A 288358-nucleotide genomic window follows, 5' to 3' on the forward strand; every position below is an offset into this window, starting at 1 on the left:
AAAGACGCAAGTAATCTTAATAGCCCATCAGAAATTAATAAGTTCAGATTTCCGCGAACGGCTACCTCCTATTCTGCTCGACGGTACCATATCAGAAAACAGTGAAGAACTTGGGTGTAACTTTGGACGAGCATCTCAACTGGGCGGAGAATACAGTCGCAGTGTGCCGAAAGACGTCTGCTTGTCTCTATGCTCTCAAAAAGTTTCGGACTTGAAACGCCAGCTCGTGCAAACACTCGTTCTACCGAACCTCCACTATTGTGATGTGATTCAACAAGGCATGAGTAGTGAAAACAAAAGACGGCTAGAGCTAACCATGAATGCCTGTGTGCGTTACACCTGCAACATTCGCCGATATGATCATGTTAGTGCTTCATACTCCGAGCTAGGGTGGCTGCGGCCGGACAAATTGCGTGACTACCACACTCTACGTCTACTCCACCTACTCCTCGTCGCGCAAGCACCCCAGTACCTTGCTTCAGAGATTAAAAACCTGTCATGTCATCATAACCGAAACACGAGGTCACTCTTATTTGGTATCCTAACTGTGCCCACTCACAAAACAAAAACTTTTGCAAACTCCTTCTCAGTTGACGCTGTCCGCCTCTGGAACAAACTGCCCCTTACCTTCCGCAAAATTCAATCTCCTGCTGCTTTTAAGAAGAAGCTGAAGCATTTCCTACTATCATCCTGATAAAGTTCTCCACAAAACTGATGTACAAGGCCAATCCTCTCATCCGTCAAATAGCAAAGCTAGCGTCTCCTATCTTGCTCCTGAGATGCCTTCCTCTTCATCTATCTCTATTAGCCACGCAATCTTCTTTTCCTTTGTATTTCCTTAATTATGTTTCATCATGTCTCTCTATTCTTCTCCTCCCGTCACCATCAGTCTCCCTCATACTCCCTGCTGCCAGCACTCCTATCTAAAATCTGTCTCTTCAATAATGTCTAATTATAACAGTACTTGTGATCTAAGAATATAAACTCTATATGTATGTATTTTTCCAGGTGTACCTTTCAAATTGTTTATTTCACTTTTTATACTAGATGTAGTTTAACATGCCTACTAAAACATATGAATGTAAAATAAGTAGAATGCCTGGTTAGATGTAAGAGAGGGCCTGATGGCCCTAATCTTGCCAGGTTAAATAAATCAATAAATAAAAATAAAATAAATAAAAATTTCGGTTGGTAGGTGGTGACAGACGGGTGGCGCAAACCACACGAAGCCATGGATCCAAGTTGTCAACAAGCCACGGTGCAAGCTGGTGGCGGCTCCATAATGTTGGTTTTGTTTACATGTCATGGACTGGGTCCTCTGGTCCAACTAAACGTATAAGTAACTGTAAATGGTTATGTTCGACTACTTGAAGACCATTTACAAGCATTCGTTAACTTCATGCTCCAAAACAATGATGGAATCCGTCGACAGGTGTTGTTGACATACCTTGATGGGGACAGCTGAAAATGTGTGCTCCGACCGGGACCCGAACCCGGGATATCCTGCTTACATGGCAGGCACTCTATCCATCTGAGCCACCGAGGACACAGATGAATAGGGCGACTGCAGGGAACATTACGTAAGTAGATTGTGGACAGTTGGGAATGTGCAGTCGCCCTATTCGTCTGTGTCCTCGGTGGCTCAGAAGGATAGAGAATCTGCCATGTAAGCAGGAGATCCCGGGTTCGGGTACCAGTCGGGGCACACATTTTCAGCTGTCCCCATTAAGGTATGTCAACACCACCTGTCGGCAGCTGAGGGTTTCAATTAATTATCATTTATCTAGAGAAGCTGCACGGTCATCAATGGCATCTGTTCTTTCGAGAACAGTTACTATCTTCATATAACGATGGAATCTTTATGGATGAGAATTCGCCATGTCACCTGGCCTCGAATGTTCGTTGTTGGTTTGCAGAACATTCTGGACAATCCCAGCTAATTATTTGGCCACCCAGATCGCCCGACACGAATGGTATGCTACACACGACACACAAAATACTGCTGACAGAATCTAAGGACACGAGGAAGATGGGTTCGACGTGTGTGCAAAGACTTAAATTATAGATTGAACACTCGATTGCACTAAGACGAAACTTAATCTAGATAATAAGAGCAATACAACAACCAAATTGTCGGTATAAGTAGTTATAGTAGCACAAATACAGATACCTTCAAGTAAATAGAAATTGTGTAAATAGAAATTGTTTCCAGACAACACAGCATAATACTATCATTGCCAACAAATAATGATCTGCAGTAGAAAAAGAGGCACTGTTTACAGAAAAAGTGATTTTAGTATCACACAACCTATACAGTGCAATAGCACATGTCAATGGTGTGTGCAGGGTGAACCAAAATTGGCGCATTCACACGCCACAGCATCATCACTCACAAACTAACAATACAAAAACGTCTGTAACAACATTTCGTCCCGCGTATTTTGTCGGTAGAAAACGGACATTGAAGTAAGGTACTTTGGCGACAGCGTAATCACATGCACAACAACTATCTTCATTCGATAGCAAGTATTCGTCCTGTTTAGTTCGTTTGCAACCCTAGCTAGGACGCTGTACGGAACAAACGTATGGCTTAGCATCGTACGACTGCGAGAACTTCGGCTGTTCAGAAAAAAAAAAATGGCTCTGAGCACTATGGGACCTAACATCTGAGGTCATCAGTCCCCTAGCCGTAGAACTACTTAAACCTAACTAACCTAAGGACATCACACACATCCATGCCCGAGGCAGGATTCGAACCTGCGACCGTAGCAGCAGCGCAGTTCCGGACTGAAGCGCCTAGAACCGCTCGGCGAACTTTGGCTGTCTTCCTGCTGCCTAGGTAGTACGAGCTGCTTGCTCTTAATTGTCCTATAACGCTGCACATGTGCCAGCTGCAATGTCAGTAAGGTGCCGTAAAAGTTCGGAATTTGAATCTGTCGGGAGGTGTGCCAGGAAAATCCGTGCGGTTGTGGTGACAACTGTGTCTGGATGGCGCAACTGCTGTTTGCTTCAGAAAGTAGAGATGTCGGAAGATGATAATGTTGATGTTCCTTTGTGATTTGACCAAATTACTGTTCATATTAAAGTGGAAAACTGTAATTTATGTTTCAAAATTGTGGACAATAATTTTGATGGGACAGTCAATGACATAATTGTTCCATCTGCCGGACTCAGTATCAGAACAGTACTCATTTCTGAACTCACATCTCAAATTCCTGATAAGATTGTCAAACGCTGCAAAGAGATGGTCTGATGCTTATGTGTTTCCAGTTCTGAATGGTGCTCGCCAAGTGTAGATAGAACAACAGCGACACATTCCATCTTTCGTAAATGTTTGCAAGTTTCTCGTTTTTGTGGTTTACGAAGGACAGCCAAGCACGTGTGCAATCAGTAACCCGACCTACCGCGTCCTTTCTGAGTGTATGAGCGTATCAGAAGGCACGTGCCTCAGCTATCTGTTTTGGTAAGGCGTCTCCGTCCCCCTCTACCCCTCTCTCGGCAACAGGCTGTCAGATCACAAAGGTCACAAGTGGCCGCTGTTGCAGTGTGCGGCCGCGTCGTATGCACTGACCAAAAAGGTGGAAATTTGCACGAAACAGGAGACAGCCAAAACAAACGTAGAGCTACCTGCAGCAAACGACGAACTCGATACGAAGAAATTAATTCCCAATGAGACTGTTTCTGCCTTCCTCTCCTATCGAGATGGATTATCGGAATAACCCCTTAACCTACGATTTACGTTCAAACGGCCAGACTCACAATGTGAACGAAGCCGCCCGGCCTTAGAATCATTCGACGCTTCGGCAAGTCGGTCCGACGTTGTACCAAACGCGCACAGCTTACGGAATGTAGTTACCTATGCAAAATCGAACTGGTTTAATTTTGTGAAACATTTGATAACTAATTGTTCAAATGTGTGTTGGTCCCGGCAGAGGTTCGAGTCCTCCCTCGGGCTTGGGTGTGTGTGTTTGTCCTTAGGATGATTTAGGTTAAGTAGTGTGTAAGCTTAGGGACTCATGACCTTAGCAGTTAAGTCCCATAAGACTTCACACACATTTGAAAATTTTCTTATGGAACCTAACTGCTAAGGTCATCAGTCCCTAAGCTTACACACTACTTAACCTAAATTATCCTGAGGACAAACACACACACCCATTCCCGAGGGAAGCCTCGAACCTTCGCTGGGACCAGCCGCACAGTCCATGACTGCAACGCCTAAGACCGCTCGGCTAATCCCGCGCGGCTGATAACTAATTACAACCTCATGTAAAAACTGTGTTAGAAATAGCACAAGGTATTTATTATCAAAGATACAATATAAATCACTGCCATTGATCTCCAATTCCTGAATAAATTCAGAATTCACATAATTAGCACTCTTACAAAAATCAGCAACACAAATCAATTATCTTCAAGCGTGTCATATCGTTCGAAACATACGGAAATATGTAATGGAAATTTGCCTCTGTCGGACTCCCACATTCTCTCACTACGTTTTTTATTTTTCGTGTAGACTTTACAGACTCTTGATGACCTTGATTTTGATGCCGTGGGATCAGTAGGCTTAGGAAAATGGGTCGATTGTTTCGCGTGCAGTCTCTCTCGTAAATCTCCGTACGGTACTCGTCCTCGTCATTTATAATCAGCTTTTGGGGTATTCTTCAGTAATGATTCGGGTAATTCAAATCTATAATCTCTGTAAATGTACGAACTGAAAAGGCCATTTACGTTTTGAAAACATTTTGTGGGGTACGTCCGTAACATGTAAGTTCATATATTTCGACGTACGAACGTGACCAAGGGTAACATGTAACTATCATACAAAGAGTTAACAAGAATCTACCACAGACCTAGACCCTAGCCTGTCCTGTGTGTGACATTTACACTTCGCCCGACCGATGTACCACGAGCCACGCTCGTGATAATTACATCTGGCCCAAATGCCGCACAATCTGTTTCATACGTGGATGTAGGTTAAGGGATTAATGAGATACATGGTGCGCCAAAGCTCTCGAAGTGCTTGTAATTGTGAATAACTTTCTTTTACTTTTAGTATCCACTGATATTTCACAGACTTAAAGACCAAGGACAGGTGACTGCTCACACTTTCGCTGTCAGAATCTGAATCAAAAGATAGGAGGAGAACAAATAAAAAATTTTGTGATTTTCGTCACACCGTCTACACCAGGAAGAACCGATTCAGAAAACTGTAGCTCCAAAGAATCTACCTACCGAGAATTATCCCGCCTAAGCAACGCAGGAACAGTAACGGAGAGTGTGCATAACGCACAGGAAACTCTATTAAGGAATCGAAATGCCATATATAAACCAGCTTCAAACATTTGTTTATTTTACGAATTAGTTAACGTGTTAGGTATTAGACTTTAACCATATAAGCAAGGTACAGTTTGGAAAAGGTTTGAAAATATGTTTAAAGTTTGTTGAAAGTCGCTAAGTTCTGTCATTGTCAAACAATGGACGAATAAGGTGTGGGTAATTTGCACTGTGTCTGAAACAAAAGCTAGCTTCTCACGCATCTCAGCGTTTATGACGTCATATTTTCTTAACTATGTATCGCACAATGATGTAAATTTTGCCGGTACATTCAGTGAGTAATAAAGAAGGAATAAATTAAATTGAAAAGCTCGAAGCAGAAGTTTTAGTGCGATCCATTTTAAGCCAAAGCTAGTTTTTCACTCAACTCAGTGTTTATGACGTCATATCTCGTGAACGATGTGTTGTATAATGAGATAATTTTACAGTTAAATTCACTGGTTCATGTGTATACCGTTTGCAAAACGTCTTGCGAACAGAGTTAGTAGCACAGAACTAATAAATTAGAACATCATGCCTCCGTGAACAGCAAAATGCAGTAAGTGATAAACTGTTTTCCTTTCATCATTTTGTGGGAAGATGTAAGCTAGAAAAAGTTTCGTAAAGGTATGGAATTATGTTTAAAGTGTGGTGGAAGCTGCTTTATTGTTCTATAGTATTACATGAATACAGTTGTAGTAATTTGGGCCTAGTGACCTCCACTGCATCAAGATATGTACCTAGTTCCTAACTGTAATGTTGGGTTAGTGCGTAATATCGTAGTGTTTTTCCATAACACATCCACATACAGAGACTTTAGTCATCAGTAATATAGTCTTCTTCATTTACAACAATCCGCCAACCGGGGGGTAGCCTTTCGATTCCGAGGCTGTAAAAACCACGTGATTTTGAAGCGAAGGACTCGTCAAGTCATGTTCGTAGCGCATTTTCATCCCAGAAGGAAGTCGTTCAAGGCTGTTCGATTGAGCGGAAAAGGTGAAAATCTGAAGGCGTAAGATTAGGTATAAAGTGGGTGTGGAATGACTTTACGACGCAACTCCTACATAGTGTTTTTTGTCAGTCTAGCAAAATGCTCGGCGGGGGGGGGGGGGGTACGACATCGCGGAGTAGCAATACGCTGGATAACTGGTCATTGTTATGTTGTTACTGGACTGCGACTACTAGACATCTCAGTTCTTGACAATGAATGTCAGCACTGAGGGTTACACCTTGGGGAAGAAATTCGTAGTACGTAACACCGTGGTTGTTCCACCGGATGCATAATATCTTATTTGTTTTTTGTTTTCTTTCTTTTTCTGTGGTTGCGCGCAGGTCTTTTTACGGGGAGCTGATTCTTCGTTCGGGCTCAACCATTGCTTTCTTTTCCTTAAGATAGGATAAAAACACAATTTCTCTTCACCAGTAACGAATCAGGACTGGAATGATAGCTGTTCATGAGGCAATTGATGACAAGCAAGCAGAGATGCACGTATGGCCATCCGCTGATTTGCGTGATTTTGGCTTATAGAGTGAGGTACACACACACACACACACACACACGATTTTTCAACATTTCCCATTCCACGATGGTGGAATCATCACAGTTCATCACATTTGTCAGTTTTCGAGTACACTGACGGGGGTCATTGTGGATTAATACGATTACAAAATCTTCATCAAACCCCGAATGTCCGCCGTTAGGTGGAGAGTCACTACTGACCACACGGCCTCCTTAAAACGAGAAAATTATTTTCTTCCCGTGCTCTGTCCAATGTCATTATCCCCATACACGGCGCAATTCTGGCGGCCTCCGCTGCTGTCATCGCTCTGTTGAACTCAAACAGAAGAATATGTAGGAAATGTTCTGATTTCTCCACTTGGCACTCCATTTTGTAGCGTCCATAGCTCCACTCAGTATCTTAAAGTAACAATATGTAAATTCAAATAGGAAAAGGGGACTTTAAAAAAATTACAATCGATAAATAAAGGCATAGCAACCGGAATACCAACATTTAAAACAAAATCCCAACAAACTTATGCTCAAATCTACTTGTCTTACTGTCTTAAGAACATAAAATTATACCTCTTAGTGAGTAAATCATGACAGAATTTTAAATTTTTAAATTCGGTCAATAGTTATATGAAACACTGAAATAAAAAGAAAAAAAGCTTTGTTGCCCCTGCAAGCTGCAACCTGCTACTAGGAAATGAGACATAAACTATGAAACGGTTTAGTCGGTTAGTAATATAGATTGAAGAGAGTCACGAAAAGATAAACAAAGATGAGGAAATGGAAAAATTCAGAAATCAGACCAGGGCAAAGGAAAAAAAGCAAAAACTGCTCACATTAAAGAAATAATGGGCAAGATAGAAACACTAGTGACGACGACACATTGCACTGAAAAGGTAGGGAACACTCGTAAGAGAGCTAACCTTTGATATCACGATATGTCTCCCACCAGATTTCCGAAGAAATCCCCAAAATCATCAGAAAGACGACTACCTCATCAGGCGGCAGACAATATGGCTCTGAGTCTCAGATTGCGAGTGAGAAGCATTTTCAATAGGGAAACCGCGACAGTTGTCCACGCCTAGGTTGATGCGATGACGCTGAATCAAGCTGAAGCAGACTACACAAGACCACAAGAGGTATAGCATACAAGGGAAGCGCTAATCAAACCAAGAAAAAGTAGAATGAAGGATTTCACGGCAGGTGTTGTCATCAGTTAACACTTCCGGGCTGAGATGCCGTGGTCCATACATAAGACTCTCCCCTGACGTTTCGCCTTCGATTACGGAAGGCATCCTCCGAGGACAATCTTATGTATGGAACGCGGTATCTCAGCCCGGAAGTGTTAAGTGATGACAAGAAAAAGTAGTATGACTCGACCAGAAAATGACGGTACTGACAAGATATATGATTGGGAAGAATACGTAAACAAGCAGGAAGATGCAGAAATGGGAGAGCTTCGTGTAAATTGGTCCTAAAGCGTATGAACTATATTAAAAGTAAATAAACATCAGAAAAACTGATTAAAACTGTCATCAGGTGAAACCCGAAGAAATCTAGCACTACAGTGGAAGACACTTGTAATGTAACCACTCCTAATATTAAAAGAATGTAGGCCAATACAGAATACAACGAAGGGTTTTTCTTCGGGTCACCAGTCTTCTGACTAGTTCGATGCGGCCCACCACGAATTCCTCTCCTGCTCCAAACTCTTCTTCTCGGAGTAGCACTTGCAACCTACGTCCTCAATTATTTGCTTGATGTTCTCCAATATGAGTCTTCCTCCACAATTTCTGTCCTCTACAGGTCCCTCTTGTACCATGTCTTAACAGATGTCCTATCATCATGTCCCTTCTCCTTGTCACAGTTTTCCACGTATTTCTTTCCTCTCCGTTTCTGCGCAGAACCTCCTCTTCCATACCTTATCAGTCCACCTAATTTTCAACATTCGTCTGTAGCACCACATCCGACAGACCATGTTTCACTACCATTCTATGCTGTTTTCAAAACGTACTTCCTCAGAAACTTCTTCCTCAAACTAAGGCCTATGTTTGATACTGGTATACTTCTCTTGACCAAGAATGCCCTTTTTGCCATTGCTAGACTGCTTTTGATGTCCTCCTTGCTCCGTCCGTCATTGGTCATTTTGCTGCCTAAGTAGCAGAATTCCTTAACTTCATCTAACTCCTGACCATCAATCCTGAAGTTAAGTTTCTCGCTGTTCTCATTTCTGCTACGTCTCATTACTTTCGTCTTTCTTCAATTTACTCTCAACCCATATTGTGTACCCATTACACAGTTCATTTGATCGGCAGCTCACATAATTCTTCTTCACTTTCAATCAGGATATCAATGTCATCAGCTAATCGTATCATTGAAATCCTTTCATCTTAAATTTTAATTCGACTCCTGAACCTTTCTTTTATTTCCGTCATTATTTCTACGATGTACAGGTTGAAGAGCAGGGGCGAGAGACTACATCCCTGTCTTACACCCTTTTTAGTCCGAGAACTTCGTTCTTGGTCCTCCACTCTTATTGTTCCCTCTTGGCTCTTATACATACTGTTTATTACCTGTGTCTCCCTATACCTTATCCCTATTTTTCCCAGAGTTTCGAACGTCTCACACTACTTTACATTATCAAACGCTTCCAGGTCGACAAATCCTATGAATGTTTCTTGATTTTTCTTTAGCTTTGCTTCCACTACCAACCGCAAGGTCAAAATTCCGTCTCTGGTGCCTTTACTTTCCCGAAAGCCAAACTGATCGTCATCTAAGAAATCCTCAATTTTCTTTTCCATTCTTCTGTACATTATTCTTGTGAGCAACTTGGATGGATGAGCTGTTAAGCTGATTGTGCGATAATTCACGCACTTGTCAGCTCTTGTAGTATTCCGAATTGTGTGTATGATACTTTTCCGAAAGTCAGATGGTATGTCGCCGGACTCATACATTCTGCAAACCAACGAGAATAGTCGTTTTGATGCTCTTCATCCAATAATTTTAGAAATTCTACCTTATTTTATCTTGAGTCCTCCAAAGGTCTCTTAAATTCTGATTCTAATACTGGATCCCCTAACTCTTCTAAATCAACTCCTGTTCCTTCTGAGGTCACATCAGACAAATCTTCCAGCCTAGAAGAACGCTTGTCTACGATGACGATGACATGGCGCTACTTCAAGATGTTAACATAAAAAATTTGGATGTAACGGAATATAAAGAAGTATATCATGTTCATTCTACAGGGCTCTATTCTGAGGGAAACCAGGGTCTGCAGACTCATAGACGGTGGCGATGTTTGCTACTGTTCACATGTAGGCCAGTGCCGGCGGCGGGGCATCACCGGGGTGGATAAGCGAGTCAAAGATCCTACTGCCCGCACAGACTGACAGGTCTATAGGATTAGTTCGAGGACGATATACCGGAATTCTAAGTTACTTAACTCCACCAGCATGACAAGTCAACTGACAGACAGAACATACACTACTGGCCATTAAAATTGCTACACCCCGAAGATGTGCTATAGACGCGAAATTTAATCAACAGGAAGAAGATGCTGTGATATGCAAATGATTAGCTTTTCAGAGCATTCACGAAAGGTTGGCGCCGGTGGCGACACCTACAACGTGCTGACATGATGAAATTTTCCAACCGACATCTCATACACAAACAACTGTTGGCCATCGTTGTCTGGTGAAACGTTGTTGCGATGCCTCGTGTAAGGGGGAGAAATGCGTACCATCACGTTTCGGACTTTAATAAAGGTCGGATTGAAGCCTATCGCGATTGAGGTTTATCGTATCGCGACATTGCTGCTCGTGTTAGTCGAGATCCAATGACTGTTAGCAGAATATGGAATCGGTTGGTTCAGGAGGGTAATACGGAACGCCGTGCTGGATCCCAACGGATTCGTATCACTAGCAGTCGAGATGACAGGCATCTTATCCGCATGGCAGTAACGCATAGTGCAGCCACGTCTCGATCCCTGAGTCAACAGATGGAGACGTTTGCAAGACAACAACCATCTGCACGAACAGTTCGACGACGTTTGCAGCAGCGTGGACTGTCAGCTCGGAGACCATGGCTGCGGTTACCCTTGACGCTGCATCACAGACAGGAGCGCCTGCGATGGTGTACTCAACGACGAACCTGGGTGCACGAATGGCAAAACGTCATTTTTTCGGATGAATGCAGGTTCTGTTTACAGCAGCATGATGGTCGCATCCGTGTTTGGCGACATCGCTGTGAACGCACATTGGAAGCGTGTATTCGTCATCGCCATACTGGCGTATCACCCGGCGTGATGGTATGGGGTACCACTGGTTACACATTTCGGTCACCTCTTGTTCGCACTGACGGCACTTTGAACAGTGGACGTTACATTTCGGATGTGTTACGACCCGTGGCTGTACCCTTGATTCGATCCCTTCGAAACCCTCCATTTCAGCAGGATAATGCACGACCGCATGTTGCAGGTCCTGTACGGGTCTTTCTAGATACTGAAAATGTTCGACTGCTGCCCTGTCCAGCACATTCTCCAGATTTCTCACCAAATGAGAACGTCTGGTCAATGGTGGCCGAGCAACTGGCTCGTCACAATACGCCAGTCACTACTCTTGATGAACTGTGGTATCGTGTTGAAGCTGCATGGGCAGCTGTACCTATACACGCCATCCAAGCTCTGTTTGACTCAATGCCCAGGCGTATCAAGGCCGTTATTACGGCCAGAGGTGGTTGTTCTGGGTACTGATTTCTCAGGATCTATGCACCGAAACTGCGTGAAAATGTATTCACATGTCAGTTCTAGTATAATATATTTGTCCAATGAATACCCGTTTATCATCTGCATTTCTTCTTGGTGTAGCAATTTTAATGGCCAGTACTGTAATTACTGTTGGATATCTTCACCTATTTGACGACAGTTACCACCCATTTTGGTATCAGAGGAAGTGACTGACTTGCCCAAGGGCAGCCCCTTGAGGCGTCACAGAAACATCTGCAAAGATTACCTGGCGAATGTAATCCTGCTGTAGGAAAAAAAATTACTGACCAGGTGTAGTTAACGGCAGGAACGGTCACGGGGACTTGGCAGACTGGGAGCCGCCGTTTAGCTTCGTACAACCGGCAGATTCAAAGGAAGGTTCTGGCTGGTCGGCTGTTGACCGCAGCCATGGGGGCAAGTCCTGGCGGCAGCACTCGCAGGGCTCTCTTGGTGGCTGAATAGCAAACTAGCCAGTATGCTGGTTGAGTGCGGATAAAGAGGACGTGTGTGTCGCAAAAAATGATTCAAATGGCTCTGAGCACTATGGGACTTAACATCTATGGTCATCAGTCCCCTAGAACTTAGAACTACTTAAACCTAACTAACCTAAGGACATTACACAACACCCCGTCATCACGAGGCAGAGAAAATCCCTGACTCCGCCGGGAATCGAACCCGGGTGTGGAAGCGAGAAGTCTACCGCACGACCACGAGATGCGGACGTGTGCGTTGCATCAAAAGTGTCAATATGGCTAGTGTCTGAGCTCGACAATTATTCCCCCCACGTAAATTGATCGGCTGACTGCCTGGCAGTCACAGTGGCAGTCTGTCTGGCATCTGAGTGCCTGGTGTGGCTAACGATGAGGGAGCAACTGCAGGGGTGTGCGAGTCTCGAGTCCTCTCTCGGCCAGGGGGGCTACGGCTCCCCGCAGTCGGCAGACGGCGCACGTTTCGCGATTGCGAGTGTGTGTGGCTGGAAGGTCTTTTGCCAGATACGCTTAGTGTAAGATGAAAACGTTGTGGTGGGAGAGAGTATTTGTGTTCTCAAACGTCCCTGTATTCAAGGCCTTGGATACGTTTAGCGCTGCAACCGTTTGTGGTGAAAATTTAATTACTTGATTTGCTAAACGTTTGCATGTGATTCGGAAATATGTTTCATTACTAAGAAGAGTCATCATATAGTGATCCCCGCCCTGTTGGCCGTGCGGTCTAAAGCACGGCTTTTCGGGCGGGAGGGAGCGCCGGTCCCCGGCACGAATCCGTCCGGCGGATTTGTGTCGAGAACCGGGGAGCCGGCCAGTCTGTGGATGCCTTTTAGGCGGTTTTCCATCTGTCTCGGCAAATGCGGGCTGGTTCCCCTTATTCCGCCTCGGCTACACTATGTGAGTAATTGCTGCGCGAACAAGTTCTCCATGTATGCGTACACAACTATTACTCTACTACGCGAACATAGGGGCTACACTCGTCGGGTGTGAGACGTTCCCTGGGGGGTCCACCGGGAGCCGAACCGCACAATAACCCTGGAGTCCGTGATGGGCGGCGGAGGGGTGATGTGGACTGCGGTAGTCGTCGTGGAGTTGTGGACCACTGCGGCTGCGGCGGGGACGGAGCCTCTCCATCGTTTCTAGGCCCCCGGTTAACATAACATATGATATAGTGATCGTAATTGTTTTAAGTGATCTGTTTGACTCCTGTAAATTTGTAAACAATTAATTAGATATAGTAATGCAAATGGACTAGTTCTCGCCATTTTCATACAGCAATTGCGCCCAGAATTTTGTCCTCCCCCCCATAGGAACACAGTATTCTGAGGAGGGCTGGAAACTACCATCTGCGTATCTAGACGTGTTTTTTTTCACATATGAGTTCGCACAAACAGGAAGTAACCACTTGAGAGACAGTGGGTTTGGTTTCTCCAGTATCGAATATCAAAGGACGCTGACTTCTAGTCCAGGTCAGCGGTATTTAGTATTGTGATGTGTAGTTAGGACATTGGGCCGTTGTCGAATCTGTGGCGTGCAGATGCTCGCGCCGAGTGCCTGGTGGCGCCCGGGCAGCTGACAGGCGTGCGGGTGAGTAAAAATGACGACTAAAATACCGCACTTCATTCCATATCTCGGTGCTTACAGTTACTAGATTACGGAAAGTTGGGGCAGGGGTGGAGACGTGAGCTTTATCTAACTGGGGGAGCCCTGTCTCCTGCGAAGTGATTAAATATAGCATATGCAAGCTGAAATGAACAATATATTGTCCCGGCGGAGGTTCGAGTCCTCCCTCGGGCATGGGTGTGTGTGTGTGTGTGTGTGTGTGTGTCATTAGGATAATTTAGGTTAAGTAGTGCGTAAGCTTAGGGACTGATGACCTTAGCAATTAAGTCCCATAAGATTTCACACACATTTGAACAATATATTATTGGTATTGATTTGAATTCAGTGTCATGAGGTCCTTCCTCTCCACCACAGCAGAGTTTTTAACTGCCAATTTACAGATGGTGGAGGGGAGGGGGGTGTGGTGGCGGGGTGGGGAGGGCTGGAGGATTTACCAGGTTGGGGAAAAGTGGGTCAGAACTGAATTGTATAGGGGATGACAACAAAAGTGTTCTTTTTCCCAAAAAGGTGGAGGAAGAGAAAGGGAAAGGGAGGTGTTAGTGGTTTCTCAGAAGGATGGATTATCTCCAGGGGGGTTATCTACAGGGGGGTTATCTCCAGGGGGGTTATCTCCAGGGGGGTTATCTCCAGGCGGTTATCTCCCGGGGGGTTATCTCCAGGGGGGTTATCTCCAGGGGGGTTATCTCCAGGGGGGTTATCTACAGGGGGGTTATCTCCAGGGGGGTTATCTCCAGGGGGGTTATCTCCAGGGGGGTTATCTCCAGGGGGGTTATCTCCAGGGGGTTATCTACAGGGGGGTTATCTCCAGGGGGTTATCTCCAGGGGAGTTATCTCCAGGGGGGTTATCTCCAGGGGGGTTATCTCCAGGGGGGTTATCTCCAGGGGGTTATCTCCAGGAGGGTTATCTACAGGGGGGTTATCTCCAGGGGGGTTATCTCCAGGGGGGTTATCTCCAGGGGGGTTATCTCCAGGGGGGTTATCTCCAGGGGGGTTATCTCCATGGGGTTTATGTCCAGGGGGCTTCATCTTCAGGGGGACTGTTGGCTTAGAACAAAGGCGATGATCATATTAAAGAACCTGGACTGTATACAATAGCAGACTAGCTTGGTTGCAAAAAGGGAGGGAACCGTTGATGTTTAATGCAGTGTTCTTGCTCGTGTGGTCTAACGTATATAAGCCACACCAGACTGGCAAAGTATCTGGTCAATTCCAGCTTTCCGCAATTACAAATTGACCTTCACTGAACCCAAAAGGTCTGCAATGTCAGATGATGGGGGGGGGGGGGCGGGGCGGCGGGGGGGGGATCACTTTCAACAGCAATTTTGCGGAGGATTCTTGTTATCTTAAACGAGAGGCAGCCGACAAACGAAAGAAAAGCTTAGAGATTTTGCCGGCGTGTTCTCCTCCTTATCCACTTCCTCGTTCTTGGTTTAACTGGTAGTGCCCTGTTAATCTGCTGGGTTTCCCTAGTGGGCGATCTCTTTAAGCAAACTGTCTAGAACTAAGACTGTGTGAGCACTGTGTGAGAGTGTTTTAAACAAACTCATAGTCTGCGATGAATGATGAAAACTCGACTATTGTAAATACAAACTGGTACGACTGCGCCTACGGTACTACTGCGCTTAAAACACTTGCACGCAAAAACTCTTCAGCCAGTAGAAATCCGCAGTGTGAAAACAAACACTTAAATCTTAGAAACTGTCAAGACAATGAATGAATTTGCCCTTAATTTTGGGACACATGATCGACTTCGCCAATTTAGTTTCAGCCGTTGCCAGCCAGCCTAATTGGGTCTGACCCTCCTCGCTCCGAGAACTATAGCAGACTGCAAGGTTTCGTAATGCTAGCGTTATTTTATTTGGCTCGCCAGACATGTTCGAACTCACACATAAAATAGGTAACATATTCAAGAAACAAGGCATAAACATTGCTTACTATAAAAACAACTCAATACAGAAGCATATCTCGAAACTGATTCCAAAACCAGACAGATACCAACAATTGATGAAAGGAGAAAATATAAAACTGCAGTAAATGAAGCAGGCAAAAAGAAATACAAACGTCTCAAAAATGAGATCGACAGGAAGTGCAAAATGGCTAAGCAGGGATGGCTAGAAGACAAATGTAAGGATGTAGAGGCTTGTCTCATTAGGGGTAAGATAGATACTGCCTACAGGAAAATTAAAGAGACCTTTGGAGAGAAGAGAACCACTTGTATGAATATCAAGAGCTCAGATCGCAACCCAGTTCGAAGCAAAGAAGGGCAGGCAGAAAGGTGGAAGGAGCATATAGAGGGTTTATACAAGGGCGATGTACTTGAGGACAATATTGTGGAAATGGAAGAGGATGTGGATGAAGACGAAATGGGAGATAAGATACTGCGTGAAGAGTTTGACAGAGCACTGAAAGACCTGAGTCAAAACAAGGCCCCGGGAGTAGACAACATTCCATTAGAACTACTGATGGCCTTGGGAGAGCCAGTCATGACAAAACTCTACCATCTGGTGAGCAAGATGTATGAGACAGGCGAACTACCATCAGACTTCAAGAAGAATATAATAATTCCAATCCCAAAGAAAGCAGGTGTTGACAGATATGAAAATTACCGAACTATCAGTTTAATAAGTCACAGCTGCAAAATACTAACGCGAATTCTTTATAGACGAATGGAAAAACTGGTAGAAGCGGACCTCGGGGAAGATCAGTTTGGATTCCGTAGAAATGTTGCAACACGTGAGGCAATACTAACCTTACGACTTACCTTATAAGAAAGATTACGAAAAGGCAAACCTACGTTTCTAGCATTTGCACACTTAGAGAAAGCTTTTGACAATGTTAACTGGAATACTCTCTTTCAAATTCTGAAGGTGGCAGGGGTAAAATATAGGGAGCGAAAGGCTATTTACAATTTGTACAGAAACCAGAAGGAAGTTATAAGATTCGAGGGACATTAAAGAGAGGCAGTGGTTGGGAAGGGAGTGAGACAGGGTTGTAGCCTCTCCCGATGTTATTCAATCTGTATATTGAGCAAGCAGTAAAGGAAACAAAAGAAAAATTCGCAGTAGGTATTAAAATCCATGGAGAAGAGATAAAAACTTTGACGTTCGCCGATGACATTGTAATTCTGTCAGAGACAGCAAAGGACTTGGAAGAGCAGTTGAACGGAACGGACAGTGTCTTGAAAGGAGGATATAAGATGAACATCAACAAAAGCAAAACGAGGATAATGGAATGTAGACGAATTAAGTCGGGTGATGCTGAGGGAATTAGATTAGGAAATGAGACACTTAAAGTAGTAAAGGAGTTTTGCTAAATGGGGGGCAAAATAACTGATGATGGTCGAAGTAGAGAGGATATAAAATGTAGACTGGCAATGGCAACGAAAGCGTTTCTTAAGAAGAGAAACTTGTTAACATCGAGTATAGATTTAAGTGTCAGGAAATCCTTCCTGAAAGTGTTTGTATGAGCGTAGCCATGTATGGAAGTGAAACATGGACGATAACTAGTTTGGACAAGAAGAGAATAGAAGCTTTCGGAATGTGATGCCACCAAAGAATGCTGAAGATAAGGTGGGTAGATCACGTAACTAATGAGGAGGTTTTGAATAGGATTGGGGAGAAGAGAAGTTTGTGGCACAACTTGACTAGAAGAAGGGATCGGTTGGTAGGACATGTTTTGAGGCATCAAGGGATCAGAAATTTAGCATTGGAGGGCAGCGTGGAGGGTAAAAATCGTAGAGGGAGACCAAGAGATGAATACACCAAGCAGATTCAGAAGGATGTAAGTTGCAGTAGGTACTGGGAGATGAAGAAGCTTGCACAGGATAGAGTAGCATGGAGAGCTGCATCAAACCAGTCTCAGGACTGAAGACCACAACAACAACAACACCAACAATCTGGTATCTGTCAGCTCAGCTGCAGAGGTTGTGAGAAAATATACGTTGCAATGACTGGCCGAACATTCAACATAAGATGTAAAGAACACATCAGAGCACTGAAATACGGTACAGACCTCTTCAACTTTTATAGTCCTGTCTTCCTCAGGTGCGTGTAACATTACGGTATATTAATAATTTTTACTTATGGACCGTCTGACAGCAACTGAATAAAGCACAATTTTAGTGCCATACGCGTTTCGCCTTTATTTTCTACAAGGCATCATCAGTGGCCTGGAATATGTACATATGTTAGCTATTTTATTTACATTTTTGTCATTGTGCCTATAGGTTATAAACAGTTCTGGTGGTTGGTATTTCCTATTAAGTAGTAATGTTTTGAACTGTACTTACAGGTTGCGTGGATAATTTCCTACATATTACGCTCCTGTTGCATTTCTGGTGTTGTTCTTCTTCTTATGAACGCCAATTTGCGGTTTTTTTCCCCATTCCACAACACTATGCACTGAACTCTTGTTTTAAAGCAATGTTTTGGTTTCTGTTGCCGACTGTCAAATGTTTTTGCCAAAGATCGAATGTTATTGCCAAACTTATGAGTGTAACTATTGAAGTATCTGTGGTCTGTTCGTGTATGCATTTGTGTGTGCGTTTGTGTATGTATGTGTGTGTGTGTGTGTGTGTGTGTGTGTGTGTGTGTGTGTGTGTGTTTGTGTTTTGGTGTGATATATATTTTTTTGTGTTGTGTGTGTGTGTGTGTGTGTGTGTGTGTGTGTGTGTGTGTGTGTGTGTGTGTGTCTCCAGATGATGTGGGAAGAGTTTTCTTTTTTTTATTATTTTTTGTTTTATGTTATCATTTCCTTTACTAAGTCTAGTAGGGAGCCTGTGCTGATGTGTGTTTGTTCATTTATCACATGTTTGTTTTCTGCTATGGCTTTCTGGATGTGGAAGTTTTCTTGCATTTGTATAAGATGTTTGTCATGGTTGCTTATTCTCATTATTTTCATTTCTTGTTCCATGTTTGTAGGATGATGGTTGTAGTGTTTTAAATGCTCTGCAAATGTGGAATGGTTTGTTTCATACTTCCAACATCTGATATGTTCTTTGTATCTTGTTTGAAAATTCCTGCATGTCATGCCTATGTATACTGCCTCACAACTTTGACATTCAAGTTTATATAGTCCTGATTGTTGGAATTTGTCTCTCTTGGTAGCTGGCTGGCTTAGGTGTGATTGAAGGGTTTGCCCAGGCTTATATGCTATTTTGAAGCCCTGTCTCTTTAGGATGTTTGCAACTCTGTGTGTTAGTTTATGTGTGTAGGTCTTGGTGTACCATCTGGTTCTTTTCTGTGTGGTGTTTCCTTGTGTGTGTTTGTTGAGTGTGTTTTGGCAATAACATTCGATCTTTGGCAAAAACATTTGACAGTCGGCAACAGAAACCAAAACATTGCTTTAAAACAAGCGTTCAGTGCATAGTGTTGTGGAATGGGGAAAAAAAAACCGCAAATTGGCGTTCATAAGAAGAAGAACAACACCAGAAATGCAACAGGAGCGTAATATGTAGGAAATTGTCCACGCAACCTGTAAGTACAGTTCAAAACATTACTACTTAATAGGAAATACCAACCACCAGAACTGTTTATAACCTATAGGCACAATGACAAAAATGTAAATAAAATAGCTAACATATGTACATATTCCAGGCCACTGATGATGCCTTGCAGAAAATAAAGGCGAAACGCGTATGGCACTAAAATTGTGTTTTATTCAGTTGCTGTCAGACGGTCCATAAGTAAAAATTATTAATATACCGTAACGGTACAGACCATTCAACTTTCGCAGATCATCTAAAACAGGAACAGGCACTCCATCACTATACAAATACATAGCAACACAATTAAATAGAGTAACACACACATAATTAACTAAAAAATGAATGTGTAAGGCAAAGACAGACTAGTGGCAACGTTTTGTTGGAAACATTACAACACAATACGCCCTTAGAAGTATAAAAATAAAGAGTAAAGAGTGATGTGTAAAACGTAAGAAATGCATAGTTCCGCAGAACAGGGAGAGTTGAGGTGTCAGTTCAAATGGCTCTGAGCACTATGGGACTCAACTTCTGAGGTCATCAGTCCCCTAGAACTTAGAACTACTTAAACCTAACTAACCTAAGGACATCACACACATCCATGCCCGAGGCAGGATTCGAATCTGCGACCGTAGCGGTCACGCGGTTCCAAACTGAAGCACTTAGAACCGCACGGCCACACCGGCCGGCTCAGGTGTCAGTGTCTGATGAAGTAAGACATCAAAGATATGCTAGTAGGCGGCATTTCCTGATGCAGCCGAGAAACCAAGCAGAAATAACCGTATGTAAAAAAACCAATGAATCGTCAACGAACTGTTTTCGATCTTAAAACAAATCCTAGTAAATACTGCTAATTACAGACCACTGATGATGCTTTAGCTCAATAAAACGAAACGCGTCTGGTGAAAAAAAACGTATTTTTGTAGTTGCAATGACAGAACAAAAATACGCTCAAGAGTTATAATGTCTAACCTAATTACAGGAAAAGCGTGTCTTGATCAGGAGATCACCACGATTATCTGACTAGTACTATTATCCGTTTAGAACCACTAAGTGGATAAGTACAGGTCCTTGTTGAGGAAACATGGAGGTTCCAATCCACTGCACAGCATGAAGGGGGATTTTACTTTCAACCAAGTAGAAAATAACATTGTGGCTACTTCTGGAATTCCTCAGATCGATCACACGCAACGAAGTTAAATAATGGTTTGAAGGCTCTCAAACTAGCCTGTAAACCTGAGTCCAACTGCTCAGAAATCCTAATCCACAGTGGGAAGTATGTAAAACATTTGCCGGCCGGGGTGGCCGAGCGGTTCTAGGCGCTACAGTCTGGAAGCGCGAGACCGCTACGGTCGCAGGTTCGAATCCTGCCTCGGGCATGGATGTGTGTGATGTCCTTAGGTTAGTTAGGTATAAGTAGTTCTAAGTTCTAGGGGACTGATGACCTCAGAAGTTACGTCCCATAGTGCTCAGAGCCATTTGAACCATTTGTAAAACACTTATAGGCAGCGTTCTTTACCGATATTCTCAAAACTGGTAACGTACCATGATTTAAAAAGTGCAACAATCACATAAATATTAAAACCAGGTAAACTAAATGAAAAATCGTTGTTATTATATAGTTAGCCGACTCATTGCTATATTTAACAAATTATATAACCTTTTGGAAGAACAGAGTATAACAAGTCTCTTTAATGGCATTTATTGAAGAAGAATTTCAAAACAAACGAAAGATCTAAGAGCGACTAGCGATACCGTATGGAGGCAGCGGATAATATTCGAACTGTTAAGAATAATGCAATGTCTTAAAATTGGGAACCTCATTAGTGCGGTTTTAAGCAAATAAGCTTCTAGCTTCTAATGGGTAGTAAGTTGATCCCTCCAATGAAGGTTTATAAGGGCCTTCTATAAGAACCAGTGCTAGACTCTCTTCTATTTTCCCTGTGTATAGCGGACATGCCTAAGAGAATGTAAACTTTCACTGCCGGTAATGTCACAATTAATAAAATGTTCCAGCCTATTACGCCGTGGTCGAATGAAACCCATTAGATCACAACATAATAGTCCGAAACATTTTATTAATTGTAAATGCCTATGAGATCATCAAGCAGATTTGGATATGCTGACGATTTGGCTCTTGTGACGAGCCTCAGACTCCTGTGCTTTGGTGAGTTCGTCTTGATCGAAGACCAACAAATTATTGGGAGACACTTCTGAAGCTGGAGGTTAAACCTAAGTGCTGCCAAACCAGATATCACCAGTTACCACCTTAAAAACACCCTCGCATACGAGAAAAAAAAGTATGTTTTGATGGGAAACAGCCGAGCTACAACAAAAGGCAATGTTATTTAGAGGTCACTCTTGACATGACGCTTAGTTTTAAAGAGCACTTGCTGAAAACTGTCGCTAATGTGAAGTCAAGAAACAAGATTACTCAGTTGAGGTACGACTTGGAGATCAGCAGTCCAACACCGAGAATATCTGCTCTTTGGTGTATCCTGTGGCAAAATATGCACTGCAGTTCTGGATCAACAGCCCATACACCAGACTCGTCGATATGAATCTCAACAAGACAATGCGCATCATCAGAGGAATAACGAGTAACACTCCATCTTACCAGTTGTTTATTCTCAGCTATCACGCCCCCCTCATTTTTGCTGCAACAATCTGCTCTCAAGCGCGAGTTAACTAAAATAGTTGGCGATCCTTACCTCCTAGTACATGAGGACATTCCTGCACTCAGTAAAATTCGCAGACGTTTGCTCCTGTCGTTCATCTCTGCAAGGCACAAAATTTTTGGTGGACAATAGAGTAACAACAGCAGATTTGTTGGGTACACAGAGGACAGAACAATGCTGCATCAGAACAGGTGAAGATGCCCTGCATCTCGTCCAGGCCACCAGGTTCTGAAGAGCACCGCAATATCTGGTCTCTGTGCTCAACAGAATAAAGGCAAATAGTGGAAAATGTGATGCCTCAGTGTCCAAATGGGGAATAACAACATCGCCCAGCTGTGATTGTAGTGCAGAACGACAAACTGCTCAGCGTATCAAACATGTGTTGTCTAGAAGATCCTGCTGACGAAGAAGAGTTCCTAATGGCAACAGAGATATCAACTGAATAAGCAGTTGGATATTCACGCTCCGTATTAATATGGCCACTGCCTATGTGCGACGTCAACGTACAGTAACCACTCCAGACGGCAGGTGGCAGCACCAGCTGTGGAGGGTAGATAAAGCATGTCAGGGGGACAAGGAAAAGAGTGCAGTCATTTTCGTAATGCAGAAACGGATCGATTAATCTAACGCCCAAGAGGGCGTTAACACTGGTTGTTCGGGCCTAGGGTGTAGCATGTCCGAAACGGCTAACTTTGAAAACTGTATATGAAGATAGTAACTGTTCTCGAAAGAACAGATATCATTGATGACCGTGCAGCTTCTCTAGAATAAGTGATAATTAATTAAAACTCTCCGCTGCCGATAGGTGTTGATATACCTCGATGGGGACAGCTGAAAATGTATGCCCCGACCGGGTTTCGTAGCCGGGTTCTCCTGCTTAGACGCTCTATCCATCTGAGACACCGAAGACACAGATGAATAGCGCGACTGCAGGGACTAATCCCTTGCACGCCTCCCGTGATCCCCACATTCCCAACTGTCCACAATCTACATGCGTAATGTTCCTAATAGATATTTGCCCATCCACTCATTACTCACGCACACCTGTCGGCAGCTGAGGGTTTCAATTAACTATCATCAACTTTGAAAACAGATCGCGTGCTGCCATGGTTAAAGTATTCCGCACCACACGGCAAAATGGCGCTACCCAAAACCGGAGCGACGGCAGCTGTGGTGCAACACGGGCCATAGATAACGGGGGTGAACGACGGTTGCAGAGATGTGTGTGGGCGAACAGACGTGCAGCTGTTGAGCAACTGACCGCCCAGATGAACCAAGTGCCAAGCAACAGTATCTTCTTAACGCCGGTTGCTGCGATGGGCCTCTGCAGCTGGCGCCTGGTTCATGTACCTACGCTGACTACTGCAATTTTCACACCAGTATCGCAACTGAACGTCCATTAACTGGCGACGGACGCACTGCTGTTTGTGTGTACGGCGTCAAACATCTGAAAACAAACACACTCTAAAAATCGTCGGAAGGATCCATGCCGGAGGAGCGGCTGGCCGTGGTGGCCGAACAGTTCTAGGCGCTTCAGTCCGGAACCGCGCTGCTGCTACGGTCGCAGTTTCGAATCCTGCCTCGGGCGTGGATGTGTGTGATGTCCTTACGTTTGTTAGGTTTAAGTAGTTCTAAGTCTAGGGGACTGATGACCTCAGATATTAAGTCCCATAGTGCTTAGAGCCATTTGAATTTTAAACCGGAAGAGGGAATATGCGAGTGCAGGCTGTAGTGTCGGCAGACTTGCCAGCACTACGCACACTAATTGAAAGAGGCGGCCAAGATGCACGCGCTAACTCACGAAGGATGGAGTGAGGTCTGAAACAGGAGACTTAATGAATGTGATAAAGAAAATACGTATCTTTGGAATATACTTAACTTTTAATACATCCTTGTATACATCGTTCTTGATGAGACATCTGGAGATTGTGGCGATACAAGTGACTATATACAAGCTATTTAAGGCTAATGGCGCCTTGCTAAGTCGTAGCCATTAACTTAGCTGAAGGCTATTCTAACTGTCTCTCGGCAAATGAGAGAAATGGCTTCGTCCGTATAGTCGCTAGCAACGTCGTCGTACAACTGGGGCGAGTTCTCGTACGTCTCTCGAGACCTGCCGTGTGGTGGCGCTCGGTCTGCGATCACACAGTGGCGACACGCGGGTCCGACATGTACTAATGGACCGCGGCCGATTTAAGCTACCACCTAGCAAGTGTGGTGTCTGGCAGTGACACCACACAGGCTTTCTCGGCGAATTTCATATATGAAGTCTTCACGGGTTGTCAGCCGAGTAGCATCGTCGTCTCGTAGCAACGTTTCGATGGCATGCGTGTCCATCATCTTCAGGCGAAGTGTCGGGATATCGTCGGCCGGGGGCTTATATCTAGGTGTCCCGACACTTCGCCTGAAGATGATGGACACGCATTCCATCGAAACGTTGCTACGAGACGACGATGCTACTCGGCTGACAACGCGTGAAGACTTCATATACGGAGGAGGGAACTTTATGGTCTGAGGAACGTTTCCGTGGCATTCCCCGGCTGATCTCGTCATTATGGAAGGCATAATGGATCAACACACGTATGCATCTATTCGTGGGGACCATGTTCACCCCTACAAGGAGTTTGTTTCTCCTCGGCACGATAACAACTACCACGCAACGTGTCCTGCATCTCGCTGTCTACGTAAGTGTTTCGAAGAGCGCTAGGATGAGGTTATCGTATTCCATGGATTTAAACCCAATCCATAATCCGTGGGGCCACCTCGATCGGGTTGTTCGCGCCGTGGAACCTCAACCGAGAAACCTAGGACAGCAGTCCACGGCACTGGAGTGGACGTGGCCCCACATCCCTGTTAGTACCTTGGAACTTCACCTACTCTCTCCCTGCAAGTCCGGCAGCGGTCCGCGCTGCGAAAGGTGGCTATTCAGAGTCCCGACAGATGGTCACATGTGATTAGACAGTGTACGTCTGTGCTTTGTAAATACTGTAAATTTAATTAACTTATAATTATGATTTAGTGATAAATCTGTGTATGCGTACTGCTAAAGGAACCACTTCTCGCTTATGCGTAATTCTGGCGTTAGCGCTAACAGACGGCGCTGATTATGAGCAAAACTATGTTTTCTTTCATTGTGGCTTCTTCAGCGATTTGTTTTATAGTTTTTTTTAATATTATTCTGTGCACTGTCAACGGCGTTTATCACTTATGTCATTATCTAGAATACTGGTCCTTGAGCATATGTCAACTACTGAACTCTTCCTCTTTTTAACAATCTGTCTTTTGTTTTGTTCTATTTCATCGCTTTTTATTATCGTAATGCATTTTATACGTTATAAGCTCAATACAGACTTCAACTATTGTATCCCACTTTATTTTACGCTGTTCAATTAATCATTTAAAACTAGTGTATGCCTACATTAGCGACATCTGGTGAACTTACAACACAAACACCTTGTGGCTACTGTACGGCAGCTTGTTTCCAACAGTAGTGCTACTAAAAACATGATTCGTGCATATGATGTTATATATATATATATATATTGACATTATGGTCTATTTATTGTCTTTAAGCTGTAGACGATCTGCGAGTGTATTTGTTTTTTTCCCATTTTTGCTGCAGATCTGATGATGGTCTTTATAGATCGAAACCGGTAATCTGTTAACAAAAAGTTTGTGACCATAGACGTAAATTAAACTTATTGTATACAGGGTGTTACAAAAAGGTACGGCCAAACTTTCAGGAAATATTCCTCACACACAAAGAAAGAAAATATGTTATGTGGGCATGTGTCCGGAAACGCTTATCATCCATGTTAGAGCTCATTTTATTACTTCTCTTTAAATCACATTAATCATGGAATGGAAACACACAGCAACAGAACGTACCAGCGTGACTTCAAACACTTTGTTACAGGAAATGTTCAAAATGTCCTCCGTTAGCGAGGATACATGCATCCACCCTCCGTCTCGTGGAATCCCTGATGAGCTAATACAGCCCTGGAGAATAGCGTATTGTACGAGGTGTGGCTAGAAAAAAACCGGACTAGTACTGGTGAAACAATAAAACGAATGCAATAAGGCTGAAAGTCGCGTGGCCTGTCACGTGACTCTCGCTCCGCCTACTGCTCGAGTTTCATCTGCCTCCTGCACTCAGTCTGCCCGTGGCGTCTGTTTTAAGTAGTTGACGTTTTGTCTGTGCGTCGGAAAATGTTGAGTGTACAGAAAGAACAGCGTGTTAACATCAAATTTTGTTTCAAACTAGGAAAATCTGCAAGTGAAACGTTTGTAATGTTACAACAAGTGTACGGCGATGATTGTTTATCGCGAACACAAGTGTTTGAGTGGTTTAAACGATTTAAGATGGCCGCGAAGACACCAGTGATGACACTCGCACTGGCAGACCATTGTCAGCAAAAACTGATGCAAACATTGGAAAAATCGGTAAACTTTTTCGACAAGATCGCCGTTTAACAATCAGAGCAGTGTCTGAGTTAACAGGAGTTGACAAGGAAAGTGTTAGGCAGATTCTTCATGAAAGTTTCAACATGAACAAAGTGTGTTCAAAAATGGTTCCAAAGTGTCTCACAATTGAACAGAAGGAACGCCGAAGAATGGTTTGTTCTGACATCCTGGAAAACATTGAAAGTGATCCCACCTTCCTACAAAATGTTATTACTTGCGATGAATCGTGGTTTTTTACTTACGATCCCGAAACTAAACGCCAATCGATGCATTGGAAAACTCCTGGTTCTCCATGACAAAAAAAGCACGAATGTCAAAATCGAAATTCAAGGCAATGATGATTTTTTTTTTTTTTTTTTTTTTTTTTTGCATCAAAGGGATTGTGCACATTGATTGGGTACCAGAGGGACAAACAGTGAATCAGCATTACTACATTAGCGTCCTGGCTACCCTACGTGAGCGAGTACGGAGAAAACGGAACGATTTGTGGAGAAAAAAGTCATGGATCCTTCACCAAGACAATGCCCCAGCTCACAGTGCGTTGTCAGTGAAGACGTTTTTGGCAAAACACAACATTCCCATCTTAGATCATCCACCCTACTCACCTGATTTGGCCCCCTGTGACTTTTTTCTTTTCCCTTAAGTCAAGTCAGCTTTGAAAGGAACTAGATTTGAGACTGTTGAAGCAGTAAAAGAAAAAGCGACGGAAGTAATGTATGGACTTACCGAAAATGATCTGCAGCATTGTTATGAACAGTGGAAAATTCGTATGGAGCGGTGTAGAGACCGAGGAGGAGAGTACATTGAAGGAGATAACATGAAATTGTAAATAATTGTAAATAAATGTTTTTTCCAGCATCAGTCCGGTTTTTTTCTAGCCGCACCTCGTATCACAGCTGCCCACAATACGAGCACGAAGAGTCTCTACATTTGGTACCGGGGTTGCGTAGACAAGAGCTTTAAATGCCCCAAAAATGAAAGTCAAGAGGGTTGAGGTCAAGAGCGCGTGGAGGCCATGGAATTGGTCCGCCTCTACCAATTCATCGGTCACCGAATCTGTTGTTGAGAAGCGTACGAACACTTCGACTGAAATGTGCAGGAGCTCCATCGTGCATGAACCACATGTTGTGGCGTACTTGTAAAGGCACATGTTCTAGCAGCACAGGTAGAGTATCCCGTATGAAATCATGATAACGTGCTCCATTGAGCGTAGGTGGAAGAACATGGGGCGCAATCAAGACATCACCAACAATGCCTGCCCAAACGTTCACAGAAAATCTGTGTTGATGACGTGATTGCACAATTGCGTGCGGATTCTCGTCAGCCCACACATGTTGATTGTGAAAATTTACAATTTGATCACGTTGGAATGAAGCCTCACCCGTAACGAGAACATTTGCACTGAAATGAGGATTGACACATTGTTGGATGAACCATTCGCAGAAGTTTACCCGTGGAGGCCAATCAGCTGCTGATAGTGCCTGCACACGCTCTGCATGGTACGGAAACAACTGGTTCTCCCTAACACTCTCCATACAGTGACGTGGTCAACGTTACCTTGTATAGCAGCAACTTCTCTGACGCTGACATTAGGGTTATCGTCAACTGCACGAAGAATTTTCTCGTCCATTGCAGGTGTCCTCGTCGTTCTAGGTCTTTCCCAGTCGCGAGTCATAGGCTGGAATGTTCCGTGCTCCCTAAGACGCCGATCAATTGTTTCGAACGTATTCCTGTCGGGACACCTTCGTCCTGGAAATCTGTCTCGATACAAACGTACCGCGCCACAGCTATTGCTCCGTGCTAATCCATACATCAAATGGGCATCTGCCAACTCCGCATTTGTCAACATTACACTGACTGCAAAACCACGTTCGTGATGAACACTAACCTGTTGATGCTACGTACTGATGTGCTTGATACTAGTACTGTAGAGCAATGAGTCGCATGTCAACACAAGCACCGAAGTCAACATTACCTTCCTTCAATTGGGCCAACTGGCGGTGAATCGAGGAAGTACAGTACATACTGACGAAACTAAAATGAGCTCTAACATGGAAATTAAGCGTTTCCGGACACATGTCCACATAACATCTTTTCTTTATTTGTGTGTGAGGAATGTTTCCCGAAAGTTTGGCCGTGCCTTTTTGTAACACCCTGTATACGGGTCATTGTTTTACTCGCGACAATGTCACAGCTTGGGAAAATGTTTTGTTGTGTGATATGATGCTGGCAGTACGCAAAATACGAGTAAATATGAGTACAGGAAACGTAAAATTATGCACATGCTACGGAACGAAATCCACACTTTTCACGGTGGAACAGAAAAGTGCACACGGTACTTACGGGGTTCAAGGTAGAATCTTGAGTGCACTACATTCACAAAGTTGCTTTTTTATAAGGGGTGTACTGAATGAAGGGCTAGGCAGTCACAAAGTGGATAATCGAGTCTCTACCGTGTTCGTAATTTTTTTAAACAACATATTAGTTTTACTCCTTGGGTGGAATTTGACCCCAATTCGATGGGGACTGAATGAAAAGGTTTTCGCTTCAAATACATTTAAGCTGAATAGGATACTTCATACTCAAGTCAGCATCGGCTCGTAATCAGACATTCGCTGTTATCTCGCAAACGATTTGTTTGCTTGTATTACAGTATACCTCCATCTGTGACAGATCCCGATACTAATTATGATACTCAAATTCGGAAAGAGTGGCGTTCATTAAGTAATGCAACACTTTTTTTCCGAAGGCAGATTTGTTTAAATCGCGTTACCAATTCGGCATACGATTATCAGTCTACTGGTGGACGTGGGAGCCAGCGTCTTGTGCATCAATAACCTTACCAACATCTACATACTGCTCCCCCTCACTTCTTAGTGAGCCAAACAGATGAAAGTCTGAAGGTGCGGGAGCGCGGCGCAGGATGCTTGAGCAAGAACAGTCTATTGAAGTTTTGTGAGCTCTTCTTGATGCGCAGATTTGTGTCATGTCTTGCGTTCTCATGGAGAAGGAGAAGTTCATTTGCCTTTTTGTGGCCATCAACATGTTGAAGTCGTTTCTTCAATGTCCTTCCAGTTTATTGTTGCACCATGAGGGTGGCCATCAGAGTAATCCCTTCAAAGTCCCAGAAGGTTGTCGCCATGACTTTACCGGTTGAGGGTGCGACTCAGGACTTTTTCTTCGGAGGAGAGGTGGTGTGTCGCCTCTGCATGGATTGCGGTTTTGTTTCAGATTCGAAGTAATGAACCCATGTTTTATCGCAGGTGACAGCGTTCGACAAAAAAAAATGTTACGATCAGTATAGTAACGTGCAAGCAATTCCGCACAGATAGCCCTTCGTTGATCTTTATGATTTTCTGTTAGGCGCTGCACAGCAGGCGAACACCTTTGAATACCGCAAATGGTGGACGACTGTGTCAGCACTACAAGCAGATACGTCTATCTGAGCAGTGAGGTGTTTGTTTCTGGTCCGTCGGACGGCTCGAGTCGCTGTCCGCACCTTCCAACACTGCAGGAGTCGCCGCTGCGTGCGACCGGCACGTGGGATACCCGACCTTACTGCAATAATGACAGACGCCTCGCCCAACGACTCGCCGTGATTTTGGTCACTGCCGGGTCTCCATTGTTGTTGTTGTTGTGGTCTTCAGTCCTGAGACTGGTTTGATGCAGCTCTCCATGCTACTCTATCCTGTGCAAGCTTCTTCATCTCCCAGTACCTACTGCAACCTACATCCTTCTGAATCTGCTTAGTGTATTCATCTCTTGGTCTCCCCCTACGATTTTTACCCTCCACGATGCCCTCCAATACTAAATTGGTGATCCCTTGATGCCTCAGAACATGTCCTACCAACCGATCCCTTCTTCTGGTCAAGTTGTGCCACAAACTCCTCTTCTCCCCAATCCCATTCAGTACCTCCTCATTAGTTATGTGATCTACCCATCTAATCTTCAGCATTCTTCTGTAGTACCACATTTCGAAAGCTTCTATTCTCTTCTTGTCCAAACTATTTACCGTCCATGTTTCACTTCCATACATGGCTACACTCCATACAATACTTTCAGAAATGACTTCCTGAAACTTAAATCTATACTCGATGTTAACAAATTTCCTTCTTCAGAAACGCTTTCCTTGCCATTGCCAGTCTACATTTTATATCCCCTCTACTTCGACCATCATCAGTTATTTTGCTCCCCAAATAGCAAAACTCCTTTACTACTTTAAGTGTCTCATTTCCTAATCTAATACCCTCAACATCACCCGACTTAATTCGACTACATTCCATTATCCTCGTTTTGCTTTTGTTGATGTTCATCTTATATCCTCCCTTCAAGACACCATCCATTCCGTTCAACTGCTCTTCCAAGTCCTTTGCTGTCTCTGACAGAATTACAATGTCATCGGCGAACCTCAGAATTTTTATTTCTTCTCCATGGATTTTAATACCTACTCCGAATTTTTCTTTTGTTTCCTTTACTGCTTGCTCAATATACAGATTGAATAACATCGGGGAGAGGCTGCAACCCTGTCTTACTCCCTTCCCAACCGCTGCTTCCCTTTCATGTCCCTCGACTCTTATAACTGCCATCTGGTTTCTGTACAAATTGTAAATAGCCTTTCGCTCACTGTATTTTACCCCTGTCTCCATAGACATGCTGAAAGCGGCTACAAGTATATGCGGTGCTGCGGTTTTCCGCTAGAAGAAACTCAACGACAACTCTCTGCTTGGAACGCACCTCCGATATCGACACCATTTTAAAGGCTACGTACAGCGCTGCCACCAATCGCAACTTCATGAGACTATAATGGCTGAACTGGGGATACTCCACCATGTCCCACAACAATTTCCGTATTTCTTCAATTAAATTTGGCCGAGAAAAAAGTGCTTCGCGTTACTTATTGAACGCCTCTCAGCCTGGCGCCCGAAGTGGTCACTTCTGTAGCTTGGAACTAGAAATGCCCTCGCTTCATGAAGAGTTAAGTCAGTTTCAAATGGTTGTTAAAGAATATCATATCGACAGGACGGATACAGTGTCTAGAATAAGTGGATAAGCAGACACACACACACACACACACACACACACACACACACACATATATATATATATATATATATATATATATTTTACTGACTTCGAGTATGTGTTGTGACTTCGGGGTGAACAGTCATCCACGGGCCGGCCGGAGTGGCCGTGCGGTTCTAGGCGCTACAGTCTGGAACCGAGCGACCGCTACGCTCGCAGGTTCGAATCCTGCCTCGGGCATGGATGTGTGTGATGTCCTTAGGTTACTTAGGTTTAATTAGTTCTAAGTTCTAGGCGACTGATGACCTCAGAAGTTAAGTCGCATAGTGCTCAGAGCCATTTGAACCAGCCAAGTCATCCACGCCATGTCGTTTTCCTGGAGACGGGGGCACATGCAGACCTGACGCTGTCACGGTAAATGTTACTGGAAGAGAAATCGTATACTGGGTGTAAATTTCACGACTGGCTGAACATTCGTTTCGTTATCCATGGCTAGTACACACCCTCGTCACGAAGAACTGAGTGTCACGCAACTATTGTGAACTGTGTTTATCAGCGGAATATACACTGCAAAACCGTATCTATCTGGCGACCGTCTCATTAGAACACGGCAACAATTAACGTTTACTGACGAGTAACTATATACTGTCACCAGTGTACCACACAATTACGTATACTGTACCCGATAACAGACACGCAGTTTTATCGCAGTTTCGTGTGAGTTATTTCAAAATGTGTCCTTTCCAAATGTTGGTGAAACAGGAGTACGAGGCTGCTTGTGTCGTGGCGGAACAGGTATGTTAAAAGGTGTAAATATTAGGTGTTGAACCATTATAAATGGTTGAAAATTGTAAATATTATGAGAAATCACAGTTTATCTTGTATGTTTGCTATTTGCCCTATCGTTGAATGTAAATATCAAGAGAAATCACAACTTTTTGGAGTATTTACCATTCTGAGCAACTCTGTATGTCGAACACATGAGTGATACATACTCTGGCCGAGAGGTTCTAGGCGCTACAGTCTGGAACCGCGCGACCGCTACGATCGCAAGTTCGAAACCTGCCTCAGGCATGGATGTGTGTGATGTCCTTAGGTTGGTTAGGTTTACGTAGTTCTGTTCTAGGGGACTGATGACCACGGATGTTAAGTCCCATAGTGCTCAGAGCCATTTGAACCACTTGATACATACTCTTTGGCTACCATAACTAGTAGTATTGCCGAGTATAGCTCAGGCTAGCGCAAGAGCCGGGAGCAGTTGTCGGCCCGAGGGCGAGAGAGAGTGATGTATCGTGGCAGAGTGGGGAGCTTGGATGGAAAATATGCCGCAGAGAATTTTTTGATATGTTCCATATGTGTAATTTGAGGTTAAGGAATGTTTTTTTTAGAGGACTGTATAGAGAGACAGCACTTTCGACACTGGAAAAAAAGTGATTTGCATTGAGGTTATTTTGTTGCAAGAACTAGTTTAGGAATTATTGTAGAGTAAGGATTTCAGTGTGTCTAACAACATCTACGTGTTGGTGGTATACATGTCGAATTATCAGACATGTGTTAAGTATTCTAATTTGCTTTCCCCTCCAGAATTACTTAAAAGATTTTATTAACAAAGGCTGTTATTGTGATCTTCAGTCCTGAGACTGGTTTGATGCAGCCCTCCATGCTACTCTATCCTGTGCAAGCTCCTTCATCTCCCACTACTTACTGCAACCTACATCCTTCTGAATCTGCTTAGTGTATTCATCTCTTGGTCTCCCCCTACGAATTTTACCCTCCACGCTGCCCTCCAATGCTAAATTTGTGATTCCTAGATACCTCAGAACATGTCCTATCAACCGATCCCTTCTTCTAGTCAAGTTGTGCCACAAACTTATCTTCTCCCCAATCATATTCAATACCTCCTCATTAGTTACGTGATCTACCCACCTAATCTTCAACATTCTTCTGTAGCACTACATTTCGAAAGCTTCTATTCTCTTCTTGTCCAAACTATTTATTGTCCATGTTTCACTTCCATACATGGCTACACTCCATACAAACACTTCCAGGAAGGATTTCCTGACACTTAAATCTATACTCGACGTTAACAAATTTCTCTTCTTCAGAAACGCTTTCCTTGCCATTGCCAGTCTACATTTTATATCCTCTCTACTTCGACCATCATCAGTTATTTTGCTCCCCAAATAGCAAAACCCCTTTACTACTTCAAGTGTCTCATTTCCTAATATAATTCCCTCAGCATCACCCGACTTAATTCGACTACATTCCATTATCCTCGTTTTGCTTTTGTTGATGTTCATCTTATATCCTCCTTTCAAGACACTGTCCATTCCGTTCAACTGCTCTTCCAGGTCCTTTGCTGTCTCTGACAGAATTACAATGTCATCGGCGAACCACAAAGTTTTTATTTCTTCTCCATGGATTTTAATACCTAATCCGAATTTTTCTTTTGTTTCCTTTACTGCTTGCTCAATATACAGATTGAATAACATCGGGAGAGGCCACAACCCTGTCTCACTCCCTTCCCAACCACTGCTTCCCTTTCATGTCCCTCGAATCTTATAACTTCCTTCTGTTTTCTGTACAAATTGTAAATAGCCTTTCGCTCCCAGTAATTTACCCTTGCAACCTTTAGAATTTGAAAGAGAGCATTCCAGTCAACATTGTCAAAAGCTTTCTCTAAGTCTACAAATGCTAGAAACGTAGGTTTACCTTTCCTTAACCTAGCTTCTAAGATAAGTCGTAAGGTCAGTATTGCCTCACGTGTTCCTACACTTCTACGGAATCCAAACTGATCTTCCCCGAGGTCGGCTTCTACCAGTTTTTCCATTCGTCTGTAAATAATTCGCGTTAGTATTTTGCAGCTGTGACTTATTAAACGCCCGCCGCGGTGGTCTCGCGGTTCTAGGCGCGCAGTCCGGAACCGTGCGACTGCTACGGTCGCAGGTTAGATTCCTGCCTCGGGCATGGATGTGTGTGATGTCCTTAGGTTAGGTAGGTTTAAGTAGTTCTAAGTTCTAGGGGACTAATGACCACAGCAGTTGAGTCCCATAGTGCTTAGAGCCATTTGAACCATTACTGAACTTATTAAACTGATAGTTCGGTAATTTTCACATCTGTCAACACCTGCTTTCTTTGGGGTTCGAATTATTATATTCTTCTTGAAGTCTGAGGGTATTTGGCCTGTCTCGTACATCTTGCTCACCAGATGGGTGAGTTTTGTCAGGACTGGCTCTCCTAAGGCCGTCAGTAATTCTAATGGAATGTTGTCTACTCCCGGGGCCTTGTTTCGAATTAGGTCTTTCAGTGCTCTGTCAAACTCTTCACGCAGTATCGTATCTCCCATTTCATCTTCTTCTACATCCTCTTCCATTTCCACAATATTGTCCTCATGTACATCGCCCTTGTATAGACCCTCTATATACTCCTTCCACCTTTCTACTTTCCCTTATTTGCTTAGAACTGGGTTTCCATCTGAGCTCTTGATATTCATACAAGTGGCTCTCTTTTCTCCAAAGGTCTCTTTAATTTTCCTGTAGGCTCTATCTATCTTACCCCTAATGATATAAGCCTCTACATCCTTTCATTTGTCCTCTACCCATGCCTGCTTAGCCATTTTGCACTTCCTGTCGATCTCATTTTTGAGACGTTTGTATTCTTTTTTGCCTGCTTCATTTACTGCATTTTATATTTTATCCTTTTATCAATTAAATTCAATATTTCTTCTGTTACCCAAGGATTTCTACTAGCCCTCGTCTTTTTACCTACTTGCTCTGCTGCCTTCACTACTTCATCCCTCAAACCTACCCATTCGTCTTCTACTGTATTTCTTTCCCCCATTCCTGTCAATTGTTCCCTTATGCTGTCCCTGAAACTCTGTACAACCTCTGGTTCTTTCAGTTTATCCAGGTCCCATCTCCTTAAATTGCCACCTTTTTGAAATTTCTTCAGTTTTAATTTACAGTTCATAACCAATAGATTGTGGTCAGAGTCCACATCTGCCCCTCGAAATATCCTACAATTTAAAACCTGGTTCCTAAATCTCTGTTTTAACATTATATAATCTATCTGATACCTTTTAGTACCTCCAGGATTCTTCCATGTATACAACCTTATTTTATGATTCTTGAACCAAGTGTTAGCTATGATTAAGTTATACTCTGTCCAAAATTCTACCAGGCGGCTTCCTCTTTCATTTCTTAACCCCAATCCTTATTCACCTACTATGTTTCCTTCTCTCCCTTTTCCTACTCTCGAATTCCAGTCACCCATGACTATTAAATTTCCGTCTCCCTTCACTACCTGAATAATTTCTTTTATCTCATCATACATTTCTTCAATTTGTTCGTCATCTGCAGAGCTAGTTGGCATATAAAATTGTACTACTGTAGTAGGCATGGGCTTCGTGTCTATTTTGGCCACAATAATACGTTCATTATGCTGTTTGTAGTAGCTTACCTGTACTCCTATTTTTTATTCATTATTAAACCTACTCCTACATTACCCCTATTTGATTTTGTATTTATAACCCTGTATTCACCTGACCAGAAGTCTTGTCCTTCTGCCACCGAACTTCACTAATTCCCACTCTATCTAACTTTAACCTATCCATTTCCCTTTTTAAATTTTCTAACCTACCTGCCCGATTAAGGGATCTGACATTCCACGCTCCGATCCGTAGAACGCCAGTTTTCTTTCTCCTGATAACGACGTCCTCTTGAGTAGTCCCCGCCCGGAGATCCGAATGGGGGACTATTTTACCTCCGGAATATTTTACCCAAGAGGACGCCATCATCATTTAACCATTCAGTAAAGCTGCATGCCCTCGGGAAAAATTACGGCTGTAGTTTCACCTTGCTTTCAGCCGTTCGCAGTACCACAACAGCAAGGCCGTTTTGGTTAGTGTTACAAGGCCAGATCAGTCAATCATCCAGACTGTTGCCCCTGCAACTACTGAAAAAGCTGCTGCCCCTCTTCAGGAAGCACACGTTTGTCTGGCCTCTCAACAGATACCCCTTCGTTGTGGTTGCACCTGTATCATTGAGGCACGCAAGCCTTCCCACCAACGGCAAGGTCCATGGTTCATGGGGGGATTAACAAAGGTAAAAACCAAATATTATGTAATTTAAAGATTGTGTACAAAGAGCAATTTTAGGTATGTAACAGTTCTTAAAAAGAGTAACAATTCATGTTAGTGAGTTTTTTGTGTCCCTGAAAGGTTTAAATCTAATTACAAAACATTCTCTTACCTTAATAAATGAATACATTGTCCGTTGTAGGCTGTATTGTGCTTTACTAAAACAGTACTATTAGCCAATTTTGGCCGTGAGTCATTATCAAGCGCATTTGCTGTGTCATGTATTATATGTCGTGCTCACCACTACTTTTGTCTCGCACACATAAAAGAATGTGATAATGGTTCAAATGGCTCTGAGCACTATGCGACTTAACTTCTGAGGTCATCAGTCGCCTAGAACTTAGAACTAATTAAACCTAACTAACCTAAGGACATCACACACATCCATGCCCGAGGCAGGATTCGAACCTGCGACCGCAGCGGTCGCTCGGTTCCAGACTGCGGCGTCTAGAACCGCACGGCCACCCTGGCCGGCTGTGATGATGGAGTACGACTTCTGATGTTACGTATGTGACATAAAAGAATGATATGAACACGATATGTAATACACGACCTAGCAAATGTGCTTGATAATGGCTTACAGCCGAAAACAGCTAATAGCACGAGTGTAAAAAAGCACAGTACAGCCTACAATGGACAATGTACTCTTCTATTAAACACTTAGAGGCTATGGATCCCCACGGAAGAAAAATTGTCATTCTGTTACTCATTTACGAAACTTTTCGCTGAAACTTATCCCCACTGTGTAAATCAAAACTGTTTCGTAAAAAGTAGCACTGTCATACCTTGCACTATTGCGTGAACACTGAGCAATATTTTTTAAAGAGAGCAAAAGAAGAAGCCATTAATCCATTTCCTTCAGCAGGTTAATTGATAAGAAGGCATAGTGCCACGCAACGATTTATTTCAGCCCGTAATTTTTGCAGACTGAACAGAGCCAAATCTATTGAAGGGCTTAAACAAGTCTTTGAGAGAATTAGAAACAGTTTTCATTTACAGAATTTCATATAAACTGAGCGGATGCGTTTTATAACAGGTGACAGTTTTCGTTACGTAACAGTGACCGTGGAGTTGATTGTTTCATGAGAAAGTCATTCCGAGTATTATCGGTAACCATTCCCTCAGTTTGATTTACGAATACTCAGATGCAGTTTAGATTAATTGATACCAGACACATCAAACAAAATTTATGGAATTACGTTCGTGTTTAAAAGTAGGATAGCAAAGGCTGTTCTAGATCAGATATTGTATTCGGAATTCAAAAGTACTTGATTTCACATTGATAGCAAAAAGGTTTTGGTACACAGACAGTTTCCAATTACTAAAAGTATAAACTTTAAAGTTTCAGCATAGATACTGCAGGCACCGGTCATCATCACATCTTTTTCTTCGTTATGTGCCATCACCATCCATTTGGCAAGCGTGATGCCCGCTAACGCCATTTATGCTGAATACAAACGACGTTTTCAAACTACCTAGCCGAGGACACTATATCTGTGTGCATGGAATCCTTCAGTGAAGAGATAAGAGTCTGCGTTAAGGACTGTTTAGAAGGCTAAAAGTAGAGGAGAAGCTACAGAACCAGGACAAAATACAAGAACTATGAGACTCGCACAAGACCATGAGTAAATTGAAGAGGAAATGCAAGCTATCAGATGTGATTTCTTGAATATCTGTGAAACGCGAGTGACAGAACATATTGTCGCTGTCTCATCATGTCATTTCACATGATTAAAAATTGCAACTCCAAAACAAATACACAACTGACCATTAAAATTTCTACACCACGAAGATGACGTGCTACAGACGCGAAATTTAACCGGCAGAAAGAAGATGCTGTGATATGCAAATGATTAGCTTTTCAGAGCATTAACACAAGGTTGGCACCGGTGGCGACACCTACAACGTGCTGACATGAGGAAAGTTTCCAACCGATTTCTCATACACAAACAACAGTTGACCGGCGTTGCCTGATGAAACGCTGTTGTGATGCCTCGTGTAAGGAAGAGAAATGCGTACCATCACGTTTCCGAATTTGATAAAGGTCGGATTGTAGCCTATCGCGATTGCTGTTTATCGTGTCGCGACATTGTTGCTCGCGTTGGTCGAGAGCCAATATCGATATGGAATCAGTGGGTTCAGGAGGGTAATACGGAACGCCGTGCTGGATCCCAACGGCCTCGTTTCTCTAGCAGTCGAGATCACAGGCATCTTATCCGCATGGCTGTAACGGATCGTACAGCCACGTCTCGATCCCTGAGTCAACAGATGGGGACGTTTTCAAGACAACAACCACCTGTACGGACAGTTCGACGACGTTTGCAGCAGCATGGACTGTCAGCTCGGAGACCATGGCTGCGGTTACCCTTGACGCTGCATCACAGACAGGAGCGCCTGCGATGGTGTACTCAACGACGAACCTGGGTGCACGAATGGCAAAACGTCAGTTTTTCCGATGAATCCAGGTTCTGTTTACAGCATCATGATGGTCGCATTAGTGTTTGGCGACATCGCGGTGAACGCACGTTGGAAGCGTGTATTCGTCATCGCCATACTGGCGTATCACCTAGCGTGATGGTATGGGGTGCCATCGGTTACACGTCACCTCTTGTTTTCATTAACGGCACTTTGAACAGTGGACGTTACATTTCAGATATGTTACGACACGTGGCTCTACCCTTGATTCGATACTTGCGAAACCCTATATTTCACCAGGATAATGCACGACCGCATGTTGCAGGTCCTGCACGGACCTTTCTGTGTACAGAAAATGTTCGACTGCTGCGCTGGCCAGCACATGCTCCAGATCTCTCACCAATTGAAAACGTCTGGTCAATGGTGGCCGAGCAACTGGCGCGTCACAATACGTTAGTCACTAATCTTGATGAACTTTGGTATCGTGTTGAAACTGCATGGGCAGCTGTACCTGTACACGCCATCCAAACTCTGTTTGACTCAATGCCCAGGCGTATCAAGGCGGTTATTACGGCCAGAGATGGTTGTTCTGGGTACTGATTTCGCAGTATCTATGCACCCAAATTGCGTGAAAATGTAATCACATGTCAGTTCTAGTATAATATATTTGTCCAATGAATACCCGTTTATCGTCTGCATTTCTTCTTGGTGTAGCAATTTTAATGGCCAGTAGTGTAGTTAATGTAGAGTAATGAAATTTCGGGAATGTATGTGTCTTGGTAACATACCTAAAAGATTAATGTTGTAAGCGTAGAATAAGCAACTGAAAATGAGAAATGTGAAATGCATGTGTAACCGCCAGAATGTTGAATGCAAGGACGCAAACGTGCATGCATCGTGTTGGACAGGTGGCCAAAGTCAATTTGTGGGATTGATTTCCGTGCCTGTTTTACCTGGTCGTTGGTCTATTCAAGATCGGTTAATGCTGTTTGTGAACGACGCTGGACTTCTCATCTGACGATGTCTCATGTGTGCTCCATTGGAGGCAGGTGGACAGGCCAATGCAACACGTCGACACTCTGTAGAACAAGTTGGGTTACAAAAGCGGTATGTGAGCGAGCGTTGTCCTGCTGGTAAATGCCTCCTGGAATTATTTTCGTAGATGGCAGCACAAGACGTCAAATCACCAGACTGACTTACAAATTTGCAGTCGGGTGCATGGGGTAGACCACGAGAGAGCTCCTGGTGTCATACGAAACAGCACCCCATACCATAGCTCCAGCTCTATGTCCATTATGTCTAGCACGCAGACAGGTTGGTTGCAGACCCTCAGTTGGCCTCCTTCTATCACAAGGTGGAATCAGTTTTCACTAGAAAACACAACAGATCTCCACCCTGTCCTCCAACGAGCTCTCGCTTGACACCCCTCTGGTCAGTGGAATGTCAGCTACAGGGCGTCTGTCTCCTTGAACTAATCGATTTGTAGCAGTTCATTTTGTCACTGTGGTTCCAACTGCTGCTCGAATTGCTGCTGCAGATGGACTACGATGAGCGAGAGCCATACAGGCGGAACACGATGGTGTTACCTCACGGCAGTACCACGTGGCGATCCGCGGCCAGTTCGTCTTCCGACCGAACAGTCCCGTGATTGCAGCAGCCAGCAGTTATGAACAGCGGCTTTTTTATTCCAGCCAAGTCCTTCTGCAGTATTGCAGAAGGAACAACCCTCATGGCAGTACCACGTGGCGATCCGCGGCCTGTTCTTCTTCTGACCGAACAGTCCTGTGATTACAGCAATCAGCAGATATGAACAGCGGCTTTATTCCAGCCAAGTCCTTCTGCAGTATTGCAGAAGCAACAACCCTATTCTCGTAGCCCTGTTACAAGGTCTCGTTTATAATCAGTGAGGTGTTGATCAAGGCGCCTTTGTCGCCTTAAAGGCATTCTTGGCTAACATCAACCCACCACGTCCAATCTCAAATATAACTAACGCTCAAGATCGTTACAGCGTGTATTTAAAACAAACCTGATTTGTATCCTCATAGTGGCGCTACTAACATCACCCTTATGCAACTGGCTCGAAATTTGAATAGACCTTATCTTTCAGATGTAGAAACACTCTTACCGACTTTCGTTTATCGAACAATTTCTTCATGGTGTTGCAATTTTTTCCGTCAGTGCTTATAATAACCTGTAATATTCGATTCAAAACATTATGTTTACATATACAGGGTGCGTCACCTAACGTTACCGCTGGATATATTTCGTAAACCACATCAAATACTGACGAACCGATTCCACAGACCGAACGTGAGGAGACGGCCTAGCGTAATTGTAACACAAACCTACGTTTTTTTTAATGGAACCACGTTAGTTTTGTTGGCACATCTGAACATATAAATAAATACGTAATTAGTGCCGTTTGTTGCATTGTAAAATGTTAATTACATCCTGAGATATTGTAACCTAAAGTTGACGCTTGAGTAACGCTCCTCCGCTGTTCGATCGTGTGTATCGGAGAGCACCGAATTACGTAGGGATCCAAAGGGAACGGTGATGGTCCTTGAGACTGGAACAGCACATTACGTCCACAGGCTAACACCTTTTTATTGGTCTTTTTCACTGACGCACATGTACATTACCATGAGCGGTGAGGTACACGTACACACGTGGTTTCCGTTTTCAATTACGGAGTGGAATAGAGTGTGTCCCGACATGTCAGGCCAATAGATGTTCAACGTGGTGGCCATCATTTGCTGCACACAATTGCAATCTCTGGCGTAATGAATGTCGTACACGCCGCAGTACATCTGGTGTAATGTCGCCGCAGGCTGCCATAATACGTTGTTTCATATCCTCTGGGGTTGTAGGCACATCACGGTACACATTCTCCTTTAACGTACCCCACAGAAAGAAGTCCAGAGGTGTAAGATCAGGATAACGGGGCTGGCCAATTTGGCAGATCATTCTGTAGAAACGCGATGTATGTTGCAGTGCTCTCCGATACACAATGATCGAACAGCGGAGGAGTGTTACTCAAGCGTTAACTTTAGGTTAAAATATCTACGGATGTAATTAACATTTTACAATGCAACAAACGGCACTGATTACGTATTTGTTTATATGTTCAGATGTGCTAACAAAACTAACGGGGTTCCATTTAAAAAAACGTAGGTTTGTGTTAAAAAACATACTTCCGTGCATTTTTTTATGGTTTGTATTAACCAATTACACTAGCCCCTCTCCTCACGTTCGGTCTGTGGAATCGATTCGTCAGTATTTGATGTGGTTTACGAAATATACGCAGCGGGAATGTTAGGTGACTCACCCTGTATACACGTTAATACTCAACACCAAACACCAAATTACCCATCCAAGCTACCCGTGTGTGTGAAACTTGCTGGCAGATTAAAACTGTGTGCCGGACCGAGACTCGAACTCGGGACCTTTGACTTTCGCGGGCAAGTGCTCAACCAACTGAGCTACCCAAGCACGACTCGCGCCCCGTCTTCACAGGTTTACTTCTGCCAGTACCTCGTCTCCTACCTTCCAAACTTTACAGAAGCGCTCCTCGCCGCACTATCCATTCTTTCAGGAGTGCTAGTTCTGCAAGGTTCGCAGGAGAGCTTCTGTAAATTTTGGAAGGTAGGAGACGAGGTACTGGCAGAACTAAAGTTGTGAGGACGGGGCGCGAATCGTGCTTGGGTAGATCAGTTGGTAGAGCACTTTCCCGCGAAAGGCAAAGGTCCCGAGTTCGAGTCTCGGTCCGGCACACAGTTTTAATCTGCCAGGGAGTTTCATATCGGCGCACACTCTGCTGCAGAGTGAAAATCTCATTCTGGTACCCATGTGTATGCTTGTAACACAATGATCCTTCTACCACCGCCACATGCAGAGACGCGCCCATGGGTGACACATATAACCGCAAACAAAGAAAGAGCAACAATTAATATTCAATCGCATGACACGAACAGGATCCTTTTGATAACAACCAACCCAACCGGTTTATCGATAATTTCCCTATTTCAAACTTCTTAAAATGCAGTCGCGATTTAAAACATTAACGAAATTTCCGAGAGAAAACAAACTTCATGATAATGATTCCTGACATACTGAGGAACCGTAATCTGGAAACAGATTTCTTCTGCTGTCATTTTGAAAGGAACTGATAATTTGCTCAAAATGGCGGCAATCGTTAAAAACATATCAATTTTGGAACTGTGTCTTTTTTAAAATTATTGTTTTTTGTTGTTACGTACGTAAACTACGGTTTCCTTTAGTTAAACTGTCTTGCATATCTGTGTTGTAATGTGAACCTGAGCTATGCAAGTGCACAAACGCTATCTGATAAAAAACAGTCCCCATATCCACCTGAAACTGTGCAATTGTACTGCAATTAACTTTTATAAAAAATAATTATATAAAAAGTCTCGCAATTGCAACACACAGAAACTGCTGTTGTTGTGGTCTTCAGTCCTGAGACTGGTTTGATGCAGCTCTCCATGCTACTCTATCCTGTGCAAGCTTCTCCATCTCCCAGTACATACTGCAACCTACATCCTTCTGAATCTGCTTAGTGTATTCGTCTCTTGGTCTCCCTCTACGATTTTTACCCTCCACGCTGCCCTCCAATGCTAAATTTCTGATCCCTTGATGCCTCAAAACATGTCCTACCAACCGATCCCTTCTTCTAGTCAAGTTGTGCCACAAACTTCTCTTCTCCCCAATCCTATTCAATACCTCCTCATTAGTTACGTGATTTACCCACCCTATCTTCAGCATTCTTCTGTAGCACCACATTTCGAAGGCTTCTATTCTCTTCCTGTCCAAACTATTTATCGTCCATGTTTCACTTCCATACATGACTACACTCCATGCGAATACTTTCAGAAACGACTTCCTGACACTTAAATCAATACTCGATGTTAACAAATTTCTCATCTTAAGAAACGCTTTCCTTGCCATTGCCAGTCTACATTTAATATCCTCTCTACTTCGACCATCATCAGTTATTTTGCCCCCCCATATAGCAAAACTCCTTTACTACTTTAAGTGTCTCATTTCCTAATCTAATTCCCTCAGCATCACCCGACTTAATACGTCTACATTCCATTATCCTCGTTTTGCTTTTGTTGATGTTCATCTTATATCCTCCTTTCAAGACACTGTCCATTCCGTTCAACTGCTCTTCCAAGTCCTTTGCTGTCTCTGACAGAATTACAATGCCATCGGCGAACCTCAAAGTTTTTATTTCTTCTCCATGGATTTTAATACCTACTCCGAAATTTTCTTTTGTTTCCTTTACTGCTTGCTCAATATACAGACTGAATAACATCGGGGAGAGGCTACAACCCTTGCCCCATTGCAACTATACTAAGCGCATTATGCTTTACTTTGAATGACAGTGTTCCGTTAAGTGCACTTGTGGCAACGCACAATTGCACAACAACCCTGTCTCACTCCCTTCCCAACCACTGCTTCCCTTTCATGCCCCTCGACTCTTACAACTGCCATCTGGTTTCTGTACAAATTGTAAATAGCCTTTCGGTCCCTGTATTTTACCCTTGCCACCTTTAGAATTTGAAAGAGAGTATTCCAGTTAACATTGTCAAAAGTTTTCTCCAAGTCTACAAATGATAGAAACGTAGGTTTGCCTTTCTTTAATCTTTCTCATATCCTGATAACGACATCCTCTTGAGTAGTCCCCGCCCGGAGAACCGAATGGGGGACATTTTACCTCCGGAATATTTTACCCAAGAGGACGCCATCATCATTTAACGATACAGTAAAGCTGCACGCCCTCGGGAAAAATTACGGCTGTAGTTTCCCCTTGCTTTCAGCCGTTCGTAGTAGCAGCACTTCAAGGCCGGTTTGGTTATTGTCACAGGGCCAATCATCCACAGTATTGCCCCTGCAACTACTGCAAAGGCTGCTGCCCCTCTTCACAGAAACTAGCAGAGTAAAAATTCTACGTAAAATTACAAATCCCACTTTGAAAGAATAGCTGTCCAAAATGCATCTGTAAGAATTCCCAATTCTAAAAGCCCGCACGCGAACACGTAACACCTGTAGCGTAAGAAGAAGAATGTCCCGCAAAGGAATTAAATCTGTAGTGAACTTTGCCTATACTGGACCTGATAATAATTTTGCAATGCATTGCATAACTGAGAATGATTTTACTGTGCCCCGACTGTGACGATAAACTGGTCCTAACAAACTTTTGTGACTTCTCTGGCAGCAAAGTAAACTGGTTGCTGCTCGAAAGTGATGATTGTCGACACGCAGTGCAGCAGCAAACCAGCTAAAGAAAACAATTCTTGCCCCATTGCAACTATACTAAGCGCATTATGCTTTACTTTGAATGACAGTGTTCCGTTAAGTGCACTTGTGGCAACGCACAATTGCACAACAAATTTTCTTGGGCAGACAGTGGAAGTAATTGAACTTACTGAATGACGTACAAGAGACCAGGATTCAAAAACTATATTGTAAAACTCTGATTCCTTGACAGTTACTACAATCTTCACAAAATTCTGTTCTTATAAAAAAATATAATTTTGCCAAGTAATTGGTTACTGAAATGATGAAGGAGTGGTGAATCCATACGTCTGAGTGCAAACCATTTGAGAAGATAATTTTGCTCAATCTCATCTCGACAATCAGACTAACGGTCACAAACCAATAAAGAAAAATCATGCTAAAAATTTGCATCTTAAAAACTCGTCATAAATTACCAGCGATAAAGCAACCCTCCAACATTACTAGACTATCTTCACACTTCTAAAATCAGTCTTTGTTAGTTACTTCCAGATCACCAAGCATGACAAACACACGATTCTCTCTCTCTCTTTTACTTCTCACTGAATGCTACACTGGCAACGACGATGTTGCTGACAACCAGAGATCACATTGCTCGTACTCAGAACCTCTGTGGCGTAACATATCGACTACTGAAGACTTCTGTTTGAAAAACATCCAGTGTGCAGATATGAAGTATGACACATAAAAAGAAATCTCAAATCACTTTTTTTAATACTAAAACTAAGATTGGAGACCTACAAGTTTTAAACGGTTGTTTCTCTTCCTGCCGAAGGCAAAGGAATACAGTGAGAATCACTTTTCAATTGGTTGAAACTGAGCCTGAATTTGAAATCTCCGTCGGCCAAAAAATGTGGTCAGCTTCTATTTCTCAGCACTCGCGTGCTGTTGGAAACGGCTCTTTTTTTTTAAGCTTATAGCAGTTTGGCATCTGCGAAACCATAGGAGATCTGACCATGGCCACGTCCTGTCGCATTTTGTTTGAGCCTCAAGATGAACCAAAAACAGCTTCGTCATCGCTATGGATGCGCCTTGCTACAGGCATTTACCGCCTTCCAGTTAGTAGCAGTTTAGCTGCTCAACACATTGGACAGAACACAGTAATTTCGCATTCATATGCACGAAGATTTCTGGTCAGGCGAGTATAGGGCAGTATCAACAGCAGCGGAAAATTATACAAAGGGAGCAGGATTCGTTACAAAGAGGAAGACAGGACAGAGAGTGAGTTACTGTGAACAGTTCAGTGATAGGGTTGTTCTCAACAGAACAGACAGCAAACGAACATCGACAACAGTAGTCCAGGTATACACGATAACGTCGCAGGCACAAGATGAAGAGAAAGTATTTGAGGAAATTCAACAATTCAGTCCGCAGCTCGTGGTCGTGCGGTAGCGTTCTCGCTTCCCACGCCCGGGTTCCCGGGTTCGATTCCCGGCGGGGTCAGGGATTTTCTCTGCCTCGTGATGACTGGGTGTTGTGTGCTGTCCTTAGGTTAGTTAGGTTTAAGTAGTTCTAAGTTCTAGGGGACTGATGACCATCGCTGTTAAGTCTCATAGTGCTCAGAGCCATTTGGACCATCAACAATTCAGTAGGGAAAGAGAGACTAAAATCTAATATCCATGGGACATTTGAATGTGGTTGCGGGGGGAGTAGTAGAAAAAAGGATTACGGGAGAATATTGGCATGGTACTAGATGTGAGAGAGGAGAAAAACTAATTTTCTGTAATAAATTTCAGATGGCAACAGCGAATATTCTGTTCAAGAATCACAAAAGGATGAGGTGTACTTCGAAAAGGACGGGATATACACGAAGATTTCACTCAGATTACGTCATTGTCAGACAGAGATTCCAAAATCAAATACTGGATTGTAAGGCGTACCCAGGTGCAGATACAGACTCAAATTACAATTTTGTAATGATGAAAAGACTAATCAGGGAGAAGTGGAATGCTGAAGCACTGAGGAATGAAGAGATATTCTTGAAGTCCTCTGGGGCCATAGATATAGCGATAATGAATAACTCAGTTCAGTTGAAGAGGAATGGAAATCTGTAAAAATGGCAATCACAGAAGTTGGTAAAAAAACACAGGTACAAGAAAGGTAACTGCCAAGAAACCGTGGATAACATAGAAATAACACAGTCGGTCGACGAAAGAAGGTAGTACAAAAATTTTCAAAAATGGCTCTGAGCACTATGGGACTCAACATCTTAGGTCATAAGTCCCCTAGAACTTAGAACTACTTAAACCTAACTAACCTAAGGACATCACACACACCCATGCCCGAGGCAGGATTCGAACCTGCGACCGTAGCAGTCCCGCGGTTCCGGACTGCAGCGCCAGAACCGCTAGACCACCGCAGCCGGCCAAAAATTTTCAGGAAAACTTGGTAACACAGAATTACAAGTCACTTAGGAATGAAATAAACAGGAAGTGCAGGTAAACTAAGACGAAGTGGCTACATGAAAAATGTGACGATGTCGTAAGGAAATGGTCGTCGGAAGGACTGACTAGCATACAGGAAAGTAATAACCTTCGGTAAAATTAGAAGCAATGTTGATAACATTAACTGTGCAACTGGAATTCCAATGTTAAATGCAGAAGAGAGAGAGTTCATAAATGGAAAGAATACACTGAGGGCCTCTGTGAGTGGAAGTTTCAAGATTGTAATGACGCGACAAAAGAAGAGAGCCGATAGGAAAGACGGTTCAAATGGCTCTAAGCACTATGGGACTTAACATCTGATGTCATCAATCCCCTAGACTTAGAATTACTTAAACCTAACTAACCTTAGGACAACACACACATCCATGCCCGAGGCAGGATTCGAGCCTGCGACCGTAGCAGCCGCACGGTTCTGGACTGGAGCGCCTAGAACCGCTCGACCACTGCGGCCGGCGATAGGAAATAGATAGGGGCTCTAGTACTAGAATCAGAATTTTAAAAAATCTGTGGAAGACCTAAACACAAATAAGGCAGAAAGGATACATAATATTCCATCAGATTTTCTAAAATCATTTTGGGAAGTGGCAAAAAATACGTTATTCACGTTGGTGAGCAGACTGTATCATTGGCGATATACTCTCGGATAAGCATCATCCACACGATTCCTAAGATTGCAAGAGCCGAAAAGTGCGACAATTATCGCACCAGTCAATGTAACAGCTCATGCATACGAGTTGCTGAAAAGAATAATACACAGAAGCATGGAAAAGAAAACTGAGAATCTGTTAGATGACGGTGAGTTCCGCTTTACGAAAGGGAAAGGCATCAGGCAGCAGTTCTGACGTGGTTGATACTGGAAGCAAGACTGAAGATTCAAATGGTTCAAATGGCTCTGAGCACTACGGGACTTAACATCTTAGGTCATCAGTCCCCTAGAACTTAGAACTACTTAAACCTAACTAACCTAAGGACATCACACACGTCCATGCCCGAGGCAGGATTCGAACCTGCGACCGTAGCAGCAGCGCGGTTCCGGGCTGAAGCGCCTATAACCGCTCGGCCACGACGGCCGGCAAGACTGAAGAAAAATCAAGACACTTTCATATGATTTGGCGACATGGAAAAGGCGTTTGACAGTGTAAAGTGTTGCAAGATGTTCGAAATCCAGAGAAAAAATGGGGATAAGCTATAGGGAAAGATGGGTAATATACAGGGTGTTCATTTTAACTGAACGCACTGAAATATCTGCAAAATTAGACTCCGGATCGAGAAAAGTTATAATTCCAGTTTGTTTGTCTTGGAGCGGGACATCGAACGATACCACATTCAACCCACACCCCACTCTCTGCGTAGGCTGCGAGGGGCAACTTTGAAATCTTCAATGGAAACCCCCGTTTTTATTTTAAAATTACGATTCTATGGCAAAATCTACATACTTTTTGTCTGAAGCATTTTCTACGTTTTGCCACAGATGGTGCTGTAATCGGAGGAATAGAAATAGGTAAAAAAATCCTAATTTACGATATGCTACCCAATGGCCCTTGAATATTCAATGAAACATGGGCCCCACCTCCACACTGCGAGCGTAGGAGAGGCCGGAATTTCATAGCTTCTAATTAGAAATCCGAATCACAACGTTGTATTCCTCTGACGTATCGAACAAGGGACTGCTCGACGCGCCATCGTGGCCGTGTTATGAACTACTACATATCATAACAGGCAGTACACTGCGACCGGAGCTCACGTATCGTGCAGACGTAGAACAGATAGCGGCTCTTAGTAGTACAATACTTACGCTGTATTTATTGTATGAGTACCAACCTATCGTTTGGAGAACAGACGTGCAAGTGGAGGATGAATGTTCCGACCACAGAAGAGAGTACTGAAATGATCCTGATTTACGGAAAATGTAGGAGAAATGTTGAGGCTGCTGTTGTATTCTATGCTTAGCATTTTACAGAGAAAGCTCGCTCACTTTCGTTCTTGTAGAATGATGTGAACGCCCTTATGTCTGATGGCAGTATACCGACCAGTAAGATTAAACGAAGCAAAAGTGTTACAGGAGAATCTGCCGTAGTGGCTGTGTACCACAGCTCACGGATAAGCGCCCGCAAATATACCTCGATTCTGGTATGTCTGTGGTAGTACTGTCACAGTACTGTATTCACGTGTCAGTGCATCAAGAACTTCATGGTACCGATTTCCATAAGTGGGGTGTGTTTTGTGAATGGGCACGTCAACAAATTCAAACGACCCCCGTGTTCTTTGCCGAAGCTCTATTTTACAATGAGACTACATTCATAAACCATTGTAGCAACCGGCATAATATAAATTACTGGTGTGTAGACAATCCCGACTGGTTACAGCAAGTTGATCATCGACGTCCCTGGTCGCATAACGTATGGTTACCTTAGGATGGGGCCCCTCCACGCCCACACCAACATGTGACCAAACCAAAAGTTCTACTGTCAATACCGTATAACATTTCAGTTTTCAAATCGTGAGTCACAGGATGCGGGCTGTGATGTTGTCTAAGCGTCTGGGTAGGATTACTCATTGACATAGTCCATCAGGAGACAGAAAGTGTACGAAAGCGATTGAAGGGTAGCGGTTTGTAAAGGCAGAGGGGAAAAAAGGGTCAACGCAAGCGGCAAGGGGAAAAAACCTCTCTGACCGTAGGACGGGTAGTAAGGGCAGTAGCGGCTTGCTAGCTGCCTTTGTCGTTGTGTGTGCTCGTTGTAGGGCCTGCGTCCCTGTAACAGTTCAAGGTCGTCATACATTAGTGGGAGATCGGTGATAGATCAGCTCACAGTGTAGGGGGTGTGTCTGGCTGGTTTGTGCGCTGTGTACAGTACGGTTTCCCTGCGATTGCCTGTTTTTCGGCGGGTCGAGCATCTGGGGTTGCCAGTAGTAGCTGTGTTGCAGGAGCTCGCCGGTACTGTCGTGTTAGCGTACTATGGACCACAGATGTTTAGTTTCTTGCTAATAGTGTCTTTGGTCTATTATATTTCCATCTATGGTTGTGGTCGTAGTTTCACAGAGAAAGGATAAACGGGTTACGCGATTGTCTCGTGTCTCTGTACAGTCGTGTGGAGAGTTTTTGGAATACCTGCAAGATGGTATCTAGCCGATATTCCCGGTGAAGATCCGCGGTGCGTGTGTAGCGCGAAGCGTTGCTTATGATACTGAGTACTTTGTTCTGTATGAGCTGCAGACGGCGCAGGCTTGAGGGCGGCGCTTATCCCCAGACTGGAGCAGCATATGTCATCAGAGGTTTGACAAGTGTGGTGTACATGGACCTGGACACCCACCTATTTAGTGTGCTACGCCTGTTAAGTATGGAGTAGAGTTGTTTGAGCCTCGCGTTTGCTTTCTTGGACACGTGTGAAATGTGGTCCCCCCAGACTAGTTTCCGGTCCAGCCAGACACCGAGGCATTTGACTTTCTCGCGGTAACGTATTTGGCGTGTCTTTGGATTGCAGTGTTGATGTTTGCGCAGTAGTATCGGTCTTCTAGTGAACAGAACGGCTCCGTACTTGTCGACATTAACCCTAACACGCCATTTCACCAGCCAAGGCTCCGCCGCTCTGAGTGCAGTCTGTAGTCATGAGTTAATGTTAGACGGCTTCCAACCTTGCGCGAGGATGGCACTGTCATCCGCGTAGACTGCCCTCATCGTGTTGCGTGTAGCTGGGAGGTCAATAACGTATGGTGTAGCATCATGCGGAACAAACTCATTAGTCTGTATTTTATCGACGACAAGTTGGATGGACGCGAACATCGAGCATTTTTGGAAATGGATTTACCGGTACAACTGCAGGATATTGCCCTGGACTTTCGACAACATATTTGGTTTAAGCGTGACCGTGCCCAGCGCATTACGCAATTGGTTGGTGGATCGGCAGAGGTGACCCCATTAACTTGCCCACTAGATGGCAGGATTTAACGTAGCCGGATTTCTTTCTGTGGGGATATTTAAAAGATAAGGTGTATCAGCAAGTGCCAACAGGCTGTGAAGAAGAGATCGACCGCATCAGAAACTCCTGTGCTGACATTCCCGCAGATATACTCCTGTCCTGTGTACGGTCACTTGAAAAGCGGATCACGAAGTGTATTGGAGCTGGCGGTACTAGGTTTGAATACTTACTCTAATTGGAAAAGTTGAGCAGCGTTCGCTTCGAGCCACGGCCACCGTGATGCGTCGAGTAGTCCCCAGTTCGATCAGTCTGAGGAATACAACATTGCGAATGGGGTTCCAATTAGAAGTTATGATATATTAGCCTATCATACCCTCGCAGCATGGAGGTGCTTGCCACGTGCCATTGGATATTCAAGGGCCATTGAGTAGCATGTCGTTAATTACGATTGTGTACCCATTGGTATTCCTCCGATTGCAGCGCCATCTGTGGCGAAACCAAGAAACTGGTTCAGACAAAATGTATGTATATTTTGCCGTAGAATCATAATATGCAATAAAAAATGGGGGTTTCTATTGAAGATTCTAAAGTTACCCCCCACCCCTCCCCCCGCGACCCATGCACGAGGTGGGGTGGGGGTCGAGTGAGGTATTACTGGATGTACCCCTCCGAGACAAATTGGAATCATAACTTGTTTTGATCCAATGTGATATTTTCGAGATATTTCAATGTCTTCAATAAACAATATGTATACTGTACAATATGTACAAGAACCAAGAGCGAGGAATAAGAGTGGAAGACCTAGAACGAAGGGCACGGTGTAAATAGTGTGTAACAAAGGGATGTAGTCTTTCGCCCCTGTTGTTCGCTCTATACGTCGAAGAAACAATGATGGAAATGAAATAACGGATCAAGAGCGGGATTAAAATTCGAGATGAAAATATATCATTGTTAATATTCGCTGATGACATTGCTATCCTCAGTGAAAGTGAAGAAGAATTACAGGATCTGTTGAATGGGAAGAACAGTCTAAACAGTACAGAGTATGGATTGAGAGTAAATCGAAGAAAGACGAAAGGAATCAGAAGTAGCGGAAACAAGTACAGCAGATACTTAACTACATAACTGGTGATCACGAAGTAGATGAAGTTAAGGCATTCTGTTCCATTGGCAGCAAAGTAACCCATCACAGACGAAGTAAGGAGAACTTAAAAAGCAGACCAGCTAGGCAAATAGTGCATTCCTGGTCAAGAGAAGTCTACTGCTCTAGAACATAGATCTTAATTTTAGGAAGAAATTTCTGGGAATGTACTTCGGGGCACCGAATTTTGTGGCATTGAGACATGGACTGGGAGAGGGGGAACTTTAACAGAATAAATTAGAAGCATTAGAGATGTGATACTACAGAAGAATGTTGAAAATTAGGTGTACTTATAAGGGAAAGAATATACGGACAGCACAACTTTTCATTTGCTCAGCGAGCGTAAGCGTCTAGCACTATTACCACAACCGATCTGCGCTAGCCATGTGATAAGATTCACCTAAATCTTCCTCTTCGTCCCCGTCATGTGCTTCGTTTGTTCCGTACTGTCTCTCCTCCTTGATCCTTGTTCTGGGTACCTAGTTATGGATGAAGGAAGAAAGGAAGGAAGGAAAGAAGGAAGGAAGAGTAATATTTAGCTTCCCCTCAACGATCAGCTCATTAGAAATTGAGAACAAATTCAGATAAAGGAAGCATGGGGAAGGAAATCGGCCGTTCTCTTTCAAAGCAACCTTCGCGGCAGTTGCCTTAAGCGATTTAGGAAAGTTACTACTTACAAGGGAAATTCTCCATCGCACCCCCATCAGATTTAGTGGTACGAAGGCCCAATAGATAGACCATCAAAAAGTAAACAGAGATCAAGCATGAAAATAGGAAGAAGGTGTACTGAACTGTGAAAAAAAGCGAAATAAAAACAGTGAGCGTTCCAAGATTAACAAGTGTAATACTGTGCAGAGGTGAACAGCCGTGGCATCGTAATTAGGAGATCACGATCTTTGACTGTAAATCGGGCAAGCCGGGTTTCAAACTCCATCGTGCCACTTATATTTATTTTCATTTTTTCACAACATTATGAACTGTCCGTTCAGTCATTGAAATGTTTGTTGTCTTTCTGTAGTCTCGGCATTTGTCATACTGGTTACAGAATATGAGTGATTTGGTAACAATACACTACCGTCGCAAATAAACGTGATGATTAGTGAGAGCAGGCGAGATACATACAGACGCCTCACAGAAATGAAAACAACAAATAATCGGGTGTGAACTACGTAACAAGAAAGGAATTCAAGTGTCAAAGCTTCCAAAACGGAACTCAACTTCACTTTCATGAACACTTAAATCGGGCAAGGAGGCATATCTCACTCACTCACGAGGTGTACAAATTAGGTACGCCGGTAAGAAATACCTGTCATATGACACACGTATTCAAATCTGGATTCGCAGGACAGAGCGGATTAGGTTGTGGAAAGGGGTCCAAATCAGTTGCTGCTACTTGCACAAACATACAAACTTTATTTTACTAAAACACTTAATAGCACATACTCTTAAAAGAATTCAGAAACAATACGGCAGAAGGCCAGAACACAAGTTATTAAAACTGCCTTAAGGAATACACACGGCTGAAGGCCTTACTTACAAAATAGAAGAAATGAGGGCTTACGGCCTGGATAAGAAGAATTTCAGGTAGAAAATTTTAAAAGGTTTTAAACAAATGACCTTTCAATTTTAATTTAATAAAGCTGAAGGCCTTATCTTAAAATATTTCACATAAACTCGGCCGAAGGCCACATACTGAACATAGAACAACTCAAGGCTTTAGGCCTGGATAACAAAATTAAGATAAAGAGGAAAATTTTCAAATTTTAAAATGATTTCCAAATTTTAATTTAAGATGGCTGAAGGCCTTACCTTAAAATATTTCACGTAAGGTTCGCCTGAAGGCCATATACTGAACATAGAACAACTCAAGGCTGAAGGCGAGGATAGCAAAATTAAGATAGAGAAGGAAATTCTCAAATTTTAAAATCATTTTTCAAATTTTAATTTAAGGCAGCTGAAGGCCTTATCTTAAAATATTTCACGCAGAAGTTCGGCTGAAGGCAACATACTGAACATAAAAACCAACTTATTTAATACATGGCTGAAGGCCTGGCACAGTACGGGAGACTAAAAGAAAATCACAATCCAAAACAACAGAACAGTGGTGCTCAGAAGTGTCAAGAGTCGGCCTGGGGAGAAACTCTTAACATAAGTTTAGGTGAGACAGGTAGCCAAGGGCAATACTAAAAATCGGACGGCAACATGACCTAGGGATGGCTGAAGAACCAAACAACAACCTAATCAATCCCCTTCCACCCTACCAACAGCATGGCAACCAAAAATATCAGCGAGGACGAAGATACCAGCAGCACTACATCTTGACAATTGGCGTCTACAGGGTGTTTCAAAAATGACCGGTATATTTGAAACGGCAATAAAAACTAAACGAGCAGCGATAGAAATACACCGTTTGTTGCAATATGCTTGGGACAACAGTACATTTTCAGGCAGACAAACTTTCGAAATTACAGTAGTTACAATTTTCAATAACAGATGGCGCTGCGGTCTGGGAAACTCTATAGTACGATATTTTCCACATATCCACCATGCGTAGCAATAATATGGCGTAGTCTCTGAATGAAATTACCCGAAACCTTTGACAACGTGTCTGGCGGAATGGCTTCACATGCAGATGAGATGTACTGCTTCAGCTGTTCAATTGTTTCTGGATTCTGGCGGTACACCTGGTCTTTCAAGTCTCCCCACAGAAAGCAGTTACAGGGGTTCATGTCTGGCGAATAGGGAGGCCAATCCACGCCGCCTCCTGTATGTTTCAGATAGCCCAAAGCAATCACACGATCATCGAAATATTCATTCAGGAAATTAAAGACGTCGGCCGTGCGATGTGGCCGGGCACCATCTTGCATAAACCACGACGTGTTCGCAGTGTCGTCTAAGGCAGTTTGTACCGCCACAAATTCACGAAGAATGTCCAGATAGCGTGATGCAGTAATCGTTTCGGATCTGAAAAATGGGCCAATGATTCCTTTGGAAGACATGGCGGCCCAGACCAGTACTTTTTGAGGATGCAGGGACGATGGGACTGCAACATGGGGCTTTTCGGTTCCCCATATGCGCCAGTTCTGTTTATTGACGAAGCCGTCCAGGTAAAAATAAGCTTCGTCAGTAAACCAAATGCTGCCCACATGCATATCGCCGTCATCAATCCTGTGCACTATATCGTTAGCGAATGTCTCTCGTGCAGCAATGGTAGCGGCGCTGAGGGGTTGCTGCGTTTGAATCTTGTATGGATAGAGGTGTAAACTCTGGCGCATGAGACTATACGTGGACGTTGGCGTCATTTGGACCGCAGCTGCAACACGGCGAACGGAAACCCGAGGCCGCTGTTGGATCACCTGCTGCACTAGCTGCGCGTTGCCCTCTGTGGTTGCCGTACGCGGTCGCCCTACCTTTCCAGCACGTTCATCCGTCACGTTCCCAGTCCGTTGAAATTTTTCAAACAGATCCTTTATTGTATCGCTTTTCGGTCCTTTGGTTACATTAAACCTCCGTTGAAAACTTCGTCTTGTTGCAACAACACTGTGTTCTAGGCGGTGGAATTCCAATACCAGAAAAATCCTCTGTTCTAAGGAATAAACCATGTTGTCTACAGCACACTTGCACGTTGTGAACAGCACACGCTTACAGCAGAAAGACGACGTACAGAATGGCGCACCCACAGACTGCGTGTTCTTCTATATCTGTCACATCACTTGCAGCGCCATCTGTTGTTGAAAATTGTAACTACTGTAATTTCGAAAGTTTGTCCGCCTGAAAATGTACTGTTGTCCCAAGCATATTGCAACAAACGGTGTAATTCTATCGCTGCTCGTTTAGTTTTTATTGCCGTTTCAAATATACCGGTCATTTTTGAAACACCCTGTAAATACAGTCAAGCTACAATAACCACTCAAAACAAAAGAGCAACACCGAGGCTGTCGAACTACACGCCATGCCGGACAGTGTCAACACGGTGAGGAAAATACACTGCTGGGAAACTACGCTAACGACCAGGCCAGGTAACCGGAACGTTAACGGCCACAAGGCTGAAGATACCGCTGGTGCACTTCACTAATAAGTTACAATCAATTGAATTGTTAAACACCATACAGGAAGACGGCTGCAAAATAATGCCGATTCCAGCACACCATACGTTGCTGCTTGCGGGCACGGCCAAAAAGCAACAACCAGCAATGAAGAAAGAGATGTCACAGCAGTTGAGGTTTCATAACAGGTTAACTGATTACTCAACTCTAGTATCCAGGTTCGGTGGGCGACGAATTTTGCAGCTAGTGCCTCACAAATCCGACCTCGCATGCACGCCTCCAGAGGCCCCGGCCTGACTTCGTGCCGCGTAGACTTCCTCACTACTCAGTCGCAACCGACCGACTGCCTCATACACACCACCACACGGAAATATAGCGGTCGTAACAAAGATGCTTGAGAGATCCTACCACCTTTTCCAGTATACAACGATTCGAGGGCGCACTGCGAGTAGGAACGTTGCAGACATCTTACGTGCTTCTAACACACCGAACCTCCAGGTCATCAGTTAAAAATCTCAGCGGCCTGTTACCATTTACAGCGTCTGCGAACAGAGGCAAGCTCCTTTCATTTCCGTCACCAGCGATTGCAGGAGCTACGGAAGAAATCAGGAGAAGACAAGCTTATACTTCCGCCAAGTGTTCGGAAGAAATGGACACTGAGTATTATGAATCAAGAAAAATATTCCATCATAACGCACCTCAAAATCTCGTAGCACAGTTTTGATCTTCTCGTAGCCAGAATAGACCTCCTCCAAATGACATATCCTATGGGTCGTCGACAACTATGAAACGTATTCCCGGTCATAAATAATTTGATCAAGATTGCAACTGTTCATTACACTGACACCTACTGCGCTTGAAAATACAATGTAGGTCAAAGCTGGCCGAACCAGAACGATGTAATAAATTGAATACTTTTGGAAAACAACCGAGGCAGAAAACTTCAAATACTATTTTAGGGGGTCTAGTATGTGAGTAAGTTCCAAGAAATTGTTATTCCAATTTTTTTCTTAAAATATTTTCTGTACTTTTCGCAACAGGAAAAAGTTAACTTGGAGGAAATTATGCCGAAGAAATGCCAAAATTAGGAAGTTCCTGCACACAAGACGACGCCCCCGTATCACACCGCCAGCTCTGTTACAATTTTGTTCTCGCTTGTTTGGTTTTTATTAAGTTTTAGTCTCTAATGTCTTAGTCACACAGGCTATTAGACAATTGTGCATAGGAACGAATACCAAAAACTGTTCTGGTAGAACTTTGAAAATAGGTGTGTTGGACGCTATGCTGTGTTTCAGTGATGGTACAGTGTCAAGTACCGCGGTTATAGAATTTATGGGCGTGCCTAGTGGACTAAAGATGCAAAGAAATTTAATTGCCATTGACCGCGGAAGACTCTTCGATGCAGAGGAATCACTCTTCGACGTCACCAAAGAGGCAACAATAAGAGGAGCAAGTTTGAAAAAGCCGAGGAGGGAAAGTAACACCAAAAACAAGATAAATATGTTTTTTGGACAACATGGTTGTGGAGAGAAGCAGCGATTAGTATGATTAATCAATAATTCAAGAACATTCTTAATCGCATTTATTATTGTTATAATACCGCCAACCGGTTTCAACCCGGCCTAGGGGTCATCTTCAGGGCGTTTACACCATTGGTCGATCATAGTTTCCTGCCCTTTATGTAGACAGGAGTGACACCACCAGCAGTCGACCAATGGTGTAAGCACCCATAAGATGACTCCTACGTCGGGTTTGAAACCGGTTGGCGGTATTAAATGCGATTAAGACTGTTCTTGAAAGATAAATATGGACGTGGGATGCATTAGTGTTGTCCAGGGTAGATAGGAAAACAAGCTATAACTTTAAACTGAATTTCCAGGAAGTTCATGTTTAGATTATTATAAACAGAGGGCCGAAATTTTGTATACCGTCTTAAAACATGCTTAACTAAAAAGTATACCATTCCGATGTCTTAAATTTGAAAATTAAAGATTTCTTAAAGAAAAACTTTGAGTTAATTACTGAAATTTTTGATAATCATTATTAAAAACTTTTTGAACCATTATTAACGACCGAAACATCTTTTAGAAGTCTGCTTTAAACATAATAGTACAGAGAACATCCAGAAAAAAATTAAGCTTCTACTTTGTTTTTATTCCGAGATTTGTGTACCTACATTATTCAGAAAAAAGTGAGACCAAAAACTGTGGTCCATACATCAAAATATTCAAATAATATCTGTTAAAAGATGGTAACTATTACATTACTATTTATTGTTCAAGCTACATTTTTTTGTAAAGTGACAAATTTTTCAAGGTATCCCCTCCTGTTCACTGTCCAGTCTCCTTAAGAAATATTCGACTGTGGTTTCCACATGAAGAAAATAATCAAGGTAACATCAATTGTTTTCCGTAAAATCGTACTCGTAAGACGAGGAATTTCTCTCGTAGCACAACACTGCCACACGAGATCGTGTCGCTGGACGTCCTTCTTTAGGACCGTTTCTCGAGACACGACTGTCAGCGAGATGCAACAGCAAGCGTGATTTATCTGATGAAGCGACCTGCTTCTATCGTTCCTTGACCCAGTCTCGAGCCGCCACTCTGGAGCCATTGCTACGGTACCGAAGATACCGCTGTCGTAACAAAGAAAACGCATGGACTGTCGGCGGTGCAGCTCTAGTTGTAAAATTGTGCTTCGAAACAATTGTTTGTTGACCAACGTTCTCCACTGTCAGTTCCGGCAAAGATAGCAACTTATTGTTTTCTACAGAACGGACAAGCCTCCCACGCACATTTTCTTTGATGAGTTACAGGATGACGAACTGCTCGTCGTCTTCCAACGATCTCATCATCATTTGTTCACTTTTCAGAGATGCTAATTACGTCAATACATGAATATCTAAACATCTGTTTTACTCCCAGTTACGACTAGACGCCTTCTCCATAAAAGGTGCTGTTACCATTTTGTAATATTTAATATTCCGTAAATATCGTACAATATATTTAAGTTAATTAATTTTAGTAACATTAATTACCACTAATTAAATAATTATCCATGTTTCTTACTACAGCTTTAGATCGTCTGTGATACTGTCGCCAAATTCCGATAACAAAGAGATGCATTTGGCCAGCAGAAACTGCCAATGCTGTTAGTGCAAAATACACGGCCAAAATCTCTAAGAACTTCGTCTTCTCGAAAGTTTTGTTCGGAAACATCCAAGGCCGTCACCTTCAAATTATTCTCTCATTATTTCAGTTTCAAATAACATAATCACGGCATCCCTTTGTTAAACAGGCAATGGCATAACTGCTAATATTTTCTTGATAAGATTACAGGTCTTCCAGCTAGTTCCACGCACTTAAGTCGTTGCGTAAGATGCTTCTTTATAACTGAGCCTCCCATCTGAGTTAAAATTTATTGCAATCACTGATTACGAAATCCAGTATCCAAGCACTAGAACTTTCCCGGGATCGTCTGGCAAAAATCACTGCCCTCTTTTCATGTCATCCCTTCTTAGTAACAGAACGGACGTAAACCGACGAAATACGTGATGTAGGAAGAAACAGTTATACCACTTAAATTCGCAGTTTTCCCCATTACGTCCCCATGGAGTAGACGGCATAATCTTTTGTCTGTATTATACAGCTTCCATAGTGTGTCGCATCCCCTATTCCTAACACAGGGTAGAGGTGTGATAGAAATGCCTCAGGAGACCTATAAACTCTATGGCGTTATTCGTTAGCAAAAACTGAACAGTTATAGATCGAAGTATAAAAAATCATTTCATTTCATAATGCGTTTTTATCCAGCTCTATAATTTGTTTACCTACGACGCACAACAGAATGATGACAAAGAAGGTAATTAGAGACTGATTATTTCTTCAATTTTAGCTTCAATAAAAATAATGTTTAACTGCCTGTCATCAAAAACTGTGTAAAGTAACAATAATAATGGAACGCGCTAAAACTCATAGCTGATTCATCAACACGAATTTCAAAATTAGGTCTGGTCGCTATTCTTTACAATAAGTAAGTATATAGAGGAATTAACGTCAAGAAAATGGCACTCTGTATGATAATGAGACAGTTTGAGATAGAAAGTAATTAGTATCTCAAAATAACAATTATGGTTCAAATGGCTCTGAGCACTATGGGACTTAACATCTATGGTCATCAGTCCGCTGGAACTTAGAACTACTTAAAACTAACTAACCGAAGGACAGCACACAACATCCAGTCATCACGAGGCAGAGAGAATCCCATATAAATATTATAATCTATCAGGAAAACATTCATGCAGCAACTGAGATAGTTTCATGTTCAATTCCCACAAACAATCATCTCATTTTCAACTGTGGTAATGCGCAAACCTAGCGCTTGCTTACCTCGTTTACACCGAAAAGGAGAATTCTTTAGAGTGTATCTCAGTTTACTGGCTTAATACATTTCCGCTCTTTTATGTTTTAAACGTATAACTCAAATTTGAGCTGAAGTTTCTCGAGTATTTTAAACAGCTCACCGACAAACGATTGTCTCGACATTTAACGCTTAAGATTTTTTTAAAAATTTGTTTCAAATGTGAGGGAATCATAGTGCCATGATAACGTCAGTGTGCGTACACCTGAAAGTAGTGTTTTATTGGAACAATTCTCAGACTAATAATAATGAATTATACGCTTGATGAATGGGAGACCGGAATTACGTCTCAGCCAAGGATGCAAGAGGACTGCAGAAGGAGAGATGCAAATGTTAGTAAAAGACAACAAAGAGTTCACCGTCCATAAATACGTAGGATTTGTAATCTTTTAACAGCTTGTGGACCGAGGTACCAGACAAGGTGACGTCTCGGAACGAAGCAAACAGTGCAGGGGCCTTAATGCCGTTCTTAAATTCCAGAGAAACACAGAGGACTAACCTGAAAGTTCAAGGTCTTACCATACTAATCCAGCTTCTTGCATTATCAAGGGTTATAACTGTATTTATGGAATATCACGTGGCTTAACGCCATGAATCCGTAATGTACTCGTACGATGAACTCTTGTGCCTGCGCAAAGATTTCCATTTACATTAAAAGACTCGGATCACGCATCTAAAATAACAATGAGAACATGTGTACAATTAAACGATAGTCATGATGATGGTTATGGGTGTTACATTATGACATATCACTTTCCTCACCACACTCTACGTACGAGATGAGCGCAGTTCTACCACATCCCTTCCGTTGACAGCGCGATTGTTAGATTTTCACCAAGACTGGAATGGCATCGCAGGGCTGAATAAAACCAGATTTCGGTCATAAAATATTTTTTACGGCATAATACACCTAAAACCGTGTCAGTTCATCTTCAGGTGCTTTTTACAATTGTTACGTTCAATATGCTTTGACCTCTTTTTACTTCAAGGATCAGCACACAAATTTAATGCTGACCCTGTCATTAAATGAAGTTACAGAATTGTCATAGTCTATCAGTTCATACAAAAAACTTATTAAACAAATGGCCTCTTGAGAAACCTCAGAAAGAGCCATATACTTAGTCTCTCTTCTGGAAAGAGCAACACTCTTCTAATGCAGTTCTAAATCTCCCTTTGTAGACATTAGGCAACAGGCCTTAGTTCACTTCAAATATCTCAAAACGCTCTTGGCACATCTCCAATGCTTGTTAGAATACGAACTATTAAACTGACGTAAGTGGCTCACACTGAAAACAATATGTAGTCTTGTAAGTTCAGATAAATACATTAATCTGCTTATTAGGGCTTCATAAGAAACATCATAAAACTAAATTACTCTTTCATTTAGGAAATCAAATTTAGTTTCAATAGGAATTTTTACATTTTCCAGTAACTGGTCAATAAATTTCTCTTGACTTGAAGCAAACACTCCTTTAATACATTAAATGTATTTGCCGTTGCAAATTTGGACTACCATCAGCTGTATAATGAAATGACGACAATGAAAATTTGTGCCTGACCGGGACTCGAACTTGGATTTTCCGCTTATCGTGAGTGCCTTTCCGTGCACGTCTGACGGCCAGACTCGAATTTCCGTATGTCGTCAACCATGTGTCTACAACCTGTACTCGTACATCCATTATATATATTCCCATCCAGGGGAAACATTGTACTTGATAGTCGTTTTCCCGATGTCGGCGGATAAATACGACATGCAGTGCCTGTGTTATTGTGAATAACGATGCAAAGTTCCTTCGGACATGCGCATATGACCGATGGAACTTTATTGTTGCTCGGAATAACACAGGTACTGCTAAATCGTACTTCATTAATATCGTCATATTTTATTTCCATCCATAAACAACTTTTAGCTACTCCAAAACCCTTTACTTAGAACAAACTTAGTTTATGTTTCAAGAATTCAGTCTCACCCGTGTCATTTGAGAAAACACAAAAATCGATTTATAAAACTATCGTAGTAACTAAGTCTTTGTTCTTATGTTTTAAAAGCAAGTAATGTCATAGTCTAGTCCATTTGGGATTTAAATAATTTAAAACATCAATTACGCTTTGATTCTACACTCTAGATAATTGTTTTAACACACACAGCTCTTTTTACTTTTAAAACTTTTCCATTATAATCACAAAGATTAAAACCTTCAATTTGTTTTATAAAAATTTCCGCCTTCAGAATATCATTGAAGAAAGCTGCCTTCACATCGTGATGTGTGATCTTTAAATCTAGTTTAACAGATAACGTCATGAAAAGTCTGAGTGTAGAATGCCCTACCATAAGTAACAAGGCTTTATCATAACCTGTTACAAGTTTCCGAGTGAATCCTCTTGCCACTAATCTGCACTTCACCTTCACTGTTGATTTTTTGTCTTAAACACACATTTACCCTGCAGAACAGTAGCACTTTTTAGAAGACGTACCATTTCTCATGTGTCGTTGTCTTCAAAAACTTCTGTCTCTTCATCCCTAGCACGTTTCCATTCTTCTGCGTCAGATGCGGAAAGGGCCTCCTCCATCAAACCTGAAGTTCCTGATGAAAGGTGGCTACACTGAGCCACAGCGCCAGAGATCGCTAGAGAGCATTGTTCCGCCGCCTCCACTGGCAGTGATTATTGAGATGTCGTGTGGGCAGTGCTTGTCCAGGACTCGTGGTAGTCAGTTCGTGTTCAGATGTGCTAGTAGAGAGTGCTTGCTGAGATGTGATACTGAAAAGTTCTTGTTGAGATGTGGTAATAGCGAGTCGGTGTGGAGATATATTGTAATGATTAGAGTGATTTTGGTCAATATATGAAGGTAACGAAACTTGATTTATTTTTCATTATTTCCATGTTTTAAATAATGCGTCATTACAGGTTCAGTCAACAAAGCATCTGGCTTGTGTTCTTGTATTAGAGTGTAATTCTGGTTTTCTTGAGTAATTATGGTATTTTTATTTTCTTTAATTAATTCAGTATAAATGATATTTAAAATTTCTTGTGTTGTTGAAGAAGAACCGTGCCAGATGCGTACGTTGAGTCATACTTCCACACACAGAACAGTTATACTTGTGCTTTGATTTCGTAGGTTTTATAGTTGCTGGGGACTTAATTAATTAATTGTGTTAATGAAAATTTCCATTTCATTCTTTGTTGTTGTTCTAGCAGTCAGATTGCGTAATAATACTAGTCAGGGCCAACCGTTACGAGACTTCGTAACCGAACAGACAGTTACTGAAACAAAAAATTAAAATTATTTGCATTCTATTTTAATTAAGCCCCCATGCACGTGGCGACCGCTGCTTCGGATCGTCCCTTGGAATTCTTCTGATTGTAAAAATAGTAGACAGTAGTATTGTTGTAGTAATTTGTAGTTTAGTAATTGTAGTCTATTTTGCATGTGTAGATTTGGTAATTGTCATTCTTCTAATGGTATTTTATTTTGCAAAATTTAATTTTGTTATCTTGTATACGGGTTTGACAATTTTGTGCAGTTAGGAAGATTTCAATTGTTCGTTAATCGTGTTCGAGGGAAACATTTCGAGTGAATGGTATTGTTGGAGATAAAGAGTCATTGTGTATAATTTCCGTACAGTGACGAGTTTTGTATGTTTTGTAAATGATTACGCGATCAATGAAAAAGGCGAAAATGATGGATAGTGAGAATGACGAAATTGTTAACATGGCGAACTCGCCAACAGAGGAAAACAGTATGATGGATAATGAAGTGGAAAACAATGTAATAAGTCGGGAAAATAGTCCGGAACCATTTCAAAATTTTTCTTAATCAGAAAATTTACAGAATCCGAGATTAACCACAGAAGATTCTGAAATAGTATCGAACACAGATAGCTTTACAGCCATGACGAAAGAAGTTGGTTTCGCAGGAAATGTTGGGGGCGAAAAGAATTTCGAACCGGCTATTACGGAGCAGTTGATGAGTGCTATATTAAATTTGGGAGCACGAATGGAAACAATTAAAACAGAGATAGGAATTTTAGCAACATGGTTAGACTCACAGGGATCACAAATAGGAATAATTACAACTGGTATGGGAACAATGGAGCAGTTTCGATCTGAATTTAAAACAGAAATAGGAACAATTAAAACTGAGATGGGAACAATGGAAACACGGTTAGATTCACGAATAGGGTCATGTTTCAAAAATATGAAAGATGAATTAAAGAAAGAAATCAGAGAAGAAGTACAACCGATTTTGAATGCTCACAATAATAGATTAATTGCAGTAGAGATTAGACAAAGGGAACAGGATAGAGAACAGGAGGAAAGAGATCGCGTGATAGTACAAAAATTTTCAGAGTTAAATTTACAACGTGCACACGATAAGGAAGAAATATTTGAGAGAATCGAGGAATCCGTACCAAATGACAGATTAAATAACCTAACACAACAATATGGACAGTTAACTACCAAATGTGTCAATACTGAAACCCGAGTCGCGACACTTACGGAAGACGTAAGTAAACAGAAAGAAAAAATAGGTGACTTATCGGAAAGAGTTGAGGAGATTTCAGATAAATTGACAAATCTTTGTTTACATGGGGACAGAGATTCGGATGATACAGCTCCATTACCATTTGCAGAAACCGAAGAGTACCAGAACATAAATAAACATGTTGACAATCAGGGAAATTTTAAAGAACGCGTTAAAAGGGAATTTGAGGCATTAAAAAAGCAAGTCAAACAAATTGAAGGCGAAATCGTAGGAAAAGACGGCAAAAGAAATTTAGAATCACAGATACCAGAGGGGTTTGAAGAAGATAATTTGTTTCATTTACGGGACGCAACAAGAGAGCGCCAGGCGCGCGAACTTGACAATAATCGACATTCGGACTGGGACAGACGCGGTAGGTCTTTGTCGCCACGAGGCGAAAACTTTGACTATAAACACTTTTTGACTGTTCGGAAATTTAAGATCTTCCGCAATTCTAAGAATGACATACATCCATGTTCATGGTTAGATCAATTTACGTACGCACTTCCGCCAAATTTGCCACTGAGGCGCAAACTGAAATTTATGTGCAGTTATTAATGTCCTCAGGGGATTCACTATACTAAGTGAATATGTGCCGTAGCGTTCACAGGGCCCCGAGCTGTAGTGGTACTATTTCCCTTTTTAGTTTTCTGCACCGCTGCCTACTTTTTCACTATTCTTTGTATCTATAAAAAACAACTCTTCTACTATCCATCTATTCAGACAGTAGTTAAAGATAACCGGATTTGACTGTTTTACCCAAAAGTGACTTTGGAAATTACCGTTTGGACTTACTATATTTTCTGCAGCATTCATTCGTAGTTTAAACGAAATTTTACCTGTTTATCTTCGTGACAATATTACTTCATATGTTGACGATATTCTTATTGCTAAACGTTCTTGGAGTGAGCACAACAAAATTTTGGATTCATTATTACGTATTTTTGCAAGAGTTGGCATTACAGTGAACTTGGAAAAATCTGAATTTGGTCGTTCTCAGGTGAAATTTCTCGGTCACATTATTTCTACAGAAGGTATTCTTCCTGATCCAGAGAAACTAGACGCTATTCGTAATTATGCTGTTCCTTCCACAAAACGTGATGTTCGTAGTTTCCTTGGTGTCTGTAATTTTCTTAGACGCTTTGTTAGATTGGATGATTTGGCCACACCTCGTTTACACATTTCAGTTATGCACATTTTGGTCCCAGAAAATGCTTTCATAAATTACGAGAAAATTGCTACTTCAGTAATATGGAAAAACGTATTCGATCTGTTCTTGCCAAATGCAAATTATGTCAACAGGCTAAGCCGCCAACTGTTTCTCACAGAGCACCGTTGTTTCCTATCATTCCAGCGAAATTAAAGGACATGGCTGCAGTCGATTTGTTCGGTCCAGTGGTTCGTTCTACTAATGGTTTTGCGTACATTTTCGTAGCAGTGGAATTGACATCAAAATACGTGCGTTTTACACCTTTACGCAAGGCAACAGCTCGTTCAGTATCTAATGCTTTCATCAAACATTTTCTTAAAGAAGTTGGTCATGTTGATAAGGTTATATCAGATAATGGATCACAGTTTCGCTCTAAAATTTGGCTTCGTACTCTACGGCGTCGTAAGATTAAACCAATTTTTATTTCACTTTTTCACCCTCAATCTAATGCTTCAGAGAGATGGATGAAGGAAATCAATAAATTGTGGCGTCTTTATTGTCATCAGAATCACAGAACTTGGGATCAGTATCTTCATATTTTTCAAAACATTCTGAATGAACTTCCTAATGACTCAACTTCTTTACCGCCTCTATTGATATTAAAAAACAAAGCACCGACAAATCGCATTTCTGAAATCGTTCCTTTTCCGCCTCACGGAAACTGCGGCATTCTGAAGTTGTCAACCTGGCTCTACGAAATATTGCATCTGCGGCTGCTAGAAGAGAGAAATCAGCGAAACGTCCTGGTCGTTTAAAAATCTTGTCAGTTGGTCAAAAGGTATTAATTAAGTCTCACCGTTTGTCTCACAAAGGAAAAGGCTTGTGTCGCAAATTTTTTCTGCTTTATAACGGTCCATATAGAGTTCGCAAAATTATTCATGATAACACTGTTGAAGTAGAAACTCTTAAATCTCGGCGCTCTAAGGGAATACATCATATATCGAACGTAAAATTTTTTGTGGAATGACATACTTTAGAGAAACTAACAGCTACATGTAAACATGCGGAGAGTACAAGGATACCGCGCCGTGTTCCGGCGGCGGCAGATACTCAAAGCAACAGTGAAGTCTGCGCGGCGCACGAGGCAGTCGTTGACCGCAAACAATCACTTCCTACGTCACGCGCCTACAGCTGATCGAGCGCTCAGTGCGAATGCACTCACAGACGTAAACAAATACACAGTCTAATTTCTCCGACTAAATTCTGTATAAAGCTATAAGGACTTCATAAATTATGTTATTAACGTTCAGTATTTTTCAGGATACGGTTGTATAAAATATTTAAGACCTTCAGGTAAATTCTATGTGTGTCCGACGTTAAGAGGACTTGCTATGGAGAAAATTTCAGGAAGAATGTAATTTAAAAAAAAAAAAAAAAGGAAGTAAAAAACCAAAAAGGTAACGATTAATTGAGTTTATTTTTCAGGTAACATATTTCCACTTAGGTACGTACTTTAGACGTAATTTGCTGCTCGCGATTACGTGATTCATACTTTGTGCTAAATTTCATGTTCTATGAATTTACTAGTGAAGCGACGTGCTTGCGCACATTAACCGATTTTGACAATGATTGACTAATGAACAGGGTTGTTATTTGTATATATTATGCATTGCTTGGCTGCACTGCTTTTTCACTGATGTCATATTTTTTATTATGTGCCTGCTGTGCTTATTTATTTAAATTATAATTGTCACCCTATTAGTTGTGCTGACTGTGGTTATGTATGTAAGTTATATTTTGTGATTTATCTGCTTGCGCCTTCATGTTTACTTTTTAAAGATTACATATGAACATTTATTTGCTTATGCTGATATGATGCTAATCACTTGTTTATTACGTAAGATATATGTTTGCTGCTGTGCGTATGGATTGCATATTTACACATTTCTGTTTGTTGTCATAACTACTCTTCAATTTAGAATATAGCAATGCTGATGTACAGTGTACAAACATGAAGATTAGGTTACACTATTGTATTAATTGTAGATTGTTCGCTTGGCAGAGCCTCGTTATAGGGATTGTGCTGCATCCACTTGTTGACATTCTGTTCGCTACTGGTATATTGTCGCGATATTGCATGTATTGCTTACGCTCAGTGCCTGATATTTTTAAGATAAGAAAATGAACTGCTATAATTCTACGAACGACATTGGTACAAGAAACTGCTTAGAAGTCACATGAGCTGGAGGTTTTATGGAAGCTGTATAAATTTATGCTAATAGGAAGGAAGCTAACGACATGACATACCAACACTAGGTTTAGACCATTGACAGTTATTACACTGCATTCTTCGTGAGCAATTGAAATAGGAAGTGACACTTGACACGAGAAATACTCCACATGTTTGCTTCTGTTTGCCATAATTTTTGAAGTGGTGTACACACTGAAATATCACGATCATTAACACTTCGTAATCGTACTTAATTACTGAGAGTTATTCGAACTAAGTCTGTTAGAGGTCATGTATGCATTTCTTTTATTTAATGATGGACAAGGAACCAAAATGTATCTTATAATTTATAATGAGGAGAAAATTTGTGTCAGATGGATTACACAGAGGTTGTGTGTGGACACTGTGTCTTCGGATTGTATGGGATGATGAATTGAAGTTGCACTAGGATTTTGTCTGTACTTGTTCGAGGAGACTGACTAGAGGAAAGAGTTGTTATGGAAGTGAAATGATATTGGTGCTGAGGTTTATATGTATCGACGTATTATTGAGGTATTGAGATTATGTGAAGCTGATGATTATTGGAGTTTCGTGGACAAGAGGTAAGGTAAATGAGGTATTATTGAAGTATTGAGATTATGTAATGCTGATGATTATTGGAGTTTTGGTGGATAAGAGGTGAAGTAAGTGAGGAGCATATTTTTTTGTTGGTCTATATGGAACAAGGAGGATGAAGATGGCAGACTAGAACACTCAAGTACAAAGAAGATTGTCTACACACACATTTTGTTAAATCAATAAGCAGTATATACATTTTTTTTTTTTTTGGAGAGAGGAAGCATTTGCATATCTTGGCTCACTGACAGTTGTTCAGCAACCGTACATTTTGATCTGGCTTGGCAAACATTGGTCTAGACATGATGACTATGACGTTGACTTAACTATTATTGACTGTTATACATTGCTGCCACTACTACTTGGTACACATGATGAACATCAAATCTTGGACAGAGTTACATTTACACAGTTAACACTATTCAATTGCACAGTAGTACTTAATGTGGATGAAAGATGAGTGAGTGTGTTTTGTGTGTTTTCCTTTCCTAATCCTACCCACCTATCTCCTAAATATTATTTTATTTGTTGGTAGTGGCTTGCACTGACACCCATAAATGTTATAGGTTTACTGGTATTTGTGTATTGTAATAGTTAATAGGACAATTATCTGATATCATTTGTGTGTTTGTTATGATTTGTATGTTTAGTGTAAAAGCATTGTATGTGTATTCAAACTATTGTTCATGCCTGAACTGTCTGACGAATTTGGTGGTATTTTCACCACCAATGCTGGCAAAAATACCATCAAATTCTAGCCGTGGAGGAAGGGCATATGAAAGGTGGCTACACTGAGCCACAGCGCCAGAGATCGCTAGAGAGCATTGTTCCGCCGCCTCCACTGGCAGTGATTATTGAGATGTCGTGTGGGCAGTGCTTGTCCAGGACTCGTGGTAGTCAGTTCGTGTTCAGATGTGCTAGTAGAGAGTGCTTGCTGAGATGTGATACTGAAAAGTTCTTGTTGAGATGTGGTAATAGCGAGTCGGTGTGGAGATATATTGTAATGATTAGAGTGATTTTGGTCAATATATGAAGGTAACGAAACTTGATTTATTTTTCATTATTTCCATGTTTTAAATAATGCGTCATTACAGGTTCAGTCAACAAAGCATCTGGCTTGTGTTCTTGTATTAGAGTGTAATTCTGGTTTTCTTGAGTAATTATGGTATTTTTATTTTCTTTAATTAATTCAGTATAAATGATATTTAAAATTTCTTGTGTTGTTGAAGAAGAACCGTGCCAGATGCGTACGTTGAGTCATACTTCCACACACAGAACAGTTATACTTGTGCTTTGATTTCGTAGGTTTTATAGTTGCTGGGGACTTAATTAATTAATTGTGTTAATGAAAATTTCCATTTCATTCTTTGTTGTTGTTCTAGCAGTCAGATTGCGTAATAATACTAGTCAGGGCCAACCGTTACGAGACTTCGTAACCGAACAGACAGTTACTGAAACAAAAAATTAAAATTATTTGCATCCTATTTTATTTAAGCCCCCATGCACTGATGAAAAATAAATCTCTTAATCACTATATCTCCTACTTGGTCTGAGCTATTAGACGTGCTCTTCTAACCTTCTTCACTTCATCTTCTTGTGTAACAAGTTTTTGGTCGTAAGTTTGTTCCTCTGACATAACTGAATCTTCTGAAGCATCATGAAGGTCTTTTCTTGATGTCGGCTCCCCCGTCTTTTTCTCTTAGTCTTCCTCTAGTGAAATCACGATTTCTTCATGATTCTTTATTTCAGCTTCTACAACATTGACATTTTCGATTAGAGTCACATCTTTACTTATCACTGCTTCATTTGCTTCGGGTCTTAAGGCCCACAGCCTTTTATGGGATTACTATAGCCTACTGCATGCTTAATTATAGGTGCTTTAGTAAAAATGCTGCCTTCATGTGTGAATGGCTGGCTTGTATGCTTGCCTTGATTGCACACCACACAATTCTGCCCAGTAATACTGGTGTTAACATCTTCACACACCGTTCCTTCAACAGCAACATCTTCCCATCCTTTATTTTTGTAAAATCCTTTGCATTTAAATTTATTAATCTTCTACACGAACTAGATGCAGTAACCGTTCCTAACAAATTACTTCTCTTGTCAATGTTCACCTCGGAAACACCGTTTATAAGATCTGCAATTGCAACTAATTGTTGATTCTTGTAAAAAATATTGCAGTGCTCAGTATTAAGTTCAATTTCCTTGATCAAACAACCTGCTGAGAGCTAACAGATCTGTTGTCAATTCTGGAGCGCACACATTTTTCGCTGTGTAATCATAGGAGGTCTTTCCAACTACTGTTCTCCAAAGCATGACACTGGAATTTCAATCTGATTCGCTGCCACTATTTTATGCGTGCTAACCGCATTCAATTTATTCTTCGTCCAGTTTTTATTTGCAATGATATGCACAGTAGCACCAAATCACTATACAAGTCAATTCTATTGAAAACCACTTGAAAAACAAGCACTGAAGGCAAATGAGGTTCGGTTTTGTCCAGTATTATTGACCTCATTATTAGAGCACTTACCTTTAAAAAATCCTGACTTTTTGCGCTTATAGGAAATAACTTCTTTGTTGACATAGTCGTCAAGCAAAACTTTCAGTTTCTGCAAAAATTTCACAGTCGTCCCTGCATCTTTTACTTGCACGTACAAAGAGAACTGAACAGTAATAATTGTTTTCACCTTGGCCTTGGCATCAATAGATACAGTTGTTTCTGGGTTAAAATTGGCATTCTATCAAGAATTAGCACGTCCTCGATTGCAAAAGCCCCATCTCCTTGGTTTTCGCTTCCTTTCAGCCTCGGAACATTCACCAAATAATGTTGAATAAAGCAACTCTTGTAAAGACCGACATAATACTGGATTGGGCTCGTAACCTGTTGAGCAGTCAAACACTTGTGAATACTCAAGTAAATTACTTCGATTGACAACGCAGATGAACGTAATACTCTACACTCTATTAGACCGCTTCATGTTAAAACAAATTAGCACCCTATACCGCACTGAGTGCTTCATGATGTAGTCTATGAGGAACATAAAGTTATACACGACCACGATAAGACACAATAACAGATACACACTCGCAAATAGACAGAATGTCAAGTGACATGTACTGAGACTAAGAAAAGACACTGGTACATAAACTCATACAGACATACAAGGACCATGACTCAAACGAGTCCCCAGATGTTCCTTTGAATGCTTTTGGCAAAACTCAACAGTTCGTTCAGGGAACACAAAATGGCCTGCACGCTCCTAGACGTAACACCTATGGACTTTTATCTCTGCTGAAAACGAAAAAATACGTCTCTAAATAAATGCCAACGAACCCCGAATACGATAAATGCCGTACAACACTGACCCACTCATCGCTAAGTAAATATGGAAAATCGATATGTAGTACTGTTCGTCCAGAATCACTCTCTAGCATGACGAATGCCCTAGGTCAATGCTTTGAACACTGGATATGAGAGTCATAGCAGTACCCACAAGCACCGGACAGAGTTACGTGTTTGGCGGGCCTCGGTGGCCGAGCGGTTCTAGGCGCTCAGTCAGGAACCGCGCGACTGCTTCGGTCGCAGGTTCGAATCCTGCCTCGGGCATGGATGTGTGTGATATCCTTAGGTTAGTTAGGTTTAAGTAATTATAAGTTCTATGGGACTGATGACCACAGATGTTAAGTCCCATAGTGCTCAGAGCCATTTGAACCAAAGTTACGTGTTTGCTTTCATTGAATACAATTGGGCAGACATCAAAGGGACGTTTCCTGCTGACAGCAGGTCAGTGCATCACGCCGTTGTTTTCTTAATGCTATCGGATACATAGAATTTATGTCACTGAAATCCTCGTCGTAGGCAAAAGTATATAGTTCTATTTAAAGGAAAACGAAGCCAGTGTCATAATTCGACAGCTGTAAACATTAACAATTACTTGTGCAATAATTAGCCACATTGTCCGTTATAGCTTTCCGAATACAGCATTTCGATATATTTACCTGTTCAGAATATACACTCTAATAGACAAAAAAAACACACACACATACATACAACGAAGTAATTATCCGAATGGGAAGGAAATCGGTACGTGTGAGGTACATGTACAGACAACGTCAAAAAAATTGGTGGTTTATTCAAGAGAAAGAGATTCACACACTGAGCGCGTAAATAAGGCGCTGGTCCACCTTTGGCCCTTATGCGAGTTGGTTCGGCTTGGCATTCATTGATATAACTGCTGGATGTCCTACTGAGGGATATTGTGTCACGTTCTGTCCAACTGGGGAGTTAGATCGTCAACATCTCGATCTAGTTAGAGGGGCCTGCCCCTAACCCTCAATATATTCTAAACTGCGGAGAGCAGCGGCGATCTTTCTGGCCTTGACATGGTTTGGCAACCATGAATACCAAAGTAGAAACTCTCTCCGTGTGCGGGCAGGTATTATCTTGCTGAAATGTAAGCCTGAGATGGTTTGCCTTGAAGGGAAACAAAACGGAGTATACGATATCGTCGATGTACCTCTGTCCTGTAAGGGTACCGCAGATGACAACCAAAGAGGTCGTGCTGTGAAAAGAAATTTCACTTCAGACCATATCTCCTTGTTGTGGCGCCACATGGCAGGCGACAGTCGACATGGTATCCCTTTGCGTTCGGGTTGTATCTAGACACTTCTTCGTTGGTCATCGGGGCTCACTTCGAAGCGGAACTCATCACTGAAGTCAATTGTACTCGGGCGCCAGTGAGATTCCAGATGTGTCTAGAGACGCCGCGGACGGTGGAGGGATGCCAAACTGGTTATCGGCCACTATACAGCCCGACAGCCAGGACTGATGGTGTGCGCTGCCATTTCTATTCATAGGATGACCCCTTTTTGGTACCATCCGCGGCACCCTTACAACACAGCGGTACGTCGACGGTATTCAGCACCCCATTTTGTTCCCCTTAATCCCCATCAGGCGCAGTTATGGGACTCCGGGTTCGGATACAATGTGCCTGACACCTGCCTCGGGCATGGTTGCGTGTGATGTGTCCTTAGGTTAGATACGTTTAAGTAGTTCTAACCTCTAGGGGACTGATGACCTCAGATGTTAAGTCCCATACTGCTCGTTTGAACCAAATCTATTATCTCACATTTCCAACATTAGTACCCTAAACATAATCAGTGAATTTTGTAGGAACACGTGTAAACAGAAGATATGAACACGGATGCTAAAAAACCTTTTATTAAGTACAAAAGAAACAAAACATAAAGAACGGTAATTCTGAAACCACCAGCGAGCAGTTACAGTTTTCGATGTATAAATTTTATCAAACTGTAAATTAATGCGGAAAACTCCGATTTTAAGTCACTTGTAAGAGGTCCGAGCAGATGTAATTTCGATGTATTGCTCATGCGCTGCCTGCAATAGGCAAGGTATAAGAGAATCTCTGACCACAGAGCAGTGTTGACTGCAGTAGGAACTGTGTAGCTGTAGCAGTATGTTGTTGCTAGTCTGGAGTCTGCCCTGGTCTGGTCTGGTGTATCGTGTTGGTTGGCCCGGTCGCGGTGCAGCGATGTCGCGGCCTGGGTATTAATGTATAAGGTAAAAAAAGCAGCCTCGCGCATATGTAGTAATGTTATCTCAAGTCACATGTAAATGTTTTAAAACTCTCGTAATAATAATCTTCCTCATAAAAAGTAACTTTTAACAACCATTCATTTCAATTTAAAGAATTTACTAATTTCTGCCATCCATGATCATCCCGATTATTGCAATAGAAAAATCAGTTGCTTCCTTTCATAAATGACAGACAGGTCGGCCAGCATTGCACAGAGATGTGCCGGAAAAATTTATTGTAAGAGCAGATATATCCAGCGACTTCATTGAGGTAAGAATTTTTCCTTTTTTTATTCGGAATGATCTTTCAGGGCAATGACGCAGCACTGCTGTCGTCCAAAATTTACCAGGTTAAATTCACAGTGAATTACTGAAAAGTCATAAGTGAGCGACCATTTAATTGAGAGGTTAGTTACATTGTTTTATTACCAGGTTACTGAATTTATTTTTTATTGGGATATTATACTGAATGTGAACGACACAACTATAATTTTTACTGTTGAGAGGTTTAGGAATTTTTCTGTTTTGAGGTTATGCTAAATTTGAATGAATTTTGAGCTTAGATTAAATGAGAAAGAATTATTTAGGGAGGTTACAAATGAGAAAGAATTTTGTGGGGATGTTACACTAAATTAGAATCATACTCATATTATTTATTATATTTTTGTGGGGAGGTCACACTTGGCGACAACCGGCCAGGATCGTATTTTCTTTGTGAATTTCTGAGAAGTAGTCACATATCTGCTCTTATTTACCTAAATGTAGTTTGCATCTGGCGCAACGCATTTACTAATTTGTTACTTTTTTTCACAGATCATCGGCAATTTATTGCTCTTTGTTGTAAATGTGTTTGTTCCACTTTTGCTTTGTCTTTGTTTCATTTTGTGCTTAATTTTGATTTGTGAAAAATGCCGCGAAAAACTGTTAACAGTACATCGCGACGTGCAATGAATGAAATAGCCGACTCGAATAATTTGACCGATAATACGTGCGACACTCAGTGTAATAGTGATCATCCCCTAATTACAGATAATCAGTGCGTACCGACCACTAGTAATGATTTTAATGCTAATGATGAGCAAACAAATTCAATTGTGTCCTCTTTTAATTTAACGACAATTGATGACGCGGCACGTTCCGTTACAATGGACGCTAATTTTGGCTGGGATCAAGTTATGGCTGTATTGCTACAAATTAGTGAATCGCGTAAACAACTTAATGAAAATCTCAAACAACAAATTAATGAAGGTTTCAAACAGCGGAATGAAATACTAGATAACCATTTCAAACAACTTAATGAAAATTTCGACAACCATTTCAAACAACTTAATGAAAAATACGAGAACCATTTCTTACTGAATTGTGAAAACAACTTAATGAAAGTTTCAGAACAGTCGAATTAAAAACACGACAACCTTAACGAACAGAACAAACAACTTAGTGAACAGATTACAGCCGTTGCCGTGCAATGTCATGATACTAAGGAACAATTACGTGAGGAAATTAAGGCTTGTGCTAGGAACAGTAGTGAAGAAATTAGATCTGTGGCACAAGAATTAAGTAATACACATGCAGCCACAACTAAATTACTTAGAGATGAAATTAGTGCAGTCGCTAAACAATGCTCTGAAAACGCAACACAGTTACGCGACGAGTTTAAATTAATGTCAGCAGAACTTTCACGCACGCCGGATGCGAAAGTAGACGCGAAATTTGACCAACAGAACAGCCAAATTGACGAACGTTTTAATCACCACCTACACAACAGTGAAAAGCGTTTCAGTAAATTTATACAGGAACAGAATAAAGTAAAGCAACAAGTCATGGAAACAATTAAGGTACAAAGACAGGAAGATAAGCGTAAATTGTTTACGAAAGCAAAAACATACGTAGACAACAATATTGCTACAGTATCAGACGAAATTAACAGTATCAAACAGTTGAATAACGAATTGCATGATGAAATCGCCGATCTTAAAACAAAAACAGACACACACATATTAGACTTTCAGACAATGACCAACAGACTTGAAAAATTGGAACTAATACAGGATTCCGATGCCATCAAAGCAGACGTTAAAAAATTGAACAAAACCACATGTAAAATACAAAAACAAATTAATATTTGTGACACTAAAAACGACGATCACGTAAAAGTACTGACTGAAAAATATGATGAATTGGCCAGTCGTATTGACGTTATCGAAAGTAATAATGACACCAAATCAGACGATACGTCACCAGTGTCGCTTAATCAAACACCCGAATTCCAAAATTCACAGCAGACGATCAGTGAGATAGGTTCGTCCAATAATACATTACGTAGAAAGTTGTCATCTTTACAACACGAATTGACAGAGATGAAAAATATTTCAGCCTCTAACACGGCACAGCATACACCAAATTCTGAACATTTCTCACACTCACACAGCCAGTGTAACTTAGGTAATTTACAGAGACTACGTGACTTAGATTCCAAACAGTCACAGACAAGTAGATTATCATGCAATCCTGAACCTGCTCAGACATACAGAGACGATAATTTTTATTACAAACACTTTCTATCTGTTAGGAAATTTAAAGTGCTTAATAATGACAGAACACAGATTCACGCTTTGGACTGGATACGACAATTTGCTTTTGTATTTTCATCAGCTTGGCCTGTAACGCAGAAACTAGAATTGGATTGGATACAACAACATGCTTTTGAATTTTCACCGGTATTGCCCGTAACGCAAAAACTAAAATTTATTTGCAGCGCGTAATTGACCTCAGGGGATTCAGTACACTTCAATGAATATGTGCTGTAGCGTGCACAGGGCCCCGAGCCGTAGTAGTGCTATTTCATCTTTAGTTTTCTGCACTGCTGCCTTCTCTTTTACTATCCTTTATATCTATCAAAACAGCTCTTCAACTATCGATCTATCTAGGATTACGTATGAGTAAAGAAAACCTGATATGACAAGTTTTACCGAAAGTGACAGTTTTCATTAGACACTCGCGAAATAAAAAGAAATACCAGAGTAATTTTAATAACAGACAAAATTTTAATCATCAGTATGTACAAATTTTCAGATATCGCAGACGCATTTTTGGCAACGATCGAGGGTTTTCCCCGCAACAGCACCAAAGCCAGCCGGTTAGCATACCTAACCAACAATGTAGTCTGCAAGGTCAACCAAACTTTAATGTTTCGCCGCCTACATGTATAGCGTAAATAGTAACGCACAGCAACAAGGAAATAACTACGTACAGAAAACACATCATTTTAACTCGTATCGCAACGCGCCGTATAGCAATGATTATTATGACAGACGTAAATGTAATGAGTACAATTTTCAGCGTACGTTTAATAACAGTCGGTCTTACCAGCAGCATAATCAACCACAACAACAGATTATCATGAATGAACCAGACAGTAGGTATCATCCCGAACCTAATGCGTCAGGACGAAATAACAGAACAGTACAAATAGTCGAAATGCCACAACATCCTCCCGCAAATAATAGCACGTCAGATGGAATTTGACTAGATACAGTACAGGTTGCATCTTCTAGCAACGGAAGCAATACTTTTGACACACAGAATCTTGTTCACGAAAATGTTATTACTTTTTACGACATCTGAGACACACTTTTACATTAAAAACCAATAGTCTGAATTTGCTAATCTGAAACAAGTTTTGTTGAATGCCCCACTTTTATCACACCCAGATCTTACTAGAAATTTTTCCATTGCCACCGACAGTTCTAACACAGCTTCAGGCGTACACATTTTTCAGGAAATTGAAGAAGACGGTAATACAGTAATTAAAAATATCGCCTTTGCGAGTCGCATTCTGTCACCTGCTGAACGCAACTATTCTGTTACAGAACTTGAAACATTATGTGTTGTATGGCCATTTACGAGATTTCGGCATTTTCTTTATGGAAGACATACGACCGTTTACACAGATCATAGAGCGATACAGTTTTTACTTTCCGCTAAATTTACACATGACAGATTAAGCAGATGGAAACTTTATTTACAGGAATTTAATTTTACAATTGTTCACATTCCCGATACACAAAATATTCTAGCAGACGCACTATCCCGTTCTCTCAGCAACAATCAGCAAGACATCGCAACCAACTTCTGCCAAGCAAATTCTTGCGTCATGTATACTCAACAAGTTGCATTCGAAAATTTTATTTCGGCATCATTACGAGATATAGCACAAGAGGAGAGTAAAGACAATGTGTGGAAAGAAATTAAACATCTTTGTCAATATAGGAATAATGTTACCATCAGAAACTATTACACTGTACCCAATAATATTCTGTTTCGCCGCTATCACCCTGACAGCAACAATTGGTTACTATGTATTACTGACGAGCTTGTTAACAAATTAATTTGGTATGCTCATTTAAGTTACGCACATTACGGAGCCAGAAAATGTTTTCTTATACTGAGACAGAACTGTTATTTTGCCAACATGGAGAAACGTATTCGACGAGTTTTAGCGTCATGTAAAATCTGTCAGAAAGCTAAGTCAGACACGACTTCACATATTCCTCCGTTACATCCCATTGTACCTGTTAAATTGAGACACATGGCCGCTGTAGACATTTTTGGTCCGATTCCCAGATCTAATAGAGGTTTTTGTTACATCTTTGTCGCTGTTGAACTCACTTCGAAATTTGTTACCTTCACTCCGTTACGCAAAGCTACTGCCAAATCTGTTTCGAATGCATTTGTAAAACATTTTCTATTTCATGTAGGGCATGTATTGAAAGTAATTTCCTACAATGTACCACAATTTCGATCTGCTATATGTACACGTATGTTACGAGCACGAAACATTTCTCCGATTTATATATCCAAGTATCACGCTTCTTCGAGCCCTTGTGAACGTCTAATGAAAGAAATTGGTAAACTATGTAGAATATACTGCCATAAAAAACATATCGATTGGGATACACACATACAGTCATTCCAGGATGTGATTAACTCGATACCAAATGAATCTATCTCCGACTGTTATATTGAAAAATGTTGAACCACCTACAAAATTAAAGAATTAGTATCCTTTCCTACATCTCGTCGACTACGACACAATGAAATAATTGACATTGCGCTGAACAACATCAAACGTGCCGCAGAGCGCCGGAGAAGACAGCAAAAACAGGTTTGTACACGTCGTGACTTTCACATTGGACAGAAGATATTAGTATGCACACATTATTTATCCAACAGAGGAAAGAGTAGATGCAGTAAATTTGAGCTTCTACACTCAGGTCCATATCGAATTCGCAGAATTCCTCACCCCAATGTAGTACACGTCGAAACTTTGAGAACCAGAATAAGCAGGGGCAATCACCATGTCTCCAATATTAAACCCTTTATTGAATGAACATACTTAATGATTTATCACACTGTAATGCCATTTTCTGATTTTTATATGACCACTTATGCAATTATATTTATATGAACAATTACTGATGATTATCATATTTTTTCTTGGCAAGTGCCCGGCAAGGTAAGGTTAGCAGGCCGCTTTTCTTGTCGTTACACATCAGACCGTGCACATTTTTCCATATAAACTTACATATTTTATGACCATTTATGCAATTCTATCTAGTGACATATTAATTTTATCAAATTCTTTCTCCATTAAAGTCTTCAACTTTCGCCTCTATCAACTACACAACATACAAGCTGAACACAAGGAAAGTAATTTCTTATCGTTATATATCAGACTGTGCACATTTTCCATTTTTCGTGTATGATTGTTTTCCTGTTTTGTTTGTATGCACTATGTAATCTTTAAGATATAACAAATACCAGTTGACTTTGACACTTTGCCTTATGATATCTGAACATCATGACTATTTTACATTGTTTTGCTACTACATTATGATACTCTGTGTACATTTTTGCACCTGAACACTGTCTACGTTTTTGACATAATACGTTTTCTGTTATGCTATGCTGTATGCTTAATTATATCACTAGAAACAAGTTTTTATTTAATGGGTATATGATTTAAGTGCAAGATATTAATCCTTATTCATAATTTTCAGAAAGCAATAACGTGTAAAAGAAATGAATTAAACAAACCACAGTGGATTACTATGAAATGGGAATTTCAACTTCGGAATGAACGAAAGAAAATGAAATACCTTGTGATGAAGAGTAAATGGATCAGAATTAAGAAGCATTAACAAGAATATACTATACACATCGTATGATAGTAGTCTTAACTAATTATTTTTCTTTCAGAATACAAGGCGAGTGATGCAGGCTGTCAGACACAACTACACATCTTAGTTTTAGTGATGAAATATGCTAGAAATAAGAAACTCTACACTATGAATAGTTGTATGAAGTAAATGGTAATACACTCCTGGAAATTGAAATAAGAACACCGTGAATTCACTGTCCCAGGAAGGGGAAACTTTATTGACACATTCCTGGGGTCAGATACATCACATGATCACACTGACAGAACCACAGGCACATAGACACAGGCAACAGAGCATGCACAATGTCGGCACTAGTACAGTGTATATCCACCTTTCGCAGCAATGCAGGCTGCTATTCTCCCATGGAGACGATCGTAGAGATGCTGGATGTAGTCCTGTGGAACGGCTTGCCATACCATTTCCACCTGGCGCCTCAGTTGGACCAGCGTTCGTGCTGGACGTGCAGACCGCGTGAGACGACGCTTCATCCAGTCCCAAACATGCTCAATGGGGGACAGATCCGGAGATCTTGCTGGCCAGGGTAGTTGACTTACACCTTCTAGAGCACGTTGGGTGGCACGGGATACATGCGGACGTGCATTGTCCTGTTGGAACAGCAAGTTCCCTTGCCGGTCTAGGAATGGTAGAAAGATGGGTTCGATGACGGTTTGGATGTACTGTGCACTATTCAGTGTCCCCTCGACGATCACCAGTGGTGTACGGCCAGTGTAGGAGATCGCTCCCCACACCATGATGCCGGGTGTTGGCCCTGTGTGCCTCGGTCGTATGCAGTCCTGATTGTGGCGCTCACCTGCACGGCGCCAAACACGCATACGACCATCATTGGCACCAAGGCAGAAGCGACTCTCATCGCTGAAGACGACACGTCTCCATTCGTCCCTCCATTCACGCCTGTCGCGACACCACTGGTGGCGGGCTGCACGATGTTGGGGCGTGAGCGGAAGACGGCCTAACGGTGTGCGGGACCGTAGCCCAGCTTCATGGAGACGGTTGCGAATGGTCCTCGCCGATACCCCAGGAGCAACAGTGTCCCTAATTTGCTGGGAAGTGGCGGTGCGGTCCCCTACGGCACTGTGTAGGATCCTACGGTCTTGGCGTGCATCCGTGCGTCGCTGCGGTCCGGTCCCAGGTCGACGGGCACGTGCACCTTCCGCCGACCACTGGCGAAAATATCGATGTACTGTGGAGACCTCACGCCCCACGTGTTGAGCAATTCGGCGGTACGTCCAGCCGGCGTCCCGCATGCCCACTATACGCCCTCGCTCAAAGTCCGTCAACTGCACATACGGTTCACGTCGACGCTGTCGCGGCATGCTACCAGTGTTAAAGAGTGCGATGGAGCTCCGTATGCCACGGCAAACTGGCTGACACTGACGGCGGCGGTGCACAAATGCTGCGCAGCTAGCGCCATTCGACGGCCAACACCGCGGTTCCTGGTGTGTCCGCTGTGCCGTGCGTGTGATCATTGCTTGTACAGCCCTCTCGCAGTGTCCGGAGCAAGTATGGTGGGTCTGACACACCGGTGTCAATGTGTTCTTTTTTCCATTTCCAGGAGTGTATAATGCAAATTTGTCAGATGCATTGAATCCATTATATCTATGTATTTTTGGAACATGGACCTTGAGTAATAGTTGCAGTGTGTTACATTTTAAATATGTCCTATATCACTTGAATGATGAGTTCTGAGTAATACTGAATGATGTTTTGTAATAATGTATAAATGCTATGCCAATAATTTCTGTAAATAATATTTTTGTTAGACTCTGTAAATGCTATGGCAATAATTAGCTCTCATTTTGAACGATGACTTCTGAATAATACTGCATAATGTTTTATAAAACTATATGAATACTTCGTAACTCGCCAATGAATGCCACTGTTTCTTATATTTTAAATTTGTCTTATGTCACTTACATGCTATTATATATGAATACCAGTAGCTTGATGCTACACTCATTAACTCCTGTTTTGAATGATGACTTCTGAACAATGCATAAAAATGTTTAGTAACTGACCAATGAATGCCAATGATTACTATAACTAGATGAATTATGTAAATGCTATGCCATTAATTAACTCTTGCGTTGAATGATCACTTTTGAATAATGCATAAAAATGGTTTGTAACTGGCCAATGAGTGCCAATGTTCACTGTAATCAGATGACTTATGAATAATGTTCTGTAATACTCCATACATAGTACAGAAATGTTTAGTAACTAGGCAATGAGTGCCAACAATTACTCAAATCGGTTGATAGACTAATGTAATTCTCAATGATGACTAGCATAGGACTTAATTTCCTTCACCTTCTGACCTAATTACCAGAAATTACTGTAATATCCGTTTGTCCTGTCCATCCTCATGATCATGGAGCACTATATTTGGATTTTGCACTAATTCTACTTGGTGAAAAAGTATCAATTCTGCAGGAGTGTGGTGTTGACACATCATGCTGTCCACCACCTTGAACGATGTGGTGTGGTTACACACTATTTTAGTGTCTTTCACAGCCTCTCAGAATTACCATAAGAAACACTTGGCGTACAAAGAAGCAAAAGTGGCAGATTGTATTTGCATTGGATAAGCAGATCTCGTTGTGGCTGTTTTTGCACTCTGTATGACATCCTTCTCTGACCCTCTTCTGTTGTGCATGTGATGCATGTGGTGCATATATGTCTTTTGTGATGCGAGAGAGATGGCGAATTCTTTCTGTCTTCTGTGGGGGTAAATCATTTGAGTCGACTTTGCAAGCTGGAGGGGAATAAAATCTTATTCAAGCCTCTTCTGCATAGCTCTCAAAGGGCAAACTGATGTGCTATCGATTTTAGAAGCACTCCTTATGCAGTTTATCCATTTGATTTCCATGGGAGTTGACAACACGCACATTCAACATGGTGAAAAAATGATCACTGGCCAGCCCTTTTTGTTTCGTCTGATACTGTAAGTAGCAATATTTTATCTGCAGTATCAATGCCACCTTTTGCTGAATTGTAGAAAGTGACTATCTCTGGTTTGTTTTTCTCTACAGAGTCGGGATCAGTGGCACTGTTATTATGAAGCGAAGATACAACAGAAACATTTTTGTTCTGGAACGGGATGTGGGAAACCAAAACCTTCTCATCATTATAGTCAAACGTAATGCTGTATTGTTTATTAACTTTTACATCAACAAAATCTAACGACAATTGTGTGATGGTGTTGAGAGGGCCAATGCGATGTCTTTTCAGAGATGGCTTTTTGACCCACATGGTCTTATCTCTTCGCAAATAATGTTTCTTATTTTGTTGTCTCTTCCTTCTCCATCGTCACAAGTACCTTCACCATCTTGTTCCGCTTTTCCTAAATCGCTTCAGGCAAATGCCGGGATGGTTCCTTAGAAAGGGCACGGCCGATTTCCTTGCCCATCCTTCCCTAATCCGAGCTTGTGCTCCGTCTCTAATGACCTCGTTGTCGACGGGACGTTAAACAGTAATCACCTCCTCCATCTTGTTCCGCAACAGCATCGCCTTCACGTTCTTCCGACTCGTCTTGTGAATCACTGTCACTCTCATTACCAAGCTCCTCAGACAGCGTGGGGTCTTCTCTTCATTGCGCATGAGCATATCATGTATTTCTTCGAGATGACATCGGTTAGACAAATCGTTATTATTCCGAGCCTTATCTGTGGTGTGCAAAAGAGAGAGTGCCAGAGTAATTACGTTGTGACTGAAAGGCCAGCTCAGTATACTACATATTTTCACAAAATATCTACAAAATTCACACTACTCATCCATCATGTGAGCAAAATAACAACTCTGATCAAAAAGAACCAAAAATACACACATCTGTAATTGAGACGTAATCGGGCACAATGAGCTTATGAGGCCACTAACGTCACATCTGCTCTCCACGGAGGTCGAGTGAAAACTAATGAATGAAGTTGTAAACTGCTCCTGAAGGTAGGAAGGTACTAGTGCCGTGAAAAACCCAAGCCTATTGATTTGAGAGAGAGGAACAAACACACGTAACGTGTTCAAATGGTTAAAATGGCTCTGAGCACTATGGGACTTAACATCTATGGTCATCAGTCCCCTAGAACTTAGAACTACTTAAACCTAACTAACCTAAGGACATCACACAACACCCAGTCATCACGAGGCAGAGAAAACACGTAATGTATGCTATCAGGTTAATTGGGAGGCAGAGGGTTAATGGCAAGCCACACATGGCGAGATTCTCTGCAACTTGTGCTCCTGATTGCCAAATCCTACGTCGCCGGATTTCTCCCCAACTGAGAATTGGTGCAGCATTATCGGCAGGGCCCTCCAACCGTCTCGGAATTTTGAAGGTCCAACGCGCCAGTTAGGCAGAATTTGGCACTTTAACACTCAGGAGGATATCCAACAGTTATATCAGAGAATGCCAAACCAATACCGGACTAGAGGTGGGCCAATTCGTTGTTAACTTTCTCAATTTATGACGCTTTCTCTTCAATAAATCACTCAGTTTTTCTGGAATTGTTTCATTTGTTTGTCTGTACATTTACGTCGCATTTATCGACCTCCGGCCGATTTGGTGGTGGGTCGGGTCTGTGTGTGTGTGTGTGTGTGTGTGTGTGTGTGTGTTAATGCGCCACCAGTCTGTTTCGCGCTCGTGGTAAACACGGGCTGCTGCGCACGCACTTGTGGATAATAGTGCGGATTGTTCACAGGTACTTAAGGGACTCCGTCTTCCGGTTAGTAAATACAGGAATGAAGGCGCTCACAAGCAAACGGTGTGATGTGGCCGACGGATGCGGAGTGGAAGGTGTCTTCAAAAACATTGCGGCGATATGGCCCTATACCAAGCCTGTCACCAATGGGAATACGATTGAAGAATTGCAGTCGGTCGAAACGAAACCAGCCACTTGGCCTCAGCTACTTGCTGCTGTTGTTGGTAAGGTGAAAAAGAGTCAGTATTCCAATTTCTGTGTGTGTGTGTGTGTGTGTGTGTGTGTGTGTGTGTGTGTGTGTGTGGATGGAGGGTGGGTGGAGTAAACGATGTAGTGCTGTAGAGGCTAAAAACAAAGCACAAATAGAATTAAATATGGAAATGCACATTGATTTTAGTAGAGTTGTTGAGGAACTTTTGAACCAAGCAATTAGTACATGTATTGGATTGGCAGTCATTAAGTAGAATTTTTTACAAGGTGGAAAACACGAATTTCTGTAGCGGTGATATCGGCAGCTGCATCCATATCAGGTCAATCTCTATACAGTGGTTGAGTGATGGTGTTTTTCTAATGGCCAGTATTAAAAATTAGCACCTTTCCTTACACGAGTGGTAAAAAGCATTGCTTCTTATTTTTGGAGTCGTCTGATACGATAACATTACCTTCTCGATCAATGTGGTATCGATAGACCTACCCGTAGAATACGTAGTGTCTACCCCACACCGCTTCTTGAAATTCTGTAAACAACTTTTCGCAAAAAACTGAAACCTTCATCCAGTGCATCCAGTTATGTGTTTTCCGAATTTCTCTTACATTCTCTCACAGGTCAAACGACCCAGAAACTACCTCTGTCGCCATGAAACCGAAACAACAAAAGGACTTCTTTTCGACTTCAGACCAACGAAATTACACTAGAAAGAGTTACGAGAATCAGTGACTCGTTTTGACGTCTTCTGTTTGGTGTATCTTGAATAGTAACCTTTCAGTTGAGTTAAGGGCTAACAACGTATCTTTCATGGCCTGAAACTCAACATGTTCCCGATGTTACACAATTTTTTCAAGTTCCCTTTTAAACGAATGAAGTACTAGTTGTTCCGATGGGAGGTGTCACTACTACTAGCCACGAGCAGCTCTGGTCAAGCTGCAGTATAGTCGTGAGTGTAATACAACGTCTTCTCATCAGTTGAACGTTTTCTCTACACCATAAGTTTTGTTTTCCGTCCACTGTTATTTGTCACCTAGTTTTTCCTCGTTCGTCGAATTCTTCCACACTGGCCACGAATATCACCCTCCTTGTTCTTCGCCGACGCGTTTTAATGTTTCTGTACAAACTGCGGTTCTTGTGGTTTAGCTGAAGATTTGATTCTGCCTACTGTTTACGTTACTGTGCTGTTTACTTTGGATTCCATTTCTGCTTATACTCATTTGTGATGAGAATGAAACACAGCTCCATGTCTTTGACTTTCGTACCTGCTGTTCCACAACTAAGTCATACGATAAAATAACGCCTTATTTAATTCCTCGTCTGGGTGCGCCAAGCCTATCTATTTCCAGTCAATCACATATTCAGTGTCGTTGTTAGGATGCTTTGACAGAGATTAAACTTTTCGTTCAGTCAGAGAAACAAGAGGTAATTTTTCTCTCCTAAGTAGAAGATTCAAGGGGTTAGATGTCATTGCCTATTACACAACATGACCAGATGGTACCTAATCAATTTGAAAACCGCGGTTTTGATACACCGTAGAAGGGTGTAGGACCTGCTATTTGGCATCTTCTAGAGTTACACTTGTTTATGGTAGCTATTTGACTGAAGCGCAGAAAATACTTTGTAGGTAGTACGGTATCCATGTGGTTATTAAACTTCTCTAAGACTGTGGCATATTACATTTTTCTCTGGAGAACTTCCGAATGGTGAATAGCTTCTTGCATTCACGCCTGGCAGTGAATTCATTTTCATTTCTAGTACGTTGTTGAGTTGAAGGCAATGTTACAGTCTCAGCAGCTCAATGCTCATTAGCGCTGATCTAAGCACCATTGTAATGCGGTGAATTTCACTCACACTCACTGCATCTTATACAATGATGGTGTAACATACTGTTCGTTGGGATTTATAACTCAAATGTGATGTCTAGATCAACAGGCGTTCTTTCAGGAAGAAGCGTAAGAAATTACATCCGGGTACTGGGTACCACTGCTGAATGTAATGTACGTCAGCGAACGTTCACGGGAAAAAAGCTCGAGAAGCCAGGCACCAAGATTCGGCAGAAACAAAATTCAAAGTAGGGTATCTGATAATTTCATAGTGCACTGACTACCGTCAAAGGGACATTATATCCTCCCCCTGCATCTGATAATTATATGAGCTTGATTAGGAACACGTGCTCGAATACACCAGAAAGTTAACAATGCAGCCTCTATGTTAAGAACAATGGCTGAAACAAACAGACACAGATCATGGGAATTATTAAATTTTTTGTGGTAATCGAAAACACAACTTGGTGAAAGAACATTCTGCCAGAAGTATTACATCAGGCAGGATAAATCCGTACTTCCACATAAAGACCAATTTTAATGTTGTTACGAAAAATTTTGAAAAGTTCTTGATGGATTTACTTCACATTTTTGCTCGAAACTGGCTCAAAACTGGCTCAGTGCTGTCGTTAAAGTACCCGATTTGTAACAGTTTGTTGTGTCACTATGGTAGCAACTGCTGCTCAAACTGCAGATGCAGTGCGAAGCGCCAGAGCCATATGCCTAACTCTAATAAACGGATGGACATAGGTTTCACTCACTCACTCACTCACTCACTCACACACACACACACACACACACACATTTGGATGGACATAGGCTATATAATTTTGCAAATGTCATTAGCAAAAATCTCGAAAATTTCTTCACCGATGTACTTCAGATTTTAATGTATGCATAGGAAGATTGTTACTAAAGTTTCTTGAATAATTTATTTAAAGATTTTACCTGATGCCCCGCTAAACATTCCGATGGTCATTGTCTATGTACACATATACACTAACAGAAAAATAAATCACAACACTTAGAAGGAGTTGTGAGACGTAAACGAAAATTAATAGGCATATTTCTACACCTGAAAGATGATGTCTGTACAAAATTCGCGCCAGTCTCATAACAGTAACGCTAATGGCACCACTACGAGGATGCAAATGAGGTTTGCTTTAAATACACTCTGTAACATGCTTGCATTCAACGTTATGGGTGTTACAACGGTTATTAACGTACCAATATTACATATTTGCAATGGCGTATCTCAAGCTTACATTAACCTGTGAACTTGCAATGTCAATTATTTAAGTGTGTTACCTAGAAAAACGTACTTCCGAAATTTCGTTACTCTACATTAATTACTTTTCAGTGTTGCGACTTTTTACCGTCAGTATACATAAGGGATACAGGGGAAACGTTGTTAGTAAAAATCTCGTAAATTTCTTGACCGATTCACTTCAAATTTTTACAAAGTGCTCTAATATACATTCGCACTGAAACTGGATATAAAGGGCGAACGTTAGTAAAATCAATAAACTGAAGGGACGGATTTCTGAATGGAAATGGAGGAAAAAAGGTGTTGTCAAGATATGTGCGAATATGTATCGTTGCCGTGGTAGATGACACTGACGAATGGCAGTTCCTTTGACCACGTGCCGCGTATTTCGTGTGTGCTGCAGGCTGTATGATTGACTCAGAGTATTGTAAGCAGCAGAAAGGTTCGGCGTTCATGTCCGGAATACGCCGGGATGGTTTTTGCGCACAGTGATGTAGATGGAAACGGTCGAGAGGTAGCACGGCAATACCAAAACAAGTATCCTCACAGACACCAGCCACATCACACAACATTTCAATGATTTTGTGGGCGCTTGTGTGATCACGGGTCCTTTCAGACAGACTAACGTGAACTTAGGCGGCGGACTCTAAGTACACCAAAATCTGGAGGATCGGGTCCTACAGAATCTGAGACGAACCCTAGTACAAGCCCCAGGCAAGTGGCCCCCCAACATGCTGCAAGCCAAAGTACGGTTATGTGCATTCTGCATGACAACCGCTACTATCACTATAACCTAAAACCCCCCTGGGGGCCTCTTCGAACGTCTGTTGTGACGTGGATGCAATGCAGTTCTGTACTCTGTACAGGGACGATTTGTTGTCGTTGCACGCACACCGTCCACTTCCGGACACGTGTTCACCGTACCTTTTTTCCTCAGTTTCCAGTCAGAAATCCGTCCCTGCTGTTTGTCGGTTTTATTAACGTTCGTTGTTTCCAAGAATCTCGAAAATTTCTTGACTGAAATATTGTTAGCAAGACTCTCGATACATTATTGACAAATTTACTTAAACATTTATAAACAGTGCTCTATTCAGTATTCAGACAGATATCGGCTATAGGCAGTATGTATTTTATACATAATATATAAATAAATATGTATTGTATGAGTGAAAAATATTGTTAGCAAAAATTTCAAAAATTTCTTGAGCAATTTACTTCAAATTTTTACACGGTGCTTGTACAAACATGCGGATGGACATTTTTTTTTTTCGTCAGGATTTATTCCATGGGAAAAGCTGCACCGCACAACTGTGATATTGTGATATTGCTGATGACAGAAAGAATCTCAGCATCGGTTGTAATAACGTATGCATTTTATTGCAGGTACGGATTTCTGCTAACAGCGCAGCTATCATGAGTGCATTGTATGTACTCACGTAGAGTCAGCATAGTGATAACGACACTTACCACAATACAACTTTAGCAAGCACAGCGGCAGACGCCGAGGCGAGAGAACGGGTCTTTAGCTGTAGCAGTTGTATGATACACTGTAATATAGTTTAGCGTTTCTCCCACATACTTCTTCTATCTAGGTAACTATACCTGCGTATTTACTGTGGACTACTGTGCAAATTATTATTAATTTTTTTTTCTTGTGCAAATCCTAGTGTGTATCCTTATGTGTGGTGTCTCCCTTGTGTAACATTTCCCCCTCCAGGAGCACCACGTCACATCACTACATTTAAATGTCGTGGTAGTACACAGCATATAGTTTAGATCAGTGCACTCGAGTTTGCATTTTATTTCCTGGAGCAGCTTTTGGTTTGTTGCCAGTAAAAAGTAATTGTTGATATATCCATTCTCAGTATACAAATCTCTATCCGTTTTAAGGGCTTGCGGATCAGACTATAATGAGAACTCAGGAGGGCAGCTTTTACGAGGTGCATTCAAGTTCTAAGGCCTCCAATTTTTTTCTCCGGACTGGAAAGAGATAGATACATGCGCATTGTTTTAAAATGAGGCCGCGTTCATTGTCAATACGTCCCAGAGATGGCAGCACCGTACGGCAGATGGAATTTTACCGCCAGCGGCGAGAATGAGAACTGTTTTAAATACTTAAAATGGCGACGTTTTCCTTACTTGAACAGCGTGCACTCATTCGTTTTCTGAATTTGCGTGGTGTGAAACCAATTGAAATTCATCGACAGTTGAAGGAGACATGTGGTGATGGAGTTATGGATGTGTCGAAAGTGCGTTCGTGGGTGCGACAGTTTAATGAAGGCAGAACATCGTGTGACAACAAACCGAAACAACCTCGGGCTCGCACAAGCCGGTCTGACGACATGATCGAGAAAGTGGAGAGAATTGTTTTGGGGGATCGCCGAATGACTGTTGAACAGATCGCCTCCAGAGTTGGCTTTTCTGTGGGTTCTGTGCACACAATCCTGCATGACGACCTGAAAATGCGAAAAGTGTCATCCAGGTGGGTGCCACGAATGCTGACTGACGACCACACGGCTGCCCGTGTGGCATGTTGCCAAGCAATGTTGACGCGCAACGACAGCACGAATGGGACTTTCTTTTCGTCGTTTGTGACAATGGATGAGACGTGGATGCCATTTTTCAATCCAGAAACAAAGCTCCAGTCAGCTCAATGGAAGCACACAGATTCACCGCCACCAAAAAAATTTCGGTTAAACGCCAGTGCTGAAAAAAAATGATGGTGTCTATGTTCTGCGACAGCGAGGGCGTAATCCTTACCCAATGCGTTCCAAAGGGCACTACGGTAACAGGTGCATCCTACGAAAATGTTTTGAAGAACAAATTCCTTCCTGTACTGCAACAAAAACGTCCGGGAAGGGCTGTGCGTGTGCTGTTCACCAAGACAACGCACCCGCACATCGAGCTAACGTTACGCAACAGTTTCTTCGTGATAACAACTTTGAAGTGATTCCTCATGCTCCCTACTCACCTGACCTGGCTCCTAGTGACTTTTGGCTTTTTCCAACAATGAAAGACACTCTCCGTGGCCGCACATTCGCCAGCCATGCTGCTATTGCCTCAGCGATTTTCCAGTGGTCAAAACAGACTCCTAAAGAAGCCTTCGCCGCTGCCATGGAATCATGGCGTCAGCGTTGTGAAAAATGTGTACGTCAGCAGGGCGATTACGTCGAGAAGTAACGCCAGTTTCATCGATTTCGGGTGAGTAGTTAATTAGAAAAAAAAAACGGAGGCCTTAGAACTTGAATGCACCTTGTATTACTTGTTTATTCGCCTCGCTATATTTTCCGTAGATTCCAACCTCATTAACGCCACATTCCGGTAATTTTCTCTTTTACGGGGGTCTGCTTGTACTTTCTAAATTAATCTTCACTGCCATGTTTGAAATTCTTGAGATCTTATACCAACTTTGTACACAGACCGAAAAGACTAGGGACTGTGATTTTTTTGAGCTGAAACAAGGCCACAGTCAACAGGCTTGTGGCTAGTACTCAACGTCGGGACGGGCATCCCGATGTCACAGCGGCTTTGAGCGCTACCCACAAGCCTGTCGACTGTGGCCTTGTTTCAGCTCACAAAAACCATAGTCCCTTGTGATGTGACTGCACGCCTACGTGTCGCTCCGAAATTTTTAGATCTGATGATGGCTACAAAACCAAAACCAGTAATCAGTTGGAATAAAATATTATGTGACCAAGGCACTGTCTTTCATAATCAATTTAGGGCCTTACTTGCGGAGCATATACACCAATATGGCCTCTTCATATTTTTATTTGTTCATCACTCCACCGACTTCTTGAACAGAAAAATCTGACTAACGAAGGCACTGCGATTCTAGGTGTCAATTATTTCTTAAGGCATTCATGCTTTCGTCCACTGTAGTTGCAGTTCATTTTATTGTATACGAAAACTGACAAGTCTTTATAAAAGAGACAACACAGTACTTAATTATTTGATCATATGACGGAATGTATAAATGGCAGGCAGAAAAATAAATGAGGGCGAAGTTGTATATCTACAGATCTTCCGTAGAGAAAGAAACTCTGTACTTGTTCGTAGCGACCATTAGATTCAGTTTCGTATACGCTGAAGAACGTGGCCCTCGTCCAGTAACAGCCTATCTATGTCTTTTGAGCAATGACGTGCGCCAGATGATTTGGAAAATCTGCAGATGGTTTCAGTCTTTAAGAATGGTCGCATGAATGATATGCAGAGCTCAATGGCTTTATTTTGTTGTAGGATATATTTTGTGTTTACTTAAGAGGATTATACGGTGACTGAACATTTCCTCAGTTGGAGTTACCACGGATTCCACACGCTTGCTCCCGTGTACCGATTGTTGGGTACTATTCTTGCGTCTGGACCCTTAAGAAATGGGATTAACATAGAAGAAAAACGAAAGAAAAGCACGTTTTGTCGCGAGTTTGCTTAGTAGGCAACATAGATACTGATCAGTCTCCGATCGTAGGCACAACATGAGATGCGTTATGGATCACGGAGGGCGAAATCCTACCACACACACATATCATGGAAGCCATAACGAAAAGACCTGCTAAATCTGAGTTCATACAGACGATTGGCGACAGTTCATTACCCCTTGTACTAGTCTCAAATTTATTGGTACCCGAAATTCTCTCTCTTTCTCTCTCTCTGTGACAGAATCTATTTAATGTAGAACGACCTCATAACTCTAGGTGTCGGGAAGGTAGAATCCAGACCCAGCAATTTGGGCATAATTCTACGACAGCGTAATTTACCCACTAAGGAGATCAGTTATAGCTTATTTCCACCCATTTCTGAGTGTTTTTCGCTAGTGACAGACTGGATCAACGAAAGAGCTAGAAGAGCAGTGAAATTCTTCACATGTTTGTGAAGTCAGTCGAGAAGCATCAAATCGACCTTCGCGGAGTGAATTATTTTCGAAATTCCGAGAGCTGCAGGTACGAGTCAATATTACACATCTCGCGTTTTGGGGCCAATGCTCTTTATGTTGTATATTAATGTCCTGCCAAAAAATATTAATACTATACTCATCAGATGATGCAATTATCTGTAACGAGGTGCTATCTGAGAAAGAAACTACTCAAATATAGGTCTGATTTCAAAATGGTACAAAGACTGTAAACTTGGTTTAACAGCAAATTAAAATTGTACACTTCGAAAACCTAAAAACATAGTATCCTGTCACTACAGCGTCAATAACTGACAACTGCAGTCAGTCAACTCGTATAAATACCGAACATCTGGTTGTAACACTTTCTAGGGACATGAACTGAAAAGATTACACGGGTTCAGTAGTGACACGACAATAAATAAATATGTTCGTCCCCATGACTGTGGTTTCTTCGATTACTCGGTGATGTGGCGCCTCAAATTAGAACATATGAAATACCAGTTCACTTTATTACATAAATGAATAAAATATTTACTTACCTTTGACACATTTATTTGTCACGGGATTACTGCATAATTTACAACTTTTACAATTGAAAGAAAAAATATAAATGACATATAAGTACTGCCAGTCTTTCACGATGATTCTGCACTTATACTTTGTATCATACGTTTTTAGTCATAATTCTGCGACCATGTTATAGACCATTCTTTGCTTTAAATTCTGAGGAAGACAATCCTAGTAGTGTTGAAACCCGGTTAATTCGCTAAAGATAGTGACCGAGGGCTGTTTTCTTTCAATTGCAACTATTCACGTTTTCTTAACCTACAGCCATGTACAAAATTTACAACTGTCATTGACTATGAAAGAGTCACTTGATGCGCTAAGAAAAAATCTGTCGTCCTTAGGTATAAAGTTCGACAGTTGCAGTAGTACAAGTTCACCTTTAACGACTGTAGCTGTCCCACACAGGGGTGAAGACTGCTGAAGCTGAGGTCACGAAATGTGCAGATCTCTTCTGTTCTCAGCTCTATACTGGCCTCCAGCGCAAGGATGCTGCTGTGCTGATCGGAGATGCGTGGTCTTAAGGAGTGCTTCCCATACGTCCTAGTGGTTGTAGTGAGCCCTAGCTAACGTGTGTGATATCGATATGTGTTGCCAACTCTGGTGTGACACTGTGATCTCTGGGCAATACCACAGGTTCAGCCGTAGATAAAGCAGGCATTATAGAGTTCGATTCACTGGAAGAATACTGCGAAAATGCAATTACTCTTCAAACGAGATTGCTTACAAAACTCTCGTACGATTCATTCTCGAACAGTTCCCGTTCGACCCATGGGAGAGCGTCACAGAGATTCTCAAAAACATGGATTATCAGACGGCTGCTTAAGTCAACTTAAAGAAGTTTCAGGGACCGGCACTAATACAGAATGGCCCATGGGTAATAGTGCATTTTAACACTCGGACGCCCGGACATTGCCTACCCCCATCGGGCACCCAGAGAGGTCATTTTGACCCCTACAATTTAAAAAAAGTTTTCTGAACTATTATTTCAAAATTTTGTGCATTTATTATATTTTAATGTTTACAAGATTTGTTGCCATTTCAGATACAGAGTTATGAATAAAAAGAACAGAAACAAATTATATTATTTATTGACACATAAACAAATTTCACTGAACCTGGTAACGCCCAAACAAGTGTAAGCAAGTGACAGGCTTTTCTTTGTTCTAAATTGATAAAAAAAATTAACTTTTCATGAGTACAGAAATTTCAGCTGCCTCATTGCTTTACACAATTGACACATTTTTATTCAGTTTCTTTGTGTATTTTCCACATACCATCTTCTTAAAAACACTGCACTTGGAAACAGTTTTATTACATTTGCAGAATTTGGGAATTTGCCATTTACGGCGCTCCTGTGGCATTTCGTCTTGATCTTCATTTTCATTCTTTTCGTGCTTATCCGTGATCATTCGAGGAAAGTGACTCTTCACATACTCAGAGCGTAGTTCATCTGCAAGCTGCTGAATAAAATGTCTTCTTTTGATCTTCTTCCCAGTAACAGCCCTAAATATTACATGTGCATTTATTCCTGCTAGGTCAAGGATATTGTAGAAAGTGTGCACTAGCCATCTTCTTCAGGAAGCCGTGTCTGAGTACTGCCTCGCCGTTTTGTCAACTATGTTAGCCCCAAATATTGTTTTGTGGTAATAATAGACAGTTTGTGGAGTTTTTTCTCATTTGTATTGATGACAACACTAGGATGAAGGGAAGACATTATTAGCACACTTTTTGCTTTCTTTCCTTGATACACTGTCAAGGAAATATCGTCATGTTTTAAAACTTTTGTGGTATACAGAGGACTCTTCAAAGACTTCAGATCGTGTGGTATTTCTCTTCTCGATCTATTTACTGTTCCTACAGTGGAGGTTGATTTTCCTTTCAATTTTTTTGGCTAGTTTGAGTGCAGTGAAATAATTGTCTGTAGTAACATTTCTGCCTTTGCCCAGAAATGGTTCCATAAGACGCATCACTACATAACCTGAAAGCCCTTCGTTTTGGGATCGTGCAGTATCTTTACCACGATAAGGGAAACCGCTGAGTATATACTTGCTTTCAACATCTACACCTAACCAGTATTTTTCCCATACTTGTCAGGCTTTAAAGCCATGAATTGTGTGATCGGGCAGCTAGTTTTACTTGGGAAGAGCTGCTTGTCTATTGTTTTGTCAGTTCCAGGTTTGTAACACATTGTACAGTTTTCTACGAATTTGTTCCAGACAGCAGAAACCAATGCAAACTTATCATTCTATAATCGTACAGAGCGTGTAGACTTCTCGTCGAACCTCAGGAATCTCATAATCTCACAGAATCTAATTCTACTCATGATTTCCGCACAAAATGGTAGGCCCCAGGAATCTGACCATAAGCTGCGAAGGTCTGTACTTCGGGCAACCAATCACACCACAAGCATAAATAATTGTAATAAATGCTTCTAGCTCTTCAGTGGCCAATGACCAGCTGTCATTTCGTAGTACTCTATGTGCCTCTGTTATGGTACATTTCAAGATATGTTTGATTATATAATTGTCTATTAACAAGTGCCAAGCACTTGTTACGAGCTGATCACTTACATTTCTTTTTGCGTGTGGTGTAGGTCCAGAAGATTTTCTCAAAATTTTGAGATTAAGATTGTGAATTTGGCCCTGCTTCTATCCATACTGTTCCATCAGGAGCAATGTCTTTATGTCTTTCATCAGACTATGAAGAAACAGTCACTTGTTCTACACTGCGAGGAATAGGATTATCTCCTCTTCTGTTACATGTTTCTCCCCGTTCTATAGAGCACAAATAATAGAAGAATATCATGATTATAAATTAGCAGCAATAATAATATACTTATTAGACTGTAAACGTCCATTATCAGAATCATTAGTATTAGATGATTCATCTTCTCTCAACGTCTGCAGTAAAAACTTTTCCTCTGAATCGTAAGAAAAAAAGTTCGCCTCTGTCTGAATCACACTCCAAAACTCTCTGCAAGAATCTCTCCATCTCGTAAATACTCTTTTCCGGCTCATTTCAATCTTCAGCTCACAATCACCTTTGAAAGACTGATTCTTAGAAGGGAATGACAAACAATGGTGAATCGAGTCCATTGTTGTCATTTCATACAGCAATAATATGAACGGAAAGTGAATTATTGCACTACAGAGTAAAGTAGCCGAGGTTTGAGAATGCATGAGATAAATATATGGTACAACTATAAACAAAATTACAACATTTTCCTAAAGAGGTCAATATGAACCCTCTGAGCGTTAGAGGTAAAACTGGAAAAAAGTTAAATGCACTGTTTTTAATATAATCAAAGTACATGCAAAATAAGTAAATGTCACGATATGTTGCTTGAATCATTATTCAAAAAGTAGCTAGCACTTACAAACCGAAAAGGGTCATTTTGACCCCTCTGGGCGTTCGAGTTGGCCGCCCTACAAACACGTAGAGCTTCTCGCGCTTTCTACCGCATCTAAAAGTACGCACGTAGTATGCCTTTGAACTCAGTGTGGAACATTGGCCAGGACAAGTGCGTACTGAGGTAGTGGAGGAGTTCTGTCGGGAGCAGACCGTAGCGACTGCTTAGCGTGGAAGAGACCGCCATTGTCTTTTCCAGACAGAAGGACAATGTCAAGGTGGATAAAACAATGGCGTAAGACGGGCTCTGTCAACAATGAGAAGCGTAAGGAACTTGAAATGACAGTTCGAAAGCCGCAAAATATCCGGCAAGTTCATGCAGCTCTGCAACTAAACAGACAGCCATGTACCCGTTACATTTCAGAACATTACAGATCCCTAGCACATCTTTGCAGAAGATTATGAAACAAAGTTCCATCCTTAGAAGCTGCAAGTGGCTCAGTCGCAGCGGTAGGGAGATAAAGTGAGTAGGCGATTTATCAATAACGCTACGGGAGGTAATTGACCAGGATGATGCATTTCTGGCAATCCTTGCGTCTGATGAGGCAGATTTTCATCTGAATGGATTTTTCAACAAGTGATACTTCCGATATTACAGAAACTCGCACCTCCTCATTCATAAAAAGGCCCACGATAGCCCGAAAGTGGTCGTCTGGTGTTCTGTCGCACACGCAGGATTCGTTGGGCCACATTTTTTTGAAGACATCAACCACCGGCCACTGAGTGTCAATTCCGACAGATTTTTCATTCCACAGATGCAAGGACATAGCCATCTGAACGCAATATACACTCCTGGAAAGGGAAAAAAGAACACATTGACACCGGTGTGTCAGACCCACCATACTTGCTCCGGACACTGCGAGAGGGCTGTACAAGCAATGATCACACGCACGGCACAGCGGACACACCAGGAACCGCGGTGTTGGCCGTCGAATGGCGCTAGCTGCGCAGCATTTGTGCACCGCCGCCGTCAGTGTCAGCCAGTTTGCCGTGGCATACGGAGCTCCATCGCAGTCTTTAACACTGGTAGCATGCCGCGACAGCGTGGACGTGAACCGTATGTGCAGTTGACGGACTTTGAGCGAGGGCGTATAGTGGGCATGCGGGAGGCCGGGTGGACGTACCGCCGAATTGCTCAACACGTGGGGCGTGAGGTCTCCACAGTACATCGATGTTGTCGCCAGTGGTCGGCGGAAGGTGCACGTGCCCGTCGACCTGGGACCGGACCGCAGCCACGCACGGATGCACGCCAAGACCGTAGGATCCTACGCAGTGCCGTAGGGGACCGCACCGCCACTTCCCAGCAAATTAGGGACACTGTTGCTCCTGGGGTATCGGCGAGGACCATTCGCAACCGTCTCCATGAAGCTGGGCTACGGTCCCGCACACCGTTAGGCCGTCTTCCGCTCACGCCCCAACATCGTGCAGCCCGCCTCCAGTGATGTCGCGACAGGCGTGAATGGAGGGACGAATGGAGACGTGTCGTCTTCAGCGATGAGAGTCGCTTCTGCCTTGGTGCCAATGATGGTCGTATGCGTGTTTGGCGCCGTGCAGGTGAGCGCCACAATCAGGACTGCATACGACCGAGGCACACAGGGCCAACACCCGGGAGCGATCTCCTACACTGGCCGTACACCACTGGTGATCGTCGAGGGGACACTGAATAGTGCACGGTACATACAAACCGTCATCGAACCCATCGTTCTACCATTCCTAGACCGGCAAGGGAACTTGCTGTTCCAACAGGACAATGCACGTCCGCATGTATCCCGTGCCACCCAACGTGCTCTAGAAGGTGTAAGTCAACTACCCTGGCCAGCAAGATCTCCGGATCTGTCCCCCATTGAGCACGTTTGGGACTGGATGAAGCGTCGTCTCACGCGGTCTGCACGTCCAGCACGAACGCTGGTCCAACTGAGGCGCCAGGTGGAAATGGCATGGCACGCCGTTCCACAGGACTACATCCAACATCTCTACGATCGTCTCCATGGGAGAATAGCAGCCTGCATTGCTGCGAAAGGTGGATATACACTGTACTAGTGCCGACATTGTGCATGCTCTGTTGCCTGTGTCTATGTGCCTGTGGTTCTGTCAGTGTGATCATGTGATGTATCTGACCCCAGGAATGTGTCAATAAAGTTTCCCCTTCCTGGGACAATGAATTCATAGTGTTCTTATTTCAATTTCCAGGAGTGTAGTTTGAGCAGAAGGGGGCTACAGCTCATACGGCCCGTAAATCAAGATCTGCACAGTGGCGTCACTTTCCACATCGATTTCTCTCCCGATTCGGTGGTCTCCAATGGCCGGTGAGACCACCTGATCTTTGACCCCTTTTTTTTGGAAGGGGGGTGTTCATCTCAAGAATAAAGTCTTTTTCACGGCATGTCCCCAATACTGATGAGTTGAAAGACACAATCCAGGTAGAGTACATCCCGCAACAAATGACTGATCACATAATGAGGATCTTCAGTAAACGTATTATGCTATGCATCACTATTATGAAAACCATTTATGTGTTGTACTTTTTAATAAATGAATTTCCGGTTGGCTTTTCAGTAATGGCAATGAGTGCAGACTAGTTATTTATCATTTAAGTTGGTTTAAATTTACGATAAAATTCCTAATAACAAAAAGAAAATTTACTCCAAGACTGCCGATGTTTTATTGAAACTCTAAACATAGTGGGGACTTCAGCGTGAGGTATTCCTAATAGTTTTCACAACGAAACTATATGACGAAATCTGACAGAAAAACTTAAGAGATTGTAGCTTATGTAAAGTACACCAGTGGCAAAACACAATCAGTGCCTTCAATGTGCGATACCAATGGTAATATTACCGATCACCGCATCACTAAAGCGCATTGATTAAACATAGTTTTCTGAAATTCCTTCAACCAAGAAGACTACGTAAATACCCCACAATTCGAATCGAAACAGCTGCCAACACAAGCAACTTAAAAGCAGATATTTTCGGTGTGGTGAAGTAACTGAAATCATTTAATAAAGGTTGATACAGTAGCCCCCATACTTATTAATCTTAGTAAAGTAGCACAGCCTCTCGCGTACGACCTATACCAAAAGAATGGAAAGTTACACACGTCACACCAATATTCTCAAAAGGAGGTAAAAGTAATCCGCTGAATTACAGACGCATTATCGTCGATTTGCAGTAGCATTATCGAGCATATGTTATATTCGAACGTTATGAATTACCCTGAAGAAAACGACACACAGCCAACATGGATTCAGACAATATCGCTCTTGTGAAACACAGCTAGCTCTTTATTCGCACGAAGTAATTAGTGCTATCAACAGGAGATCTCAAATTGACTGCACAGTTAAAAATTTTCAGAAGGTTTTCATTCCTCACAAGATGAAAAATCCGCTCTCTGTACTAAATTCGGATAAAGGTTTATCAGTTTAGTTGGGATTGCATAGAAAGTGGCATACGTAACGTACAGTCATGCCCTCCAACCGGAGACTGCGCTAGGTAAGCAAATACTTTCATGGATTAGCTTAATGAATCGGCAAATAGGATTTCCTCCTGCCTTTCTGAATCTCTCTTAGATGTTGTGTCTCGAAGCAGTTATCGTATTTCACTGGATTCCTCAGGAGATGCAGGCAGGTTACCTATGATTTTAAATGAGAATGTGGGTAGCTAATTTATATGAAATAAGTCCCGGGATACCATTACAATTTAATAGTCTGAAACAATTAATCTCAAAAGTTTATAAATTACTATTACACCCTATCAATGACAAGTCAGACTGGTGCACGACCAAACTCTTTCTTCACATCGTAAAACTTCATAGCTCTTCGTACATTTATTTAAAAATATTCATTTGGTTACTGAATTAACCGGTTTACTGCATGACATTATTATGGTATTAAAGCCCTGGTGAGCCATAGGCTCCTCCTACTATTTTCTGTGTAAAAAGTGGACTTTAATAACTAATATTTAATAAAGAAAACTTTGCATTTTGTGCCACAACGCTTGTGGTTGACAGCCAAACAAGATTCACTCCCAATGCTAGCGAACGCCTCCATACTCCCATGATTCACTACTGCGCCACGTGGTCCACTCATCACAGCTACTTTGTGGGAAACAGATTCCTACCCACTCCTATTCTGCAGCGCTGTCTAAGGCAGCAAATTACTTCTGCTATCTCCTGAATTATCGTAAAATTTCGAAAATAAAATATATTTCAAAACAGAAGGAAACTCACGCATCCCCGTTTGTAATTTCTTTTCAAAATTAGGGTTTGCTGAAGCAAAATTCCACCTTTGAAAATAACGATGTCATTGCATCATGGTTCATAAGAGTAGCCTGTACAATCAGTCCTTACTTCTTCCTATGCAGTAAACTTAGGCTTCTTCCATACTTCAAAAACAGATATAAAATCTAGTTTCATTAAAAGATCTCATTGGAGATTTACCAAAAACGAACAGTTTTACAAGTTTATATGAATATCAAAAGCACACCGATTTTCAGTTTCTTAGTATCCACAGAATATTTTCATTCTATTTCCAACGCTCTCATAACATTACCATTTTTAATATGATAAACAATGAATACAACATAATATAGAAAATGACATACTTTGCTTTCAGCTTTCAAGACAAACTCAAAATTTGAAATATTCTCTTTACATAGATTTTTTTGATGGTAATCATTAGTGAGACATTTCGATACCCTAATTTAATTATACAAAATTAAACATTTCACTCACAACTTTGATGGATTTGTTAGCGTCCTATAGGAATCGATAACAGCGATTTTTTAACATTTTATCATTACATAAATACAAATATAAAAACACATGTCTTAATTAGTGACTCCTTATCGCTCCAGATATTCAGATAACTAACCACGGGATAATTACTCTATTTTTTATTCTAGAATAGTACCTGACCTTCCACTACAACACTTTTAATAGTCACTTACGACTCGACGGTCGTTCATTTACAAAACACTCCAGGAAGACATTATCTTTATTTAAACCACGTTTCACTTGTTTGTCTAATCTCCTGATCCTGGGAGCTGTACTCCCACTACGCTTCATCGTTGGCAGCCTTCTTCACGCAGTTTCCAACAGCGTCGTTTTTCTTATTGACTGAGGCTCCGGGTTTGATTTTCAGCTGTCATCTTGTCATGACTGCCGGCATCATCAATTTTATTTCTATTACATGTACTAAGAAACATATTATAGTCGCAATATATTGTTAGTCTTTTACATTTTCCGTACTATTTGTGTAACAACGCTCATTTACTTTCTTTGCCCAAGTGCCACCCGAATGTATTTCAACTTCTCAAATGATTGATTAAGGATCTCCTCCCTTTAGATATTAAATCATATTCTTCATTTAAACCATTTCATATTAAAGCAGAACCCGTTACAAAACAGTTTCTGTTTACAAACATCTCTCACAGTGACGTGTTCCTGGTTACGTTATCTTACCTTTCCTTTGCGTTTCCAAAACGCAACGGACAGCCCACCTGTCCATGCAATTTAAATGCCATTCCAGACGTCACTTTCCGCTTGCTTCCGTATCTGCATGTCTTTTCAACTCAGGCGGCCTCATGTATGTTGACAAACATTTGTTAAAACAGAATGAGATTGTGTCTGCAGTTGGTGTCCGCAGATATGAAACTTTGTGGCAGATTGTGGTGGAGCGAAAATCGAACTCGGGACCTTTGCTTTTCACGGGCAAATGCTCTAATGACTGAGCTACCCAAGCACGACACGCCTCCTCTTAACTGCTTCACTTCCACCAGTACCTCGTCTCCTACCTTCCAAACTAACTGCTTTACTTCCACCAGTACCTCGCCTCCTACCTTCCAAACTTTACAAAAGTTCTCCAGCGAAAGTTGCTGAATTAGCACTTCTGGGGGGTTTGCAGAATGGGATTTCATTCTGCAACGGAATGTGCGGTGATACAAAACTTCTTGGCAGATGAAAACTCGAGCTCGGAACCTTTGAGTTTCACAGGTAAGTTCTTTGGAAAGTAGTTGTCGTTTTAGCTAGCTCTGTTGGTAGAACATTCGACCACGACAAGCAAAGTTCCCGAGTTTGAGTCTCAGTTCGGCACGCACTTTTTATCTGCCAGGAAGTTCCATTTGTTGAAACATATTGGGCACGATTTCTTAAAACGTGTTACTTATTACCAACAACATCTCATTCTACTATACACATTTAACTCTACGTAATGCTTGGTTCCTTGACATCCTTCATTTATTCTTCTTTCGCTACTGGTATTCATGCTAGCCATAGCCAAACGGCTTTCTGTTCATTACTGCGGTACCTTTTTAACATCAGCACCATTCTATAGGCATTTTACCGGCTGGAATTCACGATATGCTTCAAAAATTTTATAAAATTTCTGTATCCCTGCCTTAATACTGAATGATTTCTCGTCATTTTTCATTGATCTTGTACATTTCGAAAATACATTCTATTGTTTCGATAGGAAGTCCTTTAACCCTCTTTTTACAGATTTGTAAATTACTTTTCTTTTGTCAATAATATTGTACACTCTTCATCACTTGCTTAACAGCTGAAACACATTCAGGTACTTCAGAATCAAATTCCTTACTCCTTCTTTTACAAGTTTATTACTCATTTTAATTACATTTTTGTTAACTTTTATTCCATTGTTTAATACCCTTATTTCAAGTACGTTCTCACTATTCTTTTCTCTCTGTGAGGTAATTTCATCCTCACTCGATTTATTTTGAAAACATTCATTCGTCATTGTCACATAGCACCTATTTAGCTCTTCTTTGCAAGGATATTTAATATTTGCAAACTTCATCTTACTCTCCGTATCATTTATCTTAACAGCCATGCTGCCCTTCCAAAAATTCACTACGTCAGCGTGATGTACGAACAGTCCGTTTCCCACAACAAATCAGATGCATCCTTCCGGCACCACCATGTCAATGATTCTCACGACTTTTTCTTTATACTTCATTTTTACTTACATTTGCTACTTGATTCTAAAGCATCTGCTACCTCATATCTCTGCACTGGTATTGCTAATATCATCCCCTTTTTATAATGACACATAACTTGCTACCGATCCCAATGATCTCTGCTGTTTCAATTCTACCAATTTCAACCCTTGCACTAAATTAATAACTCCATTTATTCTCGTTCGATGCCTCTTTCCTTCTGTCCATATTTTCTTTGAAGGTATTATTACATCGTCTGTCTCTGTGAAACACTGAACTCCCACGAAGGTTCTCTCTGTCAGAATTGTCTCTTATCATGCAAATGTAAACTATTATCGATATTTTATTCGTCACAATCATTATTTTATTATTCTTCAAGAATCAAGTCAGCCAAGATCGCTAGCAATTCTTTTTATTACTATGACCGATTTCGACAGATCTATACTGTCATCACCGGATCTTTTAACACTGTTAGTTGTACGCCCTTGTTACACCACTGAAAGTCACATAGTGGTATTGTGTCAAATAAAACGTGACAGGCAACACCAGGATGTCACAAATAAAATAACACACAATTAAAACATGCAACATGTTGTGCGATGTCCCAGCATACATTGTAACAAGCATGTACAATTAATAATGTTACAAGATCCGCTGATGATAGCGCAGATCTGTCGAAACCAGTCATAGTAGTAAAACCAATTGCTAGCGATCTTGGCTAACTTGGTTCTTCGAAAATAATATAACTTTCAGATTACCCCCCAAACTTGATCAATGTCAAACAAATGTAAAACATTATTTTATTTACCCACAAGAGAACTTAAATGCTTTCATTTCTCACATACTCACTTTCCCCGGAAATCAATTGCTGTATCTTCCATTCTCGTTTGTGGGATTGCTCACTTTGTTACTGTATTCTTTCCCTTTTCCCTGTGATTTCCATCTCTCACCCTTCAAACCGTTATCTTTCGTTACTTTTCCTGGCAAACCAATCTGACACAAAGCCTTCAAAACATTCCCAGTTTTCTTTCCGTGGATCCTGATATGGTATTGCCTTTTTTTTTTTTTTTTTACAGTAACAAATTTGAGGAAAATATTGACTTTCCAATAGTGCCCTTCACTCTCCACCTTTATTATTTACTTTAGCTGTACTTCTCGATTTGAATTTAATTTGATTTTCGCCTTTTGAGCAGAAAGTTCAGTGCCTATGACAATAAAATAACTGATCTCGTATTGAATACCAGCAACTTTCGCAACCACCTCCTTTGTATTACTTGAACAACGTTCTTAACGGAATCTACTTTAATTGACGGTGTGGCTTGGATTTGCTCATCGGTGACTGAGTTATTATTTGCGTCCAATTTTACATCAGAATTTCCTATAGCATTTAATAGTGATTGAACCTGTTCATATGCAACTAACTGTTTACATCAGAGACTGCTCTTTTACATTCTTCAGTCTCCTCATTAACAGCTTGCCGAGGGTTCATAGCTGCATCCTTCTCATCGACATTTTCTTCTATGTTTTCATGTTCTTTGGCAGTATTGTCCATTTTACAGTAATTATCACTAGCGCAAGTTTCTGTTATTTCTTCTGTGGGCACCAACTGTTAGTATTCTTATCGAATTCTTCTATTATTTCATCAACGGTTACTATTTTTTCATAATTATCACCCTACGACTGTTTCGTGTTCCCGACGACATTTTCACTTTTTCAGTGAGCCTTCCCCAATTTCCATGAATGGGCCCCCACGTAATATGAATATTCCTACTAGATTCAAACAATTTTTCTGTGCTAGCCTCCTTTATTCTTCTATATTACTGTTAACATCTCTGACATACGTTTCTAACTTGTCAATTTTACTACTAAGAATTTTTATCCTATCCCTCACTATATCTCTATCCATTTTACTCAGAAAAGCTTGCAGCATTTGGCACCTGAGTCACTTTCTGAGCTTCCACTTTCCTTAAATTACCCGTCTCGCGGACCCCGTGTGTGCGTCTCAGCGCACCCCATGCTGCTGCTGTTGTGACCAACTGAATTCCACATGCTCCCTGCGATAGCAGCCTCGCCACTTATGCAACTGCTGCCTTCTTTCCTCTTCCTCGCTATGTCTTCTTGGTGATCGTTCATTATATTTCACCCAAGGAACGATCGTGTGTTTTCAGTCATACTCAATTCGCAGGTCACTTCTTGCCTCTTTCTGATGCACTTGGTTTCAAATTACATCTTCTACCCTTAACACAGATTTTTCGACAGAACTTTTTTTTTCAGGTTCATCCCCAGCATAGGGATGCCATGTGAAGAATCTTCTATGTGCACCCAGTATCCTCGACACAGGTTTTCAAAAAGTTTCCCCACACGAGGGATGCCACGTTCAAAATCTCCTCGCTGTGTTAAACCAAAGCCCGCATCTCGTGGTCGTGCGGTAGCGTTCTCGCTTCCCACGCCCGGGTTCCCGGGTTCGATTCCCGGCGGGGTCAGGGATTTTCTCTGCCTCGTGATGGCTGGGTGTTGTGTGCTGTCCTTAGGTTAGTTAGGTTTAAGTAGTTCTAAGTTCTAGGGGACTTATGACCACAGCAGTTGAGTCCCATGTGCTCAGAGCCATTTTGTTAAACCAATATAAAAGTTTCTCAGTTTAGCCGTGACTCCATAGAAAACGGTGTAAGTGGCGTGAGGCGTTAACTGGGTATGTCTTCACCTCATAAAGGAATCCACTGAATTGCGAGTTCACGTTCAATTTCCAGAACACCACGCTGCGTTGCCGAGCAACCAGCTACTGCGACATCCTCATAAAGGAATCCAGCGAATTGCGACTTCACGACAGTCTTATCAACAGAAGCGAAGGATACCAATTAAGTGCGGCATGAAGTCCGACGTTTGTGGTAATACGACGAGATCGTGATAAGCACAGTCCAGTTCGCAAGACGTGGCAGAAATGGCCACGAGAGCAAGAAATCGCGTATGTGTCACAAATCATAGTGACTGAGAAGTCACAGATTTAACAATAACAACTTTGCAGAATCTGACTGCGATTTCAGTCACAACTAGGAGTCGCAAGTAGTATTTAACATTCAGAGCCGTGTGCCACCTCTTGGCCGAGTTTCGTACTTCTTTCTGTGAACTTTGTGTCATGCTACCGAGTCTAGCTGCGATTTCAGTGACAAGTCGCAAGTAGATGTCGCAAGAAGCGACTAAAACGCACAGTTAACATTCAACGCCGGTGTTAACCTATGTCCATACTGTACTTCGTTCTGTGATCCTTGAGTCTCACGGTATGTATGTATTACATACTTAAGGTCGAAGAAATGAACCAAGAAGCAAATCCGATCTGAGAAGAATTTTATACTCGGTTGAAAATTAGTGCAGCCAACGAATGTGACTGCCGAATAAAGATGGTGCTAATACATATACCGATAGCGTCGCCTGGAATTTTCGTGACACATTTAAATACACTTTTCATCATAAAAGCTAAAATTGCAGAATAATTTCCGAAAACATACTAGATAATGGACACGGTTCCAATGCGTATTTTGATAAGTATTACCCAACTACATCGTACATAAACTACTAAAAATGCCACCTGGTGTGTACTATGTAACTTTTACCAAATGTTTAACAACTTTATTCACGAGACAAATATTTTTTCGATAGTACAATATGCACTTAAACTTTTGCCTGTATTAATACTGTATTAATACTATTCTCAATGTCAACTTTAAACAGTAAGTTCAGTACTTTAAGTACTTTTCACTTGCACATCATCAGCCTTAAAACACGCAACCTTCCAACCTAACCTAGACCTTGAGACAGCCTACAGGTCAGCCACGTCACAACCAACATTTCAAGGCTAGAGGGATGGACGAATCAATATATCAGTATCACTCTCTAGCAAGTCCTTATCACTAACTACATGGCAGAAAATTTTGGGGTATGGGATGGTTTAAACAAGGTGAGAATGGAATTTTCCTTATTCACTCACAGTGACATCCCTTTCAGATGACATAATGACTGCAGAGTGACATCCCTTTCAGATGACATAATGACTGCAGTAACACACAGCATCAATACTCAGTTTACACATTTATGTTATCACCTATAGCTATTTTAAGCTGCGAGTTCAAAAGTCGTCTTCAACCTTCACTGTTATCTCTTCTAGATGTCAATGGGTACATAGAGTAGCCAGTAATCGAAATGGAATCTGTGTCTTGAAAATCACTAGTGTTATTAAATTTTTATATTTCTACTAACCTAATTACTGGTAACATAATTCATCTTATACAACTGCTAATGTATGCGGTAATGAAGGCAGTTGAATGATGGGAACTTTCACACTCTGCATAAGTGATGTCACTACGTTCATACACAAACTTAGTTCTAACCTTACGTCTGACGAAGACGGTGTAAAGACGTTGTGGCAACTTCTCCAGTTCTGTTGTCAATGATATTCTGAATTATCGCTATATCGAGTGAGTGAAAATGTGGTTCACACACCTGTGGACGTAACGACGTATTTAGGTTCCGTATTCTAAACATGAACTCTTACGGGACTGTGTGGTAATTTGTGTCATGAGTCTCAGCGTCACAATACCAATAATTTCACACTTGTTCCACGAATACAAAATTTAAGCCAAAGGAACAACATAAGTAAAACATACTTGCTACTGTCTGTTGAAATGAAATTTTCTCTGTGTGCAAGGGTATCATGTAACGACTGAGGAAGAATCGTTGGAAAAATTAATAATACCATTTCATTTAACTTTTTGTCAGTTGGGCTACTGAAACGTTAACCTTAGGTGCTGACAAATATTCGTATATACAAGCGATAAGGTGTTTCTGGATTGCATTGAAGCAGTTCACTTCTTACTTATGACTAATGACAGTGCAACATGTACCGTGATAAATCGCAGAAGCAGCAAAAATCGCAGAAATAGCGTTGATGGTATGCGGAAGGATACAAGTAAGGAGTTCGTTAATAGTGATTCTTAACTGCAACAAATAGCAGTTAGGAATCGTAGTTATCGAAAAGTAGCATTCACAGAAATCACTGATATGGGAAAATCGCAGTTTAGCCCATTCCTAGGCCACAAAGAGACGCTAACTGAGCCGGAGCACCCACTACCCCTACCACTGCAGCCTCATCACCGCCCCCCCCCCCCCCGCCGCCAAGGCCGCTGCGGGTAGCTAGTTGGAGGGGGGGGGGGGGGCGACAGTCCACTCTACTATAAATGTCACAGTATCCACCGATCTTGACATATCCCCAGAAGATGAAGAGTATGACTCCCATCGAAACGTAACGGCATTTGAATGTTGCCGACCTACTGGAAACCCGAGAGATTTTCACAAAATTTCGAGAGCATGGTACGACCAACTACACATAAAAAAAGAGACTCCGAGTACATCCTAGCGCAAGGCCGAAATATCTTGGTTACATCGTAAAGCTTCGTAGTTCTTCGTACATCTTCGATAAAATAACAATATTTACTTGTCAACTGAGTTAATTGCTTTACTACATAGCGATTCTATGGTATTGAATCCCAGATGACCCGTAGTCTCCTCCTAGTACTCGCTAAGTCAAAACTGGACTTGAATAACTAATATTTAATCAAGATCTCTCTCAGTTTTACGTCAGAACTCTTGAGGGCCCCTACATACTGACCGCCAAGCAAGACTGGCTCTCAGGGCTTCTGTACTACTCCTCATTCCCGTGATTCACTGCCAGGCCATATGGTCCATTCATCACCGGAACCTTCGTCAGAACCAGTTTTCTCCTCACTGCCATTCTATTCTGCAGCGCTGCTTAAGATAGTGAATTACTTCTGTTATCTGCCGAGTTCTAGTAAACGTAAAAAGGCATTCGGAAACAGGGGGAACTACACTTCTCATGAAACTGCATGCCTATGGAGTATCGCTTTAGCCGTGCGACTACATTCGTTATTCCCTGTCAGAAAAGCCACGAAAAAGCATTGAATGAATTACAAGTCATATCCGGTATTCCCCATGGAAATGTCATACGTTCTCTGCTGGTCCTAATATATATATTTACGACTCAGGAGACAATCTGAACAGCCCTGTTAGACTGTTTGCAGATGATGCTGTCATTTATTTATAGTGAAGTCATAAGAAGATCAAAACCAATCGCAAGTTGATTTAGACAGAATATCTGTATGGTGTTAAAAGTGCCAATAGTCTCTGAATAAGGAAAAGTGTGAGGTCCTCCACATGAGTACGAAAACATGAGTACGTCAAATTTCGGTTACACGACACGTCTTCCAAATTTAAAGTCTGTCAATTCAAGTAAATACCTAGGAATTATAATTATGAACAATCTTAACTGGAACGATCATACAGAAAATTTTATGGGGAAAGCTATTCAAAGACTGTGTTCTATTGGCAGAACACTTAGAAGATGCATCAGATCCGCTACTACAGAGACTGCCAGCACTATGCTTGCCTGTCCTCTGCTGGAGTACGGCTGTGCTGAATGGGAACCTTACCAGATACGATCGACGGAGGATATCGAAAAAGTTCAAAGAAGGAGAGCTCGTTTTGTATTATCGTGAAATTAGGGACAGAGAGTGTCACAGATATGATACGCGAGGCGGGGCGGCAATCATTAAAACAAAAACGTTTTTCGTTGTGGCGAGATCTTTGAGATCTTTTCACGAAATTTCAATTACCAGCTGTTTCGGTATGTGAAAATATTTTACTGTCTTTAATCTAGATAGGAGGAAACTATCGTCATAGTGAAATTAACGGAGAGATGAGCTCTTACACAAAGATTCAAGTGCTTAATTTTCCCACGCGCTGTTAAAACGTGGAATGATACAGAAATAGTCTGAAGGTATTTCGAACAACTCTCTGCCAGGCACTTAAGTTTGAATTGCAGACTAATCATATAGATGTAGCGCTCCCCTTGAGCCATTCTGTACCATAGATATCGCGAAAAGAAGAACGGTGCGCAACGAGGTGTCAATGGAATCATTCTTCTCACGCTCCATATAAGAGTAGAACGGGTAGAAAGCGAACGGGCGGAACTGTTACAATCGGATCTACACTCAGCTATGTACATCACATTGGTCTGAAGGGTATAGAATTACAAGTAAATGTAATGTTCAAGTTAGTAAAATTATAGAAATTTGTTCTTATGTTAAGTCTTACGGAGTACTTCTTAAATACGTGTTCTGAAACCTGTCTTGAGCAGCTAGTTCTGCAGCCCACGCGCATTGTAAATGTCTCAGACCTTGCAGCTACAAACAGGACGGACTTTATCGATGGCGCAGTACAGTGTGGCGATTAGTGAACATGTCATCATAGCGACTGTGCTTAACGAAGTTAAAATATCAGTCACTGAAACTAGGTGAGATCTTCTGCTAGAAAGATCAGATAGGCAGTTGTTAACAATTTACTTAGACAATGCATTACAGTCACATAGCTCCAGTAGGATGTACATGGACGGATTATGGACAAAGTTTAAACAGACTGTAAATCGTGCTCTGGACAGGTATGTACCTGGACAAAGTTTACACCGAGTGTAAATCGTGCTCTGGTCGAGAATTTGCCTAGTAAGTGGACTAAGGATTGAAAACACCCAATGTGGTTTAGCACCGAAATTCGGAAAACGGTGGGGAAGCAAAGACTGTGGCACTTTCGGTAAAAAAGAGAACGAGCAAATAACGGCAGGCAAAGGTTAGTAAAGATTCGTGCGTCTGTAGAAAGATCCATCCGCGAAGCATACAACTGCCACCGCCATAGCGTAGCAAAAAGTTTTACAGATTAGATTAGATTAGCACTTGTTCCATAGATCTTGAGTACGACACTTCGTAATGATGTGGAACATGTCAGGTTAATAAATGTGTCTATATAAGATATTACATTACACAAAATATTACATGACACTTAATATTTTTTTTGTCGGGGTTGGGGAAATTACCCACTTACTACATCCAAAAATTCATCTAATGAGTAGGAGGAGTTGCCATTAAGAAATCATTTTAATTTCCTTTTAAATGCTATATGGCTATCTGTCAGACTTTTGATGCTATTACGTAAGTGACCAAAGACTTTTGTGGCAGCATAATATACCCCCTTCTGAGCCAAAGTTAGATTTAACCTTGAGTAATGAAGATCATCCTTTCTCCTAGTGTTGTAGCCATGTACACTGCTGTTAGTTTTGGATTCGCTCGGATTGTTAATAACAAATTTCATGAGCGAATATATATATTGTGAGGCTAGAGTCAAGATTTCTAGCTCTTTAAATAAGTGTCTGCAGGATGATCTTGGATGAGCTCCAGCAATTATTCTGATTACAAGCTTTTGTGCAATGAACACTCTTTTACTCAATGATGAGGTACCCCAGAATATGATGCCATACGAAACCAGAGAATGAAAATAGGCGTGATAAGCTAATTTACTCAGATGTATATCGCCAAATTTGAAGTGACCCTAATAGCATAAGTAGCTGAACTCGAACGTTTCAGCAGATTCTCAGTGTGTTCTTTTCCAGTTCAACCCCTCATCAATGCATACACCTAGAAATTTTGAATATTCTACCTTAGCTACCGATTTCTGATCGAAGTCTATATTTATTAATGGTGTCATTCCATTTACTGTGTGGAACTGTATATACTGTGTTTTGTCAAAGTTTAATGAGAGCCCATTTGCAGAGAACCACTTAATGATTTTCTGAAAAACATCCCGAAACAATTCTGGTTCTATGTAATATCGCTATCCAGCTCTAAGGCCTCCATCCGGCGACTCGTTGACCAGTTTGGAGACAAATGTGGATATCAGCCAAAGCAGAAGTTTTAAATTCTGCGTTTAAGAAATAGTTTACGCAGGAAACTAGTGAAAACGTACTCTCGTTTGACCAACGCACACTGAGCCTTATGGAATACACAATAGCAAGTATCCCTAGCGTAGTGAAACAACTGAGAGAATTGAAAGCTAATAACTCGCCAGATCCGGATGGAATATCAATTCGGTTTTACAAAGAGTACGCTACGGCATTGGTCGCTTACTTAGCTTGCATTTATTGCGGATCTCTCGAACAGCGCAAGTCCCTAGCGACGGGAAAAATCACAGGTGACTCCCGTATATAAGAGGGGAAAAAGAATAGGTCCGTAAAAATTACGGACCAATATTCTGAACATCAGTTTTCTGCAGAATTCTAGAATATATTTTGATGTCAAATATAATAAATTTCCTAGAGACTGAAAATCTTATGTCTACGAATGAGCACGGTTTTAGAAAGCATCGCACGCAACAAACTCAGCTTGCCCTACACTCATTTTATATGCAGCGAAACTCAGCCTGCGCTTTTTTCATATTATATACAGCGAACTATGGATGAAGGAAGCAAGTAGATTCCATATATTTGGTTTTTTGTAAAGCAGTACACACGGTACCTTATTCCATGGTGTTAACGAAGGAACAAGCGTAAGAAATAATATATGTTGATGAATATATGTGAATGAATATACACTCCTGGAAATTGAAATAAGAACACCGTGAATTCATTGTCCCAGGAAGGGGAAACTTTATTGACACATTCCTGGGGTCAGATACATCACAGGATCACACTGACAGAACCACAGGCACATAGACACAGGCAACAGAGCATGCACAATGTCGGCACTAGTACAGTGTATATCCACCTTTCGCAGCAATGCAGGCTGCTATTCTCCCATGGAGACGATCGTAGAGATGCTGGATGTAGTCCTGTGGAACGGCTTGCCATGCCATTTCCACCTGGCGCCTCAGTTGGACCAGCGTTCGTGCTGGACGTGCAGACCGCGTGAGACGACGCTTCATCCAGTCCCAAACATGCTCAATGGGGGACAGATCCGGAGATCTTGCTGGCCAGGGTAGTTGACTTACACCTTCTAGAGCACGTTGGGTGGCACGGGATACATGCGGACGTGCATTGTCCTGTTGGAACAGCAAGTTCCCTTGCCGGTCTAGGAATGGTAGAACGATGGGTTCGATGACGGTTTGGATGTACCGTGCACTATTCAGTGTCCCCTCCACGATCACCAGTGGTGTACGGCCAGTGTAGGAGATCGCTCCCCACACCATGATGCCGGGTGTTGGCCCTGTGTGCCTCGGTCGTATGCAGTCCTGATTGTGGCGCTCACCTGCACGGCGCCAAACACGCATACGACCATCATTGGCACCAAGGCAGAAGCGACTCTCATCGCTGAAGACGACACGTCACCATTCGTCCCTCCATTCACGCCTGTCGCGACACCACTGGAGGTGGGCTGCACGATGTTGGGGCGTGAGCGGAAGACGGCCTAACGGTGTGCGGGACCGTAGCCCAGCTTCATGGAGACGGTTGCGAATGGTCCTCGCCGATACCCCAGGAGCAACAGTGTCCCTAATTTGCTGGGAAGTGGCGGTGCGGCCCCCTACGGCACTGCGTAGGATCCTACGGTCTTGGCGTGCATCCGTGCGTCGCTGCGGTCCGGTCCCAGGTCGACGGGCACGTGCACCTTCCGCCGACCACTGGCGACAACATCGATTTACTGTGGAGACCTCACGCCCCACGAGTTGAGCAATTCGGCGGTACGTCCACCCGGCCTCCCGCATGCCCACTATACGCCCTCGCTCAAAGTCCGTCAACTGCACATACGGTTCACGTCCACGCTGTCGCGGCATGCTACCAGTGTTAAAGACTGCGATGGAGCTCCGTATGCCACGGCAAACTGGCTGACACTGACGGCGGCGGTGCACAAATGCTGCGCAGCTAGCGTCATTCGACGGCCAACACCGCGGTTCCTGGTGTGTCCGCTGTGCCGTGCGTGTGATCATTGCTTGTACAGCCCTCTCGCAGTGTCCGGAGCAAGTATGGTGGGTCTGACACACCGGTGTCAATGTGTTCTTTTTTCCATTTCCAGGAGTGTATGTGAATGGCTCGAAGACTTCTTAAGTAATAGAACCCAGTATCGTCAGAAGTGCCCCAGAGAAGTGTGATACGACTGTTATTATTTTTATGTATATAAACGATCAGGTGGATAGTGTGGGCTACAGTCTGCGGCTGTTTGCTGATGATTCTGTGGTATATGGGAAGGTGTCGTCCGTAAGTGACTGTAGGAGATTACAAGATGACATAGACAATATTTCTAGTTCGTCTCTTCAATGGCAGCTAGCTCTAAATGTATGTTAATGCAGATGAGTAGGAAAAACAAACCCATAATGTCCCAATAAAGTATAATTAGTGTTCTGCTTGATACAGTCACGTCAGCTGAGTAACTCGGCGTAACATTACAAAGCAATGCGAAATGGAATGATCCGAATGATCGACTTCGGTTTATTGGAAGAATTTTGGGAAAGTGTGGTTCATCCGTAAAGGAGACAGCATATGGGATATGGCGTGACCTATTCTTGAGTACAGTTCTAGTGCTTGGGACACGCACCAGGTAAGATTAAAGGAAGGCATCGAAGCAGTTCAGAGGCGGCCAGATCATAGGTGAGTTCGAACAACAAGCAAGTGTTACTGAGACTTTTCGGGAACTCAAATTTGAATCCCTGGAGGGAACGCGACGTTCTTTTCGAAGAACACCACTGAGAAAATTCAGAGAAGTTGAAGTTGAAGTGCAGAACGATCCTAATGCTGCCAACATACATTTCGTGTAAGGACCACGAAGATAAGATACGAGAAATTACGGCTCTTACGAAGACAGACAGATAGTCGTTTTCCCCTCGTTCTATGTGCGAGTGGAACAGGAAAGGAAACGAATAGCAGCGGTAGAGGGTACCATTCGCCAGGCACTGTAAAGTGGCTTGCGGAGTATGTGTGTGTAGGTGTAGAGGTAGAAGGGTACGAATAACAGTTGTCCTACTCACATTCCACCAAGGAAACGGAATAAAAAGTAGGGGAAATGGCTATGACATTGTCGAGCTATTCTGGAGTCTCGTTCTCGACCTTTAGCCAATCGGAGGTTAGGAAAGGCAACACTTCCTTGCACGGATGCTCTGTGAGCAGGCAAAGCGAGACGCGAAACGTCGTTCACGTGATCACCCACGCTCTCTTTTCATGACGACGACGTATTAAACGATTTAGTAGTTGAAATTAAGCAGTCTTGCACCACACATTTTCTGGTAGGCCTAGTTAGTCACAACTAGAATTTTTAGATGAGAGTTGCACCATTTGACTATATAAAATGTTTGTTCTGTTGTACAATCACGATTTCGGCCTTTGCCCACTTTGAAGTACCACGCTGAAAAGATATAAACGTACAGAATCCATGAAAAGAACTAGTAGCAGATATTAGGTAACTTTATGCTAGTATCATGTAAACCAAATAAATTTATAATTTTTTTTTAATTGAAGAAAGTATTGAAATTGTGTTACATGTTAAGCATGATCAGACATCCATAAACGAGGACATCGTAGAAATATGTTAAACTTTGTTATATGATGCAGATGTAGCGGTATATAAATGAAAACATGTTCACGAAGTGACTGGCAAAAATAGAACAAAAATGTCTGTCGTACATTGCATAACTGTGTCATAAAATGATCATCAAAAACGGCTGAGGGCACCATTATCGAAGCCACACTGTCGAAATTACTAATTTAATGAACGCCAAAGACGTACATCGCATAGCAGGGTGTAATTTATGTGACGTACTCTATGGCTGAATCTAGGGAAGTAATGTAGAGAACAGCCGGCCAGGGTGGCCGAGCGCTTCTAGGCGCTTCAGTCTGGAACCGCGCGACCGCTACGGTCGCAGGTTCGAATCCTGCCTCGGGCATGGATGTGTGTGATGTCCTTAGGTTAGGTAGGTTTAAGTAGTTCTACGTTCTAGGGGACTGATGACCACAGCAGTTAAGTCCCATAGTGCTCAGAGCCATTTGAACCATTTTTGAATGTAGAGAACAGACCAAAGTTGCATAAATTTGAAGAAATGGTCTGATACCAAGATAATTATCAAATCTAGTAAGGACCTGTTAGGCATCAGATTCTGTACTGAATAGGAAATATAATCATACATTAGTGCAACGTAAATCAGTTGTGAAAGCAACATTACGTAACCACGTGTCAAATTGTATAGATCACAGATCAATCGTACTACACGGTCCAGTCACATTAATATGATCACATCTTTAAAGTCTGAATAACCACCTCTTGCAGCGCGAACTTGCAGGCAGAGCGCCAGTGAGGTTCTGGAACGTACCGATAGGGATGTGGGCCATGCCGACTCCCGTGCTTTGACTACACTCACGCTCATAAATTAAGGATAATTGCAGAATGTGGTGCCACACAACGCGGCACTACACAAAACTGGCGCAATTACATAGGCACATAGGGAACACACACGACACTAATCTGTAAGTCCACGGTAATGGTGATAAGGTGAGAAAACCGTGCCGAAACGCATGTGCTACAAAACGCCACTGTTTCCTGCGCATGTACCCCGACACCAATATTGGATATGATCACCATGCACACGTGCACAGGCCGCACAACGGGTTGGCATACTCTTGATCAGGTGGTCGAGCAGCTGCTGGGGTATAGCCTCCCATTCTTGCACCAGTGCCTGTCGGAGCTCCTGCAGTGTACTAGCAGTTCGAAGACGTGCAGCGATTCGTCGACCGAGAGCATCCCAGACGTGCTCGATGGGGTTTAGGTCTCGAGAACAGGCAGGCCACTTCATTCGCCTGATACCTTCTGTTTCAAGGTACTCGTCCACTGCACTTCTGAAAAGGCGGACATACTGGTGCAAAATGACGTGCCGATACACCTGACCTGTTACAGTTCCTCTGTCAAAGACATGCAAGGGTCTACGTGTACGAATCATAATCCCACTCCACACCATCAAACCACGAACTCCATACAGGTCTCTTTCAAGACCATTAAGGGGTTGGTGTCTGGTTCCTGGTTTACGCCAGACGAAAACCCGGCGAGAATCACTGTTCAGACTATACCTGGACTCGTCCGTGAACATTACCTGGGACGACTGTTGCAATGACCATGTTCTTGACACCAGGCTTTACGGGCTTTCCTGTGACCAGAGGTCAGTGAAATGCACCTTGCAGGTATCCGGGCGAATAAACCATGTCAGTGCAGTCGTCTTTAGACTGTGTGTCTGGAGACAACTGTTCCAGTGGCTGCGGTAAGGTCCCGAAAAAAATGGTTCAAATGGCTCTGAGCACTATGGGACTTAACATCTATGGTCATCAGTCCCCTAGAACTTAGAACTACTTAAACCTAACTAACCTAAGGACATCACACAACTCCCAGCCATCACGAGGCAGAGAAAATACCTGACCCCGCCGGGAATCGAACCCGGGAACCCGGGCGTGGGAAGCGAGAACGCTACCGCACGACCACGAGATGCGGGCAAGGTCCCGAGGAAGGCTATCTGCAGTACTCCGTAGCCGCCTGCGGGCACTGATGGTGAGATATCGGTCTTCTTGTGGTGTTGCACACTGTAGACGCCCCGTACTGTAGCGCCTGGACACGTATTCTGTCTGCTGGAATCGTTGCCATAATCTTCAGATCACTCTTTGTGACACACGGAGGGTCCGTGCTACGACCTGCTGTGTTTGACCAGCCTCCAGTCGCCTTAGTATTCTACCCCTCATAACGTCATCAATACGTGTTCTTTGATCCATCTTCAACGCACAGTCACCATCAGCACGTCTGAAAACGTCTGCACACTTACTCGCTGCACCGTAATCTGAAATTCACAAACACACCTCTGCGTATGTGCACCGCTGCCAGCGCCACCGGGCGACGACCGCAGGTCAAATGCACTGCAGGGTCATACCCCGAGGTGATTTAAATCCGCAAACCACCCACCAGAGCGTTGGTTCACCATGTATCAGCATTATCCTTATTGCGCTAGGTTTCTCGGTTGAGGATACATGGCGCGTACGGCAAGAAAAAAAGGAATAAAAGTGAGATAGTGTTAATACTTTCATCCTTCTTTACCTCCTCTGCATTGATGCAGATGACGTGTCACTGAGCACATTTGTACTGTGCATGCAGTACACGTGAGGTGCCTAGTTGTTTCCACTGCCCTGTGTGGAATACATGAGTTCGTGTAGACTTCACTAACCTGCTGCCTTCATGATGATGATGTGCCCAGCGCAGAAAACAGCACGTCGTGGATTCTTTTTCTTGAAGCTGAAATTAACTTCGCAAGGAACTGCTGCTACGAATAAACTATAAATCATTTGGGATGCCACTCGCGTTTTTATTGATATAGACACGAGAAACTATTCTTGATCACAACGTATTGACCATATCTTTCCACAGTCATTATATCTGGCTAAAATAACACGAAATACACCCTGCCACAGACAACATGTCTGTCTACTGGAACCGTCAGTATTGGAGAATAAAATTACATGAATCAAATACTACTATTACAGACAACATGTCTGTACCTAGCGACTGTCGGAACTGTAGTAGCCCGCATCTCGTGGTCGTGCGGTAGCGTTCTCGCTTCCCACGCCCGGGCTCCCGGGTTCGATTCCCGGCGGGGTCAGGGATTTTCTCTGCCTCGTGATGGCTGGGTGTTGTGTGCTGTCCTTAGGTTAGTTAGGTTTAAGTAGTTCTAAGTTCTAGGGGACTTATGACCACAGCAGTTGAGTCCCATAGTGCTCAGAGCCATTTTCGGAACTGTAGTAAATGGAACTGTAGTAAATAAAACTGCATGAAACAAATACTGCTATAGCAGACAACATGTCTGTCTACTGGAACGGTCAGAACTGGAGAGCCGGACTGCCCGAGACATTTCGCGCGCCAAGCCAGCAAGGCGTGACCCGAACGCCACCGAAGTGCATCGGCAGTAATATCCTCAGTCTTTTGTTTCAGTAATACTTTGATTTTAATAATTTTGAAATGACTGATTGATAGCTGGCTGTTGAGAGTTGTTTATTTGAAAAAAAATGAAGTAATTTGGATGACAGGTTTAATTAATAATAGCAAGTAACGTTTAACGTTTTGGCGCCGTACCGCCAAACACAGCAGCCAATCACAGAGTAGCAGCATCATGCAGGCGGTCTTTCTCACGGGAATCTAACATCTGTCACCGGTACCTCACCCCACATTGCGTCATCTCTATGCTTCTTGCATCTCCACTGCCCTGGGAATAGCTTCCTGGAGCCTAATATGATGGCTGAAAAAGCTAGAAATATTACACGCGTACAGCCCGATCAAGGAGGTCCCATATATTCTCGATTGGGTTTCAATCCCGGGAGTCTGGTGAACAGGAGAATACGGTAAGCAAATCACGTACACTGCCAGTTGTTTGACACGTTGCATTGTTCAGATGGTAGGTGTCATGGTGCCGAGGAGAAACAAAACTGCATGTAGGGGTGGACATGGTCAAGAAGGGTAGATGAATAATCGTTTTGATCCGTTGTGTCTCCCAGAAGGACGAGGTTACTAAGGGAGTGCTACGAAGATATTCACCAGGCCAAAAGGCTCCCTCCTCCGGCCTGGGCACTTCCGACTATTGTTCCAGGGCCGTACACGCACGCCCATCAGTCCGATGGAGCACAAAGCGTGATTCATCTCTGTCGCCGGAAAGCGAAGTCCAGTTGCAGTACTGTCGTGCAAATTCCAGCCATCATCGCGGACGAACAGCAGTCACCGAGTGTGCTTGCACCAGGCACCTGCTGCGGAGGCCGATACGCAGCGACGTTCGCAAAACTATCATTGAGGATATATTACTGGTAGCCCCTCGGTCCATCTGGCCAGTCAGTTGCACGCGTATTCGCCCGTAGCCATCTCCACAATCGTCGTTCGCCCCTGTCATCTATGGCCAGTGATGCGCTACAGTTGCCTCAGCCCCAGTTTTGTATAGCCCCATTTTTCCATGTAAAGCGATGACGACGTTGACGATACACACGTCGACGAGCCACAGTGCTTCAATGCTGTTGCAGATATAGCTCACAGCGGAATGATTCCGCTGGTCTGCGTTGGCCGCTTTTATACTGAGCGCATGATTTAGCCGCTGAAATTAACTCATCGCATGCCTGTCTACAAACACATAATAAGCCTGCAGAATAAACTCGGCACAAATGGAACTGCACGAAGTGTCATATTGAATGGACCGATTTTTTTCCGTGGATTTCGAGTTAATTTCAGTCTTGACATAGCCACAGGGAGTACTGGAAATGAATGGTTTACTCTCGCTATTGTCCGATGTGAGAATGCCTCTCTACCTGGATTGGAATCATTTGCTGACCGAGACGTCATCGCTTACAAGACCTGGCATTGTGGGATAGATGCTAACAAGGGAACCTCCCCATCGCACCCCCCTCAGATTTAGTTATAAGTTGGCACGGGGATAGGCCTTGAAAAACTGAACACAGATCAATCGAGAAAACAGGAAGAAGTTGTGTGGAACTATGAAAAAAATAAGCAAAATATACAAACTGAGTAGTCCATGCGAAAGGTAGGCAACATCAAGGAGAGCGTTGGCTTACGAGCGCCGTGGTCCCGTGGTTAGCGTGAGCAGCTGTGGAACGACAGGTCCTTGGTTCAAATCTTCTCTCGGGTGAAAATTTTAATTTTTTATTTTCAGATAATTATCAAAGTTCAGGCACTCACACATAATCAACTTCGCTCTCCAAAATTCCAGGACATGTTCAGATTTGCTTGGACATATACAGAATTTGACGGTCTACGCACGGAAACATTTGAAAACGTAAAAAACATATGTTTTGACAGAGCACAGGGAAAACTGTGCGACTCTGAAACTGTTGCATTCATTTGATGCAGTTTATGTGACAAACTCTTATGTTTTCATCACTTTTTTTGGAGTGATTATCACATCCACAAGAAAACCTAAATCGGGCAAGGTAGAAGAATCTTTTTACCCATTCGCCAAGTGTGCAAGTTAGGTGGGTCGACAACATATTCCTGTCATGTGACGCACATGCCGTCACCAGTGTCGTAAAGAATATATCAGACGTGTTTTCCTGTGGAGGAATCGGTTGACCTATGACTTTGCGATCAAATGTTTTCGGTTCCTATTGGAGAGGAACGTCCTTTCGTCTACTAATCGCACGGTTTTGCGGTGCGGTCGCAAAACACAGACACTAAACTTATTACAGTGAACAGAGACGTCAATGAATGAACGGACAGATCGTAACTTTGCGAAAATAAAGAAAGTAAAATTTTATTCGAGGGAGGACTCGAACCAAGGACCTTTCGTTCCGCAGTTGCTCACTCCAACCACGAGACCATGGCGCTCATCGGCTAATATTCTCCTTTATGTTGCCTATCTTGCACATGGACTACTCAGTTTGTATATTTTGCTTATTTTTTCATAGTTCCACACAACTTCTTCCTGTTTTCTCGATTGATCTGTGTTCAGTTTTTCAAGGCCTATCCACTGTGTCAATTTATAACTAAATCTGAGGGGGTGCGATGGCGAGGTTCCCTTGTAAGAACCAATCTAGACCTAGTTATGAATATAGTAATATGTCATCGCTTACAAGACCTGGCACTGAGGAATAGATGCCAAGACCCAATTTAGACCTAGCTATGTATATAGTAATATGCCTTTTACATTGTATACCCGCTCCTGTCGTAAAGTTAGTAATGATGAAAAAATACATGTCTGGATGAAAGGACTTGGTGTACTTGCAGAGAATTTAACTGTAATTGGTGATGTAACCCTGGACCGCAAATAGTTTCCTAATATAGCCATTTCGGGAATTCTTCCACCCTTGGCCCGAAAGCCAGTGATCATTTTTTTTTTTTTTTTTTTTTTAGCGTCAGATAAACCACTCCGTTTCCGCATTACGACAATGAAACGACTGCACGGTTTCCGCATCCCCCCCCCCCACCACCACCACCACCAAATCACGCTTTACATACCCTCTATTAATAGTGATTCCACTTGCACGTTGACATCGAACATAGGTGGCGATCACATTACTGACTGGCTCGTCTGTGAAACAACCTACGAATGTTTGCCATATACGCATTGTATACTATAACGTAAAAGTGTACTGTAAAGCAGTTGTGTACATAATTAAAATGGGAAAAAATTAGATGTGGAAACAAAAGGGGGGAGAAGGGCGAGGGAGATAACGGTGGAAAGAAACCAGTGATTGGAGGGGTAGGGGTGGAGGAGGCGGTGCGAGGGAGAGTAATAAGAGAAAAGTGAAAATATAAGGGAGGGATTTGATGGGCAGGGTAAGGAAAGCGGAAAAGAAAAAGATTAGAATGATTCGACATTCGCCTCAGCTCCACTTACGCTCTTTCCTCGTCGTGTCACGCTCCTGCAACACCAACATGTGGCATTTCATGTCGCGGTGGGCAGTGGGGATAATGTACTGGCTCACCAGCGTGTGTACCACAGGCGAGGAGAAGCGTTAAACATTCCAACAAGGGACAACTTTGACCTCGAACGCTCGGAATAACACTCGATCAGAAACAAAAATAGTGGTGTGTGTCACTTCCATGTAAAAAGTTAGCATTGGGCCATAAGTGACATTTAAAAAGTAACATGATATCAATATCATAGGAGGGAATTACAAGTAATTGAGTGACGTCAGTGTATCATCACATTTCCAATCAACAGTGCAAAAAACCCTTTGCTTAAAGTAATTATAATAGCGTAAAACACACTTGTCGCACAGGTCTGATAGTGCTTATATTCTTCCTTATAGAGCTACAGATTTCGATGAAGTGTGTAAAACAAAGAGGAAGAGAACAGTGTGCACAGGTCACTATAGCCACGTTTTTAACTTTAGAGTCGCCTTCGCACTCTAGCAGTCCAATATCAAAAGCCAGACTAATTAAATTTTCAAATGATGAGATGGGTATATCAGTGTCATAACATGCCTTTCACCAATCATACTGCAACATAGACGTATACTTTGCTGCAGAAAATTAATTGTAAATCGCATAATGAACTCTGATGATTAAATCACGACCATGTATCCTCACTTGTGGTTTGTCACACTGTAGTCTTACGAAATCAGCAATCCTTCATTGAGCTTATATTGCCGAAAGAAGTAGACATCAAGGGATTGGAAATATTTTGTTGTAATCGGTGGCAGTATCTTCAGCATAACTTCTTAGCGTCGAAAACTTGCATCTGCAAGTGTACGATCTGTATTACCTGACCAGGAATCACACAGCAATAGGCTCTTTTCACTTGTTACATGTTCGCCATGGACTGGAGTTAGAAAAAGTTTGAAGTTCTTTAGTCATTTTTCTACTTTTGCTTGCGTGCACATGAATGTTTCGTGGACAGCTGTTTCGAGTTTCTTTGAAATATTTCGGCCGAAAGTACCTTGTGCCATTTGAAAACAGACGTATAACTTATTTGCTAGTCTGCCTGTCAGTGATAAATCCACATCGGTTGTATACACGTGTCACTGATAAAAGTCCCATCGGTTGTGTACCTGTGTCACTGATAAAACTACATCGGTTGTGTAGCTGTGGGTAGAGCTACGTACAGACTGCAAAACCCTAGCTGTAGTTTTCTCTCCTCTGTGAGACAGTGTCTATGAGGAAGACATTTCACACTGGAAATTATTCTGGTCACTCTTCCAAACATTTTCTTTCCACACCCTGCTCTCTGATAAAGGTGTTCACTTCTTTTACAAGCTTTTGTGCCTTCTGACGTTATTGTAGCCTTCTTACTTGTGACAAATGTAGCAATATGCCTGGATGTAATACCACATGTCTTAACATTGTCTTAACATTGTCGATAAGAGAAATCGAAGCTTTGAAATTGTCCAGTCCAACAATTTTAGAAGCTTTCTAGTGTCCACATTTGCAGATGCCAACGGTGAACTTAGATCTAGATGACCTTGGTCTATCAAATTGTACCGCGCTGGGTAGCTGCGTTGTATGAGGCGCCTTGCCACGGTTCGCGCGGCTCTCCCCGTCGGTAATGTGTGTGTGTGTGTGTGTGTGTGTGTGTGTGTGTGTGTGTGTGTGTGTATTTGTTTTGTCCTTAGTTTTAAGTTAGAGTATGTAGTGTGTAAGCCTAGGACCGATGACCTCAACAGTTTGGTCCCATAGGATCTTACCACCACCACCACCACCACCTATCAAATTGCATTATTACATGGTCTTTCATAGTTTGTAATTGCGACCGTCTGTTACCTTTGAAACGAGCTCCTGTTCGCCTTTTGCTACATACATAATTTAGAATTAATCTACAATTTAATTTACTTTTAATGCACCTACAGCGCTTCATTAGTTTGCTCTAGGAACTAAAGCCACTATTGTAATGATCTTCATAAGTGTCTTCTAGTACGCTGTCATCAGTATCTTCTAATACACTGGGCCTCGACTGTTTGACAGGAGAGAGTTCGTACTCGGTTTGACTGGATTGTTTCAGTTGCTCTATGGATGAACGTCGTGTATTGCTTGAACAGTCACCTTCAGGTTCAGGTTCTTCTTGTCCTTCAAATTCAGTTTATCGATCCACCTTAACGTCACGTATTTCTGTGTCATCCCATTTCTGAGTTATTATGTAGTATAATACATCCGCGAACTTCTTATCTTCGACCCTGATTTCATTTTCATATTCAGCACGCCGCAACTTTGCCCCCAATATTTGGACCACACTCATCGGACTAAATCTCTTGATATCATTACACACAGTTTACATAGTAACTCGTATCCGAACACTCCAAGAGACAGCTATGCCATTCACGCAACTCGAGAAATTGTTAGTGCAGCTACAGCATGCCATCAGCTGATGGAGCTAGCGGACAAGTGCGGAGTTTTGCATGGAAATAACACAGACCACTGTGTTTTACATGGTCGAGCGTTAGTCTAAGAATGGTTCCTCGCGTTCTAGGTCAAAGACGTCCCTTATTAGTGTTAAACAGGTCAGTTAGTAAGTGGTGCAGCAGCGAAAGACGTCTGCCACTCTCGACACACTGTTGCGCATGCGCAGTGAACCTGAACACGTTCGCCCTGGGCTCGTCCATGGGGTGGCCGGCGATGGCGCTGCCGCAGCTGCTGTCTGCGGAGGGCGACCTCAGAGACCGGCCGTTGACGGTGGACGAGGCATCCTGGCTGGCGTCGCTCATAATCGTGACCACGCTCGTGTTCGTTCCCGTGTTCTCGGCGGTCAGTGCACACATCGGCCGCAAAATGCTCGGATATGTCGCGATAACTCCGCTGTTGGCCAGCTGGATCATCAAGGTGTTCTCGACTTCCGTTGAAGCCCTCTATGTAGCAAGGTAAGAGTGAAAATCTTTAGACAGCATGGTCACTGTATTATGAAATCCTAATTTTTAAGGTTTTTTGGGTTCCATTCTACTAAACTGGTAAAAACATCTGTCTGTATGTCTACTAAGGCCCTTGTTTCGCAGGAATGGCTAGAGGTTTCAAGATGAAATTTCTATCAAATAATGAAGTCTACTGTCCCTTGGCGTTGTACGAGATTTAAGTTTCTAAGTCATCAAAATCTATAAGGTACATAGAATCATGAAATTATCTCAAATATTTTGGTACTCACAAATTAGCTCATCAAAACCTCTAGGGTACTTCCAGTAGACTTAGAATTATGAAATTTGTCAAGAAGCAAAGTTTCACAGGGAAAGTTAATTAAAAAACCCGAAAATTGTTAAGTTGTAAGTATATCACAATTTTTTCCATTTGTTGTCAGTCTGTCTGTCTATCTGTTAATACCCCCCCCCCCCCCTTCTCCTCCTCTTTCTTCAGAAACGGGTTGAGATATTAACTCTAAATTTGTGTCAGATACTATCTCCTCATTGCAATCAAAAGACACAGCCATTTATGTCGTATGATTCTATACTCGTAAACTAATTCACAGGAGCATGTTTCTTTCGAAAAATGGCACCACAATACTGATGCATGAGCAGTAACACAGGACGACGCAGGATGTCCGCGATGTACAATTGTACCGTCAGAGTTTCTTCAATGTCTAACTGCCATGACCTGAGTTATAATTATCCGGTTACAGAACCGGATAATTATAACTCAGGTCATGGCAGTTAGACATTGAAGAAACTCTGACGGTACAATTGTACATCGCGGACATCCTGCGTCGTCCTGTGTTACTGCTCATGCATCAGTATTGTGGTGCCATTTTTCGAAAGAAACATGCTCCTCCACACATGCATGTATCTCCATGAACTGCTTGTGTGATGTTCAGACGTTCCCCGGGCCAGCAAGGTCCCCAGAAGTGTGTCCAATGAAACATGTGTGGGATCAGTTCGAATGTCAACTCCATCCCAGTCCCAGTATAAGGGCATCAAGGACGAGTTACAACAGCTGCACTCCAAAGAGGATACAACGGCTTTATGACACCCTTCCGAATCGAACCAGTGCTTGCATCCAGGCCACTGGTTATTGACCTCATACTGGCAAGTTCTTTGTACTTCGACTTCATTTTGAAATCATTGACACAGTATCACATACTTTCTCAACCTGCGAAGTTTGATTTGCTTTCCTCCTCTCCTTCTGGGTGCTTTATTTCTTTTTGTCAGACATTTTTCACTCTAAAAAGGACGCACCACAATGGAATTATCCGAATGGGACGGAAATCGGTTGATGTGAGTTACATGTACATGCAAAGAGATGATCACAGTTTCAGAAAAATGGACGGTTTATTCAAGAGAAAGAGCTTCACGAATTGAGCAAGTGAATAACGCGCTGGTCCACGTCTGGCCCTTATTCAAGCAAGTTCGGCATTGATTGGTAGAATTATTGGACGTCCTTCTGAGGGAAATCGTGCCAAATTCTGTGCAACTATTGCTTTAGATCGCCAAAATCCCAATGTGGCTGGAGGACCCTAACACTTCTTTGGCCTGAAATCTCTTCGACTGAAGTAAAAATGTCTTCAGCCCCCATGATCAGCGAATACATGTCTGGAAACGCCACTGACAGAAGTGGAATGATAAGTTAACTGTCGCCATTAATATGGCCCGGCAACCAGTAGTGATGGTCTGGGACACCATAGCTTTTCGTAACAGGTCCTCAAACCATCTCGTGATTCTGACGATCTAAAACACCAACTGGACAGAATTTGGCTAGAAATCCCTCAGGAGAACTTCCAACAACTCTATCAATCAATGCTAAGAGAATAACTGCTTGCATAAGGGCCAGAGATGGACCAAAGCGTTATTCTCTCTCTTTTGAATATGTCATGCAATACTTCTCAAGTTGTAATCATTTCTTTCTCTGTACATGTACTCACATCTAGCGATTTCCTTTTTCACAATATCCATGGTTACATACAGGGTGTCCATAATTAAACTTCCTTTTTCAAAACGCTGTAGAAATAACATCAGATTCGAACAGCATGTATTGACGCATGGGACAACGTCATGGAACAAAAAAAAGTTAAAAGTTCAGAAAATTTGACCAATAGCGTCAGGATATGCAAACCAACAGAGGCGTGACACACAGCTGTTCTCAGTTTGAGTTCGAGACGCTCAGCGTGACTGTTTGCATGAAGCATTGCGTACTGCTGGTAAAGCTCTTGTACAAGAACGGTGACTGTTTGCCAGTAGTCCAGTAGAAGTACCGGACACCCAACGGTATGAAAAAAGGCTTTGGCCAGATATCTGCTAAGGGTCTGGACAAAATGATTACAAAATTCGGAAAGACAGGTTCTTTTGAGGTTAAATGTGACTGGGAGAGACAAGCAATTGCTGCGGCATCCGTCGAAGATATGGACACAGCATTGCACGAGTGGTCGAGTGGTGGTGTCCAAACACGCAATGCAAGAGGAATTGACCGGACGTTGGACATGCCTGCAAGCACGGTGCATAAAATCCCACGAAGCATCCTGCATTGCTATCCATTCAAAACCACCCATCTTCAAGAGTTGCTTCTTTTTAGTCTGCCAGGAAGACAAACATTCCCTGGAACATTTTGTGGACAGACGAAGCCCATTTCCATCTCCAAGGACATATCAATACGCAGAATTGCGGAATAAGGGCAATGGGAAACCCGCACGCACATCAGCCGGTACCATTCCATTCCGCAGAAATGACTGTATGGAGCGGCTTGATGGCATCGTTTATCGGGGTGCTGTATTTTTTTGAGGGATGAGTCGAGCGGGTCCTACCTGTACCGTCACTGGTAAACGCTATGAGAGTCTTTGGCGCACCAACGTCATTGCAACCCTTCAAAATGGTTCAAATGGCTCTGAGCACTATGGGACTTCACTTCTCAGGTCATCAGTCCCCTAGAACTTAGAACTACTTAAACCTAACTAACCTAAGGACAGCACACACATCCATGCCCAAGGCAGGATTCGAACCTGCGACCGTAGCGGTCGCGCGGTTCCAGACTGTAGCGCCTAGAACTGCTCGGCCACTCCGGCCGGTTGCAACACTTCAACAGGGTGAATTTGTGGGTATGAGCATTTTTATACAAGACGATGCTCCTCCCCACATTCCACAGTAAAGCGCTGCTGCAGAGGCATTTCGGTAATGCTAGAATTATCAGCCGTCATTTCCCTGCAGCCTGGCCGTCCAGATCACTCGATCTTAGTCAAATGGTTCAAATGGCTCTGAGCACTATGGGACTCAACTGCTGTGGTCATAAGTCCCCTAGAACTTAGAACTACTTAAACCTAACTAACCTAAGGACATCACACACGTCCATGCCCAAGGCAGGATTCGAACCTGCGATCGTAGCGGTCGTGCGGTTCCAGACTGTAGCGCCTTTAACCGCTCGGCCACTCCGGCCGGCTCGATCTTAGTCCGCGTGACTTCAGCCTTTATCTGAAAGATGATGTACTCAGAGCTCCAGTTACTAACGTAGCTGAACTGAAGGCATTCATTGCGTGATGCATTCTGAACTTGATCCCGGAGACACTCCGATCTGTGCAGAACACTCTGCGTCTCGATACCTGCGTCTACCAGAAAACGGCGGACAGGTTATTCAACATGCCTTGCGCCGTCTCACGGCGATTAGAAACCAATGTTATTTTCCTTTTTATGCAGTTTTTGGCCTCAGGACAGTTAAAAGCTTATTTTCCCCGCCGATGTGGTGCGATGTTGTCGTGGTGGATGGGCTTACCTAACAGGCCCATAATTGTTGACTAACTATCTTGTGCAGTCACGCACATTGAACAGTACACATGGTGTAAATGAAACTCAGACCACTGATGCCGTTTGTCTATCATCGTAGCCGACGACCCCATTTACGTCAAGACTATGACAGCACCATCTATCGGTAAAATTTTCGTTAAGTGTTCTTTTTGTCATGACGTTTCCCACTGCGTCAATAATGTGCTGTTCAAATTTGACATCATTCTGAACAGTGGCTCTCTTTCTACAGCGTTTTGAAGCTGGAACTTTAATTACGAGCACCCTGTACTTTGTACACCAACGGCCTTGCCGCAGTGTAACACCGGTTTCCGAAAGATCACGGAAGTTAAACGCTGTCGGGCTTGGCTAAAACTTGGATCGGTGACCATCCGGTTCTGCCGAGCGCTTTTATCAAGGGGGTGCATTCATCCCTTGTGAGACCAACTGAGTAGCTACTCGACTGGGAAGTAGCGGCTTCAGCCACGAAAGCTGCCTGCGCCCGGGAGAACGGTGTACTGACCCTCCATATCAGCATCTAGTGACGCCTATCCGTAAAGGATGATATGACGGCCGGTCGGTCCCACTGGGCCTTTCGAAACTTGTTCGGACGGGGTATATTGTTTGATCGCTAGTTTTCAAGGCGTCCACAGCCGAGAGACTATGCCCTTAGTTTTATAAGCACGAGGTCTCTAAATCTAATCTCGCTGCTAGTACTTCTTTCTTCATTCCCACATAATTGTGCCAATGTGCGATATAAAGTAATCCCTCCAACAAGTCCTCCAACTCGCGCCGCCTTGCGACATTCATTTTTATAGTTAGGTGAAGAACCATATAAAACGACTAAACTATTGCGCTTTCAGTATCGAACAGACTAGAGAGAGCTTGTCGAGAGGATTGCATAAAAGTTGGTTCGATCGGACACCATTATCTGAACCAATATTGGGTGATATCCTTCGATATGCGAGGTGTGCCGAGAAATTGTGTGATGACCGAGGACTGTTTATGAATGTAAAAATGGTTCAAATGGCTCTGTGCACTGTGGGACTTAACATCTGTGGTCATCAGTCCCTTAGAACTTAGAACTACTTAAACCTAACAAACCTAAGGACATCACACACATCCATGCCCGAGGCAGGATTCCAACTTGCGACCGTAGCAGTCGCGCGGTTCCGGACTGAGCGCCTAGAACCGCTCGGCCACCGCTGCCGGCTATGAACGTAAACGAAATCTGTTTTACAATAGGCACACTGGAAACACCATGCACAAGAAAAAATTCGCCGTTCATTACATGTGGGGTATATCACAATGGTTACTGTTTTCCATGTTTTTACGATCAGTAACATCCTTAATCATGCAGTCCTCCACAGGTTACAAATTCTAATTTCCACAACTGTAGGGACATTAACATTAGTAAAATGGCTATTCAAAGTTGTCCTGTTTCCTACTTTTTATTTCTCATTTCCTTACTAAACAATTTTTTCTCCTTTTTCCCGAATAAAGATTATGAAAATACTAAACGAGCACTTTCAACCTACCTCTTCAGTTATTTGATGGATGTATTCCATCCTCTGTCTTCCTCAACAGTTTTTACCCTCTACAGCTTTGTGTACCATGGAAGTTATTCCCAGATATCGTAACACATATGCCATCATCCGGTCCTCTCTTCTTGACAGTGTTTTTCCATACATTCCTTTCCTCGCCGATTCTGTGGACCGCCTCCTCAGTGCCTTATACGTCCACCTAATTTTCAGCACTCTTCTGTAGCACTATCTCAAATGCTTCGATTCTCTTCTGTTCCGGTTCTCCAAAGTACATGTTTCATTTCCATACAATGCCGTGCTCCAAACACAGAATTTCGGAAATTTCTCCCCTAGACTAAGCCCTGTCTATGATATTAGCAGACTTCTCTTGGCCAAGAATGCCGTTTTTGCCTGTGCTAATTTTCTTCTTATGTCCTCCTTTCTCCGTCCATTACAGGTTATTTCTCTGCCTATATTGCAGAATTCCTTAATTTCGTATGCTTCACTGATTCTGATATTATGCTTCTCGCTGTTCTTATTTATGCTGCTTCTCATTACTTTCGCCTTTCTTCGATTTATTCTCAATCCGTATTCCGTACTCTGTTCACTCAGTTCAACTGGTAATTCTTCTTGTCTTTCAGTAAGGATAGTAATGTCATCAGCGAACCTTATCACTGATATCCTTTCACCCTGAAATTTAATTTCACACTCGAACCTTTCTTTCATTTCCGTCATTACTTCCTCGATGTATAGATTGAACAGTAGGGGCGAAAGACTACATCCCTGTCCTACACCTTTCTTTAATCAGTGCACTTCCTTCTCGTTCCCTCTTTGTTCTTACAGATATTATCTATTACCTGCTATACAAAGTATATGAGAATATCTAAAATTTGATATTCGATTTTCTCGAAAATGGTTGAGAGTTGTTTCTTCATGTTCACATATGTTGAAGTCCTAGACGTATCTCGCATCAGTTGTCAGTATGAATCAAACAAGTGGTTGGAAGTTAGTACGCTCCCTCTGCAAGCTACACACAAGCTAATTCTTAACCTAGTGCACTCATTCGATTTTTCTCGTGACAGCCACTGAGCAAAGCGTGCAACCTCGATAACGTAAGCACGTTGTTCCGTACAACCAACACAAGGGAACTACTTAGAATACACCGCGTGCCACAATTGAAGTATCGCTTGTTCGAAAGCTCATAATTGTCCTCACTGCGACATATGAATTTGAAGTTGGCCTAGAACGTTCGTCTGCAATGGTGCCAAAGCGTGGAGCTTTGCGACGTCACCCTCGGGCTTGGTGATATTTCAAACAGCAAAGTGTCAATACATGCTAAAAAAGGCCAGAAGTTCAAGTGCTGTCACATTGGCACCAAATTTCGCCACAATAATACCCAACGCCACCGTGGATGTGTCATGCAATGGGTATGTCGTCACACCCAGTTTTCCCCCCATTTCACCCCTTGTTTTGACGCCTCTGAGATAGAGGTTGGTTGGTTGTTTTGGGGGAAGAGACCAAACAGCTAGGTCATCGGTCTCATCGGATTAGGAAAGGATGGGGAAGGAGGTCGGCCGTGCCCTTTCGAAGGAATCATCCCGGCATTTGCCTGGAGAGATTTAGGGAAATCACGGAAAACCTAAATGAGGATGGCCGGACGCGGGATTGAACCGTCGTCCTCCCGAATGCGAGTCCAGTGTGTCTGAGATAGAGGTCAGAACCGCAACGCCGAGCGTTGGAATCATGCGGTTTTCTTATGGGCGACCGGTGAAAATATTTGAAACACACCGCCGCTAGAAATCGACACGAGATAGCCGTAGAATTGCCCCACGTCTCCCAGTCGGAAGCAAAATTTCCCAGCGTGATGAAAGCAGGACGCCGTCCATAAGGATCTTTGACTCTACTGATACGTCCTGTATGGTTCAACCGGTTTCAAAGGAGATCGTAGGCTAGGATCCCCACTGAACGTGGTCGCACCTCTTTGGAATGCAGTGCAACCGTAATGTTTGCTGCAGTGTACAGGGTGAAACCAATACCGACTTTTCAAAAACCAGTCGATCAAATTTGAACGGATGCGAAGCAGCAAAGGTTGCTTATGCTTCTACTGCTCTCCTATGTCGCTCCCTTCTGTTGTGTTGATCATAGAAGGGTGGGATGATGATACGTTGACACGTGTGTGAATAAAAATATAAAAGGATTGTTCTAAGCTCCCCCCCCCCCCCCACTCCTCCCAGTTTAACACCACCCTCGGTGCCATCTGCCCACCTTTTTGAGCACCTTAAAAATGTACCTGTATAAAGAGAGTCCTTGACTAGAGTCTTAGGCGCTTGCGGACAGGCTACGCTACTGCTCGTGTGCCTGCTAATACACCACCCATAACGGAGGGTTATCGAAGGGATTGCCTGTCTGTGAGCCCGTAGGACTTCGTCATAGGTTGTTTCCATACAGGTATATTTTTAAAGTGGTCAGCAAAGGCGAATGGTTTGCACCGAGAGTGTTTCCATCTTGGGGTGGGGGCTGGGAGGGGGGGGGGGGGTGTTTCTTAGACGGATCACCGTTTGCCTTTTTATTTACGCATGTGTCATAGTCGCACCCATCTCTGGTCATTTTACAAGAAAACACGAAACAGTTGTTGTTGTTATGGTCTTCAGTCCTGCGACTGGTTTGATGCAGCTCCTCATGCTACTCTATCCTGTGCAAGCTGCTTCATCTCACAGTACCTACTGCAACCTACATCCTTCTGAATCTGCTTAGTGTATTCATCTCTTGGTCTCCCTCTACGATTTTTACCCTCCACGGTGCCCTCCAATACTAAACTGGTGATCCCTTGATGCCTCAGAACATGTCCTACCAACCGATCCCTTCTTCTGGTCAAGTTGTGCCACAAACGTCTCTTCTCCTCAATCCTATTCAATACTTCCTCATTGGTTATGTGATCTACCCATCTAATCTTCAGCATTCTTCTGTAGCACCACATTTCGAAAGCTTCTATTCTCTTCTTGTCCAAACTATTTGTCGTCCATGTTTCACTTCCATACATGGCTACACTCCATACAAATACATTCAGAAACGACTTCCTGACACTTAAATCTATACTCGATGTAAACAAAATTCTCTTCTTCAGAAACGCTTTCCTTGCCATTGCCAGTCTACATTTTATATCCTCTCTACTTCGACCATCATCATCATCAGTTATTTTGCTCCCCAAATAGCAGAACTCCTTTACTACTTTAAGCGTCTCATTTCCTAATCTAAATCCCGCAGCATCACCCGATTTAATTCGACTACATTCCATTATCCTCGTTTTGCTTTTGTTGATGTTCATCTTATATCCTCCTTTCAAGACACTGTCCATTCCATTCAACTGCTCTTCTAAGTCCTTTGCTGTCTCTGACAGAATTACAATGTCATCGGCGAACCTTAAAGTTTTTATTTCTTCTCCATGGATTTTAATACCTACCCCGAATTTTTATTTTGTTTCCTTTACTGCTTGCTCAATATACAGATTGAATAACATCGGGGAGAGGCTACAACCCTGTCTTACTCCCTTCCCAACCACTGCTTCCCTTTCATGTACCTCGACTCTTATAACTGCCATCTGGTTTCTGTACAAATTGTAAATAGCCTTCCGCTCCCTGTATTTTACCCCTGCCACCTTTAGAATTTGAAAGAGAGAATTCCAGTCAACATTGTCAAAAGCTTTCTCTAAGTCTACAAATGCTAGAAACGTAGGTTTGCCTTTCCTTTATCTTTCTTCTAAGGTAAGTCGTAAGGTCAGTATTGCCTCACGTGTTCCAGTATTTCTACGGAATCCAAACTGATCTTCCCCGAGGTCCGCTTCTACTAGTTTTTCCATTCCTCTGTAAAGAATTCGTGTTATTATTTTGCAGCTGTGGCTTATTAAACTGATTGTTCGGTAATTTTCACATCTGTCAACACGTGCTTTCTTTGGGATTGGAATTATTATATTCTTTTCGAAGTCTGAGGGTATTTCGCCTGTTTCATACATCTTGCTCACTAGATGGTAGAGTTTAGTCAGGACTGGCTCTCCCAAGGCCGTCAGTAGTTCCAATGGAATGTTGTCTACTCCGGGGGCCTTGTTTCGACTCAGGTCTTTCAGTGCTCTGTCAAACTCTTCACGCAGTATCGTATCTCCCATTTCATCTTCATCTACATCCTCTTCCATTTCCATAATATTGTCCTCAAGTACATCGCCCTTGTATAGACCCTCTATATACTCCTTCCACCTTTCTGCTTTCCCTTCTTTTCTTCCAACTGGGTTTCCATCTGAGCTGTTGATATTCATACAAGTGGCTCTCTTTTCTCCAAAGGTCTCGTTAATTTTCCTGTAGGCAGTATCTATCTTACCCCTAGTGAGATAAGCCTCTACATCCTTACATTTGTGCTCTAGCCATCCCTGCTTAGCCATTTTGCACTTCCTGTCGATCTCATTTTTTAGACGTTTGTATTCCTTTTTGCCTGCTTCATTTACTGCATTTTTATATTTCCTCCTTTCATCAATTAAACACGAAACAGGAGGGCTGGAAAAATATAGGTAACCTTCGTTGCTTCGGGTCGAGCTCACATTTCGTCGAATGGGTCCCTAGTAGTTCCATCCTGTACACCAGAACAAAAGCTGAGGTCGCACTGCACCACAAAGGGATGCGATCACGTTCAATGGGGTTACTGCTTCACGATGTCCTTAGAGAACGGTTCAATCGTTCGGGAGGTGTCAGCAATGTCAAAGGATCTCAAGAACAACGTGCTGTCACTCGCCACACGACGAAAATGCAAAAAGGGTGGGAGTCATTGCCTCAAGGGAAGGGTAGTTTCATTGACGTCCTTTGTGCCACCCTTTATGACCATTTAGTTTCGATTCTGAGCTGCGGCGAATCTGAAATATTTTCCTCGTCCACCTCGTCCACGTTCTGACCTTCATCGCAGAGGCGTCAAAACAAGGATTGAAATGTGGATAACAGCGTGTGAGGCGATCTTAACATCGAGTGACACGTCCATGATGATGTTGGGCAGAATTCTGGTGAAATTTAGTGCCAACGTGATATCATTACCCCACCTTACACCTTACATGAACTGACCTGTGACCTGTTTTTCGCCTGTATCCATACCTCACAGTTTGAAGCGTCGCTGAGCCCGAGCGTGAAGTCGCAGGGGGCCAATCTTTCGTATCTTAACAGAGGTAGGGTGCAGCCACCTTTGAGCAAATTTTCAAACCTATGCATCGCAATGAGTGATACGAGGTTCAAAAAGCGCCAGATAGCTTCAGGCCTAATTCCAGAGATTTTTATATTTGTTCTGCTCCAGGTCCTTCGTTTCCGAGCATAGTGAGAGGGCACCATGAGACGGCTTTCCCTTATTGTATGCTTGCAGCACGTCTATCCGTCGCCAGATGACTGCCGGTGTTAAAAAGACGATACACTGGCTTTCCGTCTTTTACGAATCAACACTCTAGGTGAATACGAACGGGCCTCTGGGACCGTTGTAGTGTACGGCTGTTTACGGTTTGCACGCGAGGTCCTGTTCTGCGCTGCTGTGCATATTGTCACCTGCATTCAAATTCTAAGGCCTCCGATTTTTTTTTTCTCCGGACTGGAAAGCGATAGAAACATGCGCATTGTTTTAAAATGAGGACGCGTTCATTGTCAATACGTCCCAGAGATGGCAGCACCGTACGGCAGATGGAATTTTACCGCCAGCGGCGAGAATGAGAACTGTTTTAAATACTTAAAATGGCGACGTTTTCCTTACTTGAACAGCGTGCACTCATTCGTTTTCTGAATTTTCGTGGTATGAAATCAATTGAAATTCATCGACAGTTTAAGGAGACATGTGGTGATGGAGTTATGGATGTGTCGAAAGTGCATTCATGGGTGCGACAGTTTAATGAAGGCAGAACATCGTGTGACAACAAACCGAAACAACCTCGGGCTCGCACAAGCCGGTCTGACAACATGATCGAGAAAGTGGAGAGAATTGTTTTGGGGGATCGCCGAATGACTGTTGAACAGATCGCCTCCAGAGTTGGCTTTTCTGTGGGTTCTGTGCACACAATCCTGCATGACGACCTGAAAATGCGACAAGTGTCATCCAGGTGGGTGCCACGAATGCTGACGGACGACCACACGGCTGCCCGTGTGACATGTTGCCAAGCAATGTTGACGCGCAACGACAGCATGAATGAGACTTTCTTTTCGTCGGTTGTGACAATGGATGAGATGTGGATGCCATTTTTCAATCTAGAAACAAAGCGCCAGTCAGCTCAATGGAAGCACACAGATTCACCGCCACCAAAAAAATTTCGGGTAACCGCCAGTGCTGAAAAAATGATGGTGTCCATGTTCTGCGACAGCGAGGGCGTAATCCTTACCCACTGCGTTCCAAAGGGCACTACGGTAACAGGTGCATCCTACGAAAATGTTTTGAAGAACAAATTCCTTCCTGCACTGCAACAAAAACGTCCGGGAAAGGCTGTGCGTGTGCTGTTTCACCAAGACAACGCACCCACACATCGAGCTAACGTTACGCAACAGTTTCTTCGTGATAACAACTTTGAAGTGATTCCTCATGCGCCCTACTCACCTGACCTGGCTGCTAGTGACTTTTGGCTTTTCCAACAATGAAAGGAACTCTCCGTGGCCGCACATTCACCAGCCGTGCTGCTATTGCCTCAGCGATTTTCCAGTGGTCAAAACAGACTCCTAAAGAAGCCTTCGCCGCTGCCATGGAAACATGGCGTCAGCGTTCTGAAAAATGTGTACGTCTGCAGGGCGATTACGTCGAGAAGTACCGCCAGTTTCATCGATTTCGGGTGAGTAGTTAATTAGAAAAAAAAAATCGGAGGCCTTAGAACTTGAATGCACCTCGTAATACGCACTTTCAGTTCCTCCTTCGCTCTCTACAAATGTCTGATCCCGATGATTTTATTTCATTGACTTTGAATGTTTTCTGTTGTGTCGATTCCCTAAGGTCTCGACACAATGAGTGGCTAGGTGCACGCGAAACCAACGCAGACGGGCGTAAATTCTGAAACAGGAGACTGGATGAAAACTATAAAGAAAAGAAGAGAGATTTTAATATACTTAACTTTAATGTAGTCTTGTTCTTGTTGAAATACATCTCTTGCATAGTAGTAAGCGATTAGCACAGATACACATGGCGCCTTGCTAGGTAGTAGCGATGGACTAGCTGAAGGCTATTTAATCTGTCTCTCGGCAATTGAGAGGAATACTTGGTAGGTCTAGTCGCAAGCTATGTCGTCCGTACAACTGGGGCGAGGTCAAGTCCGTGTCTTGTGACCTGCCCTGTGGTGGCGCTACGTTTGCGAATACACAGTGGCGACACGCGGGTCCGACATGTACTACAGGACCGCGGCCGATTTAAGTTACCACCTAGCAAGTGTGGTGTCTAGCGGTGACACCACATTCCTCCCCCGCAAATCGGCGAACGGTCGTGAGATAAGGCTTCCGCCCGCCGTGGGGAGGACCCCATGTTGACGTATGCGATGAGGTGGGGAGCCTAACAACAGGCGAGGCTGTGCCACCCGCACCCGGCCATTCGGTCCGAGGGGAGCTAGGAAACGCCTGCAAACCTAGTCCAGGGTGCACGTCAACATGAGGTGTTTGCGCACGGAATGATATAAGAGGAGCCGCGGGGTCGACCTCCATGTGGTCGGAGCACCCGACGGGCGAAGACGACATCTGGTCCGGAGCGGGCAAGAGGTCCATGGCGGAGGACGGCTGGTCACGGGAAGCAAGCTGCGGCGCGTGACCCAGAGAGGCGCGTGGCGGCTGCAGCGAAGCGTCCGCTGCTGGCGGCGCCGGCGGCGGCTGCGGCGGCGCGACGCCATGAGGCAAAATGGAAGGCATCGTCGGTAACACCTGGGGATGAGGCGAGCCAGTAGATGGGTCCCCAAGGCGCTGACCGGACGGCTCCGTCGCTGAAAGCAGACGGGGAGCGGCAGAACCCAGGCGACGACAGAGGCGCAGCTGATTGAGATGCCGACGCACCTCACCAGAGGCCCCCAAAACCAAATACATCGCGCGGCCGAGGCAGCGAAGAATGCGCCCTGCGAGCCAACGCCGTGAACCGCGATAGTTGCGATAATAGACAACGTCGCCAGGAGCAAAAGCAGGAGTCTGCCGCTGCACAGGAACCGGATGTGGCGGATGCAGCAAAGACATCAGAGTTCGATGAGGACGACCATGGAGCAACTCAGCCGGCGAGCGACCATCGCGGGGCTGAGAGCGATATGAGGACAAAAAGAGCAACAAAGCGTCCTCCCGAGAATGCGACTCTTTTAATTTCAACATCTGTGACTTGAAAGTCCGGACCAATCGTTCCGCGGCACCGTTTGACTGAGGCGAAAACGGCGCGGATGTCAGATGTTGAATACCATTGGCCTTGCAGAACGACTGAAATTCTGCGGACATGAATTGTGGGCCATTGTCGGAAACAATAGTCTGCGGAAGACCTTCAATGCAAAAGATAGCAGACAAGGCTTGGATGGTGGCAGAAGACGTCGTGGAAGACATCCGGACAACAAAAGGAAAATGACTGAAAGCATCGACCACAACCAACCATCGAGCATTCCAGAATGGACCAGCAAAATCGATGTGCAAGCGTTGCCAAGGGGAAGTGGCTTGCGGCCATGCAAAGAATTTCCGCGGCGGTGCGGATTGTTGTTCGGCACACGCCACGCAAGAGGAGCACATATTCGCAATCGCAGCATCGATTCCGAACCAAGTACAGTGCTGTCGAGCAAGTTGTTTCGTTCGCACTATACCCCAATGTCCTTGGTGAAGAAGCTTTAAGACAGAGGACTGTAACGAACGTGGGACCACGACTCGGGATTGATCATTATCGGAACGCAACAACAAAACACCACGTCGGACAAAAAGTCTCTCCTTGTGGGCAAAAAATCGGCGAACCAAAGGATCCTCGATCCGTGACTTTGACAAGGGCCATTGCGTAGCAACAAAACGCAAAACGGGAGCAAGGACAGGGTCAGCAGCTGTGGCTGTAGCTACACGACGAAAATCAATCGGAAACGATGCGACCACGTCATCGGCTGCCGAATCAATGAACATGCAAGCAAGTTCGGAAGAATCGAATGCCTTATCCTCAGCAACAGGCAAACGGGACAACGCATCAGCGTTTCCGTGCTTAGCAGTGGACCGATACAAGATATCGTAGCGGTACTGCGAGAGAAAAAGAGACCAGCGAATGAATTTCTGCGCTGTACGCGGAGGTACAGGTTTGTTCGGATGAAAAAGCGATGTCAAAGGTTTGTGGTCCGTGATGATTGTAAAGTGACGACCATACAAGAAGTCATGGAACTTGGTAACACCAAACACTAGAGCTAAAGCTTCTTTCTCTATTTGTGAATAATTTCTTTGCGCAGATGAGAGCAATTTGGACGCAAAGGCAATAGGGCGATCATGCGAGCCATCCTTGTGCGCAAGCACAGCACCGATCCCGAAATCCGATGCATCGACCATCAACAAAAGGGGTTTTCGGGGATCGAATGGCGTAAGGCAAGTATTTGATAGTAACGCCGATTTCAACTGGCGAAAGGCGCGTTCGCATTCCGTCGTCCAGACGAACGGAACACCTTTACGGCGTAAGCGATGAAGCGGAGCTGAAATGGAAGAAGCATTGCGCACAAACCGGTGATAATAATTTACCTTACCCAGCACACTCTGTAGCTGTTTTAAGTTCTGCGGTGACGGCAAGTCCTGAATGGCACGAAGGTGCTCTGGACTCGGATGTATACCTTGGGCATTTATGACATGCCCCAGGTACGGTAAGTCACGAGCAAAAAACACACATTTGTCCTTCCTCAAGCGAAGACCATTCTGACGCAAGACCTGAAATAAGGTCCGGAGATTCTGCAAATGTTCGGCTTCTGTCTTTCCTGAGATCACAATATCGTCCAGATAGTTCGCAGCAGTAGGGACCGACGCACAAATAGTTTGTAAATATTGCTGAAACAATGCAGGGGCGGATGCACACCCGAATGGCAGTCTTTTGAAGCGATACAAGCCAAGATGCGTGTTGACCACTAAGACGCGCTGGGATTCTTCGTCCACAGGTAGTTGCAAGTACGCATCTGCTAGGTCCAATTTTGAAAAATATTTTCCCGGGCACAGTTTGTCAAAAAGATCTTCCGGGCGGGGCAAAGGAAAAGTAGCAGTCACAAGTTGTGGATGCACAGTTGCCTTGAAGTCCACGCAAAGTCTCAATTTTCCGGAAGGTTTTGGCAAAATTACTAAGGGTGAGGCCCAGAGAGAAGCCTGCACACGTTCAATTACACCTTGAGATTCTAACTCGGCCAATGTTCGTGCGACCTCATCACGCAATGCGTGGGGAACATTGCGCGCTCTGAAAAATTTCGGTTGCGCGTTGTCTTTCAGTTCCAAATGCGCTTCATAGTTCTTAGCGCAACCAAGGCCCTGTGCAAAAATGTCTGCAAATTCTTCACAAAGACTAGAAACACTGGCGGAAGGCACAGTCTGATTCACTGATAGGACCTGATTCACTATAGACAAATTAAACAATTGAAACAAATCTAAACCAAACAAGTTCACTGCACTAGAGGAACGAAGAACATAAAATGACACAAGTTTTGTCTGTCCCTTGTATGTTGCAATAAGGCTGCACTGTCCTAACACAGGTATATGCTGTCCTGAGTAACTAGTTAACGTAACATTTGCGGCACGCAATGGCGGGGCGCCCAGTTGTTTGTATGTGTCGTGATTGAGCAACGAAACTGCAGCTCCGGTATCGAGCTGGAATGGGATCACTTTTCCTGCAAAGTCTAAGTCCACAAAAAGTTTATTGTCTTGTTGACGACAAGAGCGACTGTCTCGTGCAATTTGAACTGAGACAGGTACAGAAGCACTTGCGACTTTACGTGATTTCCGGCGACGTCGACGCACACGTTGGGTGGGACGAACACAGTCACTGTTAGCTAAAGTGTCACTGGACGGGTGGGCATGAACGACATGAATGTCCATGGCGGAAGGTCCACGAGCCTGATTGTCCTGGGTTCGATTCCGGCGCGAAGCAAAGGGCCTGGAATTTGTGTGATTGTCTGACCTAAGCTTTTTCTGGCAAACACTTTGTACATGTCCTTTCTTGTGACAGTAAAAGCAAATAGCTTGGCGTGACGGGCAATTTTCACGCGAATGTCTAGTTGCACACCGTGGGCAAGATTTCACTGCATTTGCTTGCTTACGCGGCGCACGTGGTTGCAAGCTAGGCGGCCGCAGCGAAGTCGGGCGCGAGGGCTGCTTAGCGTCCCGTGCAGCGGGCCGGGCGGGCCGATTAATGTGACACACTGCTGGCGAAGTTTCAAATGATTCCTGAGCAAAGTCAAGTGTGTCTTGCCTGTCCAATATGTCTATCACTTGTTGCAGGGAGGGATTAACTAGCTTCAAAATCTGTTCCCTTATGCGAACATCAGAAACGTTCTGTGCAATTGCATCACGCACCATAGTATCTGAATATGGGAGGCCACATTCACAGGCAAACGCGCAGTCTCTAGTAAGGCCTTGCAAAGTTGCTACCCACTCCCTGTTAGTCTGACCGGCCGTACGTTTTGTACGAAAAAACGTATACCGTTTTGCAACTACATTTACTGTTTCTTTGAAATAGGCATCTAAAGCCGACAAAATTTCCTCGTAGGACAGAGTTGCTACGTCGCGTCGGGGAAACAATTTCACTATCACACGGTAGGTAGACACACCGACACAAGAAAGCAAAAACGGCTGCCGCTCTTTACCTTGAATTCCATAAGCTGTGAGGTGGAAGTTGAACTGGCTGGCCCACTCAGTCCAGCTTTCGGTTGTGGCCTCGAAGGGCCTAAATGGCGGTGCGACAGCGTTGTGTGGCTGCGGTAGCGAAGAAGCGGCTGCCGCCGCATCGGTTTGCAGCGCACGTTGACCCTGGACGAGCTGTCCAAGGGCTTCCAATAACGCCTGCGTCTGCTGATTCTGCAAGCGAAAAAATTCGGACAGTACATCTGGAGAATGCGGCGAAGCCATGACACAAGCAAATTAGAGCAAATAGAACACAAAGACTGCAACGTGGGCGCGGCATCCCATCCTCGTCGCCAAAATATTGTTGTGTCGATTCCCTAAGGTCTCGACACAATGAGTGGCTAGGTGCACGCGAAACCAACGCAGACGGGCGTAAATTCTGAAACAGGAGACTGGATGAAAACTATAAAGAAAAGAAGAGAGATTTTAATATACTTAACTTTAATGTAGTCTTGTTCTTGTTGAAATACATCTCTTGCATAGTAGTAAGCGATTAGCACAGATACACATGGCGCCTTGCTAGGTAGTAGCGATGGACTAGCTGAAGGCTATTTAATCTGTCTCTCGGCAATTGAGAGGAATACTTGGTAGGTCTAGTCGCAAGCTATGTCGTCCGTACAACTGGGGCGAGGTCAAGTCCGTGTCTTGTGACCTGCCCTGTGGTGGCGCTACGTTTGCGAATACACAGTGGCGACACGCGGGTCCGACATGTACTACAGGACCGCGGCCGATTTAAGTTACCACCTAGCAAGTGTGGTGTCTAGCGGTGACACCACATTTTCCATATAGGTTGTCGTTTAGTATGTTTTTTGCTGTATCATGCCTTCTTGACAGATGCTGTTTGGCAGACAATTTCTGATTTTTCAACGTGATTTACCGGGTGATCAAAAAGTCAGTATAAATCTGAAAACTGAATAAATCACGGAATAATGTAGATAGAGAGATACAAATTGACACACATGCTTGGAATGACATGGGGTTTTATTAGAACCAAAAAAATACAAAAGTTCAAAAAATGTCCGACAGATGACGCTTCATCTGATCAGATTAGCAATAATTAGTATAACAAAGTAAGACAAAGCAAAGATGATGTTCTTTACAGGAAATGCTCAATATGTCCACCATCATTCCTCAACAATAGCTATAGCCGAGGAACAATGTTGTGAACAGCACTGTAAAGCATGTCCGGAGTTATCGTGAGGCATTGGCGTCGGATGTTGTCTTTCAGCATTCCTAGAGATGTCTGTCGATCACGATACACTTGCGACTTCAGGTAACCCCAAAGCCAATAATCGCACGGACTGAGGTCTGGAGACGAAAGTGGCGGCTCAACACACGATCATCACCAAACGACGCGCGCAAGAGATCTTTCACGCGTCTAGCAATATGGGATGCAGCGCCATCCTGCATAATCATCGTACGTTCCAGCAGGTGTTTATCAGCCAGGCTGGGAATGATGTGATTCTGTAGCATATCGACGTACCTCTCACCCGTCACGGTAGCAGTTACAAAACCAGAATCACGTATTTCCTCGAAGAAAAAAGGCACGATAACGGTTGATGTGGTAAATCCAACCCATACCGTGACTTTCTCGTCGTGCAATAGAGTTTCCACGACAGTTCTAGGATTCTCGGTAGCCCAAATTTTGCAGTTGTGGGCGTTGACAGACCCTCGCAGCGTGAAATGAGCTTCATCGGTCCACAACACGTTACTCAAACAATCGTCATCTTCCGCCATGTTTTGAAACGCCCACACCGTAAATGCCCTCCGTTTCACTAAATTGTTAGGTAACAGTTCATAATGCCGATGGATTTTGTACGGATAGCATCGGAGGGTACGCTTCAGCGCCAACCAAACGGTAGTGTATGGATTGCCAGTGCGACGTTCGACTGCACGACCGCTGACTTCCTCGTGCATAGACGAACCCGCTACAGTCCCTGTTTCTTCCTGAACTGTCTCAGCAGCATTACGCCTTGTGCTCAGTCGGCCACTACGGGGTCTATCGTCTAAACAACCCGTGGCTTCGAACTTCGAAATCATTCTCGCCACAACTGCATTTGTCAACGGACCTTTACCCGTTCATATCCCCTTTCTATGACGATAGGATCGCAACGCTGAACTAGCACATTCCCCATTCTGATAATACAACTTCACTAACAGCGCCTTTTCAGGTAACGTCAACATGCTACGACTGCTGGCGCATCTGATTATCTCTCTCTTTACAGCTCCTTTTATGCACGATTGTCATGCGCAGTCACTGACGTTTTGCTATCCAGCGCCATCTGTCGGACATTTTGTGAACTTTGTTTTTTTTTTGTTCTAATAAAACCCCATGTCATTCCAAGCATGTTTGTCAATTTTTACCTCTCTATCTACATTATTCCGTGATTTATTAAGTTTTCAAATTTATACTGACTTTTTGATCATCCGGTACATTACGTTTCTCTGCATAATTTTATTCAGTTGGTTTTTGAAGGTTATTTCGCTTTTATAGTAGTCCAGAGTATGGACGCGCCGGAGTAATTTGTAGATTTGTAGTAAGATCTTATGGGACCAAACTGCTTAGGTCATCGGTCCCTAAGCTTTCAAACTACTTAATCTAACTTAAACTAACCTAAACTAACTTACGCTGTGGACAACACACACACCCTTGCCGGAGGGAGGATTCCAACCTCAGACGGGGGTAGCAGCGCGGACCGTAACAAGACGCCCGTGACCGCGCGGCTACCCCACGCGGCCGACGCCGCAGTTGTCGTAATATAGTCGCCCCTTACATTTTCAGATAACCTGATGATACCCTATCCAGTCGAAACGCTTTCTTATTAAGTTAATAAAGAACATTCTGCAACCTATTGCTTCCTAAATAGCAGCAAATGAGGCGAAATTAGGTGATCTTTGAGAAGGCCGGCCCAAACGTTGACAGAAAATCATTGCTGGTGGCCACCGATGAGGGTGGCGTGGGGATTATCCTCACTCCAGGCATGGCTGATGCGGCTGTTGAAAACACCATCAATGTTGAATGAGGCCTCATTCTTGAACAATACAAACTGTACGAAGTTCGGCATTACGGCACTGCGGAGGATAATCGCTTGACAGACGGGAACGTGAGGCTCAAAATCCGTTGGTCCCAGTGCTTGCAAACGTTCTTTACCATACGAGATTAATACCTCGTCCACCAAAGTTTGCATTTCGCTGGAAAGTTGACGGGTGCTTGTTTCTGAGCGGCCAGGCGACTCAAACCCATCTCCTCGAAGTCTGGTGTTCAGACATGACTTTGGCGGGAACCTTGGCCGGCGCTCTGCGGCGTGCCGGCCAGTGTGGTCGAGCGGTTCTAAGCGATTCAGTCCGGAACCGCGCGAGCGCTCCGGTCGTAGGTTCGAATCCTGCTTCGGGCATGGATGTGTGAGATGTCATTAGGTTAGTTGGGTTTAAGTAGTTCTAAGTCTATGGGTCTAATGACCTCAGATGTTAAGTCCCATAGCGCTTAGAGCCATTTGAACCATTTCGAATCTCTGCGGCGTGAACCGCATCTCACGTAAGTTGGTATCCAATTAGGAAGACACCCGTTGGGCAAGCGTTCTTTGCACTTTTGTGCTTCTTTACGGGCACCACCATACATTAAATGTATGTCTGCCAACTCTCGTGACGAGTAGTTTTCCATCTTTGACTCTGGATCATGCACTGTACACAGAAACACAACTCACCATGAAAACACACAAGCTGTCGTATGCATTGGACAACTGACATCAGGGATAGTGGTGTGCACGTGGCATGCCGGCCGCTGTGGCCAAGCGGTTCTAGGCACTTCAGTCCGGAACCAAGTGGCTGTTACGGTAGCAGGTTCGAATCCTGCCTCGTGCATGAATGTGTCTGACGTCCTCAGGTTAGTTAGGTTTAAGTAGTTCTACGTCTATGGGTCTAATGACCTGAGATGTTAAGTCCCATAGTGCTTAGAGCCATTTTGCACGTGACACAGGTTAATGCACCACTGCGATACGTGTTGACGTTACATGACACACGAACTACGAGCTAAATCTGGTCGTCCGCTACTTGTTCCAGTCTACAACAGACACCGAGGATCTGCTTGCGCCTTTACAATACATGCATAGAGACTGGCAGTCTTTACTTTGAATGGTTAGGAGGAGCTACTTTGTTGTTATGCTGTGTATGTCTATAACACGATAAATATGCATTTACGACCATTGGGTTCCTATCTCAATATAATCGTTTGTGACCCGAGTAACCCCTGTTTCAGTTTGACCCAAAAGGTATATGACTCCTCTGTAGTCTTGTTACAATTGGTGTCTGTGTAATAAGCCATACAATACAAAATATAGTGATAGCTCGCAAAAGCAATAGTTTGTGAGCGTAATAGATATTCAGCCTAAGAATTCACGATGAAAGTCCATAATCTTGTTTCCACCGAACAGCCAGGCAACTTAAATCACTGAAACTTCCTGGCAGATTAAAACTGTGTGCCCGATCGAGACTCGAACTCGGGACCTTTGCCTTTGGCGGGCAAGTGCTCTACCATCTGAGCTACCAAAGCACGACTCACGCCCGGTACTCAAAGCTTTACTTCTGCCAGTATCCTGTCTCCTACCTTCCAAACTTTACAGAAGCTCTTCTGCGAACCATGCAGAACTAGCACTCCTGAAAGAAAGAAGTAAAGCTGTGAGTACCGGGCGTGAGTCGTGCTTCGGTAGCTCAGATGGTAGAGCACTTGCCCGCGAAAGGCAAAGGTCCCGAGTTCGAGTCTTGGTCGGGCACACAGTTTTAATCTGCCAGGAAGTTTCATATCAGCGCACACTCCGCTACAGAGTGAAAATCTCATTCTGGAAACTTAAATCACTGTTTGGTCATGAGCACACCAAGCCAGACTAGCTTTCTGCCAGTCTATTGCTTCTCCACGTCGACCCACCTTATTGCACCAATTCTATTAAACCGACTGCCATGTGTACACCACATAACTGCGATGACTTAATTCAGCAGCAGACGATCACTTGACCGCCTGGTACTAGGTTTAAGTTTCTTACAGAGCTCCAAAACAACCAATGTTTCCTTTTATGGACGCCACCAGTATTGTGGTCATTGAGCTCACATCCACAGCTCCTGAAATTCCATGCCACAGTTCCGAAGGAGTGCTTACAGTGAGCTGACAAATGTCGTGGGATACCTCGTAATGTCGTGTCGGAACTCCTTTTGGCCAGTGTAGTGCACCATCTCGACACAGCGTGGACTCAACACATCGTTGGACGTCCCCTCCAGATGTATTAAGTCACACTGCCTCAAGAGCCGCCCACCCTTACGAAAGTGTTGCCGGTACAGGATTTGTACACGATCAGGCCTTCCAATTAACGGTTCAATGGAATTCATGTCGGGGGATCAGTGAGGCCAAAACATTCGCTTGTATTGTCCAGAATGTTCTTCATACCAGTCGCGAATTGTAACCTGGTGATACAGCCAATTGTCATCCATAAAAATTTCATCGTTGTTTGGGAACATGAAGTCGATGAAGGTCTGAAAATGAAGTCCAAATAGCCAAACATAACCATTTCCAGTCAATGATGGATTCAGTTGGACCAGAGGACTCAGTCCACTCCACGTAAACTCAACCCCGTGGGGACTGTGCCACACTCGAACCCTACCAACAGCTGTTACCAACTGATATTGGGACTCATCTGATCAGGCCGCGGTTCTCCAGTCGCCTAGGGTCCAACCGATATGGTCATGGACCAAGCAGAGATGCTGCGGGCGATGTCGTACTGTTAGCAAAGACGCTAGCGGCGTTCGTCTGCTGACATAGCCCATTAACGCCAAATTTCGCCGCACTGTCCTAGCTCTTAAGTTCGTCGTAGGTCCCACACTGATTTCTGTGGTTCTTTCACGCAGCGCTGCTTGTCTGTTAACAATGACAACTCTACGCAGACGTCGCTGCTCTCAGTAGTTAAGGCCAGGGCCGGCCGTAAATTCTGTACGCGTGCGGTGCTCCTGCACACGTGCAACTTCCGGGTCACAGTGTGCACGCCGCAACCGGCAGCGTTCATGTAGTGCATGTTTCTACGCACAGGTGTCGCTTTATCCATTTGATGTACCGGCGTATTCTAGTGCTCTTTCCAGAGGTTGCCGCCAACCATGGGAAGGTATTTCGCGTAAAATACTGTCACAGTCCACTCACTGAGACGTCTACTTTTATGTCAACAGCTTAACCCAGTAAGACAAGTAATACAGTTATTAAGGCAGCTTGACTGACGGCACGTAAATACGCGTAATGTTTTTGATCTAGTATTTAAGAAAGAGAGCAGTTAGAGACTTCCAACGAACCTTATTCATGATTTCAATTAACATTAAACTAATGTAAGGTTTCCTATAACTAATTCTCGGTGCCCTCAGTTACACCCACACAATTTCTGTGTCATTGACCTCTGAACAGAACGATGACCGCAGACCTCTCGATGATCACCTGTTATTTCTATACCATTATTGCTATGTCTCTCATCAGTTACGTCTGAAATCTGCATAATAACCGACGATTAAAAAAATGGTTCAAATGGCTCTGAGCACTATGGGACTCAACTGCTGTGGTCATAAGTCCCCTAGAACTTAGAACTACTTAAACCTAACCAACCTAAGGACATCACACATATCCATGCCCGAGGCAGGATTCGAACCTGCGACCGTAGCGGTCGTGCGGTTCCAGACTGTAGCGCCTTTAACCGCTCGGCCACTCCGGCCGGCAACCGACAATTAGATGAATGTTATGTTTTATCGACTTCAGCTGAGCGTAGCTCTTCACACATTAAAAAAAAACCCTAAATGTAAGTATACATTGGAACAATCGGTTTAATGAGTAACTTTCCTGATAATAATGTAAGATTGAGCAGAATGAGGCAATAATGCACAGTTAGTAAACAATAATTTTTAATTATGAAAGGAATAAATCCAAACACGTTTATCAATGGTCATGAGAAATGATAACCGATTTGATGTGTCTTATCCATTTTCTTAAAGACATTTAATTTTGCTTGCCTTCTTCACTGTTGAGTACACTACACTCGTCTTTGTGATATGTATTGTAGTGTCTTTCAATTTAAAACTTACGCTGGCCGCCTATTATTCGGCGGCACAGGAAACATTGTGAGTTTTCAGCAACGGCTACAAAAAAGAATTGCATTTCCCAGTCATTTTTAAACGACGTCCTTCGCTTTTTCACAGTACTTGCCATTTCTCAGTACTTCTGTGTTAAGGTTACGGTTACCAGGGGTAAACGAGACTGGGTATGTTGCGCTCTTGCTCGTACCACATAAACTGGGAAGTGGAGCCGCCGCCGTTCATTTAGGACACATGTCTATTAACAGATGTCGCTGTCGCACACGTGCGCACATGTGCATCACTTCCGCACGTCTGCACACTGTGCAGCGTTTGGCCGGTCCTGGTTAAGGCCGTCGGTCATTGTGTTGCCTGTGGCTGTGTTGTTTGTGGTGACAGGCAATACCTGAAATTTGTTTTCTTGGCGCACTCTTCACACTGTGGAATACTGAATTCCATACAGATTTCCAAAATGGAAAATCCCATGCGTCTAGCTCCAGCTACCGTTCCACGTTGAAAGCCTCCACCGTGCGGCCACAATCCCGTTGGTAACCTTTTTATGTGAATCACCCGAGTACAAATGACTCCGGCAACGCAGTGCCATTTCTATACTTCGTGTACGCAACACAACCCCAGTCTGCATATGCCCGCATCGCTATCCCATTACATCTGTCACCGGAGTTTTAGTTTTAAATCCGTACGTTTGTGTGTCTGTGTCGTCAGTACCTTGCACCTCCTCTGCCTGCAGGGCGCTGGCCGGTGCGCAGAGCGCCGGGTCGCTGATGCTGACGACGCTGTACGTCAGCGAGACGACCAGCGACGAGGTGCGGGGCAGGTTGGGCTGCCTGCTGCCCCTGCTGTGCAACAGCGGCCTGCTGTTCGCTTACGTCACCGGCGCCGTCCTGCCTTACTATACCGTGCTGTACGTGAACCTCGCCCCTGCAGCCATCTTCATCATCTGTTTCGCCTTCATGCCTGAGACGCCGTACAGGCTGGCAACCGTTCATCGGTATGAGCATGCGAGAAAGGTAATAGCTGCTGCAAGGGCTGTTTTTTCAGTTTTTACGGCAACAATCTAATAACTACATTTTTCGTACAAATTGTATTATTGTTTCTCCCACCTCACACAATTTAATGGCATGTATGGATACAAGCGGCAGCAGTCTTACAGCAGTTGTAACACTGTTTCCCTTCAGATCACCAAAGTTCAGCGCTGTCAGACTTGAGTGCACTCGTGTTTGTGAGCGTCCGGATCCGTCGAGCTCTAGTCGCAAGTGGGGTCCATTCAGCACCTGGCCAGTTGAGGAGCTGCTTGATTGAGTAGTGGCTCCGGTCACCAAAACTGACGATGCCCGGGAGACCAATGTGCCGACCATTTACTCCTCCATATCCGCATTCAATGATACCTATCGCTGAAGAAGACACGGTAGTTGGCCGGTACCAGTGGTATTCCGAGGCCTGTTCAGACAAAATTTAATTTTTTTAATGATAATTAATTGAAACCCTCAGCTGCCGACAGGTGTTGTTGACATACTTCGATGGGGACCGCTGAAAATGTGTGTCCCGACCGGGACTCGAACCCGGGATCTCCTGCTTACATGGCAGACGCTCTATCCATCTGACCTTCGTCTGTGCGAATGGGCACAGATTGCCCGAACTATTACGGGAATCGTCACATTGGTGGGCGCGAGTGATGAGTGGAAGGGCAAAGTGTTTATTAGGAACATTACGTATGTAGATTGTGGGCAGTTGGGAATGTGGGGCTCACGGGAGGCGTGCAAGGGATAAGTCCCTGCAGTCGCGCTATTCATCTGTGTCCTCGGTGTCTCAGATGGATAGAGCGTCTAAGCAGGAGAACCCGGCTACGAAACCAGATCGGGGCACACACTTTCAGATGTCCACATCGAGGTATATCAACAACACCTATCGGCAGCTGAGAGTTTCAATTAATTATCACTTATTCTAGAGAAGCTGCACGGTCATCAATGGTATCTGTTCTTTCGAAAACAGTTACTATCTTCATATATAGTTTAATTTCTTGTGGGTATAGGCAACAGGATTGAATACTCAAAAAGAGCAGCATCAATACCACGATAAAGACAGTTATGTCTTCTTTAAGTACAATCTATGAGGGTTTACTTTCACAAAAAGAACGTACACTCACTGTGATGATGTGGAAAGAAAAACTTCTGTTGGATGCCGCGGGCGTCAATTTCGTATCAGACACACAGTATTGCAGTGATACTTGTGAAGTTTATCTCTGGAAAGAATCGAATGAAGACAGAGGATTGATGAACTCTGTATTCGCCTTCAACAGATGGTGACAACTTTACAGTATTTATCTTAGCAAAAAATCGGTAGTGAATTAAAATGTGCGCGAAAGGTGATTTATGGGCAAAAAGAGGTGGTCTTGTAGGCATAAAAGGCAGTTGATATTCAGCGGAAATTCCTTGCGTAAGTCATTCATTGAGTCAAAAACAAGAAGTTTTTCAGAAACAGTAAAAGTTAATAAGAGTGTTCTCAGAGAACATCGCTTCCAAATTATGCTGGACCTCTCACAGAAGCCCTCAGTTTTCACTATGGAAAAGGATAGAATGGAATGCTGATGTGTTAAGGAAATAATCACATTACAAAGTTAGCAAAATGGTTCAAATGGCTCTGAGCACTATGGGACTTAACTTCTGAGGTCATTAGTCCCCTAGAACTTAGAACTACTTAAACCTAACTAACCTAAGGACATCACACACATCCATGCCCCAAGCAGGATTCGAACCTGCGACCGTAGCGGTCGCGCGGTTCCAGACTGTAGCGCCTAGAACCACTCGGCCACTCCGGCCGGCATACAGTTAGCATAAGAAAAGCCCAGAAAATATTGTAGAGTGTAAACAATGCGGCAATTCTAAGTTCATGTAATATGGGAAATTTCAACATATGTGAATTTGATTAAAACGTCGTCAGTAGGAGGACAAAAGGCATTCTGATCACATTTGACCTCATGACTTATACTTTCAGCGTTACTGTTATCTACAGTCACCTAGCCAACACTCCCCCTTCCCCATCCTCTTCCACCTTCCCCCATTCGATTCCCCATTCCTAAGCCTCACTCCTTCCTCTCCCTTATTTCTTTACCTTTTTTTTCGTGTACTTTTAATAATATCCACCTTAATTTTTAACTTGTAATTTAAATCTACATCGAAATCGTCTAATTCTTTCTCCACCCAGAAATCTGACAGAAGCAGAGAAGGTATGTTCTCGAATTCTGATTATTTTCAAGTAAACTATCGCTTTCATCCTCTTAACAATTAGTTCTTCTTGTTTTTGCAATTCTTCTAGCTGAGAGCCTTATAGAATATTAATTTTGCTTTTGATTTTCTGTATAGGATTGCTGTTAAACATTCCACAATCTCTTGGGTGCACAACGGTTCCCCGCATTCTGGCAAAATTTCCACACAGAACTTCCAGTTTACGACTTTACCAAATGAATGGTCGTTAAATATAGTTATTCCTTTAATTTTAAGTTCTGAAAATGCCTTTCTGTTGCTAGATGAAAATGTCACCCAATTAGATACAGTGCAACTAAATCATACGTTCACTCGCATCGATTCCTGTTGCTCACCGAATTTTTCTGGTCTTCGTTTCTTAGTGAGGTGTTCTCTGGCGTCCCACAAGGGGGCAGCTTTGCAGCTCATTGAAGGCATTGAATCACACATGCAGCTTTAAGCTAGTCTGGTCTTAGTGGCGTGTTTTGGATAACAGATGTCTGGTCGCCATGTTTTTGTTGGTGATCCTTTATTGTGATACTGTGGCTAGAACATCTGAGGAATTGCTGCTTCCCGCTACCTTATGTTTATGTATTGGCATCTTATGAGTCGGCATAGTTGTAATTTCTGCTGCCTTGGTTGGTAGATGTTGTTAAGCCAGCATTCCTTATTTAACCACGGTTAGATGTAGAAACAAATGGTGAGCACCACATCTTGCAAATCTCCTGTCCTTTTACCTACACGGAGTTGCTGCAGTATCTCAGACACTTCATGTATTCTAGATGTTATTATAAGAAATTAAGGGAGTTCGATTTTAGACATACCACGAATTATTACTCTTTCAAATAAATGAAATGTAATTTATTTCCTTCGATTTTAAGTATAAAGGTGCTTGTTCATTCTTTAATTATTTAACGCATGCGGATAAAAGTGATATTCTTACTGAAAATAAATTTTATGTATTTACTCGATATAGTTGTTTTACTTTGCTTTCCTTGAGCAATTGTACTCTCGCCCGCACCACTGCACACGCATCTTTATGTGCGGCTGGCTGTACGATCTTTCCCCTAAAATTCTGGGGATTGACAAAAATGACCCCCTTTTATTATTTTTATTCCATTGTTTTCACATTTTTTCCCAGTTGGTAGCCGTTTCTGAAACTTTATTGCTCTTTCGCCGCCAAAGGACCCATAGACTGTCAGACAACAACGTAGTGTTTCAATTCAACTATACTGTTATTATTACATCGTAGATTTTCCATTGTTTGAGTATTTCAGTTCAGTTTTATCACAACTGTGCTCTGCAATAGTGCGAATATTGTGATTGCTACATCAGTATGGTCTGTCACAGTGTTCGACAACTATTTTTTTTTTCCGGCATGAATTAGTTCATTGTACGGAGTGGTCTGGCCTTGAGTGCAAGTAGTGGAACTCTCTGGCCCGAAAAAAAGAAACGGAACGTAGTTAAATGGCAACATAATAATTATTATCTTAATTATTTATCTTACTGTTTTGTGTAGTGACACAGCATGCCCAGATCCCCTAGTGAGTTGTGTGTGGTAAAAAAATGCAGCAATGCCCACAAAACTGAAACTACATCTGTCAACAAAACATTCCTCTCTATAGTGAAGACGTGAATTACTTTAGACGGTTGTTGTGTCGGAACAAAATAAGAAATAAGTGAAGCTCACGATTACATCGGCACGTGTTTCGTACAAAGTACAAGAAGGTGGCTGTAAGGCAGCCTAACTTATCGTAAAGATAAAAAAAAAAAACACACAATACCAGAAAGGTTTTCAATGCCCGTGCGTAAAGAAATGGTAAAAATAATCGTTGGTTCAGAAGCTGTAACTAAAATTTCAAAAATTCCTCTCTCTGCTTACACAATCAGCAGCCGTGTTAGCGACATGTCCAGTGACATCAAAGACATTTTGAAGGAGAGAATAAACACCAGTCGTAAGTTCTCATTTCTGATTCCAAGTCCATCGACATTGGCGGTCACGCTGAACTTCTTTCCTATTTAAGGTATGTTAATGGGGATGTAATTGCAAATATTTTTTTTTCCAAAGAACTATCCAAACGAGCAACCAGTGAAGAGATATTTCGTGTAGCTAACGAATATTTGGTCCGGATGAGCTAACGTGCTAGTGTTTACACCAATGGAGCTACTTCTATGACAGGCCAGTTGAAAGGATTCGTGAGTAAAGTACGCGGAGTAAATCCTAACTTATAAACCGACCATTGTCTCATTCACAGCGAAGCCACTGTTAGTCCGCCTTGCAATATCCTCTGAAAATTGTGGAGGACGAAGTAGTAAAAGACATCAGCTTCATCGAACTGCGGTGCCTACAAATGCGCCATTTTAACTTGTAGTGTGAAGAATTTGGATCAGAGCACACTGCATTTCTGTGTACAGAAGTACGATTGTTAACTCGAGGTAAAATGTTAATGCAATCATTTGAGCTTAGAGACGAGGAGGCACTTGCATTTGTGGCTGTTGAGGGGCATAAGTATATGGATTTATTTGCAGACAATGGATGAGTATCTAAGATGACGTGTCTTTCGGGCATTTTAGTGCACTTAACTAAATTAACGAGAAAAATGCAAAACGAAAACGAAAATATTCTAACTAGTATGGTTAATATTCAAGGATTTATTAAAAAGTTAAATTTGTGGATACAGGCAATTGAAAATGCGTCACGTGATATGTTCCTAACTGTATGACCCCATACTGACCGTAACAAGGTGTTGATGGGCTTAATTAAAGAGCACGTTCTTTTCTTGGAGCAGAATTTCAAAAAATATTTTGGAGAGAGTTCTGAAGATTTTGACAAGGTTCGCGATCCATTCGTGGATTCGAAACATTTTTCGAAAATTAAAGTTTAGGCTTAAAATAGGAACGAGCAGATTTGAAAGCAGGCAAAAAACTGAAATAAAAATTTTTCTACGTGCCTCTGGATGCATTTTTGTTGTCAATAAGCAGTGAATACGGGCTACCTCCCAATTCACAATTAATGTGCTGTTACCATTTTCAAATGGTTCAAATGGTTCAAATGGCTCTGAGCACTATGGGACTTAACATCTGTGGTCATCAGTCCCCTAGAACTTAGAACTACTAAAACCTAACTAACCTAAGGACATCACACACATCCATGCCCGTATACCATTTTCATTCAGTAACATTAACATATTTGTGTGAAATGGGCTTCTCGGCGTTGACCCAAACTGAAATGTCAAAGAGAGAGAGAGGGGGGGGGGGAGGGGGGCACTCAGATATATCGATGAAGAATTGAGAATTGCTTTGTCAACGATTCCGCCAGGAATCAGTTGCTATTGTGCAGTTAAGCATGCTGAAGTATCACTTTGAAAGTACGAGGAGAGTTATTTCCTTTAAAATTCGTATTAGAAAAGTCTCTTTTCTACAGTGAATTAACTTAAAATACAGAGGCCACGAAACAGGTTTCATAAAAATAAAAGTTTTTTTTATTTATTTATTTTTTTTCGAGAAGACATTCATCGACGAACAGGAAACAGTATTCTGCGATCATGTTAATATTTGGGTAGCGGCATACGCCGTTCAGTAAGGACGAGTTCTTAAACCTAGAGTACAAATATTCAGAGCACCTGAAAATAAAGCAAAGTTTCAGTAAGAAAAAAGTAAAACAGCTAAAGACTTTTACTGTCATTCTACGAAAAGACATGAAGACCTAAGACTAAGGACAACTGAATCCACGAGTTTGCAGCGAGCAGCAGACTTCATCAAGGACATTATTCCACAGTCTAGGTGAACTGATGGACAGGTTCAATATTATGACCATTTATGATCCAATTACAATTTTTCCTAACAAATATGACTTCTCTACGCATAACAATTTCATGTCCGATACAACTGTGCAAAACTTTAAAAGACCAACATGAAAAAAGTGGAAGAATATTTTTAAAAACCAGCGAAAATTTAAAGTTATGACGTCGAGTTTCAAAATCCAATTTAGCAACGAGTCAGAGTATGGTTTAGTGTGAAAAATGTCCTAATGCAAGCTAAAGAAAATATAATTTAGAAAATATTTACGTTTCCTGTACTACCCGACGCTCACCCGCATTAAATATTGCAGAGAGAGAGAGTGAGTTTCTGAACATGTTTTCGCTGATATTACTTGTTATTCATTTCATCCCGCTGGCTTCATTAAATTAATTCCTACGAATTTAATGCTTACGGCACGATCCTCCTCGAAATCCGTTTCAAAATGGTATTCTACCACCAAATCCCCCACTGGACAATCCCTATCTGTATTGTTCGAAAATCTCAAGTAAAAAAAGTTGGTGGCAATCTAACATCGATTCACGACTGTAAATATACCGGGTGATCAAAAAGTCAGTATAAATTTGAAAACTGAATAAATCGCGGAATAATGTAGATAGAGAGGTACAAATTGCACACATGCTTGGAATGACATGCGGTTTTATTAGAACCAAAAAAATACAAAAGTTCGAAAAATGTCCTGATCAGAACAGCAATAATTAGCATAACAAAGTAAGACAAAGCAAAGATGATGTGCTTTACAGGAAATGCTCAATATGTCCACCATCATTCCTCAACAATACCTGTAGTCGAGGAATAATGTTGTGAACAGCATTGTAAAGCATGTTCGGAGTTATGGTGAGTCATTGGCGTCGGATGTTGTCTTTCAGCATCCCTAGAGATGTCGGTCGATCACGATACACTTGCGACTTCAGGTAACCCCAAAGCCAATAATCGCACGGACTGAGGTCTGGGGACCTGGGAGGCCAAGCATGACGGAAGTGGTGGCTGAGCACACGATCATCACCAAACGACGCGCGCAAGAGATCTTTCACGCGTCTAGCAATTTTTTTTTGTTCTGTTAAAACCCCATGTCGTTCCAAGCATGTGTGACAATTTTTACCTCACTACCTACATTATTCCGTGGTTTATTAATTTTTCAAATTTATACTGACTTTTTGATCACCCGGTACTCAGATAGTCCGCCGGTTAAGGTGGATGCCTGCGAAAAGCACGAAATCAGGGTCGGAATCCTGGTAAAACAAAAATTTTTAATGGTTGTAACTTCACACATTACGCTGGGTTTTTTAATTTCGCTAATATTATTTCATTTCTGAGGATCTTCACTGATTTCAACCCCATTTTCCTCCATCCATATTATGACATGGAGTTTATTTTTTGGTATAAGTTAAATTGTTTGACACACGTTTTCATTTTTATTTGAATGTCTTAAAACGTATTGAGGTCGTAAATATTGTGTCCAAGTTCATTTCGAAATAAAGATGTTGTCATTTGTTTAGCCATGGCCCCGAGGAGACGCGATCAATATGACTAAGTATTCTTCGCGATATACCTGTAGTCTCATTCATGCAGTTAACGTGTCTAATTACTCTTCATAGGTTGTTATACACTGACGGGAAAAAAGTCGCAACACCAAAAAATAATCAAAGCAGGATAATGAAACTTTGGCAACAGGTTTGTCAAGGTAATACATTTAAGTAGGAGAGGCCGTTAGCTATATAGCCGGCCGCTGTGGCCGAGCGGTTCTAGGCCCTTCAGTCCGGAACCGCGCTGCTGCTGCGGTCGCAGGTTCGAATCTTGCCTCGGGCGTGGATGTGTGTGATGTCGTTAGGTTTAAGTAGTTCTAAGTCTAGGGGACTGATGACCTCAAATGTTAAGTCCCATAGTGCTTAGAGCCATTTGAACCATTTTTTATATTTAAGTGATTAACACTGGGAGATCACAGGTTAATGTTAGCGGGAGATAAGCCATTGCAAATATGAAATACTGGTACCTTAATAACCCGTGTAACAGCCAGAATGTTGAATGCAAGCGTGTCCGAAATGTTTTGACAGGTGCCGAATGTCAATTTGTGAGATGGAGTTCCTTGTCTGTTGGATTGGTCAATACATGGTCGGTTAACGCTGTTTGTGGACGACGCTTGAACTGTCGTCCGATGATGTCCCATATGTGCTCGATTGGAGACAGATATGGTGATGGTGCAGGTCAAGACAACAACTCGACACTCTATAGAGCATGTTGTGTCCCAGTAACGGTATGTGGGAGAGTATTATATTGTTGTAAAACACCCCCTGGAATGCTGTTCATGAATGGCAGCACAAGTCGAATCACCAGACTGACATGCAGATCTGCAGTCAGGGTGCGTAGGATAAACACGAGAGAGCTTCTGCTGTCGTACGATATCGCACCCTAGGCCATAACCCCAGGTGTAGATCCAGTGCGTCTAGAATGCAAACACATTGGCTGCAGGCCCTCTTCTAGCCGCATCCTGACCAAATGGGCTCTCGTTTAACACCACTGAAGTCGTAAGTGGCGGTGGTTCGGGGTAATGGAATGCACGCTACAGAGCGTCTGGCTCGAAGTCGTCCTCGAAGCAACCGACTTGTAACAGTTCGTTATGTCACTGTGGTGCCAAATGCGACCTAAATTGCTGCTTTAGGTGCAGTGCAATGCGCCGAACACGATGGTCTTCCCTCTCGGTAGTGCCACGTGGTATTCCGGAGCCCGGTCTCCTTGCAACCGTACATTCTCGTGATCTCCGCTAACAGCAATCATGTACACTGTGCTACATTCCTGCTAACAAGGGGAGGCCGCCAATTGTGAAATTCAGATTCGATTCATACTGCGCATAATAAAAGCTCATGGCCAGAGGTGTAATGTGGCAAAGCACCAAGATGCACTTCTCAGCCGTTGTCGAGAAAATCGACAGTTAAAAGAAACCGTTGCGGTGAAATATTCTCTACGATTAATAGTTTTCTACAGCATCGTGGCGCAGCGGTAAGCGCTCGGGTTCGTAATCCGAAGGTCACCCGATCGAATCTCGCGCCATGCAACATTTTTTTATTATTAGCTTTTTGTAATTCAAATATATATATATATATATATATATATATATATATATATATATATATAAAGCTAATAATGAATTGCTTATGCATGTTGGTGAAGGCGGATCGCTCTCCAATTGTACCACCTCCATTTTTCCGTTTTTTTAACAGGGTGTACCAAAGCTCTCACGTCCGCACTGATTTTCGACGATGTTATAAGTTGCGCTAGGGACCGCATCTACCTTCTTTCGAAGTTGGCAGGGAACTACGCTGTTATGCGGCGGCTCGTTTCGGCCCATTCAACATCTGTCCTTCAAGTGTAACGAGCGAGTAACGGAGTTAATATTTCATACCCGCCACAGCAAATTTGTGTTCGTGGGGTTTCTATTCTAATTCGAACGTTTGACTTACGCTATACGTATTCGTTTCGGAATATCGTTTCTACGTCTTCCGTTAACTATACGTCGTTAACATTATGAAGACAATTAATAACATTTGTGAAATACAACTTTGTTTGCGGAAAACATAATGATGTTCGAAGTCGCCAGTTTTTCCACGACAAACGACTTTCAACAACTTATTATATGCGTAATTGTTGCTACTGATTGCCGGGAATATATATATATATGTGTGTGTGTGTGTGTGTGTGTGTACACATTTGAATTACAAAAAACAAATACTAAAAAAAAAAAGGGTTGCATGGCGCGAGATTCGATCCGGCGACCTTCGGATTACGAACCCGAAAACTTACCGCTGCCCCACGACGCTGTAGAAAATAATTAATCGTAGAGAGTATTTCACCGGAACGGTTTCTTTTAACTGTCGATTTTCTCGACAACGGCTGAGAAGTGCATCTTGGTGCTTTGCCACATTACACCTCTGGCCATGAGCTTTTATTATGCGCAGTATGAATTCAATCTGAATTTCACAATTGGCGGCCTCCCCTTGCAAGTCTTTCTGCAATATCGCAGAAGGAATAATGCACCCCTATTTCACTACCTCGTTCAAACTCAATGCTGTGTTAACAAAGGGGTCTTTGTCGCCTTGACGATAAACTTCACTAACGTCAACGTACCACCTCCCGTCCCAAAGGTAACTAACTCTTATGATTGTTACAGCGTGTATTTAAAGCGAACCTGCGATGCATCCTCATAGCGACGCTACTAGCACGACTCATGCGACTGCTGCGGAATTTGAATAGCTTTCATCTTTCAGATGTAGCAACACCTCTAACAACTTTCCTCTATGTCGGACAACTCCGTCTTGGTGTCACGATTTTTTTCCGTCAGTGTATTTCACATGTGCGTTTGAAATAACTGATTAATAATATATGAGTGAATATGAATTACTTTCTCCAATAAAAACGCTGCTCTGCTACGTAATCGCCCAATCTTTTATTCACATCCACAGCTACGTACATACTCTGCTAACAACTGTGAAGAGCAGTACAATGGTTACTTAGTATTCTACCAGGTGTTAGAGCTTGTTCCCTTTCCAACCACGAGTAGAACATGGGAAGAATGACTGCTTAAATGCTTCTGTGCGCTGTATTTCCTTTAACTGGCCTAATCTAATAATTATGGAATTATCACTTGAGCAAACACAGATTGTTCTGTTTAACTCCCAAAGATGTTTCTGTCCAGTTTCAGCGTGTTCACGTATTTTCTGTCAAATAACATGTAAAGAAATTTTCCATTATAATAAATATAGTTTTGAGTTACGGTATTCAGATTTATTAAATTATTTATAGAAAAAATATCGTAGTTTCACATAATTTTTTATGTGGCTACCTGACATAGTATAGCTGATATTTTGTTCCACGTTGTCATCCGCAATTGATTAGGATTTTTCACTATTATATGACGCACATTTATTAAAATGTTAGGCCTCAAGCGAAACTACTGCTTTTTTCCTGCGTTGCTAATATTAGAATATAGCACTGTCATTATATTCAACTGTCAATAACTACTTTTTTGTTATTTTATTTCCGTTTGCTACGTTAAAGTAACAAATTTAGAAAATGTTGCGGTTGCATGTTGATTATAAACGAACTATGTAAGTTGGTGAGCAGTAGGGTAGAGCCTGTGTATTTGAATTGAGTGTGTTTACTCTCTGTTGGTTCCAATTTTCTATTTCTCTACAGGATGGAGTGTGTGTGTGTGTGTGTGTGTGTGTGTGTGTGTGTGTGTGAGAGAGAGAGAGAGAGAGAGAGAGGGGGGGGGGGGGGAGAGCGCTGAGAATGGGGCTCTATTGTAGAGCGCTGTGTATTGATTATGTCCTCATATTGTGGCTTGTGGTATAGGGTAATTTTTTCTGTTGTAAGTTTCTGTGTGGGATTGTTGCTGCATTTAACAATTTTTAGGTTGGTCTTTATGTCTTTTGGTGCTTGCCGCCTACCCATAAAGAAATGTGCAACTGCTACTGTCAGTCGTAATTACCCTCTTTGTCATAGTTGCATCTAATCCTGAAATTTTTGCCTTTGTGTCCACTAAAAACTGAGTTACAGTCTTCACATGTGAGTTGACAGATTCGAAATGTGTTGTGTTTTTCTGTGCTAGTGTTGGTTGTCTTCACTCTCTTTTGTAAAGACTTGGCCACCCTGTCGGCTATTTTCAGTCTTTGTTGATTCTTTCGACATGCTGCCAGTCGTGTACGATACTTAATTGTTGTCGCAGAGCGTGTGCTATTTGCTTGCGATTGTGGATGTTTGTACGTTCCCAGATGGCCTTGGCTGTCGTCACATCTCGTACAGGATTTGGGCAGGTGCGCTGGCCGCAGATCGAATAATACGTAGATACACTTCTAAAATACACAACTGGTCTGATTGGAATGTCCTGCTTATGAATTTTGTTATTCCTTGTAAAGCTGGTGCGTTGGGATTCTTTTGTTTTAGCAGTTTCATTTCCTGTTTTGTGAATAAGTGTGAATTTTTTTTAAAATTCCTGTGTATTTTCCTTTATCTTTGTGTTGAGCCACTGGTTAACTTCATTCTGCTGCTGTCTCCTAGAAATTTTACAGACTTGTGACTGTATTATTCCTGTTTCGTTACGACTATAGGGCTCCCACTTCGGCTATTGTGATAAGGGCATGTTCTTTCCAAATTTATCTCTTATTTTAATGTACACTTTTTCTCCTTCATTTTTGTTTCCTGGCTTAATGTTAGTTTTTCCCTTATTATACACCTTATTTCCTTTGCCTTTAGTTCGCTTGTTACCCTATCTTTTTTATTGTGTATTCATTTTCTGTTATCAGATACTTCACTGTCTTGTATGTAACTTGTGTGTTGACGCTGCACTTAGGTACTCTTCCGAACAGGCTTAGTTCTCGGAAAGCATGTCAAGAAACTAAAACTGAACATTCTCATTCCGTTCGTGTTTATTATGTATTCACTTCCTGTTATCAGATTCTCCAATATCTTGTTTGTAGCCTGTGTGTTGATACTGTATTTAGCTCCTATTTCTAACAGGATTAGTTCATTTGAAGAGATATCATCTTTCAGACAAGAACTACTGTAGTTTTAAAGAAAGTAATTAGTCTTTGCATCACCTGAAAATATTACATAGACCTGCTTCAATATTTGTGCAGCTCGAGATTTTGTGCCCTTTGACTAACACGTCAGTGAATTGGAATTGTATAACTCATACAAATATCTGAGTGTAGCTGTAAGAATATGGTATCACAAGATCACACAGACTAAGTGTGGTGTCACCGCCAGACACCACACTTGCTAGGTGGTAGCCTTTAAATCGGCCGCGGTCCGTTATTATACTTCGGACCCGCGTGTCGCCACAGTGATTGCAGACCGAGCGCCGCCACACGGCAGGTCTAGTGTAGAGACTCCCTAGCACTTGCCCCAGTTGTACAGCCGACGTTGCTAGCGATGGTTCACTGTCTACATACGCCCTCATTTGCCGAGACTACAGTTTAGCATAGCCTTCAGCTACGTCATTTGCTACGACCTAGCAAGGCGCCATGTTCAGTTACTATTCTGAACAGATAATATTGTGAATCATATACCGTCAAGAGCGACGTTCATCATTGATGGATTAAAGTTAAGTATCAAACTAATTACGTCCGCTTTCTGAATTCTAATTCCTTGTCATGTTCCAGACCTCACGTCAGTATAGTCCTTCCCTCCTCACGCCAGCCTGCGCGAGCTAAAACGCATGCATTTCGGCCTCCACTCGTAACACCGTGTTGGCTCTTCTGCCAACACAACATTAAGTATGGATAAATCAGGTGACAAATCTTGGTTCACTGGTAGGATAATAGGGAAATGCAATCAGCCTGCAAACGAGATTGCTTGTAAAACACACGTACGACACATTTTAGAATATTACTCAACGGTGTGAGACATGTAGCAGATAGGAGTAATGAAGGATATTGAATACACACTAGGAATACCAGCACGAATGGTCACAGGTTTCCTTTAACGCTGAGAGAGTGACATGTAAATGTTGAAGAAACTGAACAGGTAGGCACATGAAGAAAGACACAAACTATCTCAAAAAAGCCAACTTACAGTGTTTTAAGAACCAACAATAAGTGGCGACTAGGAGTTTCGTGCAATCCCCTAAACATTGTTCTCCTTGGGATCGCAAAAACAAGATTAGAGTAATTACTGCATGCTACAAGGCGTTAAACAGACATGCTTCACATACATGAATGGAATAGGAAGAAGCCCCAATAACTGGTACAACAGGAAGTGCCCACTGCTACGCATTTCAGTGACGTTTGCAGAACATGGACGTAGAAGCAAAACAGGAGGAGTTCCAATACATTGCCTGGCATATGCCGTTCAAGAAATCCTCAATATGATTGTACCCTTTTTAATGATCATTGATATAGTACCAAGTAAAGTTCTTTTTGCAATTCTAGATATACCGCATCAGTCTGACTGCACTGATCCGTGGCTTTCACGGCATCATTATGCTTCAAACAGTTAGGACATTAAGTGAGTTGGGCGTGCGTCCTGTATTATAGGTGCTGAGGTGGCTGCGTCGAGGGATCTCAGAGGAACAGGTGGAGCACGAGATGGCACGCATTCAGGCATCGCTGGCCGGAGACAAAGAAGGTGGCACGGGACGCGTCACCCTCAAGGAGCTCTGCTGCAGGGCCTCGCTCAGGGGCTTCGCCAATGCCATCAACCTAGGCACCAACCTGCAGCTCTGTGGTTCCTTCGCTGTGCTCAACTATGCCGTCATCATGTTCGATGAGGCTGGAGGATCCGTACCCTCCGAGATGGCAACAATCATCTTAGGTGCTTTGCAGGTACGTTATTGCTTCAGAGCTCAGCAGCCTCCATGTCAAGCGTTTTGATTGGATTCACGGTTTTCTCAGTCTTTTCTTATCTCGTACCTCGTGGCTGTTATTTTCATCTCTACAATTACAACTACACCAGACACCCTCTGTAATGTGTTACGCACAACCCAGCCTTTTGGAGCTCTAGTGGCTCAACTAGGGTATATCAGCCCAAGAGTATGCACTGGGTGCCGTTTCCACGCTGATAAGTAAAAAATAAGGTGAAGGTAGGAGAAAAAGGGAATGAAGGAGGAGAAGCGAGAGAAAGAGGAACGGGAATATAAATAAGGAAAGAAAAGGTAAGGAATGGTCTGAAGTTCATTAAAATAGTGAGGGAACGGAAATGCATGGAAAGGATTCATGAAGAGATTTAAATTCGACCCTGTGGAGCTACACTTCAGTAAGTCCTGTTACTACTCGATACATAGACCGTCTTTTCGCGTTTCCTTTGGTTGCAGTATGGGGCCACTTTCATTATACGAAGAGAGCAACACAGCAAAAGCGTGAAGAGCGTATAGGACTTCTAAAATAAAAATAAAAATATTAAAATAAAAAAAATGTTTCCGCAGGAATTGGTCAAAACAAAAAAATGACTATAATTTTACGTCCACAGACCAGTTTGTGTTGAGATAGGGACCTGTGGTGTGCTTACTGTAAGACCTTCGGTACACACACCATCAGATTGGTTGACTTGTCGCTCTAACGAAGTAGGCGAGTGTCAGCAATATGTCTCGTGGTCCTATGGTGGCGTGTTTATCTTCTGCCGTTAGGTCAGACGATAGAAATGACACTTGCACGCTTAGAGTAGCAGATTGACAGTGACCAACTTTAAACAGAACTTGATTAATTTTCACACACATTTATTAAAATAATAAAAATCATAGATATTACATAACTTGATTCTGGATGCTGTTTACAATTGACAATCTGAAGTTCCTTTGGTCTTGGTACGTTAATCTTATTCTCACATATCTCTGATACTTGACAAAGTGTCTATACATTTCTCTACATGGCTATGTACAGGAATAAGATAACATTATAGGCGCAGACTGAAACTCGACTATAGACTGATGTAGACTAATGCAGACTGACTAGTCGGAGGTCTGTACACTCGTTATAATACCTCGAGCGTTCAGGTATCACTGCGCGAGTGTGATTCGCGAGGAGAAAAGGTTCTACATTAGCAGCAATCTCATTGGCTGCGTTACATATTAATACGCGGATCGGCGGAAGCAGAATTTGGTCCGTCTCTAAGACAGCGCCATGTCGTATTGCGGAGACGGACGAGCGCTGCACGTGCGCTGTTGTGCTTAGCGGGGCGTGCTCTATTCGGAAATTTGTGTACGCGCTGACTACGCGGAACTACAGGGTGTTTCAAAAATGACCGGTATATTTGAAATGGCAATAAAAACTAAACGAGCAGCGATAGAAATACACCGTTTCTTGCAATATGCTTGGGACAACAGTACATTTTCAGGCGGACAAACTTTCGAAATTACAGTAGTTACAATTTTCAACAACAGATGGCGCTGCAAGTGATGTGAAAGATATAGAAGACAACGCAGTCTGTGGGTGCGCCATTCTGTACGTCGTCTTTCTGCTGTAAGCGTGTGCTGTTCACAACGTGCACGTGTGCTGTAGACAACATGGTTTATTCCTTAGAACAGAGGATTTTTCTGGTGTTGGAATTCCACCGCCTAGAACACAGTGTTGTTGCAACAAGACCAAGTTTTCAACGGAGGTTTAATGTAACCAAAGGACCGAAAAGCGCGATACAATAAAGGATCTGTTTGAAAAATTTCAACGGACTGGGAACGTGACGGATGAACGTGCTGGAAAGGTAGGGCGACCGCGTACGGCAACCACAGAGGGCAGCGCGCAGCTAGTGCAGCAGGTGATCCAACAGCGGCCTCGGGTTTCCGTTCGCCGTGTTGCAGCTGCGGTCCAAATGACGCCAACGTCCACGTATCGTCTCATGCGCCAGAGTTTACACCTCTATCCATACAAAATTCAAACGCGGCAACCCCTCAGCGCCGCTACCATTGCTGCACGAGAGACATTCGCTAACGATATAGTGCACAGGATTGATGACGGCGATATGCATGTGGGCAGCATTTGGTTTACTGACGAAGCTTATTTTTACCTCGACGGCTTCGTCAATAATCAGAACTGGCGCATATGGGGAACCGAAAAGCCCCATGTTGCAGTCCCATCGTCCCTGCATCCTCAAAAAGTACTGGTCTGGGCCGCCATTTCTTCCAAAGGAATCATTGGCCCATTTTTCCGATCCGAAACGATTACTGCATCACGCTATCTGGACATTCTTCGTGAATTTGTGGCGGTGCAAACTGCCTTAGACGACACTGCGAACACCTCGTGGTTTATGCAAGATGGTGCCCGGCCACATCGCACGGCCGACGTCTTTAATTTCCTGAATGAATATTTCGATGATCGTGTGATTGCTTTGGGCTATCCGAAACATACAGGAGGCGGCGTGGATTGGCCTCCCTATTCGCCAGACATGAACACCTGTGACTTCTTTCTGCGGGGACACTTGAAAGACCAGGTGTACCGCCAGAATCCAGAAACAATTGAACAGCTGAAGCAGTACATCTCATCTGCATGTGAAGCCATTCCGCCAGACACGTTGTCAAAGGTTTCGGGTAATTTCATTCAGAGACTACGCCATATTATTGCTACGCATGGTGGATATGTGGAAAATATCGTACTATAGAGTTTCCCAGATCGCAGCGCCATCTGTTGTTGAAAATTGTAACTACTGTAATTTCGAAAGTTTGTCTGCCTGAAAATGTACTGTTGTCCCAAGCATATTGCAACAAACGGTGTATTTCTATCGCTGCTCGTTTAGTTTTTATGGCCGTTTCAAATATGCCGGTCATTTTTTGAAACACCCTGTATATACACAACAGGACCAGTCTGTCTTTTCTCTCCCGTCTCTTACGTGGAAGCAGACACTACAGGGTAATTCATTTTACACACTTCTAGACGTTGTAGAGGGGACTTATCAGATGAAGTTTGACACAGGAAACAATGTCAGAAATGTCATTCAACGATGCTACAGAGAAAGTTACAGGCGCCGGCGCTTGTAAACGTGTGTATATACGGGGTGATTCCGTGGAGTACATGTACATGTACTGTACATGAAAACACGTACTACAACTGTTGTTTTTGAGATTGCAGGGCAGGTAACTTTCAGAGACGTTAGTATGGACCAAAACAAGGAAAAGTATCTAGTAAACATGAGTTCCAAAATGTACATTGTTCAAAAGAGATGTGTTTCATACTAGCGAAGATGAACAAATGCTCCTAGCTCCTCACGTGTACATTTTAGAATCCATGATTACTGGACATCTGTTCTAGTCTTGGCCCACACTACCACCTCTGAAAGTTGCATACCATACATTCTTAGTAGCAACAGTACCGGTATGTGTATTCCACTGTCAGGGGTATCAGAATGATTTTCGGTTGTAACTTTCGATTCACTCGTTTCCGGACCACACACCCTTACCTCAAATTGATACATTTACCCGTCTCCATTAACAATGAAAGTTTGTAGTATCATCAGAGAATCACCCCGTACACGGGGTGTTACAAAAAGGTACGGCCAAACTTTCAGGAAACATTCCTCACACACAAATAAAGAAAAGATGTTATGTGGACATGTGTCCGGAAACGCTTAATTTCCATGTTAGAGCTCATTTTAGTTTCGTCCACCTACGCTCAATGGAGCACGTTATCATGATTTCATACGGGATACTCTACCTGTGCTGCTAGAACATGTGCCTTTACAAGTACGACACAACATGTGGTTCATGCACGATGGAGCTCCTGCACATTTCAGTCGAAGTGTTCGTACGCTTCTCAACAACAGATTCGGTGACCGATGGATTGGTAGAGGCGGACCAATTCCATGGCCTCCATGCTCTCCTGACCTCAACCCTCTTGACTTTCATTTATGGGGGCATTTGGAAGCTCTTGTCTATGCAACCCCGAACCAAATGTAGAGACTCTTCGTGCTCGTATTGTGGACGTCTGTGATACAATACGCCATTCTCCAGGGCTGCATCAGCGCATCAGGGATTCCATGCGACGGAGGGTGGATGCATGTATCCTCGCTAACGGAGGGCATTTTGAACATTTCCTGTAACAAAGTGTTTGAAGTCACGCTGGTACGTTCTGTTGCTGTGTGTTTCCATTCCATGATTAATGTGATTTTAAGAAAAGTAATAAAATGAGCTCTAACATGGGAAGTAAGCGTTTCCGGACACATGTCCACATAACATATTTTCTTTCTTTGTGTGTGAGGAATGTTTCCTGAAAGTTTGGCCGTACCTTTTTGTAACACCCTGTATATGTACATCTACAGGCTCCTACGTTTTATAGCTTTGACGTTCTGTAGTGTCCTTGGATGACGTTTCTTGACATGGCTTACTGTGTAAAACTTGATCTACTTAGTCCCCTCTACAATCTCTAGAAGGGTGTAACATGAACTGTGAAACACCCTGTACACGCAGTATTGCGTGTGGTTACTATACATTCTGGCACATCCTTCAACCCTTCTTGGCAATGAATCACGCACTTCTTCAAATACACTGCTGGCCACCGTAAATGCAACACCCTGAAGGAAGCATCCGAATGAAGTGAAATTTACACCATGGGTTTGCAGCGATGAGATATGCAACTGATTAGAATTTCAGCGCAGACGCACATCACGCGCGCCTGTGGCGCCACCTCATAGCGCCATTTAAGGCTTGGCGATTTCGACGAGTGTACGTTCGGCACGTGTGTTTACCTTGTGGTTGTTTCACAAGACGATCAGTTATGCCTCGTAGACAACAGCGAACATCGTTTGATCAAGTATCCGAGTTCGACAGAGGAAGGATAGTGGCTTACCGAGATTGTGGATTATCATACAGAGAAATCGCTAGTCGTGTTGGACGAAACGAAACAACTGTAATGCGGATATGTGACCGTTGGATGCAGGAGGGTACGACGGACCGACGTGGTCGATCGCATTCACCTCGGTGCACCACTGCACGTGCTGATAGGCAAATTGTGCGCATGGCAGTGACGGATCGCTCAGTGACATCCCGAACCATAGCACAGCACATTGCGTCTGTAACGCATCATCCAGTGTCTGCGCGTACCATTCGACGCCGTTTACAGCAGAGTGGTCTGTCCGCAAGACGTCCATTGCTTCGTCTACCATTGACGCAGAACCACAGACGTCTCCGTCGCCAATGGTGTGATGACAGACGGATGTGGACGGCAGAATGGAATGACGTTGTCTTTACTGACGAGGCACGCTTCTGTCTGCAGCACCACGATGGTCGGATTCGAGTGTGGAGACACCGTGGAGAGAGGATGCTGGACAGCTGCATTATGCACCGCCACACTGGTCTTGCACCGAGTATTATGGTATGGGGCGGTATTGGATATTACTATCGCACGCCTCTAGTACGCATTGCCGGTACTTTAAATAGCCGGCGCTACATATCCGAGGTGCTGGAGCCAGTTGTCCTTCCTTACCTTCAGGGCTCGGCCACAGCCATATTTCAACAGGATAATGCGCGACCACACGTGGCACGCATTGTCCAAAGGTTCTTTGTCAATAACCAGATTGAATTGCTTCCCTGGCCGGCTCGCTCTCCGGATCTTTCGCCAATAGAAAACATGTGGTCCATGGTTGCTCAACGAGTGACCCAGATTACATCCCCAGCTGCCACACCAGATGATCTTTGGCAACGTGTGGAAGATGCTTGGGCTGCTGTACCCCAGGAACACATCCAACGTCTCTTTGATTCAATGCCGAGACGTGTGGCAGCGGTGATCTCCAACAATGGCGGCTACTCTGGCTACTGATTCTGGCAGGAACCACATGTCACAGACGTCTGTAAACGTAATCATTTGATACTTGGTCAACATGTTATCTACTAAATAAATCTTGTTGTGCTACTTCGTGTCTTTCTTGGTGTTGCTTTTACGGTGGCCAGCAGTGTACATCTGGCTCCATCCGAATTGCGTCACGAGCTTTCTTCACACGCCCATTTGACGTATGCACATTGCCGATGGGCTGGGCGTCCACAGTGCCTTTATACTTCCTCATAACTATAAATGAAACTGATGTACATACGGTGAAAGGGGCGGCCGTGCTACCGGATCTCCACGCAGCGTCGTGGTGGCGTACTGTTGCACGATCCGTACGAAGTGGGGTGCTGCGTAGTCGTGCACAAAGCACCGTCATTGTCTTTCTGCAAGGGTAACATTCTCCAAAAATGCTGGTAATTCATCGGGCAGAAATAGTTGTTACACAGCACCTGTTAATCCGTTTGGTGAAGTGTTTGCCCTTTGAGTCTCGCACCAATAATTACTGTGCGTTCATTAAAGAAGCCATCTTGATTCTTCATCTTCATAACTGCTCGAGGATTGTCATCTACCCCTCCTGCATGATGCGGTAATTTACTATCCCAACTCTCGGGAATCCTGCCTCATACTTAAATGCAGGCCGTGAACGCCATCTTCGAAGGCCCACGTCACAACACGTACTGGTTTCCGGACACACAATTATAGCAACTTTTCTTCTAGTTTTGACTAACGCTAGTTCGTGTAGAAATGCATTTCACTTTTATTTACGACGATGTGTTTTGTATTTATTGTTTATTACGATTTGTAGTAAAGGACAATTAAAGAATGCAAAAGGAATCGCGTTACTGTTGCAAGAAATACGAATTTGAATTGCATGTTACACATTTTGAATTATATCACAGGAAAAACAATTATTGAAATGTGTACTTGTTAATTTAACGTGAAGTGTTGTTGATCCCAATAAGGGAAGAACCAGGCTAAGCAGCGCAGCGAATACACTGAAACAAAAACGTTGAGAGATGTCGGTACGGGCCGTGGGTGGAATGGGGAAGGGCAGACGAAGTTCAAGTTTGCCTTGGGCGCACCAGTTTGCCAAATTAAGCCACAGATTTGTCCCGACTGATTTTTCCTTCTACAGCTTAACTGTTCGTAGATGCAGTAGCAGATGTCTCACTAGCTTGTCTCTTTCTCTTCTCCAGTTAAGCGTCTTCGACGGGCTTCTTTTCGTCATCTACCCTACGATTTCTTAAAGAATCTTGCTCCGTTTTTCACTTATCTCAGTGTTTCAGATACCACACTCCTGAACTCTGAGTAGTACAGTGATATAATTTTGCCGCTGCATCCGGTGATACATGTGAATACTGCCTACAAAATGAGATTCGGATAGAGTTGGTAGCAGACACGTAATGAATTAAAAACCTCACGCTTAATGCCAAAGTTTTACTGCATCAACAGCGAAAATCTAGTAAGCGATAGATTCTTTTCGTTTTCGACCGCTACGGTCGCAGGTTCGAATCCTGCCTCGGGCATGGATGTGTGTGATGTCCTTAGGTTAGTTAGGTTTAAGTAGTTCTAAGTTCTAGAGGACTGATGACCTCAGATGTTGAGTCCCATAGTGCTCAGAGCCATTTGAACCATTCTGAACTCTTTTCGTTTCATAATTTTTTGGAGGGTTCAAATGGCTCTGAGCGCTATGGGACTCAACATCTGAGGTCATCAGTCCCCTTGAACTTAGAACTACTTAAACCTAACTAACCTAATGACATCACACACATCCATGCCCGAGGCAGGATTGGAACCTGCGACCGTAGCGGTCGCGCGGTTCCAGACTGAAGCGCCTAGAAGCGCTTGGCCATATCGGCCGGCTTTTTGGAGGGTGCAGCAAGAAATATATCAAATAGTTTCGAAAATATGTGTAAAGTTTGTTGGAAGTCTTGAGTGCTCTCATTCTCAAATACTGAATGAATATACTCGGAGGTGACAAAAGTCAAGGGATAGATGTGTGCACATTTACAGATGGCAGTAGTATCTCGTACCCATGGTATAACAAGGGCAGTACATTGGCGGAGTTATTATTTGTACTCAGGTGATTCATGTGAAAAGATTTCCGAAGTTATTATAGCTGTACGACGGGAATTAACAGACTTTGAACACGGGATGGTACCTGGAGCTAGACGCATGGGACATCCCATTTTCAAATGGGAATTCAACATTTCGAGATTCACAGTGTCAAAAGTGTATCGAGAATACAAGATTTCCGGCATTACCTTTCACCACGAAAAACACAGTGGCCGATGGCTTTCACTTGATGGCGTAGAGCAGCGGAGTTTGCGTAGAGTTGTCAGTGCTAACAAACAAGCAACAATGTGTATAATAACCGCAGAAATCACTGAGAAACATACGGCGAACATATCTGTCAGGACACTTCGCAGAAATTTGGCATTAATGGGCTGTATAGTAGCAGACGACCGACGCGAGTGCCGTTGATAACAGTACGATATAGCCAGAAGCGCCTCTCCTGGGCTCGTGACCAAAGCGGTTGGATCCTAGACGACTGGAAAACCGTGAACTACAAAACTATTAAGGGTTTCGTGGCCACTTGTTGACAAACTGCCTATTGGCTTCTGTCTCGGGTTCTTCGGCCGACGTTCATTTAACGATTGTACTGACGTTTCGCCAACACGAGTGGCTGGCATTGTCAAGGCTTCACCCTCCATTGCCGGTGGTGAACTGGAGCCGAGCTCGCGGCCGCAGACTAAATGTACGTGGCGCGCCAACATCCGAGGGCTTCTCCGCGGTCATTTCCGGTGCGGTTCTCCTCTTGCTACCTGCCACGGTCGTTCGCTGCAGTACGGGATGCCGGGATCCATTTACCTCAAGGCTTTCCTCTTTCTTGTTGAAGCTGTTGGCGTGTTTTTGAAATTCTACAGCTCCTCTGAACAAACGCGTGTGATAGTTCATCAAACAATTCAAAATGGTGAATATGTATGTCCCTAAGGGTCCATCGGTGGCTCCCAACTGGCAGTGTAATCTCGTAACTATCCAGATGAAGATTTTCAGCGTTGGATTCGTCACGTGTGCTTGAACCAGCGTGAAGATCGTTTGGAAGATGTCGCCCCGGGTCTCCATCAGAGGTCTGCAATCAAAATATCAGCCAAATCAGCATCGTCTTCTTCTGAATCAGATACACTGCTTAACGAGCCACCACAACGTACACTTCTGAACAATGGACTATTTGCACAAAATGTGGTGTCACCGCTAGACACCACACTTGCTAGGTGGTAGCTTTAAATCGGCCGCGGTCCATTAGTACATGTCGGACCCGCGTGTCGCCACTGTCAGGATCGCAGACCGAGCGCCACCACAAGGCAGGTCTCGAGAGACTGACTAGCACTCGCCCCAGTTGTACGACGACGTTGCTAGCGACTACACTGACGAAGCCTTTCTCTCATTTGCCGAGAGACAGAATAGCCTTCAGCCAAGTCCATGGCTACGACCTAGCAAGGCGCCATTAGTTACTTCATGAATCTAAAAAGTCTCACTTGTATCATCAAGAATGCTGTATACCAGAGGACGATATAAAAGTTAAGTGGTCTAGTAGCTACGTTCTTTTCTTTATCACATTCATCACGTATCCTGTTCCAGACTTCGCGCCAGTCGGCGTGTGTGTACGTGTGCCCTTTCGGCTACCCGTCTCTGTGGACTGGCTGCCTTGTCAGTCCACTACACAAAACATGCACCAATGACTATATTGTTTAATATGTGGCGGACAAGTTACACCATATGAAAATGATGGTGTCTTGGTTACCATATTAATTTTCATTCCAATAAGAAGTGGTGGCAGTAGCGCGTTTTGTCATGAATCGGATAATTTGTATAAACAATTCTCACAAATAGTATATACGAAATGCTTGTAAGTAACTTCGTAAAAAAAAACTTTTAATTTTGAATCTACTTTGCCAGAATGTACTAATGTCAAAAGAAGACATTGTAATCAAACCAAGTGTTTCCCATGGAACTGGAATTCCCGCTCTTATTTTTGCACAAGCTTCTACTGCATCATTTAATATTTCACAAATCATGGAAACATTTTCACTTTTATTAAATATATAACATTCTGGCAACCTATACGAATTTAACATGAAATCAAATTTTGAAACACGAAATTCCAATAGAATATCTTCCCGTATAGTTTGTGGTAACTCCAATTGCCAAACATCCATGGCGTTTTGGAGTCTTCCACAAACAGCAATTCGTGCAAGTATGTACAAAGTTTCCATTGTAATAGAAGTGTACTTACTGGCAACTCGTTAGCGACGATAGAAGTTCTCGGAGTGGGTTCAGAGGACATGATGTGCTGTGCTCCAAATCATCCTCCTTATATACTAAAATTCGGGTACAGCCGGTTAAAACAAATCCTGTTATCAACACGTGTCGGGCAACCTTTTGCTGGCGTGGGTGCTTGCTCGGATAATTGTCCTAAAAGGACAAATTATCTCGGCGGGACAGTGACGCCGCCATCGCGACCTTGGGACCCGGGGGCCCCATTTTTTTTTTATCAGTTGCTGACCCTCGAATCATGAAACGACGCTACGCATCATGTTTCGATTCATGAGGGTCAGCAATTCGCCGACACGGAAGTTCTGGCTGTAGAGAAGCACTATCACACGCGCTTGTTCAGGGAAGCTGTAGAAATACAAAAACACGCCAACAGCTTCAACAAGAAAGAGGAAAGCCTTAAGGTAAACGGATCCTGGCTTCCCGTACTGCAGCGAACGACCTTCGCAGGTAGCAAGAGGAGAACTGCACCGGAAATGACCGCGGAGGAGCCCTCGGACGTTGGCGCGCCGGGTACATATAGTCTGCGGCCGCGAGCTCGGATCCAGATCACCACTGGCGATGGAGGGTGAAGCTTTGACAATGCCAGCCACTCGCGCTGGCGAAACGTCAGTAAAATCATTACATGAACATCGGCTGAAGAACCCGAGACAGAAGCCAACAGGCAGTTTGTCAAACCGTGAACTGATCAGATGATCCCGATTTCAGTGGGTAAGAGCCGATGGTAGGACTTGATTTCGGCGTAGACCCCACGGTGCCATGGACCTAAGTTGTCAACAAGGCACTGTGCAATCTGATGGTGGCTCTGTCATCGCGAGGACTTTGTTTATATGGAATGGAATGGGTCCTCTCTGGCCCAAATGAACCAATCACTGACTGAAAATTGGTATGTTCGGCTAGTGGGAGACCATTTGCAGCCATTCATGGACTTCATGTTCCAAAACAATGATGGAATTTGTTATGGATGACAATGCGGCCCGTCACCGGGCCATAGTTATTCGTGATCGGTTTGAAGAAGATTCTGGAGAATCCGTGCGAATGATGTGGCCACTCAGATCTCCCGACATCAATCCCACCGAACAGTTACGGGAGATAACCGAGACGTCAGTTCGAGCATAAAATCCTGCACCGTCAACAATTTCGCAGTTATGGATAGCTACAGAAGCAGCATGGCTCAATATTTCTGCAGGGGACTTCCACAGACTTGTCGAGTCAATGCCACATCGAGCTGCTGTACCACGCCGGACAAAAGAATGTCCGTCACGATGTAGGGTGGTATCCCCTGGCGTTTGTCACCGCAGTGCAGTGTGGGTAATTTGTGCTCTGTGACTTAACGCTCCATCGACACACTATTTCTAACCTTAACACTTGACTTAATTGTGTTACACCTTTAATGCAAGATTACACCCTATAATGAATATATGAGAGGATTTTAAAATTTTTAAAATCTGTCAGTAATTGTATGAAACACTTTTTTTTATTTGTTTGCCCGTGGAAACGGTTAGACAGGCAACTTTCTACTGGACATGGTGTCCATTTTAGCCGGTTAATCTACGTCTACATCCATATTCCGCAAGCCACCTGACGGTGCGTGGCGGAGGGTACCTTGAGAACCTCTATCGGTTCTCCCTTCTATTCCAATCTCGTATTGTTCGTGCAAAGAAAGATTGTCGGTATGCCTCTGTGTGGGCTCTAATCTCCCTGATTTTATCCTCATGGTCTCTTAGCGAGATATACGTAGGAGGGAGCAATATACTGCTTGACTCCTCGGTGAAGGTATGTTCTCGAAACTTCAACAAAAGCCCGTACCGAGCTACTGAGCGTCTCTCTTGCAGAGTCTTCCACTGGAGTTTGTCTATCATCTCCGTAACGCTTTCACAATTACTAAATGATTCTGTAACGAAGCGCGCTGCTCTCCGTTGGATCTTCTCTATCTCTTCTATCAACCCTATCTGGTACGGATCTCACACTGGTGAGTAATATTCAAGCAGTGGGCGAACGAGTGTACTGTAACCTACTTCCTTTGTTTTCGGACTGCATTTCCTTAAGATTCTTCCAATGAATCTCTGTCTGACATCTGCTTTACTGACGATTAATTTTGTATGGTCATTCCATTTTAAATCATTCCTAATGCCTACGCCCAGATAATTTATGGAATTAACTGCTTCCAGTCGCTGACCTGCTATATCGTAGCTAAATGATAAAGGATCTTTCTTTCTATGTATTCGCAGCACATTACACTTGTCTACATTGAGATTCAATTGCCATTCCCTCCACCACGCGTCGATTCGTTGCAGCTCCTCTTGCATTTCAGTACAATTTTCCATTGTTACAACCTCTCGAAATACTACATCATCATCCGCAAAAAGCCTCAGTGAACTTCCGATGTTATCTACAAGGTCATTTATATGGATTCTGAATAGCAACGGCCGGCCGGGGTAGCCGAGCGGTTCTAGGCGCTACAGCCTGGAACCGCGCAACCGCTACGGTCGCAGGTTCGAATCCTGCCTCGCGCATGGATGTGTGTGGATGTCCTTAGGTTAGTTGGGTTTAAGTAGTTCTAAGTTACAGGGGACTGGTGACCTCAGAAGTTAAGTCCCATAGTGCTCAGAGCCATTTGAACCATTTTTTTTTAATAGCAACGGTCCTACGACACTCCCCTGCGGTACACCTGAAATCTCTCTTACTTCGGAAGAATTGTCTCCATTGAGAATGACATGCTGCGTTGTGTTACCTAGGAACTCTTCAATCCAACCACACAATTGGTCTGATAGTCCATATGCTCTTACTTCGTTCATTAAACGACTGTGGGGAACTGTATCAAACGCCTTAACAGTGTAGGTTCTGTTCAATACTCGTTTATTTCGTACTTGATAATTCAATTTCAACGTATCTCGATTACCCCAGTTTTAAAATACGTTCAGTTTCTTCTTGTCCAAATTAACATGGTTCTACACATTCCCGTATCAATAATACCAGACGAGCTTTTTCAAGCTTTCAAGGGAGAAAACAGCAGCACACAGATAAAAATTTAGTCGTTCCCGGATATGTCACACTAATACCGTGTAACACAGTCCTAAGTATTAATAATGGCCTCAGTACGGTGAGGAACTGCTCACCCCCCCCCCCCCTCCCTTGAACTAGGCACCTTGCCGTTGGTGCCGTGTCTTGCGTGCCTCCGTGGTACAGGTAGCCGTATGGTAGCTGCAGCCACGACGGAGACCGGAGAAACATATGATTCCAAGAATGGGCCAGTAGCGTTTTCACTAATTGCAGTCTAGATTATTTACTGATCTGACCGTGTGGCATTAATCGAAACAGCCTTGTTGTACTGGTACTACGAGCGGCTGAAAGCAACTGGAAACTACGGTCGTAATTTTTCCCGAGGGCACGCAGCTCTGCTGTATGGTTAAACGATGATGGCCTTCTCGTGGGCAGAATATTCAGGAGGTAGAATGGTTCCCAGTTAGGATCGCCGGACGGGGATTACTCAGGAGGGTGTCGTCATCTAGGAAACAAAACTAGAGCTATACCCAGAGTAAGTAGGTCAGAAAATTTGAAAAGAGAAATGGGTATGAGACTTCCTGGAAGATTAAAACTGTTTGCCGGACCAAGACTCGAACTCGGGACGGGGGTTTGGAAGGTAGGAGACCAGATACTGGCAGAAGTAAAGCTGTGAGGACGGGGCGTGAGTCGTCCTTGGGTAGCTCAGTTGGTGGAGCACTTGCCCGCGAAAGGCAAAGGTCCCGAGTTCGAGTCTCGGTCCGGCACACAGTTTTAATCTGCCTGGAAGTTTCATATCAGCGCACACTCCGCTGCAGAGTGAAAAACTCACTCTGGCGAAATGGGTAGATTGCAGTTATGTGTAGTGGGAATTAGTGACGTTCAGTGGCAGAGAGAGCAGGACTAAGGATTAGGTGGGTGCATCACGTTACTTACGAGAGGCTACTGAACAGAATGAAGAAATGAAATTTGAGGCTCAGCCTGACTGGGAGGGAGGGATAGGTTGATAGGACACATTCTGAAGCGTCAAGCGATCACCAGTTTAGTATTAGTGGCAAGTAGGGAGGGGAGGGGAGGGGGGGGGGGTACAAATCGTACAGGTAGACAAAGATAACAGTACGGATATCAGTGACAGTTATTCGGAGATGAAAAGGATTGCACATTATATAGTAACATGGAGAGCTGCATCAAAGCAGTCTTCGAACTGGGAACCACAAAAGCAAACAGTGAGAAATGGAATTTATATGTTTCCTCAGTTACACAATATCTAGCAGAAGCTTCTGACTGACGATTCGATAGCGCATTACCTTGATGTCTCCTGTGGGTGATTAATTTTTTGTTCGGTGTACTAAGTCCAGGATGAATAATACTCTCTACGTGAATTCAGACGTGATTTATACAACTACTTACACAATCGCATCCCCAATAACCTAATATTTCGAAAACAAACACGGTAAAGACATTTCCAAACGTACAGTTACCATTTTTCTTCTGTTTGCACAGGTTGTTGGCGGTCTGGCGTCCGCTCTGGCGATGGATCGCCTCGGTCGACGACCCCTGCTGTTCCTCTCCAATGCGGTAATTGGAACTTGCGTCGCCCTCCTGGGGGTCTACATGTACCTCAAGCAGGAGACAGACGTAGACATATCGTCCGTCGGATGGTTGCCTGCCACATGCTTGTCCATATACGTGCTGATGCATTCGTTTGGCTTGAACCCACTGCCGTATGTGGTGCTCTCTGAGATCGCGGCTCCGAGGATCAGAGGTCTGGCTGCCATTGCCATGTACACGATGGTCTGTGTCACTGCAACCATCCTGACCAAACTGTACCCAACCATGTCGGAATCCATGGGAGTGTACGGCACCTTCTGGTTCTTCGCCGCTGCCTGTCTGACTTGCAGCCTCGTCGGATGGTGGCTGCTGCCGGAAACCAAGGGACGACCTTTGGAGGACATCCTCAAGGAACTCAACGGTGGAAAGGATGTCATCGTTAGCAGCTCCCAATGACGCGTTCTACTTGTGCCGAAGATATTTCTGACGTGTTTCGCAGTTTTATACGTAACGTTTAGTCTGCCACGTTCAGTTTCACCCTGCACGGGAGTGATGCTTCCAGAATACTTCTACATTGCCCCATATGTTGGACTGCGCCCCTTCTGGAGGACTGATCCGAAATATGTTGCAAAATTACGTTCTGCACTCACTACGTACACATACTGTCGCGACGCCAGGTTTTGACCCAAATTCTGCTGCCCAGAAACATTTAAAGTGTGCATCTGACTATTCGCCGACAAAACATGACACGTCAACTTAAACTGTATCGAAAAAACATGTGTATTTTGGCCAGTAGAGAACTGGAGTCTGCGTACTCACAAGCTGATCGTGCCCAGTCGTCATTACCGATTTCATCCAACTTTATGGTACATACAGGGCTTGGCCAAAAATAAGTGTGATATTAATGGGAGTCAGACGCGGGCTAGGCGAGAGGTAAGTCATTTGTGTTATTGTAGTTCCCAGGCGTGGATGGTGCAGCTGAAAGAGTAGATTGCGGTTATCCGAGGGTCGGAGACACGAGTATCTCTGGGAGAATCAGTTTTTTTATTGTCTTTTTTTACGTTACCAACGGCCTTGCCGCAGTGCCAACACCGGTTCCCGTCAGATCACCTAAGTCAAGCGCAGTCGGGCTTGGCTAGCACTAAAATGGATGACAGTTGAGGTCTGACGAGCGCTGTTGGCAAGGAGGGTACACAGAGACATTGTGAGGCCAACTGAGGAGGTACTTCACTGACAAGGGGAGGCCGCCAATTGTGAAATTCAGATTCGATTCATACTGTGCAAAATAAAAGCTCATGGCCAGAGGTGTAATGTGGCAAAGCACCAAGATGCACTTCTCAGCCGTTGTCGAGAAAATCGACAGTTAAAAGAAACCGTTCCGGTGAAATACTCTCTACGATTAATAGTTTTCTACAGCGTCGTGGAGCAGCGGTAAGCGCTCGGGTTCGTAATCCGAAGGTCGCCGGATCGAATCTCACGCCATGCAACCTTTTTTTTTATTATTTGTTTTTTGTAATTCAAATGTGTATACACACAAATATATATATATATATATACGAGGGCTATTCCGAAAGTAAGGTCCGATAGGTCGCGAAATGGAAACCACGGTAAAAATCAAAAATGTTTTATTTGCAACAGTTAGATACACCTTGCAGCTACTTATCTCCATAGTCGCCGACCCGACTTAGACGTGTATCGAAGCGTTGTACCAACTTTCCCATACCCTCGCTATAGAAGGCAGCCGCCAGTGCTCTCCGCCAATTCTCTACGCTGGCCTACGGCTCGTTGTCTTGTGCCGAAATGTTGTCTTCATAACCAGCGGTTCATGTGACCTGAGCTGAAACTCAGAGGGAGACAATTATGGGCTGTATTGTGGGTAATCTCACATTTCCATTTGAAAACGATGCAGGAGCATCTTCATTGCCCCTGCAGAATGCGGCTGAGAATTGTCTTGAAGACGAAACAGCACGACAGTTATGTAATGTTAGCTGCATAGCTTCAGGGGAAATTTCTCACCAGGCCCCCGTACTTGGCGGCAGACACTATTTTCTAGACATCTTTACGCACTCACTGCGAGCTCAGAAATGAGAAGAGCGACGTGATGCTAACTGGGGTTATACTAGAGACACTACCCAACACATCTGTGCAAAGCTTTATCGGATTTTCATAGTCGTTTCCATTTCGTGACCGATCGGACCTTACTTTCGGAATAGCCCTCGTATATATATATATATATATATATATATATATATATATATATATATATATATATATATATATATATATATCCCGGCAATCAGTTGCAACGATTATGCATATAAGTTGTTGAACGTCGTTTGTCGTGAAAAAGCTGGCGACTTCGAACATCATTATGTTTTCCGCAAACAAAGTTGTATTTCACAAATGTTACTAATTGTCTTCATAATGTTAAACACGTATAGTTAATGGAAGACGTAGAAACGATATTCCGAAACGAATACGTATAGCGTATGTCAAACGTTCGAATTGGAATAGAGACCCCACGAACACAAATTTGCTGTGGCAGGTATGAAATATAAACTCCGTTACTCGCTCGTTGCAGTTGAAGGAAAGATGTTGAATGGGCCGAAACGAGCTGCCGCATAACAGCGTAGTAACCTGCTAACTTCGAAAGAAGGTAGATGCGGTCCCTAGTGCAACTTATAACATCGTCGAAAATCAGTGCGGACGTGAGAGCTTTGGTACACCCTGTTAAACAAACGGAAAAATGGAGGCGGTACAATTGGAGAGCGATCCGCCTTCACCAACATGCATAAGCAATTCATTAATAGTTTTTATATATATATATATATATATATATATATATATTACAAAAAACTAATAATAAAAAGAATTGCATGACGCGAGATTCGATCCGGTGACCTTCGGATTACGAACCCGAGCGCTTACCGCTGCTCCACGACGCTGTAGAAAACTATTAATCGTAGAGAGTATTTCACCGAAACGGTTTCTTTTAACTGTCGATTTTCTCGACAACGGCTGAGAAGTGCATCTTGGTGCTTTGCCACATTACACCTCTGGCCATGAGCTTTTATTATGCGCAGCATGAATCGAATCTGAATTTCACAATTGGCGGCCTCCCCTTGTGAGAAGTAGCGGCTCCGGTCACGAAAGCTGACGACGACCGGGAGACCAGTGTGCTGCCCACATGTCCCTCCATACCCGTGTCCAGTGACGTCATAAGCTCAGGATGACACGGCGGTCGAAGGCCTTCGAAGGCCTGTTAGGCTGGAGAGTCTTTCAGGTTACTTACAAGGAAATAAACCGAAATAATGCTCAATATACTGTACGTATTAATATTTTTATAAAAAGTATGAAAAGGATTGAAAATAAATCTCCATGAAAGGATTGTACTTACGGCGTCCACAAGTACTCTGCAAATAACTTTCCAGGAAGGCATTGTAATTAAAACGTCTGATCAAACAGGTGAGTCGAGAATTCTCATTCGTCGACGTCAATCGAAATACTGTAGCGTTTGTTGTTGTTGTGGTCTTCAGTCCTGAGACTGGTTTGATGTAGCTCTCCATGCTACTCTATCCTGTGCAAGCTTCTTCATCTCCCAGTACCTACTGCAACCTACATCCTTCTGAATCTGCTTACTGTATTCATCTCTTGGTCTCCCTCTACGATTTTTATCCTCCACGCTTCCCTCCAATACTAAATTGGTGATCCCTTGATGCCTCACAACATGTCCTACCAACCGATCCCTTCTTCTGGTCAAGTTGTGCCACAAACTTCTCTTCTCCCCAATCCTATTCAATACTTCCTCATTAGTTATGTGATCTACCCATCTAATCTTCAGCATTCTTCTGTACCACCACATTTCGAAAGCTTCTATTCTCTTCTTGTCCAAACTATTTACCGTCCATGTTTCACTTCCATACATGGCTACACTCCATACAAATACTTTAAGAAATGACTTCCTGACACTTAAATCTATACTCGATGTTAACAAATTTCTCTTCTTCAGAAACGTTTTCCTTGCCATTGCCAGTCTACATTTTATATCCTCTCTACTTCGACCATCATCAGTTATTTTGCTCCCCAGATAGCAAAACTCCTTTACTACTTTAAGTGTCTCATTTCCTAATCTAATACCCTCAACATCACCCGACTTAATTCGACTACATTCCATTCTCCTCGTTTTGCTTTTGTTGATGTTCATCTTATATCCTCCCTTCAAGACACCATCCATTCCGTTCAACTGCTCTTCTAAGTCCTTTGCTGTCTCTGACAGCGTTACGTATAATAAAATATTCACATACCTATGTTCTCTTTCCAGGTTGCGACTACGAAAAGACTTGTAACCAAACCCACGTATACAGCGCAGTATACTGTAAACCTTCCAAGAACGTTACAGCCAAAGGTCTACGTATGCCTACAAGCGAGCACTGTCTCTTTAGACCGAGGATTCGAAAAAAACGGTGGATGAGTGGAAAGAAAAATGTGGGAATGTCATCATTCTTCCAGTAAAATCTGGGAGAATGTTCAAATGAGTGTGAATTCCTAAGGGACCAAACTGCTGAGGTCATCGGACCCTATACGTACACACTACTTACTCTAGCTTATACTAACTTATCCTAAGAACAAGACACACACACCCATGCCCGAGGGAAGACTCGAACCTCCGGCAGGAGGGGCAGCGCAATCCGTGAAATGGCGCCTCTAACCGCGCGGCCACTCCGCGCGCAAAAATCTGGGAGACTAGCAACAGGCATACACAACAAAATTTTTGACTGATGTGACTAACGCCACATGAAGGAGAACATATTTCCTCTGTCAATTAACTCATCAGGAAGACAAACGAATTCATAATCATACTAGTAGATTTTTCGAGCTGAGGGATTGCCATTGCGCAGTATTCAAGTCATTCCCTCCGAGTGCGTTTCGCTGTTGCATCCATACGATATCTATTTTCATGGTTATGTAAGGCATTTGATCGTAAATATTCAAACCTGCTTTTAATTCATCCAGAGAAAAAAAAGAATTCACATCCCGAGAAGACTGCATCAAAAGACATATCACAGTAAATTGCAAGTTATCTTCGCCATTATTCGGCATGGTTTGATGACAGACTGTGCGATGAGGGAAAACCTTTTATAAATGTAAACCGAGTTTATTTTTCTGAGGAAACATTAAAATAACCAAGTGATAGTAAAACTGTGGCTTTTATAATGTGTGCAAGGGACTAAGAAAATTACTGCTCCCCCTGTTTCTGAGTATCACACCAGCACGCGTAAATCATCAACTGTAAAATAACAAAAGTAATGTTATATACGAGCTTCCCGCGAACGCCTTACAATCTTTTCCTGGAATGTTATTAGCTACCACATTTTCCTACGCCTTTCCTTTCGGAGGCTTTTATGAAAATATTGGTGAATGCACTTGTTGTGGCGCAACTAGACAGCCACGCCACTCGGAAGTAGCCGAAAGGCACGCGTTAACTCACGCAGGCTAGTAGATAGGTCTGAAACAGGATACGTAATGAATGCTATAAAGAAAAGTACGTAGCTCCTGGAATACTTAACTTTAATCCATCCTTGTGGTACATCGCTCTTGACGATACAAGTGAGACTCTTTAGATACAAGCTATGTAATGCTAATGGCGCCTTGCTAGGTCGTAGCCATTGACTTAGCTGAAGGCTATTCTAACTATCGGCTCTGCAAATGAGCGAGGCTTCGTCAGTGTGCATCGCTAGCTACGTCGTCCGTACAACTGGGGCGAGTGCTAGTAAGTCTCTCGAGACCTGCCGTGTGGTGGCGCTCGGTCTGCGATCACTGACAGTGGCGACACGCGGGTCCGACATGTACTAATGGACCGCGGCCGATTTAAAGCTACCACCTAGCAAGTGTGGTGTCTGGCGGTGACACCACAGCACTATCATTTCGGTTTATTTCCAGGGTTGGTAACGTAAAAAAGCGAAATAAAACAGAGAAATTGTTTTATCCAGTTCCGATAGGCCAACCGCTGCCTGGTAACTACGCTGACAAGAATGGCTCATGGCTCGGCCCATCCGCGCCAAAAATGCTATTTCTCTATAAACGCTCGGCCATCTAGAGACCCCACTTGTGGACAAATCGGTGGTGACGACTAGACACGGTCCCCTTGTCAGAATGTTTCATACATAAAACAGCTTTAGCATATTTCCAAATAAAGGCACCATCCATATACAATATGGTCTCAGCATTCTAGCAGCATGTATCAGCATTTAATTTTAAATTACAGCCTCCATGACTAAGGCGACTACCAAACTCCAGTCAATGCCTCCCAGTACTTCGGTGTCTTACTCCCGTTGACCGACTGTATCACTGTCATATGCTAGGTAGAACCAGAAGCTTATATGACAGATACACAGAGACGGTGGCAGTCCACTACCCCAGCAACATTGTTCTTCGAAACAAATACCGAATTTCTGGGATAAGTTTTGAAAAGGTCAGTGCCAGTAATTAAGCGCTAAGCGGAACGGAACTGACTATCGCAGTTTTTCTGGTTTATATCTGAAATTAAGCACTGGCTTTAAAAACTGAGCGATCCGCTGTATTCTCATTGCACATGAAGCACTAAAAGTTACGTAAATTCTGCGAAATTACCAACATTAGTGCGATGGCTATTACCAGTTCGCTCAGATAAAATGTAGTTCAAAGACATTACAGTTACATCATTAGCTGCGCATAATTTTTATAAGCGCCTGCACTATTTTATGTTCACTAAATTCTCCTTTTTTGTTTGCTTAAGCTAGTTCACAGTTCACAAAGTGCACAGATACAACGTATGAGTTTCTTATGCAGCATTACACAAAAATATGTGTAAGAAGTTTGTTATGCTATTACCAAAGATTTCACTTGCTTTAACCATCATGTACGATTTTTCCAGAAAATGGCTCTTTACATTTCATGACTCCTGCTAAATCCACTACAGATACTGAAACAAAATTAAATCAGTAAGTATAATATATAGGAAAACTTTAATTATTGAGGTACCTGTTGTTGTGAGTCACATCATTCACTATTTTGTCGCCTCAGAACCTTAATTTTTATTGACTTTTGAATCTCAGGATCTAAGTACATCCCAGTTTGTAACTCATGTAATGCTGGAAATTTCTGTGTCCGGATTTTTTAAAAGAATCCTTTTCACAGTAAAGCGTTCTGTGAGCTCGCTTAATGTGTGAGTGTGTCAACAAGACATCTTGGAACATATTGTTTCTAGCCAAAACAGTGTGCATACCTTATAAAACTCTCACATTATTATGTCTCATTCTCTTTCATAGTGTCCCACGGATAGTAAGACATTTTAGTATATCCTGAACGCTATCCTAGTAACGTCACTATAAAGTTGATATGACTGCAGCAATAAAACTTTCTTTCCTGTTACTTTCGGTTGTTACTATTGTTTTAAAACCCTCGCGGATGAACTTTGTGGGACAAAGAGGTACATCCAAACATGTTCCCATTGCGCAACAACACCGTTTTGGTAATCCTACAGGAAGGACAGGTAAGCGAATCTATGCTGAATGGGATCATTTTCAGTTCCTACCAATGCTTCACCTTGTTTACGATCATCACTGAGCTATGAAATCTAAGTTAGTCACGAGAGTAGTTGTGGTATGTGCCATTCACAGTTACGTTTCTGATTCAGAAATCATTGACTTCTATGCTAGGAGTCGATATTTCGCAAGTTATGACAATAAAAAAGAAGTGAAAGAATAATAAGTACCATAATAACAGTGAAACCTCTGTCTTTACTTATGTCTGTTGCATAGGGAAACTTAAATCTCTGTGGAAATTTCTTCTTGTTATTTTTGACATTTACTCTCTCAGCCAATAATTTTAAAACGTCAGTTTGAGTCTGGTATGGGCAACACTACATGTGGGAGAGAAAAGAGCAACAGTTACTGCGTAAAATTTGAGCTCATAGTAAATTATTTACAAATCACAAAAGTTATGCAAGCTAAATATGCTGAACATTCTGAATATGCTGAACATTCTGAAACTAACACCAAGCGTTAATTCCTGAGCAGGTAGAATTAATGACACAGAGAATTTCCAAAGAAGGGCATGCCAAATTGTTTATTTCTTACTCTTGTCTCTCACAAACAAAACCTAACAAAGAAAGTACAAATAGGCACTTAATTAAACACACAATTTGTAGGTGCAGTCATTTTTAAATGATACAGAAATTAAATTTATATATGTTCTTTCTTTTGAAGGCAAGGGACCATACATTCGTATGAACTCTATCGGCTGTAAACCTGTTACCAGTAGTGACGATTCCATAAAAAGAAATTCGTATCGTGAACAGAAGAAAAGAAAGACACTATTAATTTTACACACATACATTAATGAGACAGTTGCAGAAAGATCCTTATCAATAAATTCAAAGCATTCATAATGAAATGCTCTTAAATAGATGATTAGCTCTGCTCGTCACGTCTTTAGTCTCTAAGCCTGTAAATCAATGACCTGATTTACAAAAATGTATCAAAAATTTATTACTTGTAAAACAACATTATTTGTGGACAGATTTTTTTCATGTCATTTATCATTCCATGAATCCAACTGCTTCCTAAGACTTCAACATTATAACAAAAAGAATCAGTTCAAACATTACAATAAAAAAATTAACGTTTACTCCATAAGACTTCTTGCACTATTCACCCGTCAGCTGATGGAGGTACTGATTTTCATATAATTATGTTATATGGTGCTTCTCGTACCTGTGGTCAAACGCAAGACGCGTCAGTGAAGAATCTAACTGACACCCCCTTCTCCCTGTCTGTCAAATGGACCAGAAACACAACGTGGGAGTGACTCATACGCCATGTCACTGCGATGAAAATGGTACCATTTTTTTCCTTACTTTTGCGCATTAAACATCTAGCGCTCTAAATAATTATCTAGTGGTTTCACTGGACTAATTAAAACTCATGCGAATTTTAAAGGCCTCTCTAATGATAAAGCGGAGTAACTTGATGTTACACTGTTTGCACAGTACGTACATAGACAGAGAACCGCTAGTCAGTGTCGAGTTTTACTGGATTACAACAGCGAAAATATTCGTACCCGTTTACTCTGTACCGCCATTTCCAATATGGGCTATACACCAGAGTCCAGATATTCATATGACATCACAAGTACATATGAAACCGTATCGACCTAATACGGACAAAAAACAATGCACAAATAGCAGCAAATCTAAAAACCGACTCCTCAAATGTTGGAAACTGCCCCGTTGATGACTTCATTATATTTACCGGCATGCAGCCTATGAGATATAAGTAACACTTGAATTGCCCAGAAATAATCAAATCATCACGATCTGGTGGATGTGTTCGGCAGAGGGGTTGATAATATATACTAAAGCAGTGCTGAGGGTCGAAGTAATTTCCTGTGTGAAGTTCCTAGAGCACTTAATAACAACGTCTTAGAAAGCGGACGCAAGAGTTAACGTACATACGACCGTTGTGTATACGAATGGAGAAATATTCCAGTGAACACTTTCAGCATTAGCTCTGAGGACAAAAGTTGTCTTACAAACACACCGTTTGCTTTCGAACATAGAGAGGTTCGAACACAAAGCAAAGTGGGGCAAGATTGTGCACTTAAAGTTTAATTATCAATATACTGAAAAAAATTTCACAAATTGCACTTATATTTTACCTGATATTTCACAAGCAAATTAACTACTGCCTAACAAAGTCCGAAAGTCATAAGTACAATTTAAAGTGTAACTCGCACTTAGTTAAAAATAGAATGCAAACGCGCAGTCTTATCCGACCGTGGGGCAAGAGTGCATTTCTAGTGGTTAAATTTGCGCATTATTATTAAATGAGAAAAACGTATGGGTCATTCAGTTCTTCTTACTTATTTAATTTATAGCGTACATAAACGTAGTATACCTTCCATAATTTTCCTTCTTTCTCAGCGTATAACAGTTTCTGTAGATGATGTTTGATGTAATAAACGATCCTAGGCCGTGTGAAGAAAAACATGCAAAAATATTCCAATCGGAGGAAAAGCTGTTTAACAGAGATAAATAAAGTGCCCAGGACCTTCATAACAAGTGCAGAATTCATGCTACCACTCCTCGCACTTGAGACACAGAATTCAGTCTTTTGTTGGTGGATTATTATACTTTTCAGTACGGCCTGGACAGTGAAAAGTATGTTCATTTTCCGCTGACGTATTTAAGATTTGCCTTACTTTCATTTTGTTTGCTTGATCTGAACCAGGTAGTGTCCTCTTTGGTTTCTTTATTTCTTCTTCTGTTGATTAGGATTTCAGTTGCTTCTCTAATGGCGTTCCGGATACTATTTCTGACTTTATTTCCTTTTTCTGTCTTTTCTAGCATTATTTTCTTCTTGGCACAGGAAATATTTCTTTCAGGGAAACGCAGGTACTTGGTCCTGGTTGTGGTTCATTTGTAGATGTCTGTGAATTTTGGCTGTAAAGAGATCCAGTTTCAACTGTGGACGCATCACTAAATTTATCACTTTGGTCTTTAACAGTCGAGGGCAGGAAATCTTCCTCGGTGAATATCTGACGATCGATTGTATATATGCCGCATATGTTGTCTGTCATTATGGCCATCCTTTGACAAGCGTTTTCAAACAATTCAGCAATAAATTCTTGCCTAATTACATATCCAGAATCTGGTTAATGAGCCACTGGTTGCATTCTTGTGAATAACAGCCTTTTAGCGGCTTGAGAAAGCAGCTATCCAGTGGTTGCAGTTTGTGGCTGCTGTGTGGTCGAATGGTAAGCACATGAATGTCATTCTCCCTGCAATAAAGGACGCCATGCAGACTCAAATGTAACGATTGATTGTCAAAAACTAGCAAGACTGGATTTTCTTCTGTTGCCTGTGTGTGTTTCTCAGAATGTTGTAGCCATGTGAGATACAGGTCTGAGTTGATGTAACCAGTTCCCGAACACATCATTAGTGACCCACAGAAGGGGCACTAGCCTTCGAACTCTCCTTCATCCTTTTCCGAGAAAATATTACTCCTGGAGGGATTGTTGGTATATCGGAGCACAACTTAAATAATTTGACGATTCAGAAGCTTCCTTTACCAGAATATAGATTAGTTGGCTGTTTTTCAAGAAGTTCCTTGGGAGTGGGGGAAGGGCAACGTAATTAAAAAACAGTATTCCGTTTGAGTCAATAGATGTGTCACAGCACTGCATTCAATAGATATTTGAATGTTGTGCAGGGGCAGTTGAACTTAGTGGAACTAAACATATAATTGATGTTGTTTATAGGTTATCTAACTCTGACTTCAGAGCATTTCTGCTCAAGCAAGAGAGGGTTCTTCATTCACTTCATAGGAAGTACCAGAAATTAGTTATATGTGGTGACTTCAGAATTAATTTTGTATATGATTGTGCAAGAAAAAGGATGTTGGTCGATCTCCTAAATTCATATGATCTGATGCAGACTGTTTTTTCCAACTAGGGTGCAGGGGAACAGTAGCACAGCTGTAGACAATACTTTTATTGCTTTCTTCATTACTAGATGGGCATTCTGTCAGTAAGAGGGTGAATGGCCTTTCAGGCAACGATGCACAAATTTTAACGCTAAAAGGCTTTTGTACTCAAACAAATCTCACATGTAAGTGCAAACTATGCTTCCCTTAACACATTTCTGGTCTGGTGCTCTTTGAGAGTTGCTTTCCACTGGAATGGTCTAAACGGGGTACTAGCAGTAAAAGGCGGACTGGGTGGCTGATTAGTGGGATAAAGATACCATGTAGAACAGAGCGGGAATTATATCAAAAGTTAGAAGTAGTCACAATCAAGCTACGCTAGCCCATTACAAACAGTATTGTAAGGTGCTTAAAATGTTATTAGGCAGGCAAAGAGTATGTGGTACGCAAATAGAATAGCTAATTCACAGGATGAAATTAAAGCCATATGGTTAGTTGTGAAGGAAGTATCTGGTCAGCAGCATAAGGTCGACGATATAAAGACAGTTCGTAGTAAAAATATTTCTGTTACTGATAAATCAGATATGTGTAGAGTATTTAACAATCATTTTCTGAGCATTGCTGGTGAATTAAATAAAAATTCAGTTTCTACAGGGAGTCATATTACTCTCTTGACAAATGCCTTTCCGAGATTGATGTCTGAGATACTCCTCTGTGATACAACACAAGGGAGATTGGGTCAATAATTAAATCACTTAAGACTAAGGACTCTCTGGATATGATGGAGTGCCTAGCAGAATATTAAAATACTGTGCTGCACATGTTAGCCCGGTAATTAACCATATTTATAATTGTCAGTTGCCGAGCGATTAAACCGCTCAGTAGTAAAGCCGCTTTATAAAATGGGAGAAAGGGGTAATGTAAACAATTTTAGACCTATTTCTGTGCCATTAGTGTTTGCTAAAACAATTGAAAACGCTGTGTATGTAAGGATAATTGATCGTTTTATATCACATAGTTTGCTATCAAATGTACAGTTCGGCTTTATAAGTCGTTCTGGATGGGTTAAACAAAAGGTTTAGAACGCTAAGCATATTTATTGATTTAACTAAGGCGTTTGATTGTGTTGATCACAATGTATTCCTCCAGAAATTGGACCATTACGGAATAAGGGAGTAGCTCACAACTGGTTCAACTCTTACTTTAACAACAGACAACAAAGGACCATTTATTCACAGTGTTGAGAATGGCTGTGATGTGGGGTCTGAGTGGGGTACGGCCACTCCTGTTTCTTATTTATATAAATGATATGCCCTCTAGTATTACGGGTAAGTGTAAAATAGTTCTGCTGCTGATGATAATAGCTTGGTAGAAGGGACGTTTTGTGCAACATTGGCTCGGTTTCAAATAGTGCAGTTCATGACATAAGTTCATGGCTTGTAGAAAACGCTAAATCACAGTCAGACTCAGTTTTTGCAGTTTCTAACACACAATTCAACAAAACCCGACATTTTAATTTCACAGAATGGGCATACGATTAGCGAAACTGATCAGATTTCTGTGTGTTCAGATAGATAGTAAACTGTCGTGGAAAGCCCACGTTCAGGATCCTGTTCAGAGACTTAACGCTGCCATTTTTACTATTCGAACGGTATCTGAAGTAAGTGATCGTTGGACAGGAAGATTTGTCTATTTTGCTTATTTTCATTCGCTTATGTCGTATGGTATTATATTTTGGACTACGTCTTCCCATTCTAGAAGGATATTTTTGGCTCAAAAACGGGCGCTTCGGGCAATAAGTGGTGTAAGTTCACGAACCTCTTGTCGACCGCTGTTCACTAGTTTGGGTACTTTGACATTGGCCTCTCAATACATAAATTCTTTACTGTCATTCCTTGTTAACAATATCAACTTATTGCCAAGAATAAGCAGCTCTGACTCAGTTAACACTCGGCAGAAATCCAACCTGCATTTGGATCGCACTTCCTTAACTCGTGTGCAGAAACCTGTGCAGTATACTGCTGCATCAATTTTCAATAAGCTACCACAAGAAATCAAAATTCTTAGCAGTAATCCACGTTCTTTCAAATCGAAACTGAAGACTTTCCTCATGGATCACTCCTTCTGTTCTGTTGGAGAGTTCCTTGAAAACTTAAGCTGATTCTTACGTTATATTGTTGATTGCGTTTACTTAAACTTATGACTTTTTCTGTGTTAATAAACATATTAGTTTTTATCTGTTATTACTTTTATGTTCTAATTTCACGTACTGATGAGTTCCATGACCTTGGAGATTCGCTCACCAATTTAGTCCAACAGAACTGGGCGTGCAAATAAGTAAATGAATAAGATACGATGCGTGAAAATCTGCCACATCATGCTTGACGTTTAAATTTAGTACTTCTCTGCTGTTAACTCTATTCGCAACACATTTTGCAGACAGTATTCACCTATGCCACTGAATTTACTTACATAAATACATCATTGTTCGACGTCTAGTTCAAGAGATATGACGTCGTAAGCACTGAGATGCGTGAAATGTTGCCGCATCATGCATGAAGTTTAAATACACTTTTTTCTTATTACTAAGATATACAGCCGAGTCAAAGTAATGAAATACCTGACACCTGGCAGCGCTTTTGACATCTTTAAATTTCGGAGCGCAAACGAGTGCAGTCTAAAACAGTAGCCGTCTGTAGAGTTACGAAGAGGCATTGCCATAGAGACGTTTACAATACCGCCTTGAAGACACGAGAAGCAGCTGCACCTAACGTATAGAAACTGTCCGGAATCATGTTTCTTAATTTGGATACTGTACTTATACATTAGTACATTATGTATATTTCTGTGTGCGACCGTTCCATAATTTCAAAGATGTTCACACGAATACATGGAAATGAGGTTTTTTTTTTTGATACTTCACTACAAACATCAGTTTTGTTTTAGTTTCTAATAGAAATCGCAAAATAAAAACGCGAGCAGGCGAGCAGTGCCGGGTTTGTCAACTGGTTTATTATATATTATAGTAATCTTGATCGCAACGCAATGTAACAATAACGAGACAACCGGTTTCGGTTGGCAAACAATCAACTTCAGGTCTGGTGATGTTCTGTTTGGTAACAGCTCGTAAAAATCGCCAAATCTTTTTTAAAACATAAAACTATGAGAAACATTAAAACATTAAACATTAAATACACTAAAACAACGCATTGTTCTTTCAGTGTAATTGGTAAGTAAGGCATCAGGCACGTTAACGACCACCAAGCTGTTATTACGAGCAACTTGTCGAAATATCCAAAATATGAAGCAGAACCTGTCTGTCGACGTATAAAATCTTATCATTGTGCGTTCCTATCTCCGTCATGGTGGTTCCCTAAATGTAACCAACAGGTGACGTCCAAGAAGAAGCAGTCACAAATTGAGGAACTAAATAGAACTATACGAGGTGTGGCTAGAAAAAAACCGGACTAGTACTGGTGAAACAATAAAACGAATGCAATAAGGCTGAAAGTCGCGTGGCCAGTCACGTGACTCTCGCTCCGCCTACTGCTCGAGTTTCATCTGCCTCCTGCACTCAGTCTGCCCGTGGCGTCTGTTTTAAGTAGTTGACGTTTTGTCTGTGCGTCGGAAAATGTTGAGTGTACAGAAAGAACAGCGTGTTAACATCAAATGTTTTTTCAAACTAGGAAAATTTGCAAGTGAAACGTTTGTAATGTTACAACAAGTGTACGGCGATGATTGTTTATCGCGAACACAAGTGTTTGAGTGGTTTAAACGATTTAAAGATGGCCGCGAAGACACCAGTGATGACACTCGCACTGGCAGACCATTGTCAGCAAAAACTGATGCAAACATTGAAAAAATCGGTAAACTTGTTCGACAAGGTCGCCGTTTAGCAATCAGAGCAGTGTCTGAGTTAACAGGAGTTGACAAGGAAAGTGTTAGGCAGATTCTTCGTGAAAGTTTCAACATGAACAAAGTGTGTTCAAAAATGGTTCCAAAGTGTCTCACAATTGAACAGAAGGAACGCCGAAGAATGATTTGTTCTGACATCCTGGAAAACATTGAAAGTGATCCCACCTTCTTACAAAATGTTATTACTTGCGATGAATCGTGGTTTTTTACTTACGATCCCGAAACTAAACGCCAATCGATGCATTGGAAAACTCCTGGTTCTCCACGACAAAAAAAAGCACGAATGTCAAAATCGAAATTCAAGGCAATGATGATTGTTTTTTTTTTGACATCAAAGGGATTGTGCACATTAATTGGGTACCAGAGGAACAAACAGTGAATCAGCATTACTACATTAGCGTCCTGGCTACCCTACGTGAGCGAGTACGGAGAAAACGGAACGATTTGTGGAGAAAAAAGTCATGGATCCTTCACCAAGACAATGCCCCAGCTCACAGTGCGTTGTCAGTGAAGACGTTTTTGGCAAAACACAACATTCCCATCTTAGATCATCCACCCTACTCACCTGATTTGGCTCCCTGTCACTTTTTTCTTTTCCCTAAAGTCAAGTCAGCTTTGAAAGGAACTAGATTTGAGACTGTTGAAGCAGTAAAAGAAAAAGCGACGGAAGTAATGTATGGACTTACCGAAAATGATCTGCAGCATTGCTATGAACAGTGGAAAATTCGTATGGAGCGGTGTAGAGACCGAGGAGGAGAGTACATTGAAGGAGATAACATGAAATTGTAAATAATTGTAAATAAATGTTTTTTCCAGCATCAGTCCGGTTTTTTTCTAGCCGCACCTCGTATACTGGATTACAAAGATAAGGATGTAATTCACATACCGGTACATCAAATTCACAATCAAAATACAAATACAAAATTCGCAAAAACTGTGTGAGGAAGGCTAATTTGTAAGAAGCCTTGGGTAACGAAGTTGCATGCCTGACTGTCCAGCCGTTGCCACATGTGGTATAGGCAGCCGACAGCATTCTTCGTTTTCCGTAACCAGGATAAAGTGGCGCAATACCTCTGAGAACTATGGGGAGAGTTTGAGATGAAGATGCTTCCCTGACAGGCGTAAGTTACGGAAGTATAAGCATCGGAATATGTACGGTTCATCACTTTCGTCGAGAAGACATTCTCTCTTAATGCAGTAGGTAACTTCAAGGATTTCCACAAACGCTCAATGTTTTGCGTGTCGACGGATGCCTTCAGTCATTACTATTTACACCGTTACAAATGATATTCCACCGTAAGCGCAAAAAAAACAACGTACAAATTCGCCGCCTCGACAGTGAGGTTCCAGAGTGAGGCATTCGATGCATATCGCTCTTAGTGTACACGCGACTTCCATACCTAAGGCTTCTTCCAAACTGTCTGGAAAAGATATAGTCCTTAGACGGTAATTACCTAAAATTTATGAAAGACAACAGCAAAACAAAGGATAAAACCAAAAACGTAAATTTTACAGTCCAGCGTTGAAGACTTTTAAAATCGGTAATAACTATACAGCTCGTAGGACAAGCAAGAAAAAGATTTTAAAAATGGTGGTTATTTCCAACTAGTGTTAAACTAAAATAAGGTATAGAAATTCAAAATAACAGTAATACGGCAATTCGTTATATCAAATATGCCAACTGCAACTAAGAAAAAATTGTGTTGTGGTGGCAGTCGCTAGATGTCTTCAACCTTCCATCAGATACGGTGTTACTGACATCCCGTTACCTGCGGTTTGAAACAAGAGCAGTCACAGTAATCCAAAACCTATTTTCAGCCGCTTTCTGTTGCGTTTGTACTTCGACCGTCACGCTCAGGTTTGCGTCCAGCAGAACGGTCCAGTCACAGCAGCTTTTCGCAGTTTTCACTAACTTTGCATTTTCTCTGATTTATACATTTTGCAACTGGTACTAAACTGTTTTATTACTTGCCAGCTCTTGTATTCGACCCCAAATACACTATTTTGCGGTTAGGACACATCGTTTTACACAGGTACTTTTCGTATACGGCGTATTGCTTCATTTCTCTACGAGAACTCGAAGTATTACGCTGAAGCGTCAAAGAAACTGGTATAGGGATGAGTATTCAAATACTGCGATATATATAAACAGGCAGAATACGGCGCCACGTTCGGCAACGCCTATATAAAACAAGTGTCTCGCGCAGCACTTACAAGGGAACCTCCCTATCGCACCCCCCTCAGATTTAGTTATAGGTTGTCACAGTGGATAAGCCTTGAAAAACTGAACACAGATCAATCGAGAAAACAGGAAGAAGTTGTGTGGAACTATGAAAAAAAATTAGTAAAATGTACAAACTGAGTAGTCCATGCGAAGATAGGCAACATCAATGACAATAGGAGTCAAGGAGTGCTGTGGTCCCGTGGTTAGCGAGAGCAGCTACGGAGCGAGAGGTCCTAGGTTCAAGTCTTCCCTTGAGTGAAAAGTCTAATTTTTTATTTTCAGTTTATGTGACAAACTCTTATGTTTTCATCACTTTTTTGGGAGTGATTATCACATCCACAAGAAAACCTAAATTGGGCAAGGTAGAAGAATCTTTTTACCCATTCGCTAAGTGCACTAGTTAGGTGGGTCGACAACATATTCCTGTCATGTGACGCACATGCCGTCACCAGTGTCGTATAGAATATATCAGACGTGTTTTCCTGTGGAGGAATCGGTTGACCTATGACCCCGCGATCAAATGTTTTCGGTTCCCATTGGAGAGGCACATCCTTTCGTCTACTAATCGCACGGTTTTGCGGTGCGGTCGCAAAACACAGACAGTAAACTTATTGCAGTGAACAGAGAAGTCAATGAACGAACGGACAGATCATAACTTTGCGAAAATAAACAAAGTAAAATTGTCGGTCGAGGGAAGACTTGAAACAAGGACCTCTCGTTCCGCAGCTACTCACGCTGACCACGGGACCACGGAGCTCCTGATCTCTTATTTTTCCTGTTGTTGCCTATCTTGCGCATGGACTACTCAGTTTGTATATTTTACTAATTTTTTTCATAGTTCCACACAAGTTCTTCCTGTTTTCTCAATTGATCTGTGTTCAGTCTTTCAAGGCCTATCCACTGTGACAACTTACAACTAAATCTGAGGGGGGTGTGATGGGGAGGTTCCCTTGTTAGATCGGTTAATGCTGCTATCAAGAGTTCAATGAGTTTGAACGTTGTGTTATAGTCGACGCAAGAGCGATGAGGCACAGCATCTCTGATGGAGCGATGAAGTGAGATTTTCCCGTGCGACTATTTCACGAGTCTATCGTAGATATCAATAACCCGGTAAAACATCAAATCTCCGATACCGCTGCGGCCGGAAAAAGATCCTGCAAGAATGGGACCAACGACGACTGAAGAGAATCGTTCAGTGTGACAGAAATGCAACGCTGTAGCAGATTGCTGCATATTTTAATGCTGGGCCATCAAGTGTCAACGTGCGAACCATTAAACGAAACACCATCCATATGGGCGTTCGGAGCCGAAGGCCCACTCGTCTAGTCCGCAGCTCGTGGTCGTGCGGTAGCGTTCTCGCTTCCCACGCCCGGGTTCCCGGGTTCGATTCCAGGCGGGATCAGGGATTTTCTCTGCCTCGTGATGACTGGGTGTTGTGTGCTGTCCTCAGGTTAGTTAGGTTTAAGTAGTTCTAAGTTCTAGGGGACTGATGACCATAGATGTTAAGTCCCATAGTGCTCAGAGCCATTTGATTTGAACCCACTCGTGTACCCTTGATCACTGCACGACACAAAGCTTTACGCTTCGCCTGGCCCGTCAGCACCGACATTGGACAGTTGATGACTGGAAACACGTTGCCTGGTCGGACGAGTCTCGTTTCAAATTGTATGGAGCGGATGGACGTGTAAGGGTATGGAGACAACCTCATGAATCCATGGACCCTGCATGTCAGCGGGTGACTGTTCAAGCTGGTGAAGGCTCTGTAATGGTGTGGGACGTGTGCAGTTCCACTGATATGGGACCCGTGATACTTCTAGATACGACCCTGACATGTGACACGTACATAAACATCCTCTCTGATCACCTGTATCCATTATTGTCGTTTGTGCATTCCGACGGACTAGAGCAATTCCGGCAGGAAAATGCGACGTCCAGAATTGCTACAGGGTGCCGCCAGGGACGTTCTTCTAAGTTTAAATACTTCCGCTGGCCACAAAACTCCTCAGACATGAACATTATTGAGCTTATCTGGGATGCCTTGCAACGTGCTGTTCAGAAGAGATCTATACCCCCTCGCACTGTTACGGATTTATGGACAGCCCTGCAGGATTCATGGTGTCAGTTCCCTTCAGCACTACTTCAGACATTAGTCGAGTTCATGCCACATCGTACTGCGGCACTTATGAGTGCTCGCGGGTGCCCTACACAATATTAGGCAAATGTAACATTTTCTTTGGCTCTTCACTGTAGAAGTATTCATCTGCAGTGGCAAAATACAGAACAACAACTATTTAATACATGCAGTTTTACAAAACGGTCTTTTGATTTTTGTACTGAAATGATCACAGTTGATCGTAGTTCGTTTCGTTACGTTGCAATACATCTTCATCATACAGCACTCTTGCAAAGCTTTTTCGAGTCCGCCAAATTTCACTGATGTGACACTTTTCGAGTATTGTCGAAGCTTTTACGCCACGCTGACTCAACTAATTCACGTAAAACAACTGCTAGCTAGTAGCCACAATAGTATTTTAAGCATTCTGGAAATAAGGTAACAGGGTGTGACCTGGGTTAGAAGGACAGCGCATACTAACTATTACCCACAGCAGCGCTCTTGTAACAGTAGTTTTCTTACGATGCCTGCTGAAAAATAAGCGAGTGTTGAATAAGTAACGCAACACCTTTTTTTCTGCGATACTGTTGATTTTATTCAGGATACCCGTTCTTTTGGCTACAAAACCCTATTTTTCAACATAATCTCCATTCAGTGTGGCAGCCTTAAGGCCATCTTACTGGCAGCACCTGTATGTCTGCATGATACCACTCCACTGATCAATGTCGGATCTAACGCCTTGCTGCATCGATAACCTCATTATCATGCATGTACTGCTTCCCACAGCATGCAACCTTCATTGGGCTGAACAAATGGAAATCTGAAGGTGTGAGATCCGGGCTGTAGGGTGGATGTGGAAGAATATTCCAAGGATATTCAGTGATCTCCTGTCTGGTGCGTAGACTTGTGGGACGTGCTGCGTTGTCATGGAGAAGGAGAAGTTCGTTTGCATTATTGTGGCGACAAACAGGCTGAAGTCTTTTCTTCAGTTTTCTAATAGTACCACAATACACCTCACAATGGAACCTCCCCATCGCACCCCCCCCCCCCAGATTTAGTTATAATTTGGCACAGTGGATAGGCCTTGAAAACCTGAACACAGATCAATCGAGAAAACAGGAAGAAGTTGTGGGGTACTATGAAAAAATAAGCAAAATATACTGAGTAGTCCATGGGTAATACAGGGTGTTTCAAAAATGACCGGTATATTTGAAACGGCAATACAAACTAAACGAGCAGTGATAGAAATACACCGTTTGTTGCAATATGCTTGGGACAACAGTACATTTTCAGGCAGACAAACTTTCGAAATTACAGTAGTTACAATTTTCAACAACAGATGGCGCTGCGGTCTGGGAAACTCTATAGTACGATATTTTCCACATATCCACCATGCGTAGCAATAATATGGCGTAGTCTCTGAATGAAATTACCCGAAACCTTTGACAACGTGTCTGGCGGAATGGCTTCACATGCAGATGAGATGTACTGCTTCAGCTGTTCAATTGTTTCTGGATTCTGGCGGTACACCTGGTCTTTCAAGTGTCCCCACAGAAAGAAGTCACAGGGGTTCATGTCTGGCGAATAGGGAGGCCAATCCACGCCGCCTCCTGTATGTTTCGGATAGCCCAAAGCAATCACACGATCATCGAAATATTCATTCAGGAAATTAAAGACGTCGGCCGTGCGATGTGGCCGGGCACCATCTTGCATAAACCACGAGGTGTTCGTAGTGTCGTCTAAGGCAGTTTGTACCGCCACAAATTCACGAAGAATGTCCAGATAGCGAGATGCAGTAATCGTTTCGGATCTGAAAAATGGGCCAATGATTCCTTTGGAAGAAATGGCGGCCCAGACCAGTACTTTTTGAGGATGCAGGGACGATGGGACTGCAACATGGGGCTTTTCGGTTCCCCATATGCGCCAGTTCTGTTTATTGACGAAGCCGTCCAGGTAAAAATAAGCTTCGTCAGTAAACCAAATGCTGCCCACATGCATATCGCCGTCATCAATCCTGTGCACTATATCGTTAGCGAATGTCTCTCGTGCAGCAATGGTAGCGGCGCTGAGGGGTTGCCGCGTTTGAATTTTGTATGGATAGAGGTGTAAACTCTGGCGCATGAGACGATACGTGGACGTTGGCGTTATTTGGACCGCAGCTGCAACACGGCCAACGGAAACCCGAGGCCGCTGTTGGATCACCTGCTGCACTAGCTGCGCGTTGCCCTCTGTGGTTGCCGTACGCGGTCGCCCTACCTTTCCAGCACGTTCATCCATCACGTTCCCAGTCCGTTGAAATTTTGCAAACAGATCCTTTATTGTATCGCTTTTCGGTCCTTTGGTTACATTAAATCTCCATTGAAAACTTCGTCTTGTTGCAACAACACTGTGTTCTAGGCGGTGGAATTCCAACACCAGAAAAATCCTCTGTTCTAAGGAATAAACCATGTTGTCCACAGCACACTTGCACGTTTTGAACAGCACACGCTTACAGCAGAAAGACGACGTACAGAATGGCGCACCCACAGACTGCGTTGTCGTCTATATCTTTCACATCACTTGCAGCGCCATCTGTTGTTGAAAATTGTAACTACTGTAATTTCGAAAGTTTGTCCGCCTGAAAATGTACTGTTGTCCCAAGCATATTGCAACAAACGGTGTATTTCTATCGCTGCTCGTTTAGTTTTTATTGCCGTTTCAAATATACCGGTCATTTTTGAAACACCCTGTATATGCAACATAAAGGATGATATGAGCACAGGCGCGCCGTGGTCCCGTGGTTAGCGTAACGGCTGCCAAACGAGAGGTCCTTGGTTCAAGTCTTCCCTCGACTGAAAATTTTACTTTCTTTACTTTCGCAAAGTTATGATCTGTCCGTTCGTTCATTGACGTCTCTGTTCACTGTAATAAGTTTAGTGTCTGTGTTTTGCGACCGCACCGCAAAACCGTGCAATTAGCAGACGAAAGGACGTGCCTCTCCAATGGGAACCGAAAACATTTGATCGCAAGGTCATATGTCAACCGATTCCTCCACAGGAAAACGTGTCTGATATATTCTACACGACACTGGTGACGGCATGTGCGTCACATGACAGGAATATGTTGTCGACACACCTAACTTCCACACTTGGCGAATGGGTAAAAAGATTCTTCTACCTTGTCCGATTTAGGTTTTCTTGTGGATGTGATAATCACTTCCAAAAAATTGATGAAAACATAAGAGTGTGTCACATAAACTTCAACAAATGAATGCAACAGTTTCACAGTCGCACAGTTTTCTCTATGCTCTGTCAAAACATACGTTTTTAAGGTTTTCAAATTTTTCCGTGTGTAGACCGTCAAATCCTGCATATGTCCAAGCAAATCTGAACATGTCCTGGAATTTTGCACAGCGAAGTTAATTGTGTGTGAGTGCCTGAACTCTGATAATTGTCTGAAAATAAAAATTTTCACCCGAGGACCTCTCGTTCCGCAGATGCTGACGCTAACCACGGGACCACGGCGCTCTTGTGCTCACAATGTCCTTGATGTTGCCTATGTTTCCTATGGACTGCTTAGTTTGTATATTTTGCTTATTTTTTCATAGTTCCACACAATTTCTTCCTGTTTTCTCGATTGATCTGTGTTCAGATTTTCGAGGCCTATCGACTGTGCCAACTTATAACTAAATCTGAGGGGGGTGCGATGGGGAGGTTCCCTTGTCATAATTGATCGTTGCACCATGTTGCATGGAGGATATCAAGCAGAATAACCCCATTAGAGTCCCAGAAGACCGTCGCTATGATTTTACCCTCTGAGGATGCAGCTTCAAACGCTTTCTTTGGCGGAGAGATGATGTGGTGCCCCTCAATGGATTGCTGTTTTGTATCCAATTCGGAGTGATGAACCCATGCTTCATCAACTGAGATAATGTTGGACAAAAAATAGTCACGATCAGACTCTTACCGTACAATGTGGTCCACCCTTGCTCTTTCTGGTCTTCTGCTAGACGGCGAGGAACTCAGGGAGAACACACCACTGAGTACCCCAAGCTGGTGGATGAGAGTGTCGCCACCACCACCAGTGGCGTCCAGTTCAGCAGCGAGATGTCTAATTACGATCCGTCGATCACCTCCAGTTAGAGTATGCGCATGTTCCAAAAATCGCAGAAGTCACAGCCGTGTGCGCCCGGCCGACATGCGATAGATCGTACAGGTTTATGGGAGGTTGTTGCGATGGTGACAGACGCCCCGCCCAACGATTCATCGTGCTTTTGTTCACTACGAGGTCCCCGTAGACATTCTGCAAGCGCTTTTAAATATCTTCGACGTTCTCGTTTCCCGCCAAGAGAAACTCAATAACAGCATTCTGCTTGGAACGTACTTCTGTTCCAGACGCCATATGAAGGGTACATATAGTGCTGCCATCTATCGGAACTTCAAAATACTATAGGGGCTGGAGCAGGAGTATTCGACTATGTCCGACAACAAATCTTGCATTTTTTCAACCAAAATTGGCAGAGAAAAATGTGTTGCATCGGTTGTTCAACACCCTCATACGTGCAGTAATGTCAGCTGCCATCACAAACCTACCTGTACGGGTAAGCATTGCTACTGAAGTGAAACATGGGTAAGTGTAGAAATTCTGGGTGTTCATGGGGAGGATTGCGTCCTATCAACTGAATAGTGCCTGCTTCACTCACACGCTGGTCATTTGCACAGTCTGATGTGAAATGGCTGCTGGTCGCTGCAGCAGTCTCACGCAGTTTAGTGACGTCATGAGCAAACACACTCGAATCTGGTACTTTTTGGTTTGAAGAGCGTCTACCGCATTCTTTAGCGGCAACAGCAGGAGGAGCGTTTACATTACCGAACCCGTGCTCAATCATTTCAGCATTCTCAGCATTTGTAGATACACGGAATATCCAAAACATTATGACCAGTTGCTTAATAGCTTGTTTGCCCGTCTTTGGAAATACACATGTCACTGATTCTGGATATCATTGATCCGACAGATAGTTGGTAGGTTTGTGGAGGTACGTAGCATTAGATGTCTAACCACAGGTCATGCATTTCGCCGCTGATTTGCGTACGCAGTGATGGCGCCCGATAGCGACCCATAATGGTAACATAGGATTTACATCAGGCGAATTTGGTCGCAAAGATATCGACGTGAGTTTACTATAATGCTCCTCAAACCATTTTAGCACGGATCTGGCCCCGAGACAAAGACAGTTATACTGCTGAAAAAAGACCTCGCCATTGGGGAACGCATCAGGCTTGAAGGGATGCACGTGGTTCGCAGCTGTTAGCGTGTTTTCGATTACTACCACAGGTCCCATAGAAGAGCAGCAGACTAGAATAATACTGCTGCAACTGGCCTGTGTCCGTGGCGCGCTGTACGTCCGAGCCGCCGCTCATCACCTCGATGATGGCGTTTGTGGAGACGATAATCGACCTAGAGTAGCATAAATGTTATTCACGCGAAGAGCCGACACATTTTCATTGGTCGACGGTCGAATTCCGATGGTCCCGTGCCCACTGCTGTCGTAACTGTGAAGATGTCCTTCGGTCAACACGTGGACACGTAGTTTGGTCTGTTGCGGAGCTCCATGTTCAACAAATTTTGATGAGCGGTATCCACCAAAACACTTGTGCACGCACCAGCATTGTGCTCTTTCGGCAGAAATGCCACAGATCACCATCTATCCTACTTTACAGAGTAGACAAGCTCCCCAACCCAATGTTCTATGTAGAGTAGTGAATGTCCAACCATTTAGCACCTAGTGGTAGTTCCACTGTCCTATCTCTTTCTATAGAGGGTCACGACAGTGGCACGTGAACATACAACCAGCTTCGCCGTTTCCGAGATACTCGTTCACAGGCGCTGCTTAATAATAACCTGCCCTATGTCAAAGTGGCTTATCTCAAAGGATTTCCTCATTTTCAGCCCGTATCTCCGCTAGGGTGATCCTCCATCTGTATCTGCTGCTCTTACGTACCTTTGTTAACTCGTCAGTGCCCTCAACGTCACCAGGCGGCATCCAACGTAGCGATGTGCAGTGGTTATAATGGTTTGGCCCGTCAGAGTACGTAAGACACAGGTGAAAAGTTCAATTCTGTTAACTCACGAACAACTTCACAACTTGAACTTCAAAACCAAGATGACAATCGACAAATAAACTCGTGAAATTACAATGAAATCACTACGCTTAGCTGCATACAGGCGTTGATATACCTCAGTGGGGACAGTTGAAAATGTGTGCCCCGACTGGGACTCGAACCCGGGATCTCCTGCTTACATGGCAGATGCTCTCTCCATCTGAGCCACCGAGAACACAGAGGATAGTGCGACTGCAGGGACTTATCTCTGGCACGCTTCCAGTGAGACCCACATTCCCAACTTACTGTTCCGCACTATATTCATAGTGCCCCTGCCCATTATACTCATTACTCGTGGCTTTTTGCCGATTCCCGTAAGAGTTAGGGCACTGTTTGTGCATCGGCAGAGAAGATGATGGTCAAATGGCCTGTGTGCCTTAACTATATATACGAACATGGTATTTGTTCTTTCGGATATGTCCGAAAGAACAGATACTATCTTCATATAAATAAACGTATAGCAACTGGAATACCAACGAAATGAAAACTTATCTCTGTAACCAGCGGTATCTCTGTAACCAATGAAACCTGATCACATGTTCTACGGACTGTTTTATCCCACTTAGTCCACATCACCACCTCGTAGAATATTTACTATTCTTCCTGAAACATCCGGTACAAGTGAGTCGTGTCTCTTCAGGCTTTCCGGGTGGACATGTTAAGTATATGGCTCTCGGCTCTACCGCTGAATCACGTTCTGTAAATTGCCACATTTCCTTGAAGTAACTGCTCAACATGCATGCAGTCTAGCGGTCCATAAGAACACCGTTAGCGAAGACACTGCCATTTGCTACTAGCCAGCCGTAACCAGTAGCCAACAACACTCGATTTTGGCAGACAGCCGCCTGGAAGAGATTTAATGGCATCCGCCGGCAGATCCGAGAGCCAAATGTTGTACGTCAATTGGTTGAATTAGTAAAATCGTCCATGGAACGGGAGTTTTCCACGAACAAATCTTCTGAATACCACTTCATCACTTCATCAGTAGCTTAATTTTTTGTGGTTGGGCCAAGCTATTAAGAGAGTATATTCCCGAACAACGAGTATCTTTCCGCGGTACAGGAAATAACTAAGTCTTTATACAGGGTGCCCAGGGATGAATGGTCAGTATTCAGGGATATGACAGGAACGGTCATTTGAAGCAAAAATCTTCATGTGAATATATGCCCTACTCCGAATAGTTCGGATATGAACCACATTTAATTTACATTTGTTTTTGGGCTAGTGGAGCGCATTTATGCGTCTTAACCGCCAAACCACTTTTACGTTTTATTCTAGCCCAACCCACTTAACTCCTTTCAGCCTCATTGACCTGAACTTTTTCTGCCATTAATCTAGACCGTTGAACGCCCAATAGTCCTTGTAAATGTAGTAGTGCAAGGGATTGAGAGTGTATCAGCGAGAAACATCAGTTAACCTTGTTTGTACATGCGTTGGCTAAGATAACACACGTCTACTCTAACTTGAACCTATTTCACATGCAGCATGTCCACGATGTTCATATTGGCGGCAATGCTACACGAATTTTGGCACTAGTTAAATAACAATTGTCGTTCTCTACCGTTAATTCTATTCAGTGATGGAGCAGCGTTTACACGAAATGGAATCAACAACAGACGTAATAACCATCGACGATCACAGGAAAGTTCATACGCTGCAGTGACAACCAATTCCCAAGTTAGGCTTTCTATCAGTGTTTGGTGCGGCGTGGTTGGAAATATGTTGATAGGTCCAGTCATTTAAAAAGAGCAAACGATGGGACACAATTACTTGTATTTATTTGGAAAATTCGTTCGTTGAACACCTTGATGACGGTCCTTCGGCTAAGCGGAATGCAGTGTACTTCTAGCACGACAGAGCTCCTCCAATTTTTTAACAGACTTGTAAGGGAACATCACAGCCGCACTTACCCTAGTCGCTGCCTTGGTCGTAGTTGTACGGCCATCAGATTTTTGTTTATGAGGTTGGATGACGTCTGAGGTGTAGAAACAAAATATGAACAAGCGAGATGAACTGCTTGAGCGCATCATGGTCACTGATGTCATCTTTAGCGAACGTGCAGAGACGTTCAGAGAAGCAACACATGTTCTCCCAAAAGTGGACTAATGCAGTGAAGTAGTTGGTGCGATGTTCGAACATGTGTTATGAACTGTTCAATAGCTGTAATGAGACTGTACGTGCTTAGAAGTGAATATGTTAAAAACAGGTATTTTTCAGTTTTTACTAACTGTGTTTATACATGCACTGGCTGAAAAGCCAAACATATACACTAACGAAAAATATGTTTACTACTTAGTGTACGTAAGAACTTATGTAAACCTGACAGTGTACTGAATAATAGACAGAATAAATAACAGTGTACATTAAATGTGTTCAGTCTCCGAAGCTATTCGGAATATGGCACTTGTCCATACGAAGTTTTGCTTCAAATAGCCGTTTCTGTCACATCCTTGAATATTGACCATTTCTCCTACGAAACTCTGTATAGAACGTTTTTATTCATGCTCATCATTCAAAGAACTGAGCTCTTGCTTTACAGGCATGGATAATTACTATAGCAAATTGCGCTAAGGAATAAATAAACCAAAGTACTTAACATACGCAGTCCACTGAACAGGCTTCCTCAGTACATTCTAGAATTCACACTGCAAATATTATTGAAGTCGTGAAACTTTAGCTTTGACCAGTAACCCAAAACGTTATATGGTATGACATTACGGAATAAAAATGAGGGAAACCAAGCCATCTTTCTTACTGTTAAATCACTTATTCTAATATCTCAGTTTTTTATGTAGCACACATGGCTACTGGTGTCTATCGGAATCGGGAAGAAAACAATCGACAGGTAGTGGCAACGTGGTGGTGCGGGGATTTTCTGCTGATGTACGAGTGTTCGTAACAGTTTTATAAATAAAGTGGACGAGAGAGCTTGAGGATGGCTCTGAGCACTATGGGACTCAACATCTTAGGTCATAAGTCCCCTAGAACTTAGAACTACTTAAACCTAACTAACCTAAGGACATCACACACACCCATGCCCGAGGCAGGATTCGAACCTGCAACCGCAGCAGTCCCGCGGTTCCGGACTGCAGCGCCAGAACCGCTAGACCACCGCGGCCGGCGCTTGAGGATGTTCCAACCAGATTAGTGTACTGGCTTAGCAAGTCCTGTGGTCTCAAACAGAACGGTGGATAACTGGGATAGCACGCTTACAGATACTTGTGAATTTCCGCACCATTGTGGAAGTCCTAGGGCTGCAAGGATCCAAACAGAATGGCCAGAGTGTGGCGCAAGACAGTGCCTTCACAATTTTGCAGAGAAGGAGAACGGAACGCAAATTCTAGAAGAATGTTATTTACATTAGCGAGGCAGGCATTCACATGATTTGAATGTCGGAACACGTGACCGCTCAAAGTGCTGGTAAATTATCGAGGGCGAGAGAGAAGTATGGACAGAAGGCGAAAACGAAAGCTTTCTTGAAATTATTTACGAGCGCTGATTTGTGCAATGAGCAGCCATCCGACCAACACGAATACATAATAATGGCAGCGTCATCTGCATTAGACCAGTGGGGCTTGATGTTGGGTAGAAAATGCTGAAGCATGCTATAGTATAGAAGGAGATAGAAAACTGATCTCCAGAGTTTTATATCGCACACTAGAGAGTGTCGTGGTGCAAGTTAAAGAACTTCGCAGGGTGGCGTTTGTAAGCGCGGTGAAAACTGCACTCTCTCTTAGTGGACACAAATTACTTGATTCGAGATGAATTAGGCATATTTTTAGTGCAGTTTCTATTCGTGTGTTTCCTTCGATATAGTTAAAGCATTTTTAGCCCCTTTGAGTGTTTTTACATCTTGTATTGTGGGTGAGCTTGTTTGTTGATAATCTTTCTCTGTATCTCCAATCCAACGAATGAACCGCGATCACAAGTTAACTAGTCAGAGGGTCTAAGAAAATCTATTACACTTATAGTCATTGGCCCATGTGGCTTTGTAGTTTTAGTTTGCTGTTTTAGTAGGTCCTGTCAATGATGCCTCAAGAGAAGGCGATATTGTTTAAATAGACCACAAGGTGAGAAAAAATAGGAATATTACACCGTAAACAAACAATTGTATAGGAGTTTCTGTTGTACACATCTTCCAAATAAATATATTATGAAATGTTAACACCAAGAATACTGCTGCGCGGTGTGTGATCCTTACCAGATAGGACTGACTAAGTACATTGAAAAAGTTCAATGAAAGGCAGCATGTTTTATATTACCGCGAAATATGGGAGAGAAAGTGTCACAGAAATGAAACAGGATTTGGGCTGGACATCATTAAAAGAAAGGCGTTTTTCGTTGCGACGGAATGTTCTCACGAAATTCCAGTCACCAACTTTCTCCTCCGAATGCGAAAATATTTTGTTGACACCGACCTACATAAGGAGGAACGATCACCACCATAAAATAAGGGAAATCAGAGGTCGTAGGAAAGATATAGGTGTTCATTCTTTCCACACGCTATACGAGACTGGAATAATAGAGAATTGTGAAGGTGGTTCGATGAACCCTCTGTCAGGCACTTAAATGTGATGTACATGAAGTTACATCACTCTCTCCTATTTGCATACCCACATATTTTAAGCATATGGTGGTTAGAAAGGTCTTCCTTTCTCTGAACTTAGTTTTTTTTTTATCCCTTTGAAATTTTAATTGCAATTAATTGTCTGGAAATCATTTATTTACGTCTAAATTGATTTCATTTACAAATCATTCTGAAATTGTATATCATTTAATATTTGCTGGTTTGTTCGTATAACCGGCGAACAAAACACACAGTATACACACATCAAAAAAGTTTTGCATCACCTCGGTTCCGAGAAGACCGGAATCTGTACAGAAAATTGGAATAGAGATCGACATAAACATCATTTCCGCCCTTTTTATAGCTCACGAAACCAACGCATTGTATGTTGTACCTCCATTGAGCGAGACCATCAGAGGCGGTGGTCCAGATTGCTGTACACACCGGTACCTCTAATACCCAGTAGCACGTCCTCTTGCATTGATGCATGCCTGTATTCGTCGTGGTATGCTACCCACACGTTTATCAAGGCACTGTTGGTCCAGATTGTCCCACTCCTCAACAGCGATTCGGCGTAGATCCCTCAGAGTGGCTGTTGGGTCACGTCGTCCATAAAGACGAATGCCTCGCCAATATGCTGCCGATATGGTTGCGCTATCGGTCGGAGAATGGCATTCACGTATCGTACAGCCGTTACGGCGCCTTCCATGACAACCAGCGGCGTGCGTCGGCCCCACATAATGCCACCCAAAAACGTCAGGGAACCTCCCAACTTTCTGTACAATGTATCTAAGGCGTTCAGCATGACCGGATTGCCTCCAAACACGTCTCCGACGATTGTCTGGTTGAAGGCATGTGCAACACTCATCGGTGAAGAGAATGTGATGCCAATCCTGAGCGGTCCATTCTGCTTGTTGTTGAGCCCATTTTTACCGCGCTGCATGGTGTCGTGGTTGCAAAGATAGGCCTCTCCATGGACGTCAGGAGTTGCGCATCATGCAGCCTATTGCGCACAGTTTGAGACGTAACACGAAGTCCTGCGGCTGCACGAAAAGCATTATTCACCATGGTGATCCCGCGGACGTTCGAGTCCTCCCTCGGGCAAGGGTGTGTGTGTTTGTTCTTAGGATAATTTAGGTTAAGTAGTGTGTAAGCTTAGGCACTGATGACCTTAGCAGTTAAGTCCCATAAGATTTCACACACATTTGAACATTTTCAACATTGTGGCGTTGCTGTCAGGCTTCTTCCGAGCCATAATCTGTAGGTAGCAGTCATCCACTGCAGTAATAGCACTTGGACCGCCTGATCGAGGCATGTCATCGACAGTTCCTGTCTCTCTGTATCTTCTCCATGTCCGAATAAGACTGCTTTGGTTCACTCCGAGACGCCTGGACACTTCACTTGTTGAGAGCCCCTCCTGGCACAAAGTAACAATGCGCAATAGAACCGCGGTATTGACCGTCTAGTTATGGTTGAACTACAGGCGACAAGAGCCATGTACCTTCTTCCTGGTGGAATGACTGGGACTGATCGGGTGTCGGACCCCCCTCCGTCTAATAGACGCTGCTCATGCACGGTTGTGTATATCTTCGGGCGGGTTTAGTGACATCTCTGAACAGTCAAAGGGACTGTGTCTCTGATATAACATCCACAGTCAACATCTATCTTCAGGATTTCTGGGAACAGGGATGATTCCAAACTTTTTTTGATTTGTGTACTGGAGGTAGTGACGCAAGACCACCAATATGGCCCGCATCTCGTGGTCGTGCGGTAGCGTTCTCCCTTCCCACGCCCGGGTTCCCGGGTTCGATTCCCGGCGGGGTCAGGGATTTTCTCTGCCTCGTGATGGCTGGATGTTGTGTGCTGTCCTTAGGTTAGTTAGGTTTAAGTAGTTCTAAGTTCTAGGGGACTTATGACCACAGCAGTTGAGTCCCATAGTGCTCAGAGCCATTTGAACCACCAATATGATCGTATTTCGATCATAGCTCTGACCTAGACTTCGTTCATTCATTTACTTATTTATTTTGGGTCATCGTCTTCTGACCGGTTTAATGCGGCGTGCCACGAATTTCTCTGCTGTGGCAAGCTCTTCATGTCAGAGGAGCACTTGCAACCTACGTCCTCTTTTATTTACTGGATGTATTCCAATTTCTTCCTCTAGAGTTTCTACATTCTACACCTCGCTCTAGTACCATGGAAGATATTCCGTGATGTCTTCACAGACGTCCGACAGTCCTGTCCCATCGTCTTGTCAATTTTTTCCATGTATTCCTTTGTCCGCAGCTCGTGATCGTGCGGTAGCGTTCTCGCTTCCCGCGCCCGGGTTCCCGGCGGGGTCAGGAATTTTCTCTGCCTCGTGATGACAGGGTGTTGTGTGATGTCCTTAGGTTAGTTAGGTTATAGGGGACTGATGACCATAGCTGTTAAGTCCCATAGTGCTCAGAGCCATTTGAACCATATATTCCTTTCCTCGCTGATTCTCCGGAAAACCTCATTTCTTATCGGACCTCCTAATTTTCAACATTTTTCTGTAACACCACATTTCAAATGCTTCGATTCTATACTGTTCCGGTTTTCCTAACAGTCCATGTTTCACCACCATACAACACTGTACTCGAAACGTACATTCTCAGAAATTTCTTCCTCAAATTAAGGCCTATGTTTGAGACTAATAGACTTCTCTGGGCCAGGAATGTCCTTTTTTCCAGAGCTAGACTCCGTTAATATCACTGAAAGGAAGCCCTGTGGACAGAACACACAATTTTTTGGGAAATTTATAACTTCCTTTACAACATGGTGCGCGACACATCACAAGGATGTGGTATTCTTTCCCACTAAGTCTTATACGTCTTGCATCTCGTATTACAGAAGCCAAACGAAACAGCCACTGAGCTGTACTCGAATCAAAGCGGTCCTCTACTTAGGAATAGAGCGAAGGGCACCATTCGCAGGAACCCTGCACCGCGGCTCATTCCAAGGTGTTGGTTGGGTTGATTTGTGGAAAGAGACCAAACTGCGAGGTTATCGGTCTCATCGGATTAGAGGAGGATGGGGAAGGAAGTCGGCCGTGCCCTTTCAAAGGAACCATCCCGGCATATGCCTTAAGCGATTTAGGTAAATTACGGAAAACCTAAATCAGGACGGCCGGACTTTTGATTGAACCGTCGTCCTCGCAAATGCGAGTCCAGTGTGCTAACCACTGAGCCACCTTGCTCGGTTTCCAAGGTGTTACAAGGGGATCAAACTGCAGTCGGATTTTTGAATTTTTTTTTATTTATGGTGCGTTAACTTCGGAACTCAAATATCAGTCAACCAAAGTAGTTAGATGTGACTCAAAAATTTTTGCGAGTAAATAGTATTCGACGTTCTCCGAGCCACTTAAATTCACCAATCTTAGCACAGTTTTTGATGGGCAACGTGACTCTGTCTGGAAATCGCTGGATCCCTGGTTCGAGTCTCGCTTCGCTCATGACTTATTTTCTCGTTCTATTTGAATACTTACGTCATTTAAATATTAAATTAAGGAAATATATGATAATTAACATATATCTAATTATAATTTTTATAATAACTGCATGTGAGTTGAGTGGAGACGCAATAGTAGAGCCCCTCTTTACGGAGAGAGTTAACAGCACTTGTTATCTGCCTATGTGTGGTTACAAACTTTGCACTTCGTGCACTATTGTTCGTTGATGCCTGTTACCATAACCGAGATCCAGTGCCACTGCCTTGACGCTTATACTAGTAAAACTGCTGCGGAAAGGGCTACAGCTGTTTTGGGGACAAAGGATTTCAGCGAATTCCGCAACGGTTCTACGGGACACGAAGTATTTTGGAAAGGACGGCTGTAGTTGTAGCAGCATTTCAGTGGTTTTTGTCGAAACAGTAGATAATGGTTCTGCGGATCTGTACGCGAAAAGTATCGAATATGCCAAAAAAAGAAAAAAAAACATTGTAACGTCGGCGACGGCAGTTTGCCTTCGACGGCACAAGACGATTCCTTATGCAGTAAAATTTAAGGATTACACATATTACGAACAAATCTCGTCGATCCAACGCCGTTGGTGGTAATTCCTGGAGAAGAACTGTAGCTATCAGAAGACCTGTTTCACTGCGCACTACAAACTTTACACAAAAAAAGGTTTGTGACCTATGTAGAGTTATATATGTTTAATCAACAGAACGAAGAAAATATTTTGACGAACCTGTTTTTGATCGTGAAGATTTTTCAGATGATTATGAGCCAAGATAAACCCTACAAGAACAACATTCCACTGGGTAATAAAACAAAAGTTATTACCTTAGTTTAAAAAACGAAAAAGATAATCACCGAAGCGAGACTCGAACAGTCTCGTGGAGGGGGGGAGGGGGCGTTGAAACCTATCATACCATTGTCAGTCTAGAATTAAAGTCACTCGCAAAACTTCAAAGAGTCGTACCGAAGTGGTTTGGAAGGTAGTTATCCGAGTTCTGAACTTAACATACCACAAATACAAAAAAATTCAATAATCCATTTGCTCTGTGGTCCTCTTGTTAGTGGAGGTAGTTTGCCATTACCTTTCTGCGACCTGTTGTGACAAAAAAGCACCAAGTGGACAGCCAGGCTTAACACCCTCACCTGCCGTACGTGTTGCCATCAACAGGGTCATATTCCCTTACTTTATAAAACCGTCACTTTATAAAACACTGCGGAAAGTTCTGGAATTTAATTCAGGACATTAGCGCAAAGTCTGGCGATCAGGATCTTTACGCCACCACGTCTCCTCCCCTTGCCGGCCAAATACTGGCGGTGAAAATTTTCCACCACCATCACGGACTTATCTCTAACTCGAGCGCCACCGTGCAAGCGTGCTCTAGCGACCACGGCTACTGATGGAAGTTTGAGTTATATTACGCACTGGGAAATTCTGAACTCAGTGTATCTTTTGTTCCGCGCAATGCCTGTTTTCTGCGTTTTGTTGAATGGCATCTGCCTTGAGTAAAGATACACTATTCTCATCTACAACAAAGGAGATAAGGCTATTGTGTAGGTTATCACACGTTTTCCCCGTACGTACTTAAGTTCCCGTGCAGACGGTAGCTGTCAACACACGTGTCAACGCACAAATGAAGACACTCAGTAGCGGACAGTGCGGCATCGCAACCGATTACGGTGTGACCGGTGTTTTCAAGACGAATGCGATAACAGGCGCAGCTACCAAGCTGGTCGCCAGTGGAAACGAAGATGCGAAGGCTGAAGTGTCCAAAACGAAGACATCTGCGTGGCCCCAGTTCCTCGCTGCAGTAGTCGGTAAGGTGGGAATGCAAACGGCGCTCACACGCAGAAACTTTCATCTGCAGCAGTTTATGTGTGTGGCTGTGTTTGTGACACAGAGAGAGAGAGGTGAGAGGTGTGTGAGAGAGAGAGAGAGAGAGAGAGAGAGAGAGAGAGAGAAGCCATGGGGATGCAACAAGTAGGGGGGAGTTAAAAGACAAAGAAAAATAGGTGGGTGCGACGAACTTGTTGAGAATCTTCAGTTTCTGATCTACTACTGTGGTATTTAAAAATTAGTAGAATGGTTCGAAGCATTGCAGTAGCAATGGTAGGCGACAATGAAACGCTTAAGGCACCGTTCGCTAATATCTAATTCGAACAGAAACGTCATTCCTGAGTAAACATAAGGTCAACCACAAAACAGTATATTTGTAGAGTGTATTACTCGGCAAATTAAATTGTCGGCCCGAGCGCTACGTAAACTAACTCGTGTGATTAGATACGGCCCAGTTCAAGTTCAAAGCAGCGTGCGTTGTTACCTCTCAGTGAAATCTCTTCTGGGTAGCCACGATGATATACGGCTAATGCCATTAAATTTAGGAATGATTATGAGCGACAATGTTGACGGGAGTGACGGAACATGCATGCAAGTGTTGACAAACGGAAGTGAAGTGGATGGTGTACAAATTACGGAAGGAAGGTCACGACACCTAGCGGGAGGATATTTGGGTATCTGCCCCAAAGCAGAATCAAAATCCACACAATAATTTGTTCAACGATGATATGGATATATATGTAAGTGGGTAGCAATTTATAGGTGTTTTAAACAGTACATGGAATGCAACCTTTGTAAAAACTTAGATTTTCTCACAAAGACCTGGACTTCCAGGCTAGCAAAAACACATTGAATAACTGTTCACCCAAAGGGATTTGGTTTTCAGAAGTACCAGAATGAACGACACGTTAGATAACGACGTAGGGCATATTTGCAAAAAGTGCCTACTTAAGCAGATACGGAAAGATGAAGCATCAGAAATAACGCTCTCACTGGTTCATTTAGACGAAATGTGGATTCACACACATAACTAGACTGCTGACCTTTATGAAGAAATCTATTCTCTTCCATAGTTCCTAGTGAAATTAACTCGTACTAATCCGCTTCGTGACTAACCAAACTCGAAATCAGTTTTGTAGCACCCAAAACAGCCTATATTCGACGTTCATCCATATTTTTGCATAATTTAGCTTTACAATCCTTATAGGTACCTATTTCTGTAATATACCAAAGTTAGCGTATTTTCTGGAGATTATACTTGGTCAGAAGAATCGAAAGTTTAAGACTGAAGGCGATACCTGGAAACAAAACGAAAAAGACAGGCAGTTCATAGAATTGTGGCCAACTGCCTGTTTCGACATACATATTCGTAGGCCTTGGTCTGACCTCAGATGAAAAAAAACACATACACAAGCAGTAAAAAAAATTGTACGCAAGTGAGGCCATTGGCGAAGAATTTTTGTTATCCATCAGCCAAATTACGTAGTATGTATTGTACCGATGGACATATGAAGTGTAACATGTTCATTGTTCAAAACCTATTCTAGTTTCAGCGAGCGCATATTTGAACAGAAGAAAATTCCGAAAACAGCTAGTTCAAAGTCTAGTCGTACAAGATTGTGACTGCCGGAGTATCCGCGCTGTAGGACACGTGGAAAAGTCATATTCTGCCAGGCATGCAACTAAGAGCTTAGTTGTTTCGTTTTCATGCGCCTTTGTTTTTCCTGTCGTCGCGGAATTCCGAATTTTTTGTCACATCCTTCAATACCAGAGCATAAGAGACGCAGATTACATTGTAAATATTCTGTAAGTGCTGTGTTCTATTCTGATGCAGAGGAAAAGTAATCAATGTGAAAATGTTATAGCTATAGGACAAAGCAAAAATGTTTTTAAACTGATGCATTCAATTTCGATATTTTTAAGTTTTGAACTTTAACAAAAATCTCTTCAGTGACAGGATAGTTGGAAAACTAAAATTGGTAAACTGTAGTGTATGGTATATAATTTGACATTTTTTATTAAAATGAAGTACCAGTGTCCGTTAACAACATAAAATATTTTTTCTACGCACTTCTGTATAGCATCGTCTTCCTTTCTTGTATTAGGTCTCGGATGATAAATTGTCCCACTAAGGCCGAGTGATCATTTCACGAAAAAGAACCAATACTGCTGTGACTAGTGTCATGCCTTTCTGCCCGCAAACATCCCTTTTAGAAAACTAGAAAATCCTTTTTCCAGAAGTTTTCTTGAGACGTAATCCCATCAGTGTGTTCCTGCAGAGTCTAAGTTGCATAAAAATTGCGTGGATTCAGAGCAGACTGACGAACTGCACGGAATCAGACAAAATATTTGGGAGCCTTGCACTGGAATTTCTGACGGTCTTGGCCAGTACATTGTAAACCTCATTGTTGGCAAGTTGGAACCAGGGCTTATTTGACAAGATTTTAAACATGGCTGTGCTTCAGCAACTACGCATGCAAGAGCTTCAGTGGACTGGAAATAACAGCCAACCGCTCGCAAAATACAGGTTTATTAAACCTTGATCATGGTTTCGACAGTTTTAAAACTGTCTTTTTGAGAAGGTATTACACCTATGTAATATTACCTATGGACAAAGATAAATCATTACAGCAAGCAAAATTACAGTAAATGTCTCCGAAGGTCCGAGAAGCGGTTGAAATTTCTAAGAATGCATCTAATTTCAATAGAGAGGACGGCTATATGCTTCCGGCATCGCGGCTCCCCGCCATCAAGGAAGTAAATACGGGGCCGCGGTGTGTGAGCAGCATAAACAACGCGCTCCAATTCACCTCGGCGGACAATAATATTTTGGCTAAACATTCCCCCTCTGTCCGTTTCGAGTCTAGCCACTGATGACGACCAACCAATAGCGGTAGCAGGCATTTCAACCAATAACCCTTCTCCAGCATACGTGTAGAACAGTGCCTTTCTAGCCAATGACGATGGGCCGCCAATGGTATCCACAGGAGATGAGCTACCAACGCCCCTTCTTCTGCATCAGAGCGGGAATATTAGCCAATGACTATGGCCCACAAATGGTAGCCATATGAATTTTAACCAGTACTATCGCTTCTCCAACACTACGTGACATTGGACTCTAAAGAGCGTAAACATGCCAAGCACATAGGTAGTGACATGCGCCAACTGGCTGAGGAGTAGATACACTATCCTCAGGTTGGCTATGGTCTAGCGATGTGGCTCAGTGGTTAACACACTGGACTCCCATTCGGGAGGACGACGGTTCAATCCCGAGTCTAGCCATCCCGATTTAGGTTTTCCGTGATTTCCCTAAATCACTCGAGGCAAATGCCGGGATGGTTCCTTTGAAAGGGCACGGCCGACTTCCTTCCCTAATCCGATGAGACCGATGACCTCGCTGTTTGGTGTCCTCCCCACAAACAGCCCAACCAGCCCTTTCGCCTCTGGTAGCTGGCGCTCCTACAAGTCCTGTATGCGCGTAGCTGCAATGAGCAACTTGTATGATGTCACACTGTAATTTTGCTTATTGTAATTATTTATCTGTGTTCTACACACAGTGTCATAATATCTGATAGGCACAATACTTTCCTCTGAAGAAAGTTGTAAAACTGTTAAAACAATGGTCAAGGTTTAAGAAACTTTTATTTTTCACCTGGTTGACAGCTATTTCCCATCCATTGAAGCTTATTTCACTTGTTCAAAACAACTACTGAAGACTACAATTATATTTTGTCAACAACGCACTGAAAATGGTACATCCAAATGGCGTGGATATGAATTGGATGCTTCTGGCCTTGACAGATTGCGCTGTATATATGGCTGCAGTCTTTCAGTTGCTTCTAGTACCTTTGATACTGCATGTAACGTTGGTATTACGTGGATTAACCGTATAGCAAGACATGTAAGGCTAGACGTCCCTAAGATAAATAAACTGATGTCAACGGTAAAGAAAATTTTTGTTTAGGTACCATCATAGATACAAGCATTCAAGCGTTCAGATGCTCCTTTGCCACGTTAATCTGTTGTTACTCGCGGAATTACAATAAGCATCTCCCAGGAGCCCAGAAGGTAATTAAGAATCTATCAGAGGATACCGCCTCTGTAACTTCAACGAAACAATTACTCAAAGATACTTCAGTTTAACGAGGCTTCGCTTATATTAGAGCCGACTACACATTTTATGAAAGAATTGTTTCCGAACTAGAAGGCCCAGAGAGACCTATCAACGAGAACATCTTTTCTGGAGGAAGTTAAAAAGAAAAGCTCCAGGTGAAGTGGGAGATAAAGTACGGACAAAAATGTAAAAGGTTTAGGAGAATAACACCGCCCTGAAGGAATTGTGCACAGCAGCATACATACTTGGCGGAAAATCCAGCTCCCTGATTGCAGCGTTCGTGTCCAACATGTGCCGAAATTGAAGTAGGACTTTGTTACGTCCGGTGATTAATACTGACTGACGAACGCCATAATTTTTCTGTGGTAAATCTCGAAATGGTTTTAGTTATGAAACCAACCATGATCTAAATGTTTCCAACCATAGGTTTGCGCCGGCCGGGGTGGCCGTGCGGTTCTAAGCGCTACAGTATGGAACCGCGGAACCGCTACGGTCGCAGGTTCGAATCCTGCCTTGGGCATGGATGTATGTGACCTGCCATAGTGTACAGAACAGCGACGTCCTCTTGAATTATAGTTTCTTGTTGTAGAACGAACAATGATTGTGCTTTCTTTCATATGTGTGAGCAAATGGCGGAAAGGCTGTATTCTATAACGTTATATCACGTGTCTGAAATGTTTTTAATACACATGTGCATGAAAGGTTATTTACGGACGCCGATTTGAATGCAAGAGATGCTCTCCAGTCGTATAATTTGTCCATCAAGCTGAAAGACGGTTTAGAAATAACGAGGATATTCTGCTGTGATCAGCAGGTTTCACAGCAAAATAGCGGAAGCTTTTTTGCCCTATTTTACACGGGGTGGACATATACATACACCTCTGCAGTCTGGCCGCCTGTTATCGGCGGCGGTGATGTATTTTTCTTTTTTTTTTTTTTTTCATTTCATTGGATGTTTCAATATAATGAGATAATGAGATGCGAATTGTATTCTTATAAAAGCTATATCGGTTGTTCTCATAAAATTAAAAGAAAATGGCCTGCGCCTGTTTCCATGGAAAGATAACATTTATTATTCTCCCGATTGTGTTTCCCTTTTCAACAGATGCTCAATTATGAGAGATGTATTGACGATAAATATAATTGTTACAGTGAAGTATTTTCACATTCAAAACGGCAGGAAATTACGGAGGCGGTGTGGGGATCATCCAGTGTGTGTGTGTGTGTGTGTGTGTGTGTGTGTGTGTGTGTGGTCGCCCTAGGCAGCCGTGTGTGCCGCGACCAGGGGGCGGCGTATGGGGCGGGACGTTGCCACTATATTTTACATTCACTTGGTGCGTCCCTCATTTAACTCGTATTGTTTGATTGACTTTACATCCTTTTCTCTTGGCGATGTTTCGATCTTCGCCTCAAAGTATGCTGGGCGTTGCTCCTTTGCTGGCAGAAGGACAGTAGGCTGCAGAAAAAGTTTGGTGTATGGATGCAGTAGCAGCTGGCTGTTTCAAGCAACTCAAATCGCTTGATACGGGCAAGTCTTCAGGTCCAGATTGTATACCGATTAGGTTCCTTTCAGATTACGCTGATACAATAGCCCCCTACTCAGCAATCATATACAACCGCTCGCTCACCGATAGATCTGTACCTACAGATTGGAAAATTGCGCAGGTCGCACCAGTGTTTAAGAAGGGTAGTAGGAGTAATCCATCGAACTACAGACCTATATCATTGACGTCGGTTTGCAGTAGGGTCTTGGAGCATATATTGTATTCAAACATTATGAGTCACCTCGAAGGGAACGATCTATTGATACGTAATCAGCATGGTTTCAGAACACATCGTTCTTGTGCAACGCAGCTAGCTCTTTATTCACACGAAGTAATGGCCGCTATCGACAGGGGATCTCAAGTTGATTCCGTATTTCTAGATTTCCGGAAAGCTTTTGACACCGTTTCTCACAAGCGACTTCTAATGAAGTTGCGGGTATCGTCTCAGTTGTGCGACTGGATTCGTGATTTCCTGTCAAGAAGGTCGCAGTTCGTAATAATAGACGGCAAATCATCGAGTAAAATTGAAGTGATATCAGCTGTTCCCCAGGGAAGCGTCCTGGGACCTCTGCTGTTCCTGATCTATATAAATGACCTGGGGACAATCTGAGCAGTTCTCTTAGGTTGTTCGCAGATGATGGTGTAATTTACCGTCTAGTAAGGTCATCCGAAGACCAGTATCAGTTGCAAAGCGATTTAGAAAAGATTGCTGTATGGTGTGGCAGGTGGCAGTTGACGCTAAATAACGAAAAGTGTGAGGTGATCCACGTGAGTTCCAAAAGAAATCCGTTGGAATTCGATTACTCGATAAATAGTACAATTCTCAAGGCTGTCAATTCAACTAAGCACCGGGGTGTTGAAATTACGAACGACTTCAGTTGGAAAGACCACATGGATAATATTGTGGGGAAGGCGAGCCAAAGGTTGCATTTCATTGGCAGGACACTTAGGAGATGCAAAAAGTCCACTAAGGAGACAGCTTACACTACACTCGTTCGTCTTCTGTTAGAATATTGCTGCGCGGTGTGGGATCCTTACCAGGTGGGATTGACGGAGGACATCGAAAGGGTGCAAAAAAGGGCAGTTCGTTTTGTATTATCACGTAATAGGGGAGAGAGTGTGGCAGATATGATACGCGAGTTGGGATGGAAGTCATTAAAGCAAAGACGTTAGTCGTCACGGCGAGATCTATTTACGAAATTTCAGTCACCAACTTTCTCTTCCGAATGCGAAAATATTTTGTTGAGCCCAACCTACATAGGTAGGCATCATCATCAAAACAAAATAAGAGAAATCAGAGCTCGAACAGAAAGGTTTAGGAGTTCGTTTTTCCGGCGCGCTGTTCGGGAGTGGAATGGTAGAGAGATAGTATGATTGTGGTTCGATGACCCCTCTGCCAAGTACTGAAATGTGAATTGCAGAGTAATCATGTAGATGTAGATGTAAATGTTCCCACTAGTTTAGAGTGGGATTGTGAATTTTTTTCCCAGCAGGATAACACCAGTTGTATGGCATCGTCGATTTTTCAGCTGTATTGAGATTTTAGAGACTTATTGTGTACCACTATGCATATAATTGTGTAACTGGGACAGATTTTTCATTGTTTATTACATAATTATGACCCATATTTCCCTCAGCTTCCCAACCAAAATAAATGAAGTACACTAACCCAACCTTCATCTCTTGCATATGGACAGTTTCCATGTGACAGACGATACACTTGGGATTTCCTCCCAGGAGGACCGGTGTTTGAGCACTGGAAAAGGCATCGCCATTTTGAATTTCCCCCTATTCCTGGGAAGGGGTTTGGTGGAGGAACGTACCTGGTACAAAGAAACTGCCACCAAAATTCGAAATTCCTATCAAAAGGGTAGGTGATGAGGGAAGGGGAAGGGTGGGGACCCACTTGCCAACTATTGAAAACACATGCCATCATCTGGTGGTGCATGTGTTTATGGTGGTGGGTGCGGGTGGAGTCAGTGTGGGAGTGGATGGGGTAATTAAGTGCTCAATTTAATTTATTTATCAATGTTAGGGTCGTAGCCCCATTAGCCTACTACTCCTTTTAAATTTTTTAACCTACCTCCATGATTAAGGTTCAGATGGTTCAAATGGCTCTGAGCACTATGCGACTTAACTGCTGAGGTCATGAGTCGCCTAGAACTTAGAACTAATTAAACCTAACTAACCTGACATCACACACATCCATGCCCGAGGCAGGATTCGAACCTGCGACCGTAGCGGTCACGCGGTTCCAGACTGAAGCGCCTTTAACCGCACGGCCACATCGGCCGGCCCTGATTAAGGGATCTGACATTCCGCACTCCAATCTGTAGAGCATCAGTTTTGTTTGTCTTCATATCGACATCCTCCTGAGTAGTCCCCGCTTGAAGATCCCAAGAGGGGACTATTTTATTTCTGGAAGACTTTACGCAAGAGGATACCATCTTCATTTCATCATACAGTAGGGCTGCATCTCGTTGGGAAAATTATGGTTGTAGTTTCCTCTTGGTTACAGACGTTCGCAGTATCAGCACACACAAGGCCGTTTTTGTTGATGTTACAAGGCTAGGTAAGTCAATCACACAGACTGTTGCCCTGCAACTACTGAAAAGGCTGCTGTCCCTCTACTGGAATCACACGTTGGTCTCTCAACGGATAGCCCTTCACTGTGGTTCCACCTACCGTATGGCTACCTCTATCACTGAGGCATGCAAGACTACCCACCAGCAGCAAGGTCATGCTTGTATATACCATTATTTGCGATCAAGGATAATAAATTTTTCCCGCAAGAAGATTGCACCATTGAGACTGCGCCATTTCTTAACTGAAATATCAATAAACATGTATCGATAACTTTCGAATTACAGAGTGATCAAAAAGTTAGTATAAATTTGAAAACTTAATAAACCATGCAATAATGTAGATAGAGAAGTAAAAATTGACACGCATTCTTGGAATGACGTGGGGTTTTATTAGAACCAAAAAAAGTTCACAAAATGTCCGACAGATGGCGCTGGACAGCAAAATGTCAGTGACTGCGCATGACAATCGTGTATAAAAGGAGCTGTAATGAGAGAGAGAATCAGATGAGCCAGCAGTCGCAGCATTTTGACGTTGCCTGAAAAGGCGCTTTTAGTGAAGCTGTATTATCAGAATGGTAAATGTGCTAGTTCAGCGTTACGATCCTATCGCCATAGGAAGGGGATTCGAACGGGCAAAGGTCCGTTGACAGATGCAGCTGTGGCGAGAATGATTCCGGAGTTCGAAGCCACGGGTTGTTTAGACGAAAGACCCCGTAGTGGCCGACCGAGCACAAGGCGTAATGCTGCTGAAACAGTTCAGGACGAAATGGGGCTGTAGCGGGTTCGACTATGTCGCTCGTTGCAGCGGCATTCCATACACTACTGTTTGGATGGCACTGAGGCGTACCCTCCGATGCTATCCGTACATAGTCCATCGGCATCATGAACTGTTACCTGACGATTTAGTGAAGCGGAGGGCATTTGCGGTGTGGGCGCTTCAAAAGATGGCGGAAAATGACGATCGGTTGAGTAACGTGTTGTGGACCGACGAAGCTCATTTCACGCTCCGAGGTTCTGTCAATGCCCACGACTGCAGAATTTGGGCTACCGAAAATCCTAGAACTGTCGTGGAAACACCATTGCACGACGAGAAAGTCACGGTATGGGTTGGATTTACCACATCTACCGTTATCGTGCCTTTTTTCTTCGAGGAAATACATGATTCTGGTTTTGTAACTGCTACCGTGACGGGTGAGAGGTACGCCGATATGCTACAGAATCACATCATTCCCAGCCTGGCTGATAAACACCTGCTGGAACGTACGATGATTATGCAGGATGGCGCTGCACCCCATATTGCTAGACGCGTGAAAGATCTCTTGCGCGCGTCGTTTGGTGATGATCGTGTGCTGAGCCGCCACTTTCGTCTCCAGACCTCAGTCCGTGCGATTATTGGCTTTGGGGTTACCTGAAGTCGCAGGTGTATCGTGATCGACAGACATCTCTAGGGATGCTGAAAGACAACATCCGACGCCAATGCCTCACCATAACTCTGGACATGATTTTAGTGCTGTTCACAACATTGTTCCTCGACTACAGCTATTGTTGAGGAATGATGGTGGACATATTGAGCATTTCCTGTAAAGAACATCATCTTTGCTTTGTCTTACTTTGTTATACTAATTATTGCTATTCTGATCAGATGAAGCGTCATCTGTCGGACATTTTTTGAACTTTTGTATTTTTTTGGTTCTAATAAAACCCCATGTCATTCCAAGCATGTATGTCAATTTATACCTCTCTATCTACATTATTCCGTGATTTATTCAGTTTTCAAATTTACACTGACTTTTTGATCACCCGGTACTTTGCCTAGATAAAATCCATTTTCATAGTACTACTCTGATTAAACGAAACCCTTTGATATACATCACGATTACATTACGTTTAATTTTTATTGTGACTTTTTTTGTTCTTTGTCTTTTTCAGCATAGTTCAATGATTGTATTACAAACACAATTGGCACGCGATCAAAACCAGCAATTTTCGATGGACCTCCAGCTTAATTTTGTTGCACTGAATTACCTGTACAATTAGACAACTACATAAATTTACGTGATCACAGATTTTTAATATACATCGTAATTCTGATGCAGGGCTTGTTTGACGTCATGGAATGAAATCATTAGCCACTGGAATAAAAGCCGAAGCCTCAAATGAAGGGGACACTCGCACAGCAGAACCAGTGGTGGTGAAAAGCTTCACACAACATCAACAAGTGTAGCTAGCAGACTGTCTGACAGCTACAGATCCGCTCGTTTTGAAGACGGTGCCGTACTGCTTGTGACTAGGGTGTAGGTGGCAACACTGTGGCTACAAGATACACTACCCCAACAAAATAATAGGGTCATCTATCAGTGGACGTTAATGTGGGGTGTGGTCACTTTTCGCTTCTGTGATGGTTTGAACTATGCTGGGAACAGTTTTAGTGCCCGAATGTCCGTGGAGGAACGATAGCTCCGTCTTCCTGAACAGCCAAAACCAGACAATGACGTTGGACGCTATTGTCTGGAGCGGGTTCGCCTTTCTAACTCGCCCCAGAAGTGTTCCCTTGGGCACAGGTCGGGACCCTGGGCAGGCCACTTCATTTCTGGAATGTTACTGTGCACAAACCATTGCCTTACAGATACTGCTTGATGACTTGTTGCAATGGCAGGCTACACAAACAATCGTCATATACGAACTCTTTCTTTTCTGTACACAGCACATAATGTCGTAAAATGGTTTCATATTCTCCCACATTGACTGTTTTCTTCAGAGCAATAATGTGAACCCCAGAAACCAAGAAAAGGATCCCAGTACCATACCACCACCTCCTTCATACTTCACTGCTGACACAACACATGATGCCAGATAACGTTCTCCAGACGTGTGCCAAACCGGAAACACTACATGAATTACCACAGGACATACCGTCATTCATCGCTCCAAATCACTCTTTTCGCTACGATCCCTGCCCAGTGACGCCTCTCTTGACACTATCTCAAGCGTCGCTTAGAATCAATACAGAAATGTGTAGCTTATAAGGAGCTGCTCGACCATTATAGCCCATCCTTTTCAAATCCCTACCCCACAGTCGTTGTGCTAACTGGACAGCTGATAGCACTTCTGCTGAATTCATGTGATTTTTTGTAAACATCCTCCTCAATGCTCGAAGGTGCCTCTCTGTCAGACCATGAGGTTTGCCCGTTGTTTGTTTAGCTGTTGTTATGGCTTTACGTTTCCATTTCACTGACATGAACAGTCGATTTGGGCAGTTTTGGAAAGACTCAAATGCCTGAAATGTCCTTGAAGGTACAACGTCTTTGTGAAGTCGTTTCAGAAGACGATTGTCGAATTCGGTACAACTTATTCACTTTACTACTTGATTTTAGCTCAATTCATGAACTCTTCCAGAAAGACTGAACACTCAAATAAGGCCTATTGAATATTATAGGTGTGTTTTAATGTGGGGTTTCGGTTTTGTTTTGTGGGAAACGCTGAGTTGGTCATTGTCTCCTGGAAGCAGACGATGTTGCTTCTCGTTAGGAGGGCACAGTATGACCAACTTAGGTTTCCAATACCTGAACGGAGAGGTTTACCCACCTTAGTCGAAGGCTGTTTTTGTGTGTGAGGTTGGTGACGGAGGGCTACCCCTCTGGTAGCTTCTGCTGCACGGGGAGCTAGGTAATCTCGAAAGAGAAAGCGGCTCTCTTCGATGAACGCTTGGTGAGTACGGATCATACCTCTTAACGAGGGTTTCAGGTGACAGGAAGCAGGTTGAGCGAGGACTTCGTTATGTTTAACTGTTGAAATACTTAAGAACTTCAGCTTAACTGAAGCGTCTGAAGCGAGTTATTTTTCCGAATGTGCCATAATTATATTGCTTTAAATAGGCGATTTTCGGGTGTTTGAGTGAAAAGTGTGAAAGTTACTTTGTTCATTTTGAACAACGATGAAGTAGAAATGGCTCTGAGCACTATGGGTGGTGGTGGTGGTTAGTGTTTAACGTCCCGTCGACAACGAGGTCATTAGAGACGGAGCGCAAGCTCGGGTTAGGGATGGATTGGGAAGGAAATCGGCCGTGCCCTTTCAAAGGAACCATCCTGGCATTTGCCTGAAACGATTTAGGGAAATCACGGAAAACCTAAATCAGGATGGCCGGAGACGGGATTGAACCGTCGTCCTCCCGAATGCGAGTCCAGTGTGCTAACCACTGCGCCACCTCGCTCGGTGAGCACTATGGGGCTCAACATCTTAGGTCATAAGTCCCCTAGAGCTTAGAACTACTTAAACCTAACTAACCTAAGGACATCACACACACCCATGTCCGAGGCAGGATTCGAACCTGCGACCGTAGCAGTCCCGCGGTTCCGGACTGCAGCGCCAGAACCGCACGACCACCGCGGCCGGCAACGATGAAGTAGAATTTCAAACGGTAAACCTGATTATTAGGAAAAGCTGGTTAGGATCACCTCAACCGTACGTGAGTGTAATACTGTGTCGAAGCGGGTATGACTTAATGATTTTAATGTTATATTTTGTGGACGTTGCTTTTGTCTTCGTGTGTCGATTTTGTGCCACGTGTTTGGTAATCAATGACCCTCCTGGTCCACGACTGCACCGAAGTAGGCTTTATTTTAACAGTTTGCTTCTTTAATGAGCTATAATTTCTGCAAGAATATCTGTTCTTTCGTGTGCTTTCTAGAAAGAAGCACAACAGTTTCATTCGGAAGGCCCCACATGCTCTAGTTCGGCCGTTTGCAAGAAGCAAACGCAGTTAGTATGTTGAATAAGTATCGCATAACCTCGTGCATTGGTTAAACCTCTGTCCAGAGTAGTGCATGCGTAGAATCGTAATGCGAATCTCGCTGAGCTATTTTTATGGTATGAATGCAAAGGAGATGATAGTATCATTGTCTCCCACCCCCGTTTTCTGTGTTTCTTCTTGCTGTAGTTAAATTGTGCTCTGTTACCTTCTCACGTAATTCTTACTTAAATATTTCTAGTCAGGCACCTGTTATGTGTAGTTTGGATGTGCAACCAAATACTTAGATACAATAAATAATCTACGTGAAAGATAAATTCTGTGGTGTTGTTCTTACCCACTTACTCCGATTTCCAATCCTGAATTAATCAAGTTGCTTCATGCACGACATGGGGAGCTATTTATCTGGCTACTTAAAGCAATTTGCTTACTTGTAATTAAATTATTAAAGTAATTAAACTAATAATTTTCCAGCTCCGTTTTTCTCTAAATTTTTAGGAAGGTGAAGTTAAAATCTTCTGGGTTATTAGGCCGCGTCATGTTTCTTCTAAAATGATCTACGTTTCGACCCCTCTGCTGGGATCTTCTTCAGGATCTTCTGGTGTCCGCCACTGCTAGAACACTGTCAGAGACGAGTGTCTCGTCCTCTTATAAAAGGGGAGTTTTCACGTGTTCATGTTGGAGAAGTGATAGTATTATTTAAAATTCATATGGCTACCATTTGTGGGCCATAGTCATTGGCTAATATTCCCGCTCTCATGTATAAGAAGGGGCGCTGGTAACTCATCTCCTGTGAATACCATTGGCGGCCCATGGTCATTGGATAGAAAGGCACTATTCCACGCTTATGCTGGATAATGGTTGGTGGCGACCCTGAATTTCTGAATTTTTATCATTATTTGTGTGAGAGAAGCAGTTAGAAATACGATATAACGTATATGGGTCGATGAGAAACGTCGTAAAGATAGTAATACGTTACAAAGGATTTGTTACTTAGGTGAAATCCAGTCTACATTCAGTGTCACCGGGGCCTCCTCACAGATCCATTCTACTGTTACTACATATCTGCTGACAACACGGCTCTTCTCTCCCCCCCCCCCCACCCCCCCTGCCCAACTCTTCCACTGGCCTATCCTCATCTTGTAAAATTTAGTGGTCAATTTCGCATTCCATGTGTTTGGACGCTTTTTATCAGACAGTGTAAGTGTATCGGTGGGAGTTGTGGTTTTGCGAGTCTACGTTATTAGTGGGGGCCCTTAACAATGACACTGGTGTGCGCCTGCCTGCACAGTGAACCTGAACACGTTCACGCTGGGCTCGGCTACGGCGTGGCCCGCGATGGCGCTGCCGCAGCTGCTGTCTGCAGAGAGCGGCCTGGCCGACCAGCCGCTGACGGTGGAGCAGGGCTCGTGGCTGGTGGCGCTGATGGCGGTCGCCAGCTGCGCCTTCGTGCCCGTGTTCGCCGGTCTCGGCGGCCACGTCGGCCGCAAAATGCTCGGCTACCTGACTATAACACCTGCACTTGTCTCGTGGACCATCCTGATGTTCTCGACCTCTGTCGTTGCCCTCTACGTCGCCAGGTAAGGACCATTCTCGACTTACAGATGTTCAGTCATACGATGACATTGTAATTCTGTCAGAGACAGCAAAGGACTTGGAAGAGCAGTTGAACGGAATGGACAGTGTCTTGGAAGGAGGATATAAGATGAACATCAACAAAAGAAAAACGAGGATAATGGAATGTAGTCGAATTAAGTCGGGTGATGCTGCGGGAATTAGATTAGTAAATGAGACGCTTAAAGTAGTAAAGGAGTTTTGTTATTTGGGGAGCAAAATAACTGAGAATGGTCGAAGCAGAGAGGATATAAAATGTAGACTGGCAATGGCAAGGAAAGCATTTCTGAAGAAGAGAAATTTGTTAACATCGAGTATAGATTTAAGTGTCAGGAAGTCGTTTCTGAAAGTATTTAATGGAGTGTAGCCGTGTATGGAAGTGAAACATGGACTATAAATAGCTTGGACAAAAAGAGAATAGAAGCTTTCGAAATGTGGTACTACAGAATAATGCTGAATACTAGATGGGTAGATCGCATAACTAATGAGGAGGTATTGAATAGAATTGGGGAGGAGTTTGTGGCACAACTTGATTAGAAGAAGGGATCGGTTGGTAGGACATGTTCTGAGACATCGAAGGATCACCAATTTAGTAATGGAGGCCAGCGTGGAGGGTAAAAATCTTAGAGGGAGACCAAGAGATGAATACGCTAAACAGATTCAGAAGGATGTAGGCTGCAGTACGTACTGGGAGATGAAGCAGCTTCAACAGGATAGAGTACCATGGAGAGCTGCATCAAACCAGTCTCTGGACTGAAGACCACAACAACAATAACAACTACAACAGTGATACTATTTCATTTCCAGATCTAATAACTGATATCTATAATGTATACAACGCTCTATTTATAGGCATCCGTCAACGTAAAATGGGTTTAGGTAAATCTATGGGGGCGAACAAAATGGCAAACGTTGCATCTTCTCGAAGTTCCTGAGAAAAGTAGGGTCATAATCTGAACCGTCAAGATCTTGGGGTAAAATGAATTGTTATGAACTATTTGTTGCGATCATCTGATAATGTTCAGCTACCACAAAATTATTCACAACAGCATTTACGGCAACAAAATAACAAACAGAAGAGTAAAGAAAGAAATGGAAGCTCTAACAATGGATAGTTAAGTTTGGAGTATCAGCAATGTTATGAAAAGAGTAGAGTGGTATTCACTGTAAAAATGACACATTGAGTTGCACGCACATAGAACAAAAAGACTGTCACACATTGAGCTTTCGGCCAAAACTACTTCAGAAGCAAAAAGAAACACACAAATTCACACAAGCAAGCACACATTATGCACACATTACCGTTATCTCCGGCCATCCTGGCTAGAGCAGGGGGAGATAGCGGTCATGTATGCGTGAGGTGTGCTCGCTTGGGTGAATTTGTGTGTGTGTGTGTGTGTGTGTGTGTGTGTGTTTCTCTTCCTTTCTGAAGAAGGCTCTGTCCCAAAGATCAATGTGTACCAGTATTCTCGTTGTGTATGTGTGCAACTCGACGTGTCATTCTTACGGTGAATATCAATCTAACCTTTTTCATTACAAAATGAGGTGGCAAAAGTAATAGGATAGCGATTTGCACTTACACAGATGGCGTACACAAGGTAAAAAAGGATAATGCACTAGCGGAGGTGTTATTTGTAGCCGGCCACGGTGGCCAAGCGGTTCTAGGCGTTTCAGTCCGGAACCGCGCGACCGCTAAAGTCGCAGGTTCGAATCCTGCCTCGGGCATGGATGTGTGTGATGTCCTTAGGTTGGTTAGGTTTAAGTAGTTCTAAGTTCTAGGGGACTGATGACCTCAGATGTTAAGTCCCATCGTTCTGATAGCCATTTGAACCATTTTTGATGTCCTTAGGTTAGTTAGGTTTAAGTAGTTCAAAGTTCTAGCGGACTGATGACCTCAGATGTTAAGTCCCATAGTTCTCATAGCCATTTGAACCATTTTTGATGTCCTTACGTTAGATAGGTTTAAGTAGCTCTAAGTTCTAGGGGACTGATGACCTCAGATGTTAAGTCCCATAGTTCTCATAGCCATTTGAACCAATTGTTACTTGTACTCAAGTATTTATGGCCACACGACGGGAATTAACAGACTTTGAACACGGAATGAAAGTTCGAGCTAGAGCCATTGTACACTCCATTTCGGAAAATTTATGGAATTCAATATTTAGAGGTCCAAAGTGTCAGGAGTGTGCCTACAATATAACATTTAAGGCATTACCTCCTACTAGGCACAACGCAGTGGTTGACAGTTTTCCATTACCGAACGAGACCAGTGACGTTTCCATAGAGTTGTCAGTGCTAACCGACAAGCAACACTACCTGAAGTGCCGGCCGAAGTGGCCGTGCGGTTAAAGGCGCTGCAGTCTGGAACCGCAAGACCGCTACGGTCGCAGGTTCGAATCCTGCCTCGGGCATGGATGTTTGTGATGTCCGTAGGTTAGTTAGGTTTAACTAGTTCTAAGTTCTAGGGGACTAATGACCTCAGAAGTTGAATCCCATAGTGCTCAGAGCCACTACCTGAAGTAACCACAGGAACTAATGTGGGACGTACGATGAACCTACCCGTTAGGACAGTGGGACGAAATTTGGCGTTAATGGGATATGCAGCAGACGATTGACGCAGGTCCCTTTGCTAACAGCACGACATCGCCCCCTGCAGCGCCTTTCCTGGCCTCGTGACCATATCGGTCGACTGGAAAACTGTGCTCTAGTCAGATGAATCTCATTTCAGTAGGTAAGAGCTGAGGGTAGGATTCAAGTGTGGCGCAGATCCTACGAAGCCGTGGACGCAAGTTGTCAACAAGGCACTGTGCAAGCTCGTGATGGCACAATAATGGTGTGAGCAGTGTTTACATTCAATGGACTGGGTCCTCTGGTCCTACTTAATCGATCGTTTATTGGAAATCGTTATCTTCGGATACTTCCCAAAGAAGGATGTCGTGTCACGAGGCGACTGGTTTGAGGAACATTCTGGATTGTTCAAGTGAATGATTCGGTCATCCAGATCGTCCGACATGAAGCCCATCGAACATCAATCAAGATGTCAGTTCATGCACAATATCATGCACCGACAGCACTTTCGCAATTCTGGACGTCTATAGAGGCAGTATGGTTCATTGTTCCTGCAGGGGACTTCCAACGACTTGTTGATTCCACGCCACTTCGAACTGTTGCACCATGCTGGACAAATGGAGATCCGACACCATATTAGTAGGTATTTCACCATTTTTGTCACATCAGTGTATTGTTGAAATTGAGGAAAGCAGTATAGCTTCAAGAAAGGTAAAGGCTCTACTCGGGCAGTTCTGACGTTGCGTTCAGTCATGGAATATTTACGAAAGATCTGGACATGGTTGTATGTTTATTGACCTAGAAAAAGCAATCAACAATATAAAACGGTGCAAAATGTTCAGAATTCTAAAAAAAGGGAGTAAGGTATAGGGAAAGATGGATAATATACAATATGTACAAGAACCAAAAAGGAACAAGACTGAAGGATGAACTAAGGTCTCACACTGAAAAGAGCACGAATCATGGACGCAATATTTCCCCCCTACTGTTCAATCTACACATTGAAAAAACAATTATGGAAATCAAATAAATGTTCAACGGTGGGATTAAAGTCGAATGTGAAAGGATGTCAACAATAACATTCGTTGATGACATTGATACCATGAGCGAAAACGAAGAATAATTAAAGGATCTGTTGAATGGAATGAACTGTCTAGTGAGTACAGAATATGGATTGAGAGTAAACTGAAATAATACAAAAGTAATGAGCAGTAGCACGATGATACTACCAAGAAACTTAACATCAAAATTGGCAGTCACGAAGTAGACTTCGTTATGGAGTTCTCCTATCTTGGAAGTAAAATAACCGATGATTGACGGAACAAGGACATAAAAAGCCGGCTAGCACAGGCATTCCTGGTCATGAGAAGCCTAGTGTGTGGATTGATAACAAATGAGAGGGTCCCCTGCAAATTCGGCGAGGAGAGAAACATTTGGAAAAACATTGACACGACTATGGACAAATGCTAAGGCGTCATGATTTACATGGTGCTCGAGGACACTGAAGAGGCTAAAACCTGTAGGTGTAGACTAAGATTGGAGTACACCCAACAAATAACTGAAGTGCTACTCGGAGATGAAGAGGTTGTTGCAAGACAGGAATACATGCAACTGCATGAAATGTATCCATTAACAGCCCCACTGTTTGGTCGCCCTACAGCATCTAATCAACAATGGGTGTCTTCAGAAGGGTATGGCATAACTATATAAACTTGTGGCTCTTCGCCAAATGGGGGGGGGGGGGGGGGGCATTATCGACAATAGGGGCGACGATGTCTCTTGGATGTAATTAATATCTCCCACGTTTTTATTTGATCGCTTTCTTGTCTGCCTGTCAGTTTGTCCAGTACAAATTTTGCAATTGATTTTCAAATAACTTTGCAATAAGCTAGCGACTTGAAATTTTAGATATAATTCACAGCTGGAGGACTATGCAGTATTAACTCACTTTCTTGCATGTCTGTTCAGAAAGGAAAGGGGTGGGGTGAAAGAGTTTGGCAACAGTTGGCATCTAGGCTGCTATGCACAACTGGTGTCTTGTGCAGTTAGTATCAGAATGCATTCCATGGGGTATATGTGCGGATGGGCACAGCTGAGCAGAGAGGGGGGCACGAGATGGGAGAAGGATAGGTATAGAGAGAGAGAGAGAGTGGAAGGAGATGGACAGGGGAGGAGGAAGTAGATAGGGGAAGGAGAAGATGGACAGAGAGAGTGGGAGAGGATATGGACTGAGAGAGTGGGTAGGAAGAGGTGGATAGAGAGTCAAGGGGAAAGCAATTAGCCAGAGAGAGAGAGAAAGGGGAGAAGGATATAATGGAAAGGGTGTTATGGTCAGAGAGAGGAGGCAGGTGGGAGAGGAGAAGATGATAGTAAAGACGTGAAATATACATGCATCAGTTAGAAAGTAATGTAATAGCAAGGAAGGAAACTATTCATTCATGAGTAATGAATTATGCATTGCATGTGTACCACGTTTATCATTCTAAATCTTACAAGTGTTTTCATACCTATTAAAAATTCACAATGACGAAGGACTATCTGTATCGGGATAGGTAAGGACTTATAGGGATAGGAATCAGTATGATGTTAGAAGAAATTATTGTATACCATTTGGTCCAATTTACAAACATATTAAGAATTTATTTTTATTTAAATAAAAAAAATTAGTACGTGTAAATGCTACCTAGCTGTTGCTCCTCAATCTGACGCTCAAGGGAATGTCGCCACTCTACTTGGCTTTGCAGAGTGCTTGTCGGCGTGCAGTCGGCTGGCACCATGGTGATGGCGACGCTCTACGTCAGCGAGACGACGACGGACAAGGTACGCGGAGCCCTCGGCTCCCTGCTGCCGCTGTTCTGCAACTGTGGCTCGCTGTGCGCCTTCGTTGTGGGCGCCTACCTGCCTTACGACGTCGTCCTCTACCTGAACCTCGCTCCGGTCCTCACTTTCGTCTTCTGTTTCGCGTTCATGCCAGAGACACCGCACAGACTGATGCACGTTCGCCGACATCACCACGCCAGAAAGGTAACAGCTGTAAGGACTGTGGCGCGAGGATTTGAGGGCGCGCTTGGACTGCAGGCGTATACCAGCAATGAGATACAAAAGACTTTATATTTACGAGGTGCTAATTACAATTTTATGGCAGTATTTGTAGATTCAGGAACAGATTTTGACAACTTTGACTGGAATACTCTCTTTGAAATTTTGAAGGTAGCAAGGGTAAAATACAGGAAGTCTAAGTTATGGCCGGACACTGGTGGCCGAGCGGTTCTAGGCGCTTCAGTCTGGAACCGCGCGACCGATACGGTCCCAGGTTCGAATCCTGCCTCGGGCATGGATGTGTGTGATGTCCATAGGTTAGTTAGGTTTTAAGTAGTTCTAAGTTCTAGGGGACTGGTTACCTCAGAAGTTAAGTCCCACAGTGCTCAGAGCCATTTGAACCATTTTTTCTAAGTTATGCACAAGTTGTACATAAACCTGTCAGGAGTTATAAGAGACGTAGGGCACGAAAGGGAAGCAGTGCTTGAAAACGGAGTGCGACACGGCTGTACCTCTCCCTGATATTATTCAATGTGTACATTTAGCAATTAGTAGAGGAAACAAGGGAAACCGTACGTGGCAACTAAAAAAGAAATAGAAACGCAACTGGTGCGTTTATTTGATTGCTAACCAATACTTCACTTTGGGAACCTGTCTCAGACTGCTCCATATGCTGGACAAGTAATTTATAAATTTAAGTGTTAAGAAGTATTTTCTGAAGGTGTTTGTATGGAGAATATCGTTGTGCAAAAGCGAAACGTGGACGAAAAGCAGTTCACACAGTAAGAGAACAGAAGCTTTTCGAATGTGGTGCTACAGAACATCGTGGAAAATTAGATAGGTAGCGAGCTGATGGGTGGCGAAGAACTAATGATCAGATACTGAATGAACTGCGGGAAAAAGAAATTTGTGGCACAACTTGGTTAAAAGGCGTGAGGAAGCAAAATTAGGGTTTAACGTCCCGTCGACATCGAGTTCATCAAAGACGGAAAGGGTGGCAAAGGAAATCAGCGGTACCCTTTCAAGGGAACCGTCCCGTCATTTGCCTGGAGCGATTTAGGGAAATCGCAGAAACCTAACTCTGGATGACCGGACATGGAAATAAACTGTCATCCTTACGAATGCAGGTCGAGTGTGCTAACTTGTGCGCCACCTCGCTCACTGGCTAAAAGAGGAGATTGGTTGATAGGTCACATTCTGAGGCACTAAGGAATGGTCAGTTTGGCAAAGGCAGGAGGCGTGTGTGTGGCTGGGGGAGGGGGCAGGGAGAGGGGATAAAACTGTAGAGAGAGTCTCATGCTTGAATACAATAAATGGATGTAGGTTGCAGTAGTTACGCAGAGATGAAAAGCCTTGCAAAGGATAGACTGTCTCCGAGAGCTGCACCAGTCAGTCTTCGGAATGAAGACTACAACAACGACTACCGCTCGCACCTTATTGTTTTACAAAGGCGTTTGTCACACATACATTAATCTGAAAATCTTAAGGAAGTGTTGTTCACCCAAGACACGGGTTCCTATCCTCGATCTAAAGGAAGTGTAGTTCACCCAAGAAGAAAGTTGCTTAGAAAACCACGCTCGCCCACGATTGGACTACGACACACACAGAATATGCTCCAAATAAGTATACATCTCATACATAAGCGGAAGAACGATGCGTTAATATGTACGCCCCATATAGCAGGCATTACAGGAAAGTTAAATAAATTAGGGCCTTTTTTCTTCGCCTCACCCGCAGTCGCATAAAGAAACTGGATAGAAGGGGGCGGGAGAAGAGAATTGTTCTGACATACTATGCAGGTTTATTATGTTTAGTAACGCTAACTGACACGAGTCAAAATAATAACAGAAGCGCGAATGTTCCAGTAAATACGGGTCGGCAGACGAAACATTTTTATGTGAATGTGTCTTAGCGACCCGACACTGACTTCACTACGAAATATTTTCTTAGTACAAATGTATTTAAATCGTACACTTGTCAGTTAATTACCTTTCTTATCCATCATCTATCAGATATCATTAGAACAGCGGAAAGTTCCACTGGACTGGAAGAAGGCCCAGGCCATAGCAATCTATAAAAATGGTAGAAAATCGGATGCACATAGTTATCGGCCAATTTCACTGACATCGATTTGTTGTAGAATCACGGAACATATTTTGTGTTCAGACATAATGACCTTTCTAGATCCTGAGAAGCTCATCTGCAGAAACCAGCACGGTTTTAGGAAACAGCGGTCATGCGAGACACAGCTGGCCCTCTTGGTGCATGATATACAACAGGCTGTAGATACCGGCTCCCAGGTTGATGTCATATTTCTCGACTTGCGAAAGGCGTTCGACTCGGTTCCGCACTGTCGCTTGCTCCAAAAAGGACGCACTTACGACCTATCTTATGACATATGCGGTTGGATAGATAGTTTTCTAACAGACAGGAAGCAGTATGTCGTCCTGAACGGGATGACTTCAACAGAAACAAGCGCAACTTTAGGTGTGCCCCAGGGCAGTGTAATACGTCCGCAGGTTTTTACGATTCACACAAACGATCTGGTTGATGGTATTGACAGTGGCATTAGACTGTTTGCCGACGATGCTGTAGTCTACAGGAAAGCAGTATCACATCAAAATTGTGAACAAATCAATGAGGATTTGCAGAAAATAAATGCGTGGTGCAGTGACTGGCAGTTATCTCTCAATATTAGTAAGTGTAACCTACTGCGTATAACAAGGCGAAAATCCCCATTAATGTACGAGTACAAAATAAATGCCCAGCCTTTGGAAGCGGTAACATACGTCAAATATCTGGATGTGACTATTCGATATGATCTCAGATGGAATGATAAGATTTCACAAGTAACGAGCAAGGCGAACTCTAGATTGCGGTGTATTGGTAGAATACTGAAGCGATGCAGACCTTCAACAAAGGAAATAGCTTACAATACGTTAGTTCGTCCAATCTTATTGTTCGTCTGCATGGGTCCCTTACCAGTTGGGTCTAATTCAAGATATTGAGAAGGTCCAAAGAAGAGCGGCAAGATTCGTAACTGGTACATTCAGCCAACGCGAGAGCGTTACAAATCTCATAGAAAGTTTGAAGTAAGAGACACTTGCAGATAGACGGCGCGCTAAGCGGAAGGGGCTGCTCACTAAATTCTGAAATCCGATCTTCGCCGAGGATGTAGAGCATATATTATTACCACCAACTTTCAATGGTCACCATTCGAAGAAAAGGGAAATTAGAGCTCTTACTTAGGCGCTCAGACAGTCGTTTTTCCCTCGCGCGATCCGCGAGTGGAACAGACGGGGGAATTACGAGTTTGGCGCGAATTGTGCCCTCCGCCACACACCGCTTGGTGGCTAGCGGAGTATATATGTAGATGTGGATGTCGATGTAGATGTAATTAAATGTAACAGTGTAGACGTAGATGTGAACAAGTGAATCACAAGTCTGACAGTAAAGCAAACATACAGGGTGTTACAAAATGATCTTTAGAGTTCTGATCACGTATGTTTCAGATGTGGAGATAGGTTGTAAGGTGTGATATGGGCACAACGTTCATACACGCCTTAAGTTTTTACAGGATTCAGTGTACGCACCATCTATAGCACGCAGGATATCTAAGTGATAGTTCCTCCCATGTCTGGCCTAGCATGTCCTCATTAACGTTTTCGATTGCTGCGCTAAAGCGAGCTCGCAGTTTCTGCAGATACTGCACCGTCGTCTCGTAGACGATCTTTCACAAAGCCCCAAAGAAAAAAATCTAATTGGCTTTTGTCCGGAAGTCTTCGAGGCCAGAAAATGGGCCTTCCTTCACCAGTCCAGCGACTTGGAAATGTGTCGCCCACTGCCTTCGTAACGACTGAGGCCCAGTGAGGAGGAGCACAATCCAATTGCAGCATGACGTCAGGATGCATTTCTTCGAACTGTCGAAATGCAGTCTGTTCCAACATGTTCTGGAAAGGAGTCGAGGCTGTGCCGCCTCAGCCTAGCAAACGGTTATGAATCAGACCACACCGCATGTTAACCTCCGGAGTGTCGAGCATAGTTACGGAACTAAAGTGGATGTTCTCAGAGCCCCAGATCTTCACACTCTATCTTCGCGGACACATGAAAGCAAGCTTCATCCTTGTACGTTTCCTTTTTCATACAGTCTCGGCCATCCTCGGTGCCACAAAGAATCTCAGCTGCAAATGCTTTGAGCTTTGGTCAGGCTGAAGCGCATGCAGCAACTGCTCCTTGTAGGCATAAGGTTCTGAGTAGCATCCTGTGCACAGGGTGGTAGTTGTAACAGTCTAGACGCTTGACAAATTGATATGACACCTCTGGATTCTTTGTCTGTCCGATGGTCGGGCGTGACAGTGGAGTGCTTCAGCAAAGTGTGCCTTTTGCTAGTGGGTGGCCATTTTCGTGAATAATTAACCTGGAAATCCGAAAAACAAAATAAAAACTTTAGGTTTGTATGTGAAAACTATGCCGAAAGCCGTACCTTTCTACCTGCATGAATTTCTGAAATACATGTAGCTAATATTGCAAAGATCGTCATTGGAAAGTATGCAACATACGCTACCTGAATTTCACTCTATGTTGATCTACACAATAAAAGGACTGATGAAAGCACGATTTCAGGTTATACGCACGAGTTGTGACCAAAAGGTAACAGGAATTTTTGTGTTTCTTAAAGAATATTTATTTATTCATCATCTTTGTCGTCTTCAAAGTAATCCCTCTCAGATATAATACACCTGAGGAAGCACTTTTTCCAATATTCGAAGAAATTCTGAAACTCACTTTTTTATGGTGTGCAGTTCCTTCAGCGATCCTGTTTTTATCTCATCAATTGTGGAAAAACGATGTCCTTTCATGGTTCTCTTCAGCCTCTGGATAGAAAGAAGTCGCAAGAGGTCATGTCCAGCGAGTAAGGTGGGTGAGGCAACATAACGGTTTCGTATTTTGCCAAAAAATAGGCGAACAATCATTGAGGTGTGAGCGAAAGCATTACGGTGATGCAATTTCCACAAGTGTTTTTCTGCAGTTGTGGTCGCTTTGTTCGGATTTCTTCAGCAAACGGTGCATAACGTCCAGATAGTGTTCCTTATTGACCATAAGACCATAAGGCAAGAACTCATGACGAGCTATCCCTTGTAAACGAAGAAAACAGTAAGACGAACCTTCATATGTGATCGATATTAACCAAGTTTTTTCGGCCTTGGGTCTTTAGGCAGTTCCCGTTGGAACCATTGGGCATTGGTTTCTGCGTCATAGCCCTACACCTATGTTTCGTCACCTGTTATAACCTTCTTTAGAGGTTCTGGATTGTTGTCGACTTCATTCAGCAATCCCTAATCGATGTCTATGTGACGCCGTTCTTGGTCGAAACTCAACAATTTCAGAGCTGCTACACGATTCATGCCCCAACCATCCGAAAAAAAATCCTTGACATGAGCCAAAGAGTATGTCTACATTATCAGCAACCCCTCTGATGGTGATTCGGCGATTTTCCGGAGACACTTTCTTTACTTCCTCCATACTGCCATCAGCAGCTGATGTGCTAGGCCGCCCAGGCAGATTGTCGTTTCCAGCGTCTTCTCGAGCCTCTCTGAAACCGTAAACTCTTGTCTTAGTCATAGTAGATGTTGTGGATTGGCAAGAGAGCCAACCCACTATGAGATGAAGCCGAAAGGCACGCGTTTTAGCTCACGCAGGCTGGCGTGAGGTCTGAAACAGGTCAAGGAAATGAGACTAACAAAAAACGTACGTAGCTGCTGGAATACTTAACTTTAATCCATAATTGGTGAACATCGCTCTTGACGGTACATGTTTTACAGCATCAATAGTAACTGGTAATGGCGCTTTGCTAGGTCGTAGCAAATGACGTAGCTGAAGGCTATGCTAACTATCGTCTCGGCAAATGAGAGCGTAATTTGTCAGTGAACCATCGCTAGCAAAGTCGGCTGTACAACTGGGCGAGTGCTAGGAAGTCTCTCTAGACCTGCCGTGTGGCGGCGCTCGGTCTGCAATCACTGATAGTGGCGACACGCGGGTCCGACGTATACTAACGGACCGCGGCCGATTTAAAGGCTACCACCTAGCAAGTGTGGTGTCTGGCGGTGACACCACAGTAGATTCGCCAAAGCCACAGTCAACATTTCGAATGCTGTGCTGCACTTTACCAAGTAAGATTTAATGCAAATTCTTTGATCAATTTTTTTCGTAAGTAAAAATTCGCCGAATACTTGAAAACAAGTATAACCTATTGTTGACTGTCAACAATAAACTAAATATAGAAAAATCTACAAATGAAAAAATACATCAGGTGCTGAGCCGTGGTCCGGCTCGCGTTTGTGCCGTTCACACTAAGACTGTTCACTGGCGCCACTACTTTCGCTCGCTTTGTCTGCCTGACAGTGGCAGCTGCAGCGCTTATTGATAGCAATTACTGTGGTACTATCTTTGGATCGACCTCTGGTGTGCCCGGGCCGTCGTGTGTCAAGGAGCAGTGACATCCGCACAGCGCCAGCGCTCGCCGGGGCAGCTGGCATTACATGCGCTGCCCGATGGAAGGATGTGGTCGCGAGAGTTCACGACCACGCCGAGGTCCGGATTCAGCGAGTTTCAGTTGAATGGGTCGTTATATTCGAGTAGTGCAGCCTTCATTTGTGTGTGTGTGTGCGTGTGTGTGTGTGTGTGTGTGTGTGTGTGAGACATGGCAATAAGCTGTCAGTCGACGATTCATTTCCCTTGCCTGACTTGAGCGGGGACGACCGTTGGTTGGTCGTTCGGTCGGTCGGTCGGTCGTCTCATCGGACGACGTGTATCGGACGACCGCTTCTGGGCCCCTCTGTGTTTGTGTCAACTTGTGGTTCACGCTTGTTGTTCCACAGTGACTTGTGTTAGCACTGTTTGAGTTGTTGGTAGAATTGTTTTCGCGGGTCCGTGTGTATCTAGTGTGTTTGAATGAGCAGTTACTTTAACGCTGTCTGCGTACTGCGTTTGTGGAGTGGTACCTTCTGCCTTTCGGTGTTTTAAAAGCCGGATTCTGCAAACGCAGTTCTGTCTGTCACTTCGCCCTCGCCTGAATTATTCCATCGTTATACTGGTTATCACACGTTAGGTGGATTTGGTAAGAGGACTGATCGGCGATTAAACTATCCCTAGTTTGAGTTGCCATTCTGTGAGGTGAGCGTAACTCGTGGCTGGCTGACTCGCCGCTTACGCAGATGTAGGGACTCTTCTCAGCTCGATCCTTGCAGCGCTGTCTGTGGATCACTACCTTTTTTTAATTGGTCTGATTGTGTCAATTGTTTCAAAATAATATTTTATTAAAATTACTCCTATTGCTTATGGCCTTCAGCCGACAAATAATTTGAATTCTTCTAAAGGCCTTCATCCATCAGTGTAGCTTGTGTTGTAATCAATTTTTTTTTTGCCGGCCGCGGTGGCCGAGCGGTACTAGTCCGGAACCGCGCGAATGCTACGGTCGCAAGTTCGAATCCTGCCTCGGCATGGATGTGTGTGATGTCCTTAGGTTAGATAGGTTTAAGTAGTCCTAAGTTCTAGGGGGACTGATGGCCTCAGATGTTAAGTCCCATAGTGCTTAGAGCCATTTGAACCATTTGAAAACAGTTAGTTGTGAGCGGTAGTCGTCGTTGTAATGTTCATTCCGAAGACTGACTGGAGCAGCTCTCGGAGACAGTCTATCCTATGCGAGGCTTTTCATCTCTGCGTAACTACTGCAACCTACATCCATTTACTGCATTAAAGCATTGGACTCTCTCTACACTTGTATTCCCTCTCCCCCCCACCCCACCCCCCCCACACACCCCCACCCCACACACACACCTCCTGCCTTTGCCAAACTGACCATTCCTTGGTGCCTCAGAATGTGACCTATCAACCAATCTCATCTTTTAGCCAGTGGGCTAGGGGGCGCAGAAGGTCGCACACTAGACTCGCATTCGGAAGGATGACTTTTATATCCAAGTCCGGTCGTCCAGATTTAGGTTTCTGTGATTTCCCTAAATCGCTCCAGGCAAATAATGGGACAGTTCCCTTGAAAGGGTACAGCTGATTTCCTTACCCACCCTTGAAACATTCTGCGTGTGTGCTCCGTCTCTAATAACCTCGATGTCGACGGGACGTTAAACCCCAATTTTTTTTCCTTATTTGTGATTCACGCCTTCAGCCGTTAATTTTTCTGAAGTACTGCTTGTGGCCTTCAGCCGACAAATAATTTTGAATTCTCTCTTAATAGGGCCTTCAGCCGTAAGTGTAGCTTGTATTGCCGTCAATTCAAAAAAAAAAAAAATTAAAAAATATTTTTTAAAAAATTTTTTAAAAAAATTATTTCCTTAAATAAACTGTATGTGTTCACTGCGCAACTAACAGTAACTGATTAAGCCCTGTCCACACCTTTTCCTGCTTTCCCTAAGTCCCACGTCTCAGGTACATGTGTAGCAAACATTGAAAATCGGGTTTACAATACCGGCGAAATAAAAAAGTTCCCGTTGTTTTTGATTAGACCTTGTACGTTTACTCTCCTATATGTCGTAGAGATACAGTGTGTAGTCATACGGGTATCAGAGGCACGATTGCTTTTACGTGCCACGGGTGTGCGCAGGCGCTGAGGTGGCTGCGCCGTGGGATCTCCGAGCGGCAGGTGGATCGCGAGGTGGAGCGCATACAGGCGTCTCTGGGCAGAGACACGGCCGAGGCGGGCTACGGCGGCGGCGTCGGCAGAGCTGCCTCGCTTGCTGAGCTGCTGCGCTGCCGGGCCAGCCTGCTGGGCTTCGCCATCGTCCTGGTGGCCGGCGCCAACGCCCAGCTGTGCGGCTCCTTCGCTGTCCTCAACTACGCGGTCCTCATCTTCGACGAGGCTGGAGGGTCCGTATCTCCAGAGGTGGCCACCATCGTCCTGGGTGCGCTGCAGGTACGATCACAGACCCTCGTTAGCGTCGTACCTGTGCGGAGTAGTGTGTCTCTGTCTTTCATTACAAGAATGAGGATACCATCGGAAACAGTGTCCCAACTGTCGTTTCTCTACATTACTGGCCATTAAAATTGCTACACCAAGAAGAAATGCGGATGATAAACGGGTATTCATTGGACAAATATTATACTAGAACTGACATGTGATTACATTTTCACGCAATTTGGGTGCATAGTGTGGTGTCACCGCCAGACACCACACTTGCTAAGTGGTAGCTTTAAATCGGCCGCGGTCCATTAGTACATGTCGGACCCGCGTGTCGCCACTGTCAGTGATCGCAGACCGAGCGCCACCACACGGCAGGTCTCGAGAGACTTACTAGCACCCGCCCCAGTTGTACGGACGACTTAGCTAGCGATGCACACTGACGAAGCCTCGCACATTTGCAGAGCAGATAGTTAGAATAGCCTGCAGCTAAGTCAATGGCTACGACCTAGCAAGGCGCCATTAGCATTACATAGCTTGTATCTAAAGAGTCTCACTTGTATCGTCAAGAGCGATGTACCACAAGGATGGATTAAAGTTAAGTATTCCAGGAGCTACGTACTTTTCTTTATAGCATTCATTACGTATCCTGTTTCAGACCTATCTACTAGCCTGCGTGAGTTAACGCGTGCCTTTCGGCTACTTCCGAGTGGCGTGGCTGTCTTGTTACGCCACAACACATAGATCCTGAGAAATCAGTACCCAGAACAACCACCTCTGGCCTTAATAACGGCCTTCATACGCCTGGGCATATAGTCAAACGGAGCTTGGATGACGTGTACAGGTACAGCTGCCCATGCAGCTTACACACGATACCACAGTTCATCAGGAGTAGTGACTGGCGTATTGTGACGAGCCAGTTGCTCAGCCACCATTGACCAGACGTTTTTAATTGGTGAGAGATCTGGAGAATGTGCTGGCCAGGGCAGCAGTCGAACATTTTCTGTATCCAGAAAGGCCCGGACAGGACCTGCAACATGCGGTCGTGCATTATTCTGCTGAAATGTAGGGTTTCGCTGGGATCGAATGAAGGGTAAAACCACGGGCCGTAACACGCCTGAAATGTAACGTTCACTGTTCAAAGTGCCGTCAGTGCGAACAAGAGGTGACCGAGACGTGTAACCAATGGCACCCCATACCATCACGCCGTGTGATACGCCAGTATGGCGATGACGAGTCCACGCTTCCAATGTGCGTTCACCGCGATGTCGCCAAACATGGATACGACCATCATGATGCTGTAAACAAAACCTGGATTCATTCGAAAAAATGACGTTTTGCCATTCGTGCACCCAGGTTCGTCGTTGAGTACACCATCGCAGGTGCTCCTGTCTGTGATGCAGCGTCAAGGGTAACCGCAGCCATGGTCTCCAAGCTGATAGTCCATACTGCTGCAAACGTTGTCGAACTGTTCGTGCAGATGGTTGTTGTCTTGCAAACGTCCCCATCTGTTCACTCAGGGATCGAGACGTGGCTGCACGATCCGTTACAGCCATGCGGATAAATGCCTGTCATCTCGACTGCTAGTGATACGAGGTCGTTGGGATCCAGCACGGCGTTCCGTACTACCTTCCTGAACCCACCGATTCCATATTCTGCTAACAGTCACAGGATCTCGACCGTCGCGAGCAGCAATATCGCGATACGATAAACCGCAACCGCGATAGGCTACAATCCGACCTTTATCAAAGTCGGAAACGTGATGGCACGCATTTCTCCTCCTTACACGAGGCATCACAACAACGTTTCACCAGGCAACGCCGGTCAACTGCTGTTTGTGTATGAGAAATCTGTTGGAAACTTTCCTCATGTCAGTAAGTTGTAGGTGACGCCACCGGCGCCAACCTTGCGTGAACGCTCTGAAAAACTAATCATTTGCATATCACAGCATCTTCCTTCTGTCGGTTAAATTTCGCGTCTGTAGCAAGTCATCTTCGTGGTGTAGCAATTTTAATGGCTAGTAGTGTATTTGGTCTTAATCCGACTCCTAGCTGCTACAGTATTCCTATCGACGACTTGCATGTCACCTCTTATTGGATAGAAATCATTGTTTAAAATTCTTCTTCATCATTCCTCTCTTGCATTTTTCCATAATGATGAGTGAAATACATTTTCAGATATTTCAGATCTACAAGATTCCATAACCAACACAAATTTTTTGAATGATGACAGTCGTCTGCACTATCATCGGTTCGATTAAAACATGTCATTGTTTTGTGATTGTCATAATTGCCCTGCTCTTCACGAAATAACTCACAGAGAAAGTACGAAAGCACTGACCATTATTCATTTGAATACCAATCCTCACATATTTTCATTTCAATAACATTATTCTACTGTCACAGTAGGCACTTGTGGGAACAATGCTGCACCCTGGAGTCCAAAAACTTTGGGAAGAGAATCTTAATTTCTAGACACCTGACCTGAGGCTGCCTCCTGGACATTCGACAACTGCAATGTCCTCAACATAAAATACTGGTCCTCGAAAGGTGGATATTCATAGATCGCATCTCGACAACTGAAATTTGGAACTCCAATACAGCAACATCACAGACACTGGGAAGGGCAACCATATGACGAAGTAAAGCATTTACATTAATGCATAATGTTGTTTTCCTTGCCGACTACGCACGTACGTATGATCAACTGGAATCGACACGTCTATTTACCAATTTTCGCTCTGATGACGGAGGAGAGGCGTGGTAGCATGGACTCAGCGAGACCCTGGTCCACGACTACTCAACCACTGCCACCGTTCAAGGATACTGGTCGGAGCTAGGTCCAAGACACACACGTTCGATAGCGTCCCAGTTCGACTCAGTACGTTTGAGGACAGCTGAGCTGTTAGGCCATACACGTACACTAAGGCGTTGCAGTGTACTTCACTATTCTGACAGGGGAAGCGACAGGGTGGTGCATTCTCTTGTTGAAGGCCCATTGGGATTCTATACGCACATAAGTGATGCGTGTTATCGGGGAGTGTGTTCCTCGACCGTTTTACAGAGGGAGATGAGAGCATATGTATCATTATTTACATTTGATCCAATTAGAGCACCACTGAAACGAAAATAACGAAAGTTTTGTATGGCCGGTGTCCTGTTAGCAAAGCTATGTGACATTTTTATATTCTTCAGGTTTGGAATGTGAGCGCTCCTACGATTATGCTAACCTCCGCGCTCTCTGACCTGCGTCTCTTAGAGGTGCAGGTGGTGTGTATATCGCTAGCACAGTGATTACGGATTTTTAGACTCTTCGATGATTACTATTGCCCAGTAATGGTGTGTTATTTAGTACATCGTACTTTTGTCTCCTGTAAAAACATATTTTTGCTCACAGCATTTGACTCGGGCGGCTACGGTTTTCCGGCGAATAATAATACACCAGTCACACGATAAGACATGAAAATCCCAATGTCTGCACGACCTCGGAGAAGCACTGTCCCACATTTAGGTAGCCCACAATATGGTCACAGGCAAATGGGTGTTGCTCACTTTGTATTCTGCTGTTGTGCAGATGCCCAGTATAAGACTTGTCATCTGGGTCATGTGACACGTCGAAGTATCCCATTCACCGTCACACTGCTTCTCCAATATACCTGTCATTTCTAAAACATTTGTTCGTAAGTGTATATTAACATACTAACAGTAAAAAAGGAGGAGTCATACTGGAAAGACCGTTAAAAAGCTACAGAGGTGGCATAAGAAGAAAAACGACAAGGACTCGCAGGATGCTAATATTCCCTAACGTATCCGGCTAGGAAGTCTGTCTGTAACACGGCCAATGCTATATTTCCTATAACAGCTGAAATACCAAGGTAATTCTGGATACTACGTTAGTCACTGTAGTTCTGTTTCCAAAACCCACACGTACAATCGAAACTCGCCACCAAAGTAGTAGAATTCTTTTTTATCATGTCGCTGGACTAGGTATTGTTTTTATTCCTTGGCAACACAACAGAAATAAAAGAGGTACGGTGGTATGTCTGTTCGTCCATCGTTAACAATGTTCGACATATTGGCGATGTCTAGTTTGGAATTACGATCAACATTACGAACAACAAGAAGTTTAAATTTGTATGTACATGTGTATATACTGGAAATCATACAGCGACACATCACAAGTGACAATGGAGTTGTCACTTACTATTCATGGGATACCATAACAAATGAATCTAATTGGTGCAGCCCTCTCTGCTACTTAGTGAAGTACGTGTCGCTCGTAGTAATACAATAAGATGGTGTATCACCAACATAGCCCCTATAGCCAAGATAATGAATGTTTCCTGTTATAACTAGAGGGTACCTCTTACACTCGCACTCAATGTCATGTCCTAATAGAGAGCGTGACAAAACAGACAGATACGTTAGGACTAGCTAATACACAAAAACAGTTTTATCAAGCTGTCTGTCAGGATACTAGTTGATTATAAAATTAGAGCGATTCCTGTGTCTGAAGCTGAGACCATTTGACTCTGCAACCGAATGGATGTAAATCTGACGTAGTAACTATAGATAACTGAAGAAGAAAAATAGAGGAATAGAAATACGGGATGTTCTCTGTGAGAAGGGGATTAGGACCATCCTAACACAGGATGCACTGTTACCAGATTTCTGATGACATCATAAATGATGTACTGTTACCATATTTCTCCCCTGCTCCTCCCCCACACCTCTCATTTCACAGGCTATTTGCCGAATGCATAAATTGGCGGGAGATACAAATTATGGCAGTAAATTAAAAAACTAAAGAAATGCAATTTTGCTAAGCATAATACGACAGGAAATTCAAAAATCCTCAAAGGTAAGAGAAATTAGGGCTTGTACGGAAGCATATAGTAGTTTCCCCCTCACTGAAGTATAGTAACTTTATGTTTAATGCTCCAAAAGTCAGTCTAGAGCACTTGCAGTGATATGATACCTTGTTAATGTATATTACAATAAAATTCTAGGGAAGAAAGACGAGAAAATGACGAATTGTGGTAGCCCCTACAAGGGTTTTACTTCTACTGCCATCTCAATGTAATGTGAAGTACGGCATGTGAGCTAAGTGACTATCTGATAACGGCGCTGAACACAGGCAGCGTAGAAGAAGCATGTATGTTGCTGTAACACTTGATGCAGTATCACCATATGTCTTTAGCTGATTTGTGATGATTTATCTCCTATTTGCCCTAGTTCGGTACCTGTTCGGTCTGGTATTATTGCTTATTAACACAACCATAATGACAACAGATGCACTGACGTCTATGGAACCACATCTGTGTCTAAATGGTAATCAGAACTTACACTCCAGAGAAGAGATTTTCTTCATATCACTTCTTACTTTATCAAACCAATATATTTGCGTAATTTTCAGCTTCCTAGTTGCGATGAGTTTGAGTCTGTGAGTGACGGAAATTGTGAGATTCTGTCAGCACTATGTGCATACTTGTCTAGTCACTTGATTGACAGTTACTGCAAAATATCAGGATGAAAAAGTGTTCAGTTCTTCTTCGAGACGTTAGTATAAAATCTGCATCATACTGTTAATACCCCATACGCTGTTTCCCCTGTGTACATTGCGTTGGGTAGTGAGACGCGCATTCTTTCCGACATCCTTGTCTTGACACCCCTTTACGTAACATGGTTTCGTAAGAACTAAGTCGTCATTCTTTGAGGTAACCCCATTTTAAGTTTCCCAAGCATTTGTCTTACACATTTATACGAAGGTTTGTGTCGATCTGTTCAGGTCCTAGTGTCAATTATCTGAATTCCATATCTGTTCTCATGCCTCCTTGATAAGGCACTAAGGTCCATTTGATAGTATTTCCCTGCCTACTTGTACGACGTTCATCACTAATGTTGGAATTAGATACTATGACGTTCTTTCTCTTCATTATAAAAATTTTAAATACGGTTAAAGTTAGCATCTTACACTATATACAGAGGAAATTTTATCCTCAGTTTTCCACAATTCCTTACGATTCTCTACTAATGTTTCTTTCCTATACGCAAAGGCGTCATCGCCAAACAGTTCCATAGCACAACTGACCCTATCTGCTAAATCGTTTATGTATATTGAGATATATGTGCAGCGTAAAGGACTGTGCTCTATTAGTTAAATATTCCTCCACGTGAGACCTGAAATGTTACCATTAGCATAGTTTTAGAAAGCCTCAAACTCATTACGTATGCTTCACGCAAAAGGGCAATAGCACTTTTGTGTTTACATCATAATTTTTTTGGCCTGATGTAAGGCTTAAAAACCAAAAATTCCTTTCTACTGAGATGTATGGCAACCGCTCACATTCCTATAATGGTGGCATATGTCAACAGTTACCTGCTAACGAGTCACCACGTCATTTCTGAGACGAACGAAGTTTTCATCCACATGGAACATAGCTTTGCCTACCAATATCAGATATCACTGATTGCTCGTTGTTCTGACCTAGCAGTCACAACGACCTTGAATAATTCCACGTTCGACGATCCTCGGAAATATTCCAAAGTCTGACTACAGTTGAATGCATTTTACTGTCTCACAACTTAGCAGATTACTGGAATTTCTCAAAGTTTGTATGCACAGCCATTTCACTGCTCACCTCTCGACGCTGACTGTCAATCATTTCCTGAACAAGCACACTTGTTGAAGGGCCACATCTGCATTTGTAAGAAATTATTCGGAAGTCATTTAGAAACATCCAATGTCTACATCATGGTTATAGAGATCATTTGAGACACGCCATTCGCATTGAAGACTGTATAAATCGGAAGTGAACTCTTTGAAGGAACCACATCGGCACAGCCACCAAATTCGTTTGAGAGGGACTCAGCTGGGACGCTACTGGACGTCATTTCTATGCCGCATTTAATAAAAACTGTGTAAATATGTGATGCTACATACCTCTGGAAACCAGAAAGAATCCACTCGTTCTGATATGTGTCCAGAATTGCTAACAAACTTTAGCTTGCACGACGTCCTTCATGTTATATTTTAATGACAGCAGAAGTAAAAACTCACGCCTGGACTATCACATTTTGTCAGTATTCCGTCTCATTTTCCTAATACTTTCATTGTAATAGACATTAATAAGCGATCATTTCACTGCAAGTGCTATAGAACGACACATTAACGAGGCGGAAACGACAGTATGGTTCTGTACAGGCACTAATTTCTCTTGCCTTTGAGGTCCTTACAGTGTGTAAACTCTTAGATGGCAGACCTCTCCCATAGTCCTGAATCGGTAGAAGTCGGTAAACGTCGGGAGGCTTCGGTAGGCGCGCAGTTTCGACTGCTGCTAACATTACGTAGCTGACTGCTCCCTTTCCCTTTCGCAGCATTCAATCACACGCAATATAATTTTGCGAGTATCGATACGTAATATTGGTTTTCTTCTAACCGTAGGCCTGCCGGTAGGGATTGTTGGCGACTCCCGAGATGGGCCAGCAACTGTCTCTTCACTCATTTTGATAATGTTTAGTACAACTGCACAATAAAAACACGCAGAACAGTACAGAGCAAAACAATAAAGAAGCAGACGACAATGGCTACCTTGTACAACACAAGTGTTAGTAGTGAAGAAATAATAGAACAAAACGTCATGTCTGACGCGGCACTTTTTCACGCATCTCGATGTTTACCACGACATATCTCCTGAATTATATGTCGTAAAGAGACATAAATTTTCCGGCGCATTTACTGATATATGTGGATACTGTATGCGAAATATGTTGCGATTAGAGTTAATAGTAACGAAATAATACATTAAAACGTCATGCCTACTGCGGCAGATTTGCGGTATGTACTGAGAAAATGTAGTAAGCGACAACCTTTTTTCATTTCGTTATTTTGTGGGGGGTGTCAGCGAGAAAAATTTTCGTAAATGTTTGAAATTGTATGTAACGTTTGTTGCTAGTCGCTAAGTGCTCTCATTCTCAAATAGTGGATGCATAAATCTGGGAATTTTCCCGCGTTGCATCTCATTGTTTATGACGTCATATCTCCTCAAGAATGTGTCTTATTTCTTTTTTCTCGGCTAGGTACGTTCGTGGGCGTACGGAGAACAAATCACCAAAATTTCATCGCAATCAGATGAATGGTTTGGGAACGCACAGAGGGCAGACATACATACATTCATTTTTATATATAGAGATTGACAGTTACGTTATACTATATGACCTGTTTACGTATAATTAAATTTTATAGTTAATAGTTTAACATTGCGGGGAATGAAATAAAATTGCTAGCAGTGAGAATCGAACCCAGGTCGGCTGCATGACAAGCCTTTGTCTAATCAATTGCGCTACGCATGCTACAGTGACCTAACTGTTGAAACATTGTGCATTACTCTTTTCGGGCGTTCCGAGAACAACTCACCAAAGCTTCATTGCAATCGGATGAATGGTTTGTGAGCGCATAGTAAACAAACATACATACATTCATTTATATATATATACATAGATTTTAATGTACATGACGATTTCAGTTTCGTTCACGAACAACATTTAAAGCGAGTTTTACTTCCAAAAATTTCGTCTGCTTTCGTGTAAGCATGCCGCGCAATTTGTAGTACCAGCACTGCAACTGGTAGGCGTCCCTTGCCGCCCCCCACCCCCAACGGCTGCTCGCCCCTCCCCACGCCTCCTCACCCCGCACTCCCCTCACAACTCTGCCGTCTTACAGTTAACACACTGTACATGACGTGTACGTCAGTGGCATTAAATCGTTCTGCAGTCTGTCGCAAATGTCGATTCTCTATATTTATACCGTTGGACTATTCAAATGCTACATTTAGAAACCCTTTGGAAAATTCCGATGTCCCATGTACAACATAAAACATTGAATAAAGCAAGAGCCCTCAGACGTAAAGGTTATGTGATATGGTAGGTATCTGGTGTCATTTGTAGCGATTAAAACCGAAGCATTAACTGAATTTGGTTCTTTGATGTAGATGTTCAACGGTTGGCGAGAAGGTTTAACACAAAATATGGTGATTTACGTACAAAACTAATGATCTGGTCACAACATCCGTTTTAGCTGGTTTCAGCACAAAACTGACCGATTGCGACGCGAAATACAATGATTTCGCCACAAAATTCACTGATTTCGACTCAAAATTGACTATCTGATTAAGTTCCCTCTTGAGTCTGCCAAATGAAGAAACGGCTGGCCGCTGTGACAGAGCGGTTCTATTATTAAGTGGCAGACCTGTCTCGTGAACTTTAAAGATGAGATGAGGCTTACCACAAACTCCAGTCTATTCACACAAACTCCGGTATACATCGAAAAATGCAGTTACAGCCTGCATATTCATCTCCTTCGCTCTAGCTTTTGAGAAGTCTTATGGTTTCCTGACCGATAAATCACTATGCCTCTTCATAAAACCAGTAAACCAGTCTTTATCTGCAATCATGTGTCCCACGCCCCAGGGATGCTTAATGTTATTCGTCGCTGCAAACGTTAATGCTGCTCTTCGAATTTGTTCAGGAGTGCAGCCAAACCCCTTGCAGCTAAGTCTTTCAACCTAGAACTTAAATCATCCTCCTCTTCTGGGCTGAATACCGTCGGATGACCAGCTGGTCTATGAGGTTTCTGTTCCGCCATTGCCGAATCACGTTTTGAAATAGTTAACGGATCTTTAAGTGTCGAATAAGGAATTTTGAACAATGCAGCAATTGTTACTGCGTGTTTCATTTCTTCCTCGGACCTTTAAACGCTTGGCTTTTTCCTTTTAGCCCGCATCTCGTGATCGTGCGGTAGCGTTCTCGCTTCCCACGCCCGGGTTCCCGGGTTCGATTCCCGGCGGGGTCAGGGATTTTCTCTGCCTCGTGATGGCTGGGTGTTGTGTGCTGTCCTTAGGTTAGTTAGGTTTAAGTAGTTCTAAGTTCTAGGGGACTTATGACCATAGCAGTTGAGTCCCATAGTGCTCAGAGCCATTTTCCTTTTGTGTGTACGGACCATCTGAAAGGTAACCAAGAAAAGATGTTCTCTAGAATTTCGCATCACACATTGATTAAACTAATAAATTGACAGAGACGAAATAGCCCCATGTGCAGTCATTTCAAAAGACGCGCCAAATCCCCCAGCAATGGTTGTTGACACAGTGGATAACCTGTATTCTTACAGAAGTAATGTAAGGAGTTTAAAATTTCACGTTATTGTGCACGGTACACCTCAATTTGTTAGATTGTGTTCTTTAAGTACTGCAATAATCCATCACAATGCCCATACCTCTAAAGATTGTTCTTCTGTCCTGTCAGTACTGTAACACTAAATGGCCCTACAACAAGCACATGCGGCGACATAAAGATACTGGCGCACACTGCAGGCAAAACGGCCTTGACTGTGTGGAACTAGCCCACTGTTCCAACATTTCCTGTTTCAGGCGGATTAGCCCAGTGAGCGGAATATACACTCCAGGAAATGGAAAAAAGAACACATTGATACCGGTGTGTCGGACCCACCATACTTGCTCCGGACACTGCGAGAGGGCTGTACAAGCAATGATCACACGCACGGCACAGCGGACACACCAGGAACCGCGGTGTTGGCCGTCGAATGGCGCTAGCTGCGCAGCATCTGTGCACCGCCGCCGTCAGTGTCAGTCAGTTTGCCGTGGCATACGGAGCTCCATCGCAGTCTTTAACACTGGTAGCATGCCGCGACAGCGTGGACGTGAACCGTATGTGCAGTTGACGGACTTTGAGCGAGGGCGTATAGTGGGCATGCGGGAGGCCGGGTGGACGTACCGCCGAATTGCTCAACACGTGGGGCGTGAAGTCTCCACAGTACATCGATGTTGTCGCCAGTGGTCGGCGGAAGGGGCACGTGCCCGTCGACCTGGGACCGGACCGCAGCAACGCACGGATGCACGCCAAGACCATAGGATCCTACGCAGTGCCGTAGGGGACCGCACCGCCACTTCCCAGCAAATTAGGGACACTGTTGCTCCTGGGGTATCGGCGAGGACCATTCGCAACCATCTCATGCTGGGCTACGGTCCCGCACACCGTTAGGCCGTCTTCCGCTCACGCCCCAACATCGTGCAGCCCGCCTCCAGTGGTGTCGCGACAGGCGTGAATGGGGGGACGAATGGAGACGTGTCGTCTTCAGCGATGAGAGTCGCTTCTGCCTTGGTGCCAATGATGGTCGTATGCGTGTTTGGCGCCGTGCAGGTGAGCGCCACAATCAGGACTGCATACGACCGAGGCACACAGGGCCAACACCCGGCATCATGGTGTGGGGAGCGATCTCCTACACTGGCCGTACACCACTGGTGATCGTCGAGGGGACACTGAATAGTTCACGGTGCATCCAAACCGTCATCGAACCCATCGTTCTACCATTCCTATACCGGCATGGAAACTTGCTGTTCCAACAGGACAATGCACGTCCGCATGTATCCCGTGCCACCCACCGTGCTCTAGAAGGTGTAAGTCAACTACCCTGGCCAGCAAGATCTCCGGATCTGTCCCCCATTGAGCATGTTTGGGACTGGATGAAGCGTCGTCTCACGCGGTCTGCACGTCCAGCACGAACGCTGGTCCAACTGAGGCGCCAGGTGGAAATGGCATGGCAAGCCGTTCCACAGGACTACATCCAGCATCTCTACGATCGTCTCCATGGGAGAATAGCAGCCTGCATTGCTGCGAAAGGTGGATATACACTGTACTAGTGCCGACATTGTGCATGCTCTGTTGCCTGTGTCTATGTGCCTGTGGTTCTGTCAGTGTGATCATGTGATGTATCTGACCCCAGGAATGTGTCAATAAAGTTTCCCCTTCCTGGGACAATGAATTCACGGTGTTCTTATTTCAATTTCCAGGAGTGTGTATATATATATATATATATATATATATATATATATATATATATATATATATATATTTCATCGGTCTACTGACTGGTTTGATGCGGCCCGCCAAGAATTCCTTTCCTGTGCTAACCTCTTCATCTCTGAGTAGCACTTGCAACCTACGTCCTCAATTATTTGCTTGACGTATTCCAATCTCTGTCTTCCACTACAGTTCTTGCCCTCTACAGCTCCCTCTAGTACCACGGAAGTCATTCCCTCATGTCTTAGCAGATGTCCTATTATCCTGTCTCTTCTCCTTATCAGTGTTTTCCACATATTCCTTTCCTCTCCGATTCTGCGTAGAACCTCCTCATTCCTTACCTTATCAGTCCACCTAATTTTCAACATTCGTCTATAGCACCACATCTCAAATGTTTCGATTCTCTTCTGTTCCGGTTTTCCCACAGTCCATGTTACACTACCATACAATGCTGTACTCCAGCGTACATCCTCAGAAATTTCTTCCTCAAATTAAGGCCGGTATTTGATATTAGTAGACTTCTCTTGGCCAGAAATGCCTTTTTTGCCATAGCGAGTCTGCTTTTGATGTCCTCCTTGCTCCGTCCGTCATTGGTTATTTTACTGCCTAGGTAGCAGAATTCCTTAACTTCATTGACTTCGTGACCATCAATCCTAATGTTAAGTTTCTCGCTGTTCTCATTTCTACTACTTCTCATTACCTTCGTCTTTCTCCGATTTTCTCTCAAACCATACTGTGTACTCATTAGACTGTTCATTCCGTTCAGCAGATCATTTAATTCTTCTTCACTTTCACTCAGGATAGCAATGTCATCAGCGAATCGTTTCATTGATATCCTTTCACCTTGTATTTTAATTCCACTCCTGAACCTTTCTTATATTTCCATCATTGCTTCCTCGATGTACAGATTGAAGAGTAGGGGCGAAAGGCTACAGCCTTGTCTTACACCCTTCTTAATACGAGCACTTCGTTCTTGATCGTCCACTCTTATTATTCCCTCTTGGTTGTTGTACATATTGTATATGACCCGTCTCTCCCTATAGCTTACCCCTACTTTTTTCAGAATCTCGAATAGCTTGCACCATTTTATATTGTCGAACGCTTTTTCCAGGTCGACAAATGCTATGAAAGTGTCTTGATTTTTCTTTAGCCTTGCTTCCATTAATAACCGTAACGTCAGAATTGCCTTTCCCGTCCCTTTACTTTTCCTAAAGCCGAACTGATCGTCACCTAGCGCATTCTCAATTTTCTTTTCCATTCTTCTGTATATTATTCTTGTAAGCAGCTTCGATGCATGAGCTGTTAAGCTGATTGTGCGATAATTCTCGCACTTGTCAGCTCTTGCCGTCTTCGGAATTGTGTGGATGATGCTTTTCCGAAAGTCAGATGGTATATCGCCAGACTCATATATTCTACACACCAACGTGAATAGTCGTTTTGTTGCCACTTCCCCCAATGATTTTAGAAATTCTGATGGAATGTTATCTATCCCTTCTGCCTTATTTGACCGTAAGTCCTCCAAAGTTCTTTTAAATTCTGATTCTAATACTGGATCCCCTACCTCTTCTAAATCGACTCCTGTTTCTTCTTCTATCACATCAGACAAATCTTCACCCTCATAGAGGCTTTCAATGTATTCTTTCCACCTATCTGCTCTCTCCTATGCATTTAACAGTGGAATTCCTGTTGCACTCTTAATGTTACCACAGTTGCTTTTACTGTCACCGAAGGTTGTTTTGACTTTCCTGTATGCTGAGTCGGTCCTTCCGACAATCATATCTTTTTCGATGTCTTCACATTTTTCCTGCAGCCATTTCGTCTTAGCTTCCCTGTACTTCTTATTTATTTCATTCCTCAGCGACTTGTATTTCTGTATTCCTGATTTTCCCGGAACATGTTTGTACTTCCTCCTTTCATCAGTCAACTGAAGTATTTCTTCTGTTACCCATGGTTTCTTCGCCGCTACCTTCTTTCTACCTATGTTTTCCTTCCCAACTTCTGTGATGGCCCTTTTTAGAGATGTCCATTCCTCTTCAACTGTACTGCCTACTGCGCTATTCCTTATTGCTGTATCTATAGCGTTAGAGAACTTCAAACGGATCTCGTCATTCCTTAGTACTTCCGTATCCCACTTCTTTGCGTATTGATTCTTCCTGACTAATGTCTTGAACTTCAGCCTACTCTTCATCATTACTATATTGTGATCTGAGTCTATATCTGCTCCTGGGTACGCCTTACAATCCAGTATCTGAGTTCGGAATCTCTGTCTGACCATGACGTAATCTAATTGAAATCTTCCCGTATCTCCCGGCCTTTTCCAAGTATACCTCCTCCTCTTGTGATTCTTGAACAGGGTATTCGCTATTACTAGCTGAAACTTGTTACAGAACTCAATTAGTCTTTCTCCTCTTTCATTCCTTGTCCCAAGCCCATATTCTCCTGTAACCTTTTCTTCTACGCCTTCCCCTACAACTGCATTCCAGTCGCCCATGACTATTAGATTTTCGTCCCCCTTTACGTACTGCATTACCCTTTCAATATGCTCATACACTTTCTCTATCTGTTCATCTTCACCTCAATATTTCACGGTGAGCAAGTGCAAAATATGTTTCTCTGTCGTCAACTGAAGTATTAATTCGTTTCTTTCGATGGCACAGGTTGTTGGCGGTCTGCTGTCTACAGTGTTGATAGAACGGATTGGTCGACGACCCCTGCTGTTCCTCGCGAACGGGGCCGTCGGTACTTCGGTTGCGCTTTTGGGTGTCTACCTGTATCTAAAGCAGCAGACACAGGTAGATGTGACGTCCGTCGGATGGCTACCAGTCACTTGCTTGTCCATATACGTGCTGATGCACGCTGTCGGACTGAGCCCACTGGCGTACGTCGTGGTCTCTGAGACTGTGGCTCCAAGGATCAGAGGTTTGGCTGCCATTATCACGTACTCGACGAGCAGCGGCACCGCAGCCGTCATGAGCAAACTGTACCCAGCCATGTCGCAGTCCATGGGAGCCTACGGCACCTTCTGGTTCTTTGCGGCTGTCTGCTTGGCCTGCGCCCTCATCGGATGGTGCTTGCTGCCGGAAACCAAGGGACGACCTCTCGAGGACATCCTCAAGGAACTCAACGGCGGAAAGGATGTCCACGTCAGCAGCTCCCAATGAAGCTCTTCACATAGGTCACGGTTGTCCCTGAAATTTTTCATTCGTAGTATTTAATGCGTACCATTTCACCCTGTGGGTGAGTACTACATCGGGAACACCGAAACTTTCTCGTATGCTGGATTATGAGTCAACAGGCCTGTAAATTGGAGATATATCGACAAATTACATGCTTTGCGCATTGTGCTGACAGACGCTGTTGACACACTTCTGGTTTCGATAGACAGAACCGTCCACAAGTCTGCTCTGCAGCAACTCCTTCAAAGACTGCACGTGCCTGCTCTAAATCAGAACTCTGAGCTAAACTGTGAAATAATTACCAAAGAAAAATCACCATACGGTCGTAAGTTTTCAGAAGTTGTTATTTTACTTACATGACCAGTTTCTGCATCTCATTAACGCCATCTTCAGGCCCCTAAGCACTCCATGTATAGAGAATCAGATACATCGATGCATCATTAACCGGAGCCGTCGATAGTTGGACTCTGTTTTTGTGGGGTGTGTACTTCGAAGAGGCCAGCCGCTGTGGCCGAGCGGTTCTAGGTGCTTCAGTCCGGAACCGCGCTGCTGCTGCTGTCTAAGGTTCGAATCCTGCCTCGGGCATGTATGTGTGTGATGTCCTCGGATGACCTCGGATGTTAAGTCCCATAGTGCTTAGAGCCATTTGAACCATTTTGAAATTAGAAGACTTGTCAAATCTTAAGATGGCATTAATGATATGCCAAAACTGATGTTGTAAATAAAATAACAACTTCTCAAAACATACGGTTGTTTGCTGATTTTTTTCTTTGGTAAATACGAGGGTTGAATGAAAAGTAATGCCTCCACCTTCGATAACTGGATTTGGATGGGAATATTTTAATAAATAAAATGCACAAATAATCCATAGAATGTCATCTTTAATTACCAATATTCGCTTTTCCACATAATCACCAGCCAATTGGATACAATTCTGCCAACGATGAACAAGTTTTCTGAAGCCGTCACGGAATAAGACGACACACTGTTTCCGCAACCACCGTCTCACAGTTCTCTCCACCTCTTCATCCGGAGCATAATGATGTCCCAGGATTGAATGGAGAAAGGCGTCATCTTCACTCTCGTAACGTGAGAGGAGTTCCTTGCAAATTTCAACTCTGTGCGCTTTCATTTCAGGAGTCATCATCCGGGATATCCATCGTGCACAGATCTTCCGATAGCCAAGCAAAGCAATAAAGTGACCCACATGTTCTTGTGAAATGCCGATGGTGCTTGCAATTTCTCTCTGAGTGATACGACTATCGTCCTGACTCAATTTGTCAACATTCTGCTTGTGAAACTCAGTGGTTGCTGTCACAGGACGTCCAACTCTTTGTTAGTTGGCACGCAGATCAGATGTTCCCGCCTCAACATCTTTAAACATAATCGCCCATCGACGCACAGTACTCACATCAACAACACAATCACCATAAACAGTTTTCATTCTCTGAATAATCTCCTTCGGGGTGACACCTGCTGCTGTCAAGAATTCAATGACTGCACGTTGCTTAAAACGCACTGACCGACCGTCTGCGCAGGGTTCCATACTTTACACTGTAAAAACACAACCGTTCAATGCTAAGGCGTCCCGCCAACTGTAGAGAAGAGGCTACGGAACAAGCCAGTACCTGCCGCATACCATTGCTGCCAACTGTTGAAGAGTTACGAATATGGAGGCATTAATTTTCAGTCAACCCTCGTATTTCACCGGTCTCTATCCCGTACCCATAATGGATAATCAGAGATTAAACTATGAAAGCCCGATCACGTTTGCTTACTGTCTCCTAGAAGTTCGTAAGATACTATTACAACGGTTTTATGCCCTGAAAAGTTATCCTTTTACATCAGATTTGTTGGAAATGTAAGTAAACGTAATGTAACAGATTATTTAAGGTTTGGAGTGGCAGGAACTCCCGCAAAGTGCAATGGAATAAACAAATGGTAGGAGGGTCGTTGATAGGACTTAAGTAAGAGAAACTGAAATTACAATCGTCACTGTAGACATCCTGCATCTACTATCAAACTATGTCAATAAATTACATCTGTAATAAGTTATATGTCGTACATAAAATATGTGTAATGCAAATGTTTTTTCTATCCGTGCCCTATATTACCTAATCAACTGAAAAATGCCTCCGCTGACAGTTGTCTCAAATTTCAACAGCGACACAGATTTACCTGCACAGCTGGAATTAATATTTTTTCAATCACTGCTGAATGGAGGCTTTTTCAACCTACCTTTGAATGCAATTAGAATGGTCGGATTACGTATAGAGAAGGTAGTTCTAGAGTGAACGTATGAGGTATCGAACATATTTATTAAACAATGATGAGGGAAGAGAGTAAAAAAATTGTGAAATCCCGACTTACTCAAACGTAATACAAGTACAATGACCAGTATTCATGTACAAGAAAACATACTACATGTCCAAATACAGTTCCACAGACCATATGTCTTTAGTTTCCCACCTGATACATAGACAACAGAAAACCACAGCTCATTACTATTAATTCATGAAACGTTGTTTTACGAGTGGAAGAGCATTATGATACCACTTGAAACTTTGGATGACTGAATGAAGAATGAGTATTGCTCTCCATTCGCTCTAAAGAGGTTGAAATCAAAAGCAAAGATTTAACAAAGCCCAGGCGAAATAACATAGCAAAACGCACCGCAGGGAGAAATCAAATTCCCCATTCTCTGGAAGGCCACTTAATGTACAATCATGTAAATACAGCACAAAAGTGCAAAGGCAGTAACTATCTAACCATAATCCAGAACGAAGTCAGGTGAATGTTACCGTTTCACTATCACGAGATAAAGTGTCTGTACCAGGAGGAAAATCAGCGCGCGCAGTCGTCACGACAGCAGGAAGAAAGACTGTGTGTGTGTGTGTGTGTGTGTGTGTGTGTGTTTTCCGCGAGGCGTCCAGAAACAAATTCTGCTGCCTAGCGTTCCTGTTGGCTGGCTTGAGTCAAGGCCGCACGACCTGTCAAGACATAGCTCGCAGTTTCAATCCAGAGAAGTACTGTGTAGTAAACAGATAGCTGACGACAGCTCTTCGAGGTTGACGAGCGACTATTACAGCACCCGCTAATACGCAGGATGTAAGGTGTTTTTCGACAAACCAGATGCCTTTCAGCTGCAAGTCAGGTTCAAATTGTTCAAATGGCTCTGAGCACTATGGGGCTCAAATTCTGAGGTCATTAGTCCCCCAGAACCAGTTACACCTAGCTAATCTAAGGACATCACACACATCCATGCCCGAGGCAGGATTCGAACCTGCGACCGTAGCGGTCTCGCGCTTCCAGACTGCAGCGCCTAGAACCGCACTGCCACTTCGGCCGGTTGCAAGTCAGGAGTAAAATGAAAATGAACTAATTTAAGCTACTGACTTCTTCATGGCCCCACAAAAATCTGTATGCTAGAAGTAAGAGCTGTATAGCATCCGAACTCAAGCTTTGCAATGCATGGAAAAGTGTTCACGAATATTGAGATAAAAGCACAGGTGGCATGTGAAAATTTCTTAGCATTCTAGCTCCACCATCGGAATGTGTGCCTTCGCTGGCCGGTGTGGCCGTGCGGTTCTAGACACTTCAGTCTGGAACCGCGTGACCGCTACGGTCGCAGGTTCGAATCCTGCCTCGGGCATGGATGTTTGTGATGTCCTTAGGTTAGTTAGGTTTAAGTAGTTCTAAGTTCTATGGGACTGATGACCTCAGATGTTAAGTCCCATAGTGCTCAGAGCCATTTTTTTTGTGTGCCTTCGCTGCTACCAATGGCTCCTAGCATGTGATAGAACTATCATTAGGTAACTGCGTCATGTATCCTAAAACGAAGGGCCAGGATATGGCAGTGGTCAAATACAGTAGCCCCTCGCACAACCCTCCAAGTAAGTACGCTAACTTCCCCCTCGTCAAATGGCCCACAGCCATATTGCTGCATGGAAGTTGCACTCTTCCGTCAACATGTGTGTGTGCGTTTCTTCGTTTTTATTTTTGAGCACTAACTGTCAAGCGCACATTTTTGATGTCAATCAGTTTCCTTCTGTTGGTCACGATGTTTCGCTGGCTGTATGCTGTAAGTTTAAGGTTCACTACAGCACACGGTTGGCACACTGTGAGAGTATTGTGAGTTTCATAGCAGCTAGTATCCCTAGCTGAAAGGTGATTGCCTTGTTCTGAACTGTGGCGACAGCCAAGCTTAAGAAATATCATAAATGTATAATGGTACACCTAATGATTCCAAGAGCCGTCTTGTAATGACTAGCATCAAATGAGATGTCATCCTAAAAAGAATATTTACAATTATAAACTGTTTATTCACTTCAACAGTAAGATGTTAGATAATCACGATCACGCTCATTAAAACTTTCACTCTGGTACTTCTACACGTCTATTGTCCATGTCAAACAGCTCAGTAGCATCACCAACTTCAACTAATATTTCAGGCACTGGACTGCAGCATGGTCACTCATTATAGTAGAGATGTGATCCAAACAAATGTGCTAACCACAGAATAAGACCCACTTCTAGAATATGTACATATATAACCAGATAGACACTGGGTGCTACCATTTCCCAACAACCGTTTTTAAAATTGAATTAAAAACAGACTTGACCGCAATAAAACATTTAATGGCAATGGTAACCGGTTTCGGTCAGAATGTGACTATCTTCAGACCATATTACATTAAAATATGGTCTATTACGGTGGCAGTGCTTTACAATCAGAATCTGATATATAACTGATTACTTAGGTGTAGACAGCTAATTATATGAGATTATTAATTTTAATAGGCAGAATTTAGTCATTAGGTAAGTTACAGTCGCTACTACAGCTACTTGCTTGTGGTTATACTCAGTAAGTCTCAGTCAGTAGGTTACGATCAGTATGCCAGTTTGATAATTCTCAGAAGTGGCTATATGCAGATACTCGCTAATTTTCTATTTATAGCCAGCAAATTTTAGTAGTATTTTACACAACATAGCTTGACTATCTTCTGTTGCATTTAGTTGTTGTTGTTAGTCACCTATATACAGTTACATATAAACAGCTTCACACAGCTTTAATTATTGGTACATTTGTTACAAGCAGTTAGTTTTTCAACTTTTTACACAGATTTTTAGTCAGATGATCATCTATAGCTACAGGTTATTAGGCATCTACAGTTCTAAGTAGTGAAACATTTCAACTTCTCAGTGGTTAGCCGCTTACATTGCCAGGTAGTTAATGATTTATAATTACAGCTACTAAACCATCTATAATCTCAAGGTGGTGATTTACATTGAAGCACCAAAGAGACTGGTGTATGCATGCATATTCAAATAGAGAGATGTGTAAACAGACAGAATGTTGCGGTCGGCAACAACTATATAAGACAACAAGTGTCTAGTGTAGTTCTTAGATCGGTTACTGCTGGGCAGGTTATCAACATTTAAGTGAGTTTGAACGTGGTGTTACAGTCGGCGCAAGAGCGATGGGACACAGCATCCCTGAAGTAGCGCTGAAGTGGGGATTTTCCCGTGCGACCATTTCACGAGTGTACCGTGAATATCGTGAATCCGGTAAAACATCAAATCTCCGACATCGCTGCGACCGGAAAAAGATCCTGCAAGAACGGGGCCAAAGACGACTGAAGAGAATTGTTCAACGTGACATAAGTCCAACTCTTCCACAAATTGCTACAGATTTCAGTGCTGGGACATCAACAACTGTCAGCGTGCAAACCATTCAATGAAACATCACCGATATGGGCTTTCGGAGCCGAAGGCCCACTCGGTACCCTTGATGACTCCATTACACGAAGCTTTACGATTCGCCTGAGCCTGTCAACACTGATATTGGACTGCTGACAGCTGGAAACACATTGCCTGGTCGGACGAGTCTCGTTTCAAATTGAATCTAGCTGATGGACGTGTACATGCATGGAGACAACAGCATGATACCATGGACCCTGCTTGTCAAGAGGGAACTGTTCAAGCAGGTGGAGGCTCTGTAATGGTGTGGGGCGTGTGCAATTGGAGTGATATGGGACCCCTGATACGTCTAGATACGACTCTGACAGGTGACACGTACGTAAGCATCCTGTCTGATCACCTGCATCCATTAATGTCCATTATTTCTTCCGACAAACTTGGGCAATTCCAGCAGGACAATGCGATACCCCACAAGTCCAGAGTTGCTACAGAGAGGTTCCAGGAACACCCTTCTGACGTTAAATACTTCCGCTGGCCACCAAACTCCCCAGCCATGAACTTTATTGAGCATATATGGGATGCCATGCAACGTGCTGTTCACAAGGGATCTCTCCCCCCCCCCCCCCCTACCTTTCACGATTCATGGTGCCAATTACCTCCAGCACTGATTCAGACAACAGTCGAGTCCATGCCACGTCGTGTCGCGGCACTTCGGCCTGCCCGCAGGGCCCTCCACGATATTAGGCAGGTGCACAACTTTCTTTGGCTCTTCAGTGTATTTTGCTACAGACGGTTAGCTGTATGTAAACAATGACCTGTAGACACTGTATTCTTAAAATTACAGATACTTTTCTATGCAGTTACAAGTAATGTTTACACCTAATAAGCACTTTTATTCATCCACGGTCAGGTAGTCAAATCTTTTGTGCTTATTTCATAAATTCTGTGTGAATCCGTTTGTTGAATTAAGTTCAACAAGCGTATTTAGAAATTTATGTACATTTCTGAACTAGTTATTCCACTATAACAAAAGTATACAACGATGTCCACGTTTCCTTTCACCTATGGTTAATTTTGAGTCTTCGTTATAGCTAATGGCTAGGAATTGTTTCTCCATTTAATGGTTCTCGCCACTTGACGCATCTCGCGCACTGTTTCCGTGGGCATGCTTCTTGCTGCCACAGTGTTGACTTGTCTCCACCAATTCACCAACGTGTTGTAACACTTACAGTACCATACAATTGGTGTTAAAGCCGCTAGGTACAATTCTTTCACGAGAACGTACCTGCAACAGGCAAATATTCCAGTACTTGCTGTTTCATTTTTATATAATTGTGCACAAGCTTCTTTCCCCATACAGTCACTTTTACATACTTAATATTAGCTAATGATTGCATACAGTCTCTCCACATACTCCAGTCTCAAGTTCCAGCCCCATGATGCACTTCGCACTTTGTTTTTGTTGAAGGTTCCCTAAAAGCGTGCTACTGACATCGCTACAGCTGTATGGAGATTAGTTCCCAACTTTCCCGTCCGTAGCCCCTCTTGTCAACGATGTTAACTTAGTTGATTTATCATTAGGTTTTTAGATTACTTTCTTTTTGCCTTATGACAACTATAGTTACTTCTTTTCATTATTTTATCTTACTTTCACCCCCATACTGAGACCAAATTCAAGATTTGCACATCATTAACTGATCAGCTCCTGTTCTGGCACTATAACTGCACTTCATTCGCTTCTTTATACTAATTTTGTACGTACACTATGAACCACACGTAAGCATCTGAGATCTTTTATTGTATTAATGGATTCAGTATTGTATTACTTATTGCTCCAGTATTTTTATAACACCACTGCGTTTTGCTGTTTGCATCTTATAATGCGATAGGTCTAAATAAGTATGTACCATTTTTTATCTTTAAATTTTTAAAATTTTAAAACTTTTCCTCTCCCTAATTTTAATATTCTTATCTGACTTCTACTTTTTTGTATTGCATTGTCCTGAACAGCCTTCTGAAGAAGGACACTCAGAAAAGAAATTTCTTTTATGCAGCTGGTTGCTTGTTATTTCGTTATATCGACTACAGTTGCTGAAGATGGATAAAATATTAAAATGTGAAGACAGGTGATAATTTAATAATCATGGGTAACTTGAATGTGGTTGTACGGGAAGGTATAGAGGAAAGTGTTACGGGAGAATACCAGATAGACAGTAGGAATGAGGAAGGAGACATAGGGGATCCAGTACTAGAATCAAAATTTAAAAGAGCTCTGATATATTTGGGATCAAATTAAGCAGAAGGGATTGATAACATTCCATCGGTATTTCTAAGCTCGTTGGGGAGAATGGCAACCAAACGACTATTTAGGTTGGGCGTAGGATCTATAACATTGACGACGAACCGTCAATTGTTCGGAAAAATATCGTGCCCACAATTCCGAAGACAGCCGGAGCAGATAGATGGGAAAACTATATCACAATCAGGTTAACGTCTCATGCATCCAAGCTGCTGAGAAGGATAATATACAGGAGATTGGAAAGTTTGGGACAGAAAGTTGAGGATCTGATTCATGAGGATCATTTTGGCTTTAGAAAAGTCAAATGCACCAGGGAGACATTCCTGACTTTGCACTTGATAATGGAAGTAAGACCGAAGAAAAATCAGGATACGCTCATAGCATATGTTGTTTCAAGAAAAGAGTTCGGCAATGTGAATTGGTGCAAGATTTTAGAAATTCTAAGAACAGGAGTAAGCTACAGGAAAAGACGGGTGACATACAATATGTACAAGAACCGAGAGGTATTAATAAGATTGGAAGACCAAGAACGAAATGCTCGAATGAAAAAGGATGTAAGACAGGGAAGTAGTCTTTCGCGAAGTAGTCTTTCACCCCTGCTCTTCAACCTATACACCGTAGAAGCAATGACGGAAGTAACAGAAAGTTTGAAGACTGCGATTAAAATTCACGATGAAAGGATATCAATAATAAGATTCGCTGATGACACTGCTATCCTCTGTGAAATAAATGAAAAAATATGGTTTGAAAAAGAATAAAGTAATGAGAAGTAACGGAAATGAAAATAGCGAGAAACTAAACATCAAAATTGGTGATCACGAAGTAGATGAAGTTAAGGAATTCTGCTATCTTGGGAACGAAATAACCCGTGACGGACAAATTAAAAAAATGGCTCAGATGGTTCTGAGCACTATGGGACTTAACATCTGAGGTCATCAGTCCCCTAGAACTTAGAACTACTTAAACCTAACTAACATAAGGAAGGACATCACACACATCAATGTCCATGGCAGGATTCGACCCTGCGACCGTAACGGTCGTGCGGTTCCAGACTGAAGCGCCTAGAACCGCTCGGCCACACCGGCCGGCCGGACAAATTAAAGAAGACGTAAAAACAAGACTATCACTACCAAAGAGGGCATTCTTTACACCAATCACAAATCCTGTCCAAGTCATCTTGTATCCTCCTACAGTCACTCAACGACGACACCTTCCCGTACACCACAGCATTATCAGCAAACAGCCGCACATTGCTATCCACCCTATCCAAAAGATCATTTATGTAGATAGAAAACAACAGCGGACCTGTCACATTTCCCTGGGGCACTCCAGATGATACTCTCACCTCCGATGAACACTCACCGTCGATAAAAACGTACTGGGTTCTATAACTTAAGAAGTCTAACGATGTTCATGTTAGAAAACCATCACGTACCGTTCGGTAATCACCGTGCCATCAAGGAACATCGCACCAATTATTCCGTGACTGGACACTCCATACCACACTGTCATCCGTTGACGGTGAAGAGACTTCTCGATCGCAAAATACGTATTTTTTCAGTCCCCCAAATGCGCCAATTCAGCCTATTGACGAACCCATCCAAATGAAAGTGGGCTTCGCCGCTAAACCAAACCATGCATGCGCATAGTAATTCCCATAATGACACATACCCAACCGTACAGTTTGAACGTCCTAGCGCAAAACGTTCCGAAGTTCTGACGATTTTATTTCATATAGTTCAATAATTGTCACTCTGTACATAGAAGTTTCTGGCGACAAATCAGGAAGCATTCAGCAAGAAACGCTGGAGCATAACTCGTCCTGCCCTTTTATCGCATAATACCCTGCTAACCATGGATGAAGGACGACAGCAGATTCTACGTTACTAGATTTTCCGGAAGGTGTTTGACACAGTGCCACACTGGAAACTGTTGAAGATCATAGCGTAGCGAATAGTATCTCAAATATGAGAGCGGCTCTAAGACTTCGTAAGTAATAGAATCCAGTATGTTGTCGTGGACGGCGAATGTTTATCAGGGACACAGACGTCATTAAGAGTGCCCCAGAGAAGTGTGATAGCGTCACTCGTTTTCTCTATTTGCATAAACGAATTGACGAATAGGGTGCGCAGCAGCCTACGAGTTTGCTAATGATGCTGTCATGTCCAGGAATAGCGAAGTCGTTGTGTGACTGTAGAGGGACGCAGGATGAGGCAGAATTTCTATTTGGTGTGAAGAAAAACAACTTGTTCAAATGTGGAAAAACAATTCTACTATCTTCGATTACTGTATTAGTGAAGTACTACACTCAAGCTCACAAATTATAGATAATGCTGATACATGGTGAAACAACGCTCTGGTGGGCGGTTTGCGGGTTTGCAGGTTATGAGGGGTAGAATACTAGGGTGACTGGAGGCTGGTCAAACACAGCAGGTCGTAACATGGGCGCTCCGTGTGCCATAAAGTGTCAGCTCAAGATTATTGCAACGCTTCCAGCAGACAGGAAACGTGTCCAGGCGCTACAGTACGGGACGTCCACAGTGTACAACACCACAAGAAGACCGGTATCTCACCATCAGTGCCCGCAAACGGCCACGGAGTACTGCAGGTAGCCTTGCTCGGGACCTTGCCGAAGCCACTGGAACTTTCCTACATCGAGGTAATATACAGGGGAAATGGAAAACATACTTTGTACACGATGTGAAAGAATGCGCCGCTACTCTCCTTACTTTTTATCATCCAGGTATGTCTCCACGCATGTCGTATATTATTCCACTGATAATCGGTCGAATTCTTCTCAGCTCAGTCAACTGGTATCTTCTCCTACCTGTAGATGATACAACTGCGTTGGAGAAAAGCATAGGGCACTCTCTCTGGTGGGCGGTTTGCGGGTTTAAATCACCTCGGAGTATGACCATGCGGTGCATTTGACCTGTGATCGTCGCACGGTGACGCTGGCAGCAGTCCACATATGCAGAGGAGTGTTGGTGCATGTCAGAGTACGGTGCAGCGAGTAAGTGTGCAGACGTTTTCAGACGTGCTAATGGTGACTGTGTGTTAAAAATGTCTCAAAGAACACATACTGATGACATTGTGAGGGTTAGAATACTAGGGCGACTGGAGGCTGGTCAAACACAGCAGGTCGTAACACAGGCCCTCCGTGTGATCTCAAGATTATGGCAACGATTTCAGCACACAGGAAACGTGTCCAGGCGCTACAGTACGGGAATTCCACAGTGTATAACACCACAAGAAGACCGATATCTCACCATCAGTGCCCGCAGATGGCCACGGAGTACTGCAAGTAGCCTTGCTCGGGACCTTACCGCAGCCTCTGTAACAGTTGTCTCCAGGCACACAGTCTACAGACGACTGAACAGACATGGTTTATTCGCCCGGAGACCTGCAAGGTGCATTCCACTGGCACCTGGTCACAGGAGAGCCCGTAAAGCTTGGTGTCAAGAACACAGTACATGGTCATTGGAATAGTGGTCCCAGGTTATTGTTCACGGACGAGTGATTATCGCCGGGTTTCCATCTGGCGTGAACCAGGAACCAGATACCAACCCCTTAATGTCATTGAAAGGGACCTGCATGGAGGTCGTGGTTTGATGGTGTGGGGTGGGATTATGATTGGTGGACGTACACCCACCCCTGCATGTCTTTGACAGAGGAACTGTAACAGGTCGGGTGTATCGGGACGTCATTTTGCACCAGTATGTCCGCCTTTTCAGGGGTGCAGAGGGTCCCACCTTCCTCCTGATTGATGATAACGCACGGACCCACCGAGCTGCCATCGTGGAGGAGTACCTTGAAACAGAAGATACCATGCGAATGGAGAGGCCTGCCTGTTCTCCAGACCTAAACCCCATCAAGCACGTCTGGGATGCTCTCGGCCGACGTATCACTGCACATCTACAAACCCCTACGATACTTCAAGAGCTCTGACAGGCATTGGTGCAAGAGTGGGAGGCTATACCCCAGCAGCTGCTCGACCACCTGATCCAGAGTATGCCAACCCGTCGTGCAGCCTGTGTACGTGTGCTTGGTTATCGTATCCCATATTGATGTCGGGGTACATTCACAGGAAACAGTGGCGTTTTGTAACACTTATGTTTCGGGACGGTTTTCTCAACTTATCACCAATACCGTGGAGTTACATATCAGTGTCGTGGTGGTCCCTATGTGCCTATGCTATTAGCTCCAGTTTTGTGTAGTGCCACGTTGTTTGGCACTACATTCTCCAATTATCCTTAATTTATGAGCGTGAGTGTACTTGACACATGCTGATTAAATATCTAGGCGTAATGTTTCAAAGCAATACGAAATGGGACGAACAAATAACGTCTGTTGCAGGAAAGGCGAATAATCGCCTTCGGTTTACTGGGAGAATTTTAGGAAAATGTGCCTCATTTATAAAGAAGGCCGCGCACAGAACACCAGTGTGACCGACTCTTGAGTAGCTTCGAACGTTTGGGATCCGTGCCTGATCGGATTAAAGGAAGACATTGCACAAGTCAGAGACGTGCTGCCAGATATGTTACCGGTAGGTTCGATAACCTTGCAAGTATTACGGAAATGCTCTGTGACTCAAACGGCAATAACTGAAGAGAAGACGACATTCCTTCCGCGAAATACAGTAGAGAAAATTTGGAGAACTGGCATTTGTGACTAACTGCAGAACGATTCTACTGCCACCAAAGTACATTTCGCATAAAGACCGTGAAGATAAGGTAATAGAAATTAGTACTCAGCAGGTGTCGAAAATTCGTGGTACATGTTGACAACACGTTTTAGGGACTACATAATCCAAAATCAAGTGCTTAAACTTACTAAATCATAAGAGAAATCAGGGCTCCTGCCGAAGCACAAAGCCCCTCGCTCCATTTTCGAATCCAACAGGAAAGGGAAAGACTAGTAGTGCTAGTAGTGATAGAAGAAAATCCCCGCCACGCACCGTATGGTGGCTTTCGGAGTATCTTTGCAGATGTAGATGTAAACTGTAATACCACGACGTGTTGAGTACTTTCATAAAAATTGATACACGTGTGAAGAAGATTACAACTACTGTGGATATGTGATAACATCCGGGGCTGCGGCGTGCTAACAACAAGCACCTCCATACAGTATCCGAATGACGCTATTGGTAGAGGATGACCCGGCGGTCGGTCGGCATCGTGTAGGCGGAAATAAGAAGAGGTATCAGCAGTTACGTCGAAGGTTAACTTGGGGCGTGTTGGCGTTGCACAGATAGTCCACTGGTTTGCAGATAGCGTAAGGTTAGGAGCGCTGCGAAAACATTTTCACACTGTAGTCTCGCCCGTCGTGGTGTGCGGACCGGCTCGGATCCTGCTTGCGAAGAAACTATAAACAACGCCCGATTTAGCGTATACTGTGAGTATACCAACATTTCATTACAATGGAACAGTTTGTGGCGAAATCAACATTAAAAGCAGCCTTGCACTTTGGAGCTAGTAGTCTTCAAGTCACGGAGTGACCATTAACTTAGCGATCAAATATGTCGTATTGGCGTGACGTCTGCACTTGTTGTTTGACTTCTTTATACCATTTTCGTATGGGCGCTATGAACCATATGACCACAGCAATAAGCTGCATGCATCTTATGCACTGACACTTGCAAATAATGCGATAGTTGTTGCCTCAAACCGGTTAAGGAAATAAAAGTTCTTTTACGCAACTGGCTGCCGATTACTTCGATAGGTGAAAACATCGTATAAATAGTCATCCAACACATTGGCTGTAACTCTCAAATCTTGAAGCCGCACACTTCCATTTTATGTATGGACCACCACAGCTCACATTTTATTCTGCATCAAGGAGGAAATATAAATGTTAAGTAATACTGGTGTTTATAAAATCATTTGCGCGACTTTAAAAGGTAAAAAATTAACCTACGAGAAGCACTTTAGGTAAATAAGCATACAGCTCAAAATTCCGACCTGTTTCTAAATGACAAGTTACAGCTGAACCCATATCCGCTCTTAAGCTTCACATGATCGAATCAATCAGCCACATACGTCCAGACCGCATCCTCAACGATCATATTCATCTCCACTACAGAATTGTCATTATATGTACTTTACTACTTCTTTCTTACTACCTTTCGCATTACATTTACACAGGTAATATATTTTAATTTTGTGCCTTTTCGTTATGTGCTGCGTTATATTATTCATCTTCTAAATTGAAATTCAACACTGTAATGTAATGTTTTGTATATAACACGAGTGACCAGCGCTCTATTTGATACTTCTCATCAAATGTAATGACCTAAGATGCTGTGTGTGTGTGGTGACAGCATCTTTGTTCCTAATGTTTGGTTTCCTACACGCTACTGTACTGTCTCTAAAGGACATTATCAGAATAACGTCTCAATACGCCGAAAACCGATTCGAAAAACAAATGTTAGTAAAATACTGTCCAGTACCTGTACATCTACATCTATATCCACATAGATCCTCCGCAATACACAGTACAGTGCGTGGCGGAGGATACCCTGTACCATTACTAGATATTTCCTTTGCGGATTCCATTCAAAAATAGAGTGAAAAACGACTATATGCCTCCGTATGAGACCTATTGTCCCGTAGATTATCTTCGTACATACGAAATGTATGTTGGCGTCAGTAGACTCACTCTGCAGTCAGCTTCTAACAACTGCTCTCTAAATTTTTTTCAATAGCGCTCTTCGAAAAGATCGTCGCCTTTGTTCCAGGGATGACCATTTGCGTTCCCGAAGCACCTCCGTAAAACTTGCACGTTGTTCAAAGATACGCTCTTCGTACGTCTTGTAGTGATTTCTACGGTTATTTAACGCAGTGTTGGTTTGTCTGTTGGCACTGATAACTCTTTGCAAATGCCGTTCTCTCGTCGTTGCAATCCGCCTCAGAAACGCTTCGATGTCTTTCAATAATCCGACTTGGTGCGGACCCCAGACACTCGAGAAACACTCAAGAATGTGAGTAGCGTCCTATATGCGGTCTCCTTTGCAGATGAACCACACTTTTCCCAAAATTCTCCCAAGAAAGCGACTATTCGCCTTCCCTACCACGAACTTCACGTACTCGTTTCGTTTTACAACTTTATACACTGCTGGCCACCGTAAATGCAACACCAAGAAAGACAAGAGGTAGCACAACAAAATTTATTTTGTAGATAACATGTTGACCAAGTATCAAATGATTACGTTTACAGACGTCTGTGACATGTGGTTCCTGCCAGAATCAGTAGCCAGAGTAGCCGCCATTGTTGGAGATCACCGCTACCACACGTCTCGGCATTGAGTCAAAGAAAGACAAGAGGTAGCACAACAAAATTTATTTTGTAGATAACATGTTGACCAAGTATCAAATGATTACGTTTACAGACGTCTGTGACATGTGGTTCCTGCCAGAATCAGTAGCCAGGGTAGCCGCCATTGTTGGAGATCACCGCTGCCACACGTCTCGGCATTGAGTCAAAGAGACGTTGGATGTGTTCCTGGGGTATAGCAGCCCAAGCAGCTTCCACACGTTGCCAAAGATCATCTGGTGTGGCAGCTGGGGATGTAATCTGGGTCACTCGTTGAGCAACCATGGACCAAATGTTTTCTATCGGCGAAAGATCCGGAGAGCGAGCCGGCCAGGGAAGCAATTCAATCTGGTTATTGACGAAGAACCTTTGGACAATGCGTGTCACGTGTGGTCGCGCATTATCCTGTTGAAATATGGCTGTGGCCGAGCCCTGAAGGTAAGGAAGGACAACTGGCTCCAGCACCTCGGATATGTAGCGCCGGCTATTTAAAGTACCGGCAATGCGTACTAGAGGCGTGCGAGAGTAATATCCAATACCGCCCCATATCATAATACCCGGTGCAAGACCAGTGTGGCGGTGCATAATGCAGCTGTCCAGCATCCTCTCTCCACGGTGTCTCCAAACTCGAATCCGACCATCGTGGTGCTGCAGACAGAAGCGTGCCTCGTCAGTAAAGACAACGTCATTCCATTCTGCCGTCCACATCCGTCTGTCATCACACCATTGGCGACGGAGACGTCTGTGGTTCTGCGTCAATGGTAGACGAAGCAATGGACGTCTTGCGGACAGACCACTCTGCTGTAAACGGCGTCGAATGGTACGCGCAGACACTGGATGATGCGTTACAGGCGCAATGTGCTGTGCTATGGTTCGGGATGTCACTGAGCGATCCGTCACTGCCATGCGCACAATTTGCCTATCAGCACGTGCAGTGGTGCACCGAGGTGAATGCGATCGACCACGTCGGTCCGTCGTACCCTCCTGCATCCAACGGTCACATATCCGCATTACAGTTGTTTCATTTCATCCAACACCACTAGCGATTTCTCTGTATGATAATCCACAATCTCGGTAAGCCACTATCCTTCCTCTGTCGAATTCGGATACTTGATCAAAAGATGTTCGCTGTTGTCTACGAGGCATAACTGATCGTCTTGTGAAACAACCACAAGGTAAACACACGTGCCGAACGTACACTCGTCGAAATCGCCAAGCCTTAAATGGCGCTATGAGGTGGCGCCACAGGCGCGCGTGATGTGCGTCTGCGCTGAAATTCTAATCAGTTGCGTATCTCATCGCTGCAAACTCATGGTGTAAATTTCACTTGACTCGGATGCTTCCTTCATGGTGTTGCATTTACGGTGGCCAGCAGTGTATTTAAACTACGTGGGTATGTCAGACAGGACACTACTAATGCTATATCCAAACACCACGGATTTGTTTTCCCTTCTCATCCACATTAACTTACATTTTTATACATTTAGAGCTAGTTGTCACTCATCACACCAACTAGAAATTTTGTCTAAGTCATCTTCTATCCTCGTACAGTCATTCAACTTCAACACTTTCCCGTACACCATAGGGTCATCAGCAAACATCCGCAGATTGCTGTCCATCCTGCCCGCCAGATCATTTATGTGTACAGGAAACATTAACTGAGCCGTCACGCTTACGTGAGGCTCTGATGAACGCTTGCTGTCGAGATCAGCTTACTAGATTCTATTACTTATGAAGTCTTCGAGTCAATAACTTATCTGGGAATCTATTCCGGATGCTCGTACGTTCGTTAGTTGTCTGCAATGGGGCACCGCGTCAAATACTTTTGGGAAATTTAAAATTATCGAATCTGCCTGTTACTCTTCAGCCATAATTCGCAGTATATCATGTGAGAAAAGGGCAAGCTGAGTTTCACATCAGCGATGCTTTTCAAAATCGTGATGATTCGTGGACGTAAACTTTTCAGCCACAAGAAAGTATATGATATTCAGTATCTAAATATTGCGTCTGGCCGTACACTGTTCTTCAAGAAACATTGCCATAACAGCAATCCAAAGGTCAGTACAAGGAACAATACTTTAACCAAATTCTCAGTCAGCACCTGAGATCTTCTGCTACATCTACGTGATTACTCTGCTATTCAAAATAAAGTGCCTGGCAGAGGGTTCAATGAACCACCTTCATGCTGTCTCTCTACCGTTCCACTCTCGAACGGCGCGCGAGAAAAACAAGCTCTTAAATTTTTCTGTGCGAGCTCTGATTTCTCTTATTTTATCATGATGATCATTTCTCCCTATGTAGGTGGGTGCCAACAGAATGTTTACACAATCGGAGGAGAAAACTGGTGATTGAAATTTCATGAGAAGATCCCGTCGCAACGGAAAACGTCTTTGTTTTAATGATTGCCACCCCAATTCACGTATCATGTCTGTGACACTGTCTCCCATATTTACCGATAATACAAAACGAGCTACCTTTTTTGTACTTTTTCGATGTCATCCGTCAGTCCCACCTGATGCGTATCCCAAACCGCACACCAATATTCCAGAATAGGGTGGACAAGCGTAGTGTAAGCAGTTTCTTTGACAGACCTGTTGCACCTTCTAAATGTTCTGCCAATGAATCGCAGTCTTTGGTTTGCTCTACCCACAATATTATCTATGTGATCGTTCCAATTTAGGTTATTTGTAATTGTAATCCCTAAGTATTTAGTTGAATTTACAGCCCTCAGATTTGTGTGACTTATCGCGTAATCGAAATTTAGCTGATTTCGTTTAGTACTCATGTGAATAACTTCACACTTTTCTTTATTCAGGGTCAACTGCCACTTTTCGCATCGTACAGATAGCTTATCTAAATCATTTTGCTAGTCGTTTTGATCATCTGATGACTTTACAAGACGGTAAAGACAGCATCATCTGCAAACAATCTAAGACGGCTACACAGATTGGCTCCTATGTCGTTAATATAGACCAGGAACAATAGAGGGCCTATAACACATTCTTGGGGAACGCCGGATATTACTTTTGTTTTAATCGATGACTTTACGTCTGTTACTACCAACTGTGACCTCTGACAGGAAATCACGAATCCAGTCGCACAACTGAGGCGATATTCCGTAGGCACACCGTTTGGTTGGAAGACGCTTGTGAAGAACGGTGTCTAAAACCTTCTGGAAATCTGAAAATATGGAATCAATTTGACATCCCCTGTCGATATCACTTATTACTTCATGAGTATAAAGAGCTAGTTGTGTTACACAAGAACGATATTTTCTGAATCCGTGCTGACTATATGTCAATAAATCGTTTTCTTCGAGGTACTTCACAATGCTCGAATACAGTATATGTTCGGAAACCCTACTGCAAATCGACGCTTTTTCTTTGTACGTATCAGCTGCAGAGTGCGCCTCACTTGGGTGAAGATCATCTGCTCACACCAAGCAGCCTGACAATGCAGTCAGCAAGGACTGCCCGAATCTTGTTGGGATTTATTAAACCAACTCTAGTCGACAAACTGTACCAGATTGTTGGAACAGCTCGGGCGCGCTGTCAGAAGGGTCCTCGCTGCCGATGCGGAAAGAGCGAAGTAGATCAGAGATCCCTGTGTCTACTGCATGATCACCAAGCTGTAGTCGACCGATAAAAATCTCAAGAGAGCTTCATCGTGTAACGCCGGAAATGCATATCCTCCTATTTCCATCTATTGTACCATAATTTTTTCCTTATTTTGTTACCTGAAGATATAACATTTCTGTGTCTTTATATATTGTAATTGTTTTAATATTTGGATATATACTTCAGTCACTAAATTAACTTTCGATTTTCCGGTTTTATTAATTCTTTTGTTCAATTAAGTCAGAGTGTAGCGAAATTTATTACTTCTGACAGACTTTCAGTTTTCACACTACACATGTCAACCTTCAGTTGCCACGCTTCTAGTGCTAATTATATGTGTAATAACCTTTCTTTTTCAGTTACTATAGTAATTGTCCTTAGGACTGGCGACCGTAATTTCCCCCAAATCTCAAATATCTAATTACCGCTAGTTAATTGTTAACGTAACGGCCGCACATTTACTTTCTTTATTAACTTTACCCCTTTTCAAAATTAATTTCCACCAGTTTCATTTGCATTTTTCCTTTCATTTAGATGTAACCCTTTCCTCCCTCTTTACCGACAGACTAACTTCGGTGACGATTGCTTTTCCCAAATTCCCATTAGGTACACGCGGTTTAATTTTTCACTGTCATTAAGGTCGATAAGTGAGGGGGAGGTTACAATCGCCAGGACTCGACCAGTGGAAGGAACAACGGGGTCTAACCGCGTCACCAGATGCAGTCTCCCCTGCCCTGTTGGTAAGGAGGTCGTTTAAAAGTCCTGCACATCGCGCAAGCGCGACTGGTACGGCGGTATGGTCAGTTGAAATGCACGTCATTTGTGAGCGAGATTTTAGGCGTGACGGTCGAATATGTGTCGTGGGTAATTCATTTTGAAAACGGAAGCTGAAACCGAGTCAGGTCGAATCACATGTTGTGACCAACGTTCCTGCATCAAAATCCGTACGTGCAAACAACCCAACGGAAATTTACAAAGGTTTGAGAAAGATGTGTGGGAACAGTGCAGTGGATCGTACCGCAGTACCACGATGGTCTGCATGTTACCGTGAAGGTCGGGTAAGCAGTGGAGATAAGCAACAAAGTGGACTGCCATCAACTGCAACAGACTCTTAAGTTATTGTTAACGACAGTTTCAGCGAGTATCGACGGAAAACCTGTGTGGTAATTATTAAGGTGGTCCATTGATCGTGAACGGGCTAAATATCTCACGAAATAAGCGTCAAACAAAAAAACTACAAAGAACGCAACTTGTCTAGCTTGAAGGGGGAAACCAGAGGGCGCTATGGTTGGCCCGCTAGATGGCGCTGCCATAGGTCAAACGGATATCAAATGCGTTTTTTTTTAAAAATAGGATCCCCCATTTTTATTACATACTCGTCTAGTACGTAAAGAAATATGAATGTTTTAGTTGGACAACTTTGTTCGCTTTGTGATAGATGGCGCTGTAATAGTCACAAACATATCGCTCGTAAAATTTTAGACGAACAGTTGTAACAGGCACGTTTTTTAAATTAAAATACAGAACGTAGGTACGTTTGAATACTTTATTTCCGTTGTTCCAATGTGATACATGTACCTTTGTGAACTTGTCATTTTTAAAAACGCATGTTATTACAGCGTGATTACCTGTAAATACCACAATAATGCAATAATGGCTCAAAATAATGTCCGTCAACCTCAGTGCATTTAGCAATACGTCCATAATGCCACACCATACATTAACCCGCCAAGGTCGCTGATGTTCCACTTGTTGCAGCCGTCGTGGATTTTCCGTTGCCCAAAACTGCATATTATGCCGGTTTACGTTACCGCTGTTGGTGAATGACGCTTCGTCGCTAAATAGAACACGTGCAAAAATCTGTCATCGCCCCGTAATTTCTCTTGTGCCCAGTGGCAGAACTGTACACAACTTTCAAAGTCATCGCCATGCAATTCCTGGTGCACAGAAATATGGTACGGGTGCAGTCGATGTTGATGTAGCATTCTCAACACCGACGTTTTTGAGATTCCCTATTCTCGCGCAGTTTGTCTGCTACAGATGTGTGGATTAGCCGCGACAGCAGCTAAGACACCTACTTGGGCATCATCATTTGTTGCAGGTCGTGGTTGACGTTTCACATGTGGCTGAACACTTCTTGTTTCCTTAAATAACGTAACTATCCGGCGAACGGTTAGGACACTTGGATGATGTCCAGGATACCGAGCAGCATACATAGCACACGCCCGTTGGGCATTTCGATCACAATAGCCATACATCAACACCATATCGACCTTTTCCGCAATTGGTAAACGGTCCATTTTAACACGGGTAATGTATCACGAAGCAAATACCGTCCGCACTGACGGAATGTTACGTGATACCACGTACTTATACGTTTGGGACTATTATAGGGCCATCTATAACAAAGCGAAAAAAGTGGTCCAACTAAAACATTCATATTTCTTTACGTACTACACGAATATGTAATAAAAATGGGGGTTCCTGTTTTAAAAAAACGCAGTTGACATCAGTTTGACCTATGGTAGCGCCATCTAGAGGGCCAACTATAGCGCCATTTGTTTTCCCCCTTCAAGCTAGACGAGTTTCGCTCTTTGTAGTTTTTTTTCGTTTGATGCTTATTTCGTGAGATATTTGGCCCGATCACTATCAATGGACCACCCTGCATATGGGGCCAAAAGGTTCGAATTCAGTTTATAGACTCAATTAAAAATTTAAAGAGGAGAAAAATTGCTGCCAGACGGGTTTCGTATGATATGAGTGAAGAACAGAATGCAGGTCCAGACGAATCGCAGAACAATTGCTTTGGCGTTATAGAACAGAAGGAGAACAGTCTCTGAACAGAATTCTTGCTTTGATGAAATCTGGATAAGACTGATGAAGCGTCTAGTGAGGCGACGCGAGCAGTCAGACAGCGCAACGACGAAGGTGCCCTGTCCGGAATTCAGAAGGTGCCAAAATGTTGGGAAGATGCCGTAATCGAGGAAGGAGATTATATTGAAAGCCTGGAAAGGTATTTTGTGAAGCAAATTATTTTCTTCATTTCTTTCTTAAAGTGTATATAACTTTTGAATAATCCTCCTAGATCAGTCAGTCGTCCCTCCTTGCAAACCGACCATGCAGCTGATGGAGAGTGTCTTGGGAAAGCGGAACAACTGAAGATCTGAGCCACTCGCTCACATGGCCTCTACTGGAGCGAACTTGCACAACACAGGACCGCATGGAGGCAAATAACAAGGCGATTGGAGTTGCGGCATTCTGCGAACGCCGACCAAACACAGAAATTGATGAATGAGTAAAACAACTTTAAATTTGATAGGTTCGGAGGTACTGTGTTTTTAATATGCCTTCATCGTGAGTGTGGTTACGTGCATATTCGTATATTTCAGTACATTCATCGGGACAATGGCCAACATGGCAAAATCGATTTCCTACATTGGAGAAATATTTAACGCGATCTTACACGTGCACGTTTATGATTAGTCTCAATCAAGTTTTTAACTTCTTATATAAAAATGAAAATGATCGTATGAAATTGTTGGCGGGGATGTCCCATTCGTGTTCGGCCTCCAAGCTCGTCTTACTTCATTCGGCGCCACATTGGGCGACTTGCGGCCGCTGATGATGAAATGATGAGAAGGACAACACAACAGCCAGTGCACGAACGGAGAAAATCTCCGACCCGGTCGGCAATCGAACCCGGGCCCAGTGCATGGGAGGCAAGCATGTTACCACCCAGCTAAGCAGGCGGACAACTTACTATACGAAATACACATACAGAAAACCTACCACACCTTCAGTCCATACGAGACAGTGTTGATGTAGGTTAATTCTTACAAAGAAGAAGACAGCAACCAGCCACAATTAATACTGCTATTTATTTAGGTAAACAGCGCCGTAACCGATTTCGAACTGGCAAATTCATCTTCAAACGGCTGTTCACATGATTTGCAAGATACACGTTACATAATCATCAATTTTCGATTTTTATTCTCCACGGTGGCGAAATATTCTTGGTGTGTTGGTGCCGTCGAAAATTGCGTGCGATTTTGTAGCGAAGTTGCAGGATTGTATTTTTCGAATATTCCAAATTATATCCAGCATTTATGTAGTTTGTACATCACCATATTGTGCAAAGCGCCACACACACACACACACACACACACACACACACACACAAACCAAAAAGAATGTGCCACATGTGAAGTTATCACAAAGATTGCAGATTTCTTTATAAGAATTAACCTACATTAATTGTACACAACCACGGTCTCACCATGTCAGTTTTAGACAAAATAGAAGGAGACAGTGTTGCATACACGAAACAGAAACTTATTTAATAGCACACATTTCAATTTAGTCAATGGCGTAAAAGCTATCAGATAACTTTTAAATGTCACATTTTTTCGTATATTACGGTTCACTGCTTCAGGAATTTGATTACGTATGATGGACAGCTGGAGGTATATGCGATATGCGGCTCAACAGATCGAGTTTATTCTGCCACGAATAAAGCAAATTACAACAATGTACAGCTAGAAACTAATGCCAAAATGAGATATACATAAATCGAAAATTTGAACGTACTGCAGTCACAACACGAGGAGTCCGCAGTCAGAGCGGCAATGGTCACAGTCAGCGTAAAATGTCCCGTGCGCATGCACAGTACGAGTAGTGAATACCTACCCGTCACATTGTTTGCGTGTTAAGTGGGCCGATGTTGGTAATTCAGGTTGTATCGTCGGCACCAGAGGACATTGCTACAAGCTGCTGCGATCTCTGCTGGCAAGAGGTCAGGTAAAGGGAGCTTGCACACAGAGGAACATGGCACGAAGACAATAGATATAGAAGAAACAGGTGTTATAGATACTGGAAAACACTTTCCGCTACTACATAGTTCAAACAAAGATCCAAAGGTAGGAGTAAAGGGACAGTCCAGAGTTAAGACGTACCTGCACACATGGTGGGTAAAGTAATTTCGCTACTTGTTTATTTTTGTGAACTGAAAATGGATTAATCTGAATTGCTATATTCGATACTCGTGTATGTCTGGGTTGTAATGCTGAACCATGCAAGTGATGTAATTGTGGAAACGCTATTTAGTAAATGAGGAGCCAAAACTAAAATTGTATAACTGTACTTTTCATTAACTTTGCTAAAGTGATTAGCAAACTGTATTGGGCGCTACAGCGAGCAGTGCTACAACGCATGACGTCACAGTGCAGGACTTGCAATTCTAACACACAACCTAACACAATGAAAATGCTATATAAAATTACCAATCGAATTTTGAAAGAGTAAATAACCAAAATGTTTCTACAAAAACGCTCAGACAATTTACGTACAAAATCTGAATGAACAAAATTCCAGATCCAGAATAATATGCACGCAAATGCAACACTGCACTCTGAGAATAACTATCCGCTTATGAAATGAAATCTGAAATAAACTTCACCTAAACTGACTCTGATAATAAATTCTGAAAAGCAAAGCTAACTATAATATAACTGTCCATAACAAATTTTCATGTGGGTTACCTGTGGCATCGGCAACTTGGTACTGCTAGAAGTGATGAGCACAAAATATTCGTCGCAGCAGCTTGCAAGCTAAATAGGAAAGAAAATATTGTGCAGTGCAAGGGCGTGTAACTGTTCTAAACACATCATGCTTTGCTTTTACGTTGTGCAGCTGTGTTCCGCTCCGAGCAGAGCGGCGACACACATAATGAGACAATAAAATATTTTCTTGAGGATACAATTCTCTAATTTGAACTTGTTAAATGAAAAAAGTAATTGACCTTAAAACAACTTCACTGCAAAAACAAACTCATTGTCTGATTATTACAGTCATCGTTAAAAAAGTTATCTTTCATAAGAAATACCTCTCTGCCAAAAAATTTGTTTCCAAAATGGTAAAGGAGTAGCAAAATCTATAAGCTATGATGGAAAGCCATGGGAACTCGTAACTTTAATAAATCTCGTCTGAACAATGAACAAGCTAATACAAACCAGTCAGAAAGAATTTCACTACAACTGCCCGTCTTACAAACACATCTCCATTACGCGCAAGCAAGTAATGCAGCAACAACTGTACCTGAACTACTTCGCTTCCGAAATTACTCTTTACCAAGTCATAATTTAAAATTCATTCTTCTCTGCATCTTCATCCCTGTTCTCTGCAAGCTATTTCCAACCGCTCAGTCGCACAGCCAACACCCAACTTCCTCACTAGCTTAGCTTAGAATGCTCACTGTAGTGACAAGACTACTGACAACTAATTATCAGAGTTCTTATAGTTAAATCTTCTTCAAGACATTTAAGTCTCCTCTTTATCTACGATAAAGATCATAGTATTTGTACTCGGAACCACTGTGGCGTAACATATCGACCATCAAAAAAGCTCTGTTTGAAAAATATCAAGTACACATGTGAAATGTGACAACGAATGAAAACAGAGTTTACGCCACTTTCCTTGAACACCCTAAACTATACTAAAAACTTTACAAGATGGCACTAAGACAAGGGATGCATAAGAAACGTTTGTTATGGGTACCGAAAAAGACTGTTACTAAACAGTTTACAAAAAGGACAAAGACAAAGCAAAGGGTCAGTCCAAACTTATGACACATCTGAGCATAATACATGCATCATCGTAGGTAAAGAGGAAAATAAGACCTTCAACAGCGTGGTGTCAGCTGATCTACACGGTGTTATACGTCTCCATAACCATCTGTCGTACTCTAATTACAGTGAAATCTTCATGTTACCTACAGTATAAAAAATATTTTCTAATATTTTTAGTAGTCTTACACTCTATGTAGGAAGTGCAGTTGGTCACTAACAATCTGGGTCTGTTCTTGGCGGATCTACTATCGACCAGACCTTCACGATACGGCAAATAGTAAAAAAACGCAAAGAATTCGGGATGTATATACAGTCTCACCTCCTTATAGACTTCAGATCAGCCTAAGACAGTATTGACAGAGGGGAACTGTATATAGCAGTGGAAGAATTAGATATTGGCGATAAATTTGTCTTAGTGGAAGCTACTATGGAAAATACCATGAGACAAATTTAAATAGAATTATCAAGTTCTGTGACCATAAAACATAGCATACGACAGGGGGATGCATTATAAAATGGTTCAAATCGCTCTGACCACTATGGGACTTAACATCTGAGGTCATCAGTCCCCTAGAACTTAGAACTACTTATACCTAACTAACCTAAGGACATCACACACATCCATGCCCGAGGCAGGATTCGAACCTGCGACCGTAGCGGCCGCTCAGTTCCAGACTGAAGCGCCTAGAACCGCTCGGCCACTTCGGCCGGCGGGGATGCATTATACTACCTGCCGTTTAATATAGTCTTGGAAAAGGGCATCGAAAGAAGAGGAATTATCCTGTACGATTCCAGTTCAATAGCTGGCATATGCAGATGATATAGATGTAACTGCAAGAACGCCAAGAGCACTGAAAAAGGCCTTTACGAGTCTTGAAAGAGCTGCTAGAA

The 288358-nt window shown here is 43.1% G+C and overlaps 2 protein-coding genes across 2 annotated transcripts; both read left to right on the forward strand.

The window, feature by feature from the left end:
* The first annotated feature begins 32088 nt into the window (after positions 1–32088).
* On the forward strand, positions 32089–182475 carry LOC126195728 (facilitated trehalose transporter Tret1-like). The gene is made up of 6 exons (XM_049934357.1): positions 32089–32134; positions 86235–86458; positions 127252–127540; positions 152563–152842; positions 166924–167211; positions 181972–182475. Exons 2-6 carry the CDS (start codon positions 86275–86277, stop codon positions 182473–182475), a joined length of 1545 nt encoding a protein of 514 aa, XP_049790314.1. The 5' UTR covers positions 32089–32134; positions 86235–86274.
* A 49602-nt stretch (positions 182476–232077) lies between these two features.
* LOC126195729 (facilitated trehalose transporter Tret1-like) lies at positions 232078–261902 on the forward strand. Its single transcript, XM_049934358.1, has 4 exons — positions 232078–232319; positions 237666–237945; positions 246575–246883; positions 261399–261902. Exons 1-4 carry the CDS (start codon positions 232078–232080, stop codon positions 261900–261902), a joined length of 1335 nt encoding a protein of 444 aa, XP_049790315.1.
* Positions 261903–288358: the final 26456 nt, after the last annotated feature.

This window comes from Schistocerca nitens, chromosome 7 (assembly GCF_023898315.1).
Source record: "Schistocerca nitens isolate TAMUIC-IGC-003100 chromosome 7, iqSchNite1.1, whole genome shotgun sequence".
NCBI classification, from domain to species: Eukaryota; Metazoa; Arthropoda; class Insecta; order Orthoptera; family Acrididae; genus Schistocerca; species Schistocerca nitens.

Coding starts and splice junctions, on each gene's coding strand:
- LOC126195728 (XM_049934357.1), top strand. CDS start 86,275: ATGAAGGCGCTCACAAGCAAACGGTGTGATGTGGCCGACGGATGCGGA. Junction 127,541..152,562: donor GAAGCCCTCTATGTAGCAAG/GTAAGAGTGAAA, acceptor CTCTGCCTGCAG/GGCGCTGGCCGGTGCGCAGA. Junction 167,212..181,971: donor TCATCTTAGGTGCTTTGCAG/GTACGTTATTGC, acceptor CTGTTTGCACAG/GTTGTTGGCGGTCTGGCGTC.
- LOC126195729 (XM_049934358.1), top strand. CDS start 232,078: ATGGCGCTGCCGCAGCTGCTGTCTGCAGAGAGCGGCCTGGCCGACCAG. Junction 232,320..237,665: donor GTTGCCCTCTACGTCGCCAG/GTAAGGACCATT, acceptor TTGGCTTTGCAG/AGTGCTTGTCGGCGTGCAGT. Junction 246,884..261,398: donor TCGTCCTGGGTGCGCTGCAG/GTACGATCACAG, acceptor TCGATGGCACAG/GTTGTTGGCGGTCTGCTGTC.